The sequence below is a fragment of the Mesocricetus auratus genome, unplaced genomic scaffold (assembly GCF_017639785.1).
Source record: "Mesocricetus auratus isolate SY011 unplaced genomic scaffold, BCM_Maur_2.0 Super-Scaffold_100008, whole genome shotgun sequence".
Taxonomy (NCBI): Eukaryota; Metazoa; Chordata; class Mammalia; order Rodentia; family Cricetidae; genus Mesocricetus; species Mesocricetus auratus.
Window position 1 is genome coordinate 29,429,892 of NW_024429192.1, and position 288,358 is coordinate 29,718,249.

The following is a 288,358-nucleotide window of genomic DNA, read 5'->3' on the forward strand; positions in this document are numbered from 1 at the left end:
TTGTGTTTATTCCCAAGAGTGGAATTGCTGGATCTTGTGATAGAACTGATTTCCAAAGTGGCTGTATGAGTTTGCACTCCCACAAGCAGTGGAGGAGTGTTCCCCTTTCGTTACATCCTCTCCACCATAAACTGTCATTGGTGTTTTTGATTTTAGTCATTCTGACAGGAGATGGTATTTTAGAGTTGTTTTGATTTATATTTCCCTGATGGCTAAGGATGTTGAGCATTTTCTCAAGTGTGTTTCAGCCATTTTAGATTCCTCTGTTGAGAATTCTCTATTTACTTCTGTACCCCACTTTTTAATTGGATGATTTAGTGTTTTTGGTGACTAGCTTCTTGAGTTCTTTGTATAATTTGGAAATCAGCCCTCTGTTAGATGTGGGGTTGGTGAATAGCTTTTCCCATTCTGTGGGCTGAACCATGGACTATTATATAACCTTAAAAGGAAGAAAATATGAAGTACACTACAAAATGGATGAAACTTAATAGCAATATGCTATATTAAATAAGTATACAATATAGTATGATTCAATTTATATGAGAAGTACCTTAATTATAGAGACATAAGGAGATTCATCACAAATGGAGGGAAGAAAGAAGCAAGAATTCTTTTCAAATAGCTGTATAGTTTCAGTTTGAGAGGAGAAGAAGTTCTAAAGATGAATGGTGAGGGTATATGTCTTTACTCTTAATCAATTGGTCACATAAAATGAGGAAAATAGTTAATTTCACATTGTGAAATTTAAAACTGAGAACTGAAGATTTTATTGAATAGATAAAAATTTCCATTGGAATTATAAGACAGTCAAAGTGAGATTCTCTAAGAACAAAGAGAAATACTTTATTATCTTATGAGTATATGAATCTTCATTTTAAAAACATCTGTAAATAAAACAGTACAAAAGATCACAGCATATTCATGGTTAGTATATTTATCTCTTTTAATCTTGCTATTTTTTGCCAATTATAAACATGCCTCCACATATAAGAAAGAACTAAGAACTAAACCAAGCTATAAAACCTTCAACCTATAATCTTTCCTGCCTTCAAGATGTGCTAGGGCATTAGTGGCATAGAACTTGTGGTGGTGACCAACCAATGTTTTGTTTAACCTGAGGTCCACTCCATGAGAGAGAGTCCATGCCATATACTACCTGCATGGCCAGGAACTGGAGATTGGGTAACTCAGAAGCCTAGGGTAGAACCAAATGTTATTCTGCTGTACTCATGGATTGGTGCCTTGTCCAGTCTTCATCACAGAGGCTTCCTCTAGCAACAGATGGAAGCAAATACAGAGACTCACAGCCAGATAATATGTTGAGAGAGAATCTAAACTGGTAGTCTTCATTGGGTCCCTCCCCTTAAAGATTTGGGGAACGCCCAAGGAAGAGGGGGAATAAAGACTATAGGAACAGACACTAGGAGAACAGAGTCCACAGAATCAACTATCCAGTAGTCAATGGGCTCATAGAGACTGAAATAGCAAGCTCCTGGCCTGCAGGGGTCTAAAGTTGGTCCTCTGCATACTTGTTATGGTTGTTAGGTTGGTGTTTTTGTGGGGCTCTGAACAGTGGGAGTGGGTATATCTGTGACTCTTTTGCCTGCCCTTGGGACTCTTTTCCTCCTCTCCAGTTGCCTTTTTCAACCTCCATCGATACGAGGGCTTTTGTCTTGTCTTATTGTGTGTTGCTTTGTCCAGTTTGGCCATTGTGTCTAGGAGGCCTACTCTTTTCTGAAGAGGGGATGTGTGGGAGGAGGTGGAGTGGTTTTTGGGGAGAAGGAAGGTGGAGGAGCACTGGGAGGAGGGGATGGAGAGGAAACAGACAAATCTATTTTCAATAAAGTCAAAATAATTTGGATTCTAGAACCTATCTAAAAATTAAAAAGGAAAGAAAAGAAAAGGAAATCTTCACTAGTTTCCCTGAGCTTAGACAGTCAAGGGTAGCAGTAGATTTCAAATTTAGGCTGCAGAAGAGCAGCAGTCAGTGTAGTAGTCGGCAGTGGGGAGACACCGAGCATACCTACCATCCCGCAGAGCACCCAGAACTATAAGTGTGGCTCTGATGCAGAAAGCAATGATACAATCATGACCAGTACAAAAGGACCTGGGAAGCTCCCAAGCCAGGGAGACCAGTATGATACAGAAGGAGCCAGGGAGCTTGTGATACATACTCACAGAGCGTGTGCCCTGGAGAGCATTAGCTTTTTGTTGGTTTATGGATGTGGTGAGGATGTGGGAGCCAAGATAAACAAACACCCAGCCTTGAGATGACTCAGTAGTTAAAAGTACTTGCTGCCAAACCTGAGGACCTGAGTTTGCAAGGTGGAGAGAGAGAGCTGACTCCAAAGCTGTCTTTTGACTTCTCTGCCCCACCATGGCATGTAGTCCTTCCCCTCAACCAATCGGTAAACATAATAATTATGATAAACCCCTGGATCTCATTATCAGGGGGAGATTATGCAGATGTTTCACCATTTTACCTAAGGACAGGGCAAACAGGAGGTCAGACTAAGAGTACACTCAGCCGTTTACTGTGCCCAGTCTGAGCACAAGGGTAAGCGCTTTGTTTTTACACCTATAGGTAGAATTAAGAGGTCAAAATTAAACAAAAGGGCACTCGGCTCACACACAGACATTGATTCATAGCTGGGCAGTTCGGCATGGAGAACTAGAGTATGAATTGGCTGTGTTGGATCACAGCCTCAGGGATGGCACAGAGAACCTACTGAACCAGGGACAAAAGTTTCTAAACCTAGTGCTACTTTGTCAGCATCTACATTTTCAGGTTCCTGTTACATCAGCATAAAGCGTGAAGAGAACTAAATAGGATTATATCATGTTGATTTCTCAGTACTGCACTGTTGGGGTTGTCCTCCTCGGTGGGAAATGCACAGCACTGTGATGGCAGATTATAAGGGGAGCCAACCAGCAAAGCAGTCACGGGCAACCCAGTGAGGCTCATGGGCAATGCTAAGCATCTTGAGGGCTACCAAAGAACAACAGTAAATGGAAAGCACAGTAGGCATATGACTAAATGGCAGTGCTGTGCTGTGGTCTGCCCATAGCTTGCCCCTTTATTATGGGTGCCTCACATTTCTGTGTTATCGCTGAACACTGGCATCTCAATTATTAATAAATGTTTGGTTTAGACTCTGTCAACTTAATTGCAGGAGCAAGTGGATCACAATCTCACCATCTTCATCCTTTTACCACTATCAGGTCACACAGGACACTACAGTTGATCACTAAGATACACAGGCAACAGGGAGAATGCTGTTTCAACATCCTGAAGTGGAAGGAAAAACAAAATAAAGCAAAACAACTCTTCCTTGCACTGTGGTATGAAAACCATTGAAAGAAAATTTCCAGGACAACTCTAAATGGCATCAAATCAACAACATATGCCACTACCTTCCTCCAGTCTCTCTGGGTTTCCTTACATGTTACCATAGGTCAACTGTGGTTATGCACATCTTGGAGAATTACAGGCAGAAAATGAAAAAAAAAAAACAAACAAAATGGCCATTTAAGCTTTTGATTTACCTAGTTGGTTTTGTGTGCATAACTGTCTTCCTCACATGTATATCTGTGCACCACCTGTGTTCCTGGAGCCAATCCAGAAGAGGGCACTGGATTCCTTGAACTGGAACAATGGATGGGTGTGAGCCACTATGTGGTTGATGGGACTCCAGTCTGGGTTATCTGGAAGAACAGTTAGTGTTCTTAACTGATGAGTCATCACTCAACTCTACTCCATGGTTTATTTGTTAAAGACACAATTGAGATAAATAACCATGAGACTTCTATTTAAAAAAATGTTTGGTGATCTTTTGATTTGGATAACAAATTTATATTGAGATTTCAAGGTTTCCATATTTCTGAACCAGAGGAGAGGAACAAACACAATCTATCTTTAGCCAGAATTTAAAATCATGTATAACCCCTAGAAGGAAAACAACCCTGCTAGCACCTTGAGTTCAGCCCACACACATCAGTTTCAAGCTATGATATACAGAGCTGACATGTCTTATATTAAGACAAAGAATAGTCATAGAGGCTGGGATACTTCTCAGTGGTAGAGTGTGCTTGTCTAGCATGCCGATGGGAGCAGAACATGGTAGGACCCCTTTGGAAAACACTTCAGCCATTTCTTTATAAATCAGATATGCACTTACTATATGATGCAGAAGAAAATTTGCTTACAGAATTTGTTCATGGGTCAAATACTAGATAGAATCCACATATCCTTCATTCGATGAGTAGATAAGTGAATTGTAGAAAATTCATAAATAGAAAATTAGTCCCAAATTAAAAGTAACACACTAATAATAATAAAGATGTTAAAAATTCTAAATCTTCTGTTCTGTCATGTATTTTGTTTCTCCTAAACATCAGGTACATTACTGTTTTTATTTTCAATGTTTCAAAATGTTACTAAATTCAAGATAATATAATAAATTCATATGAAGGATTATCAGATGAGAAACATGAAAATACTACTTCATAAATAAATCTTTGCCTCCTTGGACTATTTTCTGAAGTGTATATGTAGAGAAACTCGTTTGATACTATTTTTTAAATTATTGCCAATGAAATATGCATATATTATAAAATGGAACATAAGATGCAACAGTTGCCATACCATGAAGTCTCACAAAAGTGTTATTATCACCAAGGTAAAAATAGCTTGAAATCTTATAATATGATGATTTGTGTCATGATAAACCTGACAAAGATTAGTTACAGCTAAACATTTTGAATGATTTAATAAAGTATTCTGTTCTTATTTTGGAGTTGATTTCCAAGAATAATAGGGGTGGAAAATCAGTTTCAAGCAAATATTCAAAAAGTCTCCCCTAAGGTCCAGTGAAGGAATATTTCACAATATCAACAAGCAGCAACAGTAATAGCAAAGCAATAGGAGACAAGGAAAATAAAAGTATAATTCTAGGCGTATCAAATTAGTCACAGGTCAGAATCAAGACCTTTATCCTTTAAAAGAGAGTATTTTCCTTCCTGGGAATTCTGTTAGGATTACTGCTTTTTCCCTCCACCTTTGTATTATCTACTTATTAAAACACAGAGACAGTGGGTCCTATATACTTGTTACTACCAACAAATGACTTGTAGAGTTAATAGATGAATGGAAGATGAAGATGGATAAATTAAAAATAAATAAGACCTGAGAATTTTCCACCAGTCTTAGCAATGAAGAGGCTGATTTTTCAAGAGTTCCTTCTAAGGAAGATGGTTAGAAGTGATGCTGTCGCGTCTGCTGCGCGGCCTGTGTCCGAGAACGTGCGGAGGGTGTCGGGGATTGACAACACAGAGACTTGTTCAACGATGTAAAGAAAACTTTTAGCAGGCCCCAAAAAGGTTCAAGAAAACTTCCTAAGAAAAGCTCCCACCAGAGAAGCTTCTGCTCTCTCCTCTACCCTGGCTGGTTCTGCTTTTACCCCAGAAACTGATCTGGGCGTGGCAGAAGAGGCGGTTAGTCTTTGGACAAGGTCGAGCTCAGGGTGGTTTCTGCGGGCAGGCCTTTTCCAGGAACTTAATGCCCCCAGGCATTGTATTGTTTTTAGTAAACATGTTTTTAGTAAACATTGTCTTACAGCTGCCTACTCCCAGGCAGAAGGGGAAGTGGGTCTCTGCTCAAGGTCTGGTGTTCCCACATGATGCGGATGAAGGAATCATTAGAGATAGTCTATGGTGTGATTTTAAAAAATGTATTATTTTTGTAGTTTGTTTACTGCCTTTTTTTGACAGAGTTTTACTATGTAGCTTAGTCTGGCCTTGAACAAATGATTCTCATGTCTCAGCGCTACAAAGTCTGGAGCTGCAGCAACAACCTACCTACCATATTCAGTCTTGGAGCTAGCCTATAAATATTTTTATTAAGAATCAAGTTATGCAGTGAAGGTTGAAGATACATGAGACAGTAGCTAACTAAATGTTTAAAGATGGAAGTAAGACATGTATTTCAATATTAAGGAGAGTAAAGCTTATGAAATGAAAATCAGAGGAAATCTAAGCAAGAGAAGACAAAAATATTGAAAAGACAATCACCACATTAAATGACGTACTTTGTGTGGAAACAAAATTCACAGGCTGATAATGGTGAGGATGATATAAAACTGGAATTAAATTAAGAATAGTTTGAGCATCCTTAGGATTTTAATTGAAGAAAAGAATAGTTGAACATGTTTTTCTCAATACCATGCTTCCTTCTTTAATCAGTATTTTATAACACAAAGCCCAGCGACAATGAGGGAGGACTGATGAGCAAAGGGATCAAGACTGAGCTGGTTTATCCCCCAGAAACAGCTGACCTTAACAAGGGGAGGCTCTTGAACACCAGACTGATAGCTGGGAAGCCAGCATAGGACTTATCCAGACCCCCTGAATGTGGGTGTCAGTGAGGAGGCCTAGGCAATCTATGGGGCCTTGGGTAGTAGATCAGTATTTATCCTGGGCATACAAATGGACTTTGGGTGCCCATCCCACAATGAGGGATGCTCTCTTAGCCTGGACTCTTGCAGGAGGACCTAGACCCTGACCTGGATGAAATGACAGACTCGGGAGATCCCACATGAAGGGCTTCACCCACCCTGGGGAATGGAGTGGAGATTGGGTGGGGGGCTGAGGAACCTGGTAGGGGTGCGGGGGAGGAGGAGAGGGAGAGGCATCTGGGATTGACATGTGAAGCAAGCTTGTTTCTAATTTAAATAAAAAAAGGTAGAGATGTAAAACAAAGGACACTTTCATGCTAAGATCTTCTACCCTATCTGTTGCCCACTTCTACAATGGATGTAATAACTAGTTCCAAAATGATTACTTACAAAGCAGCATATCTAGAACAGAGCAGTGGGTATTCTTACGGGATTTCATATACTTCCAGTTATGTGAAGTTAAATGTGAAGTTATGAACCTGACAATGTTTAAGTTGATATTCTGTATTTTTCTTGTCTTATGTTTTTGTTTACCTTTTGTCTACCCAAGGAGGCTGTTCTCTAGTGTGGTCATCAAATCAGACCCAGTAGAACAGAAGGGAGACAGAAGGTCTGGATATTTTATGAAAGCCTGTGTTTAGAAGTCTCAGGAGGAAATGTTAAGAGGAAATCAATGCATATTGTAGATACAGAATCACACAGTTCCCATTGTGCTGGAGGGTAGCAACTTGATTTCAGACTGCAAAGAGTTCTCCTTGCTTTAGGAATTAGGGAATATTGCTGAGAAGGAAATCTGTGGAATTAGGATGAGTAACCCTTAATGTGCACAATCATTTTAATGCTGAGGAGGCTGAAAGATTAGAGGGTAGAAAGGTTTGTAAAGAGCTGTTGTGGTTTGAATGTGTCATGTCCCCTTTAACCATATGGTTGGGCTACTTGGTTTGAAGCTTGTAGCACTGTCTGGGAAGGTCATGGAATCCTTAGGAAGTAGAACCTCAAAAGAGGAAGTAGGTCACTGCGGTGGATGGAAAGGAAATGCTGACAAAGGAGAAGGTGTGGCCTTGTTGGATGAAGTATGTCACTGTGAGAGTGGGCTTTGTGGTTTCATATGCATGGAAGCCATGCCCAGTGTCACAGACTACTTCTTATTTCCTGCAAGTCAAGATGTAGGACACTTGGCTTCTTGTCCAGTATTATGTCTGCCTACATGCCACCATGTCACACCATGAGGATATTGGATTAAAGCTCTGAAAATATAAGCAATCCCAATTTAATGATTTTTTTTTATAAGAGCTTCCATGGTCATGGTGTCTCTTCACAGCAATAAAGACCCTAACTAATTTAGTCACTGAGGGTGGTCTTAAGGCTTTGTAACTCTGTCTGACTTCCTACTTTCTTTCTGATTTCCTAGTGTAGATGCAATATGATCAACCAGTCTCTTGTTATCTGGTTATGTCTTGCTTGCTGCCATGTCTTTCCCACCATGCTGTACCCTATCTCTGTGGCCCCGTAAGTGGCCTCTTTCAAGTGGTTTCTGTCAGAGTGTTTATTACAGCAGTGAAAATGCAATGAAGCCTTGGGCTGGAAGGGTCACCAGCTGCTTCAATAGAGGCATCTATGGCCTCTAGCCATGGATGATCTCTTAGTTCTGGTCATGCTGTACAGTAGAAGAGATAAGAACTCTAGCAGAGGTTTGCTGTGCCCGCTGTGCAGCCTGTATCTGAGAATGTGCAGAGGGTGTCGGGATTGATGACACAGAGATTTGTTGGTGGCTTCCAGAAGGCTCCTCAGGAAGGCTCTCCTTTATTCCTACCCTGGATGGTTATTATATACCCTGACACCAGAGGTGGCAGTGGGTGGGTCAGAAAGAGGCAGTTAGTCTTTGGAAAAGGTCGAGGTCAGGGCGTTTCTGTGGGCGAGCCCTTTTCAGGAGCTTATTGCCCTGGGAACTGTATTCTTTTTAGTAAACATGTTTTTAGTAAACATTGTCTTACAGCTGCCTGGTCCCAGGCTGATGGGGAAGTGGGTCTCTGGCCAAGGTCTGTTGTCCCCACAGAGGTTTGTGATGACTCTAGTCTGAAGACCTCTATTTTATTTTGTTGACACTTAACTGCTTCAGTACTCCCACAAGTCTTACCATGATTGTGGTCCTGAAGTTCCAGAAAGGCTATGCCAAAGACTGATGTGGTAGTTCAGTGGTAGAGTACTGCCCAGCACATACAGGGCCCTCGAGATGATAAAAGGGAATACTTCTTAGTCTGGTAAGTTTTGAAAGACTAAAGAGATAAGGCCTAAGGGGGATAGAAAAATCATTCATGTGGAAGCTATTTTATTCAAAGTTATGCATCTCAAATGACATTTATACTGAAGTCTCTCACTTAGGAATATACAGGCTTGAGTTACCAGCACAGAAAGGAACTCAAGCTCTAGGAACATGACCACATTTTTTTTAAATTCTTGCTGCTAAAAGAACATCTGGATCATCAGGCTTCTACATAAAGAATTTAAGAATTGAAAATGACTCAACACTCAGCTGTTGCATGTCACAGAAAGTCTGAGTTGACAGACATTCTCTTTTTCTGTTTCTATTTTTTGCCTTAACTTTGTGTACATAGCAGCTATATATATGTATATATATGTAAGCATGTATGTATGTATATATATTTCAAAAAGTGAAGAATCAAATTAATTTTAAATTTTTAAAAATAACTTCAGAGCAACTTTCAACATTTGTCATCAAAACTAGTTGTGAGCCACATGAAGGGTTTTATTGTAAGACTTGTCACATCACATGTCAAGAGTTAACAATGCATCAGTCACTGAAAATTTTCATGAGCTTTGGTACTGGGTACCTGGTAGATAACTCTACATAGTGCTTAGTGGATAAATTATAAGAAAAGAACTGAGATCTATGTTGTTTTCAGGAAAAAAATCTTATGTACTCCTTCATAATTAAGAAAAGCTTGTGGGTTGAGATCATGGTATTTTGGGACTGAAAGAGAGCTCTGCTCAACTTCTCTTTCAGCTTGAAGGTAATGTTAAGTGGTTTAAAGATAACATAAAGATTATCACATTAGAAACACAAAATTACTCAAGACAATGTTCACTGAAAAATTCATTTTCTGTCTTTACACATTCATAAGACGTTTAATTCCAAGAGGGAGATTTAATGTCTATCTAGAGCTAATGGAAGAGTGAAGACAGATTTCTTCTTAATCCCCTTGAAGCAATGAAGGTAATTTAAAGCTTAATATAACAGTGAAGATTAAGAATTTTATGAAATCCAGGTGGATAAACACTATCTATATCATATCATTAAAATGCATTCATTTTTTAAAATGATTTAATTTAGTTTTAAAATATAAGTCAAGAATTAAATACACTGTATTTTAATAATTTACTCTTTACCATTACTCCCTGATAGAGGAATTTTGTCTGCCTTATATTACCCTCTAATGAAGTTAAAAATGTGCAGTTCCAAACCTCAGTCCTGATCACCACTTTTCTGAGAGTTGTTCAAAATGAAATTTAAATTTGTTTAGTAGGGCTTTTTCCCTGAGGGGGAAAAACCCCAACACTATAGTGTTGTCCAACTATTTTACTAATGGGATGACTGACAGCTTGGACTTTTATTTAGAGATGCCAACTAAATAGTATTTTTAACTTTTAAAAAAGATTTATTCATTTTATTTTACGTGTGAGTATTTTGTCTGCAGGTTTGTCTGTATATCACATGTATGCTTGGTGCCTGTTTATGTCAGAAGAGGACACAAAGTCTCTGGAACTGGAGTAACAGATGGTTGTAAACTACCATGTTTATGTTGGGAATGCAGCCCAGGTCCTCTGCAAGAGTAATAAGTGCTCTTAAGTGCTGCCATCTCTTCATCCCCTAAGTAATAATTCTTAATGTTTATTAAGTTTTTAATATCTGCTAATATTCTACCTAACAACAATTTTTCAAGAGATCGCATGTGATCAAAATCAGTCTATTGAGGTAATAAGAAAAGTATTACAAGTGATTAATTTCCATTTCTGTGCTATGTTAATCATTCAGATGAAAGATTTTTTAAATCACATATAAAGATGCATATTATCTTGCAAGCAGTACTGTTGATTTGCTACACAGAATATGTAGCTAAAATTGCTTTACAAAAATCTATTTCTCTTCAAAAATATTTTTACTCTTTGAGAATTTCATACATGCTTATAATGTATTTTGATCATATCCACTCACATTCTTCTCATATTACTGTCCCCAACGCTTCCCACTTACCTACCACAGTGCCTAGCTTTATGACCCATTTTACCTTTTGTTTTTTTAAATAACCTACTGAGTTCTTTTCATGTTGTCCACACATGGTTGCAGAATGATTCCCTGAAGCATCAGGAGCTGCTCCCTGAATAAAATGGTTTCCCCCACCCCAAAAGCCACTAACTGCCAGTAACTCCTCAGCAGGGGAGCCCCTTCCCTCTCTAGGCAGGAATGTGGGTTGCTTTGGTCTTGTGCAAACAACCCTGATTTCTGTGAGGTCATGAGTGCAATGGCACCTTCAAGTCCAGAAGATGCCACTCCCAGCACAAGTTCCTGGCTCCTGGCATCTGGCTACTATAGTCTTCCCATTTCCTTCTCTAGGATATTTCCTGAGATTTGAGAGTTTTCACATTTAGGGCTTCTTGAACTTTGAGCAGGTGTGAGCCTCTATAATAAAATAATCACCGTCCACTGTAAAAGAAGCATTTCTGATGAGGATTGATAGCTTCATCAGTCTATAAGTATGAAGATAACATATGTGGAGGATAATTAGAAACCATGCTCATTTAGCAAAATAGTAGTTACAGGTTTTCCTGTAGGGCCTATGACCTCCCAGGTACACATTCTTGGACAGGTTTATAATGCCATATATAAGTGCCACCAGGTCGAGGAGACTTTAAGTCAAATTAGAAATTGGCTTGTTATTCTTATAAATTTTGTGGCTTTACTGAAGCAATGTGCATATCTTGCCAGATCAGAAATTATAGTTTATAAGGTTCATTGCTGGGTAAAACTGCTGATTATTTTTCTTCCCCATCTGTCTACATAGCACCTTCCAACACTGAAAAGAAGCCGATAGGTAGCAGATTGATTTGTCAATGTCCCATGATACAAGTGTATGGTGCTTTTAACAACTGGCTCTAGCCATCAACTTCTGGTGAGTCACCAAGAACAATAGCCTAGTAAATCAAATTTTCTTTTCTTTTTTAAATTTAAATTAGAAACAAGCTTGTTTTACACATCAATACCAGTTCCTTCTCCCTCCCCTCCACCCCTGCCTCCCACCATCCCATCTCCTTTCTCCTCCCCAGAGAGGGTGAGGCCTTCCATGGGTGATCTTCAAAATCTGCCACATCATCTGGAAAAGGGCCTAGACCCTCTGTGTGTCTAGGCTGAGAGAGTATTCCTCTATGTGGAGTGGGCTCCCAAAGTCCATTCGTGTATTAGATATAAAAACTGATTCACTACACTACTAGAGGCCCCATAGATTAACAGACCTCCAAACCGGCATCCACGTTCAGGGGGTCTGGGACAGTCCCATGCTGGTTTCCCAGCTATTAGTCTGGTGTCCATGAGCACCCCCTTGTTCAGGTCAGCTGTTTCTGTGGGTTTCTCCAGCCTGGTCTTGACCCCTTTGCTCATCACTCCTCCCTCTCTGCGACTGGATTGCAGAGTTCAGCTCAGTATTTAGCTGTGGGTGTCTGCTTCTGCTTCCATAAGCTATTGGATGAAGGCTCTAGGATAGCATATAAGGTAGTCATCAATCTCATTATCAGAGCAAGGCATTTAAGTAGCCTCTCCACTACTGCTTAGATTGTTAGTTGTGGGGTCAACGTTGTAGATCTCTGGACATTTCCCAAGTGCCAGATTTCTCCTTGAACCTTTAATGGATCCCTCTATTATGTATCTCTTTCTTGCTCTCCTCTATTCTTCCCCTGACTCAATCTTCTTGCTCTCTCATGTCCCCTTCTCCTCTCCTCTTCTCCCCTTCTCTGTCTTGTAACTTACTCTCATCTCGCCCATGCTCCCAATTAGCTCAGGAGACCTTGTCCCTTTCCTCTTCTCTGGGGGACCGTATATGTCTCTCTTAGGGTTCTCCTTGTTTCCTAGCTTCTCTGGTGGGGTGGGAATTGTAGGCAGGCAATTCTTTACTCTATGTCTAAAATTCATGTATGAGTGAGTACATAACATGTTTGTCTTTTTGTGACTGGGTTACCTCACTCAGGATGGGTTCTTCTAGTTCCATCCATTTGCCTGAGAATTTCAAGATTCCATTGTTTTTCCACAGAGTAGTACTCCATTGTGTAAATATGCCACATTTTCTCTATCCACTTCTCAGATGAGGGGCATCTAGGCTGCTTCCAGGTTCTGGTTATTGCAAATAATGCTGCTATGAACATGATTGAACAGATGCTCTTATTGTATGAATGTGCTTCTTTTGGGTATATGTCCAAGAGTGGAATTGCTGGATCTTGTGGTAGACTGATTTCCATTTTCCTGAGGAACTGCCATACTGATTTCCAAAGTAGCTGTATGAATTTGCACTCCCACCAGCAGTGGAGGAGTATTTCCCTTTTTCCACATCCTCTTCAGAATAAATTGTCATTGGTGTTTTTGATTTTAGTTATTCTGACAGGAGTTAGATGGTATCTCAGAGTTGTTTTGATTTGTATTTCCATTATGGCCAAGTATGTTGAGCACTTTCTTGAGTGTCTTTCAGCCATTTTAGATTCCTCTATTGAGAATTCTTTATTTAGTTCTGTACCCCACTTTTTAATTAGATTATTTAGTGTTTTGGTGGCTAGCTTCTTCAGTCCTTTGTAAATTTTGGAAATCAGCTCTCTGTCAGATGTGGGATTGGTGATAATCTTTTCCCATTCTGTGGGCTGCTATTGTCTTGTTGACTATGTCCTTTGCCTTACAGAAGATTCTCAGTTTCAGAAAGTCCCATTTATTAATTGTCGATCTCACTGTCTGTGCTACTGGTGTTATTTTCAGGAAGCAGTCTCTTCTACCAATTTGTTGAAGGGTACCTCCCAGTTTCCCTTCTAAGAGTTTCAGTGTGGCTGGATTTATGTTGAGGTCTTTGATCCATTTGGACTTAAGTTTACTGCATGGTGATAGATATGAATTTATCTGTCGTCTTCTATATGCTAGCAGCCAGTTATTCCAGCAACATTTGTTGAAGATGCTTTCTTTTTTGCATTGTATAATTTTAGCTTCGTTTTCAAAAATCAGGTGTTCGTAGGTATGTAGGTTCATACCAGGATTTTCAGTTGGATTCCATTGTTCTACCTGTCTATTTTTGTGCCAATACCAAGCTGTTTTCAGGAGTATAGCTCTATAATAGAGCTTGAAATCAGGGATTGCGATGACTCCATATGTTCCTTTATTGTACAGGGTTATTTTGGCTATCCTGGGTCATCTTTTCTTTTTCCATATGGAGTTGATTATTGTTATTTCAAGGTCTGTGAAGAATTGTGCTGTTATTTTGATGGGGATTGCATTGAATCTGTTAATTCTCTAGTGTGGCTATTCTCCAGTTTCTTCATGTGGGTACTTAGTGCTATGAACTTCATATGGGTACTTAGTGCTATGAACTTTTCTCTTAGCACTGCTTTCAAGTTTGGGTATGTTGTGTCTTCATTCTCATTGAGTTCTATGACTTCTTGGATTTCTTTTTTTTATTTCTTCCTTGAGGCAGGAATGGTGCAATTGCACATTGTTTAATTTCCAAGAGTTTTCATGTTTTCTGCATTTTGTGTTGTTGTTGAATTCTAACTTTAAAGCATGGTGGTCTGATAAGATACAGGAGTTTATTCCAATTTTTTTTGTATCTGTTGAGGTTTGCTATGTTACCAAATATGTGGTCGATTTTAGAGAAGGTTCCATGTGGTCCTGAATAAAAGGTATATTCTTTTGTGTTTGGATGAAATATTCTATAGATGTCTGTTAAACCCAATTGATCATAACTTCTATTAGTTTCTTTGTTAAGTTTCTGTATGGTGGTCCTGTCTAGTGTTGAGAGTGGTGTGTTGAATCTCCCACTCTAAGTGTTTGAGGTTTTATGTGTGATTTGAGTTTCAGTAATGTTTCTATTATGAATGTGGATGGCTTTGTATTTGGGGCATAGATGTTCTGAACTAAGACTTCATCTTGATGGATTTCTCCTGTGATGAATATTAAATGACCTCCTTCATCTCTTTTGATTGATTTTAGTTTAAAGTCTAATTTGTTAGATATTAGGATTGCTGCCCCCACTTGTTTCTATGGTCTATTTGACTGAAAATCTTTTCCCAACCCTTAACTTGAGGTTATATCTGTCATTGAAGTTGAGGTGTGTTTCTTGTATGTAGCAGAAGGATGGATTCTGTCTTTGTCTCCATTCTGTTGGCCTATTTCTTTTTATGGGTGAGTTAAAACCATTACTATTGAGGGAAATTATTGACCATTGATTGCTCATTCTTATTTGTTTTGGATTTGTTGGTGGTTGTGGAATTGTGTGTGGATTTCCACCTTTTTTTTCTTTTGTCTGTTGGTAAAATGGGATTATTTATTGACTAAGTTTTTGTGGTTGTAGTCAACTTCCTCGAGTTGGAGTTTCCTTTTCAGAACTTTTGTAGGGCTGAATTAGTGAACATATATTGTTTAATCTGGTTTTGTCATGGGATATATTGTTTTTTTCATATATAGTGATTGAAAGCTTTGCTGGGTATAGTAGTCTGGACTTTCCGTGGTCTCTTAGTGCTGGTAGAATATCTGTCTATCCAGGGCCTTCTGGCTTTCAAAGTTTACATGGAGAAGTCAGGTGTAATTCTGTTAGGTTTACTTTTATATGTTACTTGGTCTTTTTCCTTAGCTGCTTTTCTCTTAACATTCTTTCTTTATTCTGTATGTTTGGGGTTTTGATTATTATGTGATGAGGGGCCCTTTTGGGGCCTACTCCATTTGGTGTTCTGTAGGCTTCTTGTAGTTTCATTGGCATGTCTTTCTTTAGGTTGGGGAAGTTTTCTTCTATGATTTTGTTGAAAATGTTTTCCCCACCTTTGAGGTGGGTTTTTCACCTTCTATACCTATTATTCTTCGGTTTAGTCTTTTCATGGTGTCCCATATTTCCTGGATATTTTGTGTTAGGACTTATGATTTTTTTTGGTCAATGAATCTATTTCTCCTAGTGTATCTTCAATATCTGAGGTTCTCTCTTCCTTCTGTTGTATTGTGTTGGTTATGCTTGAATTTGTAGTTCTTGATCATTTACCCAGATTTTCTATTTCCAGAATTCCCTCAGTTTGTGTGTTTTTTTATTGTATCTATTTCAGTTTTTAGTTCTTGAACTGTTTGAGTTGTTTCCTTCATCTGTTTGATTGTTTTTTTCCTGGCTTTCTTTAAGATATTTGTTTATTTCTTTTTTGTTGTTGTTGTTGTTTTTTATTCTTCCATATCTTTAAGGGATTTTATCATATCCTTTTTGAGGGCCTCTATGATTTTCATGAGGTTGTTTTTAAGGTCATTGTCTTCTGCTTCATCTGTGTTGGAATGCTCAGGTCTTGCTGGTATAGAGTCCATAGACTCTGCTGGTGACATATTGGTTTTTACGTTGTTGAATGTGTTTTTATGTTGTCTTGTTCCCATCCCTTCTTATAGTGGGTGCAGGAGTAGTCTCTTACTCTCCTGGTGGGTACGGGTCCAAGGTTCAGTGGGTGCAAATGGTTTCAATACTCAGATGGCTTTCTTGTAGGTGGAGGTGGGACTAGTACCAAGGTCTTGGCAGTCTCTTGGTGGGCTGGACTGCTGGGATGGGATCCTCAGTGCACAGTCCCCAGGCCTCAAATGGCTCAGAGCAGGGCACTGGAATGAGGCCCGGATATAGGCCCCTGTCTACCTCGTTCTGTGGGCAGAGAAAGGGACGAGGCGACTGGCAATCTCTTGGTGGACTGGACTGCTGTCATGGGATCCTTGGTGCACAGTCCCCAGGCCTCACCAGGCTGTGAGAAGGTCCCCAACCAACTTTTCTTATTTTAAGAAAATAATTATTTCATGTATATGGTTGTATACCACATGTGTGCATGGTGCATACTGAGGACGTTATTCATTTTGATCAATTGTCTCATGCTCCCGCATCTCTCTTTCCCCTTTCTCTTTGGTCTATAGTCTTCCTCCATCTCTTCCCTTAGAGTCGCCTCATTTCCTCCCATGTCACTGGTGTCCCTTTCTTGTTTCTGTCTTCTGCCTTTATCTCCTCCTACCTGGATATGGATATTATTTGTTAGAAGCTAGAATCCACATACAAGAGATATTTGTCTATGCTTATCTAATCTGATTAATGAAGGGAACATTTTTAGTTGATTTGTTTTCATAGAACTGGTTATTGAACTCAGTATCTTGCAGACAGTAGGCAAGTATTCTACCACTGAGTATGTATACCTCTTAAGGAAGAAAAGATTTTTACAATAAAGACTCAACTCTTCTTTAGATAATTCTTTCAATAGTATATGGATTTTTAGGTTTTAATGCCTTTCCAAGCAACATTTGCAGACTTTCTTGGATAAGACTACTTCAAATTGTGTTCATTGTGTTATTTTTAAGTTGATTGAAGCCTTCTGAAGATGGAAAACATTACTTATTTATATTGCTACTTGCCACATGTAGCATAGTCCTCAAAACTTAGCTTATCTATTCAGTCTAATGCATAAGTAGATGAATGATGCATTTTATATTAATAATCTTTATCACATCTACATATTTTCCAAGTTATTGCATTTTATTTTCTTGTAGAAACATATTTTCCTGTTTGCGAATAGAGTTTTAATTCAGTTAGCTTAAGAATAAAGTATCAACTAAATTATATATAAATGTTACTTATTAGATAACCAAATTTAAAAAATGACATTCAAGTTTATAGTATCTAAGAAGTTTATGGACTTGGCGAATTATTAAATAACAGTATTGCTTAGTAAAGACAAATTTATCTAGATTATGGAGCTCTTTAAACTAAAGTATGACATGTAGATTTAGTGAAATAGGCAACAGAGTCAATTATGGTTCTTAACCAGGACTTTAGGATTTAGACTAACTGAGTTTCTGAATGTGATAATAACCCCCATCTAGTGACAGACAGAAGCAGAGGCAGACACCCACAGCTAAACACTGAAATGAACTCCTGGAACCTAGTTACAGAGAGGGAGGAGTGATGAGCAAAGAGGTCAAGACTGGGCTGGTGAAACCAGAGGAATTGCTGAACTGAACAAGGGGGAGATCTTGGACCCCAGACTGATGGCTGGGAGGCCAGCATGGGACTGATCCAGACCACTTGAATGTGGGTGTCAGTGAGGAGGCCTAGGCAATCTATAGGGCCTTGGGTAGTTGATCAGTATATATCCCTAGCACACAAATGGATTTTGCATGCCCATCCCACAGGGAGGGATGTTATCTCAACCTGGACACTTGGGGGAGGCCCTAGGCCCAGGCCTGAACAAAATAACAGACTCTGGAGATTCCCCCATGGAGGGCCTTATCCTCTATAGGGAACAGAGTGGGGATTAGGTAGGAGCCTGAGGGGGGTATGGTGGGAGAGATGGGCGAGGAGGGGAGGGAGAGGGAGCTGGGACTGACATGTGAAACAAGCTTGTTTCTAATTTAAATATAAAATAAAATAAAAAAGAATGACAAGGCTGGAAAAAGATACCAGTTAAAGGAGTGTTGTTATAAGTAGATATGAACTATACAGTGAAAGGTGATACAGAGAGATCTAAATGCAATATGTTTAATAGGAAATATCGATGAGGAAGTACACAGGGTAAAGAGACATTGAACCTGAAATTTCATGTTGATGTGGATGACAACATGGTGGCAATATCTTGACAAGACATAAGAACCTGGCCTGTAATATTGAAACTCTGAAGCTCAGCACACATGAAACATTGTTGTTAACTCTAATGTACACCTTGAAGTTTATAAAAAGCAGCCTGTTTGGGTATCCAGATGATGTTACAGAGCTATCAACTCATACAAGTTAGGGAGCATGCTCAGCCATGCAGAGGCATTTGGGAGAAAATGCTTTTTACATGTTAAGACAGAAGAACAGAGTTACATTGACTCCAACAATGTAAAATACGAGAGCTAGAAACTTCGTGTGTGAACTCAGAGGAGGCAGAGGAAGAAGGAAAAGCATGCTGCGGAAGGAGCAGGCTGTGGTCTGAGATGCAGGACTTAGTGGGTTTTAAGGAAGGAGATGTGGTTAGTGGTACACAGCCACCCACTCCCATCAACGCAGTGAAGATTTACAGGGATTTAATGAGCCAGTTCACACACACAATCCTTGAAAAATTGAGATGCACTTAAATCACATAAATTCCCAAATACTATTTCTTAGGAACAAAGCTAACACAAACACAAATGGCAATCACTTTCCTGGTCTTTTGATATCCATTAGTGCTGTCCAGACTTCTTAGGCTTTATACACATTCTACACGATGGATAATGACTAGAGAGCGATGCCTCGCTCACTCTCCTTCCACGAAGCCTGCAAGTGACACCACTTTGTCAACGGTGTGAACAGCTTTTTTGCTGAGTCAGACGCTTTAATTTTCAACTGCTGAAAGAATAGTTTTTCAGTCTTTTACAGTCTTCGTATGTAACACATGTACACACGACACCATTTTTAAGTTTCATATGCATCCTTAATTTTCTCCAAGAGTTTCTTATGTGCAGATAAGAAAAAAAGACTTTTTAAAAATTATATATATATATAAATTTTATTTAAATTAGAAACAATCTTATTTTACATACCAATCCCAGTTTCCTCTCCCTTCCATTCTTCCATTACCCCCGAACCCCCATCCCATTCCGTATCCACTCCCCAAGGAAATTAACTGCTTATTTTAATAATTATTTATTTTTGTTTATTTTAAAGTATTTAATTGATCGCTTGCTCTGCAGTGTGTATCATTTTAAATGCTGCATAAAACATCAGCCCTTTGTGTTGGTGCTTTTTATGTCTCCAGGTTTAACCAACTGTAGATGACCAAAACATGAAATTTCATCTGCATCAGATACATATATATCCCTTTGTGTTTACTACCTTACTAGTATAGCATAGCAACTATTAACACGGCACTCGCATTGTACCAGGTGCTGCAATTAATCTTGAGATGTGCACTGAAGGATGTGCACAGATGTGTGAATATCGTACCATTTGACCTGAGCAGCCACGGCTGTGGTATCCCAGGACGGTGCTGGATGAAACCAGCTCTGAACTTTGAGGGATTAAAATTGAGTCATAGCAGGTTTCATAGTTTATAATCTGGCACAGGAAGTAAGTGATAACAAGACACAAGCAGATGCATGACTTCAAATTCTGTAGACTGTGGAGATGGTGACTGAGAGGGGCAAGGCTGACTGGATGGTCTCCTTCAGAGTACTCCTGAAGGCTTTGTGAGGAAGTGCAATTCCAACTGAGTACAGTCTTGGGACTGGGAGACTGGGCTTGGCAAAGGAAACGTCTACACAAACATCCTGAGGACTTAATTTTTTTTTAAATTTAATCCCCTGCAATAAAAAGAAAATCACTTTCAATTGCTTCATTAATTATAAAAGAAAGTAAGTTTTAAGTAATATTACTTTGGATATAGGCAGTTGCCTTCCTGTGAAAAGCTCAGTTAATCACGTGTGGAACTTAATTTCCCAAGTTTCCTTTTAAAATGGGTGTAGAATTCTCTGTATGTTTACACACGACCTTCATTAAGGCTAAGAATTTCTTCATTTAGATTTTGGCTTTACATGATGCTGGTTGCTCCCCAGCACTTTATGTCAAAGAGCGATAATTCCTATTTTTTTCCTACTCTGTGTGTTCCTGCGTCTCTAAACCATCCTTGGGAGCAGACAGGAAGTCCTTCACACTCTTACTTCATTTTGATTGCTTTTTTGTAAAAATTCATCAGACCTTTAGAGCCAGCAGGTCAGACGGCTAGTTTCTTACAATCTTAAAAACACTGGTTAAGTTCTATGTTACTGTTGAGATCCATCTTCTGAGGAATTATATGTTTTCATTTTTAAAATTATATTTACTACATGATTTTTAAAAACAAAACATTGTCAGTTGCAAGTTGTTCAAATAATAGATTCAAGTTAAATTTTGTGACCATTTGGAAGTGTTCAGTGAAGTCTCGTGTTACCCCTCTCTCCCCTACACGGATTCTTCTACATTTAAGCTTTGTTTATTTTCTTTTTTGAGTCTTAAAACTCTTTTCTCTCCATTTTAGGTATCTAAGAATTAGTCATTGACTATAGTGAAAACTAACAACAACAACAACCACATTCACCACAAAAAGGTAGGGGACTTAAAGCAAGAAAAAAACAGAACACAGTGAATTCCTTGATTTTAAATTGAAAAGCTTTACGTTGTAGGCAGGAAGAGTATTTGTTTTCTGGTTTTAAACTATCCTTGCTTCTACCCAGGTAATCTCTGAACTATTATGCCGAGCTAGGAGGAGAGAGACCAGACTGATTAGCTTGCTAAGAGTTGGGCCTACAAACACTAGGCCAAAATTGGAGATCTCTATTGGGTCCTCATCTTGAAACTCCAGAACCCCATGAAAGAAGGAGAAGAACTATAGGGACCAGAGGGGTCAAAGACTTGAATCTATTATTTGAACAACTTGCAACTGACAATGTTTTGTTTTTAAAAATCATGTAGTAAATATAATTTTAAAAATGAAAACATATAATTCCTCAGGAGAACATGGGCCACAGAATCAACTAAGCAGGGCCTCAAAAAATGAAGTCACAATCAATGAACCTGCATGGGTCTGAGCTAGGTCGTCTGCATATATGTTATGGTTATGTAGTTTGGTGTTCTTTGGGACTCTTAACAGTGAGAGTGGGGGTGTCTCTAACAGTTTTGCTGGCTCTTAGGATCCTTTTCCTCCTACTAGATTGCCCCACCCAGCCCTATCTTGTTATTCTGTGTTCAGTTGTTATCCCTGGGAGGCTGGCAATTTTCTTAAGAGAAGTGGAGGCTAAGACAAGGAAGCTGTAACCCATGGAGATGAAGAAGGCTTTGGGGAATGATGAGGCAATCACTGAGTTGGGTACATTAAATTTCACACCCAACTGTCATGTTGGACATATCAGTTGAAGTGTGTTCCGGCATTGGCCCAATATGCAAAGTCATGGTCTAAATTATGGGCAGGCTCTTCTTTACTGTGTGTGACCAGTCATGTGATAGCATATCATGTAACAAGTGACAACTATAAATTTCAGACAAAATACCAAAAGGAGTTGTTCAAAAACTTCAAGAAACTAATCTACTGGCCATTTATATACTATTTTTGAAACTGCTTGTATACTATATTTAAGACTCTCTTTGAAATGTGACTAAAATCTTAGCAGAAAAACTTAGTAGTTCTAGTCTGAAGAGTTAGAAGACAGAATTAGGCATGACCACATGTTACAATGAACTGGGAAACACAGAAGCAGAGAAAGGGAGGACTGGTCTCTGTATACAGATGCTACTAAATTTGAGACTAGCACTTGGTCCATTTATATTAGTGATCATCTTGAACTAAGGCAGGGGTTCATTAATTTGAGTTTTGCAGGAACATTTTGGAGGAACAGGGCTGAGTTTAGTTAAATGAAATATCTGATAAACCAATAACTGATGCTTGAAGAATCAAGTTTGAAATCTCCACTGCATGTTTATGAGAGTCAGGATATAATCAGAGATCCTTTAATGAAGATCTTAATGAAGAATTAGGAAAATAAAACTATTTCAAGATAGTACACATTTCAGAATCAGTTCAAAAGGACGAAAAGCCATTATTTTAATTGTAATTATCGAGAAAGAAATATGTTTGTAACTGTTAACATGGATGATTTCCATAGAAAACAAGAAAATATGGAACAGAATCAGATGGAAAATTTATACCTAAATAGCTTCATATGAATTGAAGAAAACAATCAATACATTAGTAGCAGAATGGGAATGAAGAAATTAGGGACCTTGAAAAATTACAATAAGTATGTTGGAGTTTGAAAAAGCAAGAAAATAAGGATCCAGAATATTGAACAATTTAATATTCTATTCAAAAATCAAAAGATTTGATAAAACTTCATAGGAGTTCAGAAAAGAGGAATGAGACTGAGGTAGGAAAAATGGATGAAAAATGGATGAACACATCTTCAATTTGTTGTAGTACTCAATATTATGGATTCAAAAGGCTAAGCACACACAGACCAAGTTATATAGAAATAAACTAATCATAGTTAAACTTACAAAAAACAAACAGCAATGTAGAAAACTTAATATATCAAAAGAAAAGTAACTGTTACTTACTGTCAGAAACAATAGATATCACAGGATAAAGGAATAACAACTTTTATGTGTGAAAGTCCTAACAGGGTCAGAGAAAATTATAGATAATGGATGTGAGGAATTAGGTAGAAATGATAGAATTATAGAAGTAAAGCAAAGAGTGGAAAGATGTCCTGGAAAGGAAAAGTAATGCAAGCTGTACTAAATGTTGCTAGAAAGTCATAGTCAGAGGGCTGGCTATTGAACTGAGTAATCTGGAATAAAAAGTCTTGACAGGGACAGATGTGTTGGAATGATGAGTTGAATTTAGGGGTGAGAGGGATAAAGAGATGAGAATTGGAAATAACAAAGACACATTTCTCAAAGAATTCTACTTTGTTTAGGTAGGAAAGAGATAAAGTAGTGAATTATGAGAACAATGTGAATAATGAGGAAGATTTTTGTTAATGTGTTATTATATCATTATAATGGAGAATTAAATAAAAGTGAGACATAACGTGGAGAGTACTGTCCAATGCCATCAGATCTGTGAACAAAAATATAAACAAAAACTGAAGCAGCCATTTGAACCAAAATTAAAATAATTATTCATAGAGATTAGGAACATACTATTTCATGTAACATTTATATCATGTTGACTTTAATGTTCTTGACATGATCATTTTTCAATGTAATAATTGAAAAGTATGCTCACTAAAGTGATTTTGTTACATAGTGATTCAATTTATTCATTTGTTCTTTTCAATGTATACCTATTTCTCAAATAATGCTTAAGATGTATTTCCAACACCACTTCTGTGGTTGTTTTAAAGCTAGGTATACATTTTTATAATAAGAATGACGTGATCAGGAGTTGTTTATTCTGACTTTATGCACCAAATAACCTGACTGGATTATGTCACTCATTGCCTGAGAAGATTCAGTTACCTAGGTTTTTCTTTCCATGAGAACACACATTCCAATGTCTCACACAAGGTTCTGGAATTCATCTCCCATTGTGAAGTATACCTAGAGGTAGGAGTGGAGGCAGCCTCTTGCTCACACTCCGTACCCTCATCCACCATCAGGGAGGGTAAGACAGGAAGGCTCCCTTGGCATCAAGTCCAAAAGCAATGGGGTAATGGAGACCCTACACACAAGCATCATCACCAGTGATTAAGTGAATATCCTGGGGGTCACTCACAGCTATAGGGATGAAAAGAACCATTCAGCAGCTACAGTGTGGTGGTAAGTTTCCAACATTTTCACTTTTATCCAGAATTTGTCCCAGTAACTAGATCTCTGTTGTGAAGCATTGAAATATATGTGTATGTTCATATTTGAGGGCTTGTATTTGTTGTCTGTCTTTTGGTTCTGAATATACTGAAGACAGGTCAGTGACTAATTCTTGGTTCAGATATCTGCTTTTTCAATTAACAGATAGTTCTCATTAAATACAATAAAGTGGATTTATTAACATCCAGTCACATTTCCATGGCATCTGTATTTTAGGTAAATATATATCAAGATATCTGTAAAAACTGCACAGGTCCTGAATAGAAACAGGCAAAGTTTTCTTATTTTTATTCCCTGAGCAATATTGTGAAATTGCTATTAACATAGCATGTTTGCTCTCTGAGTTATTATGCATAAATTACAACTGTGTTAATGAAACTGGGTGTGCATGGGTTATATTCAAGTGCTGCACTGTTTTATGTAAGAGGCTGGAATTTGTAAATTTCATACCTACTACAATCTTTGAACAAATTCCCCATGGATACCAAAGGTAGAGTTTAAAATATGTACAAAATTGTGCCTATTTCTGATACACCTTATATAGCGTGTGCAATGAGAATTGATATATGTGTAATGTTAAAGCCCAGGGCAGAAAAACGTTCTGAATGAAATTCTGAATCATTCATACTTAAACTATTTTCAGCATTGATTTGGTACTCTTTGTAAATCTGTGAACATTGACAAACCATATAATTCTTGGCTAAAAGGAATGTCAACCAGAACAGCTCCCAATTATGGGGGTGAGAACTTACGGTTATTTTCCTAAATGGAGAAACACTTTACTTAGATCTATTGAAGTAATTTTTCTGTTCCTTTCTCCTTGATCCTTTGAGCCATTGTTGCAACTGTCTTCACTCACCATTTTCCATCTTGAAATAGAAAGCAGATATATTTAGACATACATTGAACCTGAAGAATTGAGTATACATTCTGCTATTTGTGAGGACACTGAATGGCTTTCAACTTGCTGGATGGAATATTTTATCTCAAATGCGCCACGGAAGCACTTGGGTTCAAGAGGTTCAGAGCTGTAATTACGACTCATTGAGACTATGAATTACAGCTAAGTAATTTTCTTTTCTTGTTTCTTAAGAAATGGGTACACAGATGTATGTTCTGAATACTTACAGAATCTTAATTGCCTGCTGTGAAGTGTGAAGTAGTATTTAGGAATGTGATTAAATGGGCTAAGATGTGGAGAAAGGAAATGTCTACAAGGGAAAACATTAGTTAATATTGCTTTGGAGGTGTGTGGTTTTGTTCAATTTTGTTAAAATTGTGTGTTTTCTATGTAGAGACTCCTAGAAATCAACTGACTTGTGATTGATTGTGATTGACTGTCATTCTCAAAGAATAGTTGCTATTTGAAAACTCCTTTACTCTTCACAAGAACACACATGTGAGCACCATGTCTTTTCTGGAACTGTGTTGCTCTATGATCTCAGTGTTATTGTAAGAAAAGCCATTGGTGCACTTGGGATTTGTGAAGTGTTCTTAATCTTTTGTAAATTCAAGAGCCAGTCAATAAGTTGTTAGAATTTGGTGGTTTCCATGAACTTTAAAGCCTAATGGATAGCCTCAATAGTTTAAGTAACTGCATCAACTTTCTTTTTATTTTAACTGAACATAATTTTTCCCATATAGTATATTCTGCTTATAGTTTTCCTTTCTTAATCTCTTCTCAGATCCTTCCCACCTCTGTACCTCTTCAACTACACATCGTCTTTCTTTAGGAAACAGACAATTAAAAACGAACAAGAGAAAAACAAGAAAAAAAACATGAGAAACACACACACACACACACACATACACACACACACACACACACACACACACACACCAAACAACGAAACTTATAAAAACACAGATTGGAAAGCCATAATATATAAAATGCAAAACATAGCAATATGAAAAAAATCTAGAAAAAGACCATTGAGTTCATTTTGTGGTGGCCATCTGCTGCTGGGCATGGGACATTTCTACCATTAAGAATGGTTTATGTGTACAGTGAGAGACTCCATTACAGACTAATTTTTTTTACAAGTTGTTGTCAGTTGGAGATAGCTTCTTGGTTAGAGGTGGAGACTTGTGTTCACTTACCCTCTCAGCACTGGGACCAATCTGACTTAAATTAGTCTAGACTCTGTTCGTGCTACCACAGTCTCTGAGTTCCTATGTCCATCAGTCCTGTTGTATCAGGAAGGCACTGTTTCCTCGCTGTCATCCATCCCCTCAGGCTCTTACAATCCTTCTGCCTCCTCTTCTGCAGAGTTCCCTGAGCTCTGAAGGGAAGGGTTTGATAAAGACATTTCATTTAGGACTGATTGTTCCAAGGTCTCTCATTCTCCGCACATTGTCCAATTTTCGATCTCTGTATTGATTCCCAAATACTGTAAGAGGAAGCTTCTCTGATGGTGGTGAGCAGGGCAGCAATCTACTGTTACAGTAAAATGTCACTAGGAGTGATTTTATTGATATGTTTCCTTGGTATGATGGTATTTGGTTTTCTTCTAGAGCCATGGCCTATCTAGTCTCAGATTCTTGGCCTCCTTAGCAGTGTTAGACATGGGTTCCATCTCATGGAGTGGGCTTAATCCAATCAGATAGTGGCTGGTTGCTACTACAACTTTTGTGTCACTACACTTGGTGCCACTGAGCAGCTTTATCTTAGGCTAGGGTTCTTAATTGACTGCTCACTGGTACATATTTATATGAAACTTCGTCTGCCTAATTACTACACATAGCTATTAAAAACCACATCTTAAAGATTTTGCCAATTTTATAATTAACCCATTGGAACCAATGTGTGCTAGATCAGAAAATTTAGGGTGTTGCATCAGGTTTTGTTAGTCTTTTGTAAATATCCTAGAACTTATGTGGCTACCACTTCTCATGTTGCAAGCTTATATGGATGCATATTTAATATTTAGTTAACTTTAGAAATCCATAGGAAGTTTAGCTAAACTAGCCAATTATCTTGAGACTTTTATATTAAAAATTTTATATTAAAAATACAGTATATTTAGGGAGATATATGGGTAAATTTTCTTAAACAGATTTTTTCTTAAAAATAATGTAGTTAAAATATATATTAAATGCTGATCTGAGCCATAATTGACATGACACATTATAAAAGAAGTTGTGAAAACAAGATGCTTATCTTGGAATCCCTCAGTACAGACTAATCCTGTATCTGACAAGAAGAGGTTTCTGAGTCTAGATCTCCATTTTGCAATGTGCTTCTTGGGGCTCTAGGCAACTCAAGTGACATTTTTGAACACGTTTCCCCATTGTCAGATAGGAAATGATAGACTGGAATAACTATATCAAACACCCCAAACCTCTTGATGTTCCATAGGCACTTGAGTCTACCTCATTATTATCATCTATAAGCAAGAAGTAGCTTAACTTTTTAGCTTCTTTTTGATCAGCACCAGAATTTTGACCCTGAGTAGGAATCAGATAACCTTGAGCTGTTTTCAAGCTTAGTAGTTATAGCATCAAAGTTTGAGACCTAATGACATTGACTTTATTCTTGAGAATAATGGAGTCTGAAGATGATGCTCATTCTCTGAAAATCATGTATTCCAGAAGATCATGTATTTCAGATTTAAGTATGAAGTTTGGTATTTTTGAAAACAATGTTTTGGTTTATAATCACATACACTGATGTATTTTTCTTTATTCTCTCTGTGTCTCTGTGTCTGTCCTCTCTTTCTCTCTCACATCTTCCTTCATCACCCTCCACATTACTTTTGAGGCAGTCTCTCACTAGACCCGAAGCTCCCTTACTGATGATATTGGCTTCCACTGACCTTTAGAGATTCTCCTGTCTCTGCCTATCTTGTTGCTAGGACCATAACTGTGTATCACCACACCTGTTAGTTGTGTGTGTGTGTTGGGGGAATATGTATGTAGCTTTATCTGGAGTTCCAAACTCAGGTCTTCATGTATTTGAGAATTGTTATCTTCTCAACTTCTATATATTATTTCTTTTTGAATAGAGGTTTGTATAAAACCATGTAATCAATTTGGTATTGTTAAATCAGATTGCTAATACAATATGCTATTTCGGGATTTGAAGAGATTTCATTTAAATGAAGTTTGTGTGTATCCTGTCTTTTGGATGTGTTAGCAATTGGTAGGCTGTTGTCTTATGACAGAACACAGAAGAAATTGAAATATGGCAGCTTCCCCCCCAATCTAGTTTTTAGATTAATCAGTTTTCTTTTCTATTATTAACATTTCTTTACAGGATGGTACACACTAAGAAATTCTGGCTTTTAATATTTCCATGAGGATAATTTCTCCAATGTTTTTGTGAGATTAAACTTTAAAGATTTATGACTTTTGATCAATTTTAAGAGCTAGAAACTTTGTGGTAGAAATTTAATAGGTACGGATTGTTTTTTATAGGAGCTACAACCAATTTCAAGTTATACTGGAAGGTATTCTTGGAATCAACAGAATCACCCCTGGCCCTGCACACATACAGGGTCACTATCCTTTTAATATCTGTTTATCATTTTCTAGTAAGACAAATGAAGCAATTTTCATCACCAACAAGCTTTTCTTGGTGGAAAGGATAAGTGCTTTGGGATTTAAATGTTTATATGTTTGAACTGTCAGTAAAAGCATGTGTTTTTTATTTTGTTGAGACATTGTTTTAAAACCCTCTGTTTATTCCTTGAGCTTTAACAACAATTATGGGATCATATTGAGCAGCTCATCAACTATGGGGCAGAAAACATTATCTTGCAGTGTAGAACAGATGAGCCCAGAATTTACAGCTAATCAATCACATTTGTTTTGTTTCATATAAAACATATTGCGTACCTACATGGATTCAATATACTGATTCTTAACATGCAAATTTTAAACACAAATCTATACATGTAATCTATCAATATGAAATCAATATTTATTTAAACATCATCTCACATTATGTTAGGAAGATAGGTGTTTAAATCTATAGGCAATAAGGGCAACCATACATATTTCCCATAATAAATTAATAATGAAGGGAGAGATATCATTACCACATTGTAAATTATACAGCAAGTCTTAGGTGATTTATTTAGTACATTAAACCCAGAAAATTTTGCTAGTTGTCAGCAATTTGTAATGCATATTCATTCCATGCTCTGTCCCTATCTGAAATAAAAAGTATCAGAATAGACTAATTCTGATTTCCTTTCAAATATTATATTTTAATTACACTTATGTTTCTTTAATCTTTTCAGCAGTCTTAAAGATTTGGAAGATGCTGATTAAAGCATTTCCTCTGATTAATTACATTTTGGCTTTCAACTGTTGTATTTTATTTTAAAATCAAGTATGCACACATTGTCTGGATTAGAGGAGCATCTGCTCTTCCCAGTCTCTGCAAATATTTATATAAATCTTACTGCCACCCGTTCCCTCCAAGTTCTCACGGCTTGGCTACTACTGATTGCATCTCCTCATTAAGCCGTCTTCAGGGTACAGAGATGTAAATAAAACAGAGGAATGGTCTGCATTTCTGGGACGTTTGTGCTCACGGCTTTCCATTCGGTGGTAGCTCTTGGGTTTTTAGAATCCATTTTGAAATGTTGTCTCCTTAACCTCTGTTTTCTTTAATTACATATGAGATCTTACTAAGGTCCAAAATATTCTGGATATGATGGACTGGCTCTTACAAGGAGGTATATACTGTTGTGTAACTCCCAATAAAACCAATACAACAGAAAGTTGAATATTTATTAGGAAAATTCAAGTAACACGCTAAGGCTGACTGGTTCCTAAATTTATTTTATTTTCTATATTTAATAGTTTTTTTGCTTTATAGAATTTATCTATGGGTTAAGAGAGGATATAAAGGTAGAGCCTTACCACAGGGATGGAATGGTTATACTTTATGACTGTCCTTCATCTCCTTCTCCACTAATTGTGGCTTTCAGAGGGGGAGAGTACTTTAATCTGGGGCTTTAGTTCATGGCAGGCTTTGATACAGAGGGAGAGACATCTATTTGACTTCATTTTACAAATTGTCCTTTGACCATGTAGACTCTGTGGACAGAATGAATTTTTTTTATTGCACATTTCTAAGACTGAGAAATTCTTTTCCTGCAGCTTTATGTAATTATGTTCAAAGGGGTTTGAATTAAAATGGAACAGATGTGTCCATCTTTAATTATGGTGTAACAAATTGTGTTACTGTAAGGCTTTATTAAGTGAAACGCTCATCTTTATGTAATAATGGGTCAGACAGCTTCAAAATGCTATCAGTGAGCGGAGTACTGCCTACTTCACTGAGAGTTCAAAAGAACGGTAAAAGCTCAGAGGGCATGTGCATGGAACCAGAAGAAATGGTGGAAAATATTTCCACTTGCTTTTTTATTTCAAGTCACATGTAAACAAGCATTAGAAACATACCATGGATATTAATTACTATGAATTATGAATTTATCTAAATAAGACAATATTTGACATCACAGATACATGGAAAGAGAAGTGAGATTATCCAACTTGGTTTTTAAAAATAAACCACTTTAAAGATTTTCTGAAGGTGTCTATTTTTTATTTTTTTATTTTTATTTGTATAAGAATATTCTTAAAACCAGGTGATTGGAAAAGGCTCCTCTGTTCAGGTCAGCTGTTTCTGTGGGTTTCCTCAACCTGGTCTTGACCCTTTAGCTCATCACTCCTCCTTCTCTACAACTGGATTTCAGGAGTTCATCTCAGTGCTTAGTTGTGGGTCTCTGCTGAACAAGGGGGAGCTCATGAACCCCATACTGACAGCTGGGAAACCAGCATAGGGCCGAACTAGGCCCCATCAATGTGGGGGTCAGTTAGGAGGCCTGGGCAGTCTATGGCATCTCTGGTAGTGAATTCCTAGAGTATGATTAGACTTTGGAAGCCCATTCTCCATAGAGGGATACTTTCTTAGGCTAGACACATGGGGGAGGACCTAGGCCCTGCTCCAAATGATGTGCCTGACTTTGATGATCCCCCATGGAAGGCCTCACCCTCCCTGGGGAGCAGAAGGGGGATGGGTGGGGAGTTGCTGGGGGAATGGGAGGCTGGGAGGGAGAGGGAACTAGGATTGACATGTAAAATAAGACTGTTTCTAATTTAAATTAAAAAAGAAAAAAGAAAAAAAGGCTCCTCTGTGTTCATCTCGCAGTCTCTTTAGTACCAACAGTGTGTCGCAAGCCTCACCCAAATCACAAAACCCTTGCCAACCAACCAACCAATCAACCAAATCTGAATTCAGGGTATTTTTATCACAATACAAAAGGAACTAATGTGGGAAGCTGCACTTTATACAAACTGACAGTTCTTCGATCAAATAATGTAGACTGATATCTTTAAATATTATTTTGCATATTTTCTCAAAATAATTCCATTGCTTGAAGAAAATTCAGACATAGGTTAATAAAAGCAACTGAACTGTTAACCTGAATCTCATTCCTTCCCTTGCTAATTGACATGGTCGATATGTTGATGGGTAACTAGTTATTTTAAAAATAATTATATGATAAGCTGTATTAGATAATGAAAAATCATTTAATAACAGTCATTTCCCAACTCAAATGCAGTGTACTAATCATTTTATATCCAAGGTTAAGCAGAATTTAATATAAGGTGATTCCCAGCTTTTTCCATTAGAGGGTTATTTTATTAATTATGAAAACATATTGATCACTTATTTATTTATTTATTTATTTGGTTTTTACGAGACAGGGTTTCTCTGTATTGTTTCGGAGGCTATCGGTCCAGCCTGGCCCCGAACGCACAAAGATCCGCCTGCCTCTGCCTCCCGAGTGCTGGGATTAAAGGCGTGCGCCACCACCGCCCGGCTTATTGATCACTTATTTTAATATCTACTGAGTTCATATAAAATACTGATTATTTTAAAATCTTGTATTCAGTGAGACATCATTAAATTTTCATCAGCGGGGACTTCCTTTAGAGTGCTATTTTTTTTCTAAACCCATCATCTACTTCTGCAAGTGTCCATTGGATGTTTTATACCAAGCCCTGAGTACCCATTTATATAATATGAAGATCTTCAGTATCTTGTTACTCTCCACACTATGATAGTTTATAACAGTACTTTTTAATGCACTGTCCTTTGCCATAGATCCCACAGTTGGAATTCTGGGGTTTGGTTCCAGGAAAAAGCTTCTGGGTATATGCTAGTTTTCTATAATTCCATTTTAAAATTATTTCTGTCACATTAATTCTCTCATTTCTGTCTGAATTATGTACATTTAAAACTAACATGTATGAAGATAATTTTGGACTAATTAATGTACTAATGTCTTCAACCAATATCTGAATTACCCTTAAAGGCAGAGAAATTGAGAAAGCACCATTGGGAAGAATTGGCTTCAATTAACTTTTGAGTGCCTTTCTTGGTTAATGAGGTGTTTCGTATTTTTGAGCATGTATGTTACTCATAAGGGATGACAGGATCATGTGAAACATACTCCTGAGATTTTAAAGAGTTACATAGACTTTTATATTCTATAACATAGTAGACATGTTTACCAAAACATCTAATTTGAAGGTGATTTCATAAACTAATCTTTCATTTGTAAATGGGAAATCAGATTGAATGGATCCATTGTCAAGTTCCACACCCATTTATTGGAGAGATCCAATCAGGTGGTCTTCAGAACAATTTATCAGTCTTGATTCAATGTCCCACTGAGGTGCAAGCTTACATTAAAAAAGGGTACATCCTCCATCCCAAGTATACACACGGACTTTGGACTCCCATAGAACAATGTGAGGTGCACTCTCACCCCGAACTCTTGGGGAAGGGTCTAGGCCCTGCCCTATATGAAATGACAGACTATGCACACCCCCATGGAGGGCCTCACCCTCCCTGGGGAAATGAGGGGATAACGGGGGGGAGGGCTCAGGAGGAAGGGAGGGAATGGGAGAGGGACCTGGAACTGACTTGAGAAGCAACCTTGTTTCTTATCTAATTTAAACTGGAAAATAAAATTAAAAAAAAAAGAAAAACACATAAACGCATGAAAACTAATGAAAAAGTTAATAGTGTTAATGAGAAAGTTGAATAATGTAGCCCCACACAGGAGAAAGATACAAGAAATAAATTTTTAGACATGCTTGAAAAAAAAAAGGGTACATCCTAAATTTATTTTAGAAATTTAGAAAAAATTCTACTAGTCTTGTAAGTTCTCCATCAGTGTTGTTTACTCCCAAGTTTCAACATTTTATCCTCTAATCTCTTAGTCCTGTGAATACTTTTATTTTGGAAAGGCTTTCATTATTTATTCACCCAACAAACCTACACTCATTTGAATTTGACTTTGTATGCAAAAAGTGTTAGACAAAAGGAAATAAATGTAAAGAGAATTTTGTAGTAGTCACTGAAGCTAGTTATAATTTTAATTATTAATATTTGTCTATCGTTAGAGATCATCATGGGATATAACTTTATTCATTGCTTGTCACAATTTCTTTCCTGTGCCTAATTCTGTATGACATTTGTTCCCATGCTATGGAAGTACATGCTAAGCAGGACCTATGAGAGACCTGGACCAATGAGAGACCCCAATAAACAGACCCTTTCTCATGGACAATGGTAGACAAGTAGGAGGGATTTATGGAACTATTGATATTATGAGAGGTTTTTATTGAAACTGAGGTATTAAGCTTTAAACATCATTATAGAATATGTAATAGTAATGATACTTCTCTGGTCCTAATCTAGTAGGAGAATTATTTACTATGTAGGTGGCTATAATATTGAAATTAGTGGAATGATGAACACTTATGGAAAAGTTGCTATTAGTATTTTCTGACTATGTTTGTGATACAGAGTAGGTGATACTGACATAACAGCTTCATTTAATTGATGAAGAGAGTCTTGAAAGTCAAGGAGTTGTGGAGCTAGTGAACTTCAGGACTGTCATGTTAGGTAGAGGCACGTGACTATGATAGGTGGATGTCACCAGTAAACACAGAACTCAGGCAGAGGAATGGTTACTCGGTTAGGTGGGTGTCACCTGTAAATATAGAATTCAGATGATACGAGAAGCAAAGCTAGAAAAGTAGTCAAGAATTGAAGAAAAATGATGCTCCCTACCCTGCTGGGAGGTAGTGATTGCGCTGGTCATTGTGGAGAAATGTGTTTTAGGGTCAAGTTGACATTTTAGGAAGATGAGTAAGGTAGCAGTGAAGGTAGAAATTAGAACACCACTGTGACAATGGATGAAATGGTTTTACAGGGTTTTTTTAATGTCCTGGTCAGAATGAACATAGAAGAGGGCAAAGCAAGATACTTCTTGAGTATTTATGGCAGCTGAGAATGAGGGGATCATTATTGGCATATGTTGAATGATTTTGGTAGATGGTGGAGGATCAAGGCGGATTCTAAAATGATAGAGCAAGTATAGATAATAGTTTCCAAAACGTTGACTGACTGTAACAGTAACAAAAATGGGTTCACAGAGTGAAAAGGCTTAGTTTTTGTTTGTTTTATGATGGGAGTGAGTTGAATATATGTGTGCCTGCACTGTTCTGAGTTCCAGAAAAAAATATTTTCCCAGGGTCAGACTTTAAAATGCCCTGTTGCAGGGAATCTGACTGATATCTACTGAATGCCTAAGAATCTCTGAGTTCAAACATTTCTACTCACTTCCAAACTACAAAGACATAAGGTGCAGGTCTTGGTTGGTGTCAACCTTCTGCCATGTTGGTTTTAAAAATATTTCTCTAATTTTCCTAATTTCTTTTTTAACTGATGGGTTATTTAGACAAGTGTAATGTTTTAAGTAATTGAAGATTTTCCAGATATCTTTATTAATTTCTAATTTATTTCTATTGTGGTCAAATAATATACTTTTTATGAGTTTTGGAGACTTGTTTTATGACTAGACTATAGTTTGTTTTGGCAAACACTCTGCTTTTGAAAAGAATGTGTAGTCTGGTGTTGCTTGGGGTGTTTCACAAATATTCTTTCACACTTTTGTGTTTGGGTTTCTTAATGTTTTCTGCAGCTAATTTATACTGTGTACTTTTTATATGAGTTTTCCTCTTTGATTTTAACATTTTCTTAATTATGTTGTTAATTTATTAATTTTTTCAATAATGTTTAATATACTGATAACTGATAATATTATTTATAGAATTTTTAATCCTTTGATTAAATTAGATTTGGACCTCACTTTTATATCTTCATTATCTCTAGTTCACAATGCAATTATAAACACTTCACTGGTCTCATAATTCTAATGTAAAATTGTTCATTCTATCTCAGTTCTGTTTCATTTACTCCTCTTCTTGGTTGCCATGGTTCTTGAGTGTTGGTAGGTTTGATCAACCAGATTCCATTGGATGCCACCACTGAGAATTTACCCTTCTAGTTCAGAAGAAGTTTTACGGTCCTATAATTTTTCTTGAGCTTTATTCTGGGGTTTACCTAAGCAAATTAAGTTTATTTAAGTGAATTAATTAAGCTGCTGCTTCTGACTTTTCCATTTTGGCTTGATCCAGAACTGTATGATCCAGTCTAGGGTTAGTTTTTCCTCATTACCAGACAGTCTTTCCCAAGCATCCACTCCATCACTGATGAGTCTATCTGTTGAGGAAAAGGCCCCTTCTTGACTCTGTGTTAGTGCCAAGCATTTTCTTAAGGCTTTCTCTCTGGCTTTGAATAGTTTACCCTTACATGTGCACATTTTTCTATATGTAGCATTTGAGGCGCTCCTCTGTCGACTTTTAGGGTTTTGATTCTAGGTGTTTCCCTCACTTCTGACATTGTTCCATGGACTCCAGTAGGCACATTCTCCTGCACCCTCAGGCTGTGGCCCCTCAGCTCAGGGAGACTGGGCTGCTTCCTTCCTGAATTCCACTCTGGGAACTCTCTCAGGTCAGTACACTATAAAGTTTGTATGACTCACCTCATCTTTCTGGGACCACTGGAATTATTGACTGGCATCCATTGTCTCAAACTTCCTCGTTTTATAACTCTTATTTTTGTCCTTTAGGGAGTGGGTGTTGCTTTATCTAGGATAGTAAATCTGGTCAGTGTTGCCACATCTTGATTTGAATAACAAGGTTCTTATTAGATTGACTTATAGTTTTTAAACATCTAAAGATATTGTATATGGGTTCCTATTTATGCTATCTGCCTGATTAGTAAGGGTTCTGAAGACTCTGCTAAAGTCTGAGAAAGGAGTGTGAAAAAAAAAACAGTGGAGAAGGTAATTGGTGTAGAAAAAGTCTCAAAGCAGTATAATTTTACATTTTTCATAGAAAGGAAATAATGGAGGATGTTTGAATAACATGGTGAAAGATTGCAATATGGTTGGTTATTATTTAGAGCTAATGTTGGTAATTGACAAGTAAAAGACTCTGAAGCAATAGACAGAGTACAATTACTTTGGAAAGTATTCAATTTACAGTTGAGTTAATTGTTATAGTGAAATACTTTTCCATCATTTTTTCAAAGTCTTGGCATTAGACAGAGAAGGTATTTGGCTGAATTTATCATGTATTATATGGGAAAAGGACAATATAATAAGACAGATTTTAGGCTAGCTATTGAAAAATAAGAAGAAAATTATTAAATCCAGGAGTAAATGAGTAAGCGATGGGTAACATTTATTTAGAACCTACTGTGTGCAGCACTCTCATTGTGTTTCATCTCCCGGATGATCTTAGTTCCCTCATGGCAAACATATTAGGTAAGTATGGGTATCTTTTGGGTTAAGCATAGTTCTGTTTTCTTTAGATGAGGAAATTGAGACCTTTGCCCAAGTTTACACAGTTAGGAAGTGACTGATGGAGGATGTGGGTCCAAGCAGCCTGATTTAAGAGCCCACACATGTAACCACCGACTATCTTGCCAATGAGTTTAAAATGGGAATGGATAAAAATGTGCAAGCAAGCTGGAAGGATTGGGGGTTGTGGTCAGAAAGCCGGATATTAATGCTAAGGATGCCAGAGACTGAACAGTTTGGGGTGACGCTGGACCTAAAGTGGGTGATGAAAGTAGAATTGAAGCAAATGTAATTGGAGATGACCATCTGAGAACTTCTGGGCAGTTTTTGATGATTCATGTTCATAGACAATAAGGGCACCCATGGTAATGGCTGAATTGGAGGTAGAGGCTAGACTAATAGAATTATATTTTTGTAACCAGCCATTGTTGATGATGTGGTGGAGTTTGGTAAAGGAGTGAATGAATCCACTCATTGTAGACCATAGTAGAAAAATCAGTTTATAGAGTGTCCACCAGGAAGAAGTGGGGAAGATCAGCAATAAAAGATTCACCTGGCTGCCAGATCCTCTCTCCACAACCTTCCTTGAATTCTCTTTTCTTCTTCTCATGGTCCAGTTTCCAATTTCATGACACATAATCACACTTACTCTGTAGAAATTTATGTGGAAGGCATCTTCTTTTCAGTTAGGGTTTCCACTATGCAGTTCTTGCTATACAAATGAGGGTTGTCCTGATTGGTTGATGCTTGACTCTCCTATGGGTGGCAGTCTATGCCAAAGTTGCTCTTAAGTCAAACTTCACTGGAGTTTTGGCTAGAAAGGATTTGTGACTTTCTTTTATGTACTTATTGGGGACATTTCCTAGATCAGGCTTTCATCATGGACAGTCCCTAATTGTGAGCCTTCTTTTCCAGCCGCGGACTTCTCTCTGTGAATAGTTTCTTCTAGGTCCTTAGAAAATTCACATTTACAACATTGATCTCCTCATGTTATTGGGAAATAGGAGTTGTCATATCTCTGACTGCCACTGACTGTAAATGGGTATACCTGCTTCTCTACTGGAATTATTTGTTGCCTTTCCTGAAGCAATCCAGGGTCCTCCTCAGGGATATTTTTAGTGTCATCATTTGGGACTTAGTGTCTTTGAACTGGTCTCTACGCATTACTTGATCTGACATTTCACTGATGGAAGCTTCAGGATATTCCAGGGACAGCTATACATTGATGTGCCAAAGTTTGTGGAATCATGTTCCTGGGTTGTTTGTTCTGTACTTGGGTGGGCATGTTCATGCATGTGTGCAGGCATGTATATATGTGTGTGTATGTCCATGTGCAGCTTGCACACATGTGCACTATAGAGCATTTGTGGAGGGCAGAGGACCAAGAGTGGGAATGCGTTATCTCCTTTCACCCTGCGTGTCTCAGGGATAGAACTCAGGCCATCCCATTGACTGTCACGTGCCAATTTAAAGTGGAAAAGCTTATCGCCACGATTATTACTAGCACCATGCTTTTGTAGAGGCTTGTTATTTGAGGGGAAGGTGACCTTTATCAATTGCATGTTGTATGCCACAGGTTTACAGTGTGGAATTCAGTCCAAAGGTTCCTGTGTTTTGGCAATATTTTCTTACTCTGACTTTGTTTAATGTGGGTGTTCTGCTCTGTGCCATGTATTCCTCACTGGGAAATTGAAAAAAGTAAACCCCCAAGGGTCTAGTTTAATCCTTCCTTTAAGGAGGGGCTAGAGGTCCACTGGCTGGAGCCGGGACATGGATTTCTTGTGGTTTCCAGGGACATTGGTTTAGATGCTTCAGTGGGTAACAGTGACAGGACAACACTGGTATTCCAGCTGAGTGTATGTGACATCCAGCTGGTGTCGCATTTGGGAATCATGCTGTCACCAAATTCTGTCACCAAGTTGGGCTGACTGAAAACCAAATTGTGCTGGCCTAGTATGAAATCCACCCATTCGTGTCAGCAAGTCTTAAATCTTGGTTACTGAATGAGTCTTGAAACTGAAAGGAAAATATTTCCTGGAGTAATAATTTTGTGTTCCCACGTTTATTTTTGTTATTTCAATTGAAGCACTAAAGTGATCACCGTTTTCTAGGATTAAGAACATGAGATGGGTGGGGGCTCCACTGAAGTGGATCAAAGGGTAAGGTAAGAGTGGAATTGGTTGTCTGGGCCGATGCCAAGGGGAAGGATCTTAGAGGCATGATTAACCTTGCACAGTGTGTGTTCTTTTTCACGAGTCTAGCCTGAGAAACATTTAGTTCACAGGAATGCCTTAGGACTTGAGGAGGAGGAGGAAAGTCAGACAGCTGAAGTGGGGAAGCTGAGTCTTCCTATGCCAGCCGTGCTCCCAGGGCCAGCCGTGCTCTCAGGGCCAGCAATGCTCTCAAGGTCAGCCGTGCTCCCAGGGCCAGCCGTGCTCCCAGGGCCAGCTGTGCTCCCAGGGCCAGTTGAGTTTTCAGGGCCAGCTGCATTCCCCGGGTCAGCCATGCTCTGAGGGTCAGCTTGCTCGTGTTCCCAGGGCCAGCCTGCTCCGAGCCTCGCTCAATGCAGGCTTAAAAGATATCCTAGGCAGCATGTGCCTGAAGAATACGGCCACTATGACATTGAGGGGAGTGGCTCTGTGCCAGGTGAATTTTATTTTTCATGCTTTATTGTTCTGTAATATTTGCAGTTTTAATGGAAAAAGAAGATATTCTGAGAAAAGTTTACATTACTTACCTTATGGTCCTGTAATAGCCCCAAGTCTCCGTTTTTAAGAACTGACCTTTAACTTTGTTGCAGGCAAGACTGCGGATAGCAGATTCCTAAGTCTAATCAGGCGAATGTAAACCATCATACCAACAAAGCACATGCTAGCCTTTTCCTCACTCATGAACTATCCACTTGATGCTGCTGAATGCTGATGGCATGAAGCAGTTCTGTGCTATCGACATGATTTGTTTGGTTTCATGGGCATATGATCCAGTGCTAATTTGCAGAGGCCTGTTCCCAAAAGCTCACTTGGATAGCATTTATTAAAAATGCAAGTCTTTTGACTAATGAATGGTAAGATGATAATATTTTGTCTTTCTTCCAAGTAAACAGATTGGATTCCAGGAATTTGAGTGATGGAAACAGTGACCTTTAAATTAGTTTTCAAGTGGTAGAACCCTTTCTGCTGTGAAAATGCATATACAAATATCTTGGAGAGCATGAGTCTCCAAGGGATGATGAGGAGGAAAAGAAGTGATGAGCTAAATAATATGGACTTCACATGGCATTACTAATAACATTTCTGTTTTATCATCTATTTTTAGGGAGGGGTTCTACTTTAATGCAGAACGTGTTATTGTTAAAACCCCTTCTAGACAAGTTGGAATATCTGTGTAACTTTCTTTTCAGTAAAGACTCCGCTGTTGTAGGTCTACTAGCTAGTAGGGCCTATTTAGGGGTATTGGAGACACAGTAGTAACAAGATACTGTGTCTACCTTTAACATGGCATTCTTGCTGGTAAAGAATGAGAATAACAACTAAGAATTTGCTTTTACTTCTCTTATTCTTCTCTCCTTGTTAAATTTTCTTTGCCAGTGTGTTTATGTTTGCCTTTGTTCTGCACCCACGGACATCCACTGCATCCATTTTCCTTCGTAACTGGAAATGTGTTCCAGGAGCTATGGGACCTTTGTCAATCGTATTCCAAAGGCCAGAAAGTGACTGCCCAAAGTATCTCATAATGTGGTAGCAACTTTCTCAGAAGCCCTGTGGACCTGTCAAAGGCTACCAAAACCTTGAGGGTGCCACTCCTGAGATAGACCCCAGAGAGGAGAATAAAATTTTCCCTTGGCAAGTCAGCCCCACCTCTGATGTATTTGAGTCCCCCAGAGACTCATGGCCTCCAGAGCAGAAAGAATGGCATAAAAACAAATTCATGCTTTTGGAGAAGGAAGATGGAGTAAAACTGATGTCCAGGTAACCTAACAATCAACATAAGAAAGAAAATGGTTATTGGCTACAAGTTCAATATAAGATTATTGATTATAAGTACTGATGCTGGAGCATAATGTAAAAGACTAGAAATAAGTGAGGTCTCACAGCATAATGATTTTGAATTCTATATTTTGTATTCTTAATTGCTTATATGTACAAAAACAGGTGTGTGTGTGTGTGTGTGTGTGTGTGTGTGTGTGTGTGTGTAACCAGATATTCTTCCTGCAGAACACGATTTCAGACACTGGAAAATAATCAAAATCAGTAATTCTAAAAGCTTGGCAATTAAGAGCAGGCACTGACTTGGGTCCAGTTTGCTACTGAAATATCAACCCTCTAAAGTAGAATGGTAAGGGTTGTGACTTTTGCTGTTGACGTTATGATTTTCAGAGGTGTAGAATCATTGGATATCTATGGTAAAATATTAGAAGCAGGGACATTAAATGAACAAACCAACCAACCTGAAATCCAAAAATCTGAGAATAATATTTATCTATATCCCTGACTGACTACTGTATATGATGTGTGCATTTAATCCAGAGAGCATCATGAAAAGGCAGAAAGAGAGGAGATGTGAATTTGTTGGTGAAAGATATGACTGCTTCTGGTAAGATGTTGGAGTTTCTCCCTTGTTGAGAGAGTCCTGCTGTCTGCACACAACCTGGGTGGCAGAAAACAGAAGCCTAGTAGATTGATTCGTCAGAGGGCAGAATTGTGGGATAGAAGACCAATTGGAAATTTACTGGGGCGAGGGGGCTACAGGCAAGAAACCACCAAAAGGGTGAACCTCATAATCTTTAGTGCAAACTCAGCTGAATTCCTTGGCAAATGCCTAGACAAAATAGGCATGGAAGAGACCACCAGGGGGCCAGGCTAAAACAGCAGTAATGAGAAGCCAAGAAAGCTTGGCAGTGATATGAACCTCTTTCCATACCATGGGGAAGTTAGATTGTAGTGTTAGTTCACATGAGTTAGTCTCTTACTAGGTCCTATGTCCAATGATACTAAGCAAAACAGAAGGACTTAAGTGTCTCTAATGCAGAATGCCTGTTATCAACAGGATGCTTGTCCTGATCTATCCACACTTTCTCATGCTGAAGTCCTAATTTCCACTATAGTTCTAGTTTCAGGGTTATTTCTTACAGTCATCAAGAACTTAGAGGGTTACTTTCTCCATTCCTTCTATTTAATTCCCCAATGTGCTAACACTGACGATTGCTCTCTATCTGTTGAAATGCAGTATTTCACTGAACCTTAGAAGTAGAAGTTGTTATTAAATCTAAAGAAACAGTTACTTGAAGGCAGTAAGAAGGTAGTGTTGATTCTGTAGGATTGTTTCTCTTAGAAGGTGAAACAGAAACTAGCACATTCTTTCATCTTGCATATGTACAGAGAAAAGAACATCCACGTATGTAGTGAGAAGCCAGCCCTCTGCAAGCCACAAAAAGTCTTCCCCAGAAATCAAATTAGCCAGTATGTTCATCTTTAAATTATAACTACGAGAACTGAGAAAATCAATTTCTATCATTTTATCCACCTAGTCTGTTGTAGTTCAAGGTGGTAACCCGGGAATCTTACCTACTATGACAAGTTTGCAGGGGAGAAATGCTAGCCATAGAAATAAAAGGAAGTGTGGATTCATGTGAAGGAAGAATTTCTTAATGCAACTTGATTGCAATTAGCTCAGATATTAAATTTATTAAAAGTGCTTTTGAGTTTATTCAAAAAATGAAAGTGGGCTCAGAAAGAAAAATGTTTTTAATTCCTGGACAGAAATGACACTTTAATAGAGAAATGAAAACAAAAATTTACTCAAATGGAACTACTTTTGTGTGTGTGTATATGTAAATGTGTGTGCACAGATGTAAGGGTGTGTGTGTGTATGTAAATGTGTGTGCACAGATGTGTGTGTGTGTATATGTAAATGTGTGTGCACAGATGTAAGGGTGTGTGTGTGTATGTAAATGTGTGTGCACAGATGTGTGTGTGTATATGTAAATGTGTGTGCACAGATGTAAGGGTGTGTGTGTGTATGTAAATGTGTGTGCACAGATGTGTGTGTGTGTATATGTAAATGTGTGTGCACAGATGTAAGGGTGTGTGTGTGTGTGTGTGTGTGTGTGTGTGTATACACTTTGTTGGCATGTATATGGCAACCAGAGGCTAACCTCAGTTGTTGACCCTTAGGCATTGTCCATATTAGTTCATTTTCTTTCTTCCTTTTTTTTAAAGGTAGGGTGTATTATTGGCCTTGAACTCATCAAATAGGTCACAGCGACTGAGACACAAGTCCTAGGGACCTGCCTGTTTCTGTTTGCCCAGCCCTGGGATTGTAACCATGGGCTAACAAGCCTGAAGTAGTCATATTGAGTTTTGAGACTTGAGCTCAGTTTCTCATGCTTGATTGATACTTTACCAACTTAATTAGCATAGAAGGGCCTATAGCTAGTAAGGAAAAAATAGTCTAACTTAAAATAGTTGTTTAACACAGAAGAAAACAACATAAAGAGAAAAGGGAACAAACCCCATTTAAGACAAATCCAACTAGGTAAGTGTTAAACCTGTATGATCATCATAGGATCTGTCACAGAAGAAACACCATGATTATTGGTTCACTTTAAATGTTTGCTTAAAATGAAATGACAAAAATGTATTTGATTAAGGAAGTTGGAATATATGTGTTAACATTGAATTAAGTAGACTTACCAGTTATTACTAAAGACAAATGCAGGTGTTTCAATACAGGAAGACATAACAATTATAAACATGACCCCAACCTGTAAAAATACTTTAAGGTTAAACTAAGATAATGGAGATAGCTTCATGGTTAGAGGTGGGACCACATTTGGAAAGAAAAATGAGTTTTTGCCAGTGGAGCGTCATTTCATATTATTATCCACAATCCAGGGCAGGTCTTATACTTAGGAATAGTTGGCTAATGCAAAACAAACTCAGTGATTATTTGTGTACCTTTTATTTCCTTAATTTTGGATTTTTCTTTTCCATTTCTTGCTTTTTTTGTTTTTTTTTTAATTTAAGAGAAGGAGAGGAAGAGGAGGGATTTAAAACATGGATCAGGAGAGTGCCAGTCTGCACTTCCACTGACAGAGAGTCTGGGAAACAGGAAAGAACCTAAAAGATATACATGGTACCCAAGAGAAGAGAAATGAGGCAAGATCCTCTGAACAGATGGGGAACAAGGCAAGGGGTGGGGGGGAGGGGGACCTGGGAAATAGAGACGGGGAGAAGTGGAAGAGAGAGTAGGTCGTGGAGGAACAGGAAGGTCGACTGGGGGGGATAGGATAGGGGGAAGAGGGAATCATAGGTTAGAAGACAGATCAGGCACCATGGTGACCTCTAGTGATCTAAACGGATGACACCAATTGGCAAGCTAAGCAATAGTGTAGAGACCACCTCGAATGCCTATTCCTGATAGTGAACTTGATGTCTATAACCATCCTGGAGCCTTCATCCTGTGACTGATGGAAGCAAAGGCAAACACCCACAGTTAAATACCGAACAGAACCCAAGGAACCCAGCGACAGAGAGAGAGGAGCAAAGAGCAAATTGGCAAAGAATGGGCTGGCAAAACCAGCAGAGACAGCTGATCCAAACAGGGGAGAGCTCTTGGACCCCAGACAGCTGGGAGGCCAGCATGGGGCCGATCCAGACCCCCTGAATGTGAGAGTCAATGAGGAGGCCTGGGCTACCTATGGGGTCCTGAGCAGTGGATCAGTGTTTATCCCTTGAATACTAACAGACATCGTGTGTCCATAACACAAAGGGGGTTGCTCTCTCTGCCTGGACTCTTAGGGAAGTGCCTGGAACCTACCCTGAATGAAATGATAGACTCTAGATATCCCCTATGTGGAAGGAATTGGCAATAGGGTGGGAAGATGGGGGGATGGTGGGGGGTGCAGGAGGAGGGGAGGGAGAGGGAACTGGGATTGACATGTAAAACAAGCTATTTAAAATAAAAAATGTTAAAAAAAAGAATGGAGAAAAATGGAATGGCTTTATATAAATATCAAATTTAAAGAACAATAGATAATTCCAAACATTTTTGTGGTAGTAAATGTCAAAATTTTAATGACATAGACAAAATTATTATTATTATTGGTGGTATTATATTATTTTGGGTTTTCAAGACAGGGTTTCTCTGTAGCTTTGGAGGATTTCCTGAGACTCACTTAGTAGACCAGGGAGGCCTTGAACTCACAAGATCCACCTGCCTTTGCCTCCCAAGTGTTAGGATTAAAGGTGTGCGCCACTGCTGCCCAGTGAGATAGACAAAATTATTTAAAAAATTCAATTCTAAATGAGGAAGAAAACCTAAATGGTCTAATATCAATAAAAACTAGATTAAAGTGCTTTCAACATGAGAATACTGTTCATTGATAGATCACCTGTCTAGCATACATAAAGCTCTTATTTAGTCACCATATTGGGACTAAATAAACAGGTAAATATAAAATCATTTTTGCCTGAGGAACTCACGACATTTATGGTTTGCTTTATTGGATTTTATCAAACATTTAAAGAATAAGTAAAATCAATTCTATGTAGAGTCTTCCGGAAAATATTCATTTACCTGGTGCTTAGTGAATGGATCACAGAACGGCAAAGTTTGAGGCAGGGAAATTTGTTAAGAGTCAGTTCTAATTATGTACATCAAATTGACAATGAATTAAATAAGTGTTGTAATACATGTTGAGTGTTGATAGTTCTGGTGCATGACAGACCAATCAAGATGCCCACTAGTCTTTGTATTAAGCATACTAAATGTGGCAAATTATTACAATGGAGAAAACTAGAGAGGAATCATTTAGGGATAGGGGCAAAGGATCTTTGAACAATGATAATTTGCATGCACTGGATTAAAAATGCTTCTACAATGACCAAATGAAACATTGCTTGGAATAGTTTTGTTTATTTTGCAGAACTCCAGGTTGAAGATAAGGGTTATCAGTGTCCAGACATGTTTTCACAATGTGTCTCTCTATTCAGTGTTCTTTAGTTCTTTGTAACTCTTCCAAAAATGATTCTTACATACACCCAACTATTCATTCCAGACACCCCTGTTCACCCAAGACACTGTTCCTTCCTGGAAGTGATACCGTTTCTCTGTCACTTTCCCTTCAGGCTGAAGCCATTCTTATTTTGAATCCTGTCTGTCTGTCTGTCTGTCTGACTATCTATCTAGCTTTCTATCTATCTATCTATCTATCTATCTCTCTATCATCTATAAACATATTGTTGTTTTCTGTTTCATGGAGCATTCCTTTCCTGTATTGGACTTAGTCACATTTTGGTTTGATCTGTGTTATACAAACTCCATGAAGTTTCCTTGCCTTCTCTGGCTGAGCCAAATGCTATTATATTATACAATTTGATTTTTTCCAAAGCCATTTCATTATTTAAAATGAGTTTGATTATTAATTATTATTTTTCTGAATTTTCTCCATTTCTATATCATGTTGTGTTCTCTCCCTTTTTTATTACCTCTGCCACCTTTTTTGTTTATTGCATTTCTTTATCCTCACTTTAAAAGAAACTCAACAAATTCAGGCTCCTGTATTTCTTTTTATTAATATATGTATGTATGTATGCGTGTGTGTGTATGTATGTATGCACGTATACGTGTATGTATGTGCATATATATGTGTCCTGACAAGCAGGACGTCAACCTGGAGCAAGAGACCTAAGAACTGGGGACGGGGACAAGAGACATGGAAGAAAGGCCACAAGACATGTATCTAATCAAGTGGCAAGTTTTATTTTTCTCAGGGCAGTTAATATACTTGGTAGAGTAGGAAAACGAGAGGGGGCTAAGAGGGTGAGAGGGTTGCTTTGTGCACCAGGTGTGCACGTATCAGGGTATTGTTTAAGCACATAGAGCAGGATTTTGACAAGTAAAAAGTTCCAGAGGGAGAGGAATGGGAGGGCTAATGGCCATTGCCTAGGTGATGATTAGGGTTGGCTGAGTTTGGACAAGCTTTCTGGGTCATGGTGTTTCTATGTTCTACCTATGTGGTTTCTCTTCTGAGTACCCCCCAAAAGGCTCCTTTGTAAGGACTATAGGTCAATTATGTAAATCTTTAGACTTTAGAAAGTACAGGTTTGGCTCCAAAAGATCAAGGTACCTGAGGCACTCCCAACGTGTGTGTGTATGTATGTATGTATGTATGTATGCATGCATGTATGTGCTCATGTGGGAGTACACATGTCATGGTATATATGTAAAGGTCAGAGACCAACTTGCTGCACTCAATTCTTTTTTTCAGTCATGTGAGCCATGAGGTAGAACTCAGTTCTTCAGTGTTGGTGGCCACTACTGGTAGGTACTGCTGTTCAGTGAGCTGTCTTGTCAGCCCTGAATCATGCCTTTCTTGTTACCAGCTTTTACAACATGGTATATCTGATACATTGTTTAATAGATAAGCTTTGAACAAGCGAGTGGCTCTCAAGGCCTTCCAACACTAGTCACTTTCAACTGCCGACTTTGGTGTAGAGCTTTCTGTAGAGCTTTAGCATATTTGGTTTTTGTCTTTCATGATAAAACTTTCCTCTTCTCAAAAGCCAAGATCTATGATTACTGCAGGACACTTAAAAACTAATTTCAGCCAATACGTGACAACAAATGCATTGTACACTTAAGTTCCTGGGTTAAAAAAAATCAAGCTCTTTGAATTTTGTCCTTGTTTATTTTCAGCTATTGTTAGCTATATTTTTTTCAGTCTACAAACATTTTCAAAGCAAAATCAAGCAAGAACTTTTCTTTTCTCCTGCATCTCCTCCAGTGAACATATTTTCCTTCATTCCTTTTGTGACTAAGCTTACTGAGAAAGCCTCAATACTTGACCCTCACGTCCAGCTTGGACACTGGTTCTGGCATGTCCCAAGCTTTTCATTCCAAGCTTGCTAGTAATTCCCAGTTATTAAACTCTGTGGTTCTTCTCAGTTCTCATCCTTTTTAACCACTTTGCAGCAGTTAATGCTGGTATTCAGCCTGGCCTTTGGGAACCTTTCTGTACTCTGGCTTTTGTGGACGTGTCCTGACTTTCCACCCGCATCTCCGCATTCTTGTTTTCAGTTTCAGCCTCAGATACTTCTCCTGCTACAGAGAGGTGTTCCTGAGGAATTCTTTCTTCCATCCTGGCTCCAATGGCAACCTGATGTGGTATCATGGTTTTAATCATTAGTAATGTGCCGGTGATTTATAAACCTTCGCTCTTGACTTTCCTGCATAGCTCCAGGCTCTTCTTCCCACTGAGTTTTTGGATGCCTTGATTTGAAGTTTTTGCCATAACCTCAAAGTCAATATTTTTGAAATGAAACCCATCATCTCTCTTCCCAAACATCTGCTTCTCACTATATATCACTACCCTTCTACCTAGACTTGAGAACTTCACTATTTGAGTTCCAACTTTCCTCTATTGCTGTCTTAACTTATTTAAGTCTAGCTATTCTGACTCTTTTGTTTCTACAACACTCATTTGCTCATCTACATTTCCATTGCTATCACCCTGTTCTGGCTGTGTCTGATGACTTTACCCACAGCTTCTGACTGTCATAGCCATCATACATGAAAAAAAAGAAAGACAACTCTTCTCTTTCTATATAGTGTCTATCTGTAAACCTGATTCAGCATATGACTTATTAGTGGTAAAGAATTCAGCCTCAGGGGCTGGGGAAATTATCCTTTAGTGGGTAATTCAGTAAGTAAAGCATTTCCCACCTAAGTCCGAAGACCAGAGTTTGGATCCCTTATGACCCTCATAAAAATTACTAAACTTTAGGACCACCTGTAACGCCATAAGGCAGAGACAGGAAATCCCCTGAACAAAGTGTTTGCAAAACAAGTTGAAGTGAGTGACATTTTTCTCAGTAAATGAAGTGGAGACACCACCATGTACATGTATACATGTGCATAACTCTTTCATGTTCCTTTTCCCCCACATACCACATCATCAACAACAACAACATGAAGACCATTCACACTCTTAAACAAGGCAACAGTTCTTTATCAGATTTCTGTGTGCTGGTGGAATATTCTTTCCAATTTTTACATGTCTGTAAAATACACATAGAACTACTCCAAAAAATGTCATCAGTATAGTATGCCTTTTTTTAAGGAAATTCTTCTCAACATAACAAACTGAAAATTGGTATGCTGTTACCTAGATTTTCAGTCATGGAGATTTATTGGTAAAATGCACAGCTTCCCTTTTTACTGCTTGTTGTCTCATTTTTAAAAGCAAACAAGTAGGGCTGGAGAGATGACTCAGCGGTTAGGAGCACTTGCTGAGCGGTTAGGAGCACAGAAGACTGGCATGAGGCTCCCAGCATGCATATGGTGGTGTGCGAGCATCCATAGCTGCAGTTTCAGGGAATCTGATGTCCATTTCTGACCTTTGTGGGCACCAAGCATACATGTAGCACAGGCTCGAACATACCTGCAAAACACACATGTACATAAATCTAAACAAAAATAAAAATAGCATTTTATTAAAAAGTAAGTAAGCAAATTATAAATTAACAAGCCTAATCTTTTCTCCCTTTATTTACTTCATTCCATTGAACTTAAGTCATGCTATTTCCTTGTCTTTGATATCCTACTATCTGAACTTTTGAATATTTCAAAATTCTACTTATTTGGTCTATACATAAGGATTAAGTTTAGTTGTTTTAATATGTTTGTTAGAATGTGATATACTTATGTGTTCAAGGCAGTTATTTCTAGTGAGATTTCATAGTGAAGAAAAAGAAACTTTTAATAGAGTAACTGGTAGCTATACATGGCTCGAGAGTTCTGGAAATATAGCTACTAGACTGAGGAAGTAAATTTTTAGTCTAATTTAATTTTAGCTAATTTCACTTTATATACCTGCAGATGAATAATGATTTCTAAATTGGGTACTAAGTTCTGTCATACCAACTGAATAGAAAACACTGATAGTTTTGAATGACTATTATGCTTGAAGATTATCTTATTGTAGTTTAATATAAGTGTCTTTTTATTACTTATATAATTGCTTTTTTTCCAAATTGTTAATAGATACCTCGTGGGAAGAATCTATTTGTATCTTAGTATTAATTAATTTCCCAGGTTTCCTTGCGTGTGTGTGTGTGTATGTGTGTCTGTGTGTGTATATGCATGCAAGTGTTTGTGTGCATATTTCTGCAGGTATGTGAATACATGTGTATGCGTTGCTCATTCAATCATGTTGTCTGCAAGAAGAGATCTGAAGTTGATAACAGGAATTATCCTCTATCACTCTTCCACCATATTCTTTGACACACAGAGGTCACTGATATGGCTTGTCTTTCTAGCCACCTAACTCTGGGGGATCTTTTGTCTTTGCTATCTAGGGCTGGAGTTTTAGGTGGATTACCATGCCCACGGTGCATTTTGGTTGGCTTCTGGAGATCTATAATCTGGTCCTCACGATTGACTGGCCATCACTTTCACTGTTGATCAAACTCTTAGTCCATACATTTTAATATTTAAGAAAACATAATTATATTTATTTTTATTTCATCTGTATTATTATTCTTTTTTGTTGCTTGTTTGTAATCTAATGAGAGGAAGAAAAAAAGGGTGTGGATTTGGGTGGGTGTAGAAATAGGGAAGATCTGGGAGGAGTTGGGGGAAGGGAAACCATAATCATAATATATTGTATGAAAAAATTATTTTCAATAAAAATTTTATATATTATTTATACAGTGTGTATGCGTGCGTGCATGCATGTGTGCGCGCGCGTGTGTGTATGTGTGTGTATATGTGCACATTTGCATTCATGGCACAGCGCATATGTTCTGGTCAGAAGACAATCTGTAGTGGCTCTGAGGATTAAATTAATATGAATTCAGGCTTTAAGGTAGGCACCTTTACTTGCTGAGTCATCTAGCCAGGCTCAACCTGCATTGTACAACTTTTTGTGCATCCTAATGCATGGAGTACATTTTCTGTTTGTTTGTTTAGAAGTACACAATAAATATTTTCTATGTAGCAGAATGCCTGTTAACTTTAATTATGGTAGCATTCGTCTGATAAAAACATTCCCCATAATTCATTTTTACCACAATAAACACAGGCAAAAACGCTTATAAAATACCATTCATCTTTGTAGGCGCTCAAACAATTCCTTGAAGAAAAATGCTCCTAAACCTCCTTTTGTAACAGTTTCAATTCGAAGTTAACCTGGCCACAAACTCTTAGTTTTATTCTGGCTAAGTCACGAATCCCTGAGCATGGAAGGGTGGACTCACCAGAGTTCTAATCAGCATCACACACATGGAAGGCTCCCCATGTGGCTGGGACCCCTGTGACACTTGTCTCTTTCTAATGCAACTGCCTATTTCTCCCTCTGCTGGTTTCAGAATAAATGCCTTGTCAGAAAAGGAATTAGATTTTGACAGCTTTTTCCTATGGTTAATTGAGGTGATAGATATACTTGACATTTTTTTTAAGTGCAGAGTAGAAGATTAAGACACGTTTTCTCCATGCATTCTCTGTTTTAGAGGAGGTCATATTTTGGGGTCTTTTTAATATGCCTATCCAATTAATAGTAGTGATAATTTTGCTTCGCATCCCAACGTCTTTTCAGGTCTTTCAAACTGACAGATAAGCTTTCCTTTTTCCACATTTTGAGTTGTTTGAATCTCCCTTAAATCTACCATCTAGGTCTTCCCCTCCAGTCCTGAAAATTAATAGTGATTTGAAAGTACAAAAGACACCATGAAAGTCTAATTCAAAGAAAATAGGTGAAAGGGTCACATCTGTGATTACCTTAATTATTAACCATAGTGTGTGTGTGTGTGAGAGAGAGAGAGAAGGTGAGAGCGAGAGAGCATGTGTGTGTGTGTGTGTGTGTGTGTATTAAAAGTTCTTTGACATTTATTGGTGTTTACTCCTGGAGCTATGGAACGTGGACACTCTGTCCCCGTCTCCATATATTATACAGAACATACACATGTATGTATATGTGACTTTTTTGTTCTTTGAGAGTTCCACACATGTATACAATAAGATATATTCATGTACATACTCCTGGGTTTCCGCACTAACTTTCCATGTAGTCCCTCTATAATCCCTTCCAAACTTCATTTCCTCCTTCTCCCTCCTCTTCTTCCCTCTTCCTTCCTCATCTTTCCTCCTCCTCCTCTGTTGCTGCTCACTAAGCCTAATTAGCACTGCCCATAAATATGTATACTCCTGTGGTGATATTCACTGGTGCTTGAGAACCGCCTAGTGACCACACCATTAAAGGAGAATGCCCTCTCCCATAGCTTTTACAGGCTAATAGCTCCTCAGTAAGGGTTGGGGACCTGGGAGCCCCTCCCTTCACCTCTACCGGTCTTTTGGCTCTAGTGATCTTATGTAGGTCTTGTTCAGGTTAAGTTGGAGCTCTCTGAGTTCATGAGTGTGCATCCTTGTCATGACTAGAAGACAGCATTTTCACAGCCCTTCTCTCCATCCTCTGTCTTTTGCATTCTTTCAGCCTCCTCTTCAGCAACTGATGATTATTTCTTTAAAAAAATCGTATGGAAATGTTTTATATTTTAGCATAGCGCAATTACTTGGTTACTATGTATTATGCAGACAAATGTTTGTAATTTAAGAGCCAAAAGAGCTAGTTAAAAAATATTAGGTTATAAGCCAGGCAGTGGTAGCACATACTTTTATTCTCAGCACTTGGGAGGCAGAGGTAGGCAGATCTCTGTGAGGTCAAGACTGGGGTGGTCTACGGAGTGAGTTCCAGGACAGCTAGAGCTACCCAGAGAAACTTTGTTTCAAAACAAGCAAGCAAATAAACAAACAAAAAACCTGACATGTTAGATTATACCAATGAATATTAGAGGCTCATAAAAATTTTTGTTAGAAGAATCCAAACCCTATATTAATAAGTTTTTAAGCATTACAGTTGACTTTTAATATTATTTATTGATATCATTATGCTATAGAACTTTCACTGGGAAAGCCACATTTTGATACCATTATTTAGTACATCTAAAGTAATATTCACAATTAAGAAAGAAACACTATTACATAAACAGGAGAATATTAGTAACTGGAGACATTATATTATGAAAAGAAAATGAGTAGTTTAGACCCAGTGACTAATGATAATTTTCTAGGAGAAAGAACCTCGGATTTGTTTTTCTATTCCTTTCACAATCTGAACTAATAAGAATCAGCATATTGGTGACTGGAGAGGTAGCTCAGAGGTTGACAGCACTTGTTGTTCTTGAAGAGGACCTGGGTTCAATTCCCAGAACCCACATGGTAGTTCAGAAACATCTGTAACTCTGCTTCTAGATCCAAAACCTTCTTTTGACTTCCCGAGGCACCAGGCACACAAGTGGCATGTATTGGCATGCAAGGAAACACTCACATACACAAAGTAAAATGAATAAATCTTTGAGAAAAAAATCAGTGTCTTCCTGCCAAGGGAACTTAGATGTCATAATCTTTTGAGATTGAAATACATCTTTTACAGATGTGTAAACAGGATGTCCGTCAAACTAAAGTTTACATATGTTCCCTACAGAAGAAATTGTTTAAAACGTCCTACGCTTCCTTGTCTCAGGTGGAGAGTAAAAGACCCTGAAGCAAGGAAAGGATGCCTCAGATTGCTCTGAGCTTATGCCAGTTTAGAGCTATGATCAGATCACTGTGCTGCATTAGAAAGTATTAGTCAAAGTTTCCACTCTCATGGGTCTCCAACCACAAGCTATGTTCCCAAGAGAAAACTTTCTCTGCTTATAAAAGAAGACCCAAGGCCTTAAGAGTGGAAAGAAATCAGTATTTTCACTCTTCCTCCCTGAAACTTTGGTACAAAAATCTGAGCTGAATTACTAAACAGTCTTGGCCACATTTAGTGGCAGAGAGGGGCAAGGCGACCCTGAAGTAATATAGAAAAACAGTCTGTTGCTGGATGAAATTTAAGCTTATTTTTCAATTTTTGTGAAGAACTGTGATGGAATTTTGATGGGACTTGCATTGAATCTGCAGATTGTTTCTGTTACAATGGTTATTTTCATATCACTCCTACCAACACAGGAGAATGAAAGGTCCTTCCATCTTCCGGTATCTTCTTCAATTTTTCTGAGGAACTATTGGCAATTTATACCTATTTGTAGAGAGCCCTATCTGTCTGTCTGTCTGTCTGTCTGTCTGTCTATCTATCTATCTATCTATCTATCTATCTATCTATCTATCTATCTAAGAATATGGTCTATGATAGATTGACCATGTTTTAGTAGATGACCCCACACCTAAGAACAAGCACAAGTTGGATTTACCTGTTTAAAAAATGACACAAAAGTGGGTGGATCTGGGAGGAACTGAAAAACAGAGGCTGAAGATGATGAAAATATACTGTATGAGATTCTCAAAGAATTAATAAATATTTACACTACTAAAGAATCTATAGACTAGTTAATTTGATATCCAAAAGACTAATTATTGTTCTCCTTGTGGGTGGTCTGTGAGGTCATGCTAGTTAGCATGGAGCATGGGACCAAGGCAGGATGAACCCTGATCTGGCTGTGGCACTGAGGTGGAAACAAGTTACTGGGATGTGGGAGTGGTTTCTAATATGCATGATTCACTAGGCTTCCATCATGATAGATGTACAAAACACATTGTGCAAGGCAATGTCCATAGTATCACAGTTTTAACAGTGAGATCCATTGACAGTATAGGAGGATTGGGTATGAGACACCCGTATGCTTGATTTTAGATGAGCATAGGAAAAGGACTGGAAGGAATTGGGCCAGCTTATCACATTGATTATGGTGATAGCTTCATGCACTTATACTGACCTCAAGCCAATCAAGTTGTATATAAGAGCTACTTACAGGTTTTTATCTGTTAATCATAACTCAATAAATCTTCAAACAAATAAACTATAAAGAAAATCTGTGTGAGTCCAAAAAAGCTTCATCTGTTTGGAGATACACATTTCAGACAAGTTTCTTTGGTCAGCTTCTTTCTTTTAGCACCTGGTTATCACCTTATACACTAGCTAACTGTGGAGTGACTAAGCATCCCCCTTGCTGAGACACCTCTGTAGTGTGGATCCAGTTTGTTCATTAAATCAGTAATCAGAATCAGAATTTCTGTTGGATGTGGTTCTTTTCTATTTTCCATTTTTTAAAATTTAAATTAGTAACAAGCTTCTTTTACATGTCAATCCCAGTTTCCTATCTCTCCCCTCCTCCCCTGCCACTCACTGACTCACTACCCCATTCCCTTTCTACTCCCCAGGGAGTGTGAGGCCTTCCATGGGGGAATCTTCAAAGTCTGTCATATCATTTGCAGCAGGGCCTAAACCCCCCCCATGTGTCTAGGCTGATAGAGTATCCTTCTATGTGGATTGGGCTCCCAAAGTCCATTTGTGTACTAATGAAAAATGCTGATCTACTACCAGAGGCCCCATAGATTAACCAGACTTCCAAACTGACGTCCTCATTCAGGGGGTCTGGAACAGTCCTATGCTGGTTTCCTAGCTATCGGTCTGGGTTCCATGAGTTCCCCCTTGTTCAGGTCAGTTGTTTCTGTGGGTTTCTCCAGGCTGTTCTTGACCCTTTTGTTCATTTGTCCTCCTTCTCTGCAACTGTATTCCAGAGATCAGCTCAGTATTTAGCTGTGGGTATCTGCTTCTGCTTCCATCAGTACTGGATGAAAGTTCTAGGATGGCATATAAGGCAGTCATCAATCTCTATCAGAGAAGGGCATTAAGGGAGCCTCTCCACCATTACTTAGATTATTAGTTGGGGTCAACCTTGTGGATCTCTGGATATTTCCCTAGTGCCAGAATTCTCTTTAAACCCGTAATTACTCCCTCTATTATGGTATCCTTTTTTTCTTGCTCTCTTGTTGTCTTCTTCTGACTCGATCTTCCTGCTCTCTCCTGTCCTCCTCTCCCCTCCTCTTCTCCCCTTCTCTTCTAACTCCCTCTTCCCTTGACCCATGCTCCCAATTAGCTCAGGAGATCTTGTCCCTTTCCCCTTCTCTGGGGGACCATGTATGTCTGTCTGTCTTAGGGTCCTCCTTGTTTCCTAGCTTCTCTGACGGTATGGATTGTAAGCTGTAATCCTTTGCTCTATGTCTAAAATCCATATATGAATGAGTACATAACATTTGTCTTTTTTGTAGCTGGGTTACCTCACTCAGGTTGGTTTCTTCTAGTTTCATCCATTTGCCTGCGAATTTCAAGATTACATTGTTTTTTTCCCCCCTCTGAGTACTACTCCATTGTGTAAATATACCACATTTTCTGTATACATTCTTCAGTTGAGGGGCATCTAGGCTGCTTTCAGGTTCTGGCTATTACAAATAATGCTGCTATGATATTATGGAACAGATGTCCTTGTTGTATGAATGTGCATCTTTTGGGTATATGCTCAAGAGTAGAATTGCTGGATCTTGTGGTAAACTGATTTCCATTTTCCTGAGTAACTGCCATACTGATTTCCAAAGTGATTCCATGAGTTGGCACCCCCACCAGCAGTGGAGGAGTGTTTCCCTTTCTCCACATCCTCTCTAGCATAAACTGTCATTCTTATTTTTTTTTTGATTTTAGCCATTCTAACAGGAGTAAGATGATATTTCAGAGTTGTCTTGATTTGTATTTCCATGATGGCCAAGTATGTTGAGCACTTTCTTGAGTGTCTCTCAGTCATTTTAGATTCCTCTATTGAGAATTCTCTATTTAGTTCTGTACACGACTTTTAAGTTGGATTATTTGGTGTTTTGGTGATTAGCTTCTTGTGTTCTTTGTATATTTTGGAAATCAGCCCTCTGTTAGATGTGGGGTTGGTGAATATCTTTTCCCATTCTGTGGGCTGCCATTTTGTTTATTGAGTGTGTCCTTTGCCTTACGGAAGATCCTCAGTTTCAGGGATCCCATTTATTAATTGTCAATCTCAGTGTCTATGCTACTGGTGATCTGTTCAGGATGCGGTCTGCTGTACCAGTTCATTCGAGGGTACCACTTACCTTCTCTTCTAAGAGGTTCAGTATGGCTGGATTTATATTGAGGTCTTTGATCCATTTGGACTTAAGTTTTGTGCATGGCGATAGATATGAATCTATCTACAGTCTTCTACATGTCAGCATCCAATTAGGCCAGCACCATTTGTTGAAGATGCTTTTTTTTCTATTGTATAATTTTAGATTCTTTGTGAAAAGTCAGGTGTTCGTAGGTGTGTGGATTAATATCAGGGTGTTCAGTTAGATTCCATTGGCCTACCTGTCTATTTTTGTGCCAATAGAAAGATGTTTTCAGGACTATAGGTCTATAATAGAGCTTGAAGGCAGGGATGGTGATGCTTCTGGACATTGCTTTGTTGAATAGGGCTGTTTTGGCTGCCCTGGGTCTTTTGTTTTTCCATATAAAGTTGAGAATTATTCTTTCAAGGTCTGTGAAGACTTGTGCTGGGGTTTTGATGGGGATTTCATTGGATGGATGTGGTTCTTGGACTAACTCATTGCAGGATTTTCGTTGTACATGAAGGCTGGTTGCTTTGAGAACTGGCAATGACATAGAAGTTGGTATGACCCTTTAATGTCAGCTTATCATTATTGAGAAACTGAGTGGAAAGAGGCTGCCATTACTGCCAGGAATGGGTGATAGAATCAGAAGTGTGATATTTCTACAGAGCTGTCAGTTTGGCGAAGACTATGCAGAAGTACTCAACATCTGGAAACCTTGAGAATGAAAATAAGTCCCTATTGGGTATACTTAAATATTGTATTGGTGTACTTTCTTTTTAAAATATATTTCGTAGATTGTTCACTGGCAAAATATGTTCAACAATTCAGAACCTGTGTGTGGTTTGGAGTGGGATACTGTGCTATATTATAAAGACCTTGTTGGTGGCCATGTCAGTGGAGCAGCTGATGGAGTTGACATCAGAGTGTCAGGCTACCAGGAGGTGAGTCCCTGATGGAGGCCACAGACTCCAGAATGTCTTTTGCTTCTGCTCTGCCTTCCCAAGTTTGCTGCTGCCATCTTTCTCTGGTATCTGGAAAGATGTGAATGGCTGTGGGGAGACCCCTACTGCCTTTGATGTAGTGTGTTTATCTCATGGAAACATCCTGTTCTACTGGTCATTTTTTTTCAAGACAGGGTTTCTCTGTGGCTTAGGAGGCTGTCCTGGAACTAACTCTTATAGCTGAGGCTGGTCTCTAACTCTGCCTCCTGAGTGCTGGGACTAAAGGCGTTAGCCACAACCGCCTGGCATCTTTTGGTCATTTTTACCTGTGGATTGTTATGAAGATGATTTCTTCTTAAGCCGTACTATCTAATTGATAATAAAAATGTTAGTTTAAGTAGAGTTTTGATGATAAAAAGAAAACAAATAAGTATCAATAGAGCACATGAACTTCTATTGAAGAGCTGTGTAGACTGTGCCTTATGTTAATGATTAAGAAAAACAACCGAGTCCTAGTAGTACAACTAGTTTAATTAATTCTTTTAATCTTAATGTTGGGAGATGCTTTCACAGGTTTCAGAGTGCGCCATAGATTAAAAAAAAGCTTTGAAAACAACTTAAGGTTAGATTAGATGTTTTTGTCAAATAGCATTGTGATTGAAAATCCATAAAGACAATCTAAAGTTTTAGAAAGGTACATAGTTAAATGAGGATTTAAGATCTGGGAACAAATATAAAGCAGATACAATCCTTGCTAGGATTGGTGGGTGGTCAAAGATAATTAATTCCTTGTACCCAGTTTTGCATTCAATCTCTTGAGATAATTTGTATTTCATCTATAACACATAAAATATTTAATCATTTAAGCGATATGGAAAACATACTGTTTTTTAAAACTTGTATCCATTGTAATCATTCAGTTGAATAACAGAATGTAAGTAGCCACATTGTAATTTTTATATTGCTGGAAAGATTTTATGGGGTATGTAAGCTGTAGGGGAAAGAATAAAGATAGAGTAAAAATGAGTTAGAAGAAAACATCAATAATGAGACAGTTAGAAGGAAAACAAGAATGAAAGAGTAAGAAGGAATTAGAAGGAAAACCTCAAGAATAAAGGTAGAATTAGAAAGAAAACATCTAGAATGGGAGACTAAGGAAGAAAAAGGTAAGCAGGAGGAAAATGTCAAGAGGAACATTTATGGATAGAAATAACAAAGAGAATATAGAACACAATGAAGAATACAGAAGAATGAAGAAGGAAGCCATCAAGAGAGAGGGTGAATGTCTTTTCCCCTAACACTCTCAGACAACAAAAAGTCATGGTATGTACCTACTGTGTGGCTTCCATTTGAGCCCTGTGCTGCTGGAGGCTGGTAACCTGAAAATGAAAAAAATGAAAGTTATAAGTTGTGTCGTTGTTGATGTTCTGAGTAACCTGCACTGCGATTGACATGATTCTGGAGTTTGAGAACAATATTCAGTCTTCTTTTTTAAACTAATGGATATCATTGCTGATTTGATTGGCTTACTGTAATATATGATTTGTACATTATTACTTAGCTATGTGCTTCTCATCTGTATTAGAGTGAGCTGTTTGAATGCCAGTACTGGAGTAAATCTAAAAGCTGATTTCTATTTCCCATTACTGACCCTAGCTTGACTTACTGTAATATTTTACCCACCAGGTCAACACTCCATATCAGATTTTTCCCCTTTTCCCTTTCCCCTTTTCAAACCTCCTTAATCTTTGCAGGTTCCATTGACCATAAAAATGGGAATCCTACAGATTTCTTTAGATATTATCTTCTTTTTTGTTTTTCTTAAGCAGACACAAAAACATAGGCTTACTGATTATAGATGAATTTGAGCAAATATAAATTTCAAAATGACACCATTTAGAATGTGTGCAGCCATTAATCAAATTCTGCACTAAATAAAAATGGCAATAAAACACAAGTACATACAACCAAAGTGCTGAGTTAAACAAAATGTGAAAGGTAGGGCTGTGGCTTGTTGATAATAACAGTAGAAATAATGCATGCACTTGTCAGAGATGAAATAGAGATCTATGTTCTAGGCTATAAGTATCTTAGGCAAAGCACTCTCAAATGTTGGTGGTCAGAGAATGAAAAAAAAATTGGTGCTTCTCTTCTTTCAATTAGTAATAGGTAAAAAGATTGTTAAAGTGACAGGATGCATGGTTTTGTTGGAGGACATTGGGAACTATGTGAAATATAAGATAGAAAGTGGGCAAAATGATTCCATTTGCAACTGAAAAAGTAATACCAAATATGAAAATTAAATTTGGGGTTAAAGTTTGAGTGTAAAATGAAGAGCAGCTATCCATCAATAAATATTTTTGCATCTGTAATTCGCTACTTATCTTGAGATCATAAGTAAGCACTCAATATGCTTGAGTCGGGAGTGTCCAGGCAGGTGGTTCAGAGAGAAAAAGAGAGAATTGAGTGCATTCATGAACCATGATTGTAATGATGAGCTGTTGTCCTAGTGTGGGATATGAGAGTGTCAGGGTCATGGGGAAGGATGCAGCCAAGGCTGTGATCAAGGATGCAGGAGCAAGGGAAATGGAAGAAAACCACATGGTGGTCAGTGACTGAAAGGCTAAAGTGGAGATTTTTAATGTACTGTTGTTGCTAATGAAGAGACAATGTTCAGGGTTTAACCTTGTGGGAAAGAAGAGAGGTAGTCAAAGCTGACAAAGGCAAAGACCTGAGAGATCAGTTGCCAGGTGATCCCATGTGATGATGTCACCAATAAAGTGTCTAGACTGTGAGATAAAAAGGAGACCTGGAATGTAAACACAACGGGAAGGAAGCAAAGCTCTTCAATTGATGAAAAGGAAGTTAGAAGTAGTGTGCAGATTTTATTCTCAGTCCTGGTCATTTTGTATTTCTACGCGTTCATGCTTTTCTAAAATATACCTCTTACAAGCACGTGCTTGTATATTTGTGCCCTGCTTTTGAGACTAGATTTAACCCCTTGATAATTATTACTTTCAAAACAAACTTTTGAGGAAGTGAACTAGAGTTTCATATGGAGCTCACTTTAACATAGTACCCTATAGGGCACTGGTGTGTGAATTTTATTTGCCTTCCATTTTTCATACTCAGAGTTTCCTTAAGATAATTTATAAATAATATAAATGTACTTCAAAATTTACCTAGAATCCTCCCTCCCTCCCTGCCTCCCTCCCTCCCTGCATCCCTCCCTCCCTCCCTGCATCCCTCCCTCCCTCCCTCCCTCCCTCCCTCCCTCCCTCCCTCCCTCCCTCTCTTCCTCCTTTTATTCCTCCTTAATATACTCTATTGGACCAGAAGCTAAGCAGTAACTAGAGTTCAACCTGAAGTTCAAGTTCTGCTTTCTTTTCAGTTGAAAATGGTTTATTTTTTGCATAAAATATATTCTGATAATGGTTTCTGTTCCCTCATCTCCAAGATCCTCTGCACCTCCCCACCCACCCTACTTTATTTCTCTTTAGAAAACAATCAGGCAATTAAAAACAAAAAGCCCAAACAAACCAGAATAGAGCAAAGCAAACAGACAAACATACAGAGAAGAAAAACAAAAAGAAAGAAAAAAATGCATATACAATCACACACACACACACACACAAATACATTCCTTTCCCCAACACATACACAACTTATAAAAACAGAAAATCAGAAACTGTAAGCAAAAGGTTACAGTTAAATGTGGTTAAAAATGCCCAGACAAAGCATTATGAACCAAAGATATCTCCCAAAATATTTGAGTTTGTTTTGAGTTAGCTGTTCATTCCTGGGCATGGATCCTGCCCCTAAGCATTGTTTGTATACCCAGGGAGGCTCCATGGAGAAAGCTAATTATTATTATTATTATTATTATTATTATTATTATTATTATTTGTGAGCAGTTCCAATTGGAGGTAGCTTTTTGGTTGGAAATTGGAGATCAAGTCCACTTTCCCTTTGTGACCATATCTAGGTTGGACATGTGGATCCTTTGCATGTTGCCATTGTCTCTGAAAGTGACATCATATGCATGAGTCCTGCTGGTACCGGAAGGCATTGTTTACTTGGTGACATCTAGTTTATCCCCACTAGCTCTTATAAATATTTTGCTTCTTCTTCTGCAAAGTTCTCTGAGCCTTCAGGGGAGAAGTTTGATGAAGTTCTCCCATTTAAGACTGACTGTGCCGAAGTCTCTCACTATCTGAACATTGTTTAATTGTGAATCTCTGTGTTTGTTCCCTTCTGTTGAAGGAGGACACTTCTGATCTATGAGTATAGCAGTATGAGTCATGATACATTTCTTTAGCAGAACTGTAGTGTTTTGTTTTCCCTTAGGTCCATGACCTATCTAGTCCCAGTTCTTGGCAATGAGATAAGTGCCATGCATGGATTCCAGCTCTTGGAGAGAAGACTAAATTCAGTGAGATAATGGTTGATTACTCTCACAATGTTTGGTCACTATTGCTTTAGTGTATCATATAGGCAGGTTACCATTGTGAACTGAAGGTATTATCGCTTTGTTGGTATTATCTTTCCTTCTGCAAGTGTCCAGAGTGCCTCCCAGTACCATAAACAGAAGTCAGTAGGGGTGAAGGTTTTTGGTAGGCATCAGCTTGACTTTTCCATGTTTAATCAGTTATGTAGATATTGCTTTTATTCATAGGGCCTTACCATCATTTTGTGTAGAGCAACTGATAACCTTGGCAATAGCCTGGTTTGTTTGGAGATTTACATGAGGTCCATTTGGTCTCAATTAGATGTAACCCATTCCTGGCACTGCACGTTTCATTTGGTGGTGAGAGATGTCTATCTGTGGGATGGTATTGTTTCCTTGATATATGTTGATTCCATGTAGACTTCTTATATATATATATAGCCTTCTGTTGTTGGGGGCTTTTTAATTAGATGTTTTCTACCTCGTGGTGCACATTATATGCTTGTTTTTGTCCTAATGACAATGTTATTATTAGTCTTTTTTTACCATTTGTATTTTGGGTTCTAGCAATTCCTTTTACCCCTCCAATTCATTCATATAAATTCCTGATGGAATTATAAACACACACACACATTGTTTGTATTTTATATGAAAGAGTTGTCTGTTTAATATATGTAATTTTTAAAAGATGTAACTCTTCTAGTCACTTTTTGGTTCTAGGCCAATTATGTTAATTTGAGTATATTAAGCAAAGTACATATTTCCAGTCCCTGCACATATATTATTCAATTTGATCAAGCTTCAATATATAAAAGCTTTTTGCAAAATGTAGTGTCAAAATGTTACAGTCTTTGGTCAGAATCTTGGCAGATTAAGTCAATTAAAAAGGTCAAAATGATGGTCTTTTATTTTACAGGAAGTGCAAATGTACAGAATCTATTATCTAATTAAATGCAAGTCTGTAATTCAGTGTTAGGATAGAGACTGCAAATACATCTATGTCAGGAAGTGGAGAAAGTTATTTTATTATCTGTGATCAGAGACAGACTTGGATGTCCTTCTCATTGATGTCTTATTTATTTCTCTTTGCAGTGCACCAGGTTCTTTATGTCTTCCGTAGGCATAAACACTCACTGCTTCATTAAGCTGTATGAATCTCTTGTTACTTGAGTATCTCCTGAAGTAAGACTGCCGGTTTAACCATAGTGAAGTTTTCTAAAGAAAATGCATTTATTGTCCACATACAACTATATTCTTCCTTTGCTTATTTTAATGTGATAGTAGTATTAGATGCTAAGCAGTTTTCCATAGAAAAAGAGAAGACACCAAATGGAAAAATAGGGTAATACACAATTTAAGACCAGATCTCGGGAAAGGCCTCTCTTAGAAGGTAGCACTGATCAAACATGAGGGCAATGTTTATGGAGGGTGAAACTAGCCAGGAATGAGAAGCAACCAGCAGAGAAGTCCCTAAGATGGGAATCTATCTAGCTGAGGAACAACTAGCCAATCAGTGTGTCTAGAGAAAGTCATGATTCAGAGTGGACATCAAAGGGATGGGTTTAGGGACTTCAGGTGTCAGATGGTGGATGTGATTATAAGGCAAGATGATGTCTTTAACTCTTGTTTTGACTGATGTGGAAAATGAGTGAACTGAGGAGTAAGAGGACTTGGCGTGTATGCAAAACAACCTCTACTGAGGTTGCATTATGGAGGGAACTGGTTGAAGTGATATAAGCAGAAGTCAGTGTAGACTGGAGTGACCACCTAGGACATGGCTGTGTTGTGTAAGAGGGAGTTGGCCCCAAAATACATAGCAAATCAGGTGGTTATCTATTATAAAAACACACTTGAATATGTGGTGGTAGAAAGACAGAAAGGCCAAAATTTATTTATATACCTATTTGTTTATTTTAAGCTAGGGAAATAGATTTTCTCCAAACCAGGGAAGTTTTGTGTTCACTGGGTAGGCATCATGATTCTGAGTTTCTTTTCCTGTTAGAAAAATCACCAAAATAGACAAGGGATATAGCTAAGTTTCTAGAGTGTTTGCCTGGCATACACAAGGACCTAGGTTTGATTGCTAGCATCACATGAAAACAGATGGTGGATAAAATCCCATAATCATCTACATGGTGAGTTTGAGGCTAGCTTGAACTACAGTGAAACTTTGCCTAAAAAAGAAAGACAGGAAGAAAAGAAAAGAAAGAACGAGAGAAGGAAGGAAAAGCATTACCACTAATAGTTGTGGAAATCAAGTACGCTACACGGTATTCAGGGGAAAACAACACCTTGTCAGAATTAGAGAATGCATTAGCTTTGAAGGTGACTGGGACTTAAATATTTTCCTCTATATCACAGATATAAGACATACAGAAGGTTAATGATATGAAATATGACAAAGTTCAAGGTGACTATGATACTACTACCCTTCTGTTCTTCTTTCCCACATTATTTATTTACTTATCTATTTCTTTCTTTATGTGTGTATCATTGAATATATGTCAAATTCAGGGACAGTTTGAGTTAGTCAGTTATTTCCTTTCATTGTATTAGGTCCTTTGGATCCAACTTACATTATTGTCAGTCTCGGTGTCAACCCCACTCCAGTCTTACCTATAGTCAAGGTTGGCTTCTAAACTGCAGTCCACCTGTGTCAGGCTCCTGAATGCTTGGGTTACAGGTATAGGGGGAGTGCTCTTGGCTTTCTGATTTATTTCACTGGAACTAAATGAATAACAATGAAGAACAAAGGGCCATTTTACCTTACATGCAGCTTGTTTGGGTTAAATATTAAACACTGAGGCATGATATTTTGAAGAAAAATGCATTGTTAAAGCCAAAGATATAGGACATTCTTTAGCTTGGTGAAACTGACACCAAAGAAAATCTTGATGGAGTATGTAGGAAACAGGAGCTGCCTGGGAGGCATCATAATACTTCATTAAACTGTTTCCAAGTCACATCCAGCATGAGTTCTGAGGGAGGCAAATTAGTTCCAAATACTTGACAAAATAAAAATCTAACAAAATAACTAATAATGAAATTAAAGAGAGTTCTTAGTATCATTTTATTCTCTCATTAAAAATTGTAGGGTGATTGCAGGTAGTATGCTTTAGCAGACTATTAACTCTATTAGAGCTCACAGATTCTATTCATTTTATTAACTAATGAGTATCACTTTGAAATAATTAATGCATGAAAATGTCTAATTTTTGCCATTATTATTTTAAGTTTTAGGAACTTTTTCATTCCTGTATCACTTATTTTGATAGCCATAGATATGACAGTATGTAGATGTAATTTATGAATGCACTAATAACAACATTAATAGCATTACATTATTTGGTAGCTATGATCATTTGAATAAAAATGGCCCCCACAGGTCCACAGGGAGTAGCACTATTAGAAGGTGTGGCCTTGTTGGAGTAGGCGTGGTCTTCCTTGTGGAGAAAGTGTGTCACTGGGGGTGGGCTTTGAGGTTTTTGAATCTCAAATCAGGCCCAGTGGCTGAGTCTCTTTTCCTGCTACCTGTTTACCAAGATAGAGAACTCTTAACTACCTCTCCAGCACTATATCCACCTTATACTGCCACGTTTCTTACCATAATGACAATTCTCTGAGCTGTAATTTAGCACCAATTAAATGTTTCCCTTTATAAGAGTTGCTGTGGTCATGGTGTCTCTTCCCATCAATAGAAACCTTAACTAAGACAGTAGCTCCCTGCTAAAGTAAAAATTAAAAGGAACCAGGAATCAAAAAAGTCTTGCAGGATGATTACAACGTTTGGTCCTGGAATCAAATTTCCTTGTGTTATTTACCAGTCATTGTTTTCTAGCTATGAAACTGGACAGGTTTCTTCACTTTTATATATTCAGTTTCCACACAAGTAAAATGAAGACAATGACATATAATAGGAATCTGCAAGGACCAGGTACCCCTCCTCCACACCACACTCATGGCATACATATTTCTGTGTCTATAAACACAGAAACAGATATATAGATACTCCCATGTCAGTATCTAATGAATAAAAGTAAATTGCTAGCTATTAGCATTCTTGAAAAATTAAAACTATGGTTTGTACTGCTTACTCATTCATTTATTAAACAAATATTAAGAACTAATATACATTATACAGTGGCAAATGGTCATGAACCTGTACTCACAGACATTAAGATATGAAGAATAATATATTCAAAAATTTAAAAAAATTCAAACTGAGGAAATCAATGGCAGGTCTCTAAAGGTCAGCGTGACAAGCCAGGCCTAAATTAGAACATATGTTTTCTTTTGGTCTTTAATTATGCTTGAAGTATCACTGTATCATTGTGTGTGTGTGTGTTTGTGTGTGTGTGTGAAGTCAGAAGAAGCCAAAAAGTAAAAGCAAGAGCTATTTGTCTGAGAAATTAATAAATTCACGTAGTTGTGGTGAAAGCAGATTGCAAGTGAAGCGTTGAAGTGCTAGGAAAGGGTGAGATGTGTAAAGATCCAGAGCCAGGCCAGAGACCTGTAACGTTACACGAAGAGCAGCAGGAAGTAGCCGTAGTAATTTATAACAAAGTAATGTGATCACCAATGCATTCAAAAAGGAATAGTGTGAAGCTGGACAATGAGGGAGAAGGAGGAGGAAGACTCCTGACAGTGTTTGCAGTGGGAATAGTGACAAGGTTGTCAAGGCACCTTATTCACAAGCTGATGTTGGCTTGATGATACCTGATGATAGAGAGACCCAAAAGATGCTTCAGATGTAGCATCAAAAGAATTTGTAGCCAGCTGGATCACAGAAGGCATGTCTAGTGCTCAAACTTAATGCCAGCATGTCTGAATTGAGAGCCACCAGAGGGGTTTTTTAAACCTCACCTGCATGAGAGAGCATTAACGGAGACAATCAGATCATGCAGACTGTGACTTAACCCTGTACCATCATTCCATCCACCCATGAATCCAGTTTTTGAGTAGACTATTCAGAGGCCACTGGTGGAAATTGTTGAAGGTGAGAGCTTGTTGAAAGGAGTAGGTCCCTGGCAGGGGGTTTTTGGAATGGCATCCTACCATGGACACTTCTCATTTTTCTCTGATTCCCATCACTCTGAGATGCAGGACTTCCTCGGCCACATGCTCCCATCTCCATCATGTTCTGTCAAAGCACACAGGGTTAACAGATCATGTTCTGAATCTTGTGAAAATCTGAGTCCAAGTCCTTCTCCCTCCAACTGGTCCTCTTGGGTATTCTGGTTGACAGCTATGCAAAAGTACCTGTTATGGGCTAGCAGAGACAAAATGACTAAGAACAAGCTTCCGATTTTTTACATGAGAAGATCAGAATATCATTTGTAAAAACAATGCATTCAGTAAAGAAGAAGGTGGAGATTGAACCAGTAGAGCATAATACATGTTACTTCAAACTAAAATTTGGAATGTGAAGGCTGTTGGGTATTCGGTACAGCATTCTGAAGACGGTTCGAGACTGATGCTGATGAATCCTTGCCAACTTCTAGACTGGCACACTCCAGTTGCCTTAATTCCCTTTGAGACCAGGTTCAGACGACACGGTCAGGGGAGGCCTGAGCACACTGCTGATGTCACCTGAGAAAGAGAAGACCTGGAAGAGACTGTATTTCCACCTCTCAGACAAACCAGAAATCACCATCCTAACCCTGCTATGGATTAACCCTATCCAGAACATTGTAAGTATCCCTGTTAAAAGGAGAAAGGTGACTTGAATGAAAAACAAAGAAAAACTCAACCAACAAACTAATCCCAGATGTGCAAATCCCGACTCAGAAATAAAAACAATGCAAAAAACCAAAGCAACATAGCACTTTAATAAAATCCACATTCTGTGGTAGTGACCTTTTGTGAAAACGATGTGTAAGAACTTACAAAAACACAAAAGAAATGATTATAATAACTATGGTCAACAACTCAAAGAAGACAAAGACAAAGAAATGTATGAAATGAATAGTCTGTCCTAGACATGAGGATAGAGTTTGAGTTCTTTAATGAAAATGCAAGCTGAAATGATACTGGAGATAAAAAATTCAAAAAACTAATTAAAACCTGAACAGAAGGCCTCAGGAACACAATGAGTCATGTCAAAAATAGTGATGGAAGACAAGGAACTGGAACAGGGTTGCCAATCGAAGATCAATGAGAATTTAAAAATAATATGAAAGGAAAATGGGAAAGTTTTGGGAATAGACTCTGAATTATGGACATAGAAGAAGAAAATTGTGATGAAGACACAGAAAGTATTTTCAGTAAAATCAAAGAATGAAATTTCCTCAACTAAGAGAAAAAGATGCCTACAGGAGTAGAAAAGGCCTATAGAACACTGATTAATAGGGCCCAGAAAAGAAATCATCTACAGCATGTTATATCTAGACCTTTAAAACACACTGGAAAGGAAGTAGTCCAATGGGACTGACCAACACTTAATTTAAACAAATATTTAAAAAATAATAAAAATTTGCAGATTATCATTTACTGGATGTGCACAAAATACACAGTGATTGACTCAGTAGAAAATAAAAGTATTTTTAAAATAAGTGTAATTACCCAGGTATGGTGGCACTTGCCTGTAATTCCAGTTCTTGGAAGAGAAAGCAATATCAAGAGTTTAAACCCAGCTTTGATTACATAGTAAGATGGAAGCCAGCCTGACTATGTAAGATTCTTTCTCAAAAAACTGAAACAAAAAGAAAGCACAACAACAACAAAAACAATAATCAACATAGCAGAATAGTAATTGTATACAGTGACATTTCTGAAGCAGTTTAATGAGAATGTTTAGTTATATTGTCATAAAATATGTTGTTGAAATGAAATGGAGGGAAGATAAAAGCCATCTTTCTTAACAAAACAAAATCAGTGGGTGACTAAGGTAGAGTGGTCAGGGTCATGTAACTTCCTCAGTACTAAAACTGTTTTCCAATTTCTGCGTCATTTTCCCCTTTAAAATAACAATGCTGGTACTGAGGTCACATTATTCCTTTCTCTTTAAATTCTATACTATACTTTATATTTTCATTTTCCTCTATTTCCTTAGTTTCTGAGAGATCTCTAGAAAGACATGAAGCCTGAAAGAATTTACCTTACTTTGATACACTGGTGATATGAAAGGGAAGAAAAATCGTGTATTTATAAAATATTAAAATTATTCAGCATATACAAAATTATTGTATAAGCTAAACTTATAAATTATTTATTAATGGGATATTTGGCTATTTATTTTCTGCATCCATTTTGCAAAATTAAATCATGGTTTGAGGTATTTCAATTCTAAATAGTGTTTCATTACTAAAAGTGAAAAGTAAGAAGTGGCTTGATAATACATAAATTGTCCATTCTCTTTTTAGATGCCATGTATTACTTTATTTATTCATAAAGCAACCCCTTACTGGGCGCTGAGCCAGTAAATTGATCTCATTTTCATTACTTATAACAGCTATTTGGGTAAGAACCATTGTTATAACTTAGTAAAATTGGGTAACTGTTTCCTGACAACCTACAGGAAAAAATACGATTTCCTATAATAAAGCTCTGAACTACATCCAACTCAGAGAAATATGCTGAATTTATAAACAGAAAATTAAATGCTCTAATGTTCAGAAGAATGTGGACATTATGGCTTCTGGAATTGTACTTCATCTTGAGCTCCTATTACTTATGCAAAATGTCAAAGGAAGATGAATGGTCCATTGTTAATCCATTGAATAAAAAGCTCTGATTCTAACAGCGATTTTAATCAGGAATCATTATATGATTTAGAGCAAAATACTTTAAAAATCCCATGCTCCTGTTTTGTCATCAGTAAAATAAGAAGAAAAAATGTACGTTCTCTCTGTCCCTCAACTTCAGGTTTTAAAAAATCCTACCAAACTCTAGAAATATAACTTCAAACATTATAACTGAAAATTGTTTATATCTAGGCACCAGTTAGTTAAATTAATTCTAACACAAATTTGGTGCATGTAAACTTTATTGTTATTAAATGTTATCTATTTATCTATGTATTAAAATATGAGCTTCATTTTACCAGTGAGACTCTTTCTACTCTGGTTGGCTCATCTTTATGGATAGATAAAAACAATACATTGAATTTGAAAACAGACTATGCATTTTTACATTTCAGATCAACAGGAGATTTATTTTTGTTAATAAAAGTGAAAATATAATTGGGTCATGAAGTCTTGAGATAATAGAATTCTTGAAATATCTTCCCTTGGAATCTGAATCTGTATAGGGAGACAGACATTTCTTTGGAGTTCCTTCTCTCTCTCTCTCTCTCTCTCTCTCTCTCTCTCTCTCTCTCTCTCTCTGTCTGTCTCTCTGTCTCTCTCTCTCTTTCTTATGGCACATGGACCTTTGCCTTGTTTGGTTATTATATAATCTGCTATTAACATTGAATCTACTGCATTCATTATGGTTTTTGCTGTGGTTTGTCCTAGTTTAATTTTAATTACTGTGATAAAGACCATGACCAAAAGCAACTTGGAGAGGAAAGGATTTATTTGGCTTACATGTCCTGCTCACAGTACATTATTTAGTGAAGCAAAGGCAAGAACTCAAAAAAGGGCAAGAGCCTGGGGGCAGGTACTAAAGCAGAGGCCATGGAGTAACACCAGTGTCTTGTTCTGATGGTTTGCTTAACATGATTTTTTATGTAACCCAGGACTACCTGCCCAGAGGTGGCAACACCCACAGTGGACTAGGCCCCACCTCCATCACTAATTAATCAAGAAAGTGTTCACAGACCTGCCTATAGGCCAAGTTGATGGGGGTACCTTTTTAATTGATGTTCCCTCTTCCCAGAGGACTCTAGCCTGGGTAAAGTTGACGAAAAGTAACTACCACATTTTTGCTTGGTTTTGAGACATGATCACACTATGTAGCTCAGGCTAGTCTAGAAGTCTCTGTGTAACTCAGGCTTGACATGAGCCCATAATACTCTGGCTATAGTTCTGGGAATACTATGTCTGCTGTTGTGTGTGACTTCATTCAGTACAGATCTAAAAGATATTACTTATAACTATTCAAAGACATACCTGGTATAGCTGAGGAATTTAAGATTTGTAAGAAAAAGAAGTCACACAAAAGTACAATAATAAAATGCCAAACTTCTGGGATATCAGTGTTGATGTGTGTGTTTCTGAATGAAGTCATATTTGAGGAATGCATTCTCCAAATTAGCATTGAAAACCTATTTTTGAATTTTTTACATATATTATAACTATGAGGTTCTCTTACCAAGGTTTTGTTACTTTATTCTTAGGAAAATATAATTGCCTTATGCTTTATTATTCATGGTTTGAATAAGATAACTTTTGACTTTTAACATTTGGAAGAAAATTACATAGTGACACATGCCTACAATCCTGATACTATATTGAGATAGAAGGATTACCCTAAATTTGAGGTCGGTATAGATTATATAGTGAATTTCAGACCAGCCTGGTTTACATAGTGAGATATTGCCTTAAACAATTCTCCTCTCTGAAAAAACAACACATCATATCTTTAAACTGAAAGCACATATTTTGTCAGTTTGAGGAACATTGCCAATATTGCCAGTATTCAGGTACCTTATTCCTCACCCAAAGTTCAGACACAGCTATATACTCATAAGAGTCTGACTTATGTGTCAACCATTCATTAATTCATTTGATAAATGTTTTCTAAGTGCATATCATATGCAGGTATCATGCCAGGCATGGGGCAGTTATGATGAATACACACTAGCATTCCTGCTGTAAATTATGTAGCACACGCATCATCCAGGTCTGAAGTGAAGATATCTACTTCTTCCTCCATACATTAAAGCTGCAAAGGGCTAAGGTGTGAATGAAACAATCACAGTCCTAGAGAATGAAAAGGGAAATTCACATGGTGTAGCCTTACCTAATACCCTATTGTGCTTTATCTCTGAAAGGAAAATCAAACGGTGGAATCTCAGCCTTTACTCTAGGTGGAATGCTGTCTTGGATTGTAAAATAGTGAATATAGAATACAGAAGTGCAAAGAAGTGATTCATAGAAAACAGAATTAAAATAAAACATAAAATATTTTAACACAGAAACGCCTAAAAAGAATATACATAACAATCAAGAGAAAGAAGTATTTGTCATTAAACTGATTTTAAAATTATAAACTAGTAACAAGATGGTAAATTCTTGAGAGATTTTTTCATGTGACTTCCATTCAAGCTGATGCAATTAAGACTTAAAAGTTATTATAATCTAAAAGGCAAGATATTTCATTTGCATTTGAACCACCCAGTATGTAAGGCAGCCAATGAATGCTATGTTTGTAAGGATGACGAGTTAAAATGTGACAGGACTAGTCGAAAGAAAAAGTTGTAGCAGACAAATGATACTCCCCTCCCCAGATGTGTGCTTGACCTAATCTCCTGCACTCATGCTTGTGGAAGAAGAGAGGGTTGGGTAAGTGGGGGCATTTGAGATGAGAATATTGTTGAATTATGGACCTAATTTAACTCTGTAAGACCATAAAGCTGGAATACACCTTCTAGGATGGTAGGGTGTGGGAAAGCATAGTTTTAGAATGCTCAAAGAGATTTGAACATTGCCAGCTTTGAAAATGGAGGATGTGAATAAGTACATCAAATATACGTGATACTGAAAGAATAAAATTTGCAAAGCTCCCTAGACTCTGTTTCAAATGCCACTTCTAACTACATTTAACTTCTTTAAGCTGTATAGACTTTAGGCCTGATTATTGTTGCTACGTGATTTTTTTCTGTTTTATTTTATAATAAAGTATATAAAAATAAATGAAAAATAAACTGAAAATGTAAAAAAGTCATATATGGAAGAGGAAGACTCCCAAGTCAATCAGTGTGAGTGGACTCTTGGAGTTAAGGATGGGGGAGGTGGTGGATTAGGTATGTATTCTGGCTCAGAGTCTGTATGGGAGAGAGTCATGCTGGTAGGGGCATGAGGTCATTGGGCATATTGTATCTGTGGTTAGGAAGCAGAGAGTCATGAATGCAATTTCTTAACTCGCTATTGACTTTTTACTCATTTCTTTGGAATAGTGTCACCCACAGCTGTGGTGGGTCTTCTGACATCAATAAACTCAAGATAATTCCTGATAAGCATACTCAAATGCTTATCTTCTCAATACCCAGATCACATCAAATTGTCAGTATTAACCATCTCGTGAGTGCAGTTCTGAAAGCAGTTTTATTTAACTTCATTGAAAACTGTGTTGAACTTCGAATTTTAGAAAAATAAGAAATGAATTTATGTTGTTTTAAGACACTAAATAAACATATGTTTGTTAGCAAAAGAAAAATTTTCATGAAAGGTTGTAGTACTGCACCAATGGGGAAAAACAAGTTGTAGTGGTTAAGAAATCACCAAGAAATTTCACTGAAACTTAGGATGATACAACTACAATGAGTGAGGTTGTTGAGGGACTTGAAATTCAGGCAACAGTTTTATTTTCATGATAAAAATAAGTTGCTAATAATTGCTAAAGAATATTCATGTTGTATTAAAAGAGAAGTGTAAGGTAAAATATTTAATTTTGCTATTGGTATTTTGCTAAAACATAAAGATCAAAAAGTAGGCCTTTTAAGATGAATACCAATATATCTTTCACAGTGGCTTTTCCTATTACCACAACATATTTGACAAATGTACAATTTAAGAAAGGATTTATTTAGTGTCATCCTTGAGGATACAGACTATCATGGTGGTGTGATATGATGGAGGCAGGAGCTTGAGGGCAATGGTCACCCTGCAAGAGAGAGGTAGAGGGAGGCGATTACTGGTGGCCAGCTGACATTCTGTGGTCCCTGTGGGACTCCAGATCATGTGATAATGCCATTAACATTCAGGGCAGGTTTTCTCTTAGTGAAACTTGACAGAGAGAGGAGTGATGAGCAAATTGGCAAAGAATGGGCTGGCAAAACCAGCAGAGACAGCTGATCTGAACAGGGGAGAGCTCTTGGACCCCAGACTGACAGTGGGGAGGCCAGCATGGGACTGATCTGGACCCCCCAAATGTGAGTGTCAGCCAGAAGGCCTGGGTAACCTATGGGGCCCTGAGCTGTGGATCAGTGTCTATCCCTGGAATACAAACAGTCATCGTGTGCCCGTAGCACAAAGAGGGATGCTCTCTCAGCCTGGACTCTTAGGGGAGTGCCTGGACCCTACCCAGAGTAAAATGACAGACTCTAGATATCCCCTATGTGGAAGGATTGGGCAATAGGGTGGGAGGCTGGGGGATAAGGGGAGTGCAGGAGGCAGGGAGGGAGAGGGAACTGGGATTGACATGTAAAACAAGCTATTTAAAATTAAAATAAAAAACGATAAAAGAAAAAAAAAGAAACTTTTTATACAGTCTAGGTGGTGGTGGCACATGCCTTTAAGGAAGCAGAGGCAGGTGGATCTTTGTGAGTTTGCGGTCAGTTGGGTTTAAAGAGATAGTTCCAGTGTTATATAGAGAAACCTTGTCTTGAAAAACCAAAACCAAAACCAAAACCAAAACTAAAACAAAACAAGAAACCCCAAGATGTGTTTCTATGGTGATTCTAAATCCACTCATGTTGACAACAAAGACTAAGAGTCTTGGTATCCATAGTCAATGCATTAATTCTGACTGTTTCATAAGAATTTAAACCTTATATATAATTTCTCAAATAATCTTAGTGCTAGGAAAGTTAAAAATTTCTGTAAAGTAATGAATTTATGCATACACAATTATGTGGGAATCAACATTAACAATGAAACAGAAATATACTAATAATATTCATGTAGCTATTGCTGTGCTGATAAAGGAAATCTTAATAAAAATTGTTCATTTTGTTAAAACCATTTCCTACGAATAAACCATAAGAGCGAAGATATTTTTGTAGAAAATTTGATTTGGAGCAAACAGCACAGTGACTATATTGGAAATATGAATCACAATTAGAATATAAGAAGTCAGGCTCTACTTTTCTTTCATTTTTGTGGTACTTGAGGATGGAATCTTGAGCTTCCCACCAGGCAAATCCACTACTACTGTGCTATCTTCTTAGCCCCTGTTTTATTTTGTATTTTTAGACAGACATTGTTAGCTTTCCTAGGCTCACTTTGAACTCATTCTGTAGCTCAGGCAAACCTTGAAGTCTTGATTGTCTTGCCTCCAACTCCAAAGGATCTGGGATTACAAGTAAATTCAGTTTGTTAGGACAAAGTACTATGCATTAGCATTATTAAATCTTTGAAGGAAGTATAATGAAGTTGTCCAGTTTTTGCCAAGATAGGAAGTTTGAATCTTTGTCTTGTCTTGCAAAGTGGTTAGTTAAGTCATAGGCTTGGAATGACCCAAAACTCTAAATGGCCTTTTCTTAAGAAGAAAGAGAACCCCAAGACAGGAAGGAAAGGGAAATGGAGGAGGAAACAAAGAAGAAAACAAGAATGTCTAAGGAAACTAGAACTTACAAAAGTGTAAGTTTACTTTACAAGGTTTGTACAAAAATGAATCAGACGCACTCACGCTTTCACTGCCTGGAGTTCTACAAAACACCAAGCTAAACCACCACAACATAGTGCAAAGGACCTGATGCAGACCCATGTAGACTCTATCACTACTGCTCTAGTCTCTGTGCATCCTTTTGAGCCATACTTAGTTGGTTCTGTGGGCTCTGTTCATTGCCTGCTCTTGGGACCCTTTTCCTCACACTGGTTTGCCTTGCCCAGCTCTCATATGAGGGTTTGTGCCCAGTAATTTTGTAATTTGTGGTGTACTCAGTTCATATCCTGGGGAGGCCTGTTCTTTATTGAAGAGAAACGGAGAAGGAGTGGGTCAGGGGTAAAAATAGGGATGGGTATAGAACTGAGAAGAGTGAAGGGAGGGGAAACTGAGGCCAATATGTATTATACAAGAGAAGAATACATTTGAAAAAAAAAAGGTCTGTACTATTAGGATGCTGGATGTGAGATTGTGTCTTCTCTATATGAAAGGAAACCCTAATGTGTGAAATACCAACAAAACAGCTGCTTAAGGAAGACCTGCCTAATAAACACACCATTCAACATGCTGTGTGTGTGTGTGTGTGTGTGTAGGAAATCTCACAAGAGTCATTTTTTAGAAGAAGAGCTATGGGCCAGTTGCTGCAGAAGGATGGAAAATTATTTTTCTTCAGGAACAATTCCACTGCTTGGTTATTCAATTACTAGTGGTCAGACCTGAACATGTACACTTAACAAGCAACATGAATAAATTCAAGATCGTGGGTGTGTGTATATGTATTAGTAATAATTATAGAAGAAGCCACAGATGAGGAGATGGACTGGGGACACAGGATACGTTAATAAGGAAAGGGGCAGCTAGAAATGAGGTAAATATCGTGGACTCATCTATGAAAAAAAGGACTGAGCCATTTAAATGAGCTCCTGGTAGAAGTTTGGTTACTTTTAGGAGTAGAGAAAGTGGATGAGACAACAATTCCCTCTTTGGGGGAAAAACGGGCAGTCTGCCATGTTTCACTTGTTATCCTTTGGACAACTCAATATATTGTATATAACATTCCATATAGGTACAATGTGGGTTAAATAGAAATTTAGCAGGCTACCTCAACTCCACATTCCAGTAATGGATTGCTTAGAAGACGTTTGTTTGAAAATTTGTCTTAACAATGGCTTTCAAATAAAATCTAAACAGTGTTATTTGATTTCACATTCATCAGAACGATAAACACTCAAAAATTCTGACAGTATTATGTACCAGTAAGAATGTGGAACAAAGTGATTGTATAAACTGATGTAAGATTTGAGAACAATTTAGTAATGCTAGTTGAGTTGACAAGGATCCAGCATTCTAAGTGTAGTATTTACTTGAGGAAAACTCTTGCATATGGGCACAAGAAAATATACATAAAATAATTCAATGCAACATTGTTGTTTACAGTAAGGAAACAGTAACAACCTCAATATCTATTATAAATGGAAAATTTTATATACAGCAATTACAGTGGATAGAGGAAATAATGACCCTGAAAAAACTGATACACTGTATCATGAATATCATACATATTGCATGCAGAGATACAGGGATATATTAACTACCCATATGTAGTAAAACATTAGGAAGAGTAATATTACCTCATCTTTAGCATTATCCTGGTTCCAAGGGGGGACAGCATGTGGGAGACAGATAGATTTCACAGAAAATGTTAACTGGTTTAAGCTTTTGTAAAACTTTCCAAAGACAATGTTATGTGCTTATTAAATCTGTGAGGTAAGTGAACCATTTTTGTTAGATTAATTTTTGTGCTTTCATACATATTTAATCAACTTAAAAATGAAGCTAGTTTTTTATCATGGGGACTAATGTCTGAAACATTATGTGGTTTACTCTGGGTTATTCTGTGTGGTTCTGCATATCTTTTTCAAAGTTAGAACAGTATTTTCACATGTTAGTCTGTCCATGTTTCTACTTTGTTATCATTTGTGTAGGTCATAATTCATTGGTGATCCTTTTTGAAAATTTCTAAAAGATTTTCAAATATCCATTAAACTGTATCTTAGTTCTATTGTATTTAAAAAAAAATCCCATTGGATTCCCAAATATATGATTCATTATGTACAAGTTCTTAAAAAGTAAGGTCTCTATTAAAACATGTATCTTTATTCTGGAAAACCCAATTTGATTTATGAAAATAAATATTCTTCAACCATGAGAATAATACCATCTTGTCACTAATGAACACTTTAATGACACAGGGAACTCTAAGGTGGCATCATTATTCTTCTTAATTCCTTGTAGCATAGCCTGGACCCCCATCTTGCTTCATTAATCTTTTTTCTGCAATAAATTATCAGCTTGCCATGGTTATTTAAAAATTATTATTATTATTGTTATTAAGATAATTTAACATTTAAAGAGTTTCTGTTACATGTAACATGTGTTCATGACTTTATAGATTGTCTCACACAGGGTTTTAACTGATTGAAGTTAAAGCTGTTGTCTTTAACTTCCTTGGAAATAGGAATTAAAGTTTTGTGGAATCAATGTAGTCTCAACAAATTTCAACACTTGGTGGCAAGTCTCTTTACCCACTGGACTTCTTGCTACACACCCCTTTTTTTCTTTTGCTGGTTTAGTCAGTCTCCAAAGGTCCTCCGTGGCATGAGCATGCTCTCAGCTCTCACACAAATAAATATATAAATGCAAAAAAATCTTAAGAAAAATGTCGTGTGAACTTGAAAATGATCTGGGTGGTGGAAAACGAGAGAGAATTGCAGTCGTAAGGGGTGGCGGGGGCGAGCGGGGGAGGCAAAAATCACATGAGGATCCCAGAAGTCTAGCCGATTCTACTTTTGTGGGAGACAAATTTCACTCAGTTGGCTTGCCTCTCGTGTGGATTCCTGTGGAAGAAATAAAATACTAAATAACCACAAGAAAGAGATAGAATAACAGAATAAAAACAGTGGACCAGAGATTTGTGTAGATAAATTTACGAAGCATGGCACACATGAATATGTCAGGGCTGGGTTGGAGGATGATACACTGCTGGGTATTTAAGGGGATGCGGAGTGCGACTGGATGGAGGGTTACCTTCAGCATGGATCTTGTTGATTTACCCAGAATTCATCTTGCTTTTGATGTTTTCTTTTAGTGATTTTACACCCACTGACCCTTACAATGCTCCTCGGTGGTAAATTCCATTTGTCCATTAGATATTTGGTGCACAACCCAAGCTCTTTCTTGAACGTAAAAATTCCATTTGGAATGCTGAGTTTAGTTCCGTGAGAGAGTATTTAGTGTATGTGATGCCCATAGTTCAGTCTGCATTAGCATCACCAAAATACCATTCCAGAGGTTCCCACAGGCCTTCGCACTATGCATCCATTCTGAAATAAAGCCTATCTCGGTACCATGAATCATCTGTTTCTTTAATGAGCTCCATGCTTTTGCCTCCCCTGCTTGCTACTTAATCAGGGAGGTTGGTTTTTATTCTAAGAGAAATAAATGTGAGCTTCTTTCAACAGGTACAAGAAGGACTCTGATGCTTTGGTTATTGTAATGTTTGTATTTTGCCCGTAGTTTGGCAAACAGTTCATATATTAAACTCTCTTCCAATTATCTCAGCTTGAGTTTATCATCTACTTGCTTTTGGGAACCTGAGCAAGCCAATTGTTTCAAATCATTTCTCTTTTACACATTCTGTACTCGGGTCTTCTTAGACACTCAGTTCTTTACAAAGGTGATTATAATGTGTTTTAATCTTTATTTCATTAGGAAGCTTATGCAATAAAAATATTTCAAGATAGAAAGATTAGTCAGTTTAAATGATTCATCTCTTCCAAACCTCATTATTTTCCTTATAGAAATTAGAGGATCTGCATTAGATCATTGCTAAAAGGATCTTCCAACTTTAGGATTCTATTATTTCTTTCCATAAGGAATATATGCTCTTTTAATGTCTTGGAGTGTTAAATTTTAGCCTATGTTTTGGGAAAGTATTTTTAAAACCTATGAGAAAGATAATAGCTCTGAAAGATTCCAAAGTACCAAAATGCCAATATACATAAAAATGTCAAATAAATAACTATAAAGGTTATGTATCTTTCAGTTTTAATTTTTACTTATTTATTTATTCTTCTCCATAGATTACATGCCAACTGTAGTTTCCCCACCCTGCACTCCTCCAAGTCCCTCCCTCCCACCTCCACCTCTCCCAGATCCTCTAATTCCTCTTCAGTTTCCCTTCAGAAAAGAGCAGCACTCCCAGTGATAGCAACGGGTCAAACAGCATCTGGATGGCCAGGAACCAGAGGCTGGATATCCCAGAGACTGAGGATGAATTTTAACTTTAAACGTTGACATTTTATTGAAAAAAAACCAAGTTAAGTTTGGGTAATTATTTGATGTACATCGAGTTGCTTCAAATATTTTCTGAAATATAGAAGGCTTTACTTGCATGTGGGCTCTTCCATTTCATTATCTCTTTGCAAATGAAGGTATGGTTTTTGAAATTTATAACATCTTAAGAAGGGAAAATGAGGCACTTGCTTCTCAAGGGTCAGGCATCCGACTATATTTTGTTTATGTTTCTGGTAAAGGAAATCTCTAGGTGATTTGGGGGCTATTGTTTTCATTGGTTTTATATTAAAACACTGATCCACAATGCTGTAATAGGATTTGCAAACATTGGACATCTCTCTTTGGTCAGAAGGGATTTCCTTTTGATAAGGTCAAGCATGTATACCTGTGTTACTAAAAATCACTTCTTTTGCTAATCCTGGAAAAGAAAACCAATGTATGTAGTATCTAATATTTAATTTCCATACTTAAGATGCTGCCACTCAAGATCGGCCGTGGGAGCTGGTTTCTGTCACAGAATTTGCCCTGTGGAGAAGATGTGGCAATGTTACCCTCATGTGGCTGACAGAGAGGTTGGGGGTGGCGGGTCCCCCACTTTGCTTTGGCTCTGCCCTAGGAAAATTGCTCAGGCAGTTGCTTTTCGGTAGCATGTAATGCTGTTAGTTCCCATCCCAAATCTAACAGCCTCATATGCCCATGCAGACCACAGAGTGGATAAAACAAAGAGAAACTACTTTTGCTAACCATATTGATTAAATATCCATTGGGAATGGCAGCCTCGTAATTCTCCCACTGCTTGGTATGAAGTAGAAAGAATCATTTGTACACTATTGAGCCGGTTATCAATCACCGAGAATTGTGTAAATGTTTGTTTTCACATCCAACCACACTCCGAATTTCAAACAGAAATAAATAAAAAACTTCAGATGAAGACAGGAAATTCTAAATGAATAATCACTTTTGGGGGGGCAGGGAGGGTTATTTGCTTGTTATTGTTGTATATTAATTAATAATATTTTAATATTCACCTAGAAGATGAATCAAGGCCCTTCTTATACCATTGCCTACATGGAATGTGTAAACAGGGATATTTATGTTTTTCTATGGGTTAATGCAGAACACTGTTTTGTTATTAGATTCAAGGGAGCAAAGGAATGGTCGTTGAAATGTGAGTAGCTTCCTGGGGACCTATGGCACATTGAAAGTTATCTCCATTTCGGAACCAGTGCCATGTCACCTGACAGAGATCTGTGCCATGCTTCCGTTGTACAGGGGGCTACACCGGAGGTCCCACTGAAATCTGTTTTCCTTGAGGCCGATAACATCTTTCACAGCAAGACTTTATGTCCCTTGAAGCTGCTGTCTTTGCAACAGACTCTGGAACACACTACTTGATGGGTTTATTTTTGTAGGGAATGAGCTAAGATTAAAATACACATTAAGGCAGAATGTGAAGAGAAAGCAACCCATTCATTATGAATGAATTACTTTTTGACAGACAAAGTGTTAAGAGCTAAGAAGTAGAAGTTAAGAAGTGGTGTGTCTTCACAGACCTTGTCTGCTTTAGGCCGTTGTCACAGGTAGTGATGCAAACAGTTTGCAGGTTTTTTCCTCAAGTAAACTGAGGCAGCCGGGGAAGTTTCCGTCTTTTTGTTGCCCATCACAAGTCTAGCCGCACTCAATTTAGTTTCTGATCACTTCTTCCTGAACTCGAAGTTGCAGTTCAGTTTTCTTGTCTAGTAGACCAATATGCATTTTTTCTCTCATTTTACACAATGGAAGTGACATTATTGTCTCAAGACTTTATGGGGATGGCACGAAAAGGTACGTGGAGAGGAGAGGTTCCTACTCAATCAGCTGATTAATCTCAGGAAGTATAGTAGAAATAATTGTAAAATTTGAATTTGGATGCTGGGGAGATGGCTCAAGCACTTTAGAGAACTTAGTACTCTTCCAGAGGACCTGAGTTCTATTCCCAATGCTACCACTTGATTTATTTACAACTACCTGTAACTGCTGCTCTGGGGATCTGATGCCTTTTTTTTCTTTTCTTTTTCTTTTTTTGGTCTTTGGGGCACTTTTCACTTATGGCATACAATCACATACATAAATCAAAATAAAACTTAAAGAACCCCCAGGTTGAGTTTAATAATCCAGAAACCAACCAGTGCCTAAGAAGGTCTTCTAAATTATTAACAGAAAGTAAAAAAATGTATTTCTTTACATGAAGTAAAGGCCTCTAATATCCATCCCATACTGTTCTCATCTGCCTGCATACATCCAATGTGGCAGCTGTCTCTATCAAATGCCAGATACCTCTACTCCATCAGAGTGTGAGGCCACCCCTTCTAAATAATGCCAAGGAACAGTCCTTCCACACACAGCCATAAAGAGACATACTACAGAAGTTAGGTAGTGAGGACTTTTTTACTCTAAAAGTAATATGGTATTTGGAACCTCACTAAAGAGTTTTCTCCTGCAATGATTAGTGAAACCTCATTAAATAAATATTAAACTTCCACATATAAAATATATAATGTGGTGCCAAGCTATTTTTCCCAGGGATTTGAATTCCTAACAAGTCAGCTGGAGGAATCCCTTTTGTTTTTATGTTGTGGTGGTTTCATGATCCAAACCAGTTATCTTCAGCAAATACATAAATTTATTATAACTTCAGGCCCCTGAAAATGAATCCAAATAAATCAACCATGACCATTACTGCCAACTGAGCCCACTGGAGATGGTCCACGGAGTGGTGTAATTAGCTGCCATTATGTGGCTGCAAGCTGCAGTCTCTCTACTGCCTCTGACCCACTGCATGGCTTAAGTAAGTATTTGCACAAAAACTCGTGATAATTGATCCCCTTCTGTGTCAAGTGTCTTCATAACTTTAAAAATTAAAGATGCTGAATGCCTCGAGTGGCTTGAGTAGGCAATTCGATTCCAATTTTATTATCACAAAGGTTGCATAATATGCACGAAGTGTCCTTTCTGATTAGCCATGCCTCAGCAGTTCCTTCCCCTTTCCTCTCCTTCTCCCGTTCAGACTTCCTTTCCTTCCTCTTCTGGAAAGCTGGAAGTGCCTGCCTGCAGAAATTTGCTTGCTATTCTAATGAGTTGCCTAGACCCTGGATGGGTTGAGACAGTATAGCATTCCCTGCTACATCAGCTGATCTTATCATAGATGAAAGTGATTCTGAGCTTTTCCAGGGAGAAAAAAGTCTAGGATTAGGTGATTTGGGAAATTTTCTCTAAAGAGGATTTACCCCGGCTGGATTCTCGGTACCTAGTTGTACAAAAATGAAGTAAGCAGAAAAGCCATTTTATTCAGCAGAGTGTGAAGTGAAATTCTCAGCATACCTTGCGGCGGTTGTGTACAATACTGCAGCAAGTTGACTATTATTTATGAATCAAGATATCTAGTCACAGGGTTGATTTCTCAGATTTCTATTTTTGCCACATTTCCCAGTAAAGTCAGTCCTTTACTGTGTTTGTTTCATTGGTCACTTGTAAAATGAAGCATTAAGATATTAAATTGTTCTTTACTGCAGAGAGTTATGAAAGCAGCCATAGTCACTGATTTGTGTAACACAGGCATCACAGTGACATTTTTCACTCACTTAGGGGTATTGGTGGTGTCTGAATTAGGACCCTGTGTGTCAGAAGAGGACTTTCACATACACATTTCTGAGAAAGCCTATCCAAACTAAGTCGATAAATAAATAAAAATAAAACCTCTTAAGTATTCAATAGAAAAAATAAAATTCTATTAGAAAATGACCAATTCCATACAGGACTTGACTTTATGAGGCAAGTTGGCTCACTGAGGTGGTAAACAGAAATCCACATCAGGGCACTACGTTTAACAAGTTCCCCAAATTAGAATATCCAGATGCCGCGTGTCCCTATGGAATATGGGATTTCCTTTCATACTGTGAGTCATTCCTATAGCTAGAAATGCACCTGTTCTTTAAGTTTGTGACAATCTGCCCGTGTACTGCAGATGGCTGGGTATTTTTTTTTTGAGACAGGGTTTCTCTGTATTGTTTTGGAGGCAGTCCTGGAACTCTCTCTGTAGACCAGGCTGGTCTCGAACTCACAGAGATCTGCCTGCCTCTGCCTCCCGAGTGCTGGGATTAAAGGCATGTGCTACCAACACCCACTCAGGAAGCCTTTCTGGTATTATTGTCTCTCAAAGCAGTTTGTCTTCTGTGGGTCTTTGACTAACAGTAATGAGGAAAGCATCCTGTAGTTACTATTTTTTTTTCCTTTTTGGGGACCCACCATCCAGCTCCCAAATAAGTACACCAAGACTTATTCTTACTTGTGAATGCCTGGCCTTAGCTTGGCTTGTTTCCAGTCAGTTTTCTAACTTAAATTATCCCATTAATCTTTAAGTATGTTTTATTTTTGAGCTTTTTACTTTTTAAAAATTCTATATTCTTTCTTTCCTTCTTCCTCCATGCCTGGCTGTGTGTCTTGGTGGCTGGTTCCTGGCATCCTCTTCCCTGTTTCTCTTCCCTTCACCCTCTTCTCTCTAGAGCCTAGATTTCTTCTTCTATTTATTATCTCTGCCTGGCAGCACCACTTATCCCCATCTTCTGCCTTGCTATTGACAATTCAGCTCTTTTTTAGACCAATCAGGTATTTTAGACAGTCTAAGTAATACAGCTTTACAGAGTTAAACAAATGCAACAAAAAGAATGTACCATATTTTTCCATCACTAATCAAATATTCCACAGCATAAACGAATGTAACACATCTTCAACTAGTATTTTATGATAGTATCCAAGAGTACAGTCAGATTAAAAGTGCATTTTATCTACTGGGCATTCTTGCTAGTGCAGACCAATGCAACCACTGTGGAAATCAGTATGGAGGGTCTTCAAAATGCTAAAAATATCAGATGTACCAGATGGCCAAGCTATGGCACACTTGGGCATATACCCACAGGACTAATACCTCATCACAGAGATAATTACATACCCACATTCCTTGCTTCTTTACTCACAGCAAGGAGAAAAAAGAACCAAATTAGATATCCATAAACAGAAGAATAGATAGTGAAAATGTGACATATATGTACAATAGATTTTTACTTGGTTGTGAAGAAAAATGAAAATATGAAATCCACAGGAAAATGAACAGAACTGGAAAAGATTATGTTAAGTGGGGTGACTATCTCAGAAAGATAAAGAATTGTTCTTGCTTACATGTAGATCCTAACATGTAACAGTTGTATGTTCCTAAATGAGGGTTACGAGAGTAGATACAGACGATGGTACTAGACAGCTGACCATAACGAGAGACGCTGACAAAACAGGTGAGGGTTAAAGTTCACACATGTGTGACATGAAACTGGAAGAGTGGTAAATGGTAGGGCACAACTGCCTGGGAGGGATGGTGGGTAACTAAGAGCGATATACAGCCAGAGTTCCTTTGAAAAGTGTCATAATGAAATGCAATTCTTTGTCGTCATAAATGTAAAAAGAAAAGTACATTTTAAAGAAGCAGTTGTTTGTGTTGTTTAGAATATGCTTTTAGCAGTATTAAGAGAAAAGAAGAATTCATAAATAATCTTTTGCTAGTCTGGGCTATAAAAACAATGAGTAGTGGATACAATGTACATCTTTATGAGTTAATCATGTGCAGAATGCATCAGGCCACAATGTAGTCGTATCTGCTTATTACCTTCTACCAAGGGGAAATCTTATTTCTTTGATGTAGAGATCTCCTCATCATTCTTTGGATCCTGATTGGTACCCATATAAGGTCTTAAATCATCGTATTCTTCTAACCTATATCACTTGTCTTTATCTTCACTGGGAAACATTTTTCCATTCCGGTTTTGTGACACATTTCAGTTACTGGATTATCTTTGGAACAATTTGTATACTTGAATCTACCTTTTCCATCATGAGTTTACGATGTTTATATGGCTGTGGAGATGTGTATTTTGAATGAGAAATGACCCTGATAGGCTCAGGTATCTGAACAGTTGGTCTCCAGTTAACCATGCCATTTGGAGAGGTTATGGGATATTTAGAAGGTGGAGTCCTGTTGGAAAAAGTATGTCAGTGGAGGTGTGGTAGGCTTGGCGAATTTATACCCTCACTCTACTCCCAGTTTGGTCTCTCCTTCATATTTGAGACTGAAGATGTGATTTCCCAGCTGTCTGCTTTAGCAGTCCTCCCTAACATTGTGGATTCTCCCCCTAGACCATAAGCCAAAATAAATTCTCCCACAAGTCATGTTTGATCATAGTATTTGATCACAAACACAAGTAATTAATGTGGAGAGATACAGAAAATCATTGCAGCTACCTATGGTAGAATGGGTTGGTTATATTGGTACGTTTTTAAGGAGTAAAAGTAGGCATGTTTATTTTGACTTCTGGGACAAGCTAACTCCTGTGGTTCACATTTTGGGCAATAAAGCTGATAGACTCTCAGTCTTATCCATTTCCTGTGACTTTAATTTAGCAGTCATAGACTTACGATGTAATGAATGGAGGAGTATGTCTCAGTGTTACATTCTTATGAGATACATCTGATGAGGAGAAGCATACTCAAGATATATATGAATATGGGATCATCTACTTGTTGACTCACCTGAACTATTGAAGATCAATTTCCTAAAGGACCAAGGAGAGAACATGACTAATAGACCAAAGGCAGCAATGAGACAAAGCCTGTAACCATTTTTTTGTAAGGAGTCTACTTTGGATGATAGTAGAATTTATTTTCTTTGGTGTAGAGTTGATAGTATGATGTCATAGAAATGCCATATTTTTTAAAGGAAATTCATGCTCTTTGGAAAGGCTGATAGAAGGCACTGGTATATGTGTGCTGATTTGATATATGCAGATATTACAGATGTCAGATATAAGAACCAGAGAAAATTGTTTCTTATAAATAACTCAGAGTTATCAATAATTTGTTAGTTTAAGGGAAATAATCTTTCCTATTGTGCTTGTGTGTGTGTTTATATTCCTGCATGTGTGTAAATAAATACAGACTGTGTGAGCTATGGCTTATATGTGGAGGTCAGAGCTTCCTTATTTGAAGTAGGGTTTCTTGTTGGCTGCCTTTGCATGTTACAGGCTGGCTGGCAGGCAAGCCTTTGGAAAGTTCAGTCTTCTATTTCACCATGGAAGCACTGGAATTACAGACATACATATCTGACTTAAACAAGTTCTTCACATGTGCACAGCAAGTTCTTTATCCACCGAGTCATCTCTCCAGCCCCAGAAGCTCTCTTAAACTGCTGATATAGATGTAGTATCTGGAGTAGATTGTAAATTTGTATCAGCAATCCTCAGAAAATCTGAAATATCAGCAAGGAGTTATCAAGAGATTTTTTTCTTTCTCTAATTTTTATTTAAATTAGAATCAATCTTGTTTTACATGTCAATCCCAGTTCCCCCTCCCTCTTCTCCTCCCCTGGTCCCTTCCTCCCATGACTCTTCCAAACCCCTATCCTATTCCCTTTCTACTCCCCAGGGAGGGTGAGACCTTCCATACGGGATCTTCAAAGCCTGTCATATCTTTTGGAGCAGGGCCTAGGCCCTCCCTCATGTGTCTAGGCTGAGAATTATCCCTCTATGTGGAATGGGCTCCCAAAGTCCATTTGCGTGCTAGGGATAAATACTGATCTATTACCAGAGGCCCCATAGATTGCCAAGGCCTCCTCACTGACACTCACATTCAAGTCAGGGGAGAAATAGAGGAGAGCAAGAAAAGAGATGCCATAATAGAGGGAGCCATTATAGGTTTAAAGAGAAATTTGATGCTAGGTAAATGTCAAGGGAATTTTAAACAGTATATCATTTAAAGACGAATGTTGTACATTTGACATTCCTTGTATTTGGAGCAGGATTTTAAATGGCTGCATCTTGATGCTCTTACTGTTATTCAGCAGTTCAATGGAATGAGTATCCAATTCATCTTGCCTAATGAATTGATGAGAGAATACCAGCCCCCTAGACCAGTATTCCAATGAAATGACTAACATAGACCTCCATGGGACTGTGTGGATAAATTATGCTTTAAATATCTTAGGAAACCATTTTCATTAAAATTTAAGCATACAAAGATTTTGTAATCAATATTTGTGTAAACGCTTGCAAAACAACTCTTAGTATATTAACTTTGTAAAGAAATACAGAATACTTTAAAGTACTGTAACAGTAGAGAAAGCAAAGAACAAAGCAGTATTAGTCATTCTTTAAGAGGCAGAATTATGGACAGTGTTTTTTTTTCTGATTTTTCTCCCTAAATTGTGATCATCATTTAATCTGGTGATGAGAAAAGACAAAGCAAGAAACAATGGAAACAGCAGTCAATGCTCTTCTGTGGAAGGTGGAATGTGATTTTCAGTTCCAAATTCAGATGACAGAAAGAAAACCAACACAGACACATCTAAGGCACCGGGGGCAGAAGGGTTCAGGCTTTGTGGGATCTGCTGCTTTGTTCTTCATAAGTGCTCTGCGGCTGACAGCAAGGGTGGGGCACACTGTAGAAGACTGAAATCTTCATGGTACAATCAGGCTGGTCTTGTTGAGTGTTGGTTTCTATGTTCAACACAATACCATGTAAGAAATGGTATTTAATCTCTCAGTTTTCACTTCTATTATTTGTAAAGTGATAACAAATTAGTCTAAATAAGTGTTTTGTGATCCGTAAATAAAAGTGGAGAGAATGTGGGAAGGGAGAGAGAAACACTGATATTTTAGGAAATATCAGTGCCAAACTTGAGTGCACATACACTCATTTAATCCTCACAGAACAGTGAAGAATTCTGAGTATAATTCCTTGCAAAGGTCATTTGATTTCCAGTGCTGTGTTAATGTATTGAGCCTGCTTTATAAGCCCTAATGCCAGATTGTGGGGGTGTAGTGTTTCACCTGTCCAGCACCCGGAGGGCAATGGCTTAGGCAGGTGTGACCCCCTGAGAGTATACCATTTCCCTTATTACAGCTTAAATTTCACTGACACACCTTCAAGTGATTTCTTTTGCTAGAATTAAGAAATCTAGCAGTCAAAGTCTTCCCTTGGTTCTTTGTATGCTTCAATTAAACACTAATAGTGTTTTCAAGCAGCCAAACATTTGGCTGTTAAGTGTATGCAGAAATACGGTATCATTTATTTGTTTGTTTGTAGCCTTTGCTTTGTGAATTGTGTGTTCATGGATATAAGTTTAGTCATTGTTGGAATAAAAAAGATCTGAATAAAATGAAAAGTCATGTATCCTTCTACCTTTGAGGCAGTGTAGAAAGCACTAGGTTTTTCCAGTGGTGTGCTTGTGGTACTCCATCCCCCAGTGTTCAAAACTTGTCAGGCTGAGTATGGCTCCTCCTTCATTGTGAGTTGCTTCTGAGCACTGAAGGGTTGAAATACAAGTTATCCCATACCATCCTTCTTAATTTTGTCAAAATATTTGATCAAAAAGCTTCTTTTATTTTCATTCAAAATTTCTAAATTAAAATGGCATTTGTCTTTTGAATGTCCCATGCTAACAGATTTTGGAGTATGGACTCATAAAATACTGAGGCATGCAAAGAATTTAGCACATCAAACTGTCTGAAGAATTTTTCATAGTACATTGAATTTCAAAATATTGCATAAATTATTCAATATCTTTTATATCAAACATTTTTTGCAAGTAAGATCAGAGCTACTTGGCATTGTATCTGAGTATAAGATCCAGCATATAGATCCTTAAATGGGATGCTTTTAATTTATATTCTGTATTGATTGACACACAGGAAAATGTAATGGTAGAAAAACACGGAGACAATTTAGTTCATTTACACAGTAAATAGCCACATTTGTTAGTAGTTACTGCTTATTATTTATTTATCCTTCAGAAATCTGCCTCTGCTCCCAGAGATAACGTTTTGAGTGTAGATTTTCTTCTCAGTTATCTGGCCCCAGCAGAAAGAAGCTTGCCTGGGAGCTGGAAGGGTTGGCATTAAAAAATCATATTTAAATTCCTTTCCTGACTGGGTTGGGAAGGCAGCCTGCATTTAATGGAGGCATGAAAACTCATGTTTGGGCTGGGGCTGCCCTGTTTCTAAGAGAATGTTGGCCACTTCCCTGGCACATGGAGTTGGCTGAGAATTTCAGTAGCCTCCTTTAACTTGTATTTTTCCCACCAGCCTGGTCCCAGGGCTGCATCAGTCCCACTTGAACACGCAGGACACTATATTAATTATGAAGCTGTTGACCATTTGCTCTGGTTTCCTACTGGCTAGCTGTGACTTAATTATTAACCCATAACTGCTATTATGAGTATTTCTATGTGGTCTTCTCTTACCATAGAAAGGGTCTGGACCTCTTACACCTCTGGTGTCCTACATGGTGACTGACTGTGCCTCTGTTTCCTAGAATCCTCCTAGACTCCTAGACCCACCTATCTTGCTTCCATATTGGCCAATAGTGCTTTATTTATCAACCAATAGGACAAACATATACACAGAAGGAGTTCCCCCATCAGCCTCCTGTTCATAGCTGTATAGTTTCAAAGATGGTGAGTTTTCATATTGTGTATACCTAATTAGGACAACTGCAAGTATCTCATATAAAATAGTTGATTTTTGAAACTGGGTCTCATGTAACACAGCTGGCTTCAAGTTCAGTATGAATGGAGGGATGATCTTCAGTTCCATGATCCTTCTGCTTCCTCCTCCACAACTGCTGAGGTTTTAGTTGTGTAACACCACACTCTGGTTTATGAAGTGCTGGGCATCAAACCAAAGCTGCTCATATGCTCATCAAGCAGTCTATTCACTGAGCCACACCCTAAGCCCCAGCCTCTGAACAATTATTTTGTTAGATCCCCTTCTTCCCTTTATTGAACACAGAGTTCAAAGTCACTTCCAGGTAACCTGCAACTTCTTGGTTCTTTTTGGATCAATTTAAACCACTCCTTTCTCTTTCTGACACTGTTGCTTCTATTTGACATCTGCCATTTACACTAATCTGGGAGAGATAATGAGATATTTAACTTAGAATTGTGTAGAATAATTATGCATTTAGAAATGTATGTTAAAACATAAATACAATATCACCTTTAGTGGGCAAAGTTTATCTGTACTTGGGACTAAATGGAATATATTTTTGAAACATTTTTAAAATTTATATTATAATCACAGCATGTCTATGAAACCATAAGTTATTTGGGAATTTCTAAAAATGTGATTATATAAAACATAAGAAACCAAGAGCACAGAACATTTTGCAGTCAGATTTAAATGGAATTTCTTGAACAAACATAATAATAAAATACATCTTGGGTAGTAGAGATCCCTCATGAAATAAGAATTTATTGGTAATTCCACGGGAATGTGTGAGAAAGTGAATGTCATCGGGGTGCTGAGAGGTGTTTTGATGAAAACCAGTGGAATATTCCTCAGAATTTCATTTATTTTTGAAAGAAAAGATTGTTACACAGTTAACATATTGCATGCCTGTCGGCATCTTATTTTAAAGTACTCTGTGCACAAGAGTCCTTTTAATAATTAGAACTGTCATTTTGCTACTGCTGACTGCTGACGCCTTCCAAATGTCTACAGGGACATGAAGGTCTCTCTCTCTCTCTCCTCTGTGTGTATGTGTGTGTGTGTGTGTGTGTGTGTGTGTGTGCGTGTGTGTGTGTGTGTGTGCCTGTTCATGACTGAGACTTTCTCTATTCTTAAGTAGCATTTAGTGTCATAAAATTAGGTTTTACTATTTGTAGACCTTCATTCATTCAGTGAGGACAGATGAGGTTGAGAAAAGAAATAAACTTCTAAGTGTAATGCTATTTAAGACTAAGCATTATGTATTATTATTAGAATCATTTAGAATCATTGCCTTCTTATAATACTTAGTGAATTTTATAAAAATTGTTATCAATTCCAGCAATGCAAGAAATAGCAACAAAACACCCTTTGCATAAAGGCTCAAGTCAGTCTTTTAAATGTTGGTTAATACTTCTTTTAGTGCAAATGGAAGCATATTCTGATTTTGATAAGCTCAAAAGGGGTGATGCAGAATCATCCATGAAGTTAAAAACTCATGTATCACAATTCCATTGCGTCAAAATCGTCAGAGAGTATATTAAATTAAAAAAAATGATCACACCCAAACTTATACCACAGGTTCTAGTTTTTTTTTAGATGCCACCATTTTGTTTTATAAATTAGGAATTTATTTAAGAATTATTATTTCTTTTTTCCTCTTTTTTAAAATTTAAATTAGAAACATGCATGCTTCAAATGTCAATCCCAGCTTGCTCCCTGTCCCTCAACCAGCCTTTCCAAACCCCCCCAGGCCAATCCTCACATCACTCCCCAGGGAAGATAAGGCCCTCCTTGGGGGGATTTCCAGAGTCTGTCATTTCATCCAGGGCAGGACGTAGGCCCTTCCCCATGTGTCCAGGCTGAGAGAGCATCCTTCCATGTGGAATGGGCTCCCAAAGTTCATTTATATGCCATGGTGAACATTAATCAACTACCCAAGACCCCAGAGATTTCTGAGACCTCCTCACTGACACTACATTCATGGAGTCCCCTGTTGGCCTCTCAGCCATCAGTCTGGGTTCAAGAGCTCCCCCTTGTCCAGTCAGCTGTCTTTGTGGGTTTCACCAGCATGGTCTTGACCCCGTTGCTCATCACTCCTCCATCTCTGTCACTGGGTTCCAGGGGGTCAGTTCAGTGTTTAGCTGTGAGTATCTGTCTCTGCTTCCATCAGTCATTGGATGAAGGTTCTAGGATTTCATATAAGGTAGTCATCATCCTTGTCATCAGGTAGGGGCTATTACTTAGTTTTCCAGTTGGTGTTATTGATGGGAGATGCCATTCTGTAAATCTGTCTCTTATTGGTTGTTGAATAAAGCACTGTTGGCCAACAGGGAAGCAAAATAGGTGGGACTAGGAGTCGAGGCAAATTCTGGGAAGGAGAAACATAGGGAGCCACCATAGAGGTAAGAAGTCCGGACCCTTTCTCCGGTAAGAGAATACTTAGATTAATTATGGAGTAAATACTTAAGTCAGAGCTAGCCAGTAAGAAACCAAACAATCGGCCAACAGCTTCATAATTAATATAGCCTCCTGTATGTTCAATTGGGACTGATGTAGCTCTGGAATCAGGCTGGTGGGAAGGTTTCACCTCTACCTATGGTTGTCAGAAATGGGATATGAATTTCTACGTAGAATGACAAAAGCTTAAAAGAGATTTTAGAAACAAAAGAACAGAGAGAAGCACAGCTTCTTGGTAGCAGCATTTTCTCAGGTAGGTTCTGTTTTGCTAGAGACAAGCAGAGAATTACATGGCTCATTTAAGGGAGTCTTCCTGACTCAGCATAAGGGGGGGAAAAAAAACCAACAAAAACCAGCAAGTTTCTTTTAAGTGGCTCTCCTAACAACTGAAGGTGTGTATGTACAGCGTGAAGTGGCAGTGACCACATCTCCAAGCTGGCAGCTTTTGCTGGATGTCAGCATAGATGAGGTGGTGAGCTGGAGTCAAACTTACGCCTGCCATCTTGGAAAAACTGCAGTTTAAACAGCCATGGTTTTTAGCAGATAAGACACTTGGCCAGAAAAACATAAAGATTTACAGTAAAGTCTGGCTTGGATGAAGAAAAACCTCTAAAGGTTTACAGTGTGTTTAAAAATATGCATAGGATTGAGAGAGAAAAAGAAACGGCATAGTGGCAAATAAATAGAGAAGTCGGCTGTGGTGGCACATGCCAGTAGGATTTGCTCCAGAGGCAGAGGCATGCGGATTTCCAGAGATACTCTCTCTCAGAGAAATAAATAAATAAATAAATAAATAAAAGTAAAAGAAATAGAAAAATATAAGCCACGTAATGATGGAAAATACACAGTCTGGATACTCTATACTATTGTGTTTTTCAATTGTTCAGTGGCTAAGGAAGGAATAATTGCTAAAATATACTTGATTATAAATGCTGCTGAATTAATCCAACTTAAATATTTCAAAAATGCTTTGACTTCTAACTTTAAATATAAGGACTGGTTACTTGGGAAAAAGAGTTTTTGTTTACGTTTCCACAGAAAATGGAAAGCTGTGGATTCCTTCCAGGCTTTTGTGGTTTGATAAACAAAGACTCCCGGAAGCAATGGGCCAGGTGTTCCAACAATTAATACAGCTAAGATGATGCAGCCACACAGACTACAAAAAAAGGACTTGGCCAAGGTTTCTGAGTTTTGTCATGATCCCCATGGTATAAACAGCACCCCCATCCAGCAGGAAGCAGTTTGGAGTGATCGAAGTCCAAATTTGTATTGTTTATAAATCTTAGTTTACATATAAATGGGGTTGCTTAGAATTGGTTAATGATCACAATCAATCTCTTTTTAAAGGTAATAGGGGAATATGGTATGGAAATGAATACTTTGTATTGGTATGTTTTTCATTTATTGATACAAATTCAAGGTCAATTTTGTGATGCGTATATTTTTCCTCTTGATTAAGTATTCTGCTTATACTGATCTTTTAAAATGTAATGCATAATTAAGTACAGATTATATATAGTTACTTATGATAGTCAGAACTTATAGTTAGGTTTTCTAGGTATACAGAGATATATTTGAGATAGATAGACAGTCTTCAAACCTTTCAAAAACCTTCAGAAAATGGCATTTAAAATGGTTTAGGGTTTTTCTTGACAATGAGAAATGTCTACTCCTGGCACATCAATTACATCTGAGAGGAAGATGGGCATTGAAAAAACTCGTTACGGAGTTTGCTTTCAACAGGCAAGATTAGCCATTTGGGCAAGAAACTGCTCTTAACTGGATTGCTTGACTGTTGCTGTATAAACTGGACATGCAGGAACCACAGGAAAGTGGCTGCTGAATTCAAATAGTCCTTCAGGATTCCTGCTTCATGGAAGAGTCTACGAGACTTTCTGCAGGACACAGAAAAATGAATGACAGACTGCCAATGCAGATGGACACTTTGAAATATCCTGCTTTGCTGAGAAGTCTTCCAGACTTCTGTGGCCTATGGGCTGAAGATAGATGCCCCAACTTTATAAAGGAACTTCAGGTGACTGCCCATGTAGCAAGATGTCGTTGTCAATTCTAGTGTTTATATATTATCCTTCTGTGATCTTTGATGGAGTTGAAGACAGATAGTTATAATTATAGTTTTCCTTAGTTATTATAAAAGATAAGCTACATATAGAACTTTAGACTCACAAAGATAGGATAGGTGATATTCTCTTTAAATCTTGCTAAATGTTAATGAACAAAATATTCTAACTATGTTCTTACAGGATAACTGTTCTGTTATATATAATTTGACTATGTTAAAGTTAAAACCTTTTTTTTTAATTAGACAGAAAAGAGGAGATGATGGGAGATGCCATTCTGTAAATCTGTCTCTTATTGGTTGTTGAATAAAGCACTGTTGACCAAACGGGAAGCAAGATAGGTGGGACTAGGAGTTGAGGCAAATTCCTGGAAGGAGAAACACAGGGGGCCATGATGTAGCCACCATAGGGTAAGAAGTCTAGACCCTTTCTCCGGTAAGAGAAATACTTAGATTAATAATTATGGAGTAAATACTTAAGTCAGAGATAGCCAGTAAGAAACCAAACAAACGGCCGACAGCTTCATCATTAATATAGTCTCCTGTATGTTCAATTGGGACTGATGCAGCTCTGGAACCAGGCTGGCGAGAAGGCTTCACCTCTACATGTTATCCTTGTAGATCTCTGGAAATCTCACGAGTGTCAGCTCTCTCTTCAAAGCTATAATGACCCCAAATATTATGGTATCTCTCATCCTGGTCTCCTCTATTCTTACCCCGATTTAACCTTCCTGCTCCCCCATGTCTTCGACCCTCCTCTTATCCCCCCTCTTTTTCTTGGTTCCCTCTCCCCTTCCCTGTCTGCTCAGGAGATCTTGCCTTTTTCCACTTCTCTGGAGTATTATGCATATCTCTTGGGAACCTCCCTGTTTCCCAGACTCACTTGCCCTGGGATTGTAGGCTGACACTCCCCTGATCCATGTCTAAAATCCATATATGAGTGAGTACATACAATGTTTATCTTTTTGTGACTGGGTTACCTCACTCAGAATGGTTTTTTTATAGTGCCATCTATTTGCCTGCAAATTTCAAGATTCCATTGTTTTTTTTTTCTGCTGAGTAGTACTCCATTGTGTAAATGTACCACATTTTATCTATCTACTCTTCAGTTGTAGGGCATCTAGGTTGCTTCCAAAATCTAGCTATTACATATAATGCTGCTATGAACATAGCGGAACAGACATCCTTGTATGAATGGGCATCTTTTGGGTATATGCCTAAGAGTAAAATTGCTGGGTCTTGTGGTAGACTGATTCTCATTTTCCTGAGTAATCTTCATACTGATTTACAAAGTGTCTGTGCAAGTTTGCACTCCCATCAGCAATGGATGAGTGTTCCCCTTTCTCCACATCCTCTCCAACATCAACTGTCATTGGTGTTTTTGATTTTAGCCATTCTGACAGGAGTAAGATGATGTCTCAGGGTTGTTTTGATTTGTACTTCCCTAATGGCTAAGGATGTTGAACACTTCTTAAGTGTCTCTCAGTCATTTTAGACTCCTCTATTGATAATTCTCTATTTAGTTCAGTCCCCTACTTTTTAATTGGGTCCTTTGGTGTTTTGGAGAGTAGCTTCTTGAGCTCTTTTCAAATTTTGGAGATCAGCCCTCTGTCAGATTAGTGAATATCTTTTTCCAATCTGTGGGTTGCCTTTTTGTCTGGCTGATAGTGTCCTTTGCCTTACAGAAGCTACTCAGTTTCAGGAGGTCCCATTTATTAATTTTCTATCTCAGGGTTTGTGCTACTGGTGTTATGTTCAGGAACGGGTCTCCTGTACCAATTCATTCAATGGTACCTCCCACTCTGTCTTCTAACAGGTTCAGTATGGCTGGATGGTCTTTGATCCATTTGGACTTAAGTTTTGTGCATGGTGATAGAAATGGATCTATCTGTAGTCTTCTACATGCCAATATCCAGTTATTCCATCACCATTTGTTGAAGGTGCTATCTTTTTCCATTGTATAATTTTAGCTTCTTTGTCAAAAATCAGCTGTACATAGGTTTGTGGATTAATGTTAGAGTGTTCATTTTGATTCCATTGGTCCACGTGTCTATTTTTGTGCCAATACCAAGCTGTTTTCAGGACTATAGCTCTATAATAGAGCTTGAAGTCAGGAAAGGTGATGCCTCCAGATGTTGCTTTGTTGAGCAGGGTTGTCTTGGCTATCCTGTTTTTCCATATAAAGTTGAGAACTGTTCTTTTAAGGTATGTGAAGAATTATGCTGGAATTTTGATGGGGATTGCATTGAATCTGTAGTTTGCTTTTGGCAGGTTTGACATTTTTACTACATTGATCCTACCTATCCAAGAGCATGGGAGATCTTTCCATTTTCTGGTGTCTTCTTTAAATTCTTTCTTTAAAGACTCAGTGTTCTTGGGATACAGGTCTTTCACTTATTTAGTTAGCATCACCACAAGGTATTTTATGTGTGTGTGGCAACTGTAAATGGTGAGGTGATGTTTTTCTGATTACTTTCTCAGCCCTCTTATCATCTGTATATAGTAGGGCTAGTAATTTTCTTGAGTTGATCTTGTATCCTGCCACTTAGCTGAAGGTGTTAATTATCTGTAAGAGTTCCCTGGTAGAGTTCTTTGGGTTACTTATGTAAGCTATCATATAATCTGCAAATAGTGAGAGTTTTACCTCTTCCTTTCCAATTTGTATCCCCTTGATCTCCTTTTGTTGTCTTATTGCTCTAGCTAGAACTTCAAGTGCAATATTGAAGTGGTATGGAGAGAGGGGACAACCTTGTCTTGTTCCTGATTTTAGAGGAATTGCCTTGAAGTTTCATTCCATTTAGTTTGATGTTGGCTGTTGGTTTGTTGTATATTGCTTTTATTATGATTCGGTAAGTTCCTCTTACCCCAGATCTCTCCAAAACCTTTATCATGAATGGGTATTGGATTTTGTCACAGGCTTTTTCAGCATCTAGTGAGATGATCATGTGATTTTTGTTTCTCAGCTTGTTTATATGGTGGATTACATTGATTGGTTTTCATATGTTGAACCATCCCTGCATCCCTGGAATAAAGCCTACTTGATCATGGTGGATGTGTTTTCTGATGTGCTCTTGAATCCGATATGCCAGTATTTTATTGATTATTTTTACATCAATGTTCATGAGGGAAATTGGTCTAAAATTCTCTTTTTTTAGTTTTTAACCAGAGAGAAAATTAGATATTTGTGTTTTTCAATATCTCCTAAATGGTACCAAAATTTAAGGAGGAATTAAAATAACCTGTCTGTTCTAGAGCAATCTATTTATCTATCTATCCATCTATCTATCTATCTTTGGTAGGCGAAGCGCCTGAATAAGATATTACCATTGTCATGAAGGCATGTCTTTCTGCGTCTAATTGTGTGGCCTTACCCATTTCCCAAATCACAGTTGTTAGATGCTAAAAGCTTACTGTAACAGACTGCCACTTTTCTTGCATCTGACTATCACTAGTCAATAACGACTTAATGACAAATTTTTCTTGCCAGTGACTGATGTTTAAGTTTATTCCATATTAGGTATTTCCAATGATCCTGTCTTCTCAATTAGCTTAAATAAAGCTAATGGAAAATATGACTAATGAGATATAATTTTCATGTAACAAATGTTACCCTTGCACTTAAGCACCAAGAATTTCCTGAGAGCCTTTTGCAATGAGGTTTTTAAACATCTTACATGTTTTCTGATTGCAGAATTAAGCTATATTTTAATTTAACTCCATAGCATAAAAACACTTAGTTATAGACTCAGTTATAAGGAAGATATCCATATCTATATTTATATCTATATCTATATCTATCTATCTATCTATCTATCTATCTATCTATCTATCTATAGAGAGAGAGAGAGGAGAGGAGGAAAGAGAGGGAAGGAAAGAGAGGGAAGGAAATCTGGAGAATCCAGATCAATATTTAAATTGTGATTAGGGCCCAGATTAACCACTATAATTTTGAGAATTATATTTCTTATATTGTGACAGAGAAAGAAATAAGAAACAATACAGTATGGATGCCCAGTTTCAGTTATGTTTCGTTAATTTACATTAGATCTAACTTACATAGCTGCAATTGGATAAAGGAGAAAAATATTCAAAATATCTCATATAGGTTAATGTATTTTAAATTAAATAAATTAAATCCCAAATTTAACCACTGAGACAGATGTTTATAGAGAACACACATGGTACACATTTGTACAAGACAGATTTAGGGCCTTTATTGCGCTTCTTCCATTTTCTCAGGTTTCAAAAAGACAGTCTTGTAACTCATTTTACTTCAGTTCATATCATTAGATCCCCTAGATTTGCACCATAGCCTTTGTATCAAACTATGCAAACTGTACTTTTCCATAACTCATGTTTTTATCACTGAGGAAAATATCTTTTGTGATTACAGTCATTTAGTGTGCCCTTGTGTTTCATTTTCAAGTAGGGGATGCTTGTGCATTTAGGATCTCATTATGTCAAGTGATATAAACTTACAGCGCAGTTTTGCCTTCCACTTGCAGCAATGGTGGACCTGCTGTAAAAATTCCCTTCGGTTTGCATGACTTCATTTCATATTTCCAATAAAAATGATTTGTATTTTTCAGAAAGACAGCTCTTGTCTCCTATTATCAAGAAATCATACGCCACTAACAAGACACAACTCCCAGAAGCCATCTGGAACTGCTCTTCGCTGTGTTGTGAGCTTATTCATAAGGACAATTTCTAGCAGAAACTATCCTAGGAATAAATTCTTCAGAAGGTGTGCATATATTTTCTTGCAAATTTTAATAGCAAAAATTGCTAAGGATTTATGTTGTAGTTAATCACCTAACTTTTCTTTTTCCCCTCATTCAATGCAGACTTGTAGATCTCTCTGTGACTGCTATCTGATGTAGGTTCCTTTCAAAATGCAAACTTTGGCCAACAAAAGTTAATGTTGTTAAACTTTTAAACATAGAATAGACTTATAAAATCATGAATTTAATTATAAGCAATCCATGAAGCAGACAATAACAACAATGAAGCTATCCAACTTAACCCCATCTATCTCTGCACCTGTTGGACAAAGGCTAGAACTGATCTCACTTTGGATAGTAGATAATAATTGGACTTTCAGAGTAGAGTTAGAAAACACCACTTGATTATATGAAGAAGACATAGAAATTCTTCATGAGTTATAGCATGAGCTTATGCCAAGAACAGAAAAGAAAATTAACTTGAAATTCTTAGAATATAAAGTTATAAAAATATTTAAAAGTGAAGCAGCTATTAAGGGACCGGTTTTAAGAAAAAGAGTAGTTGAGCATGATAGCACATACTTTTAAGCACAGCACATGTGTTCAAAGGCAGGTGGATCTCTCTGAATTTGAGGTCAGTCAGGTCTACACAGCAAGTTTCGGAACAGTTAGGACTACATAGAAAGACCTGTCTCCAACAAAACCCAACACAGCAAAGCAAAAGGAAAAAACAAAACAATGCAACAGCAAACAAAACAATAACAACAACAACAACAAAATAGAAAAACAGCAACAGTGTAATTATCATGTAAATATATGAAGGCTCTAAATATACACACTCAGTAAATAACTGAATAAACTTTTCCAAAATGTTTGCAAACTAAGTAGGTGAGAAATAAAAACATCAATAAGCAAAATGAGTAAAATATCTTGAAATAATATGAATAAGAATGCTATGATTTAGTTTTCTATGTATTTCCTTTGTATCACAGTGTACTAAATATACATTTTCATTTAGATATCTCATTTAATATTTAAACATACACAAAATATAATGGGTAATTTCCCTAGTGCTAACTGTGAATTTTTTCTTACAAGGTTTTTTACTTCTGGAGTGTGTTTAAGTTACCAGGTATTTATCTTTCTACTTCTCTATAACTTGTATGAATTAATAAGTAGCTTATTTTTACTGTTATACACATTTGCAATGCCTTCTCATTTTAAAAGATTCATTCCTATGTCATTTTTTGCAGGAAAAGTAAGCTATACTAGTTTATAAAACTCATACTTTCAGAAATCAGACAAGTGGCCACAGCCACTAAATATTTTCACAATTGTTTTAATTTAGGAGAATGTTTTAGGAAAGGGTTTCCATTACCAAGAAAAATATTTTTCTAAAGTTTAGAAATTAATTTCTTATTTCAGTTAATTTCTGTATAACTCAAAATTAATGAAAATTCATATATACTATGTGTAAGCAGAAATACAAGCATGAAACATATTCGTTATCATATATCTGAAGTTTATCACTTAAGAAATATATGCTGACTGTAACTAAAAGATATATAATATAAATGTGTTATATAATTGTTTGCATGAGACTAGATTCTTAAGCACTCTAATGCACATGAAAACAGAAGATAGTTTTGTGATAGTGTTAACTTGCTGAACCTTGCAAGACTATGTGCATATGTATCACAGAACACCAAAGTATCATGTTATAGATCTTAAATATGCCCAATAAAAACAGTTCTAGGAAAAAAGAATAGAACAAAATTTCCCACGTATACACAAACCAGTTTGGGAACAAGTACAAGATAGAAAGTGAAATGAAGCTTTCTCGGTCAGACAGAGATGGTTTTGGTTTATCGCTTCACTGTTTTCCTTCTTTACCGAACGCTAAGGCTCCGAGTCTGAGTCTGTGTACATCACGTGATATGGCCCGATTCATACGCCTCACCAACGATTATTCTGTGAAAACTTTTCTTCAAATGGGTGTAGAGCATTTTATCCCATGGGTTAGTTCTAAGTTAGTGCTGAACTTGCCACGAAGTCTCATGTCTTTGAAGTTAAATGAGGAAGCAGGGTAGGTATAAGGTCAAGTTTAGGGTTTGAATATTTGTTAAGAAAAGTTAAAAATCTTTATGCTGAATTAAATCAGTATCAGACATGACAAGGATTTTTGTCTATGCAGGTCATCATGGGAACTGAATGTTAATTTTCAGAGCACAATTTGTTTAGTTTAAAATAGTTTTTCCATATTTTTTATTTAACTTTTTACGCATATCATTTCAGTTCCTTCTCCCTCCCCTCCTTCCATACCTCCCAAGCCTCTCAACCCCTCACCCCCACTCCATCCCCCCTCCACACCCCAGGGAGGGCTAGTGCCTCCATGAGGGATTTCCAGAGTCCATCACATCATCCCAGGAAAGGCCCAGGAAAGGCCCAGGTTCTTCCCCATATGTCCAGGCTGAGAGAGCATCCCTCCACATGGCATGGGCTCCCAGATCTCTCTGTATGCTAGGAATAAATACTGCTCCACTCTCCAGATTTCCAAGGCCTCCACTCTGTCATCCAGGTTCTGTGGGAGGATGTCTGGATCAGTCCCATGCTTGTCTCCCAATCATCAGTCTGGAGTCCATGTGATGCCCCTTGTTTAGGTCAGCTGCGCCTGTGGTCCTCGCCATCCCGATCCCGATTCCCTTGGTCATCACTCTTCTTTACAAGTGGGTTCCAGGAGTTCAATTGGGTACACAGCTGTGGGTGTCTGCCTCCTTCTCCATCAGCCACTGGATGAGAGTTCTAGGATGGCATATAAGGCAGTCATCATTCTCACCATCACGGGAAGGCATTTAAAGTAGCCATAATGCCAGCTGGTGTCATTCTTGTAGATCTGTGAAGATCTCACTAGTGCCAGATCTCTCTTCCAACTTATAATGTCTCCTTCTTTTATGGTATCTCCCATCCCTTTCTCCTCTATTCTTACCCTGGAGGGATAGCTCAGCTGTTGAAGGCTAGGCTCACAACCAAAAATATAAAATAGTTTTTATTGAACTACTTTAATGTATTTTCTGGTTATTTTTAAATACTCTTGATTACTAATGCATGGGCATTTGCTTTTCTTCTTCCCCTAGTATTCAATAGTTTAAAAATAATATCTTTTACTTATTTTTGAAAATTGTGTACATTTACCAATGTATTAATTTCATCTATCAATACCCACCTGCCTGAAGAGATGTGTCCACTGTGCAGCAGTGGCACGGTAGTTTTAGGGGTTTAGACTTTGCAAATTGACACAAACTAGAGTCACTGTGGGAGAGGGAATCTCTGTTGAGGAATGGTCTCCATCAAGCCAGCTTGTAGGCCAGTCACTGGGACATAGTTTTGATTTCTAGAGATATAGGGAGGCTCAGCCCACTATGGGTGATACCATCCTTAAGCAGGTGGACTTGGCTTTTAGATAGGGCTGAGCAAGCCAGAGGAAGCAAGTCTGTAAACAGTATTCCTCCATGTTTTCTTATTCAGACTGTTGGCTTAAGTTCCTGCTTTGGCTTGTCTTGATATAGGCTACAGGCAGTTAGCTGAATAAAACTACCCAATCCTAAATTACTTTTGGTCGATGTTTTATCACAGCAACAGAAAAGCAAAGTCAGGCAGTAACCAATCACTTTCTGATTGGATCCTGATCCACATTATTTCATGCCAGGTACCATAAACCAGGTCATCAACCACTCTTTTTTGTCTTATGCAGTTGAATTCTTGTAATTGCTGGTCAGGCATTTGTTCTTCTTTTTAATATAACATAACATATAGTTTTTTTCTTTCATTTGTAAATTCTCTACATAGCAAACATACTTATATGGGCATTTGATTTAATGACTTGGGTATTATATTTTCATTTGACACCCACAAATTATATACATAATACATTCTTTTTGTGGTAAAACATTTGTGCCACTTTTTTTTGAGTCACCCATTATTTTACATAATGTACCCTATGGAGCAGTGGTAGGATGGAACTTGCTATATTATTTTAAATGTAGGTTGCTTAACTGGGATAGTTTACATTTCTTAATAATTAGTTTTTCTTTTTTCTCCCTTCTTCCTTTATCCATGCTTTGTGTGGACAAGGCAGTTTCATTTAAACAATTGACTGATACTGGCTTTAATATAAAAAATCAATTTTAACTACTTATTGGAACACAATATTTAAATAGAACAATTAACTCTACAAGTTAATTAACTCTTCATTACAAGTGTGCAAAACTCATTGATTTGAACAGAAAAATATGTTATTGATTGCTGGGTAGATGGCATGACCAGAATTTAACATCAAGAATCATGAAGTCTCCATGGCAGCTACATCACAGTGACATTGCCATTTCCATCTTCTCCTGAGGGACTTGATTCATACAGAGTGTGAGGATTCTGAATTCTATGAATCACGATGCCACCTATGTTATCAAAGTATCATGTAATAGATAAATGCACAGCCACTATGGGGTGCAGGTAGCTGCTGCTCCTGGTCCTCATGGAGGTGATATCTGCACAGCTGTCACTGCTGTTCTTAGATGTCATTGCTCCTGCTTTGGTGTAGTTCCTATGGATGTCTGCAGTTCAAGATCTTAGCTTGTGGTCATTCCTAATCGTTTATAAATTTACAGGACTTAAACATTTTGTCATGTTTGATAGTATATCTTTTTTTTGAGCGCAGATTTTTTCTATTGATTCAACCCAAAACATCTCAGTCAGAACAAAATTGTATAAATATTAGATATATCAAATAACAGTTCTAAAATGTAAGATTGGAGGAGTGACAAGATGCAGTAGCATGCATATTTACATTCTTGTTTTCTCTTTTTGCCATGTAAAAGTTGATTGTTATTAGTCACAAGAAACATTTTAAGATATTAATTGATTGTTAAAACTTAAAATTAATTAAATTAAAACTGATTAAAATTAAACCTTTAATTATTTCACAATTTTATACATTATACAATGTATTTTTCCTTTCTTTGAGAATTTCACATGAGTACTGTTTTTATACCATGTTTATCCCTTATTATCTCCTCCAACTGCCCCATTATCTCTCAAATTCATGACCTTTCTTATTATTATTGACATGTACATGTATATATATATATATATTGCCTACTGAGTAGTTAATTTAGCATCATTCATATGTGTGTATTTAGCACTGACCACTCAGGATTGGATAAACTATAAGAGGTGCTGTTCCTATAGAATATCCTTTTCCTGTTCTTAAATTACATCCATTAATTGCCTGTAGCTCTGCATCTAAGCATTCAGACCCACTGAATTTCTCCTATCCATGTCAGCATGTAAACTGGTGTTGTCATTTTACAGGTCTTGTTTAAGCACCCATTCTGTTGAGATTTCATTGATGCCACTTGCAGCAATATGTAGAGTAAAAAGAGGACTTCCTGGTACTCTGACTTTTACAGTCTTTCTGTACCGTCTTCTATGATGGTCCCAGAGCCTTAGGTGCAGGGATTGTGTTGTAGATATATCAAATGGAGTTAGTTATTCCATGGATAGTAGTTATTTGAATTTTGTACAGTTGCAGATTTCTGTAATTGCCTCCATATTCTGCAAAAAGAATCTTCTTTGATAAGAGGTGAGAACTATATTTATCTGTGAATATAAGGAAGAACATATAGAATGGAGTTAGAGATTATACTGATTTAGGAAAGTGGCATTAATAAGTTTTCCTCCAGGAAGTATCACCTAACCAGTTATGTGTAGTTGGCTAGGTTTACATTATCAGGCATGAATTTGCTTTTGTTAAGTAGATGTTAAGTCTAATTAGATTACGGTTGAGTTGGTTGCCCCTATGGTGTAAGTGCCACTGTTTCAGCATTGGGGATATTTTACCATGCTGGTCATTGTTGTGGTTCACAGGCATAACAGCTGGGTAGGAATACTGATTATCTTTTCACCTTAGCAGCTTCCATAACGCCCTAAGGTGCTATGAAAGCTGGTCCATAAGGTGGGTGCTTCCATCCAGGTTAGTTCTAGCTCCTTATCCAATTCCCATGTCAGAAGGGTATGATGTCCTTCAGCAATAGGGCTCTAACTTTAAGTTCTTCAAGGTAACCAAGAGTAATGGCAGTAGCCTATATTGTTTTGGAGTTTATCTAACTCCCCCAGACAACTCAATGGGAGGTTTGTCATGTCTGGCATTGAGACAATGTGTGGCTCTTGGGATGGCATTATCATCTCAAGTGTAATAATAAGTTCATACACACACACACACACACACACACACACACACACACACACACACTATAATTCCTGTAGACATTTCAAACATCTTTAGTGTCATTTATCTCTCTGCCCTCCCTCTCCCCAGGTAAATTCCTACTTCTAGTTTTCTAGTTTTCCCAATTTTCTTCTTTATATAATGCAGTTTGATCAGATTTATCCTTCATTACTTTCTTGTTCACAACTCTCTTGTTGAACTCTTTCTTCAAGAATGACTTTTTGAGATAAATTTTAATATATGTGACATGTGGGAAGGGAGGGAGGGAGAGAGAGAGAGAGCGAGCAAGAGAGAGAGAGAGAGAGAGAGAGAGAGAGAGAGAGAGAGGAGAGGGGGAGAGAGAGAGAGAGAGAGAGGAGAGGGGGAGAGAAGAGACAGGAGGGGGAGAGAGGACAGAGAGGAAAAGAGGAGAGTAGATAGGAGGGAGGAGAGAGAGAGGAGAGCAAGAAAGAGAGAGAAAAAGAGAGAAAGAAGAAAACCATATTTACTAAAAATCTTTAGAGTTTGAACAACCTTTCCCAAGTTAGTAAGATGGAATGCATTACATTTAAACCTCATAAACACTTTATGCAATATGCAGTACCAAATGCCAAAAATATTTTGTGAATTTTAAGTGGTAACATATTTGAAGGAATGAAAGGTCACTGACTAAAATACTGGATTAAATGAAATTATAAGTTGATGATTATTAAGGGACGTTTCCAACTAGAGGGGTCGAGTGACACACTACTAAGATAACTCCAGAAGTCTGACAAGAGTACATAAATTGAAATAAAGTGAAAACTCTTCCCCTTTAGAAATATCTTTTTGATACCCCCAAATCACTCTGGCCACATTTCACCGTCTAAATGATGGTTGAATTCAATCAAGCCAACAGGATGCTTTTTCATTAAGCATAATCCTTTCCTGAAATTTAAACAAATTCTAAATTTCATTATAAAAATGCGAAAGTGTATAAATTTGAAAAGAAAATAAACATAACATAAGTTCATAATTAAAATAATCAAAACAACATTGAGCCTTTGGAAGCTCTATCTCTATGCATGCATTTCTTTTAAATGCTCCCTGATTGTCTGGGGAGGGGGAGACACTTCATCTGGTCTTGATAGCACATTGGTGAGCAGGGGGGTTAGCTTGCTCTACCCCAATAGTCACCTAATACAGTGTAACAACAACAAAGTCCAAAAATAGTTGAATCCATGGTATTCATACTAGTGTTCAAATGGAATCTCAACCGTCTTCATACAATGGTTGGTCAGTATTTAAAAACTCGCAGCAAACTTGTTTTGATTGTGAACAGAATTTTAAATAAGAAAGTGTGAAGTACATTACCTTCCAGTCAAATTTTTAGTGCCAGGACTAGAAAATTTTTACTGTCTTAAAATTAAATATGCTGAGTTTTATTTATCTAAAGTCTTCCTGGTTCAGTAACTGCAAAAGACAATGAGTGCTCTTCTATTATCAGGCCAAAATGATGCCTTTTCTAAGTTTTTAAGTCCATGTCAAGATAATTTCTCACACTTACTTCCTTTGTTGTAAACTAAATGAATTCTAATGAAATGAGAGTTGGGGACCAGTTTTTCTGCCTTCCTCTTCAGTAGTCTCAATCTGCTTTGAGGTGCTCAGAATTATCTCATTAGAGGACCATTATCAGAGAACAAAGTATATTCCATTAATGGCTCTACTCAATTAGTGACATGTATCTCAGAATTCATTGCATACGGTCCTCAGTTAAATGCAAATTACTATATTTTCTGTTTACCTGGAGCTAAGCAGACATTAGAAAATTGGCCAATACCCGCATGATCACAGACAATAAAAAGAATTTTAATAACATCATTATTATAAAGATATAAGTACCTTGCATCTCATTTCATTTTTTACATGTTATTATCAGAAATGACAAACTGGCATTTTTTTCTGAGTCAAAATTGTTTCTTAATGCCAGAAATTCTAATTTAACATAATCTTGGCACAAAATATGATGTTTAATCTTTGTTATCAAACATTAATTTTTTACTGGTTGAACTTATCCTGGTGTTAAAAATGTCTGTTTCAATTAAGATTCTGATTTGTATACTGTCCCCACAAACTCTTTCAATATTTAATACCTGTTTTCTTATGCAATGGTCATTCTCTTCTCTCAGCTCCTTATACCGCCTTGTTTATCACCTCCCCTCATAGTTTTTCTTTCTCCTTCTCTTTATGTCTTTCTCCACCCTTTCTCTCTCTCCCTCCCTCCCTTCCTCCCTCCCTCTATGCCTGCCTCTCTCCCCATCCTTTCCTTCCTTTCTTCCTTCCTTTCACTTTCCCTCCCTCCCTTCTTCCTTTTTTCATTCCTTCTTTCTATTCATTCCTTTCTCTCTCTCCTTCCTTCCTCTCTCATAACCTCCCTCCCTCCTCTCTCTTATTTCTACCTCTCCTCATCCTTCATCTTCAGAGTTTTATGTGGTCCCCCATTCTGGCCCTACTCTTGGTACACATCTGAAGCTGTTTTTGAATGCACAATCCTCCTGCTTCTGCCTTCTAAATACTGGGATTACAGGCATGTTCCACCATGCAGACCCATTTATTAACATCAAATTCAATAACACCTGACATTTACTTAAGTAATCTTAAATTTTACTTCTCCTTATTGACACTGAATTCCACATTAATTATTCCTGTATTTATTTCAACGAAGGATCTGGAAATCAATTTTTCTGACTGTGAAAACTGTACACATCATATAATCATGTTGAAACTCAGTTTCTCTATCAATCCATGACAAACTAGAACTGAACATTTGAGACTTTTTATGGATCTCAAGTTTGTGATAGGTGTAAAACCAAGCTGGAGAAAATACACAGCTGTTTTGTGAATCCCTTATATGAATCTTTGTGAATTCTTTATACTTATGAATCTTTGACCACCCCTTTTGCATTTGACATTTTGAAATCAGGGATAATGTGAGTGAAGGAAAAAAGCTTTCTACAAAATGATACTTCGGGAAGTAGGATTTGCATTTAAAAGAAGTTCCTCTTTAAATTATCTGGAAAAGCATTGAGCAACAACAAAAATCAAGGAGTGGGCATCACAGTGCATCCAGTGAATTAACAGAGATACTAAATATACTCCCCAGGCATTACAAAAGATGTGTGTGGGGAGAATTTAGAAGAGTTCAATGTGAGCATTCTGTTTGCAACCATGCATCTGTGAGGAGGATTCTTCAAAGAAAGAATGTGTGGCTCTGGGAAGGATGAAGTGCATGAGATGTAAGCCTTCTGGAAGAATCACTCTTCTGGTTACTAGAAATAATATCTTCTTTAGTACGTTTTACATTAAGTACCATTAATATTAACCTGATTTGTATTTGTGTGTGAAAAAGTTAACTCTACCTTTTGTTTTTCTTCCCCTTAAAAATCATTCCAGAGGGTGTCTGTTTACACAATTCTATACTTATCCTAAAATCTAGAAGCTGTCTGCCTTTCTTGAGTCACCTAGAAATCATCTAAGCATCTTTCTGTACCATTTTTACACGGTCATCTTGTTACTTCATCACATATGTCAGGAAATGGCCAGGCCAGCTGCACATAGAAAATATTACACTGTTTTAGTGCCATTATTTGAATTTCAAAGATGAGGAAATGATCCTTAATTGTAGATTCAACTGTCCTTTGCAGGTGCAAAAAGAAGCTTTGGCTGCCATGCTTAATAACCCGTGCCAAGAGTTCAAAGGTGACTGAAAAGGAGAGTATAATTTAATAAACGACGGGATTTATCTTTCTGTTGCCTAGAGAAGTTCATGAGTTTTTCAAAGGAAGGAACATTACATTACGATAACAAAAGGAGCTTCTATTAGCTAACCACCAGACACCAGGGAGGTGTAGAGGTGATTTCTTTTTAAAGATATATCTGATTAATCTTTAGCTCTTGCCAAGAAAACAATTAAAGCTTGTTATTCTTCAAGGTCTGAATTTGGAAGCCAAGCGTGTCTGAAACGTGCCTGTCCCACATTTCTCTTCAAACAATGTAGCTTCTGCAGAGAGTGAGAAATAGAAAGGCAGAGATATTTTACTGTTGTAGGAAGAAAAATAAAGAAACGGAATTTAAACAGAACATGCTTCTTGGTTTCTTTCTTTTAGTTGTTATACCAGGCCCCCCAAAATGTAATACAATTTATATAGTGTATTTCTATTATTGATTGCATGATGGTTTAAATTCTTGAATATAGAGATGTTTTCTTATCAGACTCTTCAATTTCAATTTCAACAGCCTCATAATTGCTCTAATATTTCTACACATTTTTGAAAAATGATATGAAGCAGAAGATGGGCTTTTTGTAAAGCCCTTTTATTTTGTTCCATCTCTAACACAAACAGAAGTTCCTAGAGAAAAAAAGCTGCTCCTGTATTATGGATTCTAAGAGGCAGATTAATTGGGACTACCTGTACAGAGTTGAAACATTGCAAATCCAGAGTGAGAATTATCTTGAGTTAACTTTAGGCTCCTTAATATTCATTATTACCTTCCTGTGTGTCTCACCTTTTATGAGTTTAATCTTCAGATAAACACTTTGGGATCTATTGACTTTCCAGAACATTCTGTAATTCAGCAAACCAGAATTGTCTTAGACTTAAAATAGAAAAGGATTATTTTAAAAATGGAAGACAGGGTAAGTAATATTTGTTTGTTTATGTTTGTTTGGAGACAGAGTTTCACTGGTTACCCTAGACTAGCCTTAAGCATGCCATGTAGTTCAGACAGACCTTGAACTCATAATTCTCCAGCCTCTGCCTACACAGGGTCAGAAATATAGGTATGGGCTACAGTGCTCAGTTAAGAAAACTTCTTTTAAATAATGTTGTGAGAGACTAAAATAATATAATTCTTGAGAAAAACAAAAAAGTTTCAGTTAAGGTCAATACTATATTTGGAAAGCCAAAGTCCACATATCTTGTGTTAATTTTTCATACTGTATTTCCATTTTATATTAATATGTGAGCACATGGTATATTATTATATAGCGAGTGTATACATATATAAAACTATTATAAAGTCTTTTCAGTTTTGCTTTGATTTCTGAACTACTTATTCAGTGCTTCACTTTTTTTCTTTTGTTCTTTTTTGGGTGAAAATAATTGCATCTGTGGTTTGACACTTGTGAAACAAGAACTCTTGCACTGAAATACATCCCAACTCAAATATTCACAAGTTTCAATAACTTATAAATATGCAGCTATAGAAAACTACCTCAGTTCCCAGGAACAGAATGCACAAACAGCCAATTAATAGAGCATTATGAAGGAGGTATTTTTACAATTTGAATTTCTGATATATACAGAGATATAGGTGATTAGTTTATGGTAATAATTGTTGAAATGGATCTGGAGAAATGGCTCTGCAGTTCGAACAGACACTGCTCTTGCATTCTCATCATCCTGGTCAGACAGCTTGCAACGATGTATAATTGTAGCTTAAGGGGATCCTATGTCCTTTTTTCTAGTCTCCAAGGGCACTTGCACTCACATATACTCATGGGCACATGCGCATGTGAGCACAATTAAACAAATCTTTAAAAACAAGTTATTGATTATGCATGTATCATTAAATGTTTTGCCAAGAATTCTTTGCTTCCATGGTTTCTCTGTAAAACACTTTTATGAGATAGGTATGATTGTATTTATTTTACAGATGAAGAGGCAGCCTTAAATAATTTGCCCAAAGTATAAAGTTAGAAAACAGCTTAGATGGTGTTAATTTTGACTGCTTGACCTAGACTTTCTAATACTACATCAGAAACACAAACAGCTCAACACTGTTGTTTAGTTTCCTGTTTGATGATAGTTGCTTATGAATTTGTTATGTTTCCTAAAATAAAGAAACTGGATACAAATAGTTATCACATATTACAAGGACTTAAAACATGTTTTCATGAGATTTCCATATAGTATAACCCAACCTCATATATTACTCTAATTTCTTTGACAACTGACCCTTTGGTTGGGTCATAAAATGGAAAGATGTGTGTGCTTTAAGAAAATGCTGAGGTACAAATCCCATAGTTCAGATACTTCTGGCTTAAGGAATTTGAGAAAATAGTACATAAGAGTGATTTTCAAGTTCAACAATTTTAATCCTTATTTTTTACCCTTTCCTACACATATTCAATACTCTGGCTAGGTATACATTTGAAGATATGTTGCCTGTACCAGGGAGGTTCATAAACATACTGTTTATATTAAGTTATGGTGTTTGGCACTGCTGTTCTATGTAGCATCCGTGTTTTAGCTCAAATACTTAAAATTGCTGACAGAACAATTTTGAGAGGCCCAGAAGTGTGGGAATGTATAAAAGCAATGATCTTGAATGTGAAATAGAAGACAGTTTTAGAAGGGAGTTAAGAAAATGGAGTGCAAATTGGGAGAAGAAGTGCAGAGATCTGGATGGGAGAGAAAGGTCAGGAAGATGAGGGGAGGCCTTTGGAAGGTATGTCAGACATGACTAAAAACAGATGCGAGCAGCAGGAAGGGAGAGGGCATGATGGTTCTGAAGGGTATTCATCCTTCAGAACAGAGAAGCAGAAATCAACAGTTTTCTATGTGCAGAGTGAGAGAACATGGGTGGCAAAAAGCCCTTCTTATCCAGAACTGCAGAGAACAAGCCTGAAGTCAAATCTTGTGAATGTGGACTGCAGGGCAAGGCCAGAATTCCTCATGAAACAACAAGAATGTTCATGTCAATGGAAGGGGATACCAGAGATCAACAAAAAGAACCAACTGACAGTGTGCTGAAGTCTGAATGAGTACTGAATGTTGTATTTGGTATTGCTCCATAGCTCATCACCTGGTTTTCTGGCAGTAGAAATATATGAAATGTAGGACAGGAATCTAAGTTGACTTCTGTCCTCCTCCCTTATTTATTTATTTATTTTCTTTCAATATAATGCTAAGGGAGAATGCCTAAGCAAAACCATTTTTGAAGCATCAATGGACAAATTTTCCAGTAGGAAATATTGTAAGGCTGTCTCATAGATCTTTCAATTTTTACATTTTAAAATAGAAGTTGTTAGCTACGAACTCTGATGTATTACAGTAGGGAATCAAAGCTACATGGGAGCCTGAAATAATATGATCCCTTGAGAGCCCAGGAGTTTGGGGCTATTTTGGGCAATGTAGTAAAACCATGTCTCTAACACTAATTCATACTGTTAGTAATACAAATAAGTAAGTAAAAATTGGTAAGGAAGATAACTAAAATTACATTTAATTCCACTCATAATTAATTTGATTTTTCCTAGAATAGTTTGTACAAACACTATTAGATTAAACAACTAATGAGATAAAATAAAAATATTTTAAATCATTAATCATGGATATGAAAGAATTATTCTTTTAAATGGCAAACCTTGTAAAATGCTTTAAACTATTGAAAATTTAGAGAAACACATTAATACTAGTTCATTTTAGGACGTAATTGATGCTTTGCTTTTTGATCAGCAAATGTTATATAATACTTAAACTACAAACAAATGCAAAAATGAAGATGTTACCTGTCATGATGATATTTGGGTTTTGTCATAACAAGAAAATGGCATCCTATATTTGCAAAATCAAACTAATATTGGTAATTTTGTCAAATATGATATCTTAAAAGATGATATTTCATCTTTAGAAGATTACCATTTGACTATTGTCATATACACTGTTATGGAAATGCTATGTATATGCATTAGCTAGTTTAATGCATTTGGAAGAAAATCTGCATTACTGAAATCTAATCTTTGTAGATTCAGACAGCTGAGGGTGTTCTGTTAAGTGGAAAACATGAATCAAATAAAATGAAGGCACTGTGTAAACTACCAAATTATCTTTTGCGGCCCCCTTCGTGATTTTGTATAAGCTAAATATCTTGAATTAGACATGCGTTGTAATCAACAATCTGCAAATGTGCCATGGTTTTCCAGGGCTCTTCTATTTGTTTGCACAGCTGCTTTCCAGAGAACTGTGTCTCACATAACATTGAAAGTATTGCCACTGCTCATTTATACCTAGGGACCATTTCTATGAAGAGAGCGCTTGACAAAGTCAGTACTTGTATAGTTACTCATTCAGCATACTATTACATTGTGACTTGCTTAACAAGAAAAGGGCAGTGCTCTAGTTTTTGTTGTTATGTTTATCAGCTTGACACAAGCTGGAGTTGTCTGAGAAGAGGGAACAGTTGAGAAAATGCCTCTATAAGATCAGTCTGTAAGCCAGTTTGTGGATCAGTTTTTAAATTAGTGATTGATGTGGGAGTGCCCATCCCAGGGTGGGTGGTGCCTCCCCAGGGCAGGTAGTCATAGGGTATACAAAAAGTCAGATTGAGCAAGCCATGAAGTTCTCCTATTCCAGATCTTGACTCCAGGTTCCTACCCTGCTTTAGTTCCTGACCTTATGCAGTATGATGATGATCTATGACATGGAACTATAGACTGAAATAAACCCTTTCCTTCTTATATTGCTTTTAGCCCTGGTATTTTATTACAGCAATAGAAACCTAACAAAATATTTGTGCAAATTTTCACCTAGAAAGTTTAGTGTATTATACTCAGAACAAAATGTGCTTCAATCATTTGTTAGAAACATTATAAAGCAATCAAATAACAATATCTAAAATCTACAACTCAAGGGATTTATTGAGCACGAAACAATATTGAGAAGCCAAAATGTTGTAAAGTTAGTGAACAATTACATGCTTGATTGTAAGTATATGCATTCTGAATAAAATGCCTTGAAGTAAATTATTATACATTGCTAACATATTGCTTTAGTAAGGCATCATTACTGGGTCCCACCTAGGTAGTTTGTGGTTGAACTTTCAATATTTGCTTAAAATTTGCAACAATTATCTGCTGAAGTATGGGTTAATTAAAAGACTAGGAATTAACAGCAAAAATGTATAGCTATATAAAATAGCCTATATTCAATGTATGAATGTTAAAACAAGATAATTTGTGGAAGGTAGAGAAGATTGAATATTTAAAATAAGTCATAATCTCATATTCCTGTAACTGAATATTAAAGTCACATAAGTTTATTAATTGTAATATTTAGTTTATATCATGTGTATGCATGTGATTTTGTTTGTTTGTGTGCATGAGTGCAGGTGTGTGTGTGTGTGTGTGTGTGTGTGTGTGTGTGTGTGTGTGTGTGTGTAGTACATGCTCATTAATACTGAGAAGTCTCTCCAGCCCAGGAAAATACTTCCAAATTGCAAAATCAAACATGTAGGGAATCTGAAGTGTTTTTAGCAGTACCTCTATTACCTCATGTGATATCGTAGGAACCATGGTTCTGCATGCATGACATCACATCACAGTGGTATGAGGGGAAAGCACCAACTCACTCAAAGTGGCATGAATATTGGAATATCATCTATCCTCTCTTTAGCAACTCTTAAACCCCCAAAGTAAAGAATGGTATATTTCAAGAACGGAAAGTAAGCAATAACAACAACAAAAGCCCCAAAACTGCCAAGCGAGGTTACTTTATCCAGCCAAACTGTCTTTTAAAAAGATGAATAAACATCACATTTCAAGAAAAAGAATTTTAGGACCAATAACCCAACACTACAGAAGATTCTTGAAGAAATAGTATACATGTGAAAAAAATCAACAGCTTCTACTATGAAAAAATAGGAAAAAATAAATTTCATGAAGAAATAGGTTGAACAAAGAAGGATTAAGATGTAATCTTTCATGTAAAACAAACAGTATATCTGCTAATCTCTCATTCTAACAGAGAAAGGGTAAGGCCAGCACTAATTCAACTGTGGTGGTTTATCTTAAATGTCAACTTGATGAAATCTAGAACTATTTGGGAGATGGACCTCTGGACGTGCCTGTGTGTGATTATTTTAATTTGATTTTATTTGGTTAATTAATGTGGGAAGACCCACTTACTGTGGGTGGTCCTGATTCCTAGGTTGAGATCTTAAACTCCACAAAAAGAAGAAAGGGAACTGAATAGTATCTTTCATTGTTCTATGTTTCTTGACAATGGGTACAATGTGACACCAGCTACCCCAAGCTCCTGTGAATTTTCTGCCACATTTGACTACAACCCTGAACTGTGAGACAAAACAAACCCTTTTTCCCTCATATTGCTTTTGTCTGAGTTTTATATCACAGCAGCCAGAGATGTAACTGAGACGGAAACTTGGTACAAGGAGCAGGGCCATTTTTGTGGTAAAACTAACGGTGAGGTTCTTAGTCTTGTGGAACTAATTAACAGACTGGTCTGTTTAGCAAAGGAAATGTCAGGAAAAGGAAAGGAGAAAACTCAGGTTGGGGTTGAGCAAACAGATATAACAGTTAAACAGATGTGCAGCACTAATCATAAACCTCTTGTACCTCATTGGACTATAGGAAAGGTGTTCTTAAAGGAAAACATTACCCATTAGAGTTCCCATGTTATTCAGATCAAAATTTATTTGAAAGCAGAAAGCCTATTGAAGGGTTGCCTTGTTCATAAAAGTAACTGCCAAAAGACATGTTTTCCTAGGGTTAGCACACTAAACTGATACAGCTGTGGGGTGCTGGGGGTTAGCCATTTCGTGAACTGGCAGTACAACTAGGCATAATCTTCAATATAATAAAAATATCTACAATAAATCTATAGCCAACATTGTAACAACAAAGAAAACCTTAGAGCATTTCCTTTAAAATCTGTAATAAGAAAAAAGTGATCACTCTACTGTTTTTCAGTGTAATATTCAGAGTCTTCATAAAGACGAGGAGGAAAGAAAAGGAATATTCACACAGAGAAGTCAAGTTATCCTTATCTTCAGAAAGCATGGCTCTAAAATACCTTCAAGACTCCACCAAGAAACTCTTAAGACTAATAAACACTTTTAGTAAATTAGCAAGCTACAAAACTAACACATAAAAATTAAGAGAGATTTTTTCCATGCCAATTATTTGCCAAGAATGAAACCAGGAGGGAAAACCCACAAAAGTCTTGACTTTTGTGATTGTTTGTTGTTGACATATGTGTATAAGATACAACTCATCTTTTTACATTCATTTTGCATGCCACAAATTTCACTGTTTTCTTTTATATTTCACATCAAGTTCATTATCAGGAATGGGCATTTGAGGTGGTCTCTCCACTATTGCTTAGCTTGCCAATCGGTGTTATCCCTTTAGATCACTCGAGGTCACTCTGGTGCCTGATCAGTCTTCTATCCTATGATTCCCTCTTCCCCCTATTCTACCCCCAGCAACTCAACTTCCTGTTCCCCCATGACCTACTCTCTCTTCCTCTTCTCCCCCTCTCTTCTTCCCAGCTCCCACTCCCCCCCATCCCTTGCTGTGTTCCCCATCCATTCAGATGATCTTGTCTCAATCCTCTTCTCTTGGGTACTATGCATATATGCATATTTTTTAGGTTCTTTCCTGTTTCCCAGACTCTCTATCAGTGTAAGTGCAGACTGGCACTATCCTGATCCATGTCTAAAATCCATATATGAGTGAGTACATACCATGTTTGTCTTTTTGCGACTGGGTTACCTCACTCAGGGTGGTTTCTTCCAGTGCTATCCATTTACCTGTGAATTTTAAGATTCCATTGTTTTTTTTCTGCTGAGTAATACTCCATAGTGTAAATGTACCACATTTTCTCTATCCACTCTTCAGCTGAGGGGCATCTAGGTTGCTTCCAGGTTCTGGCTATTACAAATAATGCTGCTATGAACATAGTGGAGCAGATGCCCTTGTTGTATGAATTTGCCTAATTTGGATATATGCCTAAGAGTGGAATTGCCGGGTCTTGTGGTAGATTAATTCCCATTTTCCTGAGGAATCTCCATACTGATTTCCAAAGAGGCTGTACGAGTTGGTACTCCCACCAGCAGTGGAGTAGTGTTCCCCTCTCTCCACATCCTCTCCAGCATAAATTGTCTTCGGTGTTTTTGAATTTAGCCATTCTGACAGGAGTAAGATGGTATCTCAGAGTTGTTTTGATTTGCATTTCCCTGATGGCTAAGGATGTTGAGCACTTTCTTAAGTGTTTCTTGGCCATTTTAGCCTCCTCTATTGAGAATTCTCTATTTAGTTCTGTACCCTACCTTTTAATTGGATCCTTTGGTGTTTTGGAGACTTGTTTCTTGAGTTCTTTGTAAATTTTTGAGATTAGCCCTCTGTCAGATGTAGGGTTAGTGAATATCTTTTCCCATTCTGTGGCCTGCCTTTTTGTCTTTTTGACTGTGTCCTTTGCCTTACAGAAGCTTTTTAGTTTTAGGAGGTCCCATTTGTTAATTGTCGATCTCAGTGTCTGTGCCACTGGTGTTATGTTTAGGAAGTGGTCTCCTGTACCAACTCGTTGAAGAGTATCTCCCACTTTCTCTTCTAAAAGTTTCAGTGTGGCTGGATTTATGTTGAGGTCTTTGATCCATTTGGACTTAAGTTTTGTACAAGGCAATAAACATGGATCTATCTGCAGTCTTCTGCATACCAGTACCCAGTTATGCCAGCACCATTTGTTGAAGATGCTTTCTTTTTTCCATTGTACAGTTTTAGCTTCTTTGTCAAAAATCAAGTGTTCATAGGTGTGTGGGTTAAAATTAGGGCTTTCAATTCGGTTCCATTGGTCTAAATGCCTATTTTTGTGCCAATACCAAGATGTTTTCAGGACTATAGCTCTTTTCTATAGGCTTTTGCATTTAGATTCTTCCTGCTCTTTCCAATTGTTTTGAAATTTTGAATTTATTTATTCTTGTTGATAGGCTAGCAGGATTTCTATCTTGCATTCCTCCTCTCTTCTTCTCCATTTTTTTGGTGTGTAGGTTGTGGGGGATGGAGTGTGGGGGTTCATCGCATCTGTGAGCCAGATCTAGGTTTGTCTTTAATGTTTCACCTTTTAGTGCAGTTCTGTTTCAGATGTGTCTTTTCTAATTAGCCTCAAGTCATCTACTTTAACACTTTTTATTTTAGTGAAGGTATCTACAAGAATGTACATAACATAAGTGTTAGGGCTCAGTTAGCACCCGGTGAACTCATTTATCCCACCAGTATCAGGTCCAGAGGCATAAGATCACCGCCTTCCCAGACATACCTTTGTGATCTCTCCTAATCTTTTCTTTACCAAGCACACTCATTTCAGCAATGTGGTTAGGGTTGATAACTTTTGTTGTTTCATACATAAAGTAATGAAATATTTAGTGGTTATATATGATTCTTTTACTTAAAATATCCTCATGTGAAATTCATGCCATACAGTTGCATTAGTGCTATATTTTCTGTTAGTTTTCATTGTTTGATACTTCGTTGAATGACTATACATTATTTATATATTCTATTGTTGATCAGCATTTGATTCTAGTTTGTATTTATTATTTTAAAAAAAACCTCAAAGAATGCCTTGCTCAATGCAGGTATGTCTGCTGTAGTGATAATTCTCTCTTTAATAATGGAACTAATTTAATTAATGGATCCAACTAGGGAATTTCTTGAACAAACTCTGCAAATTTGCATCACTAGAGCAGTTCAAGAACCTTCTATTTAACATGCATTCTTTGCAGGTATTGACTTCTTCAGTTTTCATTTCGTTGACAACATTTTGATGATGTTTACTGATATATCACTAAGTCATCTTATAGGTGTGTAATGGGCTTAGGTAAATTATTTCAAAAGACATGTGAGGTGGTTGTGGTATATATTCTGGGTTTTATCTTATAAGCTCTGTTCTAGTCACTACAGCTTGAGAAGGACCTCTTCTAAATTCTTTACTATTTTGTTAACAGGATTTTTTTCCTTAAAGAGACACAGAGGAAAAAACAAAAAGCTCTTGGAAATTAAATGGAAGACAGAGGATAATCTTAAGTGGTGACATCCCCTCCCCAATTTCATTTACTGTTTAATTGTGATACATTCTACAACATTTACCACTAACACAAACGTAACAAGATAAAAATTAGAACTACTAGGGCTTATTTAAGTGCCCATTGTCCATGGATTCTTGCCCTAAAGACTGTTAGTAAAACATTCCTGTAAGCAAATTTCTTCTCAAAAGATCTCTGCTACAGCACAAGATGGTGCCATTGACATATCATGATCAACAGTTTGTGTGTTTAGATAACTCCCAGCAACAAAATACAAACAGCTCACTTGCATATCAATATACAAGTGATGCACTAAGCCAATTCAATAGCCAACCTGTGACCAAAGAACAATCTCAAAATGCAGTCACAGTACCCTCATCAAGCTTTAGCAAAAAGGCCCAGAGCTTCTCGACATTACCATCTCCAAACTCTAAAATGACTCACAGCAGAGCTATGAAATCACCATCATTATACTCCAAAAGTCCAGCAACACCTTCAAAAGACGCCTACTTGAAAAGTTCATTTAATTCCTCTTGGAAAAGCTTTGACTCAACTTTGTCTCACCATAAACCTCAGACAACATCTGTATCTAGATTTACCAATACTTCATCTTTGGAGCCTAGCCCAATATCTCTGAGATCAAAATTACCCCTCCCAAAGACTCAGACGTCATCAAATATTGACCTTTGCTGGAAATCACCTTTATTGGAGTCTACTCAAAGAGTCTCAGCATCATCTTCATCTTCTCTTCATCATCAAGAAACACCCTCCCTCAATGTCATCTGGACTTCACCTTCTTTGGAATTGAGTCAAAGTGAACATAACTCAACAGTACGTAAATCTAAATCACAGAAGGATTCCTCATTGGACTATCTTTGGTCATCTTTATTGGAATCCAATCAAAAAGCTTTGACTTCACCACCACTCAACCACAAACCTCAAAGAAATGACTCTCCTACAACTTCATCTTCTCTGGAGGTCAATAGAACAGCTCAGAATTCACCATCGCCTGACTGTAAACCTCTGAAGATTCCTGTATCAAACTCTAATAACAATGTTCTGAATTTGCCATTGTCCCAAGTAAAATCAAGGAAATCACCTTTATTATCACACCCTGTTCATCCATCTCATAGTTTACCAGTGTGCCCACCAAAGCCTAAAATAGTGCTCAGATGTGATTCTAGCACCCGGAGTCTCAGCTCACCTGTTTCTCACACCAGGGTCCACAGTACTACTTCACCCAATGACAAATACAAAGCCCGCCAAGTATCCTCAGTTCATCCTAAACCAAATATCTCAGGCCAAAGATTATCAAGTCCCAAGCCCAGCATCAAGAACAAAAATGCTTTAATTCCAAGTTCCAAATTCCAGAGTAAAGGTAGCTGTGAACAAATTGTGAAGCCAGAACCGGAGAATGAAATCCCATGGTCCTTAGATTATAGTCATCCCTGCATTATTAAAGGTGGTACTGTCCCCGCTGATGTTGTAAATAAAATTGTCAATTCTATCTCCAAGTCTACAATCCAGAAGGACCTCTCTAGGCAAATTCTCTTTCGAAGAATGAGGGGAAGGCCAAATCCTCATCCTGGCCCCCGACTTTCATCAATGTATACTGTTTGTTTAGACTGTGCTTCCTGCATAAAATCTCAGTGTAACCACCTTACAGGGAAGAAAGATCCTCGATGCGCAACACTCTTTGTCATACCAACACCTGAGAGCAGCTCTGATGGAAAAATAGATGTGAAAATAGTTCTTATCCTTTCTCTACCAGAGACTTCTTCTTCATCCTGTTACCAACTTCCCATGAAAGATAATCAACCTGATGATAATCTAGAAGCCCTAGACGAGAATCTTGAAGAACTAGAGAAGATAACACAACTTTTCCCTGCATCTGAATCTGATTTCATCCAGGGGCTTAAGACAAACAAAAAGTGGTTGGCTGTATCTTCTGAGGACAAAGATGTAAGCCAAGAGCCCAAGGCAATAGATTGGTTGCTTTATGTTAAAAACAGTAATAACATTCAGCCCCAAGCCCCAGTTCCAGCCCCATCATCATCATCATCATCATCTTGCTCTTCCTTTTCCTCTTCATCTTCCTCATCTTCATCTAGTGGCTATCCCTCTCTACCCTCTTCACCCTCTCCACCCTCTCCTTGCAAAGACTCTACTCCACCTCAGCTCTCAAGTTATGTCATTGGCAAGGTAAGAAGTCACCACCGGTTACCTCCAGGGGTCTCCTGGCTTGAGTTCATACGGGGTACAGGTTCTGAAACCACCAAAACAAGACAATCGGCATCACCCAAAACCAAGCGTGCGAGGACTCGCAACTCAAAATCCATAAAAAAGGGGAAAAGGGAACCAAACACGCTGCTCAGATATTTCCAAACAAAATTCCAAAATGAGAAATCCTGATTAAATCAACTTTCTGTCTCTTTGAGAGCAATGTCTTTCTCTAGTTCTTTGACACTGATGCCTGTTTTCCTACCATGCTTATTTATATCCTTATTAAAACCTAGGTATGACTCTATTTCAGCTAATGAAGCACCTATTTGAAGAGAAGTATTATTTTTAAAATATATTTGTTAGTTGGAAGATAAACTGTGACTTCTAAAATGCAGAATGCAAAATTCTACATTTTTAACAGAATCTCTTGTTTAGTGCAACAACGGTATAAATGCTAATATAAGTTTTCAGAGTTGGCCAAATATCAGAAGTACCCCTCCTATCTGGCTCTGAACAATATGAGGCTATTCTCCTTGATAAGCTATGTTAATAGCAGTATTAATAAGCCAATTTATGCAAATATATTTTTCTAGCTCTAAATAAAATTCAGGCATCATTCAATAGGTAAGAACATATACAAAAGGACTTATTTCAATTATGAAATTCTAGAAAAATTTTGGGAGTATCACACATTCTGAGATTAATTTAATCAATCTTTATTAACAATTTGAAGTAGTAACTAGGAAACAGCTCCATGGAATCATGATGAGGAAGACTTTTCAGACATGGCTTTTAATGTCACTTGCTTATTACTTTCATATATACAGCCATTGAGTTAATGAAAGGAATACCTAAAAAGATGATGAATGTCCAGGATCTACTGATAGATCGTTGATAGCCCCAAGGCTGACAATAAGTCATGTAATAACAATTAGTGATTTACAATCCTGATTCTCCAAGTCAAAGCACAAAAATGCAGATTGAACATCTCAAACTGAACATGACCCAGACAAAATTCCTCATTTTTATAACAACAATTTCCATCTTTATCTAGTCATATGGGACTGTTTTCACTGTCACTTGGTCAGGCCATGAATTTTTATTGTTGCTAGGATCTGTTGCTCTACTCTGTCACTTTTCATAGTTTATCCTAGTCATGATCATAGCTATTTGTCACACGTATTCTAGCAATAACCTGTAAAAATGCATTTTTACTTCTGAATACATTTGAGGTACACAACATTGATAGTTCTCCATTGCTTATAACTTAAATCAGTCTTTATCCTTTATATTATGAATGTTTAAATTCCTAGATGAAGTATGATGGTTTCTTTCTTTTTAATTTATAATAATATTCACCATCATCTTCATTATTATTATTATTATTATTAGTTGTGTGTGCGTGTGCATGTACCATATTTCTCTTGTGTAGAGATCAGAGAACAATTTTCTGGAATCAATTCTGTCCTTCCTCATTTACGTGGGTTCCAGAGATCAAACTTAGGTCACCAGACTTGCATGACAAGTGCCTTTACCATCTGTCTTAGTTGTGAAGAGGCATCACGACCCAGGTAACTATTATAAAGAAAGCATTTAATTGGGAACTTATAGTTTTAGAGGGTTAGTCCAGAATCATCATGGAAGGAATCAAACAAGTATGGTGCTGGAGTAGTAGCTGGGAGCTTTATATCCTGATCAGCAGGGAACAAACAGGAGAGAGATAGAGATAGAGGAGATAGAGATGGAGATAGATAGAGATAGGAAGGGGGGGGACTAGGAACTGCAGCACAAGTAGGCTTTTAAAAACTCAGAGCCTACTCCTGATGATACCTTCTCCAACAAGACCACAGCTCCCAACCCTTCCTACACAATTCTATTAAGAGGACTAAACATTCAAATAGATGAGTCCAACGGGGACCATTCTCACTCAGAGTATCCCAGGATCAGAGGCATCTCACTGGCTGAAATAATTCTTTCTCAAAACTGACTTCTTTTCTCCTGTCTCCTCTTAGTTGCTTCAGACACTGATTTCTTTACAATGCATAAATTATAGTGACGGTTTATATCACCATGTGTTTAAAACCCACAGTCTTCTTGTATGGAAAGATGGTATATTTGTGCACTTTTATCCTAGAGGGATTTGCTTTTCCTTGGCATGTTCTTGGAACCATTCTCTTGTTCAGCATACAGAGTCAACTGGCTTTCCTGTGATCATAAAACATTATGTTCATCCATTCTATTTCTTCCAGTTACTATAACATAATGCAGCTTTTTCCTATTTGGTTTAAGTCATTATATTAAAAACTCTTGTTGGAAAAATTTTTGATTTCCTTTCCTTTTGTTTTGTTTTAAACCTTATCTCTGGAATGAAGTACCTTAAAATATGTGTAAATGTTGAGTTAGTATTATTGAAGCTCTTCATTTAAAATGTACATATTTGAAATAATGCTTCACTTGCATGAATCATTTTAATGCAATTAATCATGAATTGTTCTTTTACCTCTTATTTTACCTCTTATATTGGCAAAAACATAGGTAAATGGTACTATTGATGTGTTAATGTGTTAAAGGTTTTCTGCAATATCTTTAGAAATCCCCCAACAAAGGCTCTTCTTTTTTTTTCCTTTTTTTAATTCAAATTAGAAACAATCTTATTTTATTTAACAATCCGAGTTCCCTCTCCCTCCCATTCTCCCATGCCCCCTACCGACTCTCATTCCATTGCTGTTCTGTTCCACAGAAAGGATAAGGCCTTCTATGGGAGATCATCAAAGTCTGTCACATCATTTGGGTTAGGGCCTAGGCCCTCTTCCATGTGTCTAGGCTGAGACAGTATCCCTCTATGGGTAATGAACTCCCAATGTCTATTTGTACACTAGAGATAAATAATGTTCCACTGCCAGAGGCCCCATAGACTATCCAGGCCTCCTAACTGACACCTACATTCAGGGGTCCTGGTTCTGTTCTATGATGGTTTCCAAGCTGTCGGTCTGGGGTCCATGAGATCCCTCTTGTTCAGGTCATTTTTGCAATTGTTTCTGTAATATCCTCTCAAGTAGACAAATTTTCATGAGCGGGGGTCCTATGTCTATCTAATTGTATACTAATCCTAAGAAAAGAGTGTTGCTGTAACATATCAGTATATATGCTGTAAATTAATTCATAACAAGGCATTCAACTGATATTTATTTACTGGTGTAATTTGCTCACTTAGCTTTCCTATGAAGATTCATTCCTAAACTCTGTGTAGTCTTCCCAATGAAAGAACGGGGCAGCTGTTGCTGCTATTTGCTTGTCCTGTCTTCTTTCAGGTATGTCAGAGATTCCTTTAGTTGTTTAGAGTTTAAGCCACCTTGGAGTGTAGACCTGATAATCTTTATATCTTTGTCATCATTATCAAGGGTATACATTGGAGTTTACATAAAAGAATGACATTAGCAAAAGCTAGCTTCTGCTATTTCTGCCATATTGTTACCCGCATGGTCCATGTCTGCCATATTGTTATCCGCATGGTCCATGTCATGCCAAGGAAGCAGATGGCATCAGAGGACACACGCATTATTTACATATATACGTACACACATATATACATATGTAAGGATACACATGGCATCTGGATCTGTATGGTGCTTTGTTGACTTAATTTTTTGAATACTAATGTATGAAAAACAATAGTTGCTTAGATACATTTGATTAAAACTAACTATATACTTTAGAGATGTCTTGGCTTCAAATTGGAAGTCAAGAAATGTGTTGCATTGAGGGAGAGGTTATGCCTTTCTTTTCACAATAAATGAAAAGCTATGTATTCCTTAGTTATTAGAGATCAGATTTGACCAGGGTAGACCTCCTGAAAATCTTGGCTACAGACGTAACGGAAAAAGAAACAAGAAAACTAGAAGACAGATGACATATAAACTCATTCTTTGACATGGGAACAACTCTGATTCTGGAAGACATGATAAATCTTGTTGACTACAAATTCCTCATGATTTATTATTACATGTTATTCTTTTACAGGGCATGAGTAGAGAATTATGTTACACTTTGTTTATACAGTCCAAATGAGCTTATAAAGTTGGCAGATGTCTTTTACCTTCTAAAACATAGAGCAGAAAATCATCTTTAGCAGATTTGTGCACACTACACATTCTATACTTGTGTTAATGCAGATATGTACTAACTTTAAAAGTTTGTGTGTGTGTGTGTTTTTTTAAATGGACCAGGTGATAAAATCTCTCAGAATGCCTCTGTTGCATTTTCTTCAAAATTCTACATCCAGAACAACTGCAAAATGGTTTTCCAAGTTGACCCAGCCTCAGAGACTCCTCTAGCCAGGACTTGAGCTAAACCCTGCACTTTCCCATTATGCAGAGACTGGAAAAAAGTGATACAGTTAGCTCTCCAGGACTTAGCTATTATCTCAATGTTCTCAGGGTTCTGTAAAGAGGCCATTGTCCTGAGACAGCAGGAAATAATTTTAAGAATATGACGCCCACATTCCCAAGAGGTGGGGTGGGTGGCTTTTGGTTGTTCAGTGGGTTATGAATGTTTGTCGTCATTTAGGGGGGTTAGTTGCAAATTGTTACTCATCATGGTAAAGGAGGAAACTAAGCAATGGAGGCTGGATTCATTGATCTCATTCTTAAAAGAAAAAGGTGGATATGGAAAACATAGAATAAAAGGGTCAATTATTGAATCTACTTTAAACTAAAAAGCTATCAATCTAAAATATTTTACTTTGGTGTAGATTTTTGTATAGTGATACAAATTTAAGTTATTTTATTAGGACATGTATATATGTTTCTGTTCTTGTTTTAGATATTTTTGTATATTGAAATAACTTTAATGTTATTTTTGTTAGAACATACTCTATATTTGCTTCTCCTATAGTTTAAGGTATTTTTATATGCTGATATAAATGTAAGGAAACACACACACACACACACACACACACACACACACACACACACACACATATATATATATATGCTTCTACTATTGTTTAAGGCATTGTACCTATATAGCTCATTTAAAAATTTAATGTATAATTAAAAATACAGGTTAATATAATAGTTAAACCTTTATTCATGTCAGGTATGATTTCAAGGTTAAACATTATTTTTTATATAGGTAGGTAGTCTTCAAACACTGCAGAGACCTTCAGAATATGGCATTTAAAATGTTTTCATTGCCTAAGGGTTTTCATGACAGTGAGACACACCTGCTCATGGCAGCACCAATTTACTTCTCATATTTATTGAATCATAATCTGAATTGGGTAAGATCCATATTTTTATTTCTTTTATTGTTTTATAATCATATATTCATTGTACATAGTAAAGTGTGTCAAAAGCACATTCTCATACAAGTTATACTGGTTAGTTTCTGTCACCTTGATACAAACTAGAGTCACTGATAAAAAAGGATCCTCATTTGAGGAATTGAGAGCATGTTTATGGGGGATTTCCTTCTTTTTAAAAATTTTATAAGTATTAGTACTTTTTCTGCACGTATTAACCATACTGAGTATGTGTCTGGTAGATGAAATGTCCAGAAGATGAATCTGTATGTTCTGAAACTAGAGTACAGATGATTGTGAACCACCATCTGAGTGCTAGGAACTGAACGGAGGTCCTCTACAAGAGCAGCAAGTGTTTTTTACTGTTGAGCTAGCTCCACAACCACTGAGGGGCATATTATTGATTAATGATTGACACAGAAGGGTCCAGCTCACTGTGCATGGTGTTACCCTTGGGCCAGCCAGAGGAAAACAAGCCAGAAAGGAATGTTTCTTTGAGGTTTCTTGTTTAAACTCCTTCCTTGAGTTCTTGCCTCGACCTGCTTGACCAGGAAAGCAAACTATTTTGAACATAGCTGTTCAAATTGGTGAAAAATATTACAGGAACATTTTCTGCTACCATCTTGTTCTTTTTCTGGTTAAATTGTGTGTGTGTGTGTGTGTGTGTGTGTGTGTGTGTTTAAATTTTAGTATAAACGCATTTCTAAACAGTATCTTTGGGATGTAGTATATGTACACAGTATTTTTTATAATCATTGGTTTTGTTGCTAAACTTTGCAAATGACTACATTCACTGTGGTCTGGTACTTTCTTTATGACCCGCATTTTTTTGTGCATTGGTACTGGTATTTTGTTTTTAATATCTCCTATCATTATATTGGCATTTTCTTTCTCTGAAAATCTAGAAAATTGTCTGCATTTTTTGTCATCATCATCTTCCTCTGCCAAATTTTTTGTGCACTTTTTCTGTCTCTCTTTTCAGTGACTTTTCATTACTTTCAAATGTCCACATCAGCAAGCTACATCTCTAAGTTGTTATACAAAAGTAGTTTTTTTCTTTTCCATGTTTTATGAACTATTTAAAAGACCATTTAATAATCTCATTACATACTTTTGAAATGGAACATTTATCATGATTCTCAATTATTTGATTTGACATAAAATTGAAATCCATACAAACCACTCTAGTTCTAGGCATTGCCAAGATATCTCTTCCTTCCTCTGTGGAGAAATGAGATATTCTAGTTTGGGTACATTCCTTGTGCCCTGCCCTGCCAGATCTTTCCCCTTTTCTTCTTAAGGAGTGTAGCTCCCCAATTCTTTCTTCTTCTTCTTCTTCTTCTTCTTCTTCTTCTTCTTCTTCTTCTTCTTCTTCTTCTTCTTCTTCTTCTTCTTCTTCTCCTCCTCCTCCTCGTGCTCCTCCTTCTCCTCTTTCTTTTCCTCCTCCTCCTCCTCCTCCTCCTCCTCCTCCTCTTCTTCTTCTTCTTCTTCTTCTTCTTCTCCTTCTTCTTCTTCTTCTTCTTCTTCTTCTTCTTCTTCTTCTTCTTCTTCTTCTTCTTCTTCTTCTTCTTCTTCTTCTCCTTCTCCTTCTCCTTCTCCTTCTCCTTCTCCTTCTCCTTCTCCTTCTCCTTCTCCTTCTCCTTCTCCTTCTCCTTCTTCTTCTTCTTCTTCTTCTTCTTCTTCTTCTTCTTCTTCTTCTTCTTCTTCTTCTTCTTCTTCTTCTCCTCCTCCTCCTCTTTCTTTTCCTCCTCCTCCTCCTCCTCCTCCTCCTCCTCCTCCTCCTCATCCTCTTGCAACAGAAACATTCTGTATGTAGTTAGCAGTAAACCAGCCAAGGCCCACACAGTATGTAAATGCACTGAATAATAGAATGATTATTTTTTTGTTTGACACATACACTGGTTCTAAGAGTTATGACACATTTTCATGGGGCTTAATCTTTCATGTATTCATTTGCTATGCATTTTTGCAATGGTTGGGTTGAAATATTTAAAGAGTTTGCCTAGGATTTTTGATCCATTTGTTTGTCTTAAGAAGGACTCTTTCTCTTATTTTTCAACCCCACTAGTACCAAGAAAAAAAATCAGGCAACTGGGAAACACTTTATTAAGTGGAGTTTCCTTTAAATGAATTATTGGCATTTTCCATGAGGAATACTTCCTATGCACAGCATGCCTCTAGAATATCACTCCTGGATAATAATAATAATAATAATAATAATAATAATAATAATAACTCAGAAGTTAGGAATTTCTAATGTAGGAATAATCACTGAATATCCAATAAACCACACCATTTCCTGGGCACAAGCTGGTGATATTTGATAATACTTTGAAATGTAAGGTATTAGTTTAAAAATGTATGTGAAAGACTGGCATGCTATTCTAGAAAAAAGAGCATATGCAAGAACAAAGACAGGAAGGAAGGTCATAGGAGCTCCCTGGAAGGAGGCTCGGGTTTTCTGTCTTTTGTCCTTGGCCTTGAAGACCCACAGTTTGAAATCTTTAGGTAAACCTTAGCACAGGGTTCTGCAGAGTCAGTGTTTTGCCTGTCCATTTAACTTCAGCGCTTTAGAGTGCATTTTGAGAAGGTTGCTTTGATAGCTGACATTTCTGAGAATGCAGACAGGCTATGCTAAAGTCAGTTCCAGGCAGGTTTATTCCTCTTTATTTTCCATGTGCTCTGTAGCCACAGCTGTTCAACCTTAGAGTGCTAAGTTTCATGTTCAACGACTTTAATGGAAATAGTAGACGTTAAAAGGAATATTTAATGTGCTGCCTTTTAATTTATAAATGGTTATAAAATCCATTTCATTGACTTTTTAATTATTTGGGAAATTTTAGGTGAATATAAATGAGTAGGATGGATAATTGAAGGAAAGGATGGAAAGAGCAGGTGTTCAAAGGGTCAGGACAAATAAGGAATCACACTGCTTGAGAGTGGCAGCGCCCACTACCAGCTGGTGGTCTGGGGCCTCTATGAAGTTTTGCTTCTCTGATAAGTAGACTAGATCACTGCCTCCAAAATCAAAATTCAAATTTTATTTTTCACTCTGTGCTATTTTTGACTATTCCTTTTCTTATGGTCTTCCACCAACTCCTTTTCCTTCTGCTGTAGAACAACCTATGTGAATTGTTTTGTCAATTACAACAGTAGAATTTTTTATTGTCTTCTTTTCTAGGATAAAGTCTGTGAGTTTATTTTTTCTTAATTTAATACCAATATGTGATGTTTGTGGTCCTTGCTGACAAATGTCTCCATACATTGTCCTCTTCCCTAGTAGTGTCAATCAGTCAACAAGTTTTCCATACACAATTTTGGACCTGGTTTTCACACTTGCAAACTATGGGGCAAATGGCCAGTGACTTTGCCTCTTTTAATCTCACTTGTACACCTGAAAGGCAAGTAATAAGGTACATATTTATAAAAATTACAGCTAAACCTGTTCCATACTAAATAACACAGGATGCTGACAGTGTTCCAAGTATTTAACAGTAGCCTCATGGGTTAACTAATATGTTGTAGCCACTGCTCTCATGTTTACTTACTGTGACATATGTAAACTACCATCATTTTGCTTTATTTAAATTAATAAAATGTGCACGTTTTTAAAATTACCAAGTTAAAATGTAACTAGGCTCAGGTATCCATTTATTTATATAACATAAATTGCTCATTTCATATAAGTTGTTTGCCTTTCAAACCCTGAAATCTCTGAGAAATTATTCAAAGTCTGTACCTTAAAGTCTTTCGTGAAAACAACAACAAAAGCAAACAGAAAATGTGGAATTGGGATGTCAATTTAGTGTATTTGGGGAGCTTCAACCACATGTTATAAACTAGTGCCTTACAATCAACAGAAACTTGATAGCTAAATACAAGATCAAGTGATGCAAATGCCAAGAAACATCTTATTCCTGGTAGCATCTTTTCATGCTGTCCTCATTTGACAGACGGTAGTCTGTTTGCCTTAGTTCATTATATTTGCTTTGTGCTTTAATGATAGTTACAGTTTAATATAATTTAATAGTTTTTGCATAATTTAGTATAAAAATGACCATTATTCTATACCCAACGTCTGTGGTTCTATGGATTGTAGTTTTCTTATCTTTGGCTTCACAGTTAATACTCACATATAAGAGAATAAATGCATGCTACATTTGTCTTTCTGAGCCTGGGTTACCTCACTCAGAATGATTTTTAGCTAGTTCTAGCCACTTGCTGGCAAATTTCATTTTCTTGAGTAGCAAATCAATATATCATTACCTTATGAATTCATATATTGAAGGACATCTAGATTTTTCCAATTTTTGGCTATTATTAGTAGAGTAACAGTGAACATGACTGAGCAAGTGTCTTTGCGGTAGGATGAAGCATCCTTTGCGTATATGCCCAAAAGTAGTATATCTGGATCATGAGGTAGGCCAATTTCTGTCTTCCTGAGGAATCACCACACTGATTTCCTCACTAACTGTACAAGTTTCCACTCCTAACAGAAATGAATGAGTGCTCTTATTACTTCACATCCATACCAACACGAGTTTTGCACTTAGCCATTCAGATAGATGTATGATGGAATCTCAAAGTGATTTACATTTCCCTAATAACAAAAGATGTTGACCATTTTTAAAGAGTTTCTTAGCCATTTGAGATCCTTCTACTGAGAATGTTTAGAGCTATACCCCATTTTTAAACTGCATTATTTATTTTCCTGATATCTAGTTTCTTGATTTCTTTATATATTTTGGATATTAGCCCCGTGACATATGTGGAGTTGATTGTTGTGTGATATTAGATGAAGATGTGTTATATTCATTTATGCTGTGTAGCATTTTTTTAATGATCAAAGGTGTGTTTTATGCTTTTATGTTTCGTTTGTTTGACTGTGTGAAGCTGTGTTAGTTTGCCTGCATAAATCACCTGTTTCATCTAATAAAGAACTGAATGACCCATAGTTTATGCAAGAGAAGAATAGGCGGTCCTGACAGGCAGAGAGAATAAAGACAAGTGAGAAAAGGAGAAGGAGAGAGGACCCTTGGGGCTAAACATTCAACAACACAGCCAGCTACAGAGTAAGAAATGAAGGAAGAAATACAAAAGAGAGAAAGGTAAAAGCCAGGAGGCAGAAAACAGTTGGGATAATTTAAGAAATGCTGGCCAAAAGTAGGCCAAGCTAAGACTGAACATTCATAAGTAATAAAATACTTGCCTGTATTTCTTTGAGATATGGGTGGCAGAACCCCAAAGAACAATGTGAAAAAACTACTGTTGATGAAAATCTTTTCCCATTCTGTAGGCTACCATTTTGTTTGAATGATGGTTTCCTTTGCCATGTAAAAGCTTCTCAATTTCATAAGGTCCAATTTGTTAATTGTTCATCATAGTGCCTGTGCAAATGGTGTTCTGTTTAGAAAGTCTTTTTTTCCTGTTCCAATGATAAGGATATTATTGACTTTTTCTTCTATCAGGTTCAGTGGACCCAATTTTAAATTGAGGTCATAGATCCATTTGGAATTGAATTTTATGAAGAGTGATGAGTATGAATCTATTTGTTTCTTCTACATGAAGCTGTGCAATTGATGACTACCATTTGTTGGAGATACTTTCTTTATTCCATTTGTATTTTTGTCTTCTTTATAAAAATGAAGGTGTCTACAGATGTGAGGATATTGGAAAGGGTCTTCAATTGGATTCTGTTGACAATGTGTTTGTTTTTATGCCAATACTATAATGTCTTCATTATTATAGCTCTCTAGTACATTTTGAGGTCAGAATTGGAGAAACTTCCATGTGCTGCTTAGAAGAAAATGTATTCTTTTGTGTTTGGGTGAAATGTTATATAACTGTTACTTATATTTGGTTTGTGAAATTTATTAGCTCTTTCATATCTGTTTAGTTTTTATCAGGGTGACCTGTCTTTTGATGAGAGTTGGGTATTAAAGTCACACTTTATCAGTGTATGTGGGTCACACATGATGTAACCTGTAGTTGTGTATCTTGTTTTTGGTTTTTTTTTTTTTTTTTGGTTTTTCGAGACAGGGTTTCTTTGTATTGTTTTGGAGGCTGTCCTGGAACTTGCTCTGTAGACTAAGCTGGCCTTGAACTCACAGAGATCCACCTGCCTCTGTCTCCCAAGTGCTGGGACTAAAGGCGTGCACCACCAACGCCCGGCTTAGTTGTGTATCTTTTATTAACTTGAGTGCCATTATATTTGGTGCATAGATGTTAAGAATTGCAATCTCCTCTTGGTGGATTTTCTTCCTTTGATGAGTACATAGAATCCTTTCCTATCCATTCTGATTAGTTTAAAGTCTATGTCATCAGATATTAAAACAACTATACCAGCTTGCTTTTTAAGTCCATTTGGTTGGAATATATTTTTCTAAAGTTTTACTCCAAGATGATGTCTATCTTTGATGTTAAGGTATGTTCTTTCAGAGGCAGAAGAAAGATGGATCCTGAGGCATATTTCAAGCTCCAGCCTTTGCCTTTTTACTGGGTAATTTAAACTGTTTACATTGAGCATTATCAATGAAAAGTGTTTGTTGATTTCTGTTACTTTGCTTTTGTGGTGTGGGTTTCCCTCCCTCTTCTAATTTGCTTGTCAGGGATTATTATTCCTTTTCTTTTCTTGGATGTGGTTAACCTCTTCAGACTGAAGTTTTCCTTCTAATGCTTTCTATTTTGCTGTATTTGTAGAGAGATTCTGATTAAATATGGTTTATTATGGAGTGTATTTTTTCTTCATGTATAGTGATTGAAAGTTTTAGCCGGGCGGTGGTGGTGCACGCCTTTAATCCCAGCACTCGGGAGGTAGAGGCAGGCGGATCTCTGTGAGTTCGAGCCCGGCCTGGACCGACAGCCTCCAAAACAATACAGAGAAACCCTCTCTCGCAAAACCAAAAAAAAAAAAGTTTTGATGGTCATAGTAGTCTAGCTTGGTGTCTGTGGTTTCACAGGTTTTGTAGAACATGTGTCTGGGCCCTTCTTGCTTTTAGAGTTTCCATTTAGAAGTCAGGTGTTATTTTAGTTGTCTCTTTATAATTTACTTAGTATTTTTGTTTGTAGCTTTATATATTCTTTCTTTGTTCTTTATGTTTAGTATTTTCATTATTATGTGCTGAATGAGATACCTTTTCTGGTCTAGCCTATTTGGTCTTCTGCATGCTTCTTGTACAATTATGGCCACCTTCTTGTTTAGGTTGGGGAAATTTTCTTCTATGGCTTTGTTGAAAATATTTTTTCTGTTCCTTTGACACATATGTCTTTTCCTTCCTCTATCATATTATCTATAGATTTGGCTTTTTCATAATGCCTCATACTTCCTTGATGTTTTATGGCTTAAGTTATTTAGATTTTATATTTTCTTTGACCGTGGATTCCATTTCTTTTAATTTGCCTTCTGACTCAAATTCCCTCTTCCATTTCTTGTATTCTGTTGCTGAGGGTTACCATTGTGATTCTTGTTTAAATTCTTAAATATTTCATTTCCATATTTCCCTCAATTTGGTTTTTTTTGTCAATTCTATTTCCACTTTCAGGATTTTAACAGTCTTATTTATTTCCTTCAACTGTTTGCTTATGTTTTCTTAGATTTATTTAAGGGATTTATTAATTTCTTCTTTAAGAATTTCTGTTGTATTCATAGAGTCTATTTTAAGGTTTTTGTCTTATGCTTAAGCTATGCTGCATTTCTCATAGCCTACTTTGGTAGGGTTGGTGGCTTGTAGTGAAGACATGTTGGCCTGGATGTTATTGATTATATTTTTACACTGGTGACCAGGGATCTGGGTTTGGGATGATTGTAATTCTAGGTGCTGATGTCAGGTCTTGTCTTTGTTGGGTGGGTATTTTGTTCCTTTGTTTCCCTTTCTCTTTGTGTTTCTTACCAGGCTACATTGCTATGGCTTGCCTGGCAGGGAATTCTAGGATATTCCCAGGTGTGGCCACTGGGTTTACCAGGTACTGTGTGTTTCTATGTAATGTGAGCTAACAAGTACAAATAGGGATGACTACAAGTGAGGGGCCTGAAGGGTGGCCACAGTAGAGAGGAAATCAGAGTATTCTACTAGGATCTTCTTAGTTCCCTGGGAACGGGTGTAGAGAATGAGGAGAGGCAGTAACATGTAGTCTGCTACAGAGTTGTGGGTGAGACTGGGGTGATTAAATTTGGAGACAAGGAAAGAGGGTGATGATCTAAAGATAGGCTACCTGTTTTGCTGGCTTACTTAGTTCTCTGGAGGCTTGTCTAGCAGGTGCCCAGAGAAAGCCTGCTGGAGTTTGGGGCAGAGATAATAGGACAAGTGAAGAGGATGACTAGAGGAAATCTGTGAGATCTGTTGGAGATGGGGGAAGAGAGAAGGGAGGCCACAGCAGATGATCTACTACAGAGATGGGGCTGAGGCTATAGATTGGATTGGGAGGGCGTGGTGGAGACATTAAGAGTGCACTTAGACTATCTGCTTCCCTGCATCATGTCTCAATATTTTCTGACCATCACATGGATGAAAAATTGTAGATTCTTTAAAAGGATAGCTGTTTTTTGAAGGAAACAGGAGCAAATAAATTAATTCTTTATATTAGTTGGGTTGTACATAGCTTCAGTAGACGGGGGAAATCTCTATTAAACTGCCTGCTGGTGCATAAACAGGGTGCTACACAATCTTTGTGAAACATTTATTTCTCTTTCTTTTTAAAATTGTTTTATTTAAATTAAAAAACAATTTTATTTAACATACCAATCCCAGTTCCCTCTCCCTCCTTTCCTCCTATTCCCCCCCCATTTCCCCATCCCAACCCCCTTCCACTCCTCAGAGAGGGTGGGGACTCTATAATGAGAATGACTACCTTAAATGCCATCATAGAGCCTTCATCAAGTAGCTGATGGAAACATTTATTGTTCAAACACACCACGAACTTCTGTTTCAATTTCAAATATTCACGACTATAACATCCTCCCAGAATACTTATAAATTGGAAGCCAAGTGAAAATTTAAAGCTAGTCTGATCAAAAATCTGAATATGTTTTGTTAATAAAATATCCTGATGTAATTACCAGCAAGAGTGCAAATTAAGGCTATGCAGGTGCAAGCATATCTTACACTCTGTGCACTATGGCATAAAACTTACATGTCTTTAGTTGCTGTGTCTGTTTATTCACTTGAGCGCCTTAAGTTAATTTTACTTCATTTGGAAATTTCACTTATAGCAGATCCTGTAAATAGAAATTCACACCATTTGAAAGTGTCTTTCTTGGTTTCATTTATTTGTCTCTGTGCTCCCCTTTCTCCTTCTCATATAGAATTATAAACATATATAATTTTGTGCATCTCCACTATTACACACACAACTATGTGTGTAATCCCATGTGAAAATAAATTGTTTTGTTTGGAGAAGGGGTCTTCCTGTATAAACTATGTTGGTCTTGAATTCATGACACCTCACCTCAAACTCTCAATTTTCTGTCACGATGCCTGACTTCACATCTTTTAATACTAAAGTGCACGATCAAATCAAAAGTGTTCATTGTTCTCTCCACCTGCTATGCTTATCTTTGTATTTTCTTTTCAAGACATGCTTCTTATGTATAAAGCATTCAGATTGTCAACATTTTTCATTTTCTTCAGTTTTGTTCTATATGCTTGTATTTCTAATTTTTTCAAGACAATTTCTCTGTAGCTTTTGAGGCTGTCCTGGAACTCACTATGTACATCAGGCTGGCTTTGAACTCAGAGATCCACCTGCCTTTGCCTCTAAAGTGCTGGGATTAAAGGCATGCACCACTACCACCAGGCTGTATCTTTAATTGTATAGTCAACAAGGACACTTAAAGCCATTAGTCATGAGCATTTCAGTTTTCACTTCTGAAGTCATCAATCACATCCTTGTACTTCAATAGCACATTTCTTTGCTAATAAAGGAGCTCACTTGAATAATAGTCTTTTAAAAGTATCTTAAATTTACATATTGACTGAGTGCATTTAACAGAAACAAATAAAAAAGACTACCTAAATAGCGGCTAAATCAAGAAAGATATTGTATTCCCACATAAAGTAGCTTGGAAATAGGAATTCAGAGGTGTACGGCAGCACCAAGGTATTATTGAGGAATCAGAGTCCTATATTTTAGTATTATCTCTCAAGTTCACCTGCGGGACCCTTATGGATCTTACAGCTCCAGCTATTGTGTCAACAGTGTCAACCAGGAGAAGGAGACAAATGCCAAAGAAGTTGCCTTCTTTCCAACTGAGTATGCCAGCATCTTACTCCTGTCTTCCACTCCACTTTTGGAGAAGATGTAGTCACTGCCATGCAAAATACCCTGAAAGGGATGCTACAGAGTAAAATATCTTTTAATATTTCCATCATCATCTAGAGCAAATTTTGAATTTTGTGAAGAATCAATAGGACATTGGTTGCAATCAGCTATGCATGTTCCTGTACATGTGTCCTCTTTTAAACCTTTTATGCTTCCTCACATCAAGTTGAATACATTTAATCCTTTCCTATCTCTAAGCAGTAGTTGTTGCCAGAATGCCAGAATGCCATAATGCCAGAAGATTTCAATCCAAGCTCCACTATTTACTACCTGTGAGACAAAGTAAAATAACATTATCTCTTTAGTTCCCAGTTTTGCAGCATTCCCTCTGCGAAATTGAAAGGACAGTGGTGTAACATCCATGTTATTTAGGGATCAAACAAGATCATATTTATGATATATTTAAAGATCATATTTATGATATATTTAAAGAATTGTTTTGGAAAACACTGTATTCTTCAGCATTGATGTTAATGCCCCACAGATATTTCTGAATCCCGTATCATCTACTTAACCCACTGTGGGTGAAACTGAGTTTTGCATGTGCTGCTTTCAGAGTTGCTTCAGTATACAGATCCTAAGATGAGTGACTCCTTTGAACAACTTTTCCGACTAAATTTATGTTTCCCATTTCATTTCTATTAGTCAGCAGGAACATACGAATCCTTCTGAATGCAGTTTCTAAATCTGTGCTGTAGGGGTTTTTTGTTGTTGTGGTGGTGGTTTTTCATTTGTTTGTTTTGTTGTTGTTTGTACCTGATTTAAATCTCCAGGTTATTATCCCACTGCAGAAATCCTTCCACAGAACCTACCACAATACAATCGCAACTTCATAATTAACAAACTCCTGTAATCCACAGTCATTCTTGGGAGTGTCTTCTATTGTCGCTGTCATGAATAAAACTATTTCCCTGGTGGAAATTTCACCAGCATAGTATTTTCAAGTGACTTTTTTTTCAAATACCAAGGATATGAATTAAGAATGTTATCATTCCAATTTCATCTTGCCACATCCAAAACCACTATCCTTCAGTGTTCCACCAAACTGAAGTAAATGCAAAAAGCTAATATTTTCACAAATACCACCTACTTCCCATTCTGGATACTCCTCTCTAGTTTATCAAATTTCTCAACACATAATATGTAGATTCTCCTAATAATACAAAGCTGCTACCTTTCTGGATGGCCTGAGTACTGAAGGCATTTCCTTGACTTCCCATCTAACTCCAGACCATACCTCCATACTCATCATATTTTATCCCCCTTGAATCCTCCCTGTTCTCCTTTACTCGCCGCTTGCCACGTTACCATTGTTTTTCTTGATATCTTGCTTGTTAAACCTCACCATGGTCATTTTTTACAGTCTATATTGACTAGGTCATATTTTTAAAAATTATATTTTTCATTATTGTGAAGATCCTTGGCTCTCTTTTAGAGATACCTACTTGGCAGAACCTCAATTCTGGAAGTAAGTCTACCAATAAATTGTCTGCAGTTGAACTTAAGTAGTCAAGCAAGTGCAAGAAGTGACCACCTGGGATCTTATGGTCTCTATAAATTAACAGCTGCTGAACCTAATGGGCTCCTTATCCCTAATCAGTAACCTTGCTGTATGTCCTTGTAAAACAGCCAATAATTCCTCTTAAATCATGCTTTTTCAAAACTTTTTGATGTTACTACAGTTTCCATCTTGCCATCATCCGTTATCAGTTTCAATAACTACTTACATTCTGATTCCCCCAAAACAAAGAATCTTTTTGTTACTTTCTCAACATCTTGATAGCAAACAGACTACAGTCATCCTATTCCTTTCTTGTGACACCATGGACAAGGAGATGACCTCTTTGTATCTAAGGGATATTCTTCAATGTCTATTAGGAGCTCAACTTTGTGGAAAGTCTGTACAAAAGATTATAGTTCCCTTCTCTTCAGAATGACCTCTCCCACCTTATGGATATTTCCCTTTAGTTTCCTTTCAGGATTCTCCCACTGAAACAAACACAGAATCATGAAAACTCTCACTGGATTCCCCACCTGCTGTATTTTATCTCCTCCACATTTAGCTTTCTAAATATGAGGATCTTTGCACATATCACCATTTTGTAACTTCCTACTATTCCTTGTATATTCAATCAAGCAGTTTTTTCTGTTATTCTGTCTACTATGAGATTTCAACACTGTCTTTGATGAGATGTGTCTTAGTTAGGGTTTCCATTGCTGTGAAGAGACTCCATGGCCATGACAATTCTTATAAACAAAAACAATTGCAGTTGGCTTACAGTTACAGAGGTTAAGTCCATTGTCATCAATGGTGAGAAGCATGGCAGCATGCAGGTAGACATTGTGCTGAGATGGAGCTCAGAGTTCTACATCTTTATCCTCAAGCAGCACTGGGAGAATGTATGCCAAAGTGGGTGTAGCTGGAGCATATGAGACCTCAAAGCCCATCTCCAGTGACACTTCCTCCAACAGTTCCACACCTACTCCAACAAGGCCAAACATCCTAATACTATTATTCCCTATGGGCCAAGTGTTAAAACACATGAGTCTATGAGTTGGGACATCCCTATACAAACCACCACAAAATAATAATCCTATTAAGTAAGAAATTTACACAGGGCAAAATATAAAGTCAATTTCCAAGGTCCTTGACTCTGATATCTGGGGCAAGTAAATTTTTGGCTGCTGATACCTAAGAAGACAAAACCTTCCAGAGAAAATGGGTTACAGCCTTTGAGGTGGATTTCATGGATTTCACATACAGTGGATATATTAGTGAAAATATGCCATTGTTTATTATTTCTTCATTTCAATGTCAAAGTAATTTATTTAACAGCATCTTTATCTTAATGTCATATGAACAAGGGGTAGGGAACATCAAGACTATAATGGGAAAAACCACAAAGACAGCTGACCTGGGATAATGGGAGCTCATGGAATATGGACTGACAGCTGTGGAGTCTGCATGGGACCAATCTAGACCTCTGCATGCTGGTGACAGTTGTATGACTTTATCTACTGGAGGGGGGCTGACAGGACATGTCTGGATGTATGAACTGGCTTTTTGGAGCTCATTTCCTATGGTGAGATACCTGTTCAGTCTTGATACAGGTAAGGGGCTTGCTCTGCCTTAACTTGCTATGCCAGACTTGGACTCCCCAAGGAAGGCCTTACCTTCTCTGAGGAGTGGATTGGGGTGGGAAGGGGGAGAAGTGGAGATCAGGAGAAGTCGGGGAGTGGGAACTTGGGTTGGTATATAAATGTTTGGAAGGTAGTCTGCAATTTTCATATTGTTGAAGAAACCTATAATAAGTGAAGTATTGGTGGAATTCTGTGCATACAGTCATGAATCTTCAAGCTTAGAATCCCGTATGTACAGCAATGAACCTTCAAGCTTAAAATCCTGTGTGTACAGCCACGAACCTTCAATGTTAGAATCCTGTCTATACAGTCATGTACCTCAAGTTTAGATATCATTTGGGAAAACAAGGATTGCTTTTTCATTCCAATAATGTTCCATTGATTTGTATTTGGCTGATTCCAGTGATTTATCTCTTTATATTAATCAAACTTCATGGGGGGGAAATAATTGTACTAATGAATACAAACAATGAGCAAAATGGAATTAGTTGTCTGTCTCCTAAATTCACAAATTGTTTAAACCTTCTAATTGAAGCACAAAATGCTCAGGCAGGCAAGAGACTCTGCTAAACTTGGAGCTATAATAGACAGTTAATGTGCAAAGATGATATAATACTCTGTCTTATTTTATTGACTCTTACTCTCTAGATTGGTGTGTCTGAGCCTTTTCTGATATTTCTGTCATGCTGCCTTCTCTCCTTTACCATTTGTCAAAGTACATTATACTTTTCAGCTCACTTTTAAAATAACTTTCTTACCATATTTTAAGTTAAATGCAGTATTCATCTTGCTCAATATTATATTTCCAGCAAATGAGCACATGGCAAATTCTTAGTTCTTGTTTACACATACATTTGAATGAAGAAATGAAAAGAGAAATGTCCTAAGAGACTAATGGGAAATAACGTGAAATGAATATACGTTTGAGGGAATATTTTAAAAAACCTTCCTCTTATAATCAAATCCTTGCCTCATTATAAACACAAGTAAAAATATAGAAATTAATTGGGAAACTCAGTTACGATGAGTATGTATGACAGAAGGAAGAATTTGCTCCACAGAGATTTAAATAAAACCAGCAATAGATTTTGGCATGTATGGGTTGGAGAACAGATGCACACACTGGAACTCTAAGTTTGTCATACTTTTCTTATTTAATTAATATAGTTAAATCACCACACTCATTTTAGTGAATATTAAATCCAACACATTGCATATTGTTATGACTTTTGAAATAAAACACTTGAATTGAAATTTGCTTTGTTTATTGCTTTAGAGACAGAGTCCTAATGTATCTACAAACTAATGTCAATATTAGATTATATATATTTTGAAGCTGATATGTTTTAAAAGTCAATTGTAAACAAAATCAATTGGAAAATTAATGATTGGGATGAAAAAAGATTATTATAATTCCACTATTTAGTTTATTAAGATGTAATGTTTTTTGTTAAAACAAATTCTTAGGTAATCCTAAAATAAAAATGACAAAATTGAATAAGATACTTGATTTTTAGATTACATGTGAGACAGCAAAGTACTTAATTCAATTTGTCTCCTAAAAATGCCACAAGAAAAACCAGAACCCAAAATAACAGAGAGAAAACATAGTCTTTAATGAAATAAAGACGTGACTGTAGTCTTGACAACTAAAGTTTGAAGAATTAAGTGCAAAGTCACATGGGATTGGGACCAATGAACGACAACATACAGTTTAGGGGCAGATTTCTTTTCAGATTTTTGGTTAAGTTCTGCTCTCAGAAGTTCTGAAGGGCTTATATAATCCACACCCATTCTTCCTGATGAATATGCCATGACAGGAGCTGAGTGGGGGTAAAGAACTAACTGTTTGGTAACTGACTTGGTCATATTTCTGCTTTCCTAGTGTAAGCTCTTTGGCATGTAGTATGCAATGACTACATCATTGCTAAGTGCACTGACTTTTCATAAAGCATGTCCATATTCATCTGTCCTTCAAGAAAACACAAATCTATTTTGGTGCTAGAAGAGAAAATGGACATATAAAATTTATTGGGAAATAGTATGCTATACTTGAAGAAAAACATCCCCAGAGGACTTTTCTGGGCTGTTTTTCATATTTGATGAAGTCACAATTGGTGAAATATTTTTTAGGTTTTATCTGGTTCAGTCTGCGTCCTGATCTGACCAAAACTTGGATGAAGCCAAAATATACCAAATCACACTTTGGAATGGGTAAATTTATCAAGAATGAGGGATTTGAATAATTTTTTCCTACTTAGGTCTATCTATATTTAAGAACTAAACTGTGAAATTATGTAATTTCCTAGGGAAATTAAAATGCCAATCAATCCATGTTGAAATAAAAAAAATCAATAGAGTAGTAACTGTAAAATGAAGGAGGAAAATGTTCAGTTAAATATATATAAAATATATAAAAATAATAGATGCCTCCAGATGGATTCATAGATGAACTCTTTTGTAATTCCAATGAATAGTAAGAACATGTCAATCCTTTTAGACTAGAGGAGTCAAGGGGCCCCATGAAGCTCCAGGTTAGTGCTGTACTGTTTCCACTTCTGAGAGGCTGGGCCTCTGAGTCTGACTGCTAAGACCCTTTTACACATTTGTTTTAACTGATTTTTGGAATTCCATACATGAGTAATTAAACCATTTCCATCCCACGTTCCCTGCCCCACCCTGCAACTCCTCCAGTGCCCATCCATTTCATCTCAACTTTATGATGTCATGCTCTTTCACTATTATTGTTGACTCCATTTAGTGTTGCTCATATTTATGTGTATTCACCGATTACCACTTGGGATCAGAGAAATTGTAAAAGCCCCAAGTTCAATGCATGTCTGTCTGCTTTGAAATTCTGCATATGAGAGGGATGCTGTAGCTATAATGTCTTAACAATGTGGTCCCAAATGTGACCTTTATGGTGACAATAATAGCTGATGTTCTATCTCAAATCAAGAAAATCCCATAAAGCCCCACCCTTATTTAAAGAACTACAGGCAATTAATGACTCTGAAAGTCTACTAAGAATTTTAATGGTGTTGCATGCATCACAGTCCTTTGGCTGTTGGTTTAAGGTAGAGAGGAAATATTGGAAAAGGTAAGGAGGTGTGACTTTGTCTCCCAGAGTAAGTTGTTCTGATACATAGGAAAGTTGCATAGCTTAAAATAATTGTACACATATGCTCTAGGAAAGGAATAAGAATATTATAAGCCTCACATCTATGATAGGAGGCCCACTAATAAACTAGCCTACTCAATAGCCTACCTGTATTGTTTGTTCCTTATGGAACCAAAGCCACTGGATGAAGCCAAGAGCAGACAGATTAGAACCATAAGCCACAGAGATCCACTCTCAGGAGTAAGACTATGTTCTAGTCCAAGAATTCACGACTGCCTGCTCTGATGCCGACCACAAAACTTGTTCTTGGTTATGTATCATCTGTAAGTCAGATTCAGGTTTTTATAAAAAAAAAACTTCTTGAGAGAACTAACAAGGAGCCAATAAAAACATTTTTTTTGATGGGCACTAGACCCAACCCTTAAAAACTGTCTAACTTTCCAATTTTGTCATCCTGAGGGTCAAACTGCCACCATAAGAAACTGTGGGGTATAACAGAACCATGCCCAAATTGTTACATGTGCTGAATAGTTAAGTCTAACTATGTCTTCATCACTTTCCATTAGGAAATAAAGTATTCCTGTTCTTTGAAAATTATTCTGAGAGCTAATATAAGACCTTACAAGGGAAGGTGGCAGAAATAACCAGATCTGGGTTTAAGACTTAAGAAAATTATTTCCATTTTTATTTGTGCCCCACTTCCTTTTTTCTTTTTGTTTTGAGAAAGTGGTCTCACTATGTATCTCTGGCTGTCCTGGAATACGATATACACTGAACTGGTCTAGACTGGTCTAGAACTCACAGATATCCACCTGCCCCTGCCTCCCAAGTGTTGTGATTAACTATGAAGTTTAAAATTTCAGTGTTGAGAGTCTCAAGAAGTTATACAAAAATATGCTGTAAGAACAAGCATAGTGTAATGCTTTGGTAGGATATAGAAGCAAAATAAACTTACCAGTAAGTGTTCATGTGGTCTCCAGGACTAAGGACACTTAGAAGAACAACCCTAACTAAAAACAGCAGAAGAGCTTCTAAGGTATATAAAAAATGAGTAGAGAGATATGGAAAAATATTGTTTTTGTTTAAAACTCTTACATTTTGGCAGCAGTTAATTCTACAGACATGGATAGTTAATTATTATCACCGTTATTATTTAACATTGTTAGAAAATTTCTCACCAATGCAAATTGTCAAGAGAAAGTTTTAATGAATGTCAAAACGGGAATGAAAGTGTGAAATTATTTTTCTTGTGTATAACATGAGTATATGACTAGAAATTTCAAAGGCAGAAATATCTGGAAAAATAATTTTGCAAATTATTATAGAAATATTTAGTTTTCTTTTTTTTTTCGTTAGTTTTTTTTTAATTTTAAATAGCTTGTTTTACATGTCAATCCCAGTTCCCTCTCCCTCCCCTCCTCCCGCACTCCCCTTCCACCCTCCCTCCCACCCTATTGCCACATACTTCCACATAGGGGATGTCTAGAGTCTATCATTTTACTCTTGGTAGGGTCAAGGCACTCCCCTAAGAGTCCAGGCTGTGTGATAGACTACTTCTGGCTGCTTTAACAAGACATGGACAATGACATCACAAATAGAAATGTTAAGGTGGAAGACAGAAATCTCACAGGCCTCAACCCCTACACAAGAACTACAGACAACCAAGGAATGGTGAGATCAGGAAAAATAGTGTTCCCCAGGAGAGAGCTTCATAATTTGTTATTGAAAACCAAGTTGCCAGGCATGAAATCATGTACATAAAGTAACACTAAATAAACTCAGCATGTTGAAGGTATTTGTATGTGTGTGTGTGTGTGTGTGTGTGTGTGTGTGTGTGAATAATAATCAATGAAAAAGAGGCCACTAATTTGAGAAAGAATAAGAAGTTAAGATATGAGAGGGCTTGGGGGAGGGGACATGAGTAGGGTTCAAGGGAGAAAAGAGAAGGGAAGAAAATGTATTATATTTTAATTAACATTTTAAAAATAATGAATGAGGCCATTCACTAATATAATTTAAAGATAGTAAAATATAGAAAAGCTTAGTTAGAAAATAAAGTTCTCATTTGAAGAAAAATTAAGAAGAAAATTGAAGAAAGTCAGTATTATTAGTTTCTTTCCTGTTCTATTAAAATAATCATGTTAATACTTTAAAGAGTGACTAATAAAAATTTATCTATATAAGCAACTATGACAAACTTCCTTAAATGTTACAAAATAATTTTAGGAAAAACTACATTTAAATACACAATACTACAGCATTAATACAAGTGTTATGTTATCAGGAGGAATGCAAATAAATGAAAGGTTGAACATCATAGGAAAAACTGGTAAGTATATGAGGAAATGATATTTTAGTACTAGTTACTGAGAAAACAGATTTATTTAAATTGTATCACCACTACTTCTCTCATACTAAGAAAGTTCATGAAGTTCAAATATATACACATTAAAACAGAATTTCTAGATGCTTAGTCTAATTTTTAAATATATTATCACTCGCAATCTGAAGATAACAGTAGAGAATTAAAATTCATATAATTTTTAATTCATCACATCTGTTTAGGCACTTATCTGTAGTTAAACCTATATATTAACCTGCAAGTCTCAGAAAGTTCCTGAAACTTAACAAAACTTACAACTCCTCTTCTACCCCAAGATTATATACTGCAGGTCATTGGAAACTCTCTAATCTACATAGCTGCCTGTAAATTATTTGGGAAGCTCCAGGAGTGAGATTTTCATGAGTCATCATCCACACCGGGGTGATAAAACTACATGTTCCTGTATGCAGTCCCTCATTTACATTTCTATAAGTAACTCCAGTAACGTTATTCGTTCATCAAGTTAGACTCTGGCAGAACTGTTGCTTTGGTCTTTTGTTCATCTTCTGTCTGAGTTTGTTTGTTCCATCCTAGGTAAGAAACACCATACAAAAGATAACTTTACATATATGTTTGTTTGTTTTTTGTTTTTGTTTTTTGTTTTTTTTTTTTTTTGGTTTTTACAAGACATGGTTTCTCTGTATTGTTTTGGAGGCTATCGGTCCAGCCCAGCCTCGAACTCACAGAGATCCGCCTGTCTCTGCCTCCCGAGTGCTGGGATTAAAGGCGTGTGCCACCACGCCCGGCTTACATATATGTTTGTATTCATAGTTATATAATGTTATCACATGAGTGATATATTGCTGAGAGCTGCTGTGGGAGTAGATAGCAGGTGACAATTAGTGTTTAGCAAGTTGACCCATCAGAGATTCCCTGGGTGGGAGTCTCATTTGGTAAAGCTGTACTCTCTGGCTGTGGAAACCAGTTGCTCCTCTCTGAAATTTTTCTCATTTCTGAAATTTTTCTTAATTTCTTCCTTTAAAACTTCATTTCTTTCCAATAACAGCTTTGGGTGTATTCCCACTGCTTTGTGATTATCTTGTGAAAATATTCCATCTACTGGGCATAAATATAGTAATGAATGGTGAGAAGGATGATTTCTACTATCTGTATAATTTTAATGAATAGAAAACATACTAGGATATCTTACATCACTCAGATTGATATAGTATTTTCAGTCACAAAGACAGTCTTTTATACAGACAGCTAACTTAGGACTTCAGAGCAGATACAAATCAGCCTAGTTGCTCCTGGAGACAAATACACAAGGTCATTTTCACAGGTACTGTTTATTGCTGATTCAAGGTCAGAGTTTGTCTTTAGTCTGTACTTCCCAACCTCAAAGTTAAGCCAATTGCATGTTGTCTGGGATCCTTCACTAACTCAGAGCTACAAGCAAGACCATGATTTCTCACTGGTCAGTCATTGTGACATTGTAGCCTAAGAGAAACTTCGTGATTTATCTTGGGTTTTGAGAATTGGTGGGGCCCTGAAAATGTAACATATAACTGTCCAGATTTCTGCTCTGAGAAGCAGACTGCAGAGAGGTGACAGCAGGGGCTAGGAGAGAGAGGGTGTGTAAATCAGTGTGAAAGTGAGAGTGGGTGTGTAAGTAAAGCGAAATCTGTAACACTATGTAGAGATGTTGTAACTGAATATAGAAATATGTAACTAGGCAGGGGAGAGATGTATGTAAGAGACATTGTCAAGAAAGATTATTTAAGTTGAAGTAAAAGAGAAGGCCACCATTGGGAAAGCTTGTGCATGTTTTTTCTTAGGTTACCAGGAAAAAGCCTTATGGTTTTTCCCATAGATAGAAACTCTAGCTCCTGCCTCTTTTGTGAATTGTCTTATTTACCCTGGTGTTAACTCGGGGGTGATGCACCTAAACAATATATACATATGAAAGATTAATGAAAAGCAATTTATTCCTGAAACATTATTAATCCATGCATGATCCCTTTTGCATTTTTATTGTTTTTCCTTTTGGTATCTCTTATTTTCTTCTTCCTAACCTCATTACACAAACCTTTACTTCCAACTCTTCCTTATTTAATATAGAAGTGTTAACCATCTTTTGGATTCTCCCTTCAGTATTATATTTCCAATTTCCTTTAAATTATGAATAGTTACATGCATTTTAAAATTTTGTTTACAAATTTAATTATTTGTGTGTCCCACATTTATTTAGCTATTTGGCATCACTTACATTGATATTTCAAGCTATTTATTTCTAACAAAGATTATATTCCCTGTGGCATTTCATACAATGATGAGATGTCATGCCTGTTCATTTATATTTTATACTTACCAAGTACTGCTTGATGTCTGCCCTCTCTATCTTGAGCAACCCTTGGGTATAAGTCACTTAGTTTTGATCATCCTATAGTGCAACCAGATGTTTTTAGATGTTCCTATCTTTCCTCCAGTTTTGACATTATTTCTGTCTTATGGCATCCTTGTGTTGACTAGTTTAATTTCACCTTGACACAAGCTAGAGTCAAGTGCTTCCCCATCAATTGGCCTATGGACAATCCTGTGTGACATTTTCTTAATCACTGATTGACGATTGACATGGAAGAGCACAGCCCATGTTGGTGACACCTCTGGTCCTGACAGTGTAAGAATGAGCAGCAAGACATGAGGAACAAGCTGTGTTTTCTTCATCAGCTCCAGACTCTTTCCAGTTTTTAGTTTCTTTCCTGACTGCCTTATATGATGATCTGTGATATGGAAGTGTAAGCCCTTTCCTCCATAAATTGCTTTTGGTCATGGTGTTCACCACAGCCATCGAAACCATGACTGTTCACTTATTGTTGAACACCAGGTTCTAGTCTTTGGAGGCACCAGTCTTTTTTTGTGCCTGTAACTGCTGCTATAACTGCCTTAATCTTTCTGCATTGATAAGGGACACACTGATCAGCTCTCTTCTTGTGCTCCCAAATTATGCCAGCTATATAAATCTTGCTATATTTTTAATGTTTGGAATAAAATACTTGAAATTGTATCATAACAAATTTTATAAATGCAGAAAACCTATAATATTATTGTTACTAGACTACATATAAAATTTGTCACATTTTGTGTGCTAGGAAACTTTAAAAATTTTTTTGAATATTTTATATACATGTGGCTTTGTTGATTCCTACATTCACTTTGGGTCATAGGGTAACCATAAATTTTGCTACTAAACCTGTGAATTATATTTAAAGTAATGTAATGACCAGGAAGATATCAGTCTTATAAATAGCAAGTGTAACAAGCATTCTTCCCGCCAGTCTGGTCCCAGTGCTGAATCAACCCCAAATAACATACAGAGACTCTATTATTACAATGCTGTTGGCCAATGTCCAGGACTTTGCATTGGCTAGTTCTGTATTAACCATTGACTACTAATATATATTTCTATAAGGACTTATCTTTCTAAGGATGGCATTCTGACTCATCCTCTATTCCCCGGGATCACATGGTGACCCCCTACTCTTGACTATGTTTCCCAGAATTCTCTTTGACTCCTAGTCCCACCTATCTTGCTCCCCTATTGGCCAACAGTGCTTTACTAATCAACCAATAGGACAACATATGCACAGAAGAACTTTCCCCATCATCTCCTCTTTTCTGTCTAAAGAAAAAGAAAGGTTTTAACTTTAACACAGTAAAATATATAACAAGGAAGTTATTAAGCAAGAACTATAAATACAATATTTAGTCTATTAACATTAGCAAGATTTAAAGAAAATATATTTTATCATCTATCCTATCTATGTGAGTCTGAAGTCTTATATGTAACTTATTTTTAATCCTAACTAAGGAAAATTATAACTATAACTTTCTGTCTTCAACTCCATCAAAGACCACAGAAGGATAATATATACACACTAGAATTGACAGAGACATCTCCCTACCTGGACAGTCACCTGAAGTTCTTCTGTAATGTTAGGGCATCCAGCTTCAGCCCATAGATCAGTGTGTCTGGCAGCCTTCTCAGAAAAGCAGGAAATTTTAAACTCTATGCCTGCATTGTCAGTTTGTCAGTCATTTTTCTGTGTCCTGCAGAATATCTGGCACACTCTTCCATGAAGCAGGAACCCTGTAGGACTATCCAAGTACATCAGTCACTTTCCTGTGGGCCCGGAATGTCCAGTTTATATAGTGACAGTCAAACAGTCCAGGAAAGAGCAGTTTCTTGCCCAAATGGCTAATCTTGCATGTTGAAAGCAAACTCCATAGCTAGTTTCTTCAATGCCCATCTTTCTTTCAGACGTAATTGGTTTGCCAGGAGCAGTTGTGTCTCACTATCATGAAAAACCCTAAACCATTTGAGTGCCAAATATTCTGTAGGTCTTTGAAAGGGTGAAGAAAATCTATCCATCTCAAATACATCTCTGTATATCTAGGAAGCCTAACTAACCTAACTATAAGTTTTGACTATTATAGGTAACTATATACAATCTCTAACTATGCATTACATTTTAAAAGATCAGTATAAATGCAATACTTAAACAAGAGGAGGAATATACATATCACAAAATTGACCTTAAATTTGTATCAATAAATGAAAATCCATACCAATACAAAGTTCATATTCCCTTTTTGCCCTTTAGAAAGAGACTGACTGTGATCATTACCATTTATAATCAAGCTTGTATAAATGAAATAAAAAATTTATAAATAATATTTGGGAATTTGGGCATTGGTCATTCCAGGTTGCTTTCTGTTGGTTGAGGGCGTTGTCCATACCATGGGATCATGACAAAACACAGAAACCTGGCTAAGTCTTTGTTTTTGTAGTCTGTAAGCCTGCGTCATCTCAGCTGTTTTAGATGCTGGATCACTTGAGACCCTGTTTCTGGGGGTCTTGCTTCATCAAACCATAGAATCCTAGAAGGAATTCACAGCCATTCATTTTCTATGAAACACAAACAAAAACTTTTTCCAAAGCAACCTGTCCTTGTCTTTAAATTTAGAAGTCAAACATTTTTAAAATATATAAGTTGGATTAATTTAGTAGCATTTCTTTTTGCAGTTGTTATTTCCTTACCAGTCAAACAATTCAAAGACAACACAATATCATACAGTATCCAGATTCCTTTTGTACTTTTCATCTTTACATGGCTTTTTTATTACTTTATTTCTTTTACTTTTGTTTATTTTTCTCTGAGACAGGGTTTCTCTGTGGAAATCTGCCTGCCTCTGCCTCTGGAGTGCTGGAATTAAAGGCTTGTATGCCACCACTGCCCAGTCATTATCCTATTTTTTCTCTCCCAAGCCTAAATATATTTTTAAACACACTGTAAAACTTTTAGAGGTTTTACTTCATCTGAATCTGACTTTACTGTAAGTCTTTATGTTTTCACATTTAGTTTTGCTTCTAGATCTTTTAATGTTGTCTTTGTGATTTATTATATATCATTATAGAGAGGAAGACAGAACTTGAACTTTGTTCTCTATGTAGTTAAGAGTAGGAAACCAAGATTCATGGAAATTACCATTTTTTCATTAAATGAAATTATACCTATTTTAACTTTCAGTATAAGTGAATCTTAATATTACTTAAAGTATAAAATGTAACATACAAATGGCATCCCAAATAAAATTCTTTGATATGCTTCACCCAGAGACTGATGGAAGCAGAGGCAGACACCCACAGCTAAACACTGAACTCCTGGAATCCAGTGACAGAAAGGGAGAACTGATGAGCAAAGGGGTTAAAACAGGGCTGGTTTAACCCACAGAAACAGTTGACTTGAACAAGGGGGAGCTCTTGGACCCCAGATTGATAACTATGTGGAAAGCATGGGACTGACCCAGACTCCCTGAATGTGGGTGTCAGTGAGGATGCCTAGGTAATCTATGGGGCCTTGGGTAGTATTTATCCCTGGTGTACAAATGGACTTTGGCTGCCATCCCACAATGAGGGATTCTCTCTCAGCCTAGGCCCTGCCCTGGATGAAATGACAGATTCTGGAGATCCACCATGGAGGACCTCACCCTCCCTAGGGATCGGAGTGGTGATTGGGTGGGGGACTGGGAGGCCTGGGGGGGGGGGGAGGAGAGGAGGGGAGGGAGCTGGGATTGACATGTGAAGTAAGCTTGTTTCTAACTTAAATTTAAAAAAAGGAAGAAAAAAAGAAAGAAATGCTTTGGCCACTGCCTCTTTCATTTTTTTTTCCATATGTTTCAAGGTTAATTTGTGAGTCATGGATTTTAACATGCACTCCATCAGCACCCCTTCCTTCACTCATATGCATACCTAGTTTTTCCCATACCTGCACAAGAGAAATTACACCAATAATTCACATGATTTTGAATATTCAATTAAAACTATGCACATGTCAAAATAAACTACATTGTTAATCTCCATGTCAATACTTGGTTCTTAAGTCTTATATTCTTATGTTCTCGATGCCTTATTTATTTCTTGGCTTCATAGGATACAAACCATGGGGGAATTCTTAATTAGATGGAGATTTGGCATTAATTGTGAACATACTTTTACAAATAGGAGCTTTTTCTTGAGGGTGAATGTGCATCTTTGTTTGACAGGATCCGATTATGTAGCTTTGGCTTGCTTAGAATTCACTGTAGTTGATATAAATGTTCAATGAGTGACACTCCTCCTACCTCTGATTTCTAAACAGATTATGCGTTACTTTGCACAGATTAGGACCACTGATATTTTAAAAATATTCTTTGGTACTCTTTTTAATACATGTGTCTAATCAATTATTAGTAATCTTACAGAAAAATTATTATACTATTATACTATACATATAGTTTCCAAATAAATTAAATGTATGTACTAATAGGTGTGAAAATCAGATTCTAAGCTTCTCATTGATTAAAAACATTAGCATGTATTAAAGCTATCTATATGTATGCATATATATGTATATATATGTCAAACAAACCACAGCTTTTCAGTTATATGCAAAAATAGTAGCATATTCTTAATAATACATTAAAAGTTATCCTGAGTCTTTCATGATACAAGTAGATAGTCCCACTAATTACATCTTATACACTTGGAAATCAGTTTAAAATACCCATTAATTGGATTGAATAATATAAATTACTTTTCCTTTATTGAAGTTCCATTTTTTTTCCTGTTTTGTTATAGATGTGTATTTGTATCTTCCAAAGATACTAATCACCTTTTGTGGCTTTGAGAAGATTTAGAATGCTTTCACTTGTCCAACAACAAACCTCTACTTTCAAGTGCAGTGCTGTTGAGAACTGATTGAGTTATGGATCATTAGGTGATTGGAAATGAAGAGTAAAAGAATCAATCAGTTGGTCTTAGTAGTATAAATTATTTCTTGCATGAAATGCAAGCTTTTACTACTTTTGAATATAACTTAACCAACTATGTTGGACAAGTACACATCCCAATTTTTTAAATATTTATTCAGCCAAAGCATTTTTATATAAAGATTTTCCCTATTGTTAAATGTGACCCTTGTCATACTAAAAATAGTTCTATACATGTTTTATCTCAGAAGTATACATGTGGACAAAGAGGGAATCAGTTGAAGCTGAAGTGAAAAATCCACTTTTGAAGTAAAGATTTGGAGAGCAAACCTTGGTCCTGTATCAAAGACAGCAACTCTTCTTCAAAAGATACTTGAGAAAGTACAACTTAAGCTACTGAGCTCTTGATTTTTAATGCAGCTCTAATGAATCTGTAGTAAGCAATAGCTTTGCTCATAGCTAGGAAAGCTTGAAATGATGCAAGCACATGGACTGTATATCAGCAAAATAGCTGAGTGATTTCCTCTTTTAAAAATTCCCTATGTTAATACATCCCTACAAAAGTTGCAATCGGTAATAGCAGCTTCATTAAGGGTTAGAAAGAAAAACACCATGGAAATACTACTAATAATTATGCTACATTGCATCCTGGTGGACAAGTTAAATAACCCTTTAATGCACCTTTGGAGATCCCTTTGCGCAGGCTGGTTGTAAAGATTTACTCATTTAATATCCTTTCTTTGCTAAATAGTGAAAAATGTATGTGTTGTTTTCTTTCTGTCTGTACGGTTCACTGAGATGCCAAAAGACTTTATACATTATATTCTTTACGAATTCCCAGTTATCTCTACCTATGAAAAGAATGACAATACCACTTTCTAGTAATACTGCCATTCTAAATATCGATACTTTACATATTTTAGACTACACTCAAAAGTAACATAGATGAGGATGCCCCAGCTTCTGAAAATTAAAGGCTAGTTTGCAATGCCCATAGAATTGTAACTATTCTATTTAAATATATTGGTTTAGAGTTAGTAGAACTACTGACAGTTACACAACCTAGTTCAGAAGAGAAGTATTTGTAAATGTGGTTATTTTTAGAAGCTGGGGTTGGAGAGGCAACCCTGACTGCTTTTGAAGAGGACCCAGTTTCAGTTCCCAATACCGGCAGTTCACAGTGGTCTATAACTCCAGTTTCTGGTGATCCTAACACTCTAACTTTGGTTCTAAGGGATGCAGTACCTTTGCTGACTCAAGCATGCACACACAAGTTGCTCACAAAATCACACAAGCAAACACACATACACATAAATAATACCTTAAAAACATAAGAAAAGAGGTAGTTCAGAGGTAAAGAGCATGCATTGGTCCTGCAGAGGACTCCTAGAACCCACATTGGCTGTCCCACAACTGCCTATGTCTCCTGCTCCAAGATCAGACATCTTCTGGCTTCCATTGGCTCCACTGACATCTACAACCCACACTCAAACACATATTCACAACCAAAATACCTTTTAAAAATTAAAAAAATAAACATCATTGGTGGAACGGATTATTGAAATTTATTTAACTTGTACAGATGTTCATTTAAAGCTACCTCCAACATTTTTGTATGTGTTATAAAGTGGAGTAGAAAAGCATACTACAGATATTGATGCAATTAGAAATCTATATATAACTCAGAACTAATGCTCTGGGCACCCTCCTTGAGCTACATATTAATGGCAATAATAAATCCATAGATTGATGTCACCTTGACTCTTTTATGGCTCACTGAGCACTTAACTCTGCAAATAAGAACCAGTTAAACAAATGTTTAAATGCCAATATTTCAAGTGTTTATGAGGAGAGCCAGATTAACTATTTTTGTATCCTTCACAACTTTCAAAGCTGAATGTGTTTCTACACATTATTTTATAAAAGAGAAAAGCAATGAATTCAGAAAATGGTAAGTGTGAGATTTTTTTCTTAAAATATAAAGTATAAGTGTTGGCTTATGTAGAGCTACTGAGAGGAGCTGTGTGAACTTATTGCCAATTATCTGGGCCATGGTGCATCAGTACATAATCACGATTAATTTGAGGATACGTTTGTGAATGTGAGTTTGAATGAGATCAAGTTTAAATCAATGAGCTTTGGTGCCTGTCTACTGTGGGTAGACTTTACCCAATCTGTCAAGGCCAAGATAGAATAAAAGACAGCTACCTCAGGGCAACAGGGCCATCTGGCAACTATTGGCCTTTGTTTTTCAATAGAAAACTTTGACATTCCCATTTGTCTAATTTGCTGTCCCATCCTGAAGATGTTGCACTTCCCTGTTTGTAAAATCACAAGTCTATTTCTGAAATACTAAAGTACACACAATCGATTTTGTTTCTGTGGGAAATTACAGTTAGCTGCTTACCGTTTGCATGACACCCTCACTCATCCTGAAGGCCATTCTGATCACGGGTCTCCTAAAGATCAGACTCTATGGGAATGGTGGCTGTCATTGTGGTTCATGCTTCTAATCTTAGCATGTTGGAGGCTGAGACAGGTGGGTTGTCCTTTCAGGTTACACAGTGATTCCAGACTAGTCTGGACTCTGTCTCAAACAAAGCAAAGTGAAGCAAAGCAAACGACTGAACAAGAAATGGTGAGACGGTAATGGACTCAGGAGCATTTCCCTTCTGGAAGACATCCTTGGAGGTCCCAATTAATCTTAAAACATGGTGACTTGATGCACATTTTCTCTGTGATGATGGTCTCAGGGGCAATTTAAAGCTTGCAAATATAAAAAGCTAGATAGCAGCATCTCCTGTCGCTGTCCCTGTCAAACTCTTGCCAATTTCTTGATGCATGGCATTTCTTAGATATTTCTCTCTTCCACCTACTTTGCACTGTACAGCTCCAAATGCCTAGAATCAGGCAGGCAGTACAGGTGAGTGAAGACACTCCAGTTCATGCATGTCAAGTTAAAGGAAAGAGTAGGGCCGTTTCTTGGATCATGACACTCCAAATTTCCCTCCATTCCATTTTTTCTTCTTTTCCTTTTTGTCAGTGAGTTCCTGCCCAATTTCTTTTCTCAGTCACCTCCTATAGCAGGAAAATGGCTACTGTTTTTCTAAAACAAAAGCTTCTTGTCTTTCCCCAACACATTCTTTTCACTGTGCAGAACTATCTTTAAAACAGGCCTTAATATGCAAATAAGTAACTTCAGATGTTTTTGAAATCCTATGAATTCCTAACCCTTACAAAACCTGACTAAAACAGTTTTTATTTGTACTAAAGGATACCCATCTCACACATTACTTAAGAACCTGCCTATTGTGACATGCTATATTTAAATTGTTTTTTGAGATTGTAATATGACTGTAACATTCTCTCTTTTTCCCTGCTTCCTCCAAACCTCCCCATAATATCCCTCTTCGCTCCCTTTCAACTATGGCCTCTGTTTTCATTAATTGCTACATGCTATGCTATTTTGATCCACTACATACTTCTATTTGTGCAATTTCATATTAGAATCTCTCCAGGTTGAACAAAATCTTAAGAAATAAGATTATCCACACATTTTATCGAATTCACAGTCATGTCAGAATTCTCATGCAGGGTACTCGTAAAGGTCAAAATGAGAATGATCTATATATAAAGCATCCCAGTTTAGAAGTAATGGGTTCACCCCTAACCACCTTCTTTTCCTCATCTCTCTCTTATGTTTCCTGTTGCTATTTCTTTGTTTTGAACCTCTCAGCACTGTGAACCATGCCTTTTCCTCTTTCACTTCTGTGGTTAATAGAATTAAGCTTAAATGTGTCTTCTACCTTATGCAATGTAGTTGCCAAGGAAGCCTCATAGACATTTCCTTACTTGTTTTGTAGTTTTCCTTAATATTATCATATAAAGATGGAAAAATGTTAGATATAAGTTGGGGTAACAAAGTCAAAAGAGGAGGTTGCGACAGAACCACAGGGAAAGCAGTGGTTTTCCCATGTCCACAAGCACAGGCCGATATCCCTTGTTAAAGATAAAAATCAAAGCATTTTAAATGATTACATTAGAATTGTAAACGAACCAGCAAACATCCATGAGACAAATTCAAACTGCAGAAGGGGGAACGTTTTTCCTTACAGTGTGAGAAAAGCAACATTTACAACAAATAAACATATTGATGAAGGGACAGCCTGGTTAAGTTGAAGCATTCTTTCATCTAGCTTTTTCTATTGTAGCTTATCCAGGAATCAAATTATCAAGGCCTTTGCTTCTACAGCCTGATGTCATCTTAGTTATAGACACAGCATTATATAGCCAGAAATAAACTTTTAAGAACATTTCTTACAAATTCGTTTTTAGCAATTATCTCCTATCATCTTAACCAATTATGTTTCATTCCCTTTTGTTTTAAGGTCCATACCCTGTCTTGCCATATTTCTTTTTTTGTTTTCCTTTTTATTTGAGATTTATCCAGAGCCACGTCTACTCTGATTAAGCGAGGCTGGGTAGTCAGTGAGCCTCATGGATTATTCGGCCTCTGCCTCTCCAACTCTGAGATACAGTATGCATTACTGTGCGTGGCTCTTTACACATTCTGGAGATCAAATTCAAGTCTCCATGCATGTGCAAGAGGCACTTTACTCACTGGGCCATCTCCTAGCCCATTGGGGCAGCATCCTAAATGGTATCTCTGATAGTTTGCTGTTAGATACTTATTTGCCAGTAGCAGCCACATAATTTTGCAAAAAGAATTTTATTTTGGAAAGGTATTGTGGGGGTGGGGTACCAGCAAGTGTCATGGCAGTCAGGGAAACAAGCCAGAAAGAAATGAGAATGAAAACTCAGTTCTACTTGACTTAACTGTATCAGACTTTGGGAGCTTGATAACAGACTGTTTATTACCAGCATATTTAAAGCCAGGACAATTTAGAAAAATGTTTCCTGGTGCAATACACTCCCAAGGGCTCAAGGAAGCATAATTACATCAAAACTCAATGCCATTTCTTTCAAGATGGGTTCTGGAGATTTTACCTATGCTAGCTTAAAAGACTAAGGCAAGATCTGGCCTGCTCTTGGTCATACAAACAGTATCAAGGTCATTTGGGCTTTTAGCCACCTCTGTTCCTGGTTGTGGAAACTTGGGGAGATGCTAGCTACACAGATAATGTAAAGGTTTATACTATAAGCCACCTGTGTTTTTAGTTATGGAAGCTTGATGCTTGCTAGTCCAGTAGACAATGCAGATCACCAGGTTGTTAATCACCTCCAATTCCCAACCTTCTAGATGGAAGAAAAGATATTTCCTCTTTTGAAGAGACAGGTCTGGATCATTACCATTCCTGGTTTCTGTGGGCACATGGAATCTTCATACTCCCAACAGAATATTAACTGTTCCAATTTTCTAGTTTCTAGGAACTAGAAAAGCATAAATAATGAGATGATCATAAATGATATTTTCTTATTCCTGTATATAGTGTACCTCCCTTTCCCTTTTGAAGCTTCTTTGTTATTCAATTTCATGTTTACAATACAACCTAGCTGACCTTTCCATTTGTATATTCTTACATCTGCAATTTCACATGCATCTTTCCTGCAATGTGCACAGTATTAAAGATAATGAGTCTAATTCAAAGGGTATGTACACCTAAAATTTCTTTTGACATTATTGTTGACCTCCGTAGGACTTATCCTTAGGAATAGGTTCTGTTTCTGGTTTCCACCCACACTCGTGTGCCCTCTCCACAGAATAACTCTTGAAGTGGTTTGTAAATAGTAGTTGGTGTTCAATGCTGTAGTTTCATAATGACATGACATATTCATTTCCTAATATTTGCTTCAGACAAGACAGGAGTCTACTAAAATATTAACTTCAAATCTATCCTATACATGTCTAAGTGAAGGTGATGCATAGAGTATAGATAACACCAAAATGTTGATGGAGAAGTCACTTTAGCTCAGGTCCCAACAACAGAAGTACTGTGAATGATGCCATCTTCTTTTTGCATGTACAAATCTGAAGGAAAATATCAAGCTTATCATTACTAACTGATGTTTCAACAGAAGAAGCAAAAAGATGAATTATGTGGAAATAGGAAGACTTGGATTTGCTTTTGAACAAATGATTTCTTAGACAATAACAATGATGCTGAAAATTTATATCCTCTAATGACTGAACTAAGTTTTTTACAATTATGGAATGATACTTTTGCAAAAGCTATATAGAGAGTATTGTTAAATTGATTTTATAGATATAGAAAATGATTCTTAGTGTGATTGAATCACACAACTTGCCACAAATATTATAAATATGTACATATATGAGTTCCTTCCTGTTTCAGGAAACCTACAGTGTTCAAACACTCATAAATCACTAGCTATGGTACTTGTTGCATGATGTTTTTCTTCCAGTGATATATGATATTTTACAAATTTTGTTTGAATATCAGTCTGGCTTCAGAGGGTATATGTGACACAGTTACCTAGATTCCATTTTGTGAATCTAAAGGGGAGTCTGCACGATAAACCCAACTTCATTTTTTTTTACTTCAACGGATAGAATAAATTGTGTGTTTGAAATTTCCTATTTCATAATAATGGAAACTGAGCCTGCAGGTGAAACAGATTTATATTTCTTTGGTGAACGTGTGTGCTCACTGGGAGATAATTATATTTTCATCGGAACCATTTCAACGTAACCTCTCATTCTAAACTATGTTTTGATTTTCTGTAATTTGTTTTGTGGTAATTTAATATAAGTCATGACTTTGCTCAGACTGAGTGGATTCTCAAGGCTTTAGATTTTGTATCTAGAACAGTTAGCTGCCTACCATGGAGTCCACACAACTTTTTATTCTCTTAAGCTTTTCTATTCAAATGGTACAATATTAGATCAAACACAAGTGGTAACAATTTAACATTTCTGATGTTTTTACAAGTTTTATGGGCATGTTTATTTTGAAAAATGCATTCTTTCATGATAATTTGGTAAATATGTGGATGGCAGATAATAGAAAATGCATGTATTTGTCTTAACTCTATTTTTAATCTCTTGGCATAATAATTTTATAATTTTAAGATGGAAATGTTTAGATAGTTGACAAAATTTGCCTGATGTTATAAATAATAAAATCATTCTGAATACCACAAAGATTGCACAAGTAACAAATAAAAAATAAACCACCAAAGATAGGAGTTGTGTTTAACCTGTTAACATTGAAGAATGTGTTTCGTTGTCTTAATGTTTTTCCAGCAACCTGGATTGGAAAGCATGGAACATAATCCACTCAAAAACAAGAGTGCTGTTCACTATTCCTATGATGTTATGGTAGTGATTACAGCTACATTTGAGAACTTATATTTTCCGCTGTTAATCTCAGTTTTCCTCCTTGGTCCCTGTTATTATGGTAAAAATACCACTTGGTTTTCTAAGCAAAGCAAACAAAACTTTTCCAGTGGAGTCCAGCTTTGAACACAGAGAAAGAAGAGAAATTTCAGACTTAGTCTACGACCAAGTAGTCTAGATACAATCCAGGTAGATCAGTATTCTTGAGTATCTGATGTGCAGGATGGGCAATCGTCTTCTAAAGGAACTATATCCAACCCTGTCTCTAGAGTTGTTCTTGCTGTTTTTTCAACTTAGTGTCATGTGACATAACGTTCTGGTAAGAGCACGAGGGGTTCTAGTGAGAAGTATGATGATGTAAACACATCTGTTTTTGCTTGATTCATTTTTACTCCATTACTTTTGACCACTTTCTCTAGAATGTTGGAAAATGCATGTTTTGTTTTAAGTTTGCATTGAGGTTTTAAGTTATTATAAGACATTTAAAAATGTGTTACTGGCCATGTGATCTGTCAAATAAACACGTGTTTAAAATTTTGATATATTCTATTATTCAGGGTCAAATAGGGGAGGATTTGAAATAGAGTATCAGTATCTTGTATCAAAAATTTACTTAGCAAATGGGGAAGAAAAATTTAAAGGCATTCCCAAGGCTGGGGAAGATTACCCAAAGAGATGATGCTTGCAGCTGATGGTTTAAGTATGATCTTCCTCAAGCCAGAGAAACTTGGGCTTGAACCTGGTCACAGGTGCACTGGAATTCATCCATTGACTGGTACCATCAATAATCAGAGTAACAATGACAAGAGTCATAAAACTGGGGGGTAATTAGCCCTGGGTGTCTTGCCCTTTCAGAGCTGGAAATCATACTTCAGGAGCACAAAGAGGACCAATCCAAAAGAGAACTTCCTCCCTAGTGTTCATAAACTGTCTACTTGTAAAGTCTAATGTGTTGCCAATTGGTAAAGGGTAAATGTTCACATATTCTGCCTTCACAATATATATATATATATATATATATATATATATATATATATATATGGGCCTATTTGGAATCCTACACTTTTAAGATTTCTCTCTACTTTTACTATAATTGAGCCTTTATTAGTTTAGTTATTCCACCTTTAAGAAAACTATTACTAAGTGATAGGGTATGTGCATAAAGTACATGACTCCATAGGTAGAAGCCTATGGTTAGACTTTATTTCATGCAAAATGAGATACTCCATCAGCCTAAATGTTATATAGAATGCCATGAATATGTGCTGTGTTTGTGGAGTCCTTGTATGATGATGTTTACAAAGATATTATGGACACAAAAGGCAGTTTCAAGTATACAATATGTCTATTCCCGTATGGCGATTCTGCCCTTGTCTTGACAAGAGATATCTGAACAGCTAAATATACCCAGTCAGATGGCTGGTACAGCTGGAGGAAAGTGTCTCTCCTACTGGATTTGATGTGTTAAGTCATGGTATGGAGATTAAGACAGAGCTAGAAAACAAATGTAATTCCAAGAAGGAGGGACAGGGAATCCAGAAGGCTATGTATTAGAAGGAGAGAAAGAAAATCAGAGGCTGGATAGCTGGAAGCTAAGAACAGAGAAGCATATGAATTTCTGGAAAGAAAATCCTCATGTGTCAGTGAATGTTCTCCTTCAGATCTCTTATACAATATGGAGGAAAAAAATCTTCATCTATCGCCACTGTGTTTGTGTTATATAACATTATTTGAGTAGAGGGATGAGGATTCCAAGGACACAGGGAGAAAGATTGGGTTTATATCACGTAATACAGAGGGTTGCAGCTCTTACAGAGAAAGTACCAATTACTCCCACGTTCCAAGTGTTTTACCCACTAAGCCATCTCCACCAACTCATGTTCTCTTGTCTTTGTCTATCACTTTATCCTGGTCTTGGATGCTGTGGAAGATGGACATTACAAATGATGGAAAGAAAGAAAGCAAATGAAGAATTTGAGCAATGCCTTATATTTATGCCAAAACAAAGTATAAAAACAGAAAAAGTAAAAGCTAAGACAATTCACTGTTTATAATGACAATAAGAGTTACTTATCTTAAGTTGTGGAACACCTTTTTAAGACAGATGTCACTCCCAATATATACCTATGGTATGAATTCTCATTATTGAGAAGATATCATCCTGATGGCTTGCAAAGGGTGAGCCTGGAGGTTATGTGTTTGATTGACAGCTGAAGATTGGTGTGTCTGCATTAATATCACCTCTGAATAGGCGTACATGGCATCTGCAGCTACTTACCGCACCTTTAGTGTTGCTGGTTCCCGCTGGGCTTTGTTTCTTCTTATACCTTGCATTTTCATACTTAAAATTTTATTTCTATTCTGACACTTGTAGAAACACATGGACAAGTTTCCCTTAGTTGTTTTTTCCTAATATCTCTGTGAAATGACTAGTAAAGAAAAAACAGCTTCGTATTACTGGATTTGTTTAACTAAATATCAATAATATCCAGAAAAACATCCCATAAGACACATTGTCAGTTTAATTCCTGTGGGTTTAATTTTCATTAAGAGTAAATCCGTGTGGGTATTTATGAACCATTTTATTAACAATATAATAACCTTATCTTTAAATCACTTATGTTTTATAATTAATAGAAAAACTTATTTTTCTGAAGATATAAGTAAATATGTAATATTAAGTTACACAGTTTTTGAATAATGTAAATAAAAGTATTAGTTATATTAAAGTACATTGGTTACAACGCATTAAACTTTCCATGGGTGAAACTCTGAGGGATATTCTTATATAATTTTCTGTGATTCTTTGATCATTTTTACTTTGCCGAACAACTTAGTCCTTATTTACAATGGCAATTCACTGAATTTTCTTTAGCTGAGTGTTGGCACATAAATGACTCATAACTTAGTTAATGTTATATTAATCACCTCTGCCTATAGATAACAAATTTTACTTGTGTAATATATATATATAGTATACATAATAAGTATATGTATATATTTAATCACAAACCTACTAAAATTTTAGCAAGAACAACATAGAACAGAATAAAACAGGAACAAACCTGAACACCAATCTAGGCACATTCCAAATACTGACTAAATCATGGCTCTATCAGACTCCTTGACAAATTAAGCCAACAGTACAAGGAAAATGTCAGTCTAGTATAATTTATAACCACCAAAAGAAAATCTAGAAATATCTAGAGTTAATACAGAGGGCGGCATTAAATTATGCAGTCATTTCATGTGAGGATGTAGGTTGTTTTCTTCATAATGACTGTACTGTGTGGAGGAAGGGCATTTGTAACCATAAAATGTGAAATGTGGAACAGAGCCTTGCTTATGAATGGCATAATTATAGAAAGGTGATATGAGTATTTTTACATAAATTACTCAAAGTAATAAGGCAGACATTTCTCTATTCCATAGATACACATCATAATCAAACTATTCATGGAAATATGATTTTAGATAATGTACTTATAGATTAAAATGATTCTGCACACCACTCATGTCATGCATGCACATTTATAATCGGATAGATCTTTACATTTCTTTTGTCCTTTCTTTCTTCCTTCCTTCCTTCTTCCCTCCTCCCTCCCTCCCTCCCTCTCTCCCTCCTTCCCTCCCCCTCTCTCTCTTTATTCTTTTTTTATATGATACAGTTCTCTATGTTCTCAACTGAACCTTATTCCTTAAAATATAGTACTCAGACAAAACTATCAGTGTGACACAAAATGTTATTGACTCATCACCTGCATTTCAACCACACAATCATACTCTACTTTTATAAAAAGCAAGTGTGTAAGCAGTTAAATATACTCTACTTCGAGTTCTAGGACAGCCTTCAAAACAATACAGAGGAACCCTGTCTCAAAAAACCAAATGCATATACTGTACTTAGAGTTGATACTTTTTTGAACTGTTTCTGTTTAAAATCAGATAAAAACATGTAAATTAAAATCTTATAGATGAAACTTCTTTAAAATTTTCCATTTTGTTTTTCTCTAATTTGTAAAACAAATTCAGTATCTTTTCACAGTACCCATAGCAATTTCTTAGTTTTTTAAGGCAATTTTTCTGGCTTTATTTTTGGTTGTTGTTGTTTATGATGAAGTATAAAAGGAGATGAAAAATTTGATATTCTTAAGATCAAGCATAATTTTAGGGCTCTGAACTGAAGACAACATGAAGAACAGAGCTGCCCAAATGTGAGGGAGCACTCTTTCCAACATAGCTCTTGAGAGAAAAGAGAGATGGCAATGTGTTAATATACCTGACAGGACTCTTGCCAATTCTGACCAAGAGGTCAAAAGTCCTTTGAGTGATGAGCTCTCCTGGCTAGAGATTTGAATGGAAGATGGTTTACAACATTTGTTCACAGGAATTACATGGAGTGCTTGGAAACTGGACCTACCAAATCTCCAGTATTCGAAGAGTGTGGAGGGATTGATACCTCTCTAACGTGCGGCACCATTATGACAGGATTGACCCACCTGCACACATGGTGCCATGTACATGGTCCTTCAAGGCTACAGAGATGTGTTGGACTTGAAACATGAAATTACACTAACCTGTGTGGTGAAAAGCATGTTACTGGAGGGTTGATGAAAACCATAAATTCTTTCTGATGATTTGATTCTATTAGATTTAAAGATATGTTAAATACACTGTGTTCTTTCATTTTATTAAGAAATTGATTTTAGGAGAAATTGATGTTTTCTAAAGGATAACCTGATTTTAGGCATGGAACCTAGTGAACGCTTGCAATCTCGGTACTTGGGAGGTAGAGGCAGCAAGAGGAGGAGTGCAAGCCAATCTAAGCCTACAAGAGACTGTGTCTTCAAAAAATATAAATAACAACAATATATCCTGCTATGGAACATTTCATGTGCTTAAAAAGGTCAAACATTCTTAATTAGTACAATTTTTGATGTTATGAACTTATGACACAATAGTAATTCTAATGAAGAATTTCAAGTATAACTCAAGATCTTGCATGATATAATCAGATTTAAGGGACTGGGCCAATGCAATTCTGTATATTTTCTCACTTTTTCTGTACCTATTTCTTATCATCTTCTCATTTTGTTACAAATGAGACTCTCTTTCTTTCTCTCTCTATCCCAGGAAAAATGGTGAGTGGGAGAAGAAAGATTTTCTGTGCATTAATATTTATAGTAATATTTTCAAAATTTTATGCATGTTTAAATATAATACATATGTATAGGATACATAATGCTATATTTTTAAAAGATTGAAACAATGAAAGATATTACCTTCAAAGGAACCCGATTTTGAATCTTATCTTTTCAAATGATTTGACTGAAATAGATTTTATGATGTTTGTCTGAACTTCAGTTCCATTGTTTTTAAAGTAATAGTTATACCAAAGATAATTATACCAAAGAACTTGTAGTCTACTGCAATAAGACAGTTAGATTGCAATGTCTAAATTATTCTTGAGATTTACATGTCAACATGTTTGCTCGTGTGGTTATTGTTCTGAAAGGATGCCCAATGCTCCATAGAACAGACAGGGCACATCTTTCCTTCACATGGTCTGTATGGTAGCTCAGAAAAATCTTCATTCTTGTCAAAAAGCAAAAGTTGTTTATTTTGAGGGTTGACTGAGATATACACAGATTTTTGAAAAATTGTTGTAGGATTAAGAAATGACAAGGAAATAGGTTTTATATAATTTTGAGAATGTTGCAACCTTTACAGTAAAAAGAAATAATTCTCTTAGAATGTGCCAGATTTAAACAGAAGGTGAGAAAGAGGTAAGGGCTCCACTTGGAGTAATCGACTCATGTTGACATGTGATCTGATCTATCCTGGTGTCTCTATTTGAGATCAACTTAAGAGAAATCCCTTAGGTCTAAGCTTGCATAGGACACCTCTTTGTAGGTCGTGTACTTGGGCTTAGAATGTGTTAGTTATGGAAAAGTCTATTGATCAGACTTTCTACCCTATTCATACTGGAGAATCTTTAGTTTGAATTATGATCCAGGCTATAGTTTTCCAGGTGTACATGGTCCCAACTAAGCACAACATTGTTTAGTAGCTATGTCAAACTTATTTTTCAACTTAGGGCTAGAGATAATTTTTAACAAAGATACCTCTTAATTCTGGTATTGTGATTTTCATAATCACGCGATGATTTGTGCTACCAAGTGGAAGAGCTGAAGACGTTACTATATCATCTGTCAAACAGTGTCTGGCATAGATGTTTAATTAATTTCTCATGGGTCTTTTGATACCTTATCTTTATGATAACAATGAACAAAAAAGTTACTTTCTTTACAAATGATAATAACATTGTAATTTATCCACCGTGTTCTAAATAACAGATGTAATTGTGGGCACATTGGGGTTACCATAAAAATAACAAAATACTATTAATGGCAGCTATTTTAATTCATATTTCTATTGCTGTGATAAAACATCATGACCAAAGTCAACTTGATGGGGAAAAGTGTTTATTTCACCTTATAGTTCCATATCATAATCCATCATTTAAGGAAGTCAGACAGGAAGTCAAACAGGAACCTACAGGAAGAAACTGATGCAGAACCCACCAACAAATGCTGCTTGCTGGTTGTTCTTCATGGCTTGTTCAGCCTAATTTTTTATTGCATCCAAGACCAATAGCCTAGGGGTGGCACCACTCACTGTGCAGTGGGCCCTCTCATACCATGCATAAAAAATACACACTATAGACTTGTCTACAGGACATGCTGGTGATGAAATGGGCTTTCCAGTTTGCATCAAGTTGATTTAAAAACTAATCAGCACAGCAGCTTAATATTTTATATATAGTATTTAATAGTTTCAGTCACATTGAGTTATGTATTCCCATCTATACTTTTTGATGAGATTCAGAATACCTGGGAAGCAGAAAAAAATTGAAAATAAATTTTAAAATATGTAATAATACTAATTTTCATAAAATAGAAAATATATATCATTACATATTTCCGAAATAAGAAACGATCAAAAGCAGTCCATCTTAAATTAGTGTATTTTTATTTATTTTGGCTTTTCAATGCAGGGTTTCTCTGTATTGTTTTTGAGGCTGTCCTGGAACTCACTCTTGTAGACCAGGCTGGCCTAGAACTCACAGAGATTCGCCTGCCTTTGCCTCTGCCTCCTGAGTGCTGGGATTAAAGGTGTGTGCCACCAACGCCCAGCTGTATTTTTATTTTAATGTAATCAAAACTCTACTTCTAAAGAATTTTAGATACAAATCGTGATGAGTAACATTGCTTAACTGATATTTCAAATTAATTGAACAGAAAACACAAAGGCTCCTAATATCCTAATAATCACTGAGGAATTTTCATTTCTATCAAAGTTAAGCCCAACTCTCCTTAACACTTCCTACAGTAAGGAAATAAATTGGTAAGTATAACCTAGTTGGAAGATTGTATTAAATATAGTCATCAGGTTCTAATGAGACACGAATATATAGGAACTATTTTGGAGAAGCAGTAAAATAAAATAATATTAATAAGGATATGGAAATTAGAGAATTTGGAATATAAAGACTGTAAGAAATACTTAGTGGAGGAGTGCATATGAATTTTCAAATATAAATAAAAATAAATATGCAAATAATGTCTGTCAGAAGCAAATGAAAGCTACTGTCACAGTTTACTGTCAACACAACCACTTTGTCATATTCAGATGCTCTGTGGAAATAGACATCAATGATTTTGATGGGTTCATTATGTTATTTGGAGACAAAGTTTGAAAATATAATTAATTCTAACTGGGCCGAGAGAAGGAAATAAGGGTAAGTTTTAAAGAGAAATAATTAAAACAATTCACTTATGCAAATAATTGACTTAGGAAATTTGATTTCTTCTTAGATAAGTCAATGTGCATTAAGCTAACCACATACTAATTTAGCTAGAGTAGAAAATGGTAATCTATGCTTTTGCAAACAATTGCATTAACATAGAAGTGTAATCATGACTGCGGTAAATAATAAACCAAGTGACATATTTTAATTATCAATATTGCTTGATTTTGATTGATACTATGTTATTTAACTCTGCTTTTAAAATGTATTTTAGGTGTTTTGAAAATGTAAACCTAGCAAAATCTATTAATAGTCAATAATCCAATTATTTCTTAAACTAAAGTACAATTTGCTATGCAGCTACTTAATGACTTTCCCTAATGAAAACTCTCAGCTAATTATTCACTTAGCTCTCTTCACTTATTTAAATTGATTGGAGTCCACAGGGAAGGGACTTTTGCAACATTTCTATTTGTTTCCCACTAAACATTATTCTACGAAAGGTCACATGGCAAATATTTTAGGATTCACAGGTCATAGAGGCCATTGCTACAACTCAGCTTGATCATTATGCAGAAGCAAAGATATGTGAATTAATGAGATTGACTATATGTCAATAAAATTTAATTTGTAGCTCAATTGAATTGAGGCCCATAAATGCAGACCCTTGACCAAGAGTATTGTCAGTTCATTAATAATAATAGCAAAAACATAAATATAATACATAAACTAGAATTGCTTAACAGATATGTGCTTAATTCCACAGGGTAATAATAAAAAATTAACAGAGTTGTAATTACAAACAAACTACTTTCATCTCTTTTGTTGTGTTTTTGAAGAAAACCTAGATAAAGCATTAAGAATTTCAGTTGTGTGTTTTTGTAATTATAACTCTGCTTACGTTTTGTTTCACTTAGTTATTGAAAGTAAAAATTCACAAGTGAATGTTAGTCTATTTTGAAGTAAAAGTTTTAAAATTGAATGAATATGAATTGAATTGCGTGTGTAGAATATTTGTGATTATCTTGTTAAAAACTATTTCTGATGATAACCATAGGTAACTAAAACCCTGACATACATTTATTTCTTTTAGGATGGGAATTCTGCAGATTTTTAACTTTCTGGAACACTATCTTCCAGCTGTGTAACAAAGGCTGGGAAGCTCCGTGTTTTACACACTTACCCAAGCAGATCAAGTCTGGTTATATTATTACCAATGACCAGTGAAGAAAGCAAATCATTTTCAAACAATTGCATGGAACAAATTTTCATCAACCCCAATAAAGGAATGAGGATATTTGATTCTGTTTTAAAAATCTCTTTCCTCCATATAAATAGCTATACTACCAAAGTCTTTTCATGTGAAGTGGTAATCAAGGACTATGTAACCTGAACACAAGTTAGTATTAGGAATGTAGGATGTTTTGCTGTCTTTCATTTTATAATGATGTGGTATTTAGAAGTGTATAAAATTTCTTGATGTGAAGTGAATTATTTTTTTCACAGTAATTGTGGATGTACACAGAATGTAATTAAATTGAGAGAAGTTTTATTTGAATGTGATCTTTCCCAGTTTTGCAAAGCATGTGTCTCCTTATGTTTTTCACTCATTATTCTTCTTTTAACAGGGATATTTTAGTGCTTTTCTTCTTTAGTAGTAAAAGTGACAGCAGCTTTAACTTTAAATGAATTCATTACTTAAGGCAGATATATACATTGCTCATTTTATTTTTTTAATTTACATTATTCATGTGCATTTATCAAATGTGTCTAGGGTGATAACAGCAAGGCTTATTATTCCATCCATTTTACTGTTTTCTAGGGTCTTTCTGGTAACTTCTGTACTCTTAGGCATAGTGTTTGGTTACTTAATTAAATAAAACATAGTGCGGTATTATCATTATAGATCTTATTTGTGAAATGTTGGCATTGTGTCTGGGCACTGTTTTTCCACATAGATAACTTATGGTAATTGCAAAACTGAGTTAAGTTATTTGGCCTCATCTTCAGGTTATTCAGCTTGGGCAACATATCATGGCAACATCATGTAAGGTCTTTCTTTCTGCAGATCAGAGACACTGAAAAGGACAGATTGTAAAATCAAAAGAAACACAGTGCACTAGCATGGTAATTATTTGGGGAACGGGTTTTGCTTAAAATGCTGGCGTGTATTTTCTCTGTTCAACTACAGCTTTCATGTGCAGAATAAAAAAGGGGAGTCAACCTAGAGAAAGGTAAATTTTTACGTGTCCCTATGCCTAATCAGTCACAGGCCATGGACTAGCTAGGAGGGAAAGCTATCTTGTCAACATAAACTGAACTTTCATCTCAACCAACTCCCACCATCAATGAGTTGTAAAAAACAGAAAAGAAAAGGGAAAAAAATTCTCGTGCTCCTTTATTTCATCCAGTGAAGCACCTGCTGCCGTAAATGATGCCAAACTGGCTGGCAGCAGGTAGTTTCTGAGAAAACCAGCTACTCTCTCCTCCCTGCCTGCCCTGCAAGGCTCCCCTGGCCTTCACTGAGTCCTTGGCAAGGGATTGTTCCAGAGAAAGTCAATAGTGCCTGCTGTCAGCACAATACATCGCTGGCCATTTGTAAAGGCTTTGCCTTCTTGAAGTTTAGTTGTCAGCAGCCTCTCTTTTAAATGGATTTCTGCATCAATGTGTGCTCCCTCCTACTAATGTTAAGAAATGGCCACAGAGCCCTGATTGGATTCCTTTTCAGGATGCTGGCAGTAATGATACTCATTGGCGGCCATCCTTCAGGCAACATCTTTAGCAACAAAGGACGGGATGAAAAGACAGCACCACAGGTTTCTCCTTGAAGTGTACTGGTAATCACTAGGCCACATACACACATATGTATGACATACGCTTGAAATGTATGCCTGTCCTAGATACTGAATGTGTATATTAGTAAAAGAATAAGGTGACAAGCTACAGGCAGCACACATTAGAGTCAGCATCCCCAACACAACTGAGTTATCACTGATATAGAAATGTCAGGCAGTCAATGTCTGAAAATTATACAGCCTTTTTCTGCTGAAGATGTTAACTATTCAGTTCTAGAAATCCATGCTTGGGTAGAAATATTTGGAAGAAACAAATGACCTTGTAGATTTGTTTCTGATTCTGCATAGCTGGCCAACGTCAGTGGACCCTACATTTTTCAAGGTAGATCAGATTAATTAAATAGGCTTTGAAATGTTCTTGTCATCAGCCCCTTGGAGCCTCAGTATTTTTGCAGACATTGGCAGAATGCATGTAATAGTTTCACTCATTCTTTTCTTAAGACGAAATTATTTTCTGTGTCTTAAGCAAGGGATGCCACGTGCTGTTTGCCTCACAGTGTTGGGAGGTTTTAAGAACAAGCTCCAAGAATGGAGTCATGTACGGAGATTTCTGAGTGCTTCAAGAAAATGCCAAGGAACCAAAACAAGAGTCTTGTGACCTCAGTTTTTTCAACAGAAGTGTGCTTGGAATATATTTTCATGCCTATCCTAGATGTAGAGGATAAGAGGGAGCTTACTTCAGATTATTCATTACAACTGGTGATTGTCATTTGTTTTCATGTCTCTGTGGAGAAACATGTGTTTGGCTGCATGTGCCTTGCCACTGTGATTGTGTACTTTGCTCCTGTGACTTGTCTTTGCCTCCAGAGTATTAATTGTCGGATGCTCTTAATAAAGCTGGCTATTGTGTGAGACTGTATTCTGTTTCGTTTATGAGCTCCATTCTCCCAGGTGCCTATAGAAGGGTGACTAGTGGTGCCCACCACAGGCACTGGAATTGGCTATGATGTAAGAGAGTAGAGACCCCCAGAGAGGGACATAAGGGAGAATAATGGGGCAGAAACTAGGGGAGGTTGTGCTTTATGCTGAGCTTGTGCATCGTTTTAAAAAGGAGGAACAGAAGTATTAAAAATCACAGCCATTAGATGACCTTCAAGTTGTCTATGATTATAACCTCTTGTTTCAAGAAGAAGGAACTTTAGATGAAGAAGCAGAGGACAGAGTCAGAAAGTGTATTGAAAAAGCATATAAACAAGGGGGAAGGATCCCCATTCAATTTGGGGTCACTGGGGCATTAATTTTGACTGTCATCAAAATGCTTAAGAAAGATAAGGAGGATATTAGGATGGCTAATTTCTTGAATAATTATAAATTGGATGATCAAACCTTAAAATTGGAAAAAAAAGGACAAGAAAATATTTTCCCCATTCAGGCAAACTAAAGTAGATACAATAGCACTGATAATTATGAGCTTTTACCTCCTTTATAGGAGCTTCCTTTAAATATGAACCCTTCATTGCTGGAATATGATTCTGAAGCATGGGATATTAATATAGTATTTGATTACCAACTAATCTTAAATTCCCTCCAGTTACTGATGGGGACTTAGGAGAGCCTATGAAAATGCCAAGTGAACAACCTAGGTAAACTAGGATAAGGCAGGGAAAAGGAATTCATTTCCTGATAATTCCCTGACCACATGAGCTGTGCTTGGTATTTCCAGTGCACCACCAATCTTCTTAAGACTCTACAAGGAGAGACAGCATTAGACAAGAAAAGAACTACAGTCTTTTGAATGCAGACTAAAAGAAGCATTTGTGCATCCTGAGGAACTTTACTGCCTGAAAACGTATTTATTTTTCTCATTAAATTGTCTCCTTCAGGTACTATAGTACAAGAAGATAAATTTAAACATTTAGAATAGATTCATTTAGACTACATGTGCCAGAAATTACTGACTTCTTACCTTACTGTTCTTGCTCTTAGTAAATTAGGGAGGATCCAAAGTCAACAATTATATGTATTTGGTCCTTACTGTTTTATATTATCCTTAACTAACAATCAGTTTTTAATAGCGTTACAAAGATCTATGGATTTTCAAAGTTCATTTGCAGATTACTATGGCAGGATAGGAAATCATTATCCAGCTGATAAGGTATGTACTTGTCAGATGGAGTCGCTCCTGCCTCCTTGGAGGCATGGGCTCCTGACACCAGCTGAAGATAAAAATAATACTACCTAAAAATAGGTCTAAGATACTTTATCAAAAATAGAAATCACTTACAGAGAATCGCTCTATTGTCCCACAATGGCCAGGATCCAAGAGATTTACTTTCTCCTTTTATTTCTCACCTGTCTCACTTACCCCTGTCCACACCCCAAAGGGGTATCTTGGGTATGTGATGTTTCCACTACAGGTATGGCATTTTCTCATATGAACTAACTTTGTATTTATAAAACTTGTCTGACATTCTGCCATTCCTCAGGTAGATACTCATTTTATTGGTGTCTCATCTAATGGTATAGGAGGGATTCTTGGAGCAGATATTCATCAATATATTAATACTCAGACCAATAGGATAACTGGCTATTTTGATTTATCTATTGCAGTTATTCACAAAACTTTAAATATTGTTACAGATTTTAGCTCAGGTTGTACTTCCAACTTATACTTGTTCACAATCTAACCCTCCCTAGTTTTAGTGCAGAAGAAAATAAGCAAGCTAGTGAATTAGCCTGTTCTATTTCCATTTCTCCAGAAAAAAACTGGGAAGAAATATGCATTATGAATTCCTCTTTGGCTCCTCCAGCCACAGGCCATCAAGGACAACAGTAAGGGGTGAAGAGACAAGGGAAGTCACCAGAGAGATAGAAAACCTCCAGCTAAAGGGCAAATGGAGTGATATGTCATCTCAGAAGTCAAGTCTGCCCAGCTAGGGCCAAGTTAAGATCCTGTGCACCAAGGGCAAACTTACCCTACGAAGCACACGGAACTCTATATCATCTGAGAATCTATTTCTGATGTTGCTAGCTGCTTTGATCTATGCATCTGCAGTGAGTGCTTCTGAGCACATTTCTTCTTATTATGTTCCTCATTCTCCTTTGCTTTAGTTCATAGATTGGATGGATCCAGTTTCTGTCATACATATAGGTCTCTTTTCAAGTTATTCTTCCAGATTTTTCTGATGAATATAATAATGAAACCAATAGTACTGGTTCCCTGTTCTTAGTGGCAAAGGATTATAGATAATGTTTTCACTGTTCTAAAATTATGCATTTTGGTTATGCTTTGCAAAACAAACCTAATTATAAACCTAATTAATGATTTTAAGTGTGTGTGGACTTGCTAAGGAAAGGGACCACCCAGCAGACTTTTAAGTAGAATAGAACAACCAACCCCAACTATAAGCTCTTTTGAAATATAGGATATGCAGTTAGGTCTTGGTCATCTTCATTCATTCATTCATTTAAAAAGAAACATTAGATTGTATCTTGTGTACTGTTAATACAGTAGAAAAAAAGTAAAATCATTATTTCCTATGAAAGTAACATTGACAAGAGAGAGAAAAATGGATGGATAGAAAGGAACACAAATGTCAAATGGGACATGATGTGAAGAAAATAAGTCAGTTTTGTGAGAGAATAGAAAGAGATGAGAAGAAAATGGCATTGTTTATCATAATCCTGGGAACCTTCTCAGATAGATAGTATGAGATCACTGTGCAAGTGAAACAGCTACACAGAGCTAGGAAGGAGTTTTTCAGCTGGAGGGAGCAACAAATATAGGCCAGGTGTCTTTATTATTTAATCAATGAAAGAGCCACAGATAACCTCTGGAATTAGCATCTTTTTGTTCATATTTCCATGATAAGCAACACGATTAGTAAGTACAGTGAAAATACCCATGTTTTAGAAAAAAACATTTATTTCTATAAAATTCTGACTGGGCATTGATTTTTGTTCTATTTTACTGAAAAGCTTAGTGGATGACCCATTTCCTTCCTATGAATAGCTTACTGGTCATTCTGAAAATGAGGAGTAACTTCCTGCTGGAGCATAGGAGCAGTTCCACATTTTAGTCACTGTAGTTGAGCATTAATGATTAGGACTATACTACCCAAAGCCATGATTTCACAGGCTAAGCACTTCAGTTCTATTTCAGTTAGCTCTGCAGATGGTGCTGATATTTTAATGGTTCTTAAGAAAAGATACAAAATGCTAGAAATGATGTCAAGCAGAAAATTATAATGAAAAAATACCAATAATTTAAGTTCCTCTGAAGAACAGGACTTTTTATTATCACACCATTCTTTCAAATAATTGTCAAAGCATGCCAGATTCAGAAGACGGGTGTGGAAGAACAATGGCCTTCTGGAAGGCTTGACAACTTGTCAACACATAAAAAGTGAGGAAACAGTGATGATTTAAATTAAAGATTCCCAGTACAGCGAAATAAAAGCAAGATTATGCCTTAGCAGGGAGAAATTTTTACAGAGCTGCAAATACAGTCAAATTAATAGATTTTTTGTTTTCTGCAAAGTAATGTGGTAAAGAAGTTTTAAAAGCATATTCTTTGTAGTAAGTTACTGGGTAAAATCAAATATTCAAAATAATGCAAATTGTCGCTATATTTTGAAAGGTGTTATTTTCAAAACATATTTACAGGTAACCAGAGCATATATAACAACTTGAATATACCAGAGTGCTTTTCATGAAATTTTCTGGCAGTTGCTGGTAGGCTGTTCATGTTATTTTTTTCTAGCACAAGGCTTATTCTTTCTAGCAGAATGTTGGCAAGGGACAAGGCTGAGGAAGGAAAAAATATTTCATCAGCTCTCAGATTCATCAGTCTTGGAAACTTTGTGTGATTCAAGTGTTCTAAGGGTAACCAAGGTAAGCTTGGTCCTTATAGCATCAAAGAAGCTCCTGCTCCAAATCTTTCTCCATCAGATGTATAGGCATATGTCAACCAGACTCATGTTTCTACTCAAGGAAATGTTTTCATTATTTTTATATGATTTTCTCCAATGGAAGCCACGCATCTCTGTTGTGTGATATGTTTATTGTGTTCTAACAAGTAAAGCTTGCTTGGAGTTAGAGGATGGAGCTAGCCACTAGCTGAGCAAAATTAACCATAGAGGTTTGGAGGACTGTAGACAGAGAGGAGACAAGACGTAGTAAGGCAGGATGGAGAGAGGATCTCAGGAGTTTTGGGTGGAGGAACTGTTGATATAGGAAGATACTGGTGACTGCTCCCTGCCTCTCTGATTTTGCAGACTCCTATTCTGAATCTAATTCCCGATATTTTATAGATCAAGATTAATTAGATTAATGTTTCACATATCTGCAGCATCATAGAAAGCAAATGCAATGGGGAGGTCCCCCAAGGAATAATTCCTTTTGTTTTCATTTTGAGTGCTCAGGATAGATACAAGAAACCTCTTGGAGTTCAAGGCAATGGTCATTTTCCAGGTGATTAATAGAGGTGATCTCAACAAAACTATCATTGAGAACTCTATTTTTAGCAAACATGGATTAATTAGTTTAAGCAAATCCACGTGTATGGAGACTAAGTGGATCCCTGCTCGAGAATATGGTCAATACAGAGAGAACAACAGTGTGGGAGCAGAGACAATTTGCCTGATCTGGAGGAAAACATCAGATTGGATCCTAATAAACCGAAAGTGCTCATGTTTTCAGGAGAAACCAGAAGTCAGCAAGAAACACATTTAACCTACACGACTACATCTACAGCGGTCTACTCTTTTATTAAATCAGGAACATATATTTTCCTATTCAGGAAACTTCATTGTCCAGAATCAAAGTTCCCTGTTGGCTCTTGCCAGACTCCATGATCCCAGAGTTATTCCTCTTGCTTCTGAAGAGGCTAGTATAAATTTAATTAATCCTGCAGATATTTATATGTTAGCAAGGCTTAATAATGTACATTTTCTGTTTATATCAATGTAGTACACTATAAGTACACATTAAGGAGATAAGATTAAATAACTATAAGGATATATGGGGGGATAAGATTAGTAACAACCATAGGATCACTGGCATTTCATGGGCTTAAGCATTCCCAATTCTAGCCTGGCAATTATATTTTTTCTGCCAATGCTTGAATCTGAAACCTCCAGCTGCATTATAAGCAAGCACTTTTCTCAACCTTGTAACACAGCTAACCCTATAAGAATACCTCAAACTGTTTGTGAAAGAAACACAAGGAACTGATTAGAACTGAATACAAGTAGAAAAAATATGAGAGTGGGTTCTGAGTGGATACTCTTCTGGTCAGTCTGTCATCTCATCTTTGACAGCATGGCTTGTTCCATGGGCCAGGTGTGCTTTATATCTGCCAAGAGTTCTGCAAAATCAACTGTGGGAACATCAGGTGGTGCCTGAGATGCATCTTTGCCTCAATTAAACAGAAAAAGAGATGAGGATCCCTACAGACACTGGTAAAATAGGACCGAGCACAAAACTGGGTCACCAAAAGCTTATCCCTCCCAATTGCAGTGATCAGGAAAGCATCTTTAGTAACAAAAGAATGCTATCATCACTCTCACAATGACAGGATATTCATATACTAGATATTCAATCATATCTTTCTTCTGAAAATGCGTTCATGAACACATTGTTAAATTATTTCCTGTAGATATAAATGTGTAGAATAGAACATTCCTACTGACAATGTAAAATATGGATGCTGCCAGAAATAAACGTGTCAGTTGACATTTGAATATAGAACTTACACATGAAGGAAATACAAAAAGATATCTAATTATGGTATAGTCAAATGAGAGGAAGTATTAAGTACATTAAATCAGGCATGTGGTAGCAATCCATGATTTGCATTCACTAATGGAGCAACTAATTATTTTAAATACTTTGCATAATTATTTTTGTTTATGAAGAGTTTTTGCTGATTGTTAAAAATTAACCTGGAACTTGGATGTCAGATCACTATGATGGGCATGGTAATTCTTCACATTTTTCAAAAGGGTTAAATGAATTGAGGCAGAAACACACTGGACAGAGTTTCGATAAACATGAAATCAAGCCTCAGTCAGCAAGCCCTATTATTAGAAATGTACAATTCCAAATTATTTTAGGTTTGCTGAAACTATATCTCTTATTTAACACTAAGGTGACTTGAAAAACCGGTCATCATAATATTTGCCTCAACATGAAGTTTAAAAACTATTTTCATTCTTCTGTATTTAGCTGTCCAATTTGACCAGCACCATTTGTTAAAAATGTTCTCCAGTGTGAATTATTGGATTACTTGTAAAAACTCAAGTCTTTGTAGGTGTGTAGAATTATGTTTGGGTTCATCACTTTTATTTCATTGATTAACACATCTGTATTTTGCTAATATCATAGTGTTTTACAATTCTTATATAGTACTACTTTAAATCTGGGTGCTGATACCTCTAGAAGATTTCTTACTGCTTAGTATTGTTTAATATATCTTGTTTTTTTGTGTGTGTGTATGTGTGTGCATGCTTCCATGTGAAGTTGAATATTATGTTTTCAGGAGGGAGGGGAACAAGTGGGATCAGGAAGACTGAGTCAGGGGAGGAATAGAAAAGAGCAAGAAAGGAGATACCTTGATAAAGGGAGCAAGCATAGGTTTAAAGAGTGGTCTGGCACTAGGGAAATGTTCAGCAATCCACAGGAAAGACCCCATTTAAGAATCTAGGCAGTGGTGGAGAGGCTACCTTTGATGCCCTTCCCCTATAATGAGATTGATGTCTACCTTTGTTACCATCCTAGAGCCTTCATCCAGTAGCTGATCAAAGCAGAAGTTAGGTACCCACAGATAAACACTAAGCCATACTCCTAGAGTCCAGTTGTAGAAATGGAGGAGGGATGAACAAAGGAGCAAAGACCATGCTGGAGAAAAACACAGAACCAGTGAGAGCACAGAGACCCTAGTCATAAAGCTGGAGAACCAGCATTGGACCAAACCAAGCCCTCTGAATGTGGGTGCCAGCTAGGAGGTCTTGGCAGTCTATGGGACCTGTAACAGTGGAGCCAGTGTTTATTCCTAGTGCACAAATGGACTTTTGGAGCCCATTCCCTATGGAGGGATATTATTGTAGCCCAGATATTTTGGTGAGGACCTAGGCCCTCACCAAAATAATGTGACAGACTTTGATGATCCCCCATGGAAGGCCTCACTATCCTTGGGGAGGGTGGTTTGGAGGCATTGGTGGGGGGCATGGGAGGATGGGAGTATGAGCGAATGGGGGGATTGATATGTAAAATAAGATTGTTTCTAAAATAAAAAAAAGAATTCTCTTAGAATTGTGGTAAGGATTGCTTTGGGTAAAATGGTCATTTTCACAATATGAATATTACTGATCTATGAACATGGGAGGTTTTTCCATCTTCTGATGTCTTCTTCAATGTTTTTTATCATACAAGTCTTTCAATTCAGTGTTAGAGTTATTTCTTGATTTTTTTAGGAGCTATTGTGTAAGGTACTCTGTAAATGGAGTTTTTAATTGGTCTAGATAACAAAAGGCTAGAGTTAGATATAGAAGGAAATGCTGAGAGATCAGAGAGAAGGAGCAAGCCACAGCATACCTTATCTCCTAAGCGTCTCTGTGAAGAAGAGAGCGATATACTGTTTGTCCTTGCTTATATACTGTTGCTGCACAGCTATGTCACTTCCTGCCTGTCTGTACAGACATCCAGATCTCTATGGTTAACTAGTGGCAAGCTCCATTCTCTGACCCCCAGACAAGCTTTATTTGTGCAAGATATCACCACATATCCCCCTTTTTTGTCTAAAAACAAAAAAGTTATAACCAATATGAGAAAAACTATGTACAATAAGAAAATAACTATATATACAATATATACATGGCAATAAGTACAACGTCTAGTCAATAAGCATATGACAAATTCTGAGAAAAATTCTCCATCATCTATTCTTTCTTGATGAGTTCATACTCTTGGCTCATTTACTTTCTATTCTAATACACATTATAAAATTAACTTTTAATGTCTTTTAAACCTATTTCACTTAATACATCTATAGTGAGTTTCTTTACTGATTCTGGTAAACAGGGAAAACTATAAGTATAATATCTAGCCTTCAACTCCTTCAGAGACCCAAGAAAGAAATAATATTAACTGAGTAAACAGATAGTGTGAACAAATGACTTCCAAAGAATGTGAGAAATGCCAGAAAAAGCTGGCTGCCTGGACCGTCACCCAAGATTTCTCTGCAATGTTGGGGCTTCCGTCTTCAGCCAATAGGCCTAGCATATCTCACAGACATTCTGTGAACCAGGATAGCTTGAAGGACTGGACCACCTTGTCTTGGAAAGATTTACAGTCATTCTTTTTGGTGTCCTGCATGTCCAATGTGAATAGCAAATTGTCAGAAATTGAAGCAAGGACACTTTCTTGCCCAGTGACTTACCTTTACCACAAAGAACTCAAACTCCATGAGGAGTTTCTCCGAAGTCCATCATTTTGTCTGACGTAGATTGGTTGTGCCAGGAGCAGACATGTCTCATTGTCATAACAAAAGAACCTATGTTATTAAAACATGTTAAATGCCATATTATGTTGAACTCTGAGGTGTCTGAAGACAACCTGTGTTTCTAATATAACATTTTGATGTTGCAAACATACCTAAAGTGACTGGAAGTTTGATTGTTATTGCTAACTAATTACTAACTTTCATTTCCTAATTGTTTTATATAATTGATAATAATAACTTTCAAGAACTAGAAATTTGTATTATGTAGTTAAATGAGCTGTATAAATAAAATGCCTAGAATATTGGAAACACAGCAAAATTAATCTCAAGTTTGCATCAATATGCAACATTTGTATACAATATACAGAAGTTTAAGCCAGTGTTAAATGTTTAATGCTAGTAGCTGCTTTTAAAGAGTAGACTGAATAATCTGCTAAATCATCTCAACATCTCTATATCCTCCCTTATTCCTTACAGAGTAGATTCAGTAATCTACCCCTTTTATCCTACCATATCTGGTTCCCGTCCCCCCCGTCCCTCTTTCACTCACCTTATCAAAACAAAACCTTGACTACAATCCCCTTGTTTCTTCCTGATCATAAGCAATAAATGTTTTGTAACCAATCCCTCTAAACAATGGCAAATATCCATAACCCATAGCAGTGATCAAAAACCACCCACTCCATCTTTTGGGAACTTGGGGGTCATGTTCTTAAAGTTAGTTCCTGCTTTCTGCTTTCTGTGGGTGATGATATATTTAGGGGGTCCTGGATAGAAATTTTTTGTTAATCGTCAAGCTGTGTCATTTGGTGTCCAGTCTCTGTATGATGGGCATGTACAAGGCTTGTTTCAGATGCTGGATAAAGTAGTCTATGAGGCTTGATCACCTTAGCTAGCCACCTCAAAATTGCTCCAAGCAGTGTTTGTAAGGCTGTATCATCTCAGCAAGTCACCTCAAAATTGTTGTAAGTTTTTATTCCAAATCTGATTTTTAGTTGGTGTTCAATGTATTGGTGTTGTGATAGTCCTGGTGAAACTGTTGTTGTGGGGCCCCATTCTCATTTTGGAGACTTTAAAGGTCACTGTTAGGCACAGTCATGGTTCACTGTAGAAAACTGATAGAGACTCAAACAAGAAATCATGTACATGAAGGTAGACAAGAAAATCCTTTCTAGAATTGGTTAGTACTCTATATGACCATAAATATCTTGATAAAAATTATGAGATTAGTAGCAAAATTTTAGTCCTAAATATTTATTTTCCTTAGTTCCATATCAGATGGCTTTTCTGACATGAGACAGAGATTACATATTTTACAATAACAAGCATGATTGGTTTTAGAGAAGGAGAGAACCATTCTCCAACTCCAAAGCCAGCTTTTAATCTCTAATTGGACTGAAACTACAAAAGACCAATCATATCGTATGTTTGAATAAAACTAAGAAACAAACACTTAGTAAGAATTATGAAATTTTATCCTGTTGCAAATGTGCTATAAGTCAATTTACTGTTGTTCTTGGGACAATTTTTGAGATATTTTGTCCCTTTTCTCCATTTGTCTCATATATTCAGTGATCTCTGGATTCCTTAACTGGATACCTTTTATTTTCCTGGAAAGAAAAAAATAAAACCCTTCCCTAACCCTAAATTTTTAGGAAGTTCTCCTTGGCAAATTAAATCTATTCAAATGAAAATCATTTGTATTATAGGTTAGTTTATATTAAGCAACCATGCTGATTGAAGAACTATCATCTCTTCTAGTTGAGAGGTGTCTTGTTCAAAACAAATCTGTATCAATTTTGATGGTATCCATATTTTTTCTTCACTTGTGGAAACAAAAGCAAAACCCCTTCCCTAACATAACCCATGATCCAGTTTCCATTCGGAGGTCAACTCATCTTTGAAATACACTGGTTGGTTTAATTCTGAAGTTTTCTCTATTATCCAATGTCTCTCTGCAGCTGTTGTTCCTTTCTCATTTGCATTCAGAAATTTCAAAGTTCATAAAGCACTATGCAATCCAAATTTTGGGGTTCTTTGTTATCTCTTCCTGTTTATTTAGCATATCCTTTAGAGTTCTATTTGATTATGTGGTATACCTGTAATATTCTTGACATTACAAAAAGCAAAAAATATTTAATTTTCTTAGAGACATATGCTGGAACACTGTCTGTTTTTATTTGTTCAGGTATACCCATGATGGCCATAACTTCTAGCAAATGTGTAATTACTGAAGCAGCCTTTTCTGAACTCAAAGGAGTTGCCCATTGAAAACCTGAATAGGTGTCATTAGTGTGGTGTACATATTTTAATTTTCCAAATTCTACAAAATGGAACACATCCATCTGCTAGATTTTGTTTCTTTGTGTACTCTTTGAGTTACTTCCTGCAGGATGAGGAATTAGGTTGTATGAAGAGCAAGTAGAACATTTCCTTATAATTTTCTTGGCTTGTTGTCATGTGATGGAAAAGTCTTTTTTCAAGCCTTTGCTATTGACATGTTTTTTAAATGAAATTATGATGCCTTTAGCACATTTCCTATCAATAGCTGATGGATATCATCATTATCTTGTACTAGAAGGCCTGGCAGACCTGTATGGGATTGGATGTGTGTTATATAAATGGGACAATTTCTGTTCCTGATTATGTCTTGTAACTAAATAAATAATAAAGTCAATTCCATATCATCTGGTATAAATTCAGCGATTACAATATGTAAAACACCTCTTTCTGCATATTGTGAATCAGTAACTATGTTGAGAGATTCTTTATGATCCACTAGTACCATTAGAATAGCATTTAATTCAGACTTTTGGACAGAATTATAAGGGCTTAGACTACTTTACTTAAATTTTCTGATTTGTGTCCTGCCTTTCCTGATTTATTTGCATCAGTAGAGAATGTAGGGGCTCCAGTTATTGGTGTTTCCCTTACAATGTGAGGAAGGGTCTAGGTAGTCCTCTTTGTAAGTTGAATTCTCTTGTTTTGGGGATAATTGTTGTTGACTTCTCACAAAAAATTACTACAAGTTCCTTGCCGGTGTTCACTTTCTACCCATAGTTTTTCAGTTTCATCCTTAGTAAAAGGTACCACAATTTCTGCTCGATCTATTCCTGCTAATTGACAAAGTCTCAATTTTCATTTTAGTATCAACTCAGAGATCTTTTCCACATAAGTTTTTAATTTCTTACTTGGTTTATGTGGTAAAAAAGATCCATTATAAAATGATATCTTCCCTCTGCATTAAAACTCCTGTTGGGGAATGATTAGAGGGTAATTTGACTAGAATGCGCTTAAGTTTTGGATCTACACAATTCACATGTGCCACTGTAATTTGTCTTCTACCAAAGCCAATTCTTTCTCAGATTCAGATGTTAATTCCCTGTGACTATTGAAGTCCTTGTCTCCACCTAAGTTTTGTTTAAATGAATCAGTTGATCAGGTTTTAGCCCTATAATGTGCCAGAGATGGGGAATGTCTCCTCGCAATCTCTGAAAGTCATTGAGAGTCTGCAATCAATCTCTCCTAATTTGCACCATTTAGGGTCTATATTTTCATAAACTTATTCCATGGTCTAAATAATTAATGGAATCTCCTCTGCATATTTTCAGGAGCAATTTGTAATCTCCAGCAAGTCAAAATATTCTTTACTTCTTCAAGCATTCTTTCTAAATTATCTTTATTTGAATCAGGTAATAAAATGTCATCCATGTGGTGGTAAATTATAGATTGAGGAAATTTCTTATGTATTAATTTCAATGGCCACTGTACAAAATATTGGAACAGGGAAGGGCTATTTAACGTTTCCTGTGGGAGAATCTTCCATTGATATCTTTTAGCAGGTTGTGAATTATTGTAAGTAGGCATGGCGAAGGCAAATTTTTCCCATCTTTGTCTTGTAAAGGTAAAGTAAAGAAACTGTCTTTTAAGTCAATAACTATAATAGGTCAGTCTTTAAGGTAATAAAGAAGGCAATTTCATTCCAGGCTGTAGAGAGCCCAATGGCTGAATTACTTTCTTAATGGCTTTCAGGTCTGTAAGCATTCTCCATTTTCCTTATTTCTTTTTAATAACAAATACAGGAGAATTCCAAAGGCTAGTAGATTTTTCAATATGCCCAGCTGTTCTAGAGTCTCTAGCTTCTCTGAGGTCACAGGCCATTGCCCCAGCCAGACAGGATTGTTGATTGACCATTTTAAGGATAGGGCTTTTGGTCCCTCTCTGAGTTCAACACTTGTTTTATTCTGTTTTTTTTTTCAGCCTGAATGGTCAGTGTTTGATTTATATAGTGCCTTATAACACTTTTTCCATAAGCATGAGTTGGTTTATGGTTCATTTTTGATACTGGAGGAATGCTAATTTGGGTACTAAATTGCTGCAACAGGTCACGACCCCAAAGTTTTCCTGCTATGTTAGGTACATATGGCCTCAGCCTTCCTCTTTGTCCTTCTGACTCTATGCATTCAATCCATTTAGTGCTTTGCTTTATATGAGATAGGGTTCCAATCTCTAATAGCCGAATATCTATCTCTTGTAGAGGCCAACTAGGATGTCAAGATTCTGGGGTGACATCCATTCCTATATACAGTAATCCTTTGAGTATAACATTATTTGATATGTACTCTTAGTTTTGGCCTTTGGTCATTTATTGAAGTCTGCCAAAATACACATTTTCTGTTTCCTTCTTGAATTTTTGATTCATTCTCCAAAGCTATTCTACCATCCAGAGCAGTACCAATAACCACTGGATTTCCTAATTGTTCTGGGGAGGATTATTCTCCATAATGACTGGGAATGACTGGACCAATTTTGACATCGGGTGTTCAAAAGGTTCCTCAGGGAGTTTCCCAAAGTTAAAGGGTTTCCTTGTTTGTCTCTTGTTTACCTACATTTATTGGTCCAGTGTCAGCCTTTGCCACATCTTCTACATAGTCCAAGGTTGGGGCCTTCTGTTTGAGTTATTCCCAGGAGAAGCATTATTTTTGGGTATGCCTTGTCCGAAATTTCTTCTCAGATGGCCTATTCTACTACAATTAAATAATTTGGTATTTGGATGTCTCTTCATACCTTTGGAGATGGCTTCTCCTACCCAGACCTCAGTGTCATAATCAAAAAACTCAATATCGGCTGTGTGCAGGATCCATTCATCAACTGGTGCTGATCTGATTTTTAAGGGCCCAAGCACCTTTTTTGCAATCTATATTAGCATTTTCAAAAGCTAGGGATTCGATAAGCAGGCTCATCTAGCTTCTGGGTCTGCTACTCCTATCAATACCACTTTAGTCAGTCTTTGCAAAAAATAATTAAAAGGTTCCTTTGGGCCTTTTATAACCTTAATATGTGACTCAACTCTTTCCCCTGGTTCTTAAATTTTGTCCCAAGAATTCAAGGTTGCTGTAAAGCATAAGGACAAGATGTCTTCATTGTATGTAGCTTGAGTATTTGCATCTGCATAAGGACCCTCACCAAGAATTTGAACTTGGGAAGACTCAAAACATTTAATTCTGCCTTGATGTTTGACAGCTTTGGCCTCCATTCTCCAATATGACTTCCACTGTAGCCATGGACCCAGTTCTAGAAAATCTGAGATTAATTGAAGTCAGTCATTTGGAGTTATTCTATTTCTTGTAGCCCATGACTTTCCTAAGTGCCTCACATACAGTGAATGCATGAAATAAGAAACTACAGCTTTCTTAATATCTTTTAAATCTTTCATACTTATGGGCTCCCATTTTTAATCTGTAAATCCTTCTGTGTGTTCATCATTTGCTGACTGTTTCGTAATAATAACAGGGTATACCATAGCAGGTGATGATGATATAACCTGTGGCAAGCGATCTCTGACTTTGAAAGGTACAGGTGATGATAAATCTTTTTTATTTCATTTGTACCTTAGCTCTTGGTGTATCAGTTTCAAGGTTTTCTATGGCCTGTAATCTATTCACCATTGTTTCTTGGAGAGTTTGAACTTCCTGGACAGTAAAAACTTCCAAGTATTTTATTAAATCAGTCAGTTTTTGTACTAATCATTTAAATATGATTTTATACTCTCATCTTTAGAGATTATTTGAATGGCATGCAGATTTACCTTCCAAAAGCAATGTTCTATCTGCAAGCTTATTGATGCTCTTAGACATGGAATGAATGTTTTCGATTATTATCGTGTTCCATTTTGTGAATTTTGTTTGTCACGTTATGATTATCAATCTGTAAATCATAAGTTCCTTATTCTTAGCTCTGTTATCAAACTATTTCTTGAAGGATATGATATGAATTACCAAGCTAATAACAAATATGGATAAGAGTATATGCCCCAGGTACGTCATGTACCTCTTTTCCATTTCCATCCATAGTAGAAGCGAAAATTCCTGGGTGGTAACATTTTCCATCATTGTTGTAGCAGAAGTTAGCAAATTATAAATATACATACATACATACACACACACACACATATATGCATATATATATTTTAATTTATTTACCACTTTAAATTGCAAAAATATCCAGTAATTTACCTCAAATTAAATCCTTGGAAAATTGTCCAGTGTGGTGTAAAAGAAAATCCAAGGACCCTGAAGCTCCTGTCTGACTTGTTCCAATGTTGTCAAGAAAACCAAACTTCCTAACAGATTTTCGTTAAAGAGAAAGGAAAAGAAGAAAAAAAAGAGCAACCTGTGTACACAAATTGCCAATCACCAATCAGGATGCAGAGGGCTGAAGCAATGTGCCGAGGGTGCAAGGCAGTCAGGCATGCTGCAGGAGCGTGGCGGGCACAGGGCAGGTGCGTGGTTGGTGCACGACTGTGAGTTGGATTGGATGTGCTGGTACTGGGAGTCTCAAGGGCTTGGAGTCTTTGTCTACATAAAAACTGGGGGAAAACACTAAATTCAAAGAAAAAGGTTTTGCTGATTGTATAATCCACCAGCGCTGGATAGAGGGGAGTAGCAAGGAGTCAGACATGGTCCACTTGTCTGACCAAGCTCATGGCAAGCAGCTGGCAGCTTTCTCAGGGCCGGACTGGGACCCTTGTGGGGCGATTTGCCCCTGTCTTGCCTTTAATGTTCTGGCCATGTTGGGCACCAGTATGCAAATAGAGTCCTTAATTGGTCTAGATAATAAAAGGCCAGAGTCAGATATAGAAGGAAATGATGAGCGATCAGAGAGAAGGAGCAAGCCACAGCACACCCTACTTCCTAGGGATCTCCATCAAGAAGAGAGCTATTTCCTGTTTGTCCTTGTTTATATATTGTTACTGCATAGCTAAGTCACTTCCTGCCTGTCTGTATAGACCTTAGCTAGTGGTAACCTCCATTCGCTGAACCCCAGACAGGCTTTATTTGTTCAAGGTATCACCACAGAACTCTTTCTATAATTTCATTCTATCATTGATATATATATATCAATATGATATATATATATATATATATATATATCAATATGATACGCCACTGACATTTGTGGTTTTTGTGTACCCTGATCCTTTCCTAAAAGTGTTTACCAACTGTATAAATTTCTTGGTTTCCTGGTGGACTTGTTAGGGTCTTCTATACGTAAAACTATATCATCTGCAAACAGATACTTTCACTTCCTCTTCCCATATGTGTATCCCATTCAGTTGTTTTATAAGCACTGTAGCGAACAGTAGGGGAGAGAGCGGTCATCTTTGTCTTATTCTTGATTTTAATAGAAATGCTCTGAGTTTTTCCCCATTTGGGATAATGTTCGCTGTGTTTGCTTTAGATTGTCATATTGTGTTGAGGTTTGTACTTTACATCCCCAGTATTTTCAGAACTTTCATAATGAAGAGCTGTTGAGGTTTGTCAAAGCTCTTTTCTTCATCTAATGAGATTATCTTGTGGTTTGTAATATTATGCTGACATTGGTAACTTAAATAATTTCTGGTTAGCATTTTATGTCAAGAAATCAATGTCAAATGAAGGAGCTGTTGTTTTGTCTACAAACTCTTCCTAGATCTGTGATCCTTTTTTCCCCCTGAATTGTTTGTACTTAAATACATGAACAGGATGACAGTCCACTCCTGCCATACTGTGAATGCAATGCAGATACCATCAATTATTATCTCACAAAATAATAACTCTCAAGCATTTTCTACTCTTTTAGCCATAGAAATATGCTGAAAAGATTCAGAAAACAAGGAGGATATTCGATAGTATAAAATGTGAATTTATGAAAGGTGGGAATACATCAGAAATGGAGAAACACTTCCAGATAAAGACGTATAACAAAGATGGATTGATTGCCTTAGCTATTATTGACATGAGTTGAGACAAATAATAGAATTTTAATGTTGTCTAAAATACTGTGAGTTCTGAATGAAAAAGTATTGCTTTGGAAAATAAGTGATTCAGAAATTAATATAAATAGAAGTTATTATATGTAACTCATGAAATGGGATTTGAGTTATTATTTCATGAATACATTCAAATACCACAGAATTTACAGATTTCAGGATGATATGATATGTTTCTAATCTGTACACCTAAAACAGTAACATGAGATTATTCTAGCAATTGTAAATAAAAAAAACAAATTGAAGATCATTTAAAGAAATATATCTGTTTACTTAGTATATTGCTATTTGGATTCAAGGTGTATTTTCAAAATGGATGACTTTTTAAAGAAAATATGTGAGTATATGAAATAATTTATCTGGTGAATATGTGTAACTGATCCTATGGCTTTGATATTTTAAAATAATAATATCATCTCTTTAATGTATGAGTGTATATTGTCTTAACAACCAAGAATATGAAGCACAGAAAGTATGAGTTCCATTCAAACTCCTATAGCTAGTGAGCATGGAATATATCCTATAGTGTCTGACTTGATCCATAATTCCTAGCAAGATTGTCTCTTTTTCAGTACTGTTCTGATAATCATAATCAGTAATATGGTGTCTTTTATATAACTTCATGCTTTGACATCACTTCATGCTTTCCCTTAAACAAATATATTTGATTCTGATGAAAGTTTCAACTTAAAAGGTAAGTATTAATGGTATTTCTGTTTTATAGATGAATGATAGTTTAAGTAACATGACATAATCAAGACACACAAGTGTCAGGGCAGGAACCTGGAGACTGGGCATTCCCTACTCGACAGTGATTTACTGATGTCAAATACCTGGGTCTCTGCAGTAAAATAATTTGTCTAATAGTATCCATGGAACATTCTCTCTCTCTCTCTCTCTCTCTCTCTCTCTCTCTCTCTCTCTCTCTCTCTCACACACACACACACACACAGTTCCTCGCATGTGCACTGGCACAGTGTGTAAATATGCTTCCAAGCCTGATGACTTGAGTTTAGTCCCCAGAACACATATGATAGAAGAAGAAAACACACTCCTAAAAGTTGTCTTCTGATCTCCATATCAATGTAACACACACACACACACCCTTTCCCCTAAACAATAATGAATACCTGTAAAAAGAATGGAAAAGAATATTGCCAATTTCATCCCTTAGGTCCTTGATTTTCCCTTTATTTTTCTTTCTCTTTTTCTAGGATGGGGTGTAGAGAGGTCAGACAACAATTTCTAGAGGAGGTTTTCTTCCTCATCCTTGGGTTGTCCAGGGATCAAGCCCACGTTTCAGGTTTGATGGCAAGTGCCATTGCCTAGTGTGCCATCTTTCCTATGGAGATTTTAATATGTGTGTGGGGGAGGGGGCTTGGGGGTATAGATTAGGAAACTAAAATGGAGACAGCGAACAGGGCAAACAGATTCATAAGCAATGGATGGAGAAAGAAAAAGAAGGTAATGAAATACTTGCTGATGTGAAATGTGAAATGAGAAATAAGGGCAGGGGATGGGACGGGAAATGGGAGAAGAGATTCAATGAATATCATGCAAATATCATAATGGGACCCTTTACTTTAAAATTCTGATAAAAACTTAAACAATTATAAATGAAAATATATAAAAGCACTGGTCGTATATAACTCAACTGATCATGCATTTCAGTGATAATCCAATGCAGTTCTATTTGCAAAACAGCTATTATTACAATTTAGCTTCTCATCTAGTTAGAAATCAGAGAAAACTCTGAGTTCATAAAATAGTGCTTTTTTTTCATCAAACAATCTAAACCATGATTAAGATCTCATTTGCCTTACCAGGAGCTATCCTGTTTTCAGTCAGCTTTAGGAAATTGTATAATCTTAGCTATTTATAGATTTTAAATAGTTTTTTAAATTATTTGTATGTGTGAGTGCTTGAAGGTATGTATATATGGGCATTACTAGCTTCCCTGGTACCTTTGAGGCCAGAAATTGGAAATCAAACTACATCCTATGAAAGGGCAGCCGGTGCTCTTACCTGGTGAGCTATTTCTTTGGCTCCTCAACTGCATTTTTAATAACTGTTACATCAGTATATATTTTAGTTAGTGATGGGTGGATGTTGATATTGTTTGACATTGCTGAATAAACCCTTTCCACCTTACGCTGCCTTTGTCAATTCTTCTAGCTCAGCAAGAGGAGAAGCTGAGGCTGTAGTCCTTCTCTGGGATTTTGTTGCTACCTAATCCCTCAACAAAGAGCTTATATTCCACAAGTAATGTCAGCCTGTTTAAAATTGCTTTCTTACCAGATCACCAAATACACTGTCTGGCATCTTGGCTATAGACTTGATTCAGGTAGATGTCTCACAGTGTAGGAGAAGAACCTGACTCTGATTCACGTAGGAGTCTCACAAAGTAGAAGATGGAACTGGATTTCAAAAACTGAGTACAAGAATTCAGGCAAGAATGATAACTTGAGGAGAAGTGGTTATATGGGAAAGCCAGGGAATTGGAAGGCACATTTTTGTACAGGTGTAGGTTATGAGCTGGAAAAACTATTTGAAGAAACAGACTGAGTCCTTGCTTTGACAGTGTTTAATTCTTTAATAGGTCTTTGTTTATCCTTAAAGGAATACACAGTGTAATAAGACTTTCTTTTTTTCCTTAGGCTGGAGAGATAGCTCAGCCCTGAAAGTCTGGGATAACAACCAAAATTTTTTTCCTCGTATGTAAATGACAGCATTAGAACTCTCATAAAAATGAATCTGGCAGTGTGTGTGTGTAGGACAGTTTACTTCATAAAGGATTTCCTGTAATATGGACTCTTGTCAAAAAATGATGCAAAATAGTTTATTAGTACTGTTAACCTAAGGCACTAAGCAATATTTTGCTCATTTTGGAAGCTATTTGTCCTGAGATCCCCCACATGACTCATGAGCTGTACCAAGTGAATCTTATCACTTGAAGATGCTGTTCTGGAAAGAAAATGAAACATGAAAATTGTCTTTAAGATATGGGTTCATTCAGAGTCTTGTCATCTGCCTGTTGAAGGCAAACAAAATCTGTTTTTGCCAAATACTGACACTAATTACATTATTTCAAGGCCTTTGCTATTGTTGAGGCAAACACACTGTCTAGAATTCAATGGACTATGTTAAAAATAGTAAAGTGTAGAAGTTAAGTTGCCAGATCCTTGATTTTCTGCTTTTTTGCTTCAAATGTTCTCTGCTCAAATATATAATCATAAGACAGAAGTATCTTCTCCTCCAAGTTCAATGTGATTTTCACATTTTTAAAGTACTCCATGAAGTCAGTGAGCCTACAAAGGGGTAATGGCAAATGACTTGGATCTGATGTTTTATATTATAATTAAAAAATACAGCATAAGGCAAGGGTGTGTAACTTCCAGATAACGCACTTCTTGAGAAATTCTGTGAGGCATAATGGGATAAATTAGAGCCTCCAGTGAGCAGGGAAACATATCATTCCTCAGTAGCATGACTCTTCGAGCCTGTTAATACCATATACATTGTAGTACATGCACTAACTGCATATGGATCAGCTCCTTCATTAGCTTAAAACATGTTTCCTGTTGTGAGTTGGCAGTAGTTGCTGATTTGCAAACATGAGTCTTGATATATATTATCAACTGATAAATAAAGGACTATGAATTCAGCTACAGAACACCATGAGCCTTGGGAGATGGAAAGGCACAATCACATTTCATGCATTTCAGTGGAGCTGTTTCAATGATGTCTTCTACTTTATTTTTCTATATTTACATGAATGCATGGGGCAAGGTAGTTCCAACATGGAAGTTTAATGCAGGACATATTTTCCTCCTTTCTGTATCATTGTGTCCGATTTTCACAAACAGGGTGGCAGTCACTGGTCTGCATTTGATTGATGGGAAGTGATATCTAGTTCAGCCAACATCAAACACGTTGGCACTTCATCCTAGGAGATGTTTCAGCAGTTAAGGAGACCATGTTGGACAAAGACTCCTTTAAAAGAGGCTCTTTCTTTTTCCTAGGGAGTGCCACAGTGAGACACATGGGGAGAGAAGGATGATGCATCTTTAATCTAGGCTGCTGAGGGAAATCAAAGAGCGGGAATTAAATCCAACAGCAGCTCCTTCTGCTCATCGGAGAAGCCCTTTTTCTCTGCTCCATTTGATATAACAAACAAGATCATCAAAGTCAGTCAAGCACAGGTTCAGAACCCGCTGGTCTTTGACCTTGGCCTCCTCCCTGCCTGCAAGGCCTCCCCTGGAATTTCTTGTGATGTCAAATCACAAAGTAACATGAAGTGCTTGCACCCCAGGAACAGAGAAGGGATTTTATTTTTAGATTCCTTTGCCTTGACTCTAGGAAAATAATATGAAGTTCTTTTGTGGCTGTATCTCAGAGTTTTGATAAATCTGCTATATTTCAAAGTATGAAAGGGGTGATAACAGAAAAATTCTGTCCAGACATCAACTATAAGAACACTAGCTCATCACCAGGTCATCCCAAGAATATCTGTAAAGTCCCTTTGGCATGGTGCCAACTGGTGTTCGCTGCTGGGAACTATCAGGAATTTCACCCCACCCAGTAGACACCTATCTCCAGATGTGTTGCATGAAGCATTTCATACAATAGGCATTTTCTTCCTGAAAGTGTATACCTTGTAATGCGAGGCACTTAATGCCTCTAAAAAGATTAGGGAAAAAGCAAGAAATTTTCTCAAATGTTACTTAAAATTAGCATTCCTTTCTGAACACTCTCATAATCTTTTTCTCAAGTGAAGATAAACACCAAAATCCTGATGCAATAATCATCAATATTATCATCAGTATGAATAGTAGTATTCACAAATAGTCCTCATAAGACAAAAGGGTTGGTTATTTTTCAATTTAGCCTTTCAAATTTTCTTTTATATTTCCATACTGCTCTGTCTGTGTAGGATAAGGCTTGCTTAAGTAATAGGGTTTTCAATCAGGCTAGCCAGGATGATATATTTATAAATAAGAAGTATAATACATGAGTGACATTCACATAAATGATATACTCATTCACTAATTTAGCTGATGCGTTTCAACTGTGCAGTCACTTCTAGCTAGGTGATCCCCTAGGCAAGAAGAGTGAAATGATGAATTTCAATATGACTCACAGACATCTTCAAGGTTTTACATAAAATTTACATTTGAATAAATGCTTGTGTAAATAACTTTAAAATATGTACATTTCATTAAGACTTAGAAATTGTATTTTAAAAGATATACTATATCTGCACTGTTTATTATTTATTAAGCTTTGTGCTCAAAACTACAGACAGTGTTGGTGCTTTGCATGCCTTTGCTTAATCATGGAATCCAACAAGAATAATAAATCAGTTGATTTAGGATAGAAAATACAATGAAAGATATTCTTAGAAATGAAAGTTAAGATTGAGTTCAAGGAACACCCAGCGAGGACCTATTGGATTCATAGCAACAGAAGGGCTTGCAGAATGACCAAAGAACATCAAAGGCTCAGAATGAGAAAGCCTCCACACTGGTACAGAATGTCTGCCTGGATAAGAGCAGGAGTGTGTTCGGACAATAGTGAAAAATGAACTTTAAAAGGTTCTTATTATGAGATGACATACATGTTAGGCTCATTAGTTTTTGTTTTTCTTTTATGAAATGATCAATATTAGAAGCTTACTCTGGTAGGTTAGGGTTAAGGAAGAGTTCTTTAATAAAAAATCTACCAGATTCTTATGTTGTAGCTGGAGAAAAATAAACATGGGACAAAGTCATTGACAAATCTTGTGATTATAATCCAAAAGCCTGTCAGAGTAATTACCATGTCAGAGGTGGGTAGGAAAGTGATCATCTGTCAGATTTGGGGGGGCACAGCGAGTGAGTGCTTGTCAGATTGTAGGGGTGGGGGCACTTGCACTGTCTTGGACCTACTCCCTTCACCAGCAGCCAGGTCATGTTCTGAAGAAGAAAATGCAGTGAGAAGGTTGAAAGAGCTAAAGCAGAGACAACAGAGTATCTGCTTGTTGTGAGGGTGGTGAGTGGGTGAAAAAAAAGATGAGAAATGAGTGAAGATGATGAGTGAGAAAACGCTCCTGGGTTTGGCGTCAACAGTCAGCACATCACACCACACCCTTCTTGACACATCTCTGTTTTGGATTCCCTCTCTTTCATCATCTATATCTCCTATAATTTTCCTCTCGCCACCTGTTTCAATAGCCTCCTTTGATGGATGTTCCAACTTAGTATCTTAGATTGAATTCTTTTGTGTTTAGAAAGTTTTTAGGTGAAGTTACAAATGTAAACTTTCATTTTATCTGCAGTTTTGTACAGCTGGTGCTGAACTTCACTTCCTAGCATTCTACTCTACAAGCCAGTGAGTGGTTTTCAATGTTTAACTAATGAGCATAAACATAATCTTTGCAGCTATGTGTCACCTTGATTTGCTGCTTGACTTTTGTAATTTGTGGAGTGACATTAACTTGTCTTTTAACAGATTTTTTCAGTGATTCTCATGATTTTTAAATAATCACCTGTGTCAAAAAGAAAAAAAAGCAAACACCCTTCATCATGAAGACACTCTACATCTCTTCACATAGACATTCACTGTAAGATACTAGAAGGGAAACCAGTCTTGTTTTGTTATTTCTTTTATTTTTGGAGATTATAATATAATTGCATCATTTCCCCCTCTAAACCGTACTGTATGCCTTTAATTTCTCCCTTTAAATTCATGGCCTTTTTTCATTAATTGTTGTTACTTACATATTTGTACATAAATATCATATTCTATATTCTATATTATATATTACACAAACACAAACACACACACACTACCTGCTCAGTCTGCATAATGTTACTTCTGTGTATGTTTTCAGGGATTACCAATTGGTATTGGATAAGCTGTTGATATGCTGGTCCCTGGGATAGATAATTCTCCCACTCTTATCATTGCTCAGTTGCTTGTCACTCTTTGTATAGGATAAATCCTCTTGGGCTTTCTTCTGCCGCTTTGGAGTGTCTATTTTTGTCTTTTTTATTCAGTTCATGTATAGGCAGTCATACTGTTAAGACTTTATGGATGTAACTTTTGACATCCATAAGAGACACAGTCCATTTTTGTATATACATGGCTTTTCCCTTTCTAAAGAAGCATGGCACGATTTCTTCTTTTAATTTTTTTGCAGTTGCTTATTTACTGAGTGGGTGTCTCAGATGCACATGCTTATGGGGGAAGCATGTGCCAGAGAACACATGTAGGGTCAGAGGTCAGCTTTCCTTCCACCATGTGGGTTCCAGAGACCAAACTCAGAAAATCAGGTTATGAATAAGTGCCTTTAGATCCAGGACCATCTCAGCAGCCTACATGTCTTTTAATCATTACAGATTTCCCTAAGCAATGCATTGTGGATGAGCTGTATTCTTGACAAAATTGAACAGTTAGAACAAAACTAATTTTCAAAGTGACATTTCAAGTAGCCTAACTGGTAATTTCTAATAGTCTGGGGCACTGGGCTCGTAACTCTCATGCTTTAGAAGAAATTCTATTCCATAAAACATTTGTTTCTTATTTAATTTGTGCCTTTATAAAGGACTAGGTGACATTTCTGTTGTCATTTCCATTTCATCATATGCACTTGTTGGCCATAATGGAGCTTGCTTGAAGTTGCAAACCCTCCACATTCTGGAGTTTGTCTCCAGCCAGCTGAGAAGGAAACAGAACTCATGTGTCCTGCAACTGTTTAACTCTCTTAGACCTAGAACACAAATGTGCCAATGAGTCAGCAATACTTGTCTTTCTGAACTTTTACTCTGTAGAAATATCTACAGTCCAAATCATAACCTATTTGTCTTGAAGTCATAACCTATGCTTCTCTTTATTCAAAACCAATTCCTGACTACTAAAGCTGAAAAGATGGATTTTAATTCTTGGATGCCACTTGAAATGCCCTCAAGTATGAATGATCTTTCTTACATGTTTGTCATCTTCTTCCACTTGGAATAGCACCTGAACTCCAAAACTTGAGAGATGGCTTAGTAGTTCAGAGCATTTTCAGATCTTCCAGGGGACCACCCATGTTGGGAGGCTCACAGCCATCTATAACTCCAGGTCTAGAAAATCTGATGCCCTCTTTTGGCCTGGACACTAGTATACGTGTGATAGCAACACACACACACACACACACACACACACACAAAATATAAACAAATTTTAAAGTAATCAAAGTTTCCACTTTCATACTTTAGATTTATCTTCTGAATTACAGATACTACAGTAGCTGTTTTAGGATTCATTGCAGTAATGAATCCTAAGTTTTACATAAGAGTAAATTAAAAATTATTGAAGACTCTAGAAACTGCCATATTAAAACATAGGAAAAATAGTTCAAAATACAGTTATATTCAAGGACTTTCTTTGGTTTCTAGCTGCACAAAGTACAATAGCAAGAAATAATAAATGGGACTACATGAAATTAAAAAGCTTTTAATTAAAATTAAAAAAGTAACAAAAGAATGAACTGGAGAAAATTTTATATGCTTTACACAGGACAGTGTAGTGATATTTAGAATATAAAAAATATATATGTTTAAAATACTCAAAAAGTTAAACACCCACAAAACATCATTAAATGGACTGAATATATAGCTCTCAAATATGTTACATGTGGTAAAACAATATGTAGAAAAATGTTCAGCTCCCGTAGAAATCAAGGAAATGCATACCAAAACTATGTAGTGTCTACTTCATTCTATTTAGAATGGCAATAGACAAGAAAACAACAACAGGTGTTGTGATTGTGTGTGTGTGTATGTGTGCTTGCGTGTGTACAAAGGGTGATGGGAATTGTCTTTCTGTATATGACTATCTTATTGGTTGGTGAATAAAACACTGTTGGACAATAGGGCAGCAAGATAAGTTGGACTAGAAGATGAAGAGAATTCTTGGAAATGTAGGCATAGTCAGTCACCATGTAGGCTGCTGGTGGAGTAACAACATGGTGGGCATTACTGCATAAAGCCACAGCCTTGGGGCAATACATAGATTGATAGAAATAGGTTAATAATTGAGACATAGCTAGTCAATAAGAAGCCCAAGTAAATGGCCAATAGTTTTATAACTGATATAGCGTCTGTGTGTTTATTTGGGGGATCAAAGGCAGCAGGACCACTGCTGGAACAAAGAACAAGGGGTGGTATTCACTGCCATTGAGAAAGAAAACCAGTTCAGATACAGTAAATCTTTGTAAGTGTTCTTTAAAGAACTAAAAAAAATATGAAACTATCATCTGATTCAACTATATCACTCCTGGGTATACAGTAGAAAGAACCTAATGCCGTTACTCTCACATCCTTATTATTGCAGTACAAATCACAAGAGTTGAAACATGCAATTGATCTATTTGTCTATTTACAGAAGAATGGATAAAGAAAATGTGGTATATATGTAGTATGGCTTAATTCAGTCATAAAGAATAAGATTGTGCATTTTAAGAAAATGGATAGATTAAAGATCACCTAGTTGAGCCAAATAATCCAGATCCAAAAAGATATGAGTTATTCATGTTTCCTTTACTATTAAGAATCTAGAATATGTAAATATGGTGTGCAAGTATATGGAGTATCATTAGAAGAAAAGAGTGTGTTAGAGGAGAGTGCATATAAGCAATATGTGTGTGATGATATCTAATAAAACATTTTCTGTGCTCATTAATAAATAGCACAAATATTTATCAGATCTGATAAAATTGATCTCATTACTTAAAATAATTCTGTGTTCTGTGCTTTTGCTGTTGGTATACTTGTTCTGGCTTATATTTGATGGTATTCATTGTGGAGTAATTAATGCTGTCGAAGTATTACTTTGTAGAAATAAGATGAGGTCAATGTTTCAGCCACACCACTTTCAAATTCTGTGCTTCTGTTTGCTATGAAAGATCCTATTTTTCATGTTTTTGGAAAGAAATAGTATAAATATAGTTTAAAGAGAAAAATCTAATGATATAGGAACTTTGTTGCACAAAGCATAGTTTCATCTAGGCATCATTAGACATATAGGCTATCCTCCATCCTCAGAACTTCTAAATGTACATATTATCAAGTCCCATGGGTAATATTTACCTGCACTGTACAGGACCACTGTTCTAAAATTAACAAGATATACTGAGTAAGCTAAAATGCATTGGGTGTTAGGATTTTCATTAACAATTAACCTTCCATAGAAATCAGTGATAGTTCATTACCCTATCATAATCAACTTTATCCACAAGTATAAACATTTCCTCTTTGTATCATAGTGATCCTGTAAAGCACTTTGAATCATGTAAATATATAACACAGTTGTTTCTCCAGATCAAAATTTATTACAGTGATTCTCAAATTCAAATTTAAAAACCAATCAAAGATATACAATACAAAGTCATATTTGTTGTATTAGACAGGAATAACATTCATGAACTTGTATTTTTGAAATTACCCCACATGATATGAGCTATCACTTGACAACACTTTGGGGAAAAGGTGATTGAATGCCTAGCTTATAGCTCTTATGCCAAAGTATGTCTTTTTATTCCTGAGACATGTGACAAAAGTCTAAAGTCACCACAGTTTTCATTTTGTGTTTCAGGAAAAAATTCAGGAAACTAGTATTGAAGGTTTCAACCTGCCTGTTGATAGAAATATTGTGTCAACATGATAGGAGACTAATCCTATAATTCTAGTTTAAAAAATTTACATATATCTTTTAAATTATATTAAAATACATCCTATAATCTGCAATACTATTTAAAAAGGTTTTTCATCAATAGTAGCTTACGACCATGTTACATTCACATACAAACATGCATTCAACGTATTTTGAATATCAAGAGATTATTATAGTGATTTTCAAAAGTGTGCCATGAAAGTTAGGCTAAAAATTAAACTTATGTTTGAATTATTGAATAAGTAATAGAGTAACAGCAAAAATATTGTGTTGTCAAACTGCCTTTGTCTAGGATTTTTTTCCCAATCATTTTGGAGTTGAATATTTTAAAGATTCACTCATTCAGAAATATTCATTAGCGTTATGGAAATGAGTGAACAGCTCAACACAAGTTCACAGATCAGCAGAAATATGTCAAAGAGCAAACTTTTCAAAGACACAATACATGAAAACCAAGAGAGGACGAAGTAATTTTCGCATTCATTAAAATTGTGCAACAGGAAGCAAATGGAACACATTTGAAGTTAAATTATGTAGCTCCTTGAAAAATAGAGTTTCCATATTTGTGGAAAACATTTAAAAATCCTTGTCAGACAGCGTCAGACAGAGAGATTACCAAATTAAAAGTGATGAATATTTGACACAAAAACTGTTCTGGTAGCCTGAGAATGCACTCATAAGTTTGACTATTTAAACAAAAACAAACAAGCAAAAGAAAACAACAACAACAACAACAACAAAATCCAGAACCTACATTCCCAAAACAATGAAAACCTCAGGGCTAGAGAGACAGTTCCATGATAAACATGCCATACAAGTGTGAGCTCAGATCCTCAGTCCATGTGAAGCCAGGGATGGTAGCACTTTTTTTTCATCTCAGTGCTCTTAGAGTGAGATGGGAGGTAGCCACAGGATAATCTCTGGAAGCTAGTCTGGTGTACACATTACCTAAACAAAAAGTAACTGTCTCAAATAAAGAGAAAGGGTGAGGAAAAACATTGAGGTTGCTTTTCACCTGTACTGTTTGTGCTTTGACACTCCAACAAGCCCCCAGACTTCAGCACTTCTTGATGCCATGATAGAAGCACCCATCAGGCCTTGGAACCCAGCGTTTAGGCAGCAATGTCTACCAAAACAATGACAAAGACTCTATCAACAGTTCCAGGATGTGGAGCAGAAACTCCCTAAATGCACTAACTTTGTGTTTTGGGTTCTGTAGTCCCACTTCTTGCTAACTGAAGTGTGTGAACCCACAGTATGGATTTTGTGCTTAAAAAACAAGAGCAGTCAGGCTCCAGTCTGCATGATTTGGGCAAGTTCCCCATGCCTCAGCCACATGGTGAATACAGGCTTTCTACTTGGCCATGGGAGTGCCTTATTCTCTGGTGGATGGATCTAGCAACAATGCAACATACACATAAATAAAGATTGAAAACACAAAAATTTAGAAAATATACTAACCTTAAAAGAAACCAATAATAGAAAACATCTAAGTGTGTAAAATAAAAGAAGCTGATGGTATGAGAGGACTGAATAATATGAACTTTGTTGTGGGTGACCCTGCTTGGACACTCCTTGGGGGGTGGCAGTGTAAGAAGACTCAGGCAATGAGAGTCAGGGTGTAGCTGAACAAGCTGGAGACTCGTTTATTAAGGAAGTTAGACTTCCAGTTATATCCCCTCCCAATGTCTTATTGGCTCAGGAGGCTGACTCTGCTGCATGCCCTTTCCTCATTGGTGCCTCTGTGTTGAGTGTTTCTTTGTCAGCAGTCTCTGGGTCAGGCTGGGCGGCTAGGTAGCTTGGCTCAGGGAAAAAGTGCCTGCCTGCCACACAAGAGCATGCAGGCTGGCCGGGGCACTGAGGCAGGGCTTGGGTAGACTGGCTGCAGTTTCTCCTACAGAATTTAAAACAGTTGACCTGGAAACCTGGGACAACTGCACCAGAGGATCCCATAGTAGGAAAGCACTTTTTTTTTCAATTTTTTTTTATTTTAAATAGCTTGTTTTACATGTCAATCCCAGTTCCCTCTCCCTCCCCTCCTCCCCCACTCCTCTTTCCCCCACCCTCCCACCCTATTGCCAAATCCTTCTACATAGGGGATATCAGAGCCTGTCATTTTACTCTGGGTAGGGTCCAGGCACTCCCCTAAGAGTCCAGGCTGAGAGAGCATCCCTCTTTGTGCTATAGGCATACGAAGACTGTTTGTATATCAGGGATAGACACTGATCCACAGCTCAGGGCCAGTATGGGACTGATCTGGACCCCCCAAATGTGAGTGTCAGCGAGAAGGCCTGGGCAACCTATAGGAAAGCACTTTTGAAGCTGGAGACAAGGAAGTTGATTCCTAAATTGACATGTGGTAAGGTTTTTCACACCTCTATCACATAAAGTGACTGTGGTAAATTTAAACAAAGTTGAAATTTTCCAGTCAAAAAGCAGACAAGTAAATGAATGTACAAACTTCTGAACTGAAATAAAACGATGGTCAACACTTATGACTCTAAATAGAGAATTGTCAATAGAGGAGTCTAAAATGACTGAGAGACACTTAAGAAAGTCCTCAACATCCCTAGTCATAAGGGAAATGCAAATCAAAACAACTCTGAGATATCATCCTACTCCTGTATGAGTGGCTAAAATCAAAAACACCAATGACATTTTATGCTGAAGAGTCTGTGGAGAAAGGGGAACACTCTTCCACTGCTAGTGGGAGTGCCAACTCATACAGCCACTTTGGAAATCAGTATGGAGATTCCTCAGGAAAATGGGAATCAGTCTACCACAAGACCCAGCAATTCCACTCTTAGGCATATACCCAAAAGATGCACTTTCATGCAATAAGGACATCTGTTCCACTATGTTCATAGCAGCATTATTTGTAATAGCCAGAATCCAGAAGCATCCTAGATGCCCTTCAACTGAAGAGTGGATTGAGAAAATGTGGTACATATACACAATGGAGTACTACTTAGTGAAAAAAAAAAACAATGGGATCTTGAAATTTGCAGACAAATGGACAGTACTAGAAGAAACCATCCTGAGTGAGGTAACCTGTTGGGGGAAGTCCTGTGTATATGTCAATAAAGCACTGTTGGCCAATAGGGAACTAAGATAGGTGGGACTAGGAGTCGAGGAGGACTCTGGGTAGGAGAAACACAGAGAGTCAAGAAGTAATGCCATGGGGTAGGAAGCCCAGAAACCTCTCCGGTAAGAGAAATACTTAGATTAACAATTATGGGATAAATACTTAAGTCCGAGCTAGCCAGTAAGAAACAAGCGAGGCCAACAGCTTCATAATTAATATAACCTCCTGTGTGTTTATTTGGAACTGATGTGATTCTGGAACTAGGTTGGCGGGAAGGCTTCCCTTTACAGTAACCCAGTCACAAAAAAGAAAAGTATATTATGTTCTCACTAATATATGGATTTTAGACATAGATCAGGGGAGTGCCAGCCTACAATTCTACTGCCAGAGCAGCAGGGAAACAGGAAGGACCCTAAGAGAGATATGCACGGTACCCTAGAGAAAGGGAATGAGGCAAGTTCTCCTGAGTAGATTGGGAGCATGGGGGAGGCGAGACGGAACAAGGAAAAAGAGAGGGGGAGAAAAGGAGGGGAGAGGAGGACATGGGGGAGCAGGAAGGTTGACTAGGGGGGAAGAATAGAGATACCATAATAGAGAGAGTCGTAGTTTTGTGGAGAGATCTAGCACTAGTGAGATTTTCAGAGACCTAAAAGGATGACACTAACTGGCAAACTAAGCAATAGTGGAGAGACTACCTTAAATGCCCCTTACTGATAATGAATTTTGTGACTGCCTCATATGCCATCCTAGAACCTTTATCCAGTGACTGATGGAAGCAGAGGGAAACAACCACAGCTCATCACTGAACTGAACTAGAAACCAGTTACAGAGAAGGAGAAGTGATGAGTAAAGGGGTCAAGACCATGCTGGTGAAACCCCCAGAGACAGCTGACCTGACAAGGGGAGATCTTGGACCCCAGACTGATGGCTGAGAGGCCATCATGGGACTGATCCAGACCTCCTGAATATGGGTGTCAGTGAGGAGGCCTAGGCAATATATATTGCCTTTGGTAGTAGATCGGTATTTATTCCTGGCATACAAATGGACTTTGGGTGCCCATTCATACAATGAAGGATGCTCTCTTATCCTGGACTCTTGTGGGATAAGAGCCACTGCCCTGAAGGAAATGGCAGACTCTGGAGATCCCCGAGAAGGGCCTCACCCTCCCTGAGGAATGGAGTGGGAATTGGGTGGGGGGCTGGAGAGGGCTGGTGAGGTGTTGGGGGAGGAGGGAGCTGGGATTGACATGTGTAACAAGCTTGTTTCTAATTTAAATAAATTTTAAAAAACTTACTAATTACAGGATCCAAGTAAGATAACGTGAAAGGCTGCTTACAACAGGGTTTCCAATAGCCAGTGTGGAGTGGTGAAAGCCAGTGGATTTGAGCAAATAGCAAAGTTACAAACTAGAATGTGAAATCCATCTACCTTCTGGTCTATAAATTGTCCATGTTGACAGGAGGATTTGGGGTGAGGAAATCCAGGGGCAAAGTTCAAAGAAACTGATACCTGAGGGGCTGGATAGCAGGGTCGGGGAGTACTGACCTGTCCGTCTTAGTGCAGATGGAAGCATGTGTTGGTGTCACCCAAAGGGTGAGGTGTGTTGAGAGGGAGCCATGGTACTAGAGGAGCTGGAGCTACATCAGGAATTACTACCACTCAGTCAAGAACTTTCTGAGAGCAGGATGAAAAAGCATGGAGTGTGTGAGGCAGAGAACGGAAAGATAGGGAAGGGAGGGAAGATCACATAATGAAGTGAGTCATACAGAAAGACCAGGAGAGGCGCTGTGTAGGATATGACTGAGAACAGATTTCCCAGAGGTCAGGACTGTGCAAGTATTGATTCCAACCCCTGGAAACCACATAAAGCTGACCTCCATAGGTGTGCCAGGGTATGCAGGCACACTCAAACACACACACACACACACACACACACACACTTTACTTGTGTGTGTGAACACACATGTTATTGGTTAATGATTCCTTAAACATAGAGATAACAGATGATAAACCAACCATACAGAAAGCAGGTATTATGGAATGCTATCTGCTGTCCTCCATGCATAGCACCTACCATCTTCATCTGATCAGCTGTGTCATGAGTGAGAATGATGACATTCTCTCAACAAAGAAGGGAGCAGAGGGGTCACTGGGTACTAACTTCATATTCTGGTTGCTTTTTCTTTAATGTCCCAAGAATCTGAATGCAGATTAATTACATGTGTCTTCTGGGTCTTTGGAGATGCTTGAGGATATAGACCCTGTAATTTTAACTAGTGATATTTCATCTATGTGGCTATGAGGAAGCCGTCATCCATGCATGCTGAAGACTCTCCAGTGTGACTGTCTCTGTTCACTTCTAAGTAGGAAGCTATCCATTCTATGAATGAAAGTCCCTTAACCTCGTATCTACGGTGGACTTTTGTGGAAACTGATAAAGAGGAGAAAGCCTATTTCTATCTCCTCTGGGAAGGGATTCTTGCAACATGTTATAAGCAAGACATGTAATTTATTAAGGTATCTGCTTACTAATTCTCATATGATTTCTTCTAATGCTTAATTAAGTTCAATGGCATCCTTATCATTTCAATTTTTAGTGAAATAATGTTCTTTCTTGCCCCGGGAACTTTGCATGTCATTCCATTTTCAGGAATACCGTTGCTTTTCAATATCATGAACTTTGTCAGTCAATTGTAGAGATTTCAGATTTAGTGTAACTTCCCAGTTCCCTTGTTATTTACTGTGCCTCATGATTCTCCTTTACAGAAAATTTAGTTAGGTAATTTTTCAATATCCTTCCTTCTTATTTGTCCCTCAACCCTTATTCAGGCAGGGAACAAGAAAAGATTTGGTTTTTCCTCTCAACAATGTTGAATTCTGTTGCTTTAAACTAATATTTGAATGAATCACACAAAATCATTCTTTACTCACATCTACATCAGCATTTTTCTCATTGATTTTTATTTTATCTTAACTATTCTGACTTGGGAAAAATGAAATTTCAAAGTTGGTTTAATTTGTATTTTATATTTATATTTATGTTTACTTTGTATAAATAAGGGTTTTGAATGTTAAAAGGTATTCCAAACATTTCTATTTAGCCTTTTGAGAGTTATCTGTTTAGATCTATACCCCAATATTTAATTGGTTTATTTGTTTACTTGATGTTTGGTTCCTTTAGTACTTTGTATATACTCGTTATTAACCTCTAATTAACATGTATATGTATTTGGTACAGAATTTTTAATATATTCCTTAGGTTATCTCTTCATTTGACTGATAATGTCTTCGCAGTACAGAAACATTTTGGTTTCTTTAGGTTCTATTCATCAGTTGTTTGTCTTAATGGCTACAATGCTGGGAACCTGCTGAGAAAGTGCTTTCACATTGCTTTATATTCACTTCCTATTTTTTTAACAGATTCAGGTATTATGTATTATGTTAAAGTCTTTGATCTGTTTGGAACTGAGTTTTGCATAGTATCCTGTTCTGCCTGTAGCTGCTTTGTATGTCAAGCACTGTTAAGAGAAGCTTTCCTTGAGAGGAGCCTTCTCGCCCGCCTGGTTCCAGATCCGCATCAGTCCCAAATAAACACACAGGAGGCTATATTAATTATGAAGCTGTTGGCCTTGCTTGTTTCTTACTGGCTAGCTCTGACTTAAGTAATTACCCCATAATTGTTAATCTAAATATGTCTCTTACCGGAGAGGTTTCCGGGCTTCCTACCCCAATGGCGTTACATCTCGACTCTCCTCTGTTTCTCCTTCCCAGAATCCTCCTGGACTCCTAGCCCCTCCTATCTAGATTCCCTATTGGCCACACAGTGCTTTATTGGCATAAGACTTCCCCAACAAAGCACCATTTGTTGAAGATGCTGTCTGTCCATCAGGTGTATTGTTGGTATCCTTGTCAAAAAATCAGGTGACTGTAGGAACACCTGCTTATATGTGGGTCCTCAATGCAATGCTTCTGTTTTATGCCACTATCATGTTGTTTGTTCTTACTCTAACCCCATAGTATAAGTTGAATTTTGGGATGACTGTACCTCCAGCATTGTTTTTATTGTTCAGGATCCTTTTGACAAAACCTATAAAAGATCTGTCCAGCCAATTCCAGAATAGGTAGGGTAGGCTCATGAACTCCCATCTGAACTGAAGAGGTGTTGGTAACGGATGGCTGCTTCATGAAGAAGAGTTAGGTTTTTTTTTCTGGCGTGTGGCTCCTGAGTCAGGAACACTCACCAGGCTAGACCCTGGAGTAGTATATACAGGTTCTGCCTTCGTAGTAAGGTTGTGTGTGGGGTGTGAAAGCCCTTTGGGTGAGTGGCACACAGGAAGTACCTTGGGTTCATACAGAGCAGGCAAGAATTGACAGACTATGCTAGAGCACTGGATGTGGGACCAGGACTAGATCTGGTGGATTGGAAGGACTCTAGGAAGGGACAGTCAGGAAGAATCATAGGGATAGGTTCAGAAACGGATGCTCCCTTTATCTGTTCATAAAATGTATACTCTATTTCCCTTCCCTTGAAACATACCCCCATTCCAGCCCTTTACTAGATACCTAACCTGTGGTTATTTGAGTTGAAACACACATATCTAAAACTTGAGAGATAGCATCCACAAATAAGAGAAAATATTCAATGCATCTTCAAGATGACTGTTTCTAGCTCTATGCATTTATCTACAAATTTCATTTTTCTGAACAGCTGAATAATATTTCATTGTTTAAATTTATCACATATTTATTATTCATTCATCAGTTGATAAGCAACCAGCAATAAAAGGGTGAGCCTAGTATATGTGTATATTAGGGAGTCAGTTCCAGCTGTTGAGGGTAAAGTATTGTTTTTTTCAATTCGGAAGCACAAACAATATACAAAAGCAGCAAAAAATTGAAAATATAAAAAGTCAAGAAAACGAAAAGTTGATGGCCCTTCAGGTGCTTCCATCCATGGAATCGCAATCCATTTGCACAGGGAGCTATGAGGAAAAGTGAGGCATACCTCCCAGATACAACAAGTATGAAAACATGGGGACAATCCCATTGTTTTCTTTTTCTTGAAGTGAAACCCTAAGAAGAACTAAGTCTTTTAACCAGGCTTGTGACCATCTTACAAAGACAGGTTCTCCATTGTCTGTGAAGGCTGAAATCCTGGATTCCTAAACATGTTTCCAGGGTGTGTTTAAATGTTTTTAAAGTAACATTTATTGGTTTCTGGTTACAGTATCATATACAGTTATTATCAAAGAAAAGAGAACAAGGAATAAAATCAAAACCATCTGTGATACAATAGCTTCATTCCATGTGAAGATAACTATCGTGGCCTGTAGCCAGTCTTTCTCAAGGCTGTTGCCTGACACAGCACAGAGAGGGCCAACTAAGGCAGCAGGGCCTCACCTAACTGTGGGGTGACACAGTAGACACAGGAGAATGATTGTATCACTGGGGTTGCAGAGTCAGCACAGCACTGTAAATCCTAGATTCTTCCCTGGTTTGGGCTACAGGGACAAGCAGCTGCTGTGGTAGCTAGACAATAAAGTGCAGCGAAGATGTCAAGAGGATAGACATGAAAGTACTGAGTGGAAAGGGAGACAAAAAGTAGGCAGATGATTTTTGGTTCTTCTAAAATGTTGTGGTAAAATATGTCACCGTGTATGCCATGATACGTAATTTAGAGAAGGAGATGCCAAGTGCAAATGGTGTGTTCAAGAAGACAAGAGCATTTTGCAGCCCTAGAGAGCTTTGACACACTGGTCTGACATGACTGAGACAGACCCTGCTTTCCTCCAACCTCGCATCTGCTCCCAAGATTTTCTTTGAAGAAATTCTGCCATCCACATTTCATCAGGACAGGACAGTTTCTCTCATCAGCTCCAGGTTCTAACATTTGACCTAAGATAATAAATAACTGCCGCCCATCTTAGCTTCCACCTCCACCCCGATTTATTGGCTCTGGAATTAGGGGTGTGGCTTGGTTTAGGTGGTTAGGGATTGGGCCGGATTTTTGCCAACATACCTGAGGGATCCTTCTGTGTAATAAGCTGGAACCACATGGGCACATATTTGGAATTCAGGATAGCACCATGGAAAGAATTTGAGCTTACTCTGTCTATGAGAGTGGAACTGAGCTCTCTGGTGGCCTTCAGCTTTCATGGCTCCTACACAGTCCATGTTCACTTAAAAATATTATGTTTAAAAATTAGCATTCAAGACAATGATTTTCCTCTTGGTGTCTTCATATACATAAACATTTGTTTGATTCTTCTTCCTGTGTTTCCTATCCCTGCTGGCCACCTCCTTGTCTGAACACTTGGGGCTCGACTACTTTATCTTCTGTGTTCAAGAAAATGACACATGTTCTATTACCCTCTCCAGTCCTTTGTTTTGTAAAGATTTGTTTCACTTATTTGTATTTTATGTATATGGTGTTTTGACTGCAAGTGTGTATGTGCCCTGCAAGCTGCCCTGGTGATGAAGGAGGTTGGAGAGTGAGATGGAGTCCTTGGAACTGGAGTTGCAGACGGTTGTGGGCCACCATGTAGGTATTAGGGGCAAAACCCTGGTCCTCTGTAAGAAGTACAAGTGTTGTTAACCTATAAGGCATATATTAGCATCCTAATTTTTATTCAGTTAATTTTGTGAATGTGTGTGTGTGTGTGTGTGTGGAGGTGTGCGTTTCATGGCACAGGTATGGAAGCCAGAAGACAACTTTTGGGGAGTTAGTTTTCTGCTTCACCATGTGAATTCTTGGGATCAAATCAAATATTCAGGCTTGGTGGCAAGTGTCTTACCCACTGAGCCATCTCACTGGCTCCAATTCTGCCCCCTGAAAGCTACTTTGTCACCTTGGGAATCAAATCAAGTATTCAGGTTTGGTTGCGACCCATGGATGTTTTAATTATACCATGCCAAACTCTCCATTTCCTTTCAAAGAACAGTTGGTACCAATCCCTGATACTTATCACAAAGCCGTTCTGGTTATCTTCCTGTCTGTACATAGTTGACCATGATAAAATTGCAAACATTGTTACATGAGCTAAAAGTAGGTTATCAGTATAAGGTTTTTGAAAACCTGCAGAAGTTATAACTCAATCATCTTTTCCATAGGCATCTAGTCTTTCTAACCAAGTTCACAAAATCCAATTGGTACACACATGAGGCCTTCCACTCTTTCAGGAATGGACTATCACTGTGAATTAACATAGCTAGAAGCAGTGCAACTCAACATAGTTGCCACTAACTACATGTGCTATTGAACACTAGAAATGACCAGTCTGAACATGAACTGTGAGTTAAAATATATACTGGAGAACATAGTGAGTCTTTCTCTGTCCCACCAGCCAGCTCCCAAATAATTACACTGAGACTTCTTATTAACTATTAACTATAAAATCTTGGCCTTGGCTTAAGCTTGTCCCATTAGCTCTTATAACCTAAATTAACCTGCTTTTATTAATGTACATTTTGCCATGTGGCTTTTTACCTTTCATTCCTTCTTTATGTATGACTACCTCATGCCTCATTGGAGTCTCCTCTGAACCTTGATTAACTCCTCCTATTTCTTTGCCTAGAAGTCCCACCTATAACTCCTGCTTAGCTGTTGGATACTCAGCTCTGTATTAAATCAATCACAGCTACATATCTTTATACAGTGTATGAAGATCCCACAACATCATCGCATCAGCATAATATAAAAGGGAGTAACATATATTATAGTAACTACTGATCTGGTATTGAAATGTTAACATTAGGTTAATTAAATTCTTTTATTTTGCATTTCTTTATACCTTTTTGTATATAGCTTCTAAAAAATCAAAATTATAGATGTTGGTTACAACTGTGATTTTTCATTATTGTTATACTTGGTAGCTTATGACTAGAGAATTTCTTCTTAAATATCATGATATAGAGATATGGATAAATGTCTGCATGCTTTAAATACATTCAGTTGGAGATAGTAGATTCAATTACATGAGTTTTCATACTCAGGTGAACTCAATTTTTCTTCCACTTTGAATTCACAAATAAAGCAGGTATAAAGCCACAGCTTCAGGAAGGTAGTGTTAAAGAGGTTTAGAAAAATGCCTTTTTCAGCATAGAGAAGTGAATTGAGGAGCTCTGAAGAGAGCAGTGGAGAGGATTAAAACCAAGTGTAGTGAGAGTGTGCTGTAGCCTCCAGTGTGCTGGCAGTTAATGCAAACTCATGTAAGAGAAAGCTGAGACTTCAGCAGAGAGAGAATCACGCTAGATAAAGGTCCTGAGTATGAAGGACACAGTTGGAGCCATCCCATCACTGTAGGAATGGAAGGGAAGAGAAGACTGAAAAAGCTTAGGAGCTGCTTAACCCAAAATTTGAAAACACTTCAGGTCTTTGCATAGCTGATGCAGGGTTAAAAATTACATCAGTGTGATTTATTGAGGACAAGCAGGCATCTAGGGTGAGGAACTGGAGCAAACACATAGCAAAAGTAAACGGGAAGTACTGTGTTTCTCAGGTTGGTAATGAGGTAGCCAGCCACAAAAATCCTCGGTTAGATCTATAAGGCCATCAGAGGAGAAGCCCTGCTCTGGGGTGATTGCATCACATGTAAGCAGAGATGCACAGCTGGATTGTTCCTAAGACTCCAATCACAAAATTTGAATACTTTAAGGAACTTAGGTCTTGATGAAATGATTCCAAATCACATATTAACAGTGAATCTGAACCACAGCAAATCAAACAAACAAACAAATAAGCAAACACACAAAGGTGATATTGAGTAAGCCTCTACCAAACCTTGTTTTGTCTTTGGGGAAAATGAATCCTCATTTTAATTTATATATTCTACTAAGAAAATATATGTTCTCTATGTACTACCAGAAAGATGCTGGGGAAGAAAGCTTTAAGCAGTACACTCATGGGGAAAGAATCTTTATGAAAGGGATGACGCTGAGTTAGACTCAGCCAGGCCCATAAGCCCAGTCATGCCCACCCTTAATAAGTGTACAAGTTTGTATCTTGTCAGTGTGCAAGGCATGAAAAGGAACAGACTCTGCCAAAGGGCTTACAATCACTAACCTAGAAAATGCTTTGCAGCACAGCCTCACGGGAAAACCTAATGCTTACATACAAAAATATTATTTGGTTGCACATATGAATTCTGTTAGATTCAATGGTATGTGGAGGCTGTGGGGACATGTGCAGTTTTTTCCAGGTGGTAGTTTTATTTCAATTCTGGCACAATCCAGGTGTTTCTCATGCATGCCTCTGCATACACATGAAAGGTCAGCGAACCTAGGAATATATTAGAGTGGAAATGTTTTTTGAATTATTACTTTGAATTATATTTTCAAATGTTTTATATTAGGAAGAATGTAAAATATGAGTTTTAATATGCTTGCACTTTGTACTTATGTGGATATTTTATGGAAAGTTTAATTAGATTTATATTAGTCTCTGTGTGTGTGTGTGCATGTGTCTGTGTATGTGCATGCATATGTGTATGTGTAGTGTATGTATGTGTGTATAAAATTAGAGATTTTATTAGCAAAAATGCTAACAAACCCCTTTTAGAATGTCAAGGAATTAAAACATAAGTCCTTGTTCCATTTCACAGGTAACCCCAGTTTATGGAGGCCGTGTTTGCCTCATACCTATTCCACCCAGGTTTGCTGAACTTAAGCTCAATTTTTCTCTATCTGCTTTGAGGATTAAAAGACAGAGAATTTCCCATGTTTGCTAATATTAATTCTAGATGGGTTAAAGAAAAATACAATAATGTATTCACTGAAGAATTTGTCTACTATTTTAAGAAAATTGGAGTAACATTTTTATACAGCATGATGTGTGGTGTAAGGCATATATATTATATATGTACATATATATACAGATATAGGTAGATATAGATATTACCGCTTTTGAGTACTCATGAAACTTTTATAATCATCCCCTAAACCAGACCCTTGTTGAATTAGTTAATACAGCCGATAATGATACAAATGTTGTTCCAGCCATCTTCCTATTTCCTTTCTTGTATTAGGGTTTAGGTTCTTCATCATTTTAAGTCATTTATCCTCTCTAATAATGTATTGTTACTCTCCTCAAAGTTTTCCAGAGTAAGGTAAGTTCCAGTTACTATGCTAGTTTAGAAAAGGTAAGAGTAATTTGTAATTTTAAAATCTCTAAAGTAATTAAGTCTACTTGCCACATGAGAATAAGGTTAACTATCAGATAATACAGTTTTTGTTTTGTTAACCAGATTTGTTCAGAGTTCTTTGCTCCCTGTGTTTGTCTATACCAACCTTTGCTCAAATTAATATGATATATAAATCTATATTATAGAGTAAAAACTGCCTTCAGGAACCTTTATGAAGTGCTCTGCATTTGCACAGGCCAGTACCTGATAGCACTTGACCAACTTTATTGCCAAAGAAGGAAAACAACATAGATTTAAAAAGCAAACCCAATGTCAACACAAATCTTCCTCTATCTTCGTGCCTCACATTTTCTTCTTGCAGATTGCAGCACTTTTGTAATTCTGTCTGGGGGTCTTCCTCATCCTAGCACCTTCCCAGCAACAGAAGTTTGTGTCATCATTTACACTTGTTCAGCTTTTATTTTTTAAATATTTGAGAATTCCATACATTTCTATAATGTGTTTTGATCAACCCTCCCCATTCCCTTACCTCCAGTTTCTTCCTTACCACTTACCACTTGTCTCTCCCAACTTCCTGTGCTCTTTTATAAAACCACATGAACCTATGTAATGCTCCCTGTATGAATATGGCTATAGTACCATCCACTGGAGACCCTCAGAACCCATTAAGCACCAATTGGTAATTGGATAGGGTGTGATTACCTTGGATGGGAAGTTTTGCTGTCCTATGCAAGCATTCACAGCTACTGGGGCTTCATGTGTGTACTGACCTTCTCGAGTCTGACAGATACTGTTCAGGTTTTTAAAATAAAAAGCAGTATTTGGTTAATTGTCTGAGAATTTCACACATTGTATTTGGAAAACATTCATTCCCCAAGTCCTCCAATAACTGCCTTCTCCACCCACACATCCTTCCTACCCAACCTGGAGATTGCCTCTTCTTTTTAAAAATTTATTTCCCCATCAAGCACATTCTGTGATGCTTGGCCAGTCTGATTGGGGCTTGACCTGGAAAGGGGCATCATTAAAGAAAACTGACTTTTCTTTTCCATCAGCGATCAGGTGTCAATTGGTTCCTAATTGAGTGGTGGGATTTTATGCTCAAAAAACCCTGTAGAAATGCATGTTTATAAAATATTCATACTTATATAATTTTAGGCATTTCATGTATTTAAGCCAAAGATTCTAGTGTCTTTGAAAATAGGTTTTTTTTTGCAGTGTGCCTGGGGGGTTGTGGGGTGGCGGGTGGGTGGTCATAAGCCCTAAACTATCCTGGAGATTTCTAGCCCTTCAGTGCTAATACTAATGCTAATAAAAACCTCTGTGAATTGAGTTGATTTTCAAGAGAAAGAACCATGAATACTGCTAGTCATTGATAGAGGTCACTGTCTTTAAAATATAAAAAGACTCAGTAGGTATCGCTGTTCCCTCTCTCTATATCTGTATCTATGTATATGAAGGGTATGAGAATATGTATGGTATGTATGTGTGTATGTAAAATCAGGGAGAGTTGGAGGTGGGAAAGGGGGGTAATGATATAAAAAACTACTCAAGTATGATACTCAAAAGTTAAAAAATTAAATAGAAAATAAGCAAAATACTCATTTAGGAATTTAAACTAATAATAAGAGTGGTAGCATCTGAGTGTGTTGGACACTAACTTACATGCCATTTCTCAGTTTGGATATTTTAGAGGTATAGAGCCTGGATTTCCCAGAGGAGCTAGCTGATTTGAAACAGAATTGAAAAGAGTGTCACTGCAGATAATCTCTGTAGTTTTATCTACCTATATAAGTATATACATATAACTACATACATATATATTTTTAAGGAAAAGATGCATCTGATATTAGAATGTAGTTCCATGTGCCTTTGACAAAAGCACACTTTTCCTGCTGCATCTCTGTGTAGTTTAGGAAAAAGCACAGCACTTCGGGGAACTTTCTGAAAACACAGACAAATCAAATGTTGTGAATGTTTAAACAATTTTATTGTGTTCAAATATTTATAGGTTGGCAAAGGAAGTTCTGAGACAGCAAGAAAGAAGCATTTGAGTAACGATTGGGGGCTTGGCATCTGGGGGACTGGAAGGTTATAAAGGTCAGGATCTAGGCTCTCTGTCTTTCGAGAAGCCCAGGAGAGCAGAGAGAGCTTGCAGGGACTTGGACTTAAAAGTGAAAGAAATCAAAAGGGAAGCAAGTGGTGGTGGAGGAAGTCTGCCTGGGTTTAAGATGAAAAGGAGGAGTCTGCCCAGGGCCTGGCTGTGGCTCACTGGGGATGACAGAGCAGCAATCACACGTGTCTCCCATTCCTCAACTGTCCAGGAAATGTGCCTCTTGACTCTAGGTAGGAAGCAGTGCTCCTTGGCACTAGTTCAAATTTTTATACGTGTTACAAACATAAGGGGGAATTAGAAAAATAGTAAGAAGACAGCATGTGGGCTTTCAGGTTTTTCTGGTGAATAAAAGTAGTAATTAATCCTTTTCTCAAAGACGGTATGTTAAAGGAGTCATCCCTGAAGCGTGAAACAAGGAGAACAAAGCCGAGGAATTGGTTAGATGTTGGAAAGTTTGAGTCCCACCACCAAAGTCAGAAACTGGAGATCATGCCTAAGTTTCTTTTATTCTCTCGCACTCTCTCTTTCCCTCTGTGTGTATGTATATAAGAGAAAGAAGACAGAGAGAGAGAGAGAGAGAGAGAGAGAGAGAGAGAGAGAGAGAGAGAGAGAGAGAGAGAGAGAGAGGCCATGAGCCATGAACAAGCAGAGAGCCATACAGGTGTGTCTAAGGAAGCCAGAGTCAGCAGATCCCCAGTAACTGGAGTTACAAGCAGTTTCAGGTAATTGACATGAGTGTTAGGAACTGATACTGGATCTCTAGAAGAGCAACCAAGCAACCAGTGCTCTTCACTGTTGTGCCATCTCTCCAGCACACATTATGTCATTTTTGGACAAAGTGTGCTTTCATACATCCTTCTTCCTTCCAGCTCCACAATTCCCACGCTACATCTTTTTTATTAATACACAATTTTGCTTTTTTGCTGCAGCCTCCTCCACACCCTCCTCTTCCAGTCCCTCTCCCCCGTCCAAGCCCCCTCTAATCCTCCAGTCCACTCCTCTTCCATCTCCATCCAGGAAAGGGCAGGTCTCCCATGAGTATCAATAAAACATGGCATTTCAAGTTGCGTTATGACTAAGCACCTCCCAGTGTGTTAAGGCTGGCAAAGCAACACAGTGTGAGGAGTAGGGTCCCAAAAGCCAGTAAAAAAGTCAGAGACAGTCCCTGTTCCCACTGTTAGGAGTTCCACAAGAGGACCAAGATATACAACCAACACGTATATGCATCTTATCCACTACCTGTAACCTCCCATCCCCTTCTCTTTTTTCCTCTTTCCTGTTCCTTGCATCTGTCTGTCCACACTGTGTTCTTCCTTATTACTCAGTACTAATTTTTAATATTGTTATTGGCCACCTCTCTAATTTTTTTAGGCTTTATCCACCTTACACACACACACACACACACACACACACACAGAGAGAGAGAGAGAGAGAGAGAGCTTATGAGTGAGAATCTGTGGTTTTAGTATTTCCAAATTTCAGTCACATTAGTAAATATTATCCTCTTCAGTTCCTTAGATTTTTCTGTGAATTACATAATTTCATTTTTACTTACAGCTGGATAAAATTCCATTGTATATACCAACCACGTTTTCATTATCCATTTGTCTGTTGATGTACATGTAGGCTGATTCTATATCCTAGATAATGTGAATAGCTGTATGGAAACCTAATCTCATGTGTTTCAGTCTTTAAAGTTATGTTCAGAAAATTCTCGCTTACAGCCATGTTTTGAACTGTTTTCCTTATGTTTTCTTCTTGCAAGTTCAGCATTTCAGGCTTTAGATTAAGGCCTTTGGTCCACGTTGAGTTGACTTTTGTATGGGGTGGAAAGTACAGATCTAATTTCATTCACTTGCAGGTGTATATGCAGTTTTGCCAGCACTATTTGTTGACTAGGCTGGCTGTTTCCCACTGCACGATTTTGACACTTTTGTCAACAAGTAGACAGCCATAGCTTTATCAGTTTTATAGGAGCACCAAAAAATATACAGGAGCAAACGTAACCACAGAGGGGAAAGACCTCAACAATGAATACTTCAAGACCTTCAATGGTCCTGGGTTGTTGATTAATATAACATAAATGGCTGTGTAATCTATAGATTCAATGCAACTCCCATCAAAATTCCAATGTTATTCTTTCCAGAATTTGAAAAATATCAATGTAAGCACCTATGTGAAAACACAAGAGACCAAAATTATCCAAAGCAATCCGAAGGAGAAAGTACACAGTCTGAGATTTTATAATATCTGACCTCAAATTACAGAACAGAGGTTTAGTAACTGGCCTGGTTAGGTTGTTTGTTTTTTTTATTTGTTTGTTTAGTTTTGTTTTTTTTTTGTCAGTGTTACACGAATGAACTTCAAATTTTAAAAAATGCCACGATTGTCCCATTTGCATATCTATGGGGCATTTTCCTGATTAACAACTGATGTGGGAGGGCCCAGTCCACTGTGACTGGTATCATCCCTAGACTGGTGGTCCTAGATTATACAAGGGAGCAGTCTGAGCAGCGCACGAAAAGCAAGTCTCCAGTAAACATCCCATCTCCATTGTCACTACTTCACTTCCTGCCTTGGCTTTCCTGGATGATGGGTTACAAGCTGTAAAACCAAGTAGACTGTTCCATTCCTACATTGCTCTTGGTCATGGTATTTTTATTACAAAATAGAAATCCCAACTAAGGGAGCGAAGACATCCTGGTAATGGACATAAACTAAGGGAATAGAATAGTAAACCCAGAAACAGACTAACTAACTTATGTCACTTTTTATTGTTTCACCAAGCACTTTAGGTGAGTGAGTTAGTGCTTGTGTGATGATCACCAAGTAAAGGGAACATAAGGGCTGAGGTAGACAGCCCCTGCCTACTGTCTGTAACTTAAGTATAAAAGAGTTCATTTTTGCCTACGTAGGGGATCAAAACTGGCGTTGATCCCAAAAATCTAGATGATGCAATCTGCCACACATGTGACTCTGACATTTTTCTTACATGCCTTCACATATGTGGGAGTCATTTCCAGTATAGTTACCTAAATGTAGAGAATTACACCACTTCCACTGACATTCCTTTTTACATTTAATTATGAGGAGGCTCCAGAATGTAGTATAGCTGTGTGCCCAAAGGCAGAGAAAACCACTGTAATCAACTAACTGGTCATGCCCAGTATAGACTTACCCATCGATTATTTATTTAGTTTCTCTATAACCTTTCAGCCCACAACTTCATGTGCTTGCAAACTTATATTGAAAGCTTATTCTTCTGAAATACTGGATTTTTATTAAGAAATTAAGATTTTTTCATTATATTTTGCCAGTTTCATCTTTAATCTTCAATCTTCCATTCATTCGAAGCAAAGAGTGACTGTATGCAGTTAAGTAAGTTTCATCCATGGGATATTTTATGTACTTGCGAATAAATAATAGTTTTGCTTTTTTATCACCTTTTACAAGTCAACAACAGAAACAATGTGCTACACTTCTTTGCAAAACAACGAAGAAACAACAGTATATTTTGATAAATGCAAGGCTTGTTAGGAATGGTAGAGAGTGACGCTGTGTTTGGAAAAGCCACCAATTGCACTGGTAAGTCTCTGATGGGCTCTTGGAAGAATTCTTTTTACTTTAGTTCTGAATTTCTTCGAGAAGATAAAGAGCATGAGTTATTTAGCTTGGGTTTTGGGGGAGTAACAACTGAACTGGCAAATGATTGAATAATACTGCTTGACCTCTTTGTCATATTGATTTACTTACTTATAGGAGAGCAATATATACATTGGAATGGCCTATTAAATGAGGTCATGCAATCATCTTCGTGTTTGTGTGTGTGTGTGTGTGTGCCTGTGTATATATTTCTCTGAAATATACATGATGCTAAACTTGATATCACATAGAAAATTTGCAGGGCACTATGATTTTATGTTAAATCCATTTAAAATATACATGTGGGTCTCCAAAAGTAGTACATATGTAAAATTCAAATATTATTAATTTAAAATGTGAATATTTTTGCATTTGTGAACTAAGGAATGCAGTCTAAGATACATTATACATATATATATGTATATATGTATGAACACATATCTTACCCTATATTGCTTTACACTTACCAGTGTGAACTTGTGTTAATGAAAACCAGTTTGTTTTTCCACTGGGACTTACAAAACATCAAGTCTGGAGAAAATATGTGAAGTCATTTTGGTAGCTTAATATATCTAGGGATACAAAATGTACTAGGGGTAACTGAGCTCATTAACAGGCATGTTTAGGTGCTTTTTTGACTGAATGAATTCATAAGGAATTGAGGGCTTATTTGTTATATCCAACCAAAGTCTGCATCCTGGTGGAGAAGTAAATGGAGAGATTGTAGATGAAATGAGCTTGAAAAGTTCACCAGTTTTTAGTCACCAGATTGTGGCATCACAATACCATGCATAAAAGTACAAAGACAGTAACTGGTAGTGAAGCCAGTACAGAAAATGTCCCATCTTGATTATGTCATGTTGGCTACCTTGAAAAGCAAAAAAAACCCAAAAAACAAAAAACAACCAATCAATAGATACTCTGTGTAGTGACAAGCTTCATTGGCACAAGTAATTTTTTCAACAGATTTGTCTCATTAATAAAAATGAAACAGAAAAATGCATTAACTTCAAATTAGGTAAGTGTAGCAACCCCCTTTCATGATTTCATGATCATATTAAAAGTCTACATTGCAGCCTGCCTGTTTTTGGAGAGCAGTTATTTATATTATAATTATCTGACAACTCCTTCTGGAGATAACCAGGCTGAGTTAATTTAGTCTTTTATTAACTTGCTTTACTTTCTGCCTGCTAAACCTTCCAACAAAATCTTTTTAAGTTGTGCCACCAAGGCCTTTCAAATGGAAAGTTATTTTATGAGCCAGAAAAATATAAACAAAAAAGTGAGCACTTTGCCACTTGGATTGATGCCATCATTTTCCCAGAATGAAGCAGATAGCAGGTAGTGCTGGGTTTTTGAGCTCATTAGAAAATTATACATATTTTAATACTTGGGCATATGTGGTAAAAACAGGCAGAATTATGTACTCGCTTAGACATTTCTTTCAAATATTTGCTTTGCTATAATCAGCTTTATCCACATTCAGATACACACACAAATTTAAGGATACATATAAACAAAAATGAACAATTTACTTCTCTTTACCTACAAAGGAGCAAATCAAGTATACCATATTATGTCTTGTTCTTTTGAAAAGAAAACTAAATCAGTAAAATTATTCACAACTATTTTATGCAAAGATGTTGTGGGATAAGTTCTTAGGTAATCCAATGGTCAGTCATTTATTGCTGAGGTAGTCCATAAGAACGCTATTGACATGACATGATGATTTAGTGATAAATAAACAAAAACAAAATAAAAGTAATTTTTCTCCAGGAAGAAACTTTCTCTCTCTAGCATTTTAGAAATTGTAAAGTATTTCCTAAGACCCATATTACAGAACATGAAACAGGAGGCAAACCAGTTGGGCTGGCAGGAACTTACAATCCTATCAAGCACAAAGTATTTAGTCACATTCATATGAATATCTGCATAGATGTGTACTAGTCTGTCACTAATTAAATTTATTAAGGAATTGCTTTCTTTTATTAAAATAGAGTAGAGTGCTCATCAATTTATAAAATGATATGAAGAAAAGTGCTTGCAGGCATATATAGAGTAGTAAGTACTGAAGGAAAGCCAGCTGCCAGACCGTTGGCTTTTTGGCAGTCTCTAATTTTTACATTACTTATTTCAAAGCTACTTGTGGCAAAGTATGATACTCAGAGGAGAGACAGTCCAATTTATCCACTGTTTCCTTTTTCCTTTAGACATGTTACAGAGTCTCCATCCCTACACTATCACAAATTTGTATACGTTAGCTTGTATTGGCAGTTCTAAGTAAATTAGCTTCCAAAATAAAGCAAAATTTTATGACATCTGAATGGCTCTTCTTGTTGCTAAAGCAATAAGCTTCACTGACACAAATCTGAGTGTAACATATGGGCTCAGCCTTAGGCCAGGGTGTTCCATTTGAATTATTCCAGGCTTTTCCTCACAGTGCTTTGCTTCAAACATGAATCCAATTACCAACTGCAGTCAGGCAATTGAAAGGCTGTAGGAGAAATACTCTAATACATGGGGAGGGGGCAAAGGACTATGATTTGTGTGGTAATCAGTGAGAGAAGGTCAATTGTAATAGAATAGACTGGTTTCCAAGACAGAGTTAATGTAGGCGGCTTTCCACTCCATGGAAGGATGCTATCAATAGATTTGTTGTTTTCATTACCAAGAATGTCACTTACTGACAAGATGAATAAAGGAAGTGTGAGCAGGCCTGTTGATGGATCAGGTGATTAAAACCAAGGTTGCGGTGAACAATTAGCAAACAGATGACCTATTGGAAGAATGGGGACATGGGGGTAAAATGGAAAATGCCATGCAAATGTTGACCTAAGTAAAGTAGATTTTTTCCTCCTTTTTTTTTATGGTCACATCCTACAATGCTAGGGAGGCTGAATAGATATGTATCTCCCCATTAGACAACGCTTCTTTAATTGTTGACTTTCTTATAAGTGGGGAAGAAAACCTAGAATTCCTACCTATCTTTCATATCATTTCATAGACCATCTAATTGCTGAAACTGCTGTAAAAAAAGGGAACTCTGTGAACTCCAGTACAAAGGAATATATTTCATTTCCAAGATCTCTATTTTTTTCTACAAGTCCCACAAGTCAATTACATGGCCAGACAAATTTTATGAATTATAATAAAAGCAAAAACAAATGGTCTTATGAATCTAATAAGCCAAAATGCTTTTACCAGAAATATCAAGCCTCTTTTTTTTATAAAGATAAATCCTAGACTTCAGAATCCATTATTCAGGGATAATCATATCTAAGCTCCTGCTTCATGTCTTTGACTCTTAGGTGATAATCTATTAGCCTTCCACAGGTATACTTTTTTTTGTCTTGCTCAAGGCCTCTATTCCTTCCACATCTTAAGCAATCAAAATACAAAGGTGTGTTTGCTTCAGGTTGTCATGATACCTATACATCACAGTGTCAACTCCTGTGTACAAATTGTCATAAACGGCATAAGTCCTTACGTTTTAACTGCATAGTTCTACAATTGATAAAGCTTACTTTATAAAATATTAAATTAAGAAAAAAAGAGATCAAAATCTCTTATAAAACATCCCAAATCCTAGAGTTCTAAACTATTTTCAAAATAACACTACCTTCAGAGAGTGAAAAATGTCCCTACTGCAAGGGCTCATTTATTCTTGTGAACCCTCTAAAACTGAAATTTAAGGAATTACTGAGGATGCCCCAGATCTTCAAGCAATTAAAGAATTCTTTTCTTAGGGAGACTGATTGCTAATAGTGCAAAATATGATCATATAAGTTGTCTACAATTTATTTCACCGTCAAAAGCCATTTAACTAACAGAAATAATGTGTTAATAGAGCCATCAGGGCCTGCCTGGCAGGACCTCAAGGAAGGGTGTCCTTACTAGGAGCCACAACACGCAGCAGCCATCTGCTTCCCATATTGGATGGCTGTTCATTCTGTAAACTCTCTCTTGCCCTGGCACTTAGGAGAGATTAGCTGTTCCTGAGATCCTGGAGCTGCATTTTCACAGGGCAATTAGAAGAGCAAGGCACCAGGAAAGCTCCAGAGACAAAGATATGCTTTGTTGGCAGGAACATTGGCGTCGAGTTTTACGGCAAAACAAACCATGTAAGTGAGCCTTAAGGAGCAAGAGGAAAATTCCTCAGGCTGATGTGAGAGTAAGAACAGTAAATAGTGTGCTAGCACAGTCTTTCCTACTGGAGTCTCCCTTAGCTAAAGGAATCAGGCTCCTTGTTATCATCTGGGATAGGACGATTCATGGTTAGAGAAAGGGAGGTTTTAACTTTTCTTTGCCACATATTTCTTTCAGCAATGGATGTTTCCTTTTGATGGTTACTAGGTGAGGATAATGCCTGGTGGTTAAATATTAGGCTAGTGACATGATGGAATCCTTTGACATTTTGAAGCTATTTTAATTCCTGTTACACACATAAGAATATTTTCCTGTGGCACACCCTGAGATTTTCATCTGATTTTAATGTTAACATTCCTTTAACATACGAGTTAAAAAAAAAACAAAGATTCCGTACAGTATCATTTCCTTCTTCTTCTGACCTATTCATTCTTAAAATTGTAGACAGAGGTTTTATAAAACATGATAAGTTAATGTTAACAAAATAATGTTTCTTGTACAAAAAAAGTTCATATATTTTTAGTGAAATCCTGTTCTATTTTTTTTATACCAAACCCTTTGCATAGGTGTACTCACAGCAGAAATCCTTTTAGGTATCAGTCTTAAGTCAGGGAAATGATGAGCTGAACTACCTATGAAATTAATGTTCTGTAATATGTTACTCTTACTGTGTGCCAAGATTAAACTTATTATTAACCAAATGAATCAAGTGCTACATAAATAATAAGGGCTTTAATAAAATATATTTCCCTATACAAGACATTTAAGTATCTGGTTTCTCATAGGTCTTTAAAACACAGTCTGTACTTTTGATTCATTTTCTTTTCATTTCACTATCAAGCTGAAGAAGGTGTATGACATGTAATGGACATTTTAGCTGAATTGCAGATGTGACCAAGAAGAGCTCATCACTGAGAAACTGGGATTACTCAAAGGACGGTTTGTACCCTCTGGCATCAATAATTGCTACATTTATTTATGACAGCAAAAGGAAGCCAGGATGTAGGTGGAAATCTCAGATGAGTCACCAATCAATGGCTTACATCTGAAGCCAACTGAAGTGACCTTAGACAAGACTCTTCAAATATTTTCCATTTGGAAATGGGGTTTGTGATGCTAAGAGAAGCAATAGCATAACATTGAAACATCTGAGAAAGAAGACTTTGGTTTAAGAGAAAATGTTTTGCATATGGGAATCAAACAAGGACAAAATGATCTTGGTATAAATTTTATTTTCAGTATTTCTCCACCCTCTTAATTTTATTTATACACAATTTAATTCCTTTCTCAAAATTAAATTTAGACCCCTTTTACTTAATTCTAGTTTGGGCAGATCTTTGTATTCCTTAAGCCAGGCAATTTTAATACTAGTCATTGACTGAAAATAAGCAAAGCAAAAGAGGAAACCTTTATTTATACAATGATAATCAAAAAACTTTTCTCATCTGTTGTTATAGAAGTTAAGCTGAGGAGGAAACAGAGGGCTCACAGTTTTATAGTTAAGATTCTCTCAGAAAGGTTCAAGACAAGCTAAGTTCTTCATATTGACTACACTGTGGGGGAAGGGCTGACTGTTTTAAAATTCTGAAAACAAAGGCCTCAATTAAAAAAAGGAAGTTGCCACCACACTGTTTTGTTCAGGGAAAATTAGAAGCCAGAGGCCCATCTTTCCAGGATATACGTGCAGCAATGTAGGATATCCAATAGCAGCATTTGGGAAATGAGATGAGGACAGGACTAGGCATGGAACACTGGTCATATTAACAGCATCTCAGAAAGTCCTAGAATCTAAGGGGAGAGTACAGATAACTTTACTGTGAGGAATGGGCTTCAGAAGTGAGTGATGGTCATGCAGATGGTGAGGTAGTCTGTATGAGGTCTAACTATGTCATGTACACAAGTTCTCTGAACACCTTTTGCTGCTGAACACGTTATTTTGAGTACTAAGACTTTCATTCTAGTTGCATTGCATGAATAAAACTAAAAATAAAAGTGTGATAAATATCAAAGAAAATTCTATGAAATCAAGACATCATTGATCATCTCAGAAAATAAACCTTGGTTGTTTTTTAAGAGTAAAAATTCCCAAACTCAACTTCCTTTTTCCACCATAGATATTTTGAGTTTTTCTTTCTCTTCTTCAAAATGTATTTTCTAAGATTAATGTCAGTCAGACATGATATTCATATATATTGTAGATATATCTATATTAGCAAATAACAACAGGAAGCAACTTTCCTTTTTTTAATTCCGTGAGCAGCAATGGCTGATTTCTACTCTAATACCCATGGACTGATCACTTCATCCTTTAGAGGTCATCTATACTATTAAAGCAAAAGGTTATTTGTTCAGTTGTGACATATTAATCTATGGGTAGTTAAAAGATCTGAACATACACCAAGCCTCAAACTACATTCTATTATTCTTTATTAGTGGGAAATTGAAGTCTGGAGATCAGCATTAAACCAGTCCTTAAAATCCAAGTGTTTTATGGTAAGCACCCAATTTGACCTGTGATTAAGTAGTATTAGAAAGATTCTACCCTTGTTTCTAATTACATAACTAATACATTTGCATTATTTTTCTTTAAAGTCAAGTTATGACATCAATTTTTCTAAGGATTTAAACATAAAAAGAGTCAAGTTTCTATTTAAGCAGAAAGAATATATTTGGAATATGAAGGACTTGATATTTGACCTTGAGTGTATAGTAGCTTATAATGATTGATATGCCAGTAGACTACATGTCAAAGGATTTCCATGACCAGTGGGGAAAAAAATAAAAGCTGCACTAAACTGTAGATTTTTGTTCAAAATGAGGGATAACTCAAAGGGTAATGTGTTTGTTGTGAAACCATGAGAAAATGAGTTTAGATCTCCAGCAATTTTCTAGCAATACCAACTTGTGGACAAGAGACAGGATTTACTGACCATAAGTCTAGCTGAAAAGTGAGCTCCCAGTTCAGTAAGAGGCCACTGATCAAAAAATTGGGTAAAGAATAATATAAGACATCTGATGCCAATCTCTGGCCTCTGTGGGCACAGGTGTATAGGTAGAGCAGCATTGACCATGCCCAATTTGTTATCAAAAAGAAGTCTTGTAAATGGAGGGTGTTTACTGATCTGAGAGACATCAATAAAGTAATTCAGTCTATGGACTCTCTACAATCTGGAATGCCATTACCTTCTCTGATACCAGAGGATGGACAATTATAGGAATTGATCTAAAAGACTGCTTCTTCACTATACCTTTACACGAAAAAGATAGGGAAAAATTTACCTTCACAGTGCCTACCTATAACAATTCTCAACCAGCTAGCAAATTTCAATGGAAAGTTTTGCCACAGGGAATGTTAAATAGTTCTACTTTATGCCAGTATTTTGCGCAAAAATCCTTGGAAATAATTCACAATTTCTGCAATCCATAATTTACCATTATATGGATGATATACTCCTGGCTGAATCGAAAGAAGGAACATTAGAAAAGATGTTTAAGGTAGTAAAGGAAATCTTACCTCACTAGAGATTACAGATTACCCCTGAAAAAATATAAAGAGGAGAGTCTACTAGCTATTTAGGTTATAAAGCAGATCTACAAAAAATTAGACCGTAAAAAGTACAGATCAGGAGAGATCGTTACCATACTCTTAATGATCTTCAAAAACTACTAGGAGAAATTTCTAAACTACATACAACTATTGGAGTAGAAGGCCATTACTTAAAACACCTAAAATGTTCCTAAAAGGAGACAAGGACTTAAATATTCCATGAATATTATCATCTGAGGCAGAAAAAGAATTAGAATGGGTAGAAAAGAGAATACTAGAAGCACATGTGGACAGTGTGGATCCAAAACTAAACTGTATTCTGGTTATTTTACCATCTAGAAAATACCACTTACGGATTTTAATGCAGAGGGAAGATATCATATTAGAATGGATATTTCTGCCATATAAACAGAATAAAAAACTGAAGACATATATAGGAAAAATCTCTGATTTAATTTTAAAAGGTAAATTAAGGCTTTGTCAACTAACTGGAAGGAAACCAACAGAAATTATTGTTCCTTTAACTAATGAAGAAATTTCTTCCTTATGGAAGGATAATGAATATTGGCAAAGGGCTTGCAGTAACTTTTTCAGAACGATTAGTAACAATTATCCCCAAACAGAGAGAATCAAATTCATAAAGAAAGCAATTTGAATCCTTCCATGTATTATAAGAAAAATGCCAATCTCTGGAGTTCCTGTATTCTACATTGATGCAAACAAGTTAGGAAAGGCAGGTTATATATCAGGAAATACAAGTAAAGTAGTTCAAAGCCCTTACAACTCTGTAAAAAGGCAGAGTTGTACGCCATTCTCATAGTACTTATGGATTTTACAGAGCCTCTCAATATAGTTACTGACTCTCAATATACAGAGAGAGTCGTCTTATGCATTGAGACCACTGTATTTATTCCTGATGATATGGAATTAACTTCATTGTTTATACAATTGCAGAAAGCTACAAGAAGTAGAACTCATCCTAAATATATGACACACATCAGATCCCATACAGGTCTGCCAGGTCCTCCAGCACAAGGTAACAATGAGATTGATTGTTTATTGATAGGAAGTGTGCCAGAAGCTTCAGAATTTCATTTAAAAAACACCATGTTAATAGCAAAGGCTTAAACAAGGATTTTTATATCACTTGGCAACAAAGCCAAGGAAATAGTAAGAAACTGCCCCACCTATTCATTCTATAACCAAACTCCATTGCCAGCAGGTAGAAATAAAATTTGGCAAATGAATGTTTTACTCTCCAGAATTTGGAAGTTTAAAATATGTGCACCATACAATCGACACATTTTCAGGGTTCCCATGGGCTACTGCTCTTAGTTCTGAAAAGGCTGATTCTGTTATCACACATCAATTAATGGTGTTGGTGTTTATGGGTATACCTGCACAAATAAAAACTGACAATGCTCCAGCATATGTCTCCAGCAGATTGGAACAGTTTTTCAAATATTATAACATAAAGCATATAGCTGGCCAGGCATTGGTGGTGCACACCTTTAATCCCAGCACTCGGGAGGCAGAGGCAGGCATATCTCTGTGAGTTCAAGGCCAGCCTAGTCTACAGAGCGAGTTCCAGGACAGCCTCCAAAGCCACAGAGAAACCCTGTCTCAAAAAACCAAAAAAAAGCATATAGCTGGTATACTGTGCAATCCCACAGAACAAGCAGAGCTTTGCACTTTAAAAGAAATGTTCCATAAAGAGCCAGGAGGAACAAAGACACCCAAACACAGATTACATAATGCTTTATTAACACTAAACTTTCTTAATGTTAATAATCAAAGACAAACAACTGCAGAAAGACACTAAACTACAGAAAAAACTTCTGAACTAAACCAGCTGATGTATTTCAAGGATGTCATGACTTCAGTGTGGAAACCAGGATATGTTTTAAGTTGGGGAAGGGGTTTTGCCTTTAATTCCACAGGAGAATAAAAGCTTTGGATTCCATCAAAATTGATCAAGAATCATCCCGAACAGGAGAAACCTTGGGAGTAGGAAAGATGACAACTCGTCCACAAGGTCATATTCCATGAGGTATATGGAGACCTCATCAAAGGATAGGGAAGTGTTTTGTTCCTGTCTTCACAGGAAAAGCCATCTCCAGACAGGGAGAAGATACTGAACGTGTAGATACCTAAAGAAGGGAGGGTGTCTACCCAAACAACCATCCAACAAAGAAGAATCTAATGTTTGGTATTAATGTCTAATTCTCTTAACTTTGTCCTTATAATATCTGTTTTTTTTTTACTCCCTAATACTCTTTTGGTCCCAATTCACTTAAATCAAAGCTGCCTTTGGAGTTGGATTTGGCTCTCCTTCTCTAAATCCAAGCATGTTGTTAAAATAAAATTCAGAGCTTATATATTATATCAAGGAGCCAATTGATGTAAGAAGAAAACAAAATCTAGGGACTGTCATCTGTTTATACTTGGTTCTTTCTCTGAAAGTCTAATTTCTCTCATATTTACTATCTTCCTTACTGTTGCCTTTCCTGATATATATTCATATAAAAGTTGAAATTTCTTTGTTAACATTAACGTTTGAGTTTTCCACAGAGAACTAAGAATTTCCTAACAGTACCCATCAAAAATGTTAGAAAATGGTGCCCCACTTCATAGATTCCACCTGATCTGACTTGATGCATCTGAACTGACAATTACCACCCTGAAACATATTTGGGACTACATCACTCTATGCAACTCCAGACTAATTAACTGATGTGGTGCACCTTCACACACAAATGTATCACACACATAAGAAAACCTACCTAGAACTTTTCAGATTTTGGTGGCTATCTGTTCTTCCTAATGCAATTTACACACAACCACCAAGGATGAGGACCATTTACACAAAATAGTCTTTCAATTCTGGGGTGACATGTGTAAATACAAAGTGACAAACAGATAAAAGGAATTCAGACCCCAACAAGCTTAGGGCTTTTATTAGGTAGACTTCCTTGTTCATCACACAGACTAAATAGCTACTACCGCCCCATATTTTTTGCATATAGAATATTAAGTGCCATCATATGCAAACATATTCACGCACTGAATGTATGAGGATGATTACCATAATGATCCTGAAAATGTTTCACTTGAGCAGGGAAATTTTATTTCTCAAGGGCACAAAGTTTTTCTCCTTAATGTATGTTTTTTTGAGTTTCCAATATAAATACATTCATCTTTCTGCCCTGAAATTATTAATGACATTCTTGCAAAGCTAAGCTATATTTGCCTCTTTGTAAAAAAGTTTTAATACTTTTTGTTACATCACAGTTGCAGAGTAACCATAGCAACCAAGTTATTACTTATTACTATGTTCCTTCTATGGCTAGAATGTGCAAGGAATAGAATTATTTTTTCTATTTTTTAAATTTAAATTAGAAACAAGCTTGCTTCAGGTGACCATCCTAGCTCCCTTGTCCTCTCCTCCCCCCCTACTCCCTAATTCCCCACCCCATCCCCCCCTTCACTCCCCAGGGAAGGTGAGGTCTTCAATGGCGGAATCTTCAAAGTTTATCATATCACCCTGGGGCAGGGCCACAAGGAATAGAATTATAATTAAAACATATTAACAATATTCTCTCAGCTTCACTAATACATTTTGACAATGACATTGAAATCATCTTGCTTGAGTAAATCATTATTAAAATTGAAGTTAAAATTAAGCTTTTCTAACATATATCTCTACCAAATCATTCAAAAGCAATAAATGTAACATTGGGTCAACACACAGATGCAGTCAAAGATAGTCTGGTTTTGTACATACCATCATTATTTGTTTAATCTGAGTGTTTGGGTCATATTTTAGAAAAGAAAAGCTGATATTTTGGGTCTTCTGGGCCAAATGAAATTATCTTACTTTGAAATTTGCCAGATTTTTAGTTTTACTTATTTATTATTGTTTTATAGGTTCAGGAGCTTGTCTGTGGTTTTTTTATATACAAACAAACAAAAGTTTAACTTTGGAATAGAAGAAAAATATTGCAAAGATGCATTATCACAAAACCTCATGTAATTTCAGTAGCCTGTGAGACTTTGTTATTAAACCATTATGGTGTGTTTGTTAAAACAATATACAAAATCACTTAACTGACTAAACTGCGGAATTTATCTATGCTTCCTCAGTCATTCTGTGATTATATTTTTTGTTCATGACACTTATTAGTTATGTTTCTATAATCTCTGTTGGTCTATCGCTGGAAAATGTTTTGGGTTTTAGCATGTTACATAAAATGTGTCTGAGTTTGGCAAATTCTGAAATTTTCCTCTGATATGCATTTGGGGAAGAATATCAATTAGCTAATAGTCCTTGACTCCATGTTGTTGAGAGGCACATGGTAGTTACTATTTTCTTTAAATATTTTATGTCCATCTAGTCCTTTATGTATTCCAGATACTAATTCTCTGTAGGACATATAGCGGTTGAAGATTTCCTCCTGTTCTCTAGGTGGCCTTGCTGATTTATTGAAGTTTTCTTTATTGTACAGAAGCTTCTTAATTTTACAAAGACCCATTTGTCAGTTTTTGTTCTCAGTTATTGACTGACTGGTGTTATGGGTGGGGAAGAGTTGGCCGGGAGGGCATGAGAGCAGGAGAACTGGCCCTACCCCTTGCTGTCTAAGGTACACAGGTGAGCTGGTCCAACCCTCACCAGGGCAGCGATGGAGAGTTCGCCCTGGTGGTGTGGATGAGGGACAGCTGAACCTGATGTCATGGGTGCAGAAAAGCCGGTTCCATCTGTGCAGGTGATCAGGCAGGCTGACCAACTCAGCTGTCACCCAGGCTCAGATCCAGGGCTTTGAGTTGGCACACCCTGACATCTATGTCATTTAAGAATGGCTGGAGCATGTGAAGGGGATGAATCTACCAACCAAAGTTCCAGGATCTCCATGACACCAGCAACAACAGCTTGAACCAGACGGATAACTCACTACAATAAACATTTTCAGGGGGATCTGAAACCTTTCAGGGATAAAAGGTATGTTGTGTGACACACTGCAGCTTCCACAGCGAGAATTTTGTTTTCATTTCTTGTTTGCTTGTTTGTTTTCTTTTTATGGGAGGTACAAGTGCAGAGGGCAGATTTTGGAGGATGGGGAGATGAGTGGGACTCGGGAGCATGATGTGAAATTCACAAAGAATAAATAAAAAGTTAAAAAAATAAGAAAATGGAAGAAAGTATTTGTGAAATTCTGGATCTTTTCTTTTCAAAGTTGAATGATTATATGGCAATTTATTTCTCCTTTTTCTGTTGATAACCATTTGTACCACTTCTATTCTAGGACTAAGTATGAATATAACGTTGACAGTGACTCTAATTTGTGTCATTTTGGACATTGTGTAGCTAAAGTATCTACATACATATATAGACATATACAACGACTTATTCAGTGGATAAACATTTTGGCCAAAATAAATAAATGAGTACTTTACATTTTTATTTAATGAGAAATTATTAGTTTCTTTTTAGAGAGATAAATAGATAGTCATTGGTGGGGGTAGCAGAGAATAGGTCCTGACATATTTATGAAATATGACTTCAAAAGATGACTTTTCAAGAAAATCTCCACATTTTTATTATTTGAGAAATGTATTAATGATAATACAACTCAAAGCAGTAACAACTAAGCAAAGATCACCAAAACCTAATAACACCTGTATTCATCTGTATTGTTCTTTTCTTCTCAGCAATTTGAAGAAGAAAAAAATTCTAGTCCCTACAGAACTGTCTAGAATTCAAGTCTGACTATTGTGGTTTGGAGGTGAAACGTCTCCTGTAGATTGACGTGTTTCAAAATTGGTTCCCAGATGAGGGTAAGACTTAAGGTGGGGTCTAACTATAGGAACTGAGTCCCTGTAGACAAGCCTTCTTATAAGATATTTGATCAGAGGACCTAGATAAATAAACAATGCATGCTAGTTATTAGTGGCCTATAGTCATCATGTCTAGTGGAAAATTTCCTCTCTTCCATGTTGACAGGTCCATTGATACTGCCCTTGTTCTCTTCTTGTTTATCCTGTCATTTCTGGGAGAGATTGTTTCACAGCAGGCTTTCTGATATTTTGATTGCTACCATATTTCCAGCTTCCTTTCTGCAATGATTCCTGAATAACATGCAAAATTTGACATGTAGATGTAGCAATTATGGTTGGGATCCCCTTGATCAATTGATCTCTGCATTGTGTAGGGTTAGAGTTTTCTGTGTTGATACTTGTGCTAGCAAGCTTTGTGTCATCTTGACACAAGCTAGTGTCATCTAAAATGAGGGAACTTCAATCGAGAGAAGACCTTCATCAGATTCAGCTATAGGGCATTTTCTTAATTAGTTATTGATATGGGGGTGCAGCTGATTGTGGGTAATATCATGCCTGGGCTGCTGGTCTTTAGTTCTATAAGAAACCACACTCAGCAAGCTATAATGAGCAAGCTGGTTAACAGCACTCTCTATGGCCTTTGCATCAGCTCCTGCCTCCGAGTTCTTGACAAGTTTGAGTTCTTGCTTTGGGTTCCTTCATGGAGTACAACTCTGGGTATGTAAGCCAAACAAAATGTTTACTCTACAAGTTGCCTTTGGACCTGATGTTTTATCACAGTAGTAGTGATTCTAACTAGGATACTACACATACATCTGCTGTAGAGAGTATCTTCTTTGATGACTGGGAGTTATGCTTATATCTAAAGATTTAAAGCTAGAAACCACAGGTGAAAGAAAACATTTCATGTTTGTCATTCTAGATCACCTCACTCAATATAGTATTTTCTACATTCATCAATTTACTTGAATTGTGATTATTTAATTTGTCTTAATAGCTGAATAATATTACATTGTGTCTGTTACTGCATATTTATTAACCATTCATTTGTTAAAGGACATTTAAATTGTTTCCATTTCATAAATACCAGTCTACCTTCCTGATCAGTAATTAGGCATAAATATAGGAGGGGTAGTAACCAGAATGCACTTTATACATGTAAGAAATTGCCAAATAATTACATAATAAAGGTTTACCATGATGAATAGTATTGTAGTCATTAACAACACCTAAACACTTTACTAATATGGTGGGAAAATATTTGTGTGTATTTATCTGTTGTATATAACTAAAGAATTTCATGAAAATTTTTTAACTATAATGAAACTGGACAATGATAAGATAACATAGATCATTAATTAGATGTTAATTAATCAAAAGCTCAATCTAGAATGAATTGCAAATAAAATATAAATTATTTTTAAGTGATTCTGAAGTTCAAGTAATATATATATATACATATATGTATAGTATTACTCCAATTTTACTTATTTTTCATATATTGAAATGTTACTTGGCTCTGCGAATTTTTATTTTTTCAGTGTAGAACCCTATGCCTGAGATGATGTCAGGTGATAACTAATGTACTATTGACTTCATAAACCTTGGTGGAAAAATACCAATGGGATGCATTCTTACAAGGTATATAAAATTATTTCTAATACTAAACAGTAAAACTTGTTGTATTTATCTCACTAAATCTAAACTTTTATCCTACAGAACAAGGCAGGAACAATATTTCAGGTTAACGAACACTCTTAACAGTTAAAAATTGAAACACAGGGCTGCCATTGAAGTGGGCAACATGGGTGTTAGTGTCATCTCTAAACCCCACAGGAAGAACAAACAGTGCCAACAGATGGTCCTCCTGTTTGCAAGACTGATCTTGCCTTTCCGGCACCAGGGTTTGACATCAGTTTTGCCAAAATGGTCAGCATGTAGTGTGTTAATTGCTGGCAGAGCCACCAAATGATGGTAATGCCCAGCTCACAGTGGGTTCTCCATTAACAAAAGCAAACATCTTCCAGTCTGATCACCTTCAACAAAACCATGAAGCAGGACACCTTTAATATTATGTGCATAGTAGGTGGCAAAGAAGAGTTAGTTTTGGTTCTGTGCTTGTAACTGTGAAGCCTGCATTGAGTGATTTTTAAACAGCTCCCTTTCCATTATATAGATCAAATGAAAGCAGGTAGCAGACAGCCAATGGCATGGTCCCATACACAAAGTCTTGTCAGTTAGTAAGAAGGAGAAGACACGTGTGTTATAGGACAGTAATGAGACATCATCTATTTCTCAACAGGAACACTTGAGACAAGATGCTGGCAGATGGCACCCCCCAGGAAAGAATTAGGTAGTTTTCACAACTGGAGATAAGAAGACTGTAAAAGATATTAAATTCTCTAGCATTTTGTATGAGAATTTGTGGGAAAAGCAATCAGAGAATGGGATGGGGAGAATATCTCCATAAACAGTCCCCGAAGGACACCCTGATGGTTGCCCCAAAGATCGTCTATTTTGTAGCAACTGCTAACAGCTAAAAGGAGACAGTGTGAGAAGTCAAGGTAAGCAGAGACAAGTTGAACAGAAGAAACAGGATGCCATGGTTAAACTTGAAACACAGTAACCACATAGTACACCAACAGCTCAGGCAAGTTGCACAAAGCTGAATACCTTTAACTCACAAGTGCAAAAGTCTGGAATGAATATTTAGAGAGTTCTGCTTTACTAAGGGAATTCAGAACCCTAAACCTAATAGCATTTGCTTTTCTCCTCTCAACATAAAATTTGTAAATTTACAATACATTATTTGGAAAAGATAGAAAAAATTTTAGAGGAGAATTAAATGTCATCCATATAAAATGTTTCACAAGGAACCACCATTGGTGAATTTTCTTCATATTAATGTTTATGTATAAGGATTTATATAATTCTATTATGCTTCCATCAAAAGTTATTCAAAATACTCACAATCCTCTATAGGATAGTGCATTGTATTTAGAATTTACTATAATAGCTGAAATTAAAGTCCTTTTTCATTTTTCTCTTGTTTCTTAACAATGAAGAGAAATCTCCTAACCTTGGGGAAATAACATTTCATTTATATAAGTAGCACTTTTTTCTTTTTTATATTTTAGCTTTGCATTTTCTGAGTTAAACGTCAATTCAAGAATTATTTACTGAATGGATCCCAGTTCACCACCACTTATTCTACAAGCCCTGGCGTTTAGCACTCTTTCCAATAACGATCAAACATCTACTCAAAAAATGTCAGGTCAACTTCTGTAAATAATACTCTTTCTTACTTCTCATATTCAGTTTCTCCTCAAACAGATGTTTCTACACTGTAAGTGAATCCCATCCTTCTTTTCAATATAATGTCAATAAGAGCTTTGACAATGCTCAAGTAGTTGTTACTTGAGTTAGGTATGGCGGCTCATATCTGTAATTCCAGCATTCTGGAGGCAGGATGCTGAAACTATGTTGTGAGTTCAAGACTTCCTTGATTTGAACTAGTCATATTCTCTCTCTCTCTCTCTCTCTCTCTCTCTCTCTCTCTCTCTCTCTCTCTCTCTCTCTCTCTCTCTCTCTCTCTCTCTCTCCTCTTCCCCTTTCCTCTTCTCCCCTCTCTCTCCATAGCTCCAGGACTTAGTACAACGTGTACACAATCTTCTTTTCTTAGCATACTTATCTCAACTTGGAAATCCCCTCTGAAAATAGTCAATAGTTCTCTGTAATGCTGACAATGCTATAGATGCTCATGACCCTTGCTCCCTGTGACCTTGACCCTGCCTGGATTTGTTCATCACTGAGTTCATTCATTTCCAGGTAGGTTCCAGAGTTCAATTCAAGTGTTTCCATGATACAAAGCTCTCTAGGTTTTATTAATTAATCAACCCATTCTTCATCCTCACAGAGGTATTAATTTTCTGGTATGTTGATATTCAGTGATGAAAATAATCCCAGATCTCTGGAGGCAGAGGTAAGTGGATCTCTGAGCTTGAGATCAACCTGATCTACAGAGCAAGTGTCAGGAAGCTAAGACTACACAGAGAAACTGTGTTTTCAAAAAATGGCATACAAGTACATACACAAACACACACACACTCACACACACACACACGTCAAAAGCTTCAGAATAGCAGGAAGTTGAAAGTATAACAGAATATTATATTACAGGTAAATAATTTACTCAGTAATTTCTGTAAGCATTTGTATCTTGTAGGAAGCTACATTGGATACCTGGATTAATATCATTGTTAAAAGCAAGTACCATGCTAGACAGAAAAACTATGAAAAATACTCTAAATGCATGCATGAGCAATATCCATATTTAAGTTGCAAAGGATAAAATTTAGCTTCTATCTCAGATCACACAAAACCCAGTCTAAGCAGAACATAGACACAAACATGAATTGTACATTTAAAATTTTCATAAGTCATGTTGAAGAATATTTTTGTACTCAGAGTGGGAAAACATTTCTCATGCAAGCCCAGAAAGACATCACACAGAAAAAAAATTCTGATAAACTTGAGTGCATTAAAATGATAATGTTCTCTTTTTGAAAAGATAATTTCAGTTAGAAAATGAGAAGCAAAGCCTAGGAGAGTACTTTGGATAATTCTTCAACTCCAAAGTTAGTATCTATAACACAGAAAATAAACCATAGCAATAGGAAAATCGTAATGCATCCAAATCACAATTGACAAAAATATGGATTATATGAATTGGGAATTTAAAGAAGAGAAAACATATGTCAGTGACTTATGAACAGCAATAACACATACAGAGACACACAGCCATATGCATATTGCTAGGTAGAAAATGGAAATCAGACTATCAAATATTCAATGTTAGCTATGATTTAAAAGAATAAGTGATGAGGGAGATGAAGATAACTGAAACAGCCATCTTAGATTCATAGACGGTGACTTGTGCATTTTAGTCTATAACAGTATTCTCAACCTGTAGTTTGTGACTCCTTCAGGGGTTGCATAACAAATATGTGTATATCAGGTATTTACATTATGATTCTAAAAGTAGAAAAATTACAGCTAAGAAGTAACAACAAAATAATTTTAGGTTGGGGCTAACCACAAGATGAAGAACTTTACTAAATGGTCACAAGCATTAAGAAGGTTGAGCACCACTGCTCTATAATATTCACCAAAGGAACTCTTGCACACGTAAGATATGTGTTAAGATGCTTACAGGAACCATTTATATGTGTGCCACTGCATTCTCTATGCAGCACTAAAAGTTAATGAATTGATGCTTTTGTATTATTTCTAAGTGAAATGATGAATTAAAAATAGGATTTAGGATTATATGATGTTGGGGAAGTCCTGTTATTTGCCTGTGCATTTGTCAATAAAGTACTGTCTGGCCAATAGAAAACCTAGATAGGAGGGGCTAGGAATCCAGGAGGATTCTGGGTAGGAGAAACACAGGAGAGTCAACATGTAACGCCATTGGGGATAGGAAGCCTGGAACTATTCTCCGGTAAGAGACATACTTATATTAACAATTATGGGGTAATTACTTAAAGCAGAGCTAGCCAGTAAGAGACAAACAAGGCCAACAGCTTCATAATGAATATAGCCTCCTGTGTGTTTATTTGGGACTGATGCGGATCTAGAACCAGGTTGGCGCGGCAGAGCCCAGGCGACTGGCGGGGGATAAACCAAAGCGGCTAGCAAAAGAAAAAGCTTCTCTTAACAATATGATACAATTTTTATGGAATTTAAAGTAAGCCAAATGATACCATATTATGTTATAATATTTAGGACAACATAGTGTGAAGAGACACTTAAAATTGATCAAAAATGCATTTAGGTGAGAATTAAAATGCTTTATGTTAAAATACTTTACAGCCTCACACGTGTGGGTTCCATTAGATTTTTATATCTTTTTGTACATCTGAAATGTTTTATAATGAAATCCAGTGCATGTGTGTTTAGTTGAAGTTACCATTGGTGAACATTCTGGTTCACTGAGTACTCATATAACCCATAGTTTAGAAGAAATTTCACTGACTGCTGAGTTCTCTAACGGTGATCTTATTTTATGAATTAATACAAATATATACAAATATTTTACTTTTTATTCAATTCTGAAGGATACTTTGCTGATATGCCCTTAGCAGAGCAATTTACTGAAAGGATCAGTTTAATTCATTATTATTTATGATTCTTCAGTGACAAGCACCTCTTATGAAAGACTTGTGGTGATCCAAGGAGAATGTCAGTCATCAACTGATGAGCAAGCCTATCTTCAAGTGAAGCATAAGCTCTGACAACTATGATGGGGACTTAGTCTTCCAGGACTATGCAGAGGACAGACACTTACAGCTGTCATCTGCCAGCTCTAATTTATTAGCTGACTTACAATCTACCTCCACAGGCATCCGTTACCTTCCTTAACCTTGACCCTCCCCACAGCTTGAGATTGCCATTTTAGTAAAATGCCCTTCCACACCCTCACTCCAAGTAGAGAAATCAATAAAAATAATTTTAATGTCAAACAAGAGAAAGCTCCAGAAGTGCTGAGGGCATGAGAATATCTGCAAACACAACCATGTGTGGCCATTTGCGTAAATAGTTTTAACACCCGTGTTAGTGTCCACAAATTATTGCATGATATTTGAAAAATCACAGACTATTTTAGCAAAGCAAATGCCATTTTGCAGTGCTCAGATTTTCATGGATAGTCTTGAAAAGCGGAGTGAAATGCAACAGCATGGAATAGCTATGCTGATCACACTCTGGGTATCTCAACAGGAACATTTTCAGGCTTTCTGGCTTCATTGAGTGGTTGGCAAACTTCATAAACAGTAAGAAAACAGCCATTACTATGGACAAGGGTACAAAGCAGATGACATAACTTTGACACATATAAAACTTTTGTAAACCATTTATTTGCAAGTGCAAAAGCCCTCTTTGTGACCCTTTATAGAAAACATTAAAGGCCACATTGTGTCTATCCGTATGATTCATAATAGATGAGTAGTATTTCATTTGTGGTTGAGTTTTTATTAAGAATGATTTCCTACACCCTTTCAGATCTCAGGAGCACCTACTGAAAAGCTATCTAAAGTGGATATGTGCTTATCCATGGCTCTCTTAGTGTCCTCAGTATACCCTAACGTAAGCAGTGCTTACACCTACACATAATATATTCAGTGCTTACACCTACACACACAGCTTCAAACTCAGCCTCATTATGTTCATCCTTGCTTCTCTCTAAGCTGTAGCAAAAATCGTGACAGTGTTGTGGAAAAGTGTTGTATTTTGGAAACACTGCAATAATAACATATGCCCCAAATTAACATAAAAATGTTAAAGCTGTGAAATGCTGAAAACAAATGGCAGTTAGTGATCAGCTGGGCAAGAGTGGGTGATCTTGGAACACGCTCACCTGAGCTGCACAAAGTGTTATTGTACGCTCCCAGATATAACTACATTGCATGGTTCTCTTATTGTTGTCTTAGGAGTTACTAAGATGTCATGCAAAAATATTTGAATGGAGAAGGAAGTAGGCGGGTGAGAGGAGCATAGTCTAGGAAAAGAACATGAAGGCAAGCTTGAGGAAACTCCCTGTAACGGTTTAAGGGACAGGCTTACAAATTACGTGAAAATCTCATGTCACAAAATATGATTCAAGAATGAGGGTGAAATAAAATACATGAACAGTCATTTTACAGTCAGTCATGGAATTCTGATGGTCATTTGCATAAGACAACAATCTTTAATATTATTAGCTAAAATGGGGAGAGGAGAAGTGGAAGGAAGTTCTGGGGGGAGTTGAAGGAAGGGAAACTGTAGTTGGGATGTAGAGGCTGTAGAGAGAAGAATAAAAGTTTAAAAGAGGAAAGGACATTCAAATTAAATCAGTATATTTTCTGACCAGAGTACTAATAAAAGTTGGCAGAACTTATAGGACCAAGTCTTGGAATATATATCAAGCATCATCAACTTAAAAATCTATGTATTGAAGTACCAATAGTGTCCTTTGTCTTACAGAAACTTTTTAGTTTCATGAGGTTTTATCTAAGTGTTGATCTTAGTGGTCTCACTACGGGACTATTCAGGAAGTTGTCTCCTGTTAGAATGTTCTCAAGGCTATTTCCTATTATTCTTTTCTATTGGATTCAGTGTATCCGGACTTATATTGAAGTCTTTGATCCACCTGGACTTGAGTTTTGTGCAGGGTGATTGATATTTGCATTCTTCTACATGCCTACATTGAGTTAGACCAGCACCATTTGCTGAACATGCTTTCTTTTTTCTATTGTATAATTTTGTCTTTTTTTGTCAAAAAACAAGTATCCATAGGTGTGTGGATTTACGTTTGGGTCTTTGGTTTGATTTTATTGATCAATATGACAAAACAGCAACCTACAGAATGGGAAAAGATCTTCATCAATCCTACTTTGGACATTTGAACAGAGGGCTGATTTTCCAAATGTGTAAAGAACTCAAGAAAGTATACATCAACAAACCAAATAATCCAATTAAAAATGAAGTACATATGTAAACAGAGAATTTTCAACAGAAGAATCTCAAATGGTAGAGAAACATCTAAAAAAATGTTCAACAACTTTCACCATCAGAGAAATACATATCAAAACACCTCTGAGATTACATCTTACATTTCAGAATGGTTAATATCAAAACCACAAGTTACAGCCCATGCTGGAGAGGATGTAGAGTTAGGGGAACACTCCATCATTGCTGGTGGGAGTGCCAACTTGTACAGTCAATTTGGAGATCAGTGTGGCGATTTCTTAGGAAAATAGGAATCAATATAGCACAAGACCCAGCCATACCACTCGTGGGCATATACCCAAAGGATGCTCAATCATACCAGGGGAACACTTGCTCAACTATGCTTATAGCAGCTTTATTTGTAATAGTCATAACCTGGAAGCAACCTAGATATCGCTCAACTGAGGAATGGGTTAAGAAAATATGGTACATTTACACAGTGAAATATTACTCAGTTGTTAAAAAATGACATCAGGAAATTTGAAGGCAAATGAATGAAATTAGAAAAAAACAATCCTGAGTGAGGTAACCCAGACCGATAAAGACAAATATGGTATGTACTCCCTCATAACTGGATATTAGCCATAAAATAATGGATGATTAACTATGTTGCATTAGAGAGAATAGGTAACAAAAAGGCTTTTGGGGAAAGGGACATGGATCTCCCTGGGAAGGAGAAATAGAAGAGACTTCCTGAGTTGCCTGTGGGCAGGTGGGGATGGGGACATGAGCCATCAGGTTGAGGTGAGGTGGCAGGGAGGGGAGAGTGATGAAAGAGACTACTGGAGAGGGGTCATTTTGAAGGGTCAAGGACAAACCTGGTGTAAGGGAATCTCCCAAAAATCTACAAGGATCACCCCCAGCTAAGACTCCAAGAAACACACATCCACACAGTAGATGTACCACCAGAACGGCCTTCTCCTGTGACTAGGCAAGACTTTAAGTGGAGGGAGTGGGAAACCAAACAGTTACATAACTTTTGACATACAGGTTGTCCTGCCTGGGGATGTGCTGGGGTAAGGGGGGCCTAGAGATTGAGGGAGTAGCCAATCAATGAAAGGTCTAGCCTAAAACTGATGCCAGCAGAGTAAGCCCATCCCTGACACTGCCTGGAGAAACAGTACCCACAGGCTGGATGACTCAGAGACCTAGAACAGAACCAAATATGACCAGAGGAGAAAAGATATCAAGGTAATGATGCCTAATGATTTTCTGCTATACTCACAGAGTGGTGCCAAGCCCAATTATTATCAGAAACACTTCATCCAGCAACTGATGGAAATAGATGCAGACATACAGCAAACATTAGGTGGAGCTCCAGGAATCTTACAGAAGAGGGGAGGAAAGGATTGTAAGGGGCAAGAGGGGTCAAGGACACCATTAACAAAACTCACAGAATCAACAAGTTTAGGCTCATAGGGGCTCACAGACTGAACCTACAACCAGGGAGCCTGCATAGTACTTAACTAAGTACTCTGCATATATGTTACCATTGTTTAGCTTGGTTCTCCTGTGGAACCAAGTGGAAGCAGGGTCTGTTTTCAACTCTTTTGCTGAGCTTTGGAACTCTATTCCTCATACTGGGTCATCTTGCACAGCCTTAATACATGGAAGGTGGTTAGTTTTACAGAAATTTGATATGCCATGTTTTGTTGACATTCATGGAAACCTGCCTTTTCCTAAGCAGACATAAAGGGGAAGTTAACTGGGGGTCACAGAGGAGGAGTGGGGGAAGGAGCTAGGAGGAAACGAGGGAGAGAAAAGTCTGGTCTAAATGTGAAATAAATTTTTGTAAAAGCTATATTCCTAATTTTTGAAAGTTATTCTGTTAGCATTCAACTTTAAACTGATTATAGTTTTTTCATGTAGGTTTCCTTTGTAAAAATGTGTAAAAACATTTTCAAAATGTGAATTCACATAGAAATTACTAGGTTATGAGATAAAAAGTGTAGTGTTTCCAGTTTATTTGGATCCAGAAAGCATATGATACCAATAGTGAGTAACTTGTTCTATCTTCTTTTATTATTATTTATTGTCATCAGTTCCTATACTGATTTAGTTTACATGATGTTGTAATATTTATGAAACTTACATTCTAGAACCTTTTATGAAGAGGTCTAGAACCTGGTTTTAGAAATATCACTAAAAGCCATTGTGTATCATCTCATAGCTCAGTGTGTTCTCAACACCCTAGTATGGCCACTACTAAAGATCAGGACAATAACACTGTGTCATAAATCTCTAAGTATGTACTACTTGTTTCTTGAGACTGGGTCTCATGCTTGCCCTGCTGGTCTTGAGCTTATACTGTATGAAGGATGAACTAGAACCTCTGATAGCACTGCTTTTGCCTGTTGAGGGATGGATTTGCACTGCTTTGCCTCCTGAGGAATGGGATTATGACTGTGCACTACAACGCCTCCTTTATACAGTGCTAGGAATGAGAACCCATGATTTGTGTTTTCTAGGCAAGCACTCTACCAACTGAACCACATCTTCAGCTCCAGAACATATAATATTTTTGAATCTGTATTGACTGAGCCATGTTAAAACTGCATGAATTGTGATACAATTCTATCTTTCAGCTCTAAATATCAACAAGGAATTTTATTAATTTTTATCATTACTAGTATTGGTATTGCTAGAATTATATTGTGAACAATATTTTGAAAAAGTGAGATAACCCTGAGTCATTCATAGCTGACAACATTTTGACACATAATTATGTATATATGATTATTTATTGAACCATGAAAGTTATTCTAAAACATACTTTGAAATAAGAGAAAGTAAATGTTATATAAGGTATATTTTATCAATCTTTGCTTACATATGGAAATACAAAAGGATTTTTCATGTGTTAATATTTACGTGTTTAAGGACAAAGGAAAATCTTTTGAGTGATGCATGTTATAAAAAGTGGAAAAATATGGACACATCTTTTGATTTATTTAACAAATAAGAGACACAGCAGCAGTTGGTACTGCAAAAGCCTAGAAACCAGAAATATTGATGAATTGATACAGAGTAAGAACACTGCAATTGGACAGTTTGTTTCTGAACCAGTGCCATCATCAGGGAATAAAAAGAACACAATTCAGAATAGAATTGACTCTTATCTTTCTGAGAGCTCCTCATGAGCTTAAACAGACTTTTGTTCTCTCACAGTTGTATTCTCTCACCACTTCCCTTAGAAGCTGTTGGCTCTTAGGTCTAAACACACCCGTCTTTGCTTTCTCTTTCTAGAGCTGAACTTTCCCAATATTCTTTCCCAGGCCAAGTTACCTGGCACTTTCCAGCTAAAAGCACAGTAGTGGCACCATTTGACAAAATCAAAGAAAGGGGCTCTCGTTCTGGGTTCTTTCTTCCTTGCTACAGCTTACTGTTCTACGCCAAATGTGTGTACAGACCCTTGCTCTCTCAGGAGCTTTCCAGCTCGTATAGGAAGCAGTGTTCTTTCTGGTTATCACTTGTGATAGTTGCTCCCTGGCAACCCAGTGGGTGTCTTTCCCATTACTGCACCTGGACAGCCTTCTGCAGAACAGTTGGGAGACAGAGAATGACAGGAATCTTCTCTGTTCACCAAAACTCTACAGCTATAGACTCTCAGTGGTCCATGAATGGAAGCCTCACGGGTCCTTCCCATATTTGATCTTCTAAGGCACTGTGTATAGGCAATGACTGCCCTTTCCTTTTCCTACTCCTATATTCTTTCTGAGCTTTCTTTTGTCATACATGGAAAATAACCATGCTCTAATAAATCACCCTGTATGTTAGGTTTCCATTGAAAACTACTAAGAGCTCTAGATAAAGAGGCATATGACATATAAAGTGCTCAATACTGGATAGCATTAATATGTGTTAATTTGGTACATAATTGCTATTGAATGGTCATTCGCTAAGAATGAAGTATTTCTTTCAGATATTTAATCATATCTCCTGCTTATAATTATCGTTTATCCATTCCCCAGTTATCTCAGCTTAAGAAATGTGTCAAGATAATGTATAAACGAAGGTCAATGGTTAGCTGCTGGCTAAAGCAAAGACAGTTTTCCCCAAGAGTAAAGGCCCTGATTATTTGACCGTGGAAAACCACACATGCACAAATATTTGGGCAGCACATATTGTTCTTGAAGGGCTAAAAATAAGTAAGAGGATACTAAGTTGGGTAGGTAGAAAAGGGAGGATGATTCTGGGAAGCATTTGAAGAAGGGGTGACTTCAAAAAACAACAACAAAAGGCAATATAGAAATGTGCAACTACCACTAACTACTCCTGGCTATCTGACAGAACTGGACAAGACTTACAGCTTTGACAGCAAAAATTACACAGTAATACCAAAACCACACATTTTATTCATTTGTTAATGACTCAATTACTAGTATTTTCATAAGAAAAAAACTAATTCTTTTATTTCAAGGCATTTAAAAAATACCTGCTATTCTTATTTTAGGAAAATTTTCTTTTAAAGCCAAGTCAAAAAAATAAGGGGCATAAGTAATGGTAAGAAATTAGATTCCCCCTCTCTGGGTGTGTTATGAATAGTTACATGGAGTTATCCATCTATGCCCTAATTAATTTTACATGTATTGTTTTGTAGAAACCCACTAGGAATTCACTCATTTAAAACACACAATATGAAATATAGTTTCAGTTTTCTTGGAGAAACATACACTATTCACAATGCTATTTCAGGAACTGACTTTGTCATTTCCTAAAGAGATATTGTATTTCATTTTAATTTCATGTTGTATGCTTTTACATATAATTAAAAGAAAATTAATATACTACAAATAACCCCAAAAGAAACCTGGGAACTTGGTTCCTGATAATTGGAACTTCTTTTCAACTGTAAATTGCTCATTTTGTGACCATTTAATTCACATACTTAAACAAATACAATTCAAAACAGTACTACTTGAAGTTCAATTTATTTTTTTCTGATGCATAACAGTTTTGTTACCAAAATGGGAAATTGGTGGAAAAGAATTAACATTATGCCTACTTGGAGTCATCAAAGCACATCTCAAAACAAAAATGAAACATACCATAGTAATACAAATTTACTGGAAAGAATTAGAGCTGGGAACAGAGAGAGAATCTATAATCAGCAAAAATACTTTTTGGTAAACCAGGTTTATGGCAGAAAGTAGGTGGCAAGTGTAATATAATATCCTTTGCTTAAAAGATGTTTATAGCGATTATTTACAGTGATGTGAGAAGGATGCAGAAAACCCGCAGAGGGTGATGCTATACTCAGAGAGAAATTCTCAGGAAATCTGTTACTGCTTCTGAGCCATGGCAGGTATCTGTGCTGGGGAACAAGGTACAAGAACCTAGAATGTGAGCTCCTTAAAGTCAGTATCCTAGAGGAACCAGCTTACCATCAGGGGAGGGAACAAACTGCAGCAAGTGACTAGGAAGTGATTTATACGGAGAATAAAGCCTTTCATCCCATCCTGCACTCTGACAACCTAAAAAACCTCCTGCTGGCATACGCTAATAAGAAACCAGAAGATTCTAAGCCAGTCTACGGAAGTCTGCCAACTCACCGTTTGGAAGAAATAAAAACTACTGTAGACAAAAAACATTTAGCATAGAATACATTGGTATGTTATTATTTTGTTTGTTTTGTTTTGTTTTGCAAGACAGGATTTCTCTGTGTAGCTTTGGAGCCTGCCCTGGAGCTCGGTGGCCAGCTGGCCTTGAACTCACAGAGCTTCTCCTGCCTCTGCCTCCGGAGTGCTGGGATTAAAGGCATAGGCCACTACTGCATGACTGGTATGCTATTCTTGATCCATTGAAACTTCAAAGCCTTCTTTAATGAGAAATGGTATATACTACGTATTGTATATAGAGTAGCTGGAGGAAGAATAAATTTGTTGGGAGGATAAAAGATAACAAACAGTTTATCTAGATATTGTGGAATATATCTGAAATCTCAGCATGTGGGGTAGGCAGAGACAAGAGAATTACCCAGAAACTTGCTAAGCAGACAGCCTGTAGTTTGTAGCCCAGCAGAAACAAAAGGAAAATTCCTGCCTTAACAAGGTGAAGGTGAGAACTGACTCCTGAGAGTTGGCCTCTGACTTCCACACAAGTGCTAGCTATGGCACTTTCACACTAACTATACACACACACACACACACACACACACACACACACATACACACACACAAACACAAACTCTCTCAAAACACACACATACATACTCGCCTTCCAACACACTCTCACAAACACCCAACTCTCACACTTACACACATTCTCACACACATTTTCATACACAGAGAGACACTAATAATCACTAAGATTTTAAAATTCACTTATTTTTAAACAAAATATGGGTATAGAGTTCTATTTATGTATGTCTAACAATCAGTATTCCTGAATTGTTTAATTTTGGTTATTTTTTAAAAACATTTTGTATGTGAAAAGGCACATGGTTCAGACAAAAAAAATCTCTTGTCATTAGAAGAGCTACTTTTAATATATTTAAGGTATTCATTGTTCATGGATTTTTCTTTCTCAGGTTTTATGTAACATGAAATATACTTTCATTCTGTTTCTAAGGCACACTTGAATTTGAAGAAGTCAGTCATTTTGTAAGTGATGTTGATGTTCATCATCTTATGATACCACACACAACACTCCCTTTGTTGGCTGTGTCTACTGATTTTAACCACAAACCTTCTGAAAGGGTTTATTATCTACAGTCAGTGTTGCATTAACTGGGAATATTTTCTGTTCTGGATTTCTTATCATATTTCAGAAGGTGGCTAGTTTAGCTTTCAAAATAATGCTTAGGGTGTTAATTAATTAATCAAATTAATTTAGAGATAGAGCACACAGAATTAAAAGATTCTTTAGCAAAAAGAATAAATAAATGAACAATCATACAGTGGAAAAAAGGTTTCCATATAACTGAGAGTTAATGGCCTTCCTCTCTACTCACTGTGGGTGGAGCAGAGGAAAAAAATCAAAGAAAAGGCTCTAGAGGCCCTGTTGGCTTCTATACTCCATTGAAACTTGAAGATTTACACAAGGGATTCTGTAGGTTGAATGTTTGGGGGAAGTAGATCTCTCAGCATGTTCTGGGATGATAAGGGTTTTAAAGCAGATGGATATAATGGGAATATAATTAAACCCTTTTCAGATAATGGTGTAATAATATTCTGTTCTCTAAGGACAGCAGCATTGGATCTCTGAGCACAATTCATCCATTTGTGTCTACGAGGTTTGTTCTATTCCAAGGTTTCATCAAGAATAATTTTCATGCTTATCATTTCCTCACTTGAACAAAATGAATGAAAAAAATTCTCAGAGAACATTTTATATGTTAATTATAAAATGTTTAAATTATCAAATTCTCTTAACTATTATAAGAATGTTGGAGAAAAGTTACTTCAAAAATTTTTTGACAAAAAAACATACTGTGCTTTAGATCAAAATGACTTGAGCTCCAGTGTTAGCCATCATGGTGTTTTTTTTTAATACCAATATCTATAAAACCAATTTATTCATATTCCCATCTCCCTTAGTTAAAAGTATGAACAATAGAACAACTGTCATTTAAAATAATTTTAAGTTGAGTTTTAAGGAACTTTCTCATTGGAAACATGACTCTGACTGGTTAAAAATCAAATGAGAAAACTTCATTTCCTCCACTGAGTGAAGAGATCAAGGCTAAAGCAGAGACACAATTCTTTGTGGGTAGGGGAAGGAAGTTTGCGTTTTTCACATTGCCAGATGGAAAACTATGTCATTTGAAGTTGATTTACATAATTTAAAATCCTAGGTGAAAAGAGACCTTTGCGCTGACTGGGGAAGCTTAGGGTTTAGGCTTTTTTCACATTATTTATTGCTAGACTCCTATCAGGAAGCTTGACATGTAACAAAAATTGATTATTTATTTGGCAAACAAGGAAAATTAGGAAAGAGAATAAAGGAACTCTATCCAGGGACTCACTGCAGTGTGAGAAGTAATGTATGGCTTACATTCTCATTCTATTAAAAATCTTGGATTTCCTTATTTATGAAAATAAAAAATGTAAATCACTAAGAATATAGTTGGCAAAAAAAATAAACCACTTGAAAGATATGAAATGCTGACGTTGTCTTATCCATTTGCCCATAAATAAATCACACAGCAGAGCTGAAACTCATTTTGCTAACTAGAAAATTAAAGATTATACTATGTAATTAAATTTCCTTCTAGATCTAAGGTTTGATGACTCCCTATGTAAACAAAAAACTGTTTATCCCACTGTGGAGACATATAGTCTCAGAAAGCACCGGAGAATGTTCAACAGTGGTTAAAGTGACAGATTTGAAGTCTCAAAGTGTAATTAATTAGGCCTTCTAGTCCACACAGTAGAAGAATGTGATCAGAGTGCCCACTCCCATAGGATCTGCAAACTCAATTGCACACCCAATCTCTTTGACATCTTGCTTCTGATCTCTGGCTGCCTATACGGAGACTAATAAATGGCCACAGATAATTGATCTGTTTTGATACAAGTAAGCATCTAGTATTAGCAGTTACTTGTTCCATCCTCTGAAAACATTGCTTTGTTTTATGATAAAAATGTTGTAAGTGTTTAATAATGTTGGGAACTTAAAAGGAGATCAATTACTGTATATTTTGAGGATTTTTTAAACCCTAATGTCCAGATTATTCACATTCCAAAACCTAGCACCATTTGAGAGGAAAGGCCTCAACTGAGTAACTGCCTGGATCAGGTTGGCCTGTGGATATGTCTCTAAGGGATTATCCTGTTTATTAATGGATGGAGAAGGGTCCAGCCCCTTGTGGCCTGTCCCATTTCCCAGGCATGTGGTCCTGGGCTGCATAAAGAAGCTAGCTGTACATGATTAGGGAAAGATCCAAGAGGAATCCTGCAAACAGCAGTCCCTCAAGTTTGCTAAGCACCAGGTTTCTCCCTTCAGTTCCTGCACTGATTTTCTTTAGTGATGGATTATGACCTAGAAGTCTAAGCCAAACAAACCCTTTCTTTACTAAGTTGTTTTTGGTCAGAAAAACAGAAAGGAAACTAGAAAAATAATGAAGGTAGATGTGAATTAATCCAAATAGGAAAAGATAAACTAAGCAGTTGAGATGTTTTTGAACATGGAAGGAACTTTTCGGTTGCTTTCATGGCAGAGGTAACAAGGTGATGGTCTCAGGAACTAACTGTGGAAGAGCCAGGATGGAGGTGGTATGGGCTCCTTCTTCCCTTTCTAAGTCTATGTGTCTACATAAGAGGCACGGATGCCTAGACACACAGGGGAGGGTCTAGGCCCTGCCACCAAATGATGTAACAGACTTTGATGATCCCCCATGGAAGGCCTCACCCTCCCTGGGGAGCAGAATGGGGATGGGATGGGGGTATCGGTAGGGGTCATGTAAGGATGAAAGGGAGAGGAAACCGGGGTTGATAAACTGGAGTAAAATAAGATTGCTTCTAATTTAAATTAAAAAACAAACAAAACCACACAACCAAATAGAAGCATGGACATCATATAGAACTCTGGATCTGTGAAGAAGGAAGATGGAATTCTTATAACTTTACTGATAACAATTTTTGGGAGAATGGACTTTTCTTTTTTTTTCTTTTTTTTCATTATTTTTTCTTTTATTTTCCAGTTTAAATTTAGATAAGAAACAAGGTTGCTTCACAAGTCAGTTCCAGGTCCCTCTCCCTTTCCCTCCCCTCCTCCCGTGCCCTCCTCCCAACTCCCCCCCCCTTATCCCCTCATTCCCCCAGGGAGGTTGAGGCCCTCCATCGGGGTGTCCATAGTCTGTCATTTCATATAGGGCAGGGCCTAGACCCTTCCCCAAGAGTTCAGGGTGAGAGTGCACCTCACATTGTTCTATGGGAGTCCAAAGTCCGTGTGTATACTTGGGATGGGTACTGATCTGCTGCCCAAGGCTCAATAGATTCCCTAGGCCTCCTCACTGACACCCAGATTCAGGGGGTCTTGATCAGTCCCATGCTGGATTCCCAGGCTGATGCCTGGGATTCAAGAGTTAACCTTTGTCTGGTCAGCTGTTTCTGGGGGTTAAACCAGCCCAGTCTTAATCCCTTTGATCATCAGTCCTCCCTCTCTGTTACTGGCTTTCTTGAGTTCAGCTCAGTACTTAACCGAGGAAGTCTGCCTCTTCTTCGATCAGCCACTAAATGAAGTTTCTGTTTTCCAGACTCTCTGGCCATAGGATTGTAGGCTGGCACTCCCCAGATCTATGTCTAAAAATCCATATATGAGAGAGTACATGCCATGTTTCTCTTTTTGTGACTGGGTTCCCTCACTCAGAATGGTTTCTTCTAGTGTCATCCATTTGCCTGCGAATCTCAGGATTCCATTGTTTTTTTCTTCTGAATAGTACTCCATTGTGTAAATGTACCACATTTTCTCTATCTACTCTTCGGTTGAGGGACATCTAGGTTGCTTGCAAATTCTGGCTATTACAAATAAAGCTGCTATGAACATAGTGGAACAGACATCTTTGTTGTATGAATGGGCATCTTTTGGATATATGCCTAAGAGTGGAGTTGCTGGGTCTTGTGGTAGGTTTATTCCCATTTTTCTGAGGAATCTCCATACTGATTCCCAAAGTGGCTGAACCAGTTGGCACTCCCACCAGCAATGGAGGAGTGTCCCCCTTTCACCACATCCTCTCCAGCATAAATTATCATTGGTGTTTTTGATTTTAGCCAGTCTGACAGGAGTGAGATGGTATCTCAGAGTTGTTTTGATTTGCATTTCCCGGATGGCTAAGGATGTTGAGCACTTTCTCAAGTGGGGCCTGGTTAGTACTTGGATGGGAGAATGGACTTTTCTAATATCTAAAAAAACAATGTTTTGAAGCTTCCTTTGGGTCTCCCTTACCCCTCAAATTATACGGAAACACAAACTTCATCTTTAACAGTTGGAGAGAACATTATAATGGGTGTAAAGCATAAATGCAAAAGATTGAGAATTTTAAATATCCTAGGTATGGGATAGTATAATACAACCAGGAAAGTTTGAAAGAAATACATAAATACATAAATATATATCTTTCAAGGGGAAAATGCATCTGTCAAGCAAAGTGGTGAAACATAATGAATTAGTATCAAAAAGTCTTAATTAGTGTTAATGGTATAAATTTCTCTCTCCAATAATGTCCTCTGAAGAAGAGAAAGGTAGCCTCATTATTCACCTGATAACACTGATAATGGGTTCTTAAAGAACCCAATATAATTAGAGTAAAATGATGGGGAATCATGAAACATCTAACGATTGTATGTGGGTATACCAATTTATCATCAGATGTTACAGATTTTAGTTGATAAAAACAAATAGGACAAAACTATCTGTTTCATCTTGGTAAGCATGTAAGTCCCCAAACCTAGCTTGTATTCAGGAAGGCAAATGGATATACTACACACAGCAAATGGAAAGCCTATGGATAAAAACTGATAGAACTTCTGATAATAACCAGAGAGTAATAAGATAATTTGATAATTAGGTATTTTCTATACTTAATGTGTTACCTCAGGATCCTCCAAAGTCAGTATATAATTAAAACTAGCAGATTAAATTATCATGATTGATATGTAAGAGCCTTATGGTCAGCAGCTAAGAAACCTATTTTGTTGTTGTCTACATAATACAATTGAAATTTTCTACAGAAACTTTGGCTCAAAAGAAAAATTTATAATTTAGAAAATGTCCACAGTTTTATTGGCTGCTTCCTCTTGTGACAATGTCATACATTATAGAAAATTAACAACAGAAGCAGAGCTATTGGAGTTCTCAGTGCTAAAACTTCATGGAACCACATAATAGAGTAATAATTTTAAATTGTGAGGGTGAAGAAAACCTTCAAACTTCAATACTTATATTCTTCATTTAAACATGAAGGTAAAGTGAATAAAATTCCCAATCATGCAAGGCCTCATATATTTTACCATATAAATAGCCTAGTTTGAGTTTAATATAATAAAATAAGCCCAGGAAGATGGTAACATAAATGTAAGATAAGGATGAGAAAAATATTTAATAATTGTATAGGTATGTGTGTGTACCTATACAGTTATATATGTGAATAAAATATTTTGTTTTTTGTAAAAATAGGTTTTACAGGAAAGGAATGGAGACAACAAAGGTAACTGAAATCTTACAAAATTTTGGGGAAATAAACTCAGATCCCAGTTTGTTGTCTTAGCTCACAAACATATTTTACTATATGTATCTTCTGTAGGCCAGACGCTAGATGAAGAGCTGTATATAAAATAATAAACAAAAAAATCATGAAATAACAAAAAAAAAACTTAAGACAGTGACTCAGTGAATATACAAGCACTAAAAGTAGTAATTATTATTGGAAATAATCAAGGATTAAACAGGTTCCCTGCAATGGTGGAATTAACATAGGCAAAGATCTGGAAGAGAGGGTCTAGAGCCAAAGCAGAAATTCAGGAGGAAGCATCAGGATGTAAAAATGTTCTTACTTGCCAGAACATTTGCATTGTTTAAATGATAGCATACTGTACATTCACTGGGCGGAGAGATTTCATATGATAAAAGGGAAGCTGATCGGCAGCACACACTGCAGTCAGTCATTGTTAACATTCTGATTTGTTTCTCAAGTTTTCAGTAAATGAGTGATGCAAACAACACTAAGCAATAGTGGAGAGACCACCTTGAATGCCCATTCCTGATAATGAACTTGATGTCTATAACCATCCTGGAGCCTTTATCCAGTGACTGATGGAAGCAGAGGCAAACACCCACAGTTAAACCCTGAACTGAACTCAAGGAACCCAGTGACAGAGAGAGAGAGGAGCGATGAGCAAATTGGCAAAGAATGGGCTGGCAAAACCAGCAGAGACAGCTGATCTGAACAGGGGAGAGCTCTTGGACACCAGACTGACAGCTGGGAGGCCAGCATGGGACTGATCCAGACCCCTGAATGTGAGAGTCAGTGAGGAGGCCTGGGCAACCTATGGGGCCCTGAGCAGTGGATCAGTATTTATCCCTGGAATACAAACAAGACATCGTGTGTCCATAACACAAAGAGGAATGCTCTCTCAGCCTGGACTCTTGCGGGAGTGCCTGGACCCTATCCTGAGTGAAATGACAGACTCTAGATATCCCCTATGTGGAAGGAATTGGCAATAGGGTGGGAGGCTGGGGGGGACGGTGGGGGGTGAGGGAGGAGGGGAGGGAGAGGGAACTGGGATTGACATATAAAACAAGCTATTTAAAATTAAAATAATGAAAAATAAGTAGATAAAAATAGAATTTTCAACATTCGCTTGTATGAGGGGTTTGTGTGTGTGTGTGTGTGTGTGTGTGTGTGTGTGTGTGTGTGTGTGTGCCAGCATATACATGTGTGCTTGGTGTCCACAGAGGCTAGAAGTGGACATTGGATGCCCTTTAGCTAGAGTTACAGGTAACGGCAGCAGACTGTCATGTCGGTGCTAGGAACATAACACTAGTCCTATGAAAGACAAGCAAGTGCTCTTAGCTATAGAGACATTTTTCTAGACACCCCACCTTAGGTTTTTACAGAATAACTTAAGTTAGGATTTCTGCTCCAGACATGATGGCTAATAGAAAATTACCCTGCTTCTTCCTTTCACGTGCAATTATAAATCCGGGAAATGGTATTACAAGCAATCAGATAAAAATGTCTAACGATAAGGTGAAGAAGTACCCTGGTTTGGAGTCCCCAAGACAAAAGGAACAACAGAGCTGTCTGCATCATGTTTCTGGGAGTGAGAATTCAGGCATTATGCATTTGGGCAGTACCCTGGACAGCTGCAGATGTAAAGGACCCCTTAAAGAAAGACCCGCCTTATGCTCTTCTTCCCCCGCTGTTCCCTGGGGTAGACAGGACTTTTCCTGTCTCCTTCATTTCTGTCCTCTATCTGTGTCTCTTTTCTCTTTCCTTCCCCCTTCCCTCCCCTTTCTAATAAAACTTACTTTAGCTCTGTCTGCCTGGCATGTTTGTCCCCCAGCTCGATCACCCTCGCCCACCACGAATCCTCCAAGGTCCCCCTTGTGCTTTATCATAACACTGGGGCCTATGGAAGGAAGCCAGACTAAGCTCATTCATTCATCCAAGGACAGAAGAAACTCTCCCATCAGGGTGCTGCTGAAGCCTCCTGCCAAGAGACTGCTAGCTGTGAGATTCACACCATCTTCAGCAGACTAAAGAGTCATCTTTTAGAGACCTCCACTAAGTCGGAACTAGGATGCCTGGCTTTGACACACATGCACAAACACACAAAATAATTTCAGGACTTACTAGTAAAAATCAGAGCTGGAAATGTTATTAAATGTATTTAATACAGACTTTAAAGGTGTGGATTAAGAGAAAGGACAAAGCAAATTAAAATATTAGGTAAGGAAAATTGACATTAAACAAATTCAACATTAAAATTTTAACTAAAATGTAATTCTGTCATTTACCTCCTTCCATTTTTGTGCTTACTGTGTGGTCTCTGGCAGTAATAAAGAAAACTACAAATCAGCATCAGAATAGTAGAAGGAATATCTTTATGTACAGTGAACAACAAGAACTGAGAAAAACAATTCACGATGCTGCTTGATTGCTGCTCAATATGTTATTGTCTTAAGTTTCTCTCTGTTACTTTGATAAACACTGACAACTGAAATGTGAAGGGGAGGAAGGGTTTATTTGACTTATAGGTAGGTTATAGTTTATCATTATCATGGAGAGAAATCGAGGTAGGACATTAGGGTAAAAACCTGGAAGCAGTAACTGAGTCAGAGACTGCGGAGGAATGTTGCTTACTGTAAGACTTGCTTCTTCTGACCTCCACAGCTATTTTTCCTTCACATCCCAGCCCTACCTGCTTAGGGATAGTAACTCCAGTAGGCTAGATTCTCCTATAACATTTAGAAATAAACAAATGCTCTGTGGACATGCCCATAGAGGTGATTCCTCAATTGAGACTGAGTATTGAAGCTAACTTTTATAGTTACATATAGTTTCAGGTAGGAACTGTGGAATGAAAACAGTCTAGCTTCATACCACTGAAATGTCCACAGAGAGCTCTATGTCAGGGAAGAGCTACTGGGTAATTTTTTTCTCATGCTTCCTATTCCTACGGGATAAAAATTTCATGATCCTAGTCTTGCGACATTTTAAAACTTCAGTATTATGAAACTGAATCCAGCACTGAATAAAATATACACTAGGTCAAAAGGTATTTATTCTAGAATATGAGGTGGGCTCAGCATTCAAACCTAATCAGTGAATATCACCGTTTGGAAGCAAATAACATGAAAATGTCATTTCAAACAAACAAACAAACAAACAAACAAAACCAGTATGTAATCAAATCTTAGAATCACAAATCTCAAGTGAACTAACAATATAGAAAAAATTGTTCAACTTGATAAAGAACAACTACAATAATGTATACTTAATAATAAAAAATAAAAATAAATCAGTATGTCTGTTCATATGAAGCTTTCTTATCTTTTAAGTGGAAAGCCCCAGAGGAAAGATAATAATCTTGACAAGGATCTAAGTAAGAATTAATATTTATCTGATATTAATTAATGATCAAGAAAGATTATTGATGGAGTGACAGACAAATAAGTGGAACATATCAGAGACTCCTGAAAAGACCCACAAAATATATGTAATTATTTTTTATGATGGCACAAAAGCATTTTCAATGAGGACCAACCAAGTTTTTAACAAATGAGCTGAATTAACTTGACTTTCAAAGACAATAAATAAGAAACTCTATGTAACCTTCATGTTTGATTTAAACACTGATTAAAGTGGGTCTTAGGCCTGAAGGTAAAAATAATAAAACTTACAGAAAAACATTAGCAAGATTTTAGAATTTAGGTTTGGCATAGAAATCTAGACCTGAATACGATCCACAGAAAGCAAATTCTGCTATACCTACTCTTTTTAAGGCAAAAATCTATTGTTCTTTAAGGTCCATGGGAAGGATAAAAAATATCAAGGAACAAAATGGGGGATTTGCAAACAGCCTATCCAACAAAGGGAAGTGTCATAGCTGTGGCAGAATACTTTGAAATAATGACAGAGAAGATTCAGATTATTTGTTTTCTGGGTTGCTATTTTAAGCTCATGGTTAGCTAGCCCCAGTTTTGGCACCTGAAGCCAGGCAGGGAAAAAGATCTGTTCAGTTGTGATACCTGAGAGAAGAGGCCATAATGTGCTCATCTGTTATTCTTTTCCTCCTTCACTGTTTAATCCACACGGGTCCCAGCGACAGCACATAGGAGCATATGGACCATATATAGGACATCATTTTATCCCCTTGGCTAATAGTCTGTACACAGACCCTCAGAGAAACCTGCTTTAAATAATCTCCCAGAAATTTATAATTCAATTATGGAGACATCAGATTTCAACTTCAAACCTATCCATTGTTAATTGATACTCAACACATGACCTTAAAGTTTAGGGCTTAAACCATCCTTTGTGGTATATGTGTTTCATTGACTCTCTCTGTCTCTGTCTCTCTTTCTCTCTCTGTGTGTGTATGTATTTGTGTGTGTGTGTGTGTGTGTGTGTGTGTGTGTGTGTGAATGTGGTCATACACAGGCCACAAAGTGCTTCAGGCATCAGTCCTCACATTCTGCCATGTTTGAGGTGCTGTTTCATTTTTATTTTCTGCTACTTCATACTTAGGTTAGCTCATCTGAAAGTCTGGGGAATTATCCTGTATCGGCGTTTTATATAACAATAGTAGCACTGGTTAGAGGCAAGTTACATACTGGATGTTTGCGTAGGTTCTGAGAATTTGATCTCATGTCCTCATCCTTGTGTGGCAAGCACTTTATCCACTAAGCTATCTTCATAGTCCAAGTGCTCAAAAGTTTCAGTCTAAATTTTCCTCTAGTTCTCAAGGCAAAATATTATCTGTTAGCCACTGTAAAATATTTTAAAAAGTTAATTCATTCTCATTCCAAGGGAGGAATAAGGTCATTGAAGTGAGGCATGGAACCAAAGCTAAGCTAAAATTAAATCGAGTTAATATTCAGTTATCTACTCCCATTTCTGACACTCAGTATACAGCATTTGAAGCCCTTCCTTGTGTTCTAAACAAAGCAATGTGCATATTTCTAGTGGACTCAATATTCCCAGAAACAATGCCTTCTGTGGCCTCAGCTTTATGTATAGTTTTCAAAAAGATTAGCAAAATTTCAAGTTTTTCTACTGCTTTTTGTTCCTTTTGGTTAAAAGAAGCACATATTTCATATAGTACAGTTGGATTCTGAAGTGCCTTGAAAAGTTCTCTGCTAGATTAATCAGTCAATCGCCTTATAAATTATGTTCCCACCAGACCTCAGGTCAGAATCTAAGTGTAGGCGATTATTGGCCACAATGTTACTTGAGTCCAATCTCAGTTGTCACTATACCTGCCTAGCTCTGTAGGCCTTTACACTTCATATTCCAGTTGGCTTTCTGACTTTTGGAGCCACCACAAGAATTACTCAGTAAGCTCTGATCACATCAGTACAAGACATTTTGACTTCACATCTCAAACTTTTCTAAATTTCTTCCACAAACGAGTTTAAAAGATTTCTGAACTTCATCACAAAGTGACATCATAGCTATAACCCCATTTGCATGAGACCAATTTTCTGTATTGGACGCTTTCTCTCTGTGACAGGATAGCTGGCATTGATGGGGGAATGTCCTTCTGTATATATGTTTCTCTTATTGATTGATGAATAAAACACTGATTGGCCAGTAGCCAGGCAGGAAGTATAAGTGGGACTACCAGTCAAGGAGAATTCTGAGGAGAGGGCACAGAGAGAGGACATGAGAGAGATGCCATATAGTACTGGGAAGATATGATGCACTGGGTGTTTTCTGGTAAGATAAGGCCATGCAGTGTAGGAGGAAGTCTGATGCCGCCATTAAACATGTGACTTACTAAGTCTATGCCGCCATTAAACATGTGACTTACTAGAGGCGCATACAGATGAGGTAATAAAAGGGCGGTTTACCACACCGCTAACCACACCCACTTTAGGCAGGACTAAAGACGTATACGGCTGGACGTAAAGATGTATACGTACGTAGGCGGAACTACGTCACTAGCCAAGCCCACTTTTGGGCATGGCTAGGGGCGTTACGGGGGAAGGCATAAAAGACAGCGCACAGGAAGTCTCGCTCTCTTTTCCTGGAGTTCGGCTTCCGGTCCAGTCGCTAGCTGAGATCTGCTGGGCTTCTCGGGGTTTGGTATCTTGGGAGTAATTTTCTACATAAAATACTTAGCGTTACTTTCAGTCATTGTGTGTCGCGTATCGTTACAGCGTCCGTAAAGCCAACAATTTGGTGTCGGAGCGGGATTGGAATCAGGACCCAGGCGCTTCTCTCGGCCTGACCAGGCACACGTGGACTCTCCTTTCGCTAAGTTCCTCACCACTTCGCTCGGCAAGGCACGATTCCTGCCGCCAGGAACCAGCACCTTCTACCTGCCGGTAAGGTTAGGCGGAATTCCAAGGTTTCTCTCGCGGCCACGTGCTGTTTTACTGGTGGCCGGCTGACTCCGGCCACGTGCTCTTTCGCTGGCAGCCTGTTGATTTTGGCCTGAACTACTCCATTGGTAACAAACGTAACTGCTTTATACAATGTCAACAGCTAACACTATGATGCAGGATGCTAAGAATTTTCTTGTTTTTTGTATGGATGGGATTTTAGAAAGGGTTGAGGACCTACCTGAAAGGTACTTCCTACCCACGATGGTGACTATTAGCTTCATAATCAATATAATTTTGTTAATGAAATGGCTCAAAAATAGGAATAAACTTATACAGGTCATACAGTCATCGCAGGATAGTTTTGAAATCTTAATACAAAGGATTCAGGAAGTGCAAAATTCATTGCAGGAGAGTAAGAAAGGGTTGGTAGATAATATTCAGGATATTAAAAATGATAATGTAGGTCTGACGAACAGATTTAAAGAGACAGAACACAAAATTGAATTGCTATCAGGAAAAATGTGTTCCACAGAGAGAATTGAAAAATTGGAACATAATGTGGAAACATTTAACGAAAAACACGGTTCCATGTTTGATGATTTCACTAGCAAATTACAAAGAATGGAACATAAAATTGAAATACTAGCAGAAAAGAATTGTTCCATGTCTGAGAGCAATGATAAACTAACTGATAGAATATCATTTGTAGAAGGCAGTTTACATGCTATTGAGGTACTTGCTGAGGATGAGAATATTAGAAATTTGGAATCACATGTAAATGATGAATGTAAAAAAATGAAAGATTCCATGACATCCTTAGAAAATCATTTGTCCCAAGAACTTCAAGAGCTCAGAGAAACAATGATGAATAGACTGCAGGATTTAGAAGACGCTCAATCTGATACTTCAGAATCAGAAATACAGGCAACAGGTCAGGACAGGAGTTTCCCAAAGCTTCTCAAATGCCGGAATGATTTCCCTAAGGTTGCTATGCGTTCCCCTATGGTTTTTCCAGTATCTGTATCAGAAAAACCTGCAACGAAAAAACAATCAAATGGTCCCATTGCTTATCACTGGGAGCCTATACAGATGAAGGATCTAAAAAATATTAAGGAGGCCATTGTCATGTATGGTCTTCATTCTCCCTTTGTCAGAGAGCTCCTAACCTCATGGGCTACTGTAAATAAAGTAACCCCAAAAGACTGGGCCCAATTAGCCTCTGCAGTGCTCGAAAATTCTTGCCAAATTCAATGGAGAGCTTTGTGGAGGCAAGAAGCAAAAGCAATTGAGATTCAGGAATTGCAGAAGGGTCATGAAGTACCCCAAGACAAGATTCTTGGGGAGGGTCCTTACGCTGACACGCAGGTTCAATCTGCATATGACGAGCACATGTTGTCTTTGTGCCGTACAGCTGCTTTAAATGCCTTGGATAAGGTTTGTGAAACAGGAGAGATAATGCAACCCTACACCAAGGTATTACAGGGCCCAAGGGAAAGGTTCACTGAATTTTTAGAGAGATTATCCAGAGCAGTAGAAGTACAGGTAGCGAACCCAGAATCCAGGCGTCTTCTTATAGAATCTTTGGCATATGAGAACGCGAATCCTCAATGCAGGCAGGTAATTTGGCCATTAAAAATAAGATCAGCGCCATTGGAGGAATGGGTTCTGCATACAGCGAACCTGGAATGTAAAAGTCAGGATACAGGAGCTTGGGTAGGTGAAGCTATTTCTACAGGTTTGAGGAGGCACCAGGATGCCAAATACCCTACCTGTGATGATATAGAGGCATGGGTAGGGAAGGCAATCTCAAAGAATTTAAATAGGCGTAAAGATCCAACATGCTTTAACTGTGGTAGAATAGGACATCTTAGTAGGAACTGTAGACAACGCATTCCTAGAAATAATGCTTTTACCAGGAATGTATCAAACAGAAGGCCTAAGCCTCCTGGTCTATGCAGGAGGTGTGGGAAGGGGCGCCATTGGACTGATGAATGCTTTTCCACAATAGACAGACAAGGTAGATCTTTACAGCAGGGAAACGGGCTTCCGGGGCTCCATGGAGCCCCGAGGAGGAAGATTATCCGGTCATTCCCAGTGACAGTGGAGGACAGCCTCTCCCAGGACAATTAGAAGATCCACTGCCCATTGTAAATAATACGGCACTGGATAATACATTAGCTCCAGAGGATGAATCAATTACATCAGGAGGAGATACAAAACATATATTTTGGCAAACTTCTATACAATATCATAGACCCAAACTTCCGGTTAAGGTAAATAATAGGGTGATTTACGGATTACTGGACACCGGAAGTGACGTCACTATCCTTAATCAGCAGTCCTGGCCACAAAACTGGGCTTTAAAAGAGGTTAATGTTCAATTCTTAGGGATTGGAACCCTATCTGAAGTTAAACAGAGCGTTAGATGGATTGACTTTATTGGGCCAGAAGGACAGATAGGAAGGTTAAAGCCATATGTTGCAGATATTGCTATAAACCTCTGGGGTCGTGATCTACTCCAGCAATGGAATACGCAGATTAAAATTCCTCCTGTATCAGCTAGGAATTATAGACAAGCTCTTAGTGGTAGTAAGAATATAGTAAGACAGTACAGAAAACAGATGCCAAATGTACAGGCTGTGCAGAAGCAAGATGCTAGTGCCAAACCTACAGAGCAACCAAAAGCTCTACCATTAAAATGGCTGACAGATGAACCCGTCTGGGTGGGTCAATGGCCTATGACATCTGAGAAGTTAGAGGCTTTGGAGAAGTTAGTTCAGGAACAGCTAGATGCTGGACACATTGAGGAATCAACTAGTGCGTGGAATTCGCCTGTTTTTGTTATCAAGAAGAAGTCTGGTAAGTGGAGAATGGTTACTGATCTTAGAGCCATCAACAAGGTAATTCAGCCTATGGGGTCTCTACAACCTGGGATGCTGTTACCTTCTCTAATTCCTAAGGATTGGCCAATTATAGTTATAGACTTAAAAGATTGTTTCTTCACCATACCGTTACAAGAAAACGACAGAGAAAAGTTTGCCTTCACAGTACCTACCTATAATAATTCCCGTCCGGTACAGAGATTCCAGTGGAAGGTACTACCTCAAGGTATGTTAAACAGTCCAACTTTGTGTCAATATTTTGTGAATAAACCTCTAGAAATAATTCGTAAAAAATTTCCACATTCGTTAATATATCATTATATGGATGACATATTGTTGTCTGATTCAAATAAGGATACTTTGGAAAAGATGTTTGAGGCAGTAAAGGAAATTTTGCCTCGCTGGGGATTACAAATTGCCCCAGAAAAAATACAAAGAGGAGATTCTATTAACTATTTAGGTTATAAAATAGATGCTCAGAAAATTAGACCACAGAAAGTACAGATCAGAAGAGATCGTTACCGGACTCTTAATGATCTTCAAAAACTATTAGGAGAAATCTCTCAATTACAGACGATTATTGGTGTAGAAGGGCATGATTTAAAACACCTGAAAATGGCTTTAAAAGGAGATAAAGACCTAAACAGCCCACGAGTACTATCAGCTGAGGCTGAAAAAGAATTAGAATGGGTAGAAAAGAGAATATTAGAAGCACATGTGGACCGTGTGGATCCAAATCTGGACTGTATTCTGGTTATTTTACCATCTAGAGAATACCCCTCAGGAATATTAATGCAGAGGGACGACATCATTCTAGAATGGGTATTTCTGCCACATAAACAAAATAAAAAATTGAAAACATATATAGAAAAGATATCTGATTTGATATTAAAAGGTAAATTAAGGCTTCGTCAACTGACTGGGAAAGACCCAGCTGAAATTATTGTACCGTTAACGAATGAGGAAATTTCCTCCTTATGGAAGGATAATGAGTATTGGCAAATAGCTTGCAGTGACTTTTTGGGAAGTATTAGTAATAACTATCCCAAAACAGAGAGAATCAAATTCATAAAGAAAACAATTTGGATTCTTCCACGTATCGTGAGGCAAACACCTATTTCTGGAGTTCTTACCTTCTACACGGATGCAAACAAATCAGGTAAAGCAGGGTATAAATCAGGAAATATAAGTAAAGTAGTTCAAAGCCCTTACAACTCCGTACAAAAGGCAGAGTTATATGCCATTCTGATGGTACTTAAAGACTTTACAGAGCCTCTCAATATAGTCACGGATTCTCAGTATGCAGAAAGAGTTGTCCTGCACATTGAGACTGCAGAATTTGTTCCTGATAATACAGAATTAACCTCATTGTTTTTACAATTGCAGGAAATCATCAGAAACAGGACTCATCCTATATATATAACACACATCAGATCCCATACAGGTCTGCCAGGTCCTCTGGCACAAGGCAATGATGAAATTGATCGTTTATTAGTAGGTAATGTGTTGGAAGCTTCAGAATTTCATAAGAAACACCATGTTGACAGCAGAGGTTTAAAGAAGGATTTTTCTATCACCTGGCAACAAGCCAAAGAAATAGTAAGAAATTGTCCCAGTTGCTCATTGTACAATCAAACTCCATTACCAGCAGGTTGTAATCCTAAAGGTGTTCACAGAAATGAACTTTTGCAAATGGATGTATTTCACTTCCCAGAATTTGGCAGTTTGAAATATGTACACCATACTATAGACACGTACTCAGGCTTCCAATGGGCTACTGCCCTCAGCTCTGAAAAAGCTGACTCTGTTATTACACACCTCTTAGAGGTAATGGCTGTTATGGGTATACCTAAAACAATAAAAACTGACAATGGTCCAGCATATGTCTCCAGTAAATTGGAACAATTCTTCAAATATTATAATATAAAACATGTAACTGGTATACCTTACAATCCCACAGGACAAGCAATAATTGAAAGGTCTAACCGAACCTTAAAAGAGATGCTTCATAAACAGCCAGGGAAAACAAAGACACCTAGACACAGGTTACACAATGCTTTACTAACGTTGAATTTTCTTAATGCTGATGAAAAAGGACAAACTGCAGCAGAAAGACACTGGACTACAGAGAAGACTTCTGAACTGAACCAACCGGGATGTTATGACCTCAGTCTGGAAACCAGGATATGTGTTACGTTGGGGAAGGGGTTATGCTTTTGTTTCCACAGGAGAAGAAAAGATTTGGGTTCCATCAAAATTAATTAAAATTCGATCAGAACAGAAAACATCTCAGGAGGAGGAAGATAACAGCCCATCTACAAATACATAGTCCACCATGGGTAAAGTGACCTCCTAAAAGGAAAGAGAAGTGTTTTGTTTTTGTATTCACAGGTAAACTCAGCAAAGAATACTGGACATATGGATTCCTGTAGAAGAATGAATAGCTACCCTGAGGACCATCAAACAAACAGTATATCACTGTGTGGTATCAAAGTCTAAATCTCTCTATATTGTTTTTTCATAGTACCCTTTTATCTTTATTTCTTCACATACCTCAGTTCCCATTCATTTAACTGAAGCTGGCTTTGGAGTTGGATTGGCTCTCCTACTCTAAACCCAAGCATATTATTTAAATACAATTCAGAATTTCTGTATTATATCAAAGAGCCATTGATATAAGACAGAAGAAATAAAATGAGGGACTGTTATCTGTGGATTTCTTTTTCTGAACAGTCTAATTTCCTTCAGGTTTTCCATCTTCCCTATTGTCACCTCTTCTGTATGCATACATATGAAAGTTAAAATATTTCTTTGTTAACAGTAATGTTTGAGTTTTCCAGAGAACAAGGGATTTCCTGACAGCAATCTTCAACTGCTTCCGAAAGAGAATGAGGATCCACTTCCTTGACTTCACCTGATTCGACTGGAGGCATCTGAACTGCCCCACATCATTGACTCCACCTGACAAGCACTATCCTGAAACTGGCTTGAAACTACATCACTCAACACAACTCCAGACCAAGGAACGGAAATAGCACATCTTCTACAATCTGACCAGAGCTTCAAGATAAGAGCTTCAATCAACACTAGAACCCCAGTCAGGAACTTCAATCAAGCATCTCCTGCCATACTGAGACTGATCTACTCAGATTTCGTTATACTAACATTTTCTTTTCACAGGTCCCCATGAGATTATCATCGTCCCATCTCAGCAGGAAGTAGTTTTGAGAATTCCACGCCCCCTCTCCCTACTATTGATATTATAAGATTACACCTGTTAGTGTTAGTTTTCAATTATTTTAGAGTTGGGATTGGAAGGAGGTGTTCATATTTGGGTGTTTCTTTAAGATAAGTTTAGGTTTAGATAGATGTTTGATACATTTTGTTCATGGACACAAGTTAGTTGTCCTTTTTTAGACTAAAAGGGGAATTGTAGGAGGAAGTCTGATGCCGCCATTAAACATGTGACTTACTAAGTCTATGCCGCCATTAAACATGTGACTTACTAGAGGCGCATACAGATGAGGTAATAAAAGGGCGGTTTACCACACCGCTAACCACACCCACTTTAGGCAGGACTAAAGACGTATACGGCTGGACGTAAAGACGTATACGTACTTAGGCGGAACTACGTCACTAGCCAAGCCCACTTTTGGGCATGGCTAGGGGCGTTACGGGGGAAGGCATAAAAGACAGCGCACAGGAAGTCTCGCTCTCTTTTCCTGGAGTTCGGCTTCCGGTCCAGTCGCTAGCTGAGATCTGCTGGGCTTCTCGGGGTTTGGTATCTTGTGAGTAATTTTCTACATAAAATACTTAGCGTTACTTTCAGTCATTGTGTGTCGCGTATCGTTACAGCGTCCGTAAAGCCAACAATGCAGAAACACAAAGATTAATAATTATAGGTTAATAATGAGGAGAGCGCTAACCACTAAGAAGCCTAAGCCATTAGCCAAACAGTTTATAATTAATATTAGTATCTGTGTGTTCATTTGGGGTTAAACAGTGGTGGGACTAGGTGGGACAGAAAGTCTGTCTGTATGGCATAAAAAAACTTGTATGTTTAATACTGATTATCAGTTTGACAGGACTTAGAATCACCAAAGGGACAATGAACATGCCATTTCAAGAATTATTCAGGTTAGGGTTGGGCTCTTGATATGCCTGTTGGGAATCTTTCTAGTTTAGGATAAATTGAAAGGAATACATGCTCTTAACATGGGCAGAACCCTACCTGGCCTGGAAACCTGGAGAGCTAGCCAAGTCCTCACACTCATTTTCCTGATTTCTGACTGAGGGGGTAATGTGACCAGCTATGTAAACTACCCTTGCCTCCTTGACTTGTTCATGAAGGACCCTTGAACTGTGAGCTATACATCCTTTCTCCAGTAGGTACTTGGTCCTAGTATCTTTCTTATCTTAGCAAGAGACAAGAAACGTCTACAGAACTCAGGGAAGAAGACTTTAACTAGGCGCTTGGATTCAGAACCTCAAGCCCATAGTAAGCTGGCTGCGTTGCTTGGTACCTGCCTGTCTTTGGTAATAGTCTCTGGAAAAAACTTTACAAAGAAACCTAGGAATTCATGATGACACTCTTCTATGCATTTCTTATCCCAATAAAAGAGGCTATCATTAACCCACCACAGAGAGATTCTTTATACTCCTACCTACAAATACAAGCCATTCAATCTGAAAATGAGCAAACAGCACAGCTATGTCAGTGAACACAGCGTAAGGTGACAACAGGCACATGGAGAGACCCTCAGGACTACAGAAACAAGTCAGAGAAAGCACTTTTTTCAGTCCCAAGCATGAGGGAGAAGAAGCAGGTTGTGGTGGCTCAGACTGGTAAGATATACTGAAGATTCAGAGGCAGGAGGATGACACATTTCAGGCCAGCATAGATTACACCTTGGGAGATGTGGCAGTAGATAGCTCAATAGCTAAGTACACTTACTGATATTTCATAGGACCAGAATTTGGTTCTCATGACTGGTGGCTTCCACTGCCTATATCTCTGGTTCCCAGGGATATGACCTCTTCTGGCCTCAGAGGGCACCTATATTTGTGTGCTCTCTCTGTGTGTATTTCTCTCTTTCTCATATAAAAAATGAATTTTAAAATAAGCAAAGATAGCCGGGCGTTGGTGGCGCACACCTTTAATCCCAGCACTCGGGAGGCAGAGGCAGAGGCAGGCGGATCTCTGTGAGTTCAAGACCAGCCTGGAAAACCAAGCAAGTTCCAGGACAGCCTCCAAAGCCACAGAGAAACCCTGTCTCGAAAAACCAAAAATAAATAAATAAATAAAAATAAGCAAAGATAGTTAACACATGTTGTTATCATGACAATTATATATAAAACCTCAATTAGATATTGCTCTAAATTTATCAGTTTAAAAAGATCATATTGATAAACCCAAATATGAGTAAAGGGATGAAGAAATAAATTTCTGATGGAAAAACAACATGGTAAAGGCACACAAAATTTGTTTTGCAATTTAATATTATATTAAACAAGTAGTTACCATAACTGAAGTGTCTATCTTAAAATAAATAAAACCTACCTGGTGGTGGTGGTACATGCCTTTAATCCAAGCACTCAGGAGTCAGAGGCAGGTAGGTATCTGTGAGTTCTAGGCCAGCCTGATCTACCAAGCAAGTTCCAGGACAGGCTCCAAGACAATACAGAGAAACTCTGTCTCAAGAAACCAACCAGCAAATCAACTAAGCAATTAAATAAATAAATAAATAAATAAACAAATAAAACTTGGGAATTGATAATCACTGAGGTGGGACAAACTATTGAAGTATAAATTATGGTGTATTAAACATTAGATATTTGAAATACCTTCTATGATACCATGAAAATGAAATATAAATACTAGAATAGATTTCTGTAAGTTATAAGACAGCAATGCAGACTGTCTTATATGTAGATGCCTTATATTTCTTTTTTCCCTTTTTAAATTTAAATTAGAAACAAGGTTGTTTTTCATGTCAATTCCATTTCCCTCTCCCTCCCCTCCTCTCCCGTCCCCAACCGACCCCTTATCCCATCCCCTTCTGCTCTCCAAGGAGGATGAGGCCTTCCATGGGGGATCTTTAAAATCTATAATATCATTTGGAGCAGGACCTATTCCCTCCCTTGTGTGTCTAGACTGAGAGAGTATCCCTCTATATTGAGTGGGATCCCAAAGTCCATTCATGTACTAAGGATAAATACTGATTCACTACCAGAGACCACATGGATTGTCCAGGTCTCCTAACTGGCACCCACATTCAGGGGGTCTGGGTTGGTCCTATGCTGGTTTATCAGATATTGGTCTGGGGTCCATGAGCTCCCCCTTGTTCAGGTCAGCTGTCTCTGTGGGTTTCTCCAACCTGGTCTTGACCCTTTTTCTCATCACTCTTCCCTCTCTGCAACTGAATTCCAGGAGTTTGGCTCAGTGCTTAGCTGTGGCTGTCTGCTTCTGCTTCCATCTGCTACTGGATGAAGGCTCTAGGATGTAATACAAGGTAGTCATCAATATCATTATAGAAGAAGGACATTTAAGGTAGCCTTTCCACTATTACTTAGATTTTTTTGTTGGAGTTATCCTTGTAGATCTCTGAAATTTTCCCTAGTAATGCCTTACATTTCAAAGATATGAATATATGTCTTTGCAATACTAATTTTTTAAACAACAGCAATACTAGAAAACTCAACACCATCTGTCATTTAAAAAAATTCTCCAGTTGTCAATTATGAGTGGCACACACATGTAATCCTATCAGTAAGAGGCAGAGGCAGGAGGCTTGCCTTATCAGAAGATCAAGGCCAGCCTGTTTTACAGAGTGAGCTTCCAGGCAGCAAGGGTTACATAGCAAGACTCTGTTTCAAAAAAAAAATCCACATTAAAAAACCGGCCAAGTTCTGAAACGAGTGAAGCTCAGGATGACATTTCAGGTTTATGTAGTTTTAGAGGCAATGAAAAAACAAACAAAGCAAATGGAAGACATAAAAAGTGACATAAAGGATGAAGATACAGGGTCTCTTTTGCTACTCAGGACATTTCATACAGTTATATGTGAACTTAATTTTATTAATTGTTTAATTATTATTAACTAATTTTACTGTAAGTACAGGTTGTTATATCAATATTTTCACAAGAAGGCAACTTTTCACTTCTAATATAAATACATACAAATTGTTTACAAAGTGTTTTTTGTTGTCACATTGCTAAATATTTAACACATTTGAATCAATCTTTATGCATGGGACCTGGCATATATTGAACTAACCTTTCTCCCAAGTTTTAGTATTTAGTAAAACATCCTGCATGTCTTTTTTCAATGTTTGTTCAATTTTTTTGTTTTCGATATTTGTTCAGTGGGTCTTATGCAAAAGCAGAAATACCAGAATTAAGACTGTAGTACTGGTGAAGGAACAACAAACTCAGTTATGGAAGAGAAAAGTGCAGTCAGGAATAGACTGATGTAGGTACAAGAGAGACGCCCCTTCAATTAGTACAACATGTGTCACACCTACACGATGTGGGCCGGCTTTCCTCCCTTTCTACTCTCTACAAATGAAGAAAGTCGGGTTAAAGCTGTGAGCCCATGCATCCTTCCTACCCCACAGACAAAATTTAGTGTTAGAAGAGATGGATAAAAAGGGGAAATGCTGAGAATCACTACTGCACTGCTTATGTCATCCTGCAGACAAGCTTGGAAATGCTTTTGGAAACTAATTATAGGTAGACACCTCAGCACTGCAATTCTATTCCCTTGGCTAACACCCGGGCAAAGGGCCCATGTAGTCCACAATGGTACCTGTACAAAGCTCTTCATCCCAGTGTGTGAATGTACAGCACTTTAGGCTTCTTAGATGGCTAATGGCAAAAAAAGGAAAAATAAAAACATAAACATGTTAGTTGCTTCCCCTTGCAAACTCCTCAGCAGTCAGAAGTAGTCTGCCAGACACATGGACAGAGAACACTAGATAGCCCTTAAAACGTAATGCCTGGTAGAGGAGAGACACATATTTTCATGTAAATTTAAGCAAACCTACATTTTAAATCAACATTTAATTTTTCATAGCCACTTACAAATTGAATGACACGTACCAAAATACCCTTATATAGTGATGGAAGAGTAGTAGGTAGAAGTAAAATAGGTATAATCATTGAGACTATTGGGAAAATAATATTCCTGCAAGAGACCCATGGTCTATCACATACCAAACAGCCATTTGAACTTAGGTTTTTGACTCTGAGATATCTTCAAAATAAATTAATAATAAGTATTCTATAGTGTTGTAATTATAATATTAAATGAATAGTACTTAATTGTCCATCTATCATAATGGCAAAAGGTAAGAAAAGAAATGGGTGATGTATGTGACTCAAGGAAGTGTCAAGAAATTATTGATTTTCTTTGATAGTGGTTGAACACATATTAATACAGTGTTTTTGAAGCATGATCTTTTGTTGTATTAAATTATTTAAAATGCACACTTTGGAGAAACGTTTCCTTGAGAGTAAAGCTGAGTAGCGATCCAATCGTTCAGCTTTTCTGGTAGCAACTTCAACCTGCACAAAAGACAGAAGTCTGTATTGTAGTTTCTTCAGAGAAGACTGTATAGAATCAAATATTCAATATTTCATTTGCTGAATAAATTAAGATACATAAACTAAATATAGCATTATGTAGCAAAAAAGAGCAATGTTGATCCACAAGTGTGACTTTGGCTATATAATTAACACATTTATTAATTGTCAGTGAAGCCAATCAACAAAACCTGCATGCCGTATGACATCAATTATATTAAAACAACTAATTTAAGGTGAAGCTCTTTTATTCATGCATATGCAAATGCGTATCAGGGGCTGAATGAATATTCATCAACTTGAAATCAGTAGCTATGTGAAAAGGTCAAAGGGACTTTAATTATTAATTTCCACTGTGTCTTATTGCATCATGCATGCATGTATTCATGTATCCTTCATGTAGCTGAAAACAAAGCTTATTTATTCCCTACAGGTAATTTTAAACATCATGGTTTCAACTTTGTTTTACACATTCTTATGAAGAGACCCTATCGAAAAAACAGAGACATTCTTCAAAGTAATTTCTTTTCTTAGAAATCCAAAATCCAAAATACACATTAAAATATTACAATTTGAGATACGATCCACAATGTTTGGAGAGCTTGTGTGACGATTGTCTCTGACTCCGTTTTCTTTTACTCCCATAACGGATATTTAGTTGTACAAAGCATATTCTAAAAATAAATTTGAATATACTGAAACAAGTTCACAAGAAAAAAATGCTTGGGGGGAAAAAGTCTAATTCTGCAAATGTTGCTAAGATCCTGTACAAATGGCATGAGCTTCCCGCTGGCTGAGGGTAAAGGAGTGACAGAAACATGCTACATTAATGACTCCTGATTTCTTATAAAGCTAGGGGATGAGTTCTGATTGAACACAGGTTTTCTTTACAGTAAATTCTGAAAGCAATGTCTACTGTGGTGAAGTGGATAGATGACACTCAGTAGCAAGGTTGTGACCAGCTTGACCACTGTGACATTATTCCTCTTTAAACAGTCAGATTACACTGCATTTTTACAAAGAATTTTTATGTATAAAAGAGGACAAATGATATTTCCTTAACTGCTAATGATAAAATTGTGAATAAAATACCTAGAGAGAAGACCAGCCTTCATTCTTCTTAAATTTTCTCCACTTGAATAGGATCCTGATTAATCTGTATGTTTATCCATCATTCTTCAAGGAATATATTTCATCAGTATATCAGCCAGTGAGCTAAGAAGACTTGTATCATATCTTCTTGTAATTTTGTGGGAATGACTCACAGTATATCCACTCAGGCTGCTTCAACTACAGTGATCTACTTGCCTCAGTCTCTCAAAAGCTATGATTACAGGCATCATCCACCACATCTGCATGGAGTTGGTGTTTGATATCTTTATTTAATGTGTCTTTAAAATATAATTACACCATTCTATCTTCACTTTCTGGCTTCAACATCTCCTACTTGTCTTCATTCAACCCATCCAATATTTTCCCTGTTTCCTCTCATATTGATGGGCTCTTTTTGAACATATATATGTATATATATCCATATGTATTCATGTATATGTACAATTATATAAATGCAACTTTATGGGTCTGTTTTTTTCTGTGTATATAAGTTCAGGGTTGGTCACCTTGTATTAGGTAACTAATTAGGGTGATTGTACCAAGAAGAGGTTAAATCTCCTCTACTATCATCATTTACAGGTGGTTCTGTGTGTGGAAGTGGAACTCTGTGAAATTTCCCTTTTCCATAGTAGCATGTTCTTGCTTCCTGCTCAAAGGACTTGACTTCCTACTTCTGAGACATGCTCAGCATGTTCATTGCCACACTATTCTCAGTAGCCACACTATTTTCAATATAAATATTCTTCTACCTTCATAAGATGAGTGGATAATGAAAATGTGGTGGCTATACACAAAGCAGTAGTACTTACATGCAGATAAAAATAAAATAATGAAATTTTCAAATACATGGATTAAATTTGAAACGATTTTGTTGAGTGAGGTAACATAGACCCAGAAAGACAAATGACACATGTTCTCTCTCATCTTTTAGTCCTAACTCCAAATTCTGAGATATGACTATACAACATGGAGTAGCTACAACAGGAAAGTCAAGAGTCCATGGGGGAAGAAAGGAGTTTCAGCAGGAATAGCAGGATATAGCTTATTTGATGGGGGAAATGAGAAAAAATGGGAGTAGGCTGTAATTGGAGATGGGAGGGATAACTGACTCCACGTTTGTTTGATAAAATCTCAAGGAGTCATATTACTTTATATTTACCTACAATTATATACAACACATATAATACAGTACACAGACACACACGCTTTTAAGTACTCCTCAATTTAAGTTTACTCAAAGAGTTACAGAACTCAGCATGCTCCCACTGAGGCAAGTCTTGAATCTTACCATGGTTGGTTGCTTGCATTCTGTTTGGGAGTCCTCACAGTGTGACCATCTCTAGTTAGTAGTGTCATTATCCTGTTATCTTGCCCACCGTATGACTACCATTATATACTTCTCATTCTTCCCTCTCTCCTACCTTTTCGGGGTAAGTGCCAGTTGACCATTCCCTCCTGGAGCTTACTACCTCATGCCTGACAAATTATACTAAGTTCCAACTTTCTATTCTTTTTTTAGTTTTTAACTTTTGTTATTTTAAAACAGTCTTTTTTTCATTTTACATACCAATCCCAGTTCCCATTCTCTGACCTCCTCTTGTTCTCCCCACCTTCCACCCCCATCCACTCCTTAGAGAGGGTAAGACTTGCCATGGGGAGTCAACAAAGTCTGATACATCACTTTGAGGCAGGACCAAGGCCCTCCACCCTATATCTAGGCTGATCAAGGTATCTCTCCAAAGATAATGGGCTCCAAAAAACCAGTTCAAGTACTATCAATAAATCCTGGTCCCACCGCCATGGCCCCACAGACTGTCTAAGCCACATACTGTCACCCATATTCAGAGACTATGTAGGTTTCCCTACTGCCAGTTCATAGTTGGTGAGCTCACTAGCTCAGAGAAGCTAGGTAAAAAGGAGAACCCTAAGAGAGCCAAAAATGGATGCCCCTGGGAAGGAGAAATAGCCAAGTTTCTATTCATAATAGAATTTCTTCCTAATAGTTCTGCCTTTTAAAATGTAGAATTCTGCTGGCTGTCTGGTTCGCTCATCATGACACCATGATTATTCACAAGCATGGCTATTAGTATGAACATTCTATGGACCAGAATACTTCATATGCAACTTGTCTGCCCCTGAGGGAGAAACTCTTTCTACCTTAAGTGAAAAGATGCTGTCTCTGAGAGCTTAAGTTATGGTAACTAAGCTCAATGAGCCCAGACATTAACTTCAGCGTTTGCACAAATGTTCTTTCACATAATACTGAAATAACTTCAACAGTATTTGGTCCCCACCCCTAGAAATCACATTTACAAAGTATTAATACATTTGTACTTGTGACCAGTGAAGTCATAAGCAATGATATAATGAGTTTTGGAGGAAAGATGTTTATGGTATTGCAATCTTGAGATGACCCAATGTTACCTTGGATCTTCCTAGATTCCTATATCTCCATTTTTCCTTGACGTTCAGGGCAAAGAGCCTTGCTCTGGTACTCTCCACCTGGAATCTGCTTCACTTTTTCTCCTCATTTGTTCCAGATAGTAAGAAAGCCTGGAAGGTCATGCCCAATTTAAGTTCTAATTTTAGATTGTGGAGGTCATAGAGTCTCAAATGTGGTATTTACTATTTTTCTGTAACTGGTAATTTTCTCAGAGACTCCTGGGAATTGACTCTACCCCGTCATCTGGCATTGCCCTAGGAAATGATAAACTATTTTTCCCTAACCACTAAGGCAACAGGAAAATATGTGTTCGCTCCCTTCTTTTGAAAGTTAACTAAAGAAATGCAAATGGGCATTAAAAACAATACCACTATCAACAAAAACACCTAAGGCTAAAAGAATTGAAAAGGTTTACTTATTTATGTGATTTTTTTCCTGTTAATTTTTCTTTCCTGGTAAACAGTTGTTAACCACAAAAACTACAATATATCTTAAGTGTTTTATTTTCAAATATCCATCTGGTTCAGTTGCTTTATGTAGTTATTTTCTTCTTTGTGACCCACATGCTGTAACAATGCTTGGGTAATTGTATCCATGCAGACTCCTGCAGTGCTGTAGTTACACAAACTAAAAGATGACTTTTCAATAGGAGAAAGCAATTCCAAGGATCATATATGAGCCCTGTAATCAATATTATGCAATTTTTGAAAGGGGCACTGAAGTGAGAGAAAAGCCTTTGTCAAAAATAAATAAATAAATAAGACATGTAAAAGGCAGTTTTGTGTTTCCCTATGCTTGAAAAACTTTCTGGAACTAGACAGAGGTAAAAATATTGACTAAAGTCTCTGGGTTATGTTCTGAGGACTTCATATTTTGTTGTAGAATAGTGCTTAGAAAATAGGGAAGAGTCAAATTAGGACTCCATTGGATTGCATATCTACACAGCAGGTATACATTCATGACTACAGGTAAGCAAAATGCCCCCATCAAATTTATGTTTGAATTTCTTTATATACTTTTTTTGAAGGATAAGCGGTCTTCAAAACTAAAAGTAGATAGTAAAATCACATCCATTTCTTTCAAATTGCTAATTCTCTTTATCTCTCAAAATTCTGTTTTAGTAATATTATCTCAACAAAAGTGTATTTTGACCCTCACTTTGTTTCTAACCAAACTGGGTATTTCACCATACACAATCTCTAAATTCTTATTAAATTAGCAACACACTTCATCATAACTGCCGTTTTCTATATCTTCCTCTTACTTCACAAGCCTCATTAACGCACAGAACATGTTTTATTCATGACCCACTTCTCTGCTCTCCTCCGTGTGACACATCATGCATAGTAAGTGATGGAGAAAGGCTTTGTCAGAATAAAGCAAAGCATCGCCTAGGCAGTGACACAGTGTCCAGTGTCATGTGAAAGTTTACACTCCCAACTTGGAAATCGTTTGGATTAATTATCACTTTGCAAAAAATCCATTATCATTAGCTGGTCACACAACTGTGGTTATTTAATTAATGGTCAGTTAACCCACACAGGTTTTCTCCCTTGTGAGACAATTCCTCAGGTAGAAACATCAGGCTTACAAGAAAAATTGGGGAGATCTTTTTATTTGCTTGTCAGTTTTTAAAGCAAGGGACATCACTAAGTGCTATGTAAACTTAAATTCTTACATGCTTGCTTTGGGTATGTCCATAATCAGCTTTCTCCCATTCATATATTCAAAACTTTAGTAAGTTCTCTTAAAAGCATACCCTTCTTTCATCTGCCAAGGCACATTTGAAAGTGTTGTATCTCTTTTAGGCTATTGTATCACCAACCATCACAAGTTTACATTATATCAGCATTCTTACATCCAAAAGCCTATGCAGGCATTAGATCTAAATACAGAAACTTCCTCTTCTCCATGAAGATGCATCTTTTCACTTCCACTTGATTCCCAAAACCAGAGAGAGTACAAAATTCCATGCACCACACCCTTTTTACATATAATGATTCTTTTATACATAGACATGCCAATTTAATACCTTTTTTATTTTAACTGAGTGTTAGTCACTCACTGTGGCAGTAGTTTTTGCATTTTGAGGTGTGACAGTAAAATTAGCACAATTTCTCTTCCCTTTTTTCACAATTTCACAGGTAGATGACTTGTTCTTAGCAACCTCAGCACACCTGTTTTTTTCTTTTCATACTAAATTGAGTCTTTCCAGTAAAGGAAAGACTCTAATGCTCCTCTTTGACATATTCAAATTTCCAGTTTTGTTACTCCTGAATGTTATAACCATCATTAAATAAAATAATGGACACTTAACCATAGACACTAGATTTCAAGACAATTAATTTGACACTCCAGATAGCTACTAGGATGATTCAGGTCCAGGCAGAAAAGGACTTGGCATTGAATGTCTACACCTTGCTCATCAACACATTATGCAATGTGCACCCTGCAAACACTTTACCTCTGAAAGTTCTCATTTACTATTTCCTGATTAAGGTTGGCCAGAGATAGTCAAAATCCTGGAAAGTGAAACTCAGTATAGCAGGGAGACACTTTCACATAAAAAGGGGTGGGGGAGCTGAGTAAGGTATGTGTAAGTTGTTATTTAGGTTTTGGGTAAAATATTATACATGAAAGTATGATGCTGAAAGAATCTTGGATCGCAGGAATTCTCATTTACCTTATAAAAGTGTCACAAAGAGGTTGCAATTTGATGCATGTGGTATACATATATATTGTGTGGCCAGTCACACAGGAAAAATTAAAGTGTTCTGTAATGTAGAGAAATCCTGCAAGAACATTGACCCATGCCACAACATTCTTCCTTATTCATTTAGATCCAACTAAGGAAAACAAAAGTTAACAAGGCAAATCATTTCCATGTGGGCCCAAATGAAAACTAAGTTTGAAAATCATGATAGTTCTAGAGTTGACTAAGTGTTCCTGGATAGAGCAACTTAACATTATAAAAGGATAAATTCTATAAATATTTACAAGAACTGTGCAGCAAATCAGAACAAACTGACAGCCAACTTTTGGTGACACATTCTGACAAATTCAGCCCCCAACTTAAAGCGAAAGTTTTGCCAATCATTAAGATCACTACATTTTTTGAACAATATGTTGAGATGTATTCTAGACCAATCTATTAGTACACATTATGTCAGTAAATAAAACATGATCATATTGCTATGAATAAAATTATGGAGAACAGTGTAGCAAATAGGCAAAGGATTGGAAAATGTGTGTCATCCATAATTTATAAAGGAATGATACCTGATATGCAGAATACTTTCTAACAATCAGCAAGAAATATGCAAGAAATTAAATTCATTTATTTAATAAATTAATGTGATTACCTTCATCCTGCTCTTTGAGTGCAGCTAAAATATTAATTTATTTAATCCTTATAACAAATAAAACCAAGGATGTAAAAAATATGATTTGGTTTCTTTGAAATTAAAACACGGAGACACAGTGAATTATGCAACCTGTCTCAAGGCTCAGCTCAAGTGGTAGTACTGTCAATTGAGCCTAGACAGCAAATCTCTAGGCAGGCAAACATATTCACAGGCAAAGCAAGCGGAAAACAAGAAAAGGATAAAAATAAGGACTTAATAACAGGGCACCTAAAAGCCAGGAGAAATGAGATTTTTGTTCTCTCTAATTGAGGTAGGAACTTTCTCTGAGGAATGGACAGAGTTCTTGCAGGAATAAACTGTTAATACACAAACTGTAAGGTGTTTGGCTCCTATTTCTGTTCCCATTGAAAAGCTCCACTCTGAGCTCTGCTATGCCATCCCTAGAACAAGAAGACAGACACCAGAAAGTTGGCCAAAAAAGACAGACACAGTAACAAGGCTTATTGTGGCAAGGCCAAAACCAAGAATTGGTACAAAGGCAAAGTTGGGGACAAACTCTATCATCTAGTCCTGTCTGACAAAGCGATATAGGACACACTTTGTGAGGCAGTTTCGGGAATATAAATTGATTGTCCAAGCTGAGCTGTGGTTTCTGAGAGACAAACTAGAGTCAAAGACCTTTTGCCTCACAAAGACAAAGGGCAGAGATGCCGCAGTAGCTGGTGAAGATGTGTGAACAGGTTCAATCAGTTGGACTTCAGGAAAAATAAAACTTTATTAAATAAAAAGCAATATGTAATTTAAAAACAAACAACAGCAGCAGTGACAAAACAGTCAAACCATATGATTATGGAAAAATTTGAATCTGTCAGATGTTGAAGCATGCAATCTAACTTCCATAGGTAAGGGTGTACGTTGGGAAAAAGAAAAGCCTTTGTGTATTTGTGGGGAAAAAGCATCTGTGTTCTCCTTGAGACAGATTGTACACATAAAGCTTTATTGACCATGTCTATCAAGAATTAAAACTTCCAGCATAAGTAGCATGAGGGTATTTATGTCTTTCACAGCTCCTTGTCTCTCATCTCACCTTTCTTGGTTTATATCCCTGTCATATAGGTGCTAAACATGAATGGGATGTGAAGGAGAGTCCATGTGCTGATTCAGATCTTCATGTTTCAACACCATCACAGAAGGAATTTTGCTTATTTCACAACATACTCTGTATGTTTTCTTTATCTTGGTTATTTCACATCTCAGGGATTTTAAATTTCAAGCCATAAAGAAAATTCTACTTTCTTTTGTCCTCCCTCTATCTTTCACTTCCTCTTTTCTCCCCCCTCCTCTCTTCTCCTTTCCTTCCTTTCTGCTGTACTGTGTATCTTTCTGAGGCCCCAGGACACTAGTCATTCTGTACTACAGAGCTTACACTTCGCTTCTCGTTTATTTGCATCAACCTTGATTTGGGAGAATGGAGTGGGTAGTAGTCAATGTAAATTTTATAAATTGTTCCAAATCTCTATGCTCTCATTGGAATGCCATACCCTTCCCTGGGAATCGTGCAATTTTATTTCTGTAGAAGGAAGGGGCATCACTACAGCTGTCACGTCCTTCCTGTAGTTTCCTTCCCTTCATCCTTCCGTTCTTATCTCTCTTTCTTCCCGTATTTCTTTCGCGCACGCGCGCGCGTGTGTGTGTGTGTGTGTGTGTGTGTGTGTGTGTGTGTGTATGTGTGTGTGTGTGAGTTGTGTGTACACCAGTGTCCATATGTAGTCACTCGTGGAAACCAGAGACTGATGTAATGAAGTCCTCCTCAATTGCTTCTCTAACTTATTTTCTGTTACTGGGTCTGTCACTGAACCATAAGTTCACCAATTCAGGTAAAATTGTCTGTGTCCCCAGTGGACACCCAGACCCACTTATTTACCTCAACTACTTTCAGTTCTGGGGTTTCAGGCACAGGCTTTCAAACCCACCATTTTATATATGGGTACTGGAGATCTACACTTAGACACACTACCATGTGTAGCAAGCAAGCACTTTGACCATCAAAACTTATCCCAAATCATTAGATTCATTTTCTATTTAAGTTTTCATTCGCTTTCAAAGGTCATCACAGGATATGGAATGCCTTATGGGAGGAAAAAGCTTCCACTGGTTTCCTAAGGAAAGAATATATTTACATGAACACACCTGGCCTTGGAATGATTGGAATGGATATTTTAGGGTTAGAGTGATTTCTTTATTCTTTCTTATAATAGGTACAATGAATTTAAATTGCCAATGACAACATTCCCATTCATGATTGGTAGTAATCTTGTGACATTTCCCACAGTCTGACTAACATAGAGAGAGCTTTTCAAACCTTATTACCATTCTAGGACAATTCATAGTTATTTTTAAAAGCCTCTCCTTCCTGGTGGTTGGCACAGCCTCTCTGCCCTCATTACCTTGGCCCTTCACATAGATGTTTCTGTCAATGACATGAATTATATAAAACTTCATCATTCTCTCCAGACACAATGATTACACTTATACCTTGGTTCTTAGGAGACCACAGCTATATCTAAGAAATCCTGGACTTCAATTTCTCCTTCATTCTTGAGGCAACTAAACCTTGTTGCTATTTAAACAACAGAAAATATATGTAGCCACAGTGATAGGTAATCAATACTAGTCTGTTTCTTCCTTTTGCATACAATGCTATCTACACTCTGGCTCTGGCACCTCAAATTATACAGTGAGCTAAGTATCAGAGGTTGGAGTGTAGATGATGCTATGGATATGAAGTTTTTGTACTCTTCGTGACATCCTTTTTTCCCACTTTTTAAATTTCAATTAGAAACAAGCTTGTTTCACATGTCAACTCCAGATCCTTCACCCTCCTCTCCACCCCCCTACCAACCCCTCCCACCCAATCCCCACTCCACTCCCCAGGGAGGGTGAGGCCCTCCATGGGGGATCTCCAAAATCTCTCATATCATCCCAGGCAGGGCCTAGGTCCTCCCCCATGTGTTTAGGCTGAGAGAGCATTCCTCAATGTGGAATGGGCTCCCAACATCCATTTGTATGCCAGGGATAAATATTGATCTAGTACCCATGACCCCAGAGATTTCTGAGGCCTCCTCACTGACACCCATGTTCAAGGGTCTGAAACAGTCTCATGCTTTTCTCTCAGCCATCAGTCTGAGGTCCAAGAGTTCCCCATGTTCTTGTTAGATGTTTCTGTGGGTTTCACCAGCTCGGTCTTGACCCCTTTGTTCATCACGATTTCCTTTCTGTCACTGGGTTCCAGGAGTTCAGTTCAGTGTTTAGCTGTGGGTGTCTGCCTCTTCTTCCTTCAGCCACTGGATGAAGGCTCTCGGATGGCATACAAGATAGTCAGTCATCAATCTCATTATTGGGGAGGGATATGTAATGTAGCCTCTCCATTATTGCTTAAATTGCTAGTTGGTGTCGTCCTTGTAGATATCTGGAAATCTCATTAGTGCTGTATATCTCCTCATACCTATAATGACTCCCTCTATTATGTTATCTCTCATACTGCTCTCCTCTGTTCTTTATCCGACCCAACCTTCTATTCCCCCATGTCCTCCTTGCCCCTTCTCTTCTCCCCCTCAATTTTCCCCAGCTCCCTGTTCCCTCCCCCCATGTTCCCAGTCCATTCAGGAGATGCTGTCCCATTCCCTTTCTCTGGGGTACCATGCATATCTTTCTTAGGGTCCTCTCTGTTCTCCAGACTCTCTGACAGTGGGATTGTAGGTTGGCACTCCCCTGCTTCATGTCTGAAATCCATATATGGGTTACTACACACCATGTATGTCTTTTTGTGACTGGGTTACATCACTCAGGATGGTTTTTTTTCTAGTACCATTCATTTGCCTGCAAATTTAAGGATTGCATTGTTTTTTTTTCCTCTGAATAGCACTCCAGTGTATAAATGCACCACATTTTCTCTATCCATACTTTTTTTTTTGGTTTTTCGAGACAGGGTTTCTCTGTGGCTTTGGAGGCTGTCCTGGAACTCACTCTGTAGACCAGGCTGGCCTCGAACTCACAGAGATCCACCTGCCTCTGCTTCAGGAGTGCTGGGATTAAAGGCGTGCGCAACCAGCGCCCAGCTCTATCCATACTTCTGTTGAAAGGCATCTAGGTTGCTTCCAGGTTCTTGCTATTACAAATAATTCTGAACATGGTGGAACAAATATCCTTGTTGTATGAATGTGCATCTTTTGGGTATATGCTTAAGAGTGGAATTGCTGGGTCTTGTGGTTGACTGATTCCCATTTTCCTGAAGATTCTCTATACTGATTTCCAAAGTTGTTGTATGATTTGGCACTCCCACCAGTGTGGAGGAGTATTCCACTTTCTCCACATCCTCCCCAGCATAAATTGTCATTGATAATTTTGATTTTAGTCATTCTGACAAGAGTGGGATGGTAATTCAGATTTGTTTTGATTTGCATTTCCTGGATGGCTAGGGAGGTTGAACACTTTCTTAAGTGTCTTTCAGCCATTTTAGACTTCTCTATTGAGAATTCATGTTTTAATTTGATCCTTTGGTGTTTTGGAGTCGTGCTTCTTGAGTTCTTTGTAAATTTTAGAGATCAGCCCTTTGTCAGATGTGGGGTTAGTGAATATATTTTCTCATTCTGTGGGCTGCCTTTTTTTTGTTTTGTTTTGTTTTGTTTTTTTCGAGACAGGGTTTCTCTGTATTGTTTTCGAGGCTGTTAGTCCAGCCTGGCCTCGAACTCACAGAGATCCGCCTGCCTCTGCCTCCCGAGTGCTGGGATTAAAGGCGTGCGCCACCACCGTCCGGAGTTCTGTGGGCTGCCTTTTTTTGTCTTGGTGACTGTGTTGTTTTCCTTACAGAAGCTTCTCAGTTTCAGGAGGTCCAATTTATTAATTGTCAGTCGCAGTGTCTGTGCTACTGGTGTTATGTTCAGGAACCAGTCCCCTATGCCAGTTCTTTCCATGGTACTTCCCACCTTCTCTTCTAAGAGGTTCAATGTGGCTGGTTTAATTTGAGGTCTTTGATCCATTTGGACTTAAGTTTTGTGCATGGCGATAAATATGGATCTATCTGCAGTCTTCTACATGCCAGAATCCAGTTATGCCAGCACCATTTGTTGAAAATGCTTTCTTTTTTCCATTGTATAATTTTAACTTTGTCAAAAACCAAGTATTCATAGGTATGTGGATTAATATCAGGGTTTCCAATTAGATTCCATCGGTCTACCTGTCTATTTTTGTGCAAATACCAAGATGTTTTCAGGACTGAAACTCTATAATACAGCTTGAAGTCAGGTATGGTGATGCCTTAGGAATTTCCTTTATTGTACAGGGTTGTTTGGGCTATCCTGGGTTTTTGATTTTTCCATATAAAGTTGATTATTGTTCTTTCAAATTCTGTGAAGAACTGTGCTGGTATTTTGGTGGGGATTGCATTGAATCTATAGATTTATTTTTGGCAAGATTGCCATTTTTACTCTGTTGGTCCTACCTATCCAAGAGATCTTTCCATTTTCTGGTATCTTTTTAAATTTCTTTCTTTACAGACTCAATGTTCTTGCTATACAGATCTTTCACTTGTTTAGTTAGTGTTACCACAAGATATTTTGTTGTTTGTGGCTATTGTAAAGGGTGATGTTTCTGATTTCTTTCTGAAACCATTTATTGTCTGTATATAATAGGGCTACTGATTTTTTTACATTAATCTTGTATCCTGTCACTTTGCTGAAGGTATTTATCACCTTTAGGAGTTCCATAGTAGAATTTTTTTTGGGTCACTTATGTAAACCATCATATCATCTGCAAATAGTGAAAGTTTGACCTCTTCCTTTCCAATTTGTATCCCCTTGATCTCCTTTTGTTGACTTTTTGCTCTGGCTAGAAATTCAAGTACAATATTGAAGAGGTATGGAGAGAGTGGACAGGCTTTTCTTGTTCCTGGTTTTAAAGGAATTGCATTGAGTTTCTCTCCATTTAGTTTGATATTCGTTGTTGGTTTACTGTACATTGCTTTTTTAAATTTTTTATCATTTTTTTATTTTAAATAGCTTGTTTTACATGTCAACCCCAGTTCCCTCTCCCTCCCTCCTCCCACACTCCCCTTCCCCCCCCACCCTCTCACCCTATTGCCAAATCCTTCCACATAGGGGATATCAGAGTCTGTCATTTTACTCTGGGTAGTGTACATTGCTTTTATTTTGTTCAGGTATATTCCTGTTAACGCTGACCTCTCCAGGACTTTTATCATGAAAGGGTGTTGGATGTTGTCAAAGGCTTTTTCAGCATCAAGTGAGATGATCATGTGGTTTTTCTTTTGCAGTTTGTTTATGTGGTAGATTGCATTGATAGATTTTTATATGTTGAACCATCCCTGCATCCCTGGGATGAAGTCTACTTGATTATGGTGGATGATTTTTCTGATATGTTCTTGGATTCGATTTGTTGGTATTTTATTGAGTATGTTTGCATCAATGTTCCTAAGGGCTATGGGTCTCTAGTTCTCTTTCTACGTTGTCTCTTTGTGTGGCTTGGGTTCCAAGGTAATTAATGGTAGCCTCATAAAAAGAGTTTTGCAATTAGTGTCCGTTGATATGTCCCCCTTTTCATTTCTGATTTTGTTCATTTGCATGTTCTTTCTCTGTCTTTTGATTTGTTTGTATAAAGGTTTGTCTATCTTGCTGATTTTCTCGAAGAACCAACTCTTTGTTACATTGATTCTTTGTGTGTTTTCTTTGTTTCTACTTTATTGTTTTCAGACCTCAATTTGATTATTTCCTGGCATCCATTCCTTTAGGGTGAGTTTGCTTCTTTTTGTTCTAGAGCATTCAGCTGTGCTGTTGATTCTCTAGAGTGACTATTCTCCAGTTTTTTCATATGAGCACTTAGTGCTTTGAACTTTCATCTTAGCACTGCTTTCAAAGTGTCCCATAAGTTTGGGTATGTTGTGTCTTCATTTTCATTGAATTCTAGCAATTTTTAAATTTCTTTCTTTATTTCTTCCCAGGAATGGTGGATCATGTGTTGTTCAATTTTCCTGTGTTTGTGGGGTTTATGCAATTTGTGTTGTTGTTGAATTCTAACTTTATAGCCTGGTGGTCTGATAAGATACAGAGAGTTATTCCAATTTTTATGTACTTGTTGAGGTTTGCTATGTTGCCAAGTATGTGATTGATTTTAGTGAAGGTCTCATGTGGCACCGAGAAGAAGATATATTCTTTTGTGTTTCCATCGAATGTTCTACAGATGTCTGTTAAACCAAATTTTGTAACTTCTGTTCGTTGCTTTGTTTCTTTGTTAAGTTTCTGTCTCATGGTCCTGTCTAGTGGTGAGAATGGGATGTTGAAGTCTCCCACTATAAGTGTGTGAGGTCTTATGTGTGATTTGAGTTTTAGTAATGTTTCTTCTATGAACGCAAATGCCTTTGTATTTGGGGCATAAATGTTCAGGATTGAGACTTCATCTTGCTTGATTTCTCCTGTGATGAGTATGAAATGACCTCCTTCATCTCTTTTGATTGATTTTAGTTTGAAGTCTAATTTGTTCGATACTAGGATAGTCCCCTGGATTTTTTCTTATACTTTAACTTTGACTTTAGACTGAGGTGGCTTAGATGATCCTAACACTTATTTTTAAAATAATGTTCATTAATTTAAAGATAAGATAGAGGCTTCAATGAAGTGTCAACTAATTTCTAGCAGTGACAGGGACGCTCATGCTTAATCAGTCTCCGTAGAGGCTACTGTGTAATCAAGCAGATGCGAAGCTGCTTGGCGAGTGGATGGGTGAATGATCCAGGTGCTTCTCTGTTTGGATGTTCTCTGTAAACTAGCTTGGCACCAGGTCTGCATCTGACACTGGCCTTTGAAAGCAATTTCCCAAAGAAAACTCAGGATATGAAAGACTCTCTCATCAGCAAAAACATCTCCAAGAATTAAAAGTTCAAAACTCTTCTACTCCCTGAGTTACACAGTGAATCAGGTATTTCCTCTTTTCCTTTTTTATTAGGACAAATGGGAGATGTGAGAGAATTGCATTTTCCTGAGCACACTGACCAGTGACTAATATGGTAGAGTTTAATCAGCTAACCCTCTATCAGTATGTATCCTCAAAATACAGTCTTACTTATGTTTATTATATCTGCTCAAGTTTACAATAATAAGGAAAAGCAAGCCACTGAAGCTAATACTAAAATAGTGGAAAGTAACAATGCTTGCCCTAGGTACTTAAAAGGAGAAATGTGAATTGCTGCATGAACAGTATAATTAATTCTTGTTTTTAATCTTGTTTTCTAATAAGTTTTGAACTTTAATTGATATCTAGTCTGCCAGCAATGACGATGAAAGTATGGATGAGACTGGTGTTTCTACAATTTTCATAGCATATATATATATATATATACATACATGTATTTATGTATAAACTGTGCTAATATGGTGTCCAGTAGTAGGGATATAGCATATGGTATGGTCAAAATAAATGAATTAAACCTATGCTTAGAACACTGAGAAATTATAAGAACACCAAAGACATGAATAAGGAAAGTAAGGCTTTTAGTACAATATTGATTTATTAAATGCATGGTCAACCCTAAAGCCATATATATAAGGACTTATAAGGTTGTCTTTCTATATGTATAAGCAGCAGCACTCAAGGCAAAACTATCCATGAATTTGAGAGAACACAATGTGGGTATGTGGGAGGGGTTGGAGGGAGAACAGGAAGGAAGAAAATGGTATTTTTATTCGAAAAAATTAAAAAAACTAAATATGGTTTTTAAATCCGTATTCAAAAGTCAGTTTATAATAAAAATGTACAAACTTTAGCTGAAAATGGTACATGTTTTCATTAATAATCAGAAGTAAATTAGAATCACACACATATAGGAGCACATTCAGTAAACTGGATCTCAGTAGTTACACCAAACATGGAATAACTTCAGTTCTTTGAAGCTATTTCTGTGAATGTGAAATGGTATGATAGTTTTGGCAAAATGTAGCACAACATTCAGTAGGCAGAGGGCTTGTGAACCCTGTGAGGTTGCAATGCTGTTCTGAGGATGTAATCGGTAAGTACACACACGTGTAAGTGTTTCTCAGACATGCGCACAAATGTTCCTTCCAGCAGTAACCACAGAAATTTCAACTTAGAGGGACACAGATGCTTCCCATACTTTCCAATCAAATGATGATGTGGTCTGTGCTATCTTTATACCTTGATTAATTCCATTTTAGTACACACCAGACTGGTTCGCAGCTGCGGATATCTGTATCTCTTTGTATTCTTTGTCTGATGCCTGTATTTACAGAATTGCAAGCACAACAGACAGTAAATGACAGGGAATTTGTGATGCCTGGTAGCCAGTGTTTCACTGCCAGGTTAACTGAACTCGGCCTTGGAGTTGGTCCTTGGTCCTTGTTTGGTGATGCTTCTCTCTCATGTTTGTCCCGCTCCAGCTTCCCATTAAAGACTCACCCTTCTAGGATACATTCATGGGAGATGAGGATATAAGGAAGGTAGAACTTTTCAGTGCCTTTGATACACTGAAGGAAGGAACGGAAAGGATCAGTAAGTCAGTATCTCCTCTGGGCAATGCAGAAGCTTGAAGTTCTTGATGCCAGTAGGTGAAGAATCTTTATTTCCAAGAAAGGTGTGACAAAATAAATCACAGAATATTTTAGAGTATTTTAGAGAAGCCTGTTTTTATGAACTTTAGAGTTCTTATATTTTAAACACACACACACACACAGAGAGAGAGAGAGAGAGAGAGAGAGAGAGAGAGAGAGAGAGAATCTGTAGCTGTACTTGGAAAGACAAAATTTCTCTGAATCTTCTGAATACACAAAGTGGCCTACTTACTACTCCTGGTTGGATGCTGTCTCATTGGTACTGCACATTTTGCAGATCAGAAGATGATTTTGCTCTACTCCAAGTCTGTCTCCACCTCTTAGTATGTTTGTTCAGTTCAAAGTTCTTGGCCCAGAGGGTTGCCTCAACCCTACCACTTGCTGTGTACTTTGGTTGAAAAAGTTATCATGTGATCTGGGAGGATTTTTATCATTAATGCTTGATTTGTCTAAAGGGTCTATAAGCTTCTGAGATAAATAAAACAAAATTTCATCCCCAAGAACATGAAAATTTTCTGTTAAAGACAGAGAAGGGGACTGATGAAAGAATTCTGAGGAAGTTGAGAAGAAAGAATCCAGAGATTGGAAAGGTCTCTAGGCTTCTTCAAATAGATGCCTGCAGGTTCCGTTTTCCC

General features: G+C 37.2%; 1 protein-coding gene across 4 annotated transcripts; it reads left to right on the forward strand.

Moving 5' to 3' along the window:
• The first annotated feature begins 23,815 nt into the window (after positions 1–23,815).
• On the forward strand, positions 23,816–170,141 carry LOC101826278 (casein kinase 2 subunit alpha' interacting protein). Of its 4 annotated transcripts, XR_005878890.1 has the most exons (6): positions 23,816–24,022; positions 99,729–99,883; positions 100,959–100,992; positions 119,908–121,947; positions 125,423–125,519; positions 169,945–170,141. XR_005878890.1 is itself a non-coding variant. In XM_040750605.1 (5 exons), exons 4-5 carry the CDS (start codon positions 120,196–120,198, stop codon positions 169,966–169,968), a joined length of 1,776 nt encoding a protein of 591 aa, XP_040606539.1. In that variant the 5' UTR covers positions 23,816–24,022; positions 99,729–99,883; positions 100,959–100,992; positions 119,908–120,195; the 3' UTR covers positions 169,969–170,141. The 4 variants fall into 4 exon arrangements, 3 of the variants coding, with proteins under 3 accessions (XP_040606539.1, XP_040606538.1, XP_005076820.2); XM_040750605.1 differs by lacking the exon at positions 125,423–125,519; XM_040750604.1 differs by lacking the exons at positions 125,423–125,519; positions 169,945–170,141 and having other exon boundaries at positions 23,824–24,022; positions 119,908–122,422.
• Positions 170,142–288,358: the final 118,217 nt, after the last annotated feature.

Bases quoted from the DNA above. Each gene is read 5' to 3' on its own strand.
- LOC101826278 (XM_040750604.1), top strand. From the start codon at position 120,196: ATGGTGCCATTGACATATCATGATCAACAGTTTGTGTGTTTAGATAAC.